Source organism: Accipiter gentilis, chromosome 28, assembly GCF_929443795.1.
Source record: "Accipiter gentilis chromosome 28, bAccGen1.1, whole genome shotgun sequence".
In the NCBI taxonomy this organism is placed as follows: domain Eukaryota; kingdom Metazoa; phylum Chordata; class Aves; order Accipitriformes; family Accipitridae; genus Astur; species Astur gentilis.
In genome coordinates this window covers 8,280,207-8,509,065 of record NC_064907.1, presented here as the reverse complement: position 1 = coordinate 8,509,065, position 228,859 = coordinate 8,280,207, and the positions used below count along the sequence as shown (strand labels likewise).

The window sequence follows — 228,859 nt, the reverse complement described above, 5'->3', positions numbered from 1 at the left end:
GTGATGCAAGCATTGTCTGAATTATAACTCTCCACACTGTTTGCCATTCTTTCTCAGAATCGAAGCTTGTACTAGTAAAACATAATTGTTCTTAATCTCTTTTCTACATGTTTTCTCAGTGGAAACTGTCTATAAAAAGATAGGGAGGCAAACAATTAATTCTTTCCTTTTGTTTCTGACCAGCTGTTTGGATTGTGACACAGAAGAAGACTGGAACCAAACTCAGGGTTCCCATAAAGGTGAAATGAATCTGCTGGATAAAGCTAAAGGAAATTATATAATAATTACACAAATAATAGATGATGAATACAGAATGTCCTTTGGTCAGACATGGTCAGTCATGTCTTGACAATATTTGAAAGGCATGGGCATTAACATTTAATAGTGTGAACTGAGAGCCAGGACATAGGAGAGTAAATAAAAACAATGATAATATCCGAGCTTTAAACCTGTGAGATAATTTCATTGTATTCCTTACCCACAGTAATGGGTGAAAGACAGTGAAGTTTAGTCTTGCGTGCTTCTGTTCATTACTGGCTATCTATCAAGAGATGCAAGTAACTCCTTCTACTATAGCCACAGATGTGAATCTAGGTACAGTGAAGAAGATTTTGCATTATAAGGTAAAAAGAGTAATGTGATGATAAACCATTTCAGGACATAACTGTTAACACATACAGGAGAGAATGGGGATGGTGAGCACAAGGAAGAAATGGCACTGCAAGGGCAGGTGCATTAGAAACTGGCAAACTAATGTAGGTCTTTGAAGTGATGAACAATTTCAGACAAAGAAATTAATGAAGATAAACAAGTACAGGAGAAGAGATGCCATTTTGTAGGTAGAAAGGTCACCCACCATATTAGAATGTTCTTGGTCTGTGGATGACCTCGGAGAAATCATGAAACAAGATGAGACATGACATGAAAAGATCTTGGATACAGTGATGGAGATGAAGTCAAAGGAGAGTTGCTCAGAACAAGAAATTCAGTAGGACAGTTGATATTAGATACTTGGTCAGATGAAGATGTTGAGGTTGAGGAAGAAAGGCATAATAAATACACTGGGAATGGGTGTAGTGAGCAGAAACAGTGATCTGGCAAAATTTTAACTTGCTGTTGCTCATGGGAGGGACTTTTCATTCCCTAACTGGATCACACTAGTTGCCCTATGTATTTAGCCCTAAAAAAGCTGTAGTTCAATGGTGGCCTCTATGCATGGCATAATCCTTTTGATATGAAAACAACATCATCCTGATTGAATTTCCTGACCTTTATCTGAGCATCTGGGTTATTCAGCTGCACCATGATTCTTTTGTCTTATTGTAGTCAAATAGACTGCCAGCTGTTCATCTGCAATGTATTTGCTTTATAAAGACAATCATCAGCACCAGAACTTGGCTTATTATGACAACTATTCAGCTAACAAAAGAAAAGTGATTTTAACTACAAAACCAGTAGGAATTCAGTGTGGTAATTAGGGTTTGGGTCCCTCATGCTAAGGCCTAGCCAAGGACCACTTTACATAGTTGCACCTGTCTTAATGTACATAAGTCCTACCTAAGCTAGTTCAGCCTAGTCAGGCAGCCAAGACTGCTTGGACATTAGCAAGTACTGTATTTAGGTGGATTTGTAGCCCAGCTGACATCCTGTGATACTGTGGCTGATTAACTACTGCTGTCCCCCAAGCCAGCTGCTTTACTACACCGCAGAGTTAACAGAACAGACAAATGACAAAATACCTGAATACAGATCAAATTAATTGTGCCAATAACAGCACCTATTTCTGGGGTACTTTGAGGGGTATTCATAAAGCTGCTCTGCTCATGTCCTTTATATGAGAACTTAGTGGAAAGAACTAGTATTCTGCAGAAATGATTCAGTTCAGGAAATCAAATTTAGGTGTGCTAAATTGTTCTACAGCTAGCCTTTTTTCTACGTAAGAAGCCCAGAAAGAATAGATCTCAAGGCCTTGAATTAGGTTTCATAAATTCCTCTCACTTTCCTGGTCTCTCTTTCCCCTATTATGAAAATATAGAGAGTCCTAAAATAAAAGTATTGGGCCAGCTAAGGCTGCACATGTATAGACAAGGCAAGGATTTTACTGAAGAGGGGTCACAACTCAACCAACAACTCCTTAAAGTCAAGGATACTATTCCCTGTGCATCAACAGCTCTTAGCAGTATATATGCTAGAGACTGCATCTATACAGATTATTCACCGCAGTAGCTTCCCCTGATGTCTACTGAAGGCATGGACTTGAATTGTTATAATTGCTATACCAATTTCAGTTTGAGCTGTTCTGTGTAAATAAATAAAAGCAGAAATCTGAAGACAGCAGTTATGAACCCCCATATGGATGACTCTTGCTGATCATCATGTGACAACAGCAAAGGATCACAGTAAGAAGAAGTAAACCCATGAGACACTAATGTTATATAAGTGATCCATACTACTCCAGCTTTCCTTTCTGGCTTCTCAGGGCTTATCTTTCTCTGCACTGGATGCTGGTTTATAATTTTAGGTTTGTTACACTTTATTTACTCTAGTTGCAAAGGCCTTCATCCTATGAACTCTTTATCAGATGGAGGTATTCATATTTGTTCATTAATACAAGTAGTGTTCACCTTGCTAATGTCCTTTAATGAAATAAACCAAAGGCTGGGAAATAGATGTTATTCCCTATCTTGCCAGGTTGGATTCATTTAATTCCAAATCTGACTATGGAAATACTACAAAAAAATGAATTCCAATTACTAAATCTATTTGAGACAATGCAACAAATTTGTACAAATATTGCCTTATCTTCAAAACCATCCCATTTTGTAAACTTCCCCAGGTGATTTACAAAGTGAACTTGCCCCAGGGTGGTTCTCTCTGGGGGAACATATTTATGGCAATTGATAGGATGATGCTTGCTTTTTTTAAAAAACTGAAAGCTGATCAATAGCTTGCTTTTTTATTTTACCCAAACTCTGTACATCCACATGTGTATGTGTGAATGTCTGCAATAAAACAGAAACTGATCCTAAAAGAGGGTAAAAAGTGATGATTTTTTTTTTCTCCCCACGTATTTTTAAAAACAATCCATGTCACTGGTTGAGATCTTTAAAAACTGAGAGAACAACCTCAGGAAAAACTTGATCTTTGTCAACTTTTCCTTCAGACTAGTAGATACTTGTAGCAGTAGAAAAGATAAAATTAGAGCCCTAAGTGCTTAAATTAATCCCTTGTCTCCTACAGAAAAGGACTAGCTCAAAAATCTGCCATTGTTTCATGGCATTTTGGGCTCTCTGCAGGCAAAAAGGTCCACTGATACGATCAAAGTCCACATTTTTCAACCCTGTCATTAAGTACTCTGGGAGTTGTCCAAGAAAACCAAAAAGACAATATGTAATTTTCTGCTTGATTTAACAGAATATGTTCTTCTCTAAGGAATGAAAATGAGGAGGCCCAGTTTCCTACAGATTTCTATTCTTTGTTCCTTTCTCTATCCTCTAGTACAATAAATCTCTTCTCGCCTGCTCTCATTTTTCCCTATGAAGTGCTTGCTTGTGGTGGGTAGTCCTAAGCTGTGTGAATCCTGTTTTATTGATTTCCCTGCCTCTACCCAAATATTGATTCTGTATGTGTGTGAATTTTGCAGGGGTTTAATGATCTTCATCTTAAAAGCTTGGTTGATGTTGCCTACTGTGTTCAAAAGCTATTATGAGGTCTAAAGAAACACCATTATTGCATAAATTTCACTCCCTTAGAAAATAAAATTTATAACTTGGACCCTTACCCTGATTTTTTACTGTACTTTACAGTAATTTAAATGGTACAAACTGTCTTATCTGTGCTTCTTTGATAGCCTGGTCAGCAGATATTTTACTAATTATTTTTTTCATGATGCAGCCCACACTGTTGCATTGAATTTGCTTAGCATATATTAGCAAACAACTGCTGGCTATCTGCATTTGGAATAAAATTTGTCTGAAATTAACTTTGTGCAAGGAAATGTAGGAATTGTGCCACAAGATACCTCAATTTTCAGTCTGCAATCAGGAATAAAACAGACCTTCACGCTTCCCTATTGCTCGGGTTTGGTTACAGTACTAGTGTAGCATCTTGTGCTCCAAATACAGGAGTCCCTGGCTGCAGTATTTGCAGAGGCTTGGATTTTCAGAGACTGTTTCTGTGACCTGACTGTGACCTGCAATGCATACATCTCTGGAATGCTGGCAGGGCTCTGTGTGCAGCTGTTCAGCCAACCCTTCCTATATAAGTAACTATGAAAGGTTCTATACAGCTTTTATGCTTAAAAGTACATTTTACAATAAAGCAGCAGGAAGAATATGGAAATGTTAGGGGGAAAAAATAAAATGGCTTGATGGAATGTGTATGGCCTTTGCTATGTCGAGCTGATCATATTTTTAAACAAAAAACCCCTCTGTTTCACAATGCATAGATGTATTATTGCATATAGGTGAGAAATCCAGGAGGTTAAATGCTTCACAAAGATTTTGGCTCCTAACCAGTGGGCATTCTGCAGCATAGTAGTTAGCAAACATTGCATTGCTGGAGACCCTGCTTCTTCAGATACATTAATTTTAAGTGTTAGTTCTCCCTGGCTAGAAATTGTGCAGGAGAAAATTCAGCACTATGTAGCAAGCATTTGAAAATCCTAGTCATTATTTTCTCATGCACCTAATAAAAGCTCCTAGGCAAGCCAAACACTCACCTAGGATCATATCTTGCTATGTTCGAGCTCCTCATAAAAGAAACTTTTCAATAGGTAAAACAGGTTTCTCATTAGCTGGATCACCTCAACTTAATATAAATACAATGCATGAGGCATGATTTCATACTCCTCAGACAAGTATTAAAAGAAAAAGCAGAATCTCATATCCACTAGAAACTAAATGAGGCAAGGGCACAACCAACTTCACCCCTAGCCACTATGGTCTCTTAATCCACATTATATTTTCTGATCTCCTGACTTGGCCCTTGCCAGTCAGAGAGGGGAAGGGAGTCTGCTAGAGCTTGTCAAGAGTCATAAAAGACAATTGTTCCTATAGCTGAAAGAGATGGGGGGGTCGGGGCAGGAAACTATTTTCAACTGCTCAGAGCATGGCTTTGGTGGTACAAGGAGTATTTAATGGTAGCTGGTGCCTTCTGGGGAGATGAGTTTTCCAGCATGCTCAGAGCTGCAGCTGAGGGAGGCTTTCTACTGCCAGAGGACAGCAGGAACAGGGACCTGGCTCCAGCACTGGACTGAATGAGAATGAGCCTTCTGCTTGCTTATGAAAATTCAAGCTTTAGTGACATATAGGTGGCTGATCTGCTTACATAAACCTTTCTTCATACTGTCTGCATTGTCGTATCCCAATCAGTAATGTGACACCGGAGTACTTTAAAACAGTCCTGTTAATCTATGTGCCTTTACCTCCAACTCAAACCTGTGCACATTGAGTCGCTAATTAAAAAAACAAATCTCTGCAGGCTGTGTACGGCAGAGGTGAGGATCCCCTGGGCTGTCCCTACTCTCCCTCTCCAAGCAGTAGCCCTGTCCCCTCAGGGAGTGGGCTGAAGGGAGTCTGGAGGAGCCACCATGTTGGGGCGAGCAGAGCCCAGCTCCCAGAGCACTGCCATGGCACTGTGGCTCTCGCACTGCTGCCGCCTCACCCTCAGCCCTCCTCTGTGCTGAGGCGAGGCACAAAGCGCCAGTGGCAGCCCAGACCTTGCCTGCAGCCTTGGAGAATGAGGTTCAGCCTCCTCCAGCAGGCCTCCACCCTGGGCCGCCATGTTGTGGCTTTCCCCCGGGACAGCACCTGCCCTGGGCCACAGCAGCCTGCCCCCCCCCCCCCCCCTACTGAGTCTCCCCAGCAGGGAAGGGGAGCACAAAGCCCATATATATGCATGTATGTAGCCTGGCTAACTGCTTTAGGTTCCTGGAAGAGCTGGCTGTGAGTGCACGTACAGAGCCTGCCCCTCAGTCACCGTGCAGGGCAGCATGGGGATGCACGCAGGGCACGTGGTGTGGCTCATTCTGGGGGTACATTTTCTTCTCTCCACCCACATCTTTACTGTGCAGTGATGATGGTGCTTCCGTGCTGGTAGCCACAGCCTTACTGCCAGGGTGCTGTTTGGGGCACTTTGTGTGTTCCCAGCACTCCTGTGGTTTAAACCCTTCCCTGGGCTGGTACTGGTGAAGCCTAACCCTGCCCAAGGCCTTGGCCCCTGGCAGACACAGCCTGCGGCATTGCTGTGCCTCTCAGCAGCAGTAATGGGGTGTTATTAACTTCACTCTTTAGGGACTTGCTCAACGACTACTATTGAGAGAAGAATGAACTATCACAGTAAATAAATCATGGTGAAAACTCGTCTACCCCAAGAAAGCTGTGTCTCCTGAGGGCAGGCTCCCCCGGGCAGCCCGTGCTTGTGACAGGCCCAAAATACCAGCAGGACAACTGCTGGCCCAGCCTTTTTGTGAGGAATTTGGGGGGAAATGCTCCCGCTAGAGTCCCAGCCCTGCCCGGGAGCACTACTCTGCCTTGGCTGTGCTCCAGGAGGCTGAGGCCTGCCCCCAGGTGTGGTCAATCGGTGCTGGGGGCAGCCCTTCCCCTCCCAGCAGGGCAGATAGGCAGGCAGGCAGTGCTGGGGGGATCTGGCCACCTTTCCAGAGAGGCTGCAGTAAATGGTAACCGTCTTCTTGAAAATAAAACACGATATCATAACAGGGGCTTGCTTTTCTAACAGGAACGTGTTAACGTGGAAGTCTCTGGGAGTGCAAGGACAGTGCATGTTGAGCGGTTAAGTTTGGCTCTTCTCTGTGTGTTGCTATTTGCGTACCCTGAGCTTCGGAGGTGAATGCGAGGTGAGGGGAATCTCGGGCCTATGTCTGCGATCTCACCCCTTGGTATTTTTCACTGACCACTGGCAAATATTATATGAGGTAGGTAGGCAAGTTCACAAACTAGCCTTAGTTGTTTGTTGACAATTTATAGCAAACTGAGAATGAGTTATAGCGACTCTTAAAAATGAAATATCCTTCTTGAACACTTAAACCCCCTCTTTTCCCCATTTACTTTCTGTTGAAAGTCTCTTTTTTTGGTGTAGACTACTGAATACATTCTTAGCTTTTAAAACATAGCTGATACTGGTGCAAAATTGTTCTGGTTTCTTGCTGACTTTTAATAATATGTTTTTCTTCAGAAGCTAAAAGAATCCTGAAAATAAACAAACCCCAAAGTATTAACATTTGTTTTTATGTTTGGCTAATGTTAACCTTTTGTACTTTCCTGTAAATGCTGATTGAGAGTTGCATCTATCACTGCCACTTTGGGCTAATTTGTATTCTGTCCCCCATGCTCCTTTTTTTTTTTTTTTTTTTTTTTTTTCCTTTTTAAAATATGTTTTCTGGGCCTTATGTGGAATAACCAGAGCAAATTTTTTGACATTCACATGCACACCTCTCTTCATGTAAGTATGCCCATTTTGGTGATGCTCCTTCCCTCTACAGATCAGAAATCTTGGTCAGAATCCATGATAGTTAGGATACCATATTCAGATGGTATCCTAGAAACTACCTAGAAACAGGTTTGGGTTTTTTTCTTATATTTCTTTTGCTGTTAGGATTACAGCTGCAAATATAAAAAGTCTGAATAACTTTTAGTGTAATATATTTAAACTCAGGTAATATCTATGGCTATACATCTACATGTTTTTTTGAAGAACTTACTCATCAGGATGTGCTGTATGAAAACTTCTAGGAAATAGTGCAGATACTAATGATTTAAAACATTATAAGTCTCTAGTTTCTAATTAAAAAATGAGGATCAGTCTTTCACTTGACTGTTTTATAGCCCCAGCTTTGACGATGGCTTGGTTTTGCAGCATGATTTGCAGTGTAATTACTGCTGATGAATTATCATTAGTTGTAATGGGAACCTGTTGAGTTTGTAATGCAAGTTTACAGAGAAGGAAGGAGAGGGAATGTTTTGGAACATCACACTAATTCTACATTTCCCTTATACATTCAGTCCACAGTATATTTATATTACTTCTTCACTATGTTAATTTCTGGCTGTTTTTAAATGGGGTGGGAAGCTACAAGTATTCCAGTTGTAATCAAGGGTTAGATCCTTGCCAGTTCTAGTCAGTGAAAATACCCATCAAAATAGTATTCTACTACTATAGTTCCCTCAAACTGTGCCTTAAGTAATTCTTACTGTGTATCTTCAGATGGAGTGAAATTACCCGAGTTTTCAAAAGCCTTTTGCAAGTATGTAATAATGCCGTGAAAGATAAAATACTGCAACAAATTAGAAACTAAGTAGGATAACAAAAAGCAAAAGCAGAAATGTAGTCAAAAAGCAAAATCACTTAACATGTTCTTGCAGGTTTTGCTATACTAGCTCTTGCTAGTATTTTTATGAATGCTGAGTGCTGAAAATTAAAAAAAAAAAAAAAAAGTAGATGAATCACTTCATTAGATAAGTGAAAACTAAAAAAAAATAAACCAAACCATTGAGTGTACAGTCATCTGATCCACTTAAAACACTTGAGTTCTTGTAGACAGAAGGCTTCTGGTGCCTGAGCCACAGGCCCCTTGGGACAACACTTACATCAGAGCAGTAAGTGACCAAGAAGCACGTGGAAAAAATTATAATAGGTTCAAAATTATTTACTTGCAAGTATTATTGATGGTGCTTGCTATTCTTTCCAAACTGAATTAACAGCACTTTAACAATGACCACAGCCCAGATTTGTAAAGGTATTTAGCATCCTTTGAAAAAAAGTGTGTGTGTGAGGGTGTGCCTGCATAGTTTTTAAAGTGTGAATGATACTCTTTTTCTTCTTCTTCTTTAATGTGTATTAAGGCAGAGGAAAGCAAGTGAAACGTCTGGTAGGGAGAAAATGATACCAAATGGCAAGAGTTAGGTAAACCAATAAGATGCATTTCCCTGGAATGATGTATTGTTTTAAGAAACCTCTGATGAAAGGGAAATTGCTAGTAAAGAAGCTCAGAGGTGTGAGAAATGCATAAAGTCTTTCACAGAAAATGAACCTAATAGACCATGCAGTTTAGAGATGATAAATCATAAACAGAAATCTATCTAATTACTTCTTGGCTGGTGTTGAACCAAGATATTGAACTGCTAAACTGATCCAACTTGGCAATTTGGCATTATTATGCCCTTGTGTTTTTATTCCAGTTATTTTAAATCTAAATTTTAAAAGTGAGAGTACCTGTCTGGAAGTTCAGGAAAAATGTTTATGAAGTATTGATACTTATACATCTAAACCGAAAATGGAGGAGAAGCAGCAACTGGTAAAAACTGTTGCACAAGCTTCCAAAATAGTAAGTGACAGTGCCTACATCAATTATTAAATATTTAGGGTGGAACAGAGGAATGCTTTATTGTATCCTTTTCCTTAGTAGCATTTGAATACTGCTGTTTTCTTGTTTGTTTTATCTTGTTTCATGCCAGATGTTCTTATCAGGGAAGACAATGGTGGTGTGTTTTAATATTGATGAGTTGATTCTCCTGGGAATAATAGTATATCTACCTTCTCAGAATACAAATTCTGGGAGTTTTTTTATAGTGTGATTACCATAATGCATTGAATTTTAAGTGCAACTCTTTAAAACTGTGGAAAGAACTTTTTGTTTATTATCTTTCTTCTATCTACTTTCAGAGTGACTTTCCTTTTAAAATTATGTATTGTGTTTTGGTGACCTTTAAAAAGTAAACATGTAAATCACCAGAGGTACTGTGTGATCTGTCAAAATAGCATATGCTTAAGTACCTTATAAACTATTAAGTAATCATAATATTTCTCTTTCCAAGGTTATTAGTTTATTCATTTAAACAGTTGGAGAACAATTGCAGAGTAATTAAAGTACCTTGCTTTAACTCCCCTCCTGCAGGAACTTGACCATTGAAGTCCTGAAATTATAAATGATTTGGTGACAAGCCAAGCTTGCAATGCAGGCAATAAAAACCGTGGAAAAAGAAGTGACTTTTATAAAGGAAATACTTTTCACAGAATCCTTCTTAAAGAAACAAGAGTGCAGCAGAAGCCCGGAGAGCAGGCGACTCAGCGAGCAGCAGCCATTGGAAGGAGCTGTCTGCAGCTCTCAGTGCTGTACTGAGCATGTCCCAGCGGAGCCCAGCGCAAGCAGCACATTATGCAAAAAGGCAGCTCTAGCAGATGGGAGAGAGGCACAGCAAGCATTTGCTTCACTTGCATCACCACCGCTTGAAAACAAACCTGGATCGCTAGAGGGGATCTCGCCGGCAGGCCAAAGGAATGAAATACGGGAGCATGGCTTGATTGCTGAAGGTGTTGGGCTGCGAAAAATCATGGGGAATCAAGATGGGAAGCTAAAGAAAAATACAGGTGATGTGCACGAAGGAGGAGAGGATGCCTCTGGGCCCAAGGATACAGATGGCACAAAGAAGGTATCGGGAAGCAGAAGGGGACTGGGGAAGCATGCAAAAGGAAGTGAATCCGGTAAGAAGAAGGGTAAGTCAGACTCGAGGGCCTCAGTGTTTTCAAATCTGAGGATCAGAAAAAATCTGTCCAAGGCTAAAGATGGGAATAGTAGTTCACGGGAGGATGTTTTGGAAAGCCAGGCCTTGCAGGCTGGAGAGCTGGACAGTACTCATTCAATTGTTACCAAAACTCCAGATATAAGCATCTCTGCGGATGAAGGGGGTCTCTCAGACACAGATGTTGAACATTTTGAAATCAGAAATGAAGCTGTCCCAGCTGCTGTGGAGACACAGGATGGACAAAGGACCAGCTCTGGCTCTGATACGGATATATACAGTTTCCATTCAGCCACAGAACAAGAGGATTTGCTTTCTGATATCCAGCAAGCTATTAGACTGCAGCAGCAGCAGCAGGGGGCAATTAACATTGGAACTGAGGACCTTGTCACCAAAACAATGGGCCGACACATGGCTAATTCACAAGCAGCCCCCTTAGATTTTGAACGGTTTCTTTCAGTAACTACCACTGACAAAGAGAGGAGCCCAGACACTGATGGGGCTTTTCCAGCAATATCTGAAATTGCAGAAAACATTCCCGTCTCCTGTGCAACTGAACCTGAACTGAAAGAAGCGGTAAATGGCACGGGCTCTCCTGGTAACGGCTTATTTGAAACACAAGAACGTAAGCTATTGATTGAGGAGCAGGAACAGCTCATTGCTGGAGTGGATGCTGTTGCTAGTGAACTAGAAGATGATTTAAATAGAACTGCAGTAGAAAACCAGTCTCAGACACATAGCTCCACACAACCTTTTCCAACCTCGGTAGCAGATGCTGAGACTAAAATTGCTGAAGTGCAGGCTGTTGATTTGCAGGGCTCAGTAACAGAGGATGGTATTTCAGATGCAGGCCGTGATCATGCTGCTGAGACTCAGGAAGGGAAACACACTCTGTCAGCCAGTCAAGAGGACCTGCATAATGGTTTACCCACTGAAATGAAGAATGGCATTTTGTCCTCTGAGGGGACAGCAGACAGTCCGATGCTTGGTTCCCGATGCTTTAAGCCCTATCTAATTAATCCTTGTTACATCAAAACCACAACTAGGCAACTGAGTTCTCCCAACCATTCACCTTCTCCTTCCCCATCCCAGAGCCCGCTTTTTACAAGGAGGCAGGAGTCCTTCCACAAAAAAGAAAAAGTCTCAATCAAGAAGCAGAGGTCTGCTAGTTTGGCAGGTTTATTTAGTCGTTCTGCAGACTGGACAGAAGAGGTATCTAATCACAAATGTGAGATAACGCAGAAGGTGGGCTCTGCAGGCTACTTGGAGCACAAGGGGTTCAGAGAGAAACTGCAAGTGGAAAGAGTGCCTTTGACTCATTCAAGAAAGTCCTCAGGGGTGCAGGCTTCTACAGAGACATTTCCCAATGTCTTTTCAGGTGAGTGACATGTATTAAGGGTTTTTTTTCCCAGAGAGTCTTTGAGAATATATAAAAAAATACTTGAATTCAGTCCTTTGCATGTACTATTGTCTTTACTCGTGCTGACAGTTTTAAAATCGAAGGCCTGGTCTTGCAAACACAGTCACATTTCATTAATGAGCATAGCCTCTCTATTTGGTGTCAGCCTGGCAGTACTGCCAGTAAAGGAAGTGCATAACTCTTTGAAGTTTTTTTCTGCTTTTCTCCTTTGTCTAAATCTTGCAGGAAAAAGCTGGATGCCTTAAATTATTCTTGTTGAAAAATGCTAAGAGCTGCACTGTTGTAGGCAGACCAGCTCTAGGCATAAATAGAACTTTCAGATGCGAAGCTTTCTGTAACTGTGATCCTGTTGGGGTTTTCTTGTGCTAGGCACTGTTCTGATGTACTGTAAATATTTGAGAGCTGCACCTGGTGTTAGACTGAGGCAGTGATGAGGATTTGCTTAGTACAAAAAGGAAAAAGCCATGCAAGCACAGATGGACAGCACTACAGAAAGGAACCAATTTTCCCTTCAGAAGGGGGAAAGAGAAGAAAAAAATGTTAATGACTTGAAAAGGCAGCATAAAATGGAGAAGAGAAGGGAAACTGGGGGCAGTACAATTTGATAGCTGTGGCAGGCTGCTGCTCAGGCTAAATAACGAGACTCATTCAGGAAAGCATTCTTTTACCTTGCTTGTTAGGCAGTTTGCATAGGAATACAGATATTACAAATGAAATAGTGTGAATAGATGGTTCTATTTTCCTGCACTTTGAGGGTTTTTTTACCCTTTCTCTTCCCCCCCATCTGACGTTTCTATATAAAGCTAATGTTTTCACAAACAGAGAAGGCCTCTGCCACGTAGGAGGTATGTATACAGAGGAAACTCAGCAACATATTCCATTTATTGTTCACTTAAGAAAACTGTAGAACTAAGAGAATACAGCGAGCATGCCCTATGAGCATCTATTACAAGATTAGAACAGTTGAATCTATAATCGGGTCTGTTTGGAATAGAAGTCTGTTCTAGATGCATGAGCACAGTAACCATAGATGTAGCCAAGTTATTTGCAAAAAGTGCAGTGAGAATTTTTTTGTGCTTTTATGAAAACTAAACAAAATAGTATGGTTTATGAAGGGAACAACGACATGATTTAAAAATCCCATGTAAGAAAATAGTTACGCTATCAACAACTGTTTTGCATAAAAAGTCTATCTTGTTTTATACTGTAGATTTTAAAAATTATGTAACTTGCAATCATTTGCATTCATAGTTGCTTTCTTTGTGCACATTCTACTTTGCTTGGTGTCACAGTAATACTGGTGAATGAACCTGTCTGGAAACAGAAATTAATTTTTTGCACAACAGCCAACTCCAAGAGTTTGAAATACTTGGGTAAAGCATTAATATTATTTTCCAGATTCAAATCACAAGAATACTTTCATTCCTCGGTAGTCTTGAACAGAAGTCCCCAATTTCAGTCTTGAAAATTAGAATTCAAGTTTTTAACACAAAAAAGCCCACTGAAGGAGACCAGCCCCCTGTGAAGTCAGCTGAATCTTTTTTTTGTGTTTTAAATCCCTTCCACCTGTTTTCTTAGATTTCATTTCAGGCATCCCTATCTGAAGTTTTGCAATTTGAGGTGATCACCACTTTCAGATTTATAGCATATAAAAAGCACACTTTTTTTCTATCAACATTTGACAGCTTATAAACAGCTTGGAGAGCAAAGCTTTAAATTGCATCATCAGTAATTAGAGTTTCTTCTTTATGGTGGTGCTATGATGGAAATAAATTTTATATGCCAAACTTCAAGAACATGGAATTACTTTTTAGAGACCTGTTTTCCAGGAAACAGACTTTTTCACATTTCCTCACAAGGTTTTGATTTACTTATTAATAATTTTTGGTTTACTGTGTTTTCCCACCAACACTTTACACTGTTATTGTGAAGGGACCAATGTCCAATGGAACAGTAGTTCTGTCTCTTATGGAAATTATGGTGACCCTCGTTTGCATGTACATACCAGCTGTCTTTACAGGCAGAGGACAATTATACCCTTCAGTTCATGCAGAAAAGCTTGAAATGAGAGAATGGGAAATGGCATGATAACGCTTAATCTCTTTTTGATAATTCGTATTTTAAAAAATATGTTTGCAAGCTGAAAATTATGAAGAATATAAAAATAACAGGTAGTGTACATAAAAAATGGAAATTAAACTTCACATTAGTATTCCCACAGACTGGCTGTCATTGCTGTAAGAGCAGAAAAGCCTCTTTATTTAAAACAGTCTGCACAGTAACAATTACAGAAATAATTGTAATTTGAATACTGCTTTTGAAAAATGTTGTATTTTAACTGCATGCATGAGATGCATCAATTCAGGGATTACGATCAGGCTTTTAGAAATAACATTCGTTATAGTGGCTCATTTCTGTCTTTAAAAGAAAAAAAAAAAAATTAGGTTCTTGCCTAGAGCATCTTGCTGTGCAATGACTGCAGTGTTGTTCTGCATTTCTAACTAGAATCAAGTAAAATATTCCACAACACTTTAGTCATTGATTTTAATGACAGCAGGTTCTATGCAGATGACTGGCCTACTTTTGCACTGTGTTGTGGTTTGGCTGTGTGCCATTTGGTTTTTACAATGATCCATGCAAATTCTTCTAAGGCTGTTTTAATGTAAAATGTAGATGGAAGCCAACAGCTGGAATAGTGGAGGCTTTGCATATTTTAATTTTGCTTTATATAGAAATAAGTAAAGTATGGTATTTCAGATTTGATGCATTGGCTAGGAATATGGTGTAGACAAACTTATGGGCATTTTGTAATTCAGGCATCGGATCTATTTCTTTTATCATGAGGACAGCTGTATTTGAAATTGCAGTGACAGTAATTACAAGTTCTAGATTACCTGATGCACAGTGGAGCCATGGCTTTTATGTTGTGGTCCCAGGAGGACAAGAGCTGAACTGAATTAATAGGGTTGGCTCTCTCACTTAGGTATGTGGCAATGAAGGATTTGCACTAACATTAAGAGAGTATCTTGGTGGGAAAAGGAAACTGATGGTTACAAACATTAACATAACTGAGATGGAAGAGCCTAATAGATTGATTTAATAAAAAAGAGTTTATCCTTATGTTAATTTGACATGCAGTGATTGCAGAGGACCTAGTAAGGGTGTCAGTTACATAAACTGAATGCAAGAGTCCCATCAGCTGCCCTAGATGGTAATTAAACTTGACCCAGACAAACCCATGGCTGACTGTAACACACTTGCTGCATGAATCTCTTTCAGACAGATCATTTATCTTTAAATTTCTATTCAGAGATTTATATTTGTCCTGCTCTAGCTGTAAACAGGAGACAAACAGAAAGTCCTGGTTACCATAAAACAAAACCTGAAGTCAGTCCCATGCTTGTGTGCTCACAGCCAGTTTCTGATTTCCACGAAGGGCTGGCCTCCTCACAAAGGCTATTTAATCTCCTTTTGCGCTGTGCTAATGTCATCTGCACCCACTTGAAGTTCCAGTGCAGTGTCTGCAGGCATATACAAAGGTCTTAGTATAGATAAATATGTGAAAACTTGAAAAAACAGGATCAAAGTTTGTTTCTGAGATATAAAGTACATCATCTTAGATACTTTTTCAAGTTTTTTTTTCCCCAAGGGTTTTTTTTCATTCTGATTCATGTGATGATGCACACAATATGTATTTGTTGGCATCCTGAGGAGACTGTTTACCATGCAACCGTTACTTAAGACTACTTACGGTTTACTGTTTCACTGATGATATTTGTTAACAGTAATACAAATGTTTCTTTTATCAGATGGCGGGGCAGTGCAGCCTCCTGTAACTAAGGGAGCTGCCCAACAGCAACCCTTCATGTGATACGGGATCATGTACTACACAGAGTGTCCTCTTTTTGCCTTTTAAACCCAAACCTGGAGGCGGGCGGGAAAGGGCTGCAATACTGCACTCCAACTACAGTAAACTCTGAAAATGGGCTGCAATATGTTATTGAAAGATTGCTGAGTGCTGATAAGTTGCTTTAATGTTAGGGTGCCAACACTGCAATATGGGAATGGGAGAACATGAGTAAAGTCGCTGGAATGCAGTGCTGCCACAGGCTTGTTTTGATGAGGTCTCATGATTAATGCTTTGATCTTTATCTAGATCTTCACTGGGAGTAGCAGGTTTTGGTCATGGCATTGAGTGGCTGCATCTCTCAGGCAACCTCTTTCTGAGCAGCAACCCCATTCTGAGATCTGACTGGCAGTCTGACTTGTGTCTGGAGTAGAAGTGTGTTGTCTTGATTGCCTGCTGGTCTCTTGGGGTGCAAAGGGGGAAAGGAAAAGGGACAGTTTGTGGCTGGAGGTCCGTGCAGCTCTGCTTGGAACTGAGACACAGTACCAGTGTAATATCCATCTCACATGGGATCTGGCTAGAACTGGTCATTGAAGGACATCATATTCTTCAGTGATTTCATTTCTGTGAAAAGAGCAGTGGATTATTCCAGTGGGAATAGTTATGTAGAATTTAAGTTTGAATATACTTCTTGGATCTAACTGTGCTTTACTATTTTAAAACATATTTATAAATTATTTAATAGCTTAGGTTGGTGGTTTGTCCATTTTCTTAAAAAAAACCTGTGCATAAGCCTCTGCAGAAAAAAGAAATTATTTCTTGATGCAGGTCTCAGTTGTTTCCTCCATGCTGTGGTGTCTGAAGAAAAATAAACTTGGAATTGAAAAGCATCTGTAGAAATATTTTAGGCTGCCTGTATATGAAGGATCAAGTTCTAATGTGAATCTTGGTGACAAAAAATGCAAAAATACTAATTACCCAAGATATTTTGTTTGTGTGGTAGTCTAACACAGCTCAGGATATGACCAAGTATATTTCTTATAAACTGCTCCTGCCAAAATTTGAACTTACATAAGGAGTAGTGGTGGTGAAGTGTGTATGTGTAGGTGTTTCTGTGACTGTGGCTGTGATTATTATTAGGTACATTTAAAAGCATCATTCTGTAGTGGCTAGGTGGAATACAACAGTTCCTGGAAACTTACTTTTATGCGTACAGTTTATTTTTGGGGGGAGATGAGATGAGTTGGTACAAGGGGAACAGGGCAGAAGCAGTGAGCAGCTGTGAAAGGAAGGCAATGGAAGGATATGAGGACTTTACATTGTGTCACCTCATTCCTGCCTCTTCATATGATAATACAAGGCCGGTTGCATTTCATTGAATGCTCTAGAAAAGGCAGCGAAGTGCATTCAGGAGCTGTGTCACACTATTATTTCCTTTAAGCATCAGCAACTTCCTGCATTCCTACATAGCAGCTCATGTAAAGCAAGTTAGGGACGACAGACAAGGTGGTCTGTGTTACCTTGAGTACAAAATGACTATTCCTCATTTTATTTCCATGTTGCTACTGTCCAGAATAAGTTTCCTTCGCATTGATGGAAATAGCTAGGCATTCTGACCATGAATAGGAAGTGGGTTATGTTTTCTGATGCAAAACCTTGCTCTATTCTCAGATAAATACAAAACATGCCTTCTTTAATCTGTAGATGCATAGATGATAGATAGAACCCATTAAGTCAGTTAGCAGTTTTGCAACAATAAGATGCAGTGGTTATGAGATTGTGTATATGTGTGTGTAAACAACATCACAGATGTAAAAGTAAATCCTAATATGCATAAAATTAAATGAATATATATAAATACAAAAGTACAAAAATGCTTGAGAATTTAATCTCTTTGGTGTCTTGACATATGAAGCTAAATAGTGGCAGGTAAGCCTAGTCACAAATGAGATTTATCATTGAGACATTCTTATTTGTCAACAACAGTATGAATTGTTTTGTCTTAGGATCTGTATGAAATTTATCAGGAGCTCCAGAGCTCTGAACCTGGTGTGAATTTGAATCAGGAGGAAGCGTAGATAACTTTACTGTAGAACTAATTACAGGAGGCAGCTTTCATTCTAGTGCTTATTCGATGCTGAGATCTGGCTCAGATGTCCCTCAAAGACACATAGTAAGTAGCATTTACTGGGGAAAAATAACTTTTATCCCTTCCTCTTCCTTGCGCTGTTAAGGAGAAAATCACTGTACAAAAGAAGTCAATGTTGCAATAATGCTATAATTAACTACATTAACATCTACTAACAGTCAAGGAAGAAAAGGTGGTTTTCATTAAAACAATTAAAATATAAAAAAAAACCCAAAAAACAAACAAAACCCAAAACATTGCCTTCATAATAGAGGGTGTGTATCTAAACACTATTTTGTCATACAAAGAGTCAAGACAATATAGTATGCTGAGAAATAGTTGAGGGAAATATTTGATTACATCAATGAAAGAACATGAAGTTCCAGTTACAGTAAGGGAGATGTGCTTAGGTTTTATTCAGATGAAGTCTAGAAGAATATATCTGCACAAATATATAGGCATGCATGCATATATTTTTCTTTTTCATGGAATGTATTTCTAATTTTCTGCTTTTCCACTTTCTTCACCTTACCAGTTTCTATTTATGGATGCAAAGAAGAAAAGCTTTTGTAAATTGTGATAAATATTAAAAAGTCAGCAGTTAATTAAAGTTGGAGGAGATTGTCAGAGCTTGGGTGCACAGGTCCTGGAGAGGAAAGAAAACTAAGGCAGGCTGGGACTCTAATGTAGGTTGAAAGAAATTTGTTATTTGTGTCCCACTTCAGAGGCTTGCTAGTTCAGTTCAGTTGTGTTTTGTGACCTGTGGCTGCTTGAGCTAATACTTGGATTTACTTCTAAGGCAGAGATGGGCCAGACTGCATTAAATGTTAAATGAAATGTAGAACCATTGGGAATGAAGAAGGTTTACAAAGTTGGGTTGTAAAGAACAGTGTGTATCAGTTTGGACTGACAAAAGATGCTGTTAATAATAGGTGCCCAAAAAGACATCAGAGGAGCTTCTTACTTTAAAGAGCTAGACAGAAAGAATTGTGGATTTCCAGCAGTCTGTGAGAACCTGGCACAGAATACTGTCTTCACATCGCAAATCACCACAGAAACTAAAAGGGAAAAATGGGCAGAATTAAATACTTGCTGAGAGGAACCCAAGCACCTGAAAAACACAGTATGACAGTTGCCAAAGATGCATATGGTGCCTAAAAGATTCAGTAGATAAACACATACAGATTCTCTTTTATCATAATCTGCTATAATTAGGAAAGCTTTAGTAGTATACTTCTGTAATCTGCAATAATACTGCGTTAGAATCTGAAGAGACATCAAAGTGAAAGGAGACATGCCATACAATGTTGTGGGAGGGTGCATCTTGTTTATCTTTTTAGAAAGGTATTTTTTACTGTGTACCACTGCTGTATTATAGTTGGGGATTTAAAAACTTCAGCTTCTGAAAGATATTTAATGACATATAAGATATGGTCTTACCTTTCACTATATATATTATATATACAAAAAATATATCTAGTGAAAGGTAGGGATAAAAACATAGTTTAATACTTTGTCTCAGCTTACTGTGTTATATGTATGTCGTGTATCAGAAAATTCAGTGTGGGAGAAAGGTGTAAAATCTTAGCCACTGTGGAAGCAAAATTTCAAGGAGATTAATGCTCAAGTTAGTAAGACAGAATACTTAAAAGATTTGCCAATCTACAAGAATTCTGAAGGCACTCTCACAGGCCATCACAAACATTTTAATATGTTTTGAAGCTCTGGTGATAGGAAAGTTAGAATATTTGCTTTTTGGAAAAAGTGTTAAATTGTTGTTATTGAAAATGATCCAGGCAATTTTAGTCATCTTATTTTGACTGCAGCAACAAGCAAGGTCTTGGAATGAATCTTGAAGGAGGAAATTATAAGATATAATTAGTTACTGGGCATATGATAAAAGGGTAAAGAAAAATGGAACAAAATGCAGCATGGTTTTAGCAAAGATCAATAAGACTACCTTGATAGCTTTTTATGTACAGCTGCTTTCTAGACAAAGCAAGACTGGTAGGAAGGAATGCATCCAGGTTTCTGAACAAAATGGCAACGCTGAAAATCACTTACCTGAAGAAGAAAATGACTAGTGGTTTTGATGAGGGACACTGTCATGTTACTTCTCTTCCACCAGAGAGGAACAGCTTTATTTTGGTCTGCTTCTACCTAGTGTTGTGATAGGCTTGGTCAGGCTGTGGAAGTTTATTGCATGATTAATGCAAGAGTAGAGCTGCGTCCTGACCTTTGTCCTGGCATTCATGTTTTCAGGACTCAACCTTTTTGTCACCAAGTGAAATTTTCAGTAAACTTTTGTCTTTCTGTATTACAATACAGATTTCAAACTTAGGACCTGGGCTGGCATCGTGAGTTCATTCATCAGGACCAAGGTCTGCATTAATCAGTTTTTGACCTGACTGCTTCAGCTTTTTTCAGCATGATTTGTGCAAGTATGGCATATGGTTAAGTAATCTTTTAAAAGACCACTTTGGATATGCTGCAATTGGTGGTGTTGCCATGTCTCCTAGCCAGCACAAGTGGAACAAGCTTTTTTAAAATACAGCTACTTGGTTTGACCATGGGATGTTATGGATAAAGAGTGAGATGGGGTGTTTTGAAAACTGTTTGTTTGTAACATCCTTTTTACTTCATTAAATCTGGGGTCTTTCCTTGTGTTGTGTGTGTGTGTCAGAGGGGAATCCATTGTCAAAGTTTTGCCAGACCTCTGCTTCTTCCATCAGGGCATTTCTGAAAGAATTTCAATGGCGTTTGTATGAGGTGCCACTTTTGCCCTGTGTGCCATGGTGGCCGTGGGGGCAGCAGCAGGATTCTCTTGCCAGTGGCAGCTTGTGCCCTTGCTTCCAAAAGGGAGCACACGCACATGTGTTCCCTGGCTTTTTTGGGGGGTGTCTTGAGCACTTGAAGCTGTTAGCATTATGTGATTCTCTTTCTGTAACTGTGTAATGGGCTGCTTGTTCTAGCTGAGTGAGTTGAAATCTCAGTGATACAGCTATTCAAGCTCTCTTGTATAATCTGGAATCTGTTTAAATAATTAGTGATAATTGTGGGGCTAAAATAAGGGAAAAAATTACTTGCTTGAGTTGCACAAGGATTAATATATTGTGGTTCTAACTTAAAGCTAGTCGAGTTTTCATGGAAAATTTTTAACAGTCAGGAGTGTACTAAAAGATGGGATAATACAAAGGGAGGGACGCTGAGATGCCAAAAGATTCAGACAGTTTGGCAAAAGTAAAGCATGGTGTTTACTGTGATAATCAGATACAGGACTGACAGACGTGAAATTAATAATTGGTCATTTTATTCTAGTTGTTTGAAGAGTCTATGGATGTAATCAATTCATCAATTGATACATTCTTCAGTGGAATTTAATAAATATATATTTCTGACATAGAAGTTACATTGAACTGTGTGTAGACAGGCATAGAAAACTGGGGGCAAAGGGCCAGATAGTGTTGATGTATGTCTTTTTCCTAATTCTCTTGTTTAGGCAGATTTTCTGGTTTTGACTTCTGAATTTAAGATGGCATGTGGGTTCAGTTCACACCATCCATGTGAACAGAGCCAGGAAATCTAGAGACAGAACGTCAGAGAAGAAAGGACAATCCTCTCGGGCATTTCCACACATCCCTAACTTTAGTAGTGTTCTAAATACATGCTATAACTACATAAATAAAGAATAAATTAATATAATACATATTATATATAATATGACAATATACAATATAAATATATAAAGAAATCGATATATAACTTCTGTGAGTTTTTCCCTTAGAAACATAGGTACAAGCAGTGAATGCAGATATTAGCTATTACGCTAATAAAAACAAAAGGAAATATCTTTATGACTGAATTATAGAAATTTGTACCATAACCCTAGACCTTGACAAGTTTTGTCATTTTTAAGGTTTATGTTGCTTGGAAATTAGACGTACCACTTACTTTGTGTTTATTCATAATGGAAGGATTCAAATTTTTTTTCTTTTTGTTATGAAACCATGTTGTGTGTGCAGGCCTGTTGTTTGGGTTTTCCATGTTTTATATAACCAGGCTGTGAGAAAACTGTCACGTGGTTTTAGGAAAGTATCTGTCAATGAACATTCAATCCCCTTTAAAAAAGAAAAAAAACAACCCAAAAAGTGAAACAGCTAAAACAACCTCACAGGATGAGAGATCTGGAACAGTTTCCCAATATAAATCAGCAGAGGATTAGAAACTCTGCAGTGAAAAAGAACAATAAATGAAGTCTCTAATCCTGGAATATTGGGTGTAATCTCCCAGGTCAGGCTTCAGGCAAGGAAGAGACTAAATCAATCTGTTATTTTTTTAGTGTGATTCTATATTTATGCATTTATAAATGCAGGACTTGGCTATGCATTTATGCAGGACTTGGACTTGTTCTTTGAAGAGGAGTTGGCTAGAGTACCAACTTGCAGTTCTGTTTCATTCCCCAGGTCCCACATGCACCTTTGAAAACCTCTTCTTTCTCAGCAATCACGTGTTGTACGTTATGTCTAGGCTGACTGGTACAGGTTAGCTGAAAAACTATCCTGAAATTTGACAAGATTATGCAATGAAAGGAAAATATTAAGGAAATTTAATACTTTTGATCTTTGAAATATTAATTTTATATGTGAAACAGTAGTCATTCAGTGCCTTGTATATTTGAAACTAAGGAAAGTACGTTAAACAGCAGAAAGGTGAAAGTGAAGTGTGATTGATTTGCCCCTAGGAAATAGTTTAGCAAGCTTTTGCTGTGTAGTTTGGGGCAATATGATAAATGAGTAAAACTTGTAAAGTATTTAAGAAGTTACATGTAGTTGCAATTACTAGCTCATCTACAAATATGGAAATCTTTGCAGTATTTCTGTCTCTCGGACGTATTTGTCCTCTTTTGGCATTCTGGGGAACGTTTGGTGCTGTGCAGTTCAGGTGCCTTGCCAGATGAATTAGGCCTGACTTAGCCATGACCTTGATGGTAGTACATGCAGAAAAGGAGACAGAAAAAATTTAGAAGGAAGGAATGATTTAGAGATATGAGGCAGCAGATAGCTGAATTGCATATTTCCTAACTTTTCAATGCTATAGAAATCAGGCTTTCTTTTTCCCTGTTTTCTGTTCTGTTTGTTTGTTTGTTTTAATTTATAGAACTATGTTCACAGTTGGAATCCTTTGTAAATGAAAAACCATAAGAAGACTACAATTGTCTTTTTATATTTTGTAAAACTAATAGAAAACATATGCTAAATGGAAATTCACCATTTTGTCCATCTCTTCTTCCTTTTCCTTTTTTTCCTGTACTGTCTCCCAAAAATAGAGCAAAGCTTATGGTACTTCTGGCTTCAAAGCTCATGAAATATATTTGCTGTGTGAGCATTTCTGATCTCACTAAAGTGGAAAAGAAAAAAAAAGTAAACTGGGGAAAAGAAGGCAAGCCGATTTCAGCTTTTGAAGACATAAGCAGTACGTGCATGAGTCACTGTTAACCCTTGACTTGACTCTCGCTAGGGTGTTCAGAACTGATATTACACTGAAGCTCACTGCATTAGGAAAAATTAAAATGGAAAGTCTGCCTCTAGTCTGTATAGGTTAAGATTTGCTGATGCAGCTGCTGTGCTAATGGTGAAAGTGTGGTGTAGCGCTCTGGTTGTTAGAAAAGAGAATCGCAGGAGACTGGCAGAAGGGGGAGCTTTTGGAGTATAACTCATTTTGATCATTAGTCTCAACTTGTGCTCACTGACAGCTGTGCTCCCAGGCTTTTGCAAATGTAGCGTAAGGAGGATAGGAGAAACGATAGGAGACACATCTTTAAAGATAAATGTGAGGTTATAACAGCATGATCCTCAGGGAAACATTATTGCAAGCTCTGCTGTAGTGCAGTGCCTCAGTGCACACATGTGGGGTTTTTCAGTATGTCTGTGACTACTGTAGTTTTCTTCTGTTTCTCTCTTCCATTTGTCCCTCTCCCTCCCCTCAATAATTAAGCAAACACAAATATATGCTCATGGTATTGGTAGTTCTTAAGGATTTTATTGCTTACTCTGTTGCTCCTCAAAAGGTTTGTCTTCTAAGCAGGCTGAACAGGAAAAGAGCTATAATGTGAATTCATTGAGTCAGGATTTGCCTGTATTTGTCTGTGGACAGTAGTGAACATGCTTTCAACATTCAATAATTCCATAGGCAATCAAGTGTAAGGCAAACCTGCACTTCAGAAAAGTATACATCCTTATTTTTAGTGTCTGCTTGAGGAGAAAAAAGGTTGCCCTGGAATATAAAGTAATTGTAACGGAAAGACCAGACGTGCTTCCTTCTAAAATAGGCAACCTCTCCCATCAAAAGTGACTCATAGTCCAGGTCGTGACAGACAAGGTGGTTCAGATTATCAGTATTGACAGCCAAGCTCTGTAGCAGTTGCTGCCGTATGGAAGGAGGTGTAATACATACACACAGACACCTCTCCAGGCCAAGGGAGAATCTGTGGCAGTGTTAGGCCAGTACTGAGTGGGATTATTATATGAAATGATTATATGCATAGCATATAATAGATATAATAGTTAATATTTTACAATGTTTCATTATTATATTAAATAATATTTGTAGAATGACTTTTGGTGGGGGTAGGCTTCCTTTCTCCCTTCACCTTGGCCTTGAATAAATACAGTTGCAGTAAATCTAAAGTTAAAAATAATCATTCAAGAATACAGTTACCTGCATTTTTCAAAAACAGAGACGGTATGAATGGAAACCATACTGAGACTTGTGAATTTTCATTCTGCAGTGAATAGCTTACAGATTCTACAGAGGTGGTTTTGATGAAGAGTGTTACTCAAGTCTTGGTCATAGGGATGAGATGAAGACCTGTAATGTTGTAGACGAGGTGACAAGATCATAGTGCTTCATCTTCATGGGAATGGGAGGAAGCAGCAAATGGCATGGAGGTGGAGAACATGGAATTTGGAAGCTGAGCCACAAGACCCAGGCTGAGCCTGAGCAAAAGTATCACTAAATATCCACAGAAGGCCAGCGTACCTGTTACTTCCAAACTTAATTTCATGTTCCCATTCTTTTAGTTAATTAATTGTATAATCCTTTGTAAGAAAAGAAAAAAGTCTTTTAAACCCTTACTGGGATTTAATAAGTCATTCTAAGCTCCTAAAAAATAACTTAGGAGTTTATAGTCATCTTATTTGGTGAAGGGTTTTGGCAAGATCCTCAGAATACTGATTTGATCTAAGGTCGAAACTTAGCTGCAGTTCTTCACTAATTCAAAACTTAGTATGCCTCCCGTCTCTCACCAAACTAATACTTAGTAGAAAGGTAAGAATGGACTTCAGGAACTTCATGACCTGGGATTTCTGGGAAGAAAAGTTGTTTAAAATATAAAAAAAAATGGGAACTTAACATTTTAGGGAAAAAGATCTGAAAGCTCTTTGTTCTTTGCTATTTTCACAGCATGTAAAGGCAACCAAGAGAAATTGTTTTACCATTGCATTTAAATCCCTGTAACGGAAATCAGCTGATCATTTAATAATTATGAAATCATTAATCATTTAATTATTCCAGGTTATTTGCAACCATCTTCACCTGTTGAAGGTATTACCCATGTAAGTTACAAATATGAGGTGATTAATGGTGTCTGAGGAAAAAGGTGGTTGTTGCTGCACTTTGTTTATAAATGAAAGATAAAAAACTGTGGCTCAAAATCTTGCAGTTGAAGTTCACTGGAATTTAGCCTATGCATTAAATATGGCTGTGGTTTTGGTTTTGCCGTTTAACGAGTAGATTCAGGGATTAACATTTTACAGTCAATTTCAAGCATATAGACACAAAGTCATTTTAATTTAATGTGTAGTACAAATAGACAGGGTGCTGGAAAACCATTTCTGTTTCCAAACAAAAATAGTTAAAAGCCTGTGGAGTCCAGTGTTAAAGAGGTTTTTTGCTATACCTAAACAAAAATATAAACTTCATCTTGCCTTGAATCAAAATCATAAATGTGACCCCTGCTGTTTCACGAACATCTCTTGCTTTGACACCAGTTCAGGCGCAGGTAAGGTCAGAGAGCAGTGGGGCGAGGGCAGACTCAGCACCAGCCTCCCCAGGCCACAGAGGACTTTGGAGCTGGAACGTTTCTACTGTAGTGACAACTGGCTTTTACTTGAAAGTACATGAAAGAGAAATATCAGATGCCCCTAACAAGGATCGAACTACTTTTTGGTAAGCAGTGGCTTTCAAATGTTGTTCTCCCATGTAGAATAACTTCAGCCCTGTCTGGAACTACAGTGCCATGGCTACTCCATCTGTCAGGTGGTACAGCATGGTGTGGTGTTGTCTCGGAAATGAGCAACGCTCTCAAGTATTGACACACTTTCTTTTGGTAGAGTTTACCTCCTCGGTCCCCTTTAAGGAAAATATGTGTTGTCTTTTTTATAACTTTGGCTGGGTTTTATGTTTGATGTGGGATGGGTGGTTCTGGCACATGTAATGACTGTTCAATTTGATGATAAGCCCTAGCTGGTTAGGTACAAAACTTTAGTGGCTTAACAGTCTGTTCTAAATACACTGCCCAGTAAGTGCTTTGAACATATAAACCACTTATTGTTCTTACAGAGATTTTTTTTTCACAGCTGTTCGGAGTGAAGCTATTTCTCTATGCATTGAAAATGGAACTTTTTTCAGCTTGCATTTGGTAAAATGTGTTAACTGAACTGGCAAAATGTATTTCTGTAATTCAAATTCGTGTGTCTGTCCTCAGGTTTCCATAGCAATTGTAAGGAACACACAAGCTGTGTTAGAGCACATCTTTATCCGAACATTATTACTTTTGTGTTGAGAACCTTTATTTTTTTGACTCAACGTATATTTGATGCAAAGGACAGCTTAATAGTACTAGAGTTAAATGATTGATTCTTTTAGGTTAAAAAAGTGCTAGCTAATACAATTAAACAATTTTTACTACCCTATTTATTCTGAGACTACTAATACACTGGAAAGAATGCTTCAGGTTCAGAGGGACAAAATGACATAAGTAATACAGAGTACAGTAAAATATATTAAGTTCATTAATGACTTTTTTACATATATACTTATTCTATATTGTCTGGATGCTAATGTATGTTTAGACAGTAGTTAATAATCAAAAAGCAACAATAGTTAATAACCACTGTACGAATTAAACTGCAACTGAATGGCAAGATTCTGAATAAAGTATTTGATCTTGAGCAAGACTGTTAAGAAGAGCTACAAAAAATTAGCAAATGAGTGAGTGGATTAAGGGGGGGGAGAAAGGCCTCATTTCCTGTTTTGTCATTTACAGATATTATCCCTGTTAATTAGGTTAAAGCAAAGGCCGGGGTGGCTGGAGTGGGGGACAGAAGGAAAGGAGGGGGCTATTCTGCTTCTGGATGTGCAGGAGAAGACTCTAAACATGATAGGATTATTTAAACGTTGAAACATCCAGACAAAAAAATAAAAAGATATATCAAGTCTGACATTCAAAAGTTATGGATAACATTTGAATGTTTAATATAGCATGAAGAAATGTATAGTTTTCTTGCATAGTTCTATTTTGTGTGTGTGTGCAAAGTGCTTTTCCTCTGTTATTTTTTTATTAGTATTTTTTCTTCTATGCATTTTAGATAAGTGTAAAGCATTGACTTCCCCATTCATCCTCATCACTTGCAGTCTCTCATTTAACTAAACAACTTTCCGTGTTGTTGAACTTATTCAGTGATATAAGGTGATACTATGGTAATATGATGTGCTTTGCCCCAGAAATGCTACCTATTGGTGCTCTGGTGGCAGCGTGATGCCAGTCTTGTACTCTTAATTTTTTTCTAAAACTTACATAGCTTAACCTCAATATTTATAGCTAGGAGAATCCATTTATCACAGTAAGAGGGCAGTAGATAGGGTTTTCTTTTAGTGGTCTTTTACATCACCACTAAGCATTGGCAACTACAACCCTAAAGAAAAATTACTACAACAAATCACAAAAACATCTATTGGCAGATAGCTCTCTATTTGCACTTCGCTTCCATGGTTTCATACTGTTGCCTTTCTTCATGTAGGGGATTGCTGTACATTGCTGCAACTGTGGGTAAATTGTTGTTAAAAATCACAGTGCATATCAGTCAGGAAGAAAGCCTGTCTTCAATAATTAACGATTTTGAAGATTTAACAACTGAACTGTATCTTTAGCTAAATAGAAGGATATGCTGAATAAGCAATTTTGTTAGCATCACCTTATAGGTGGTGAAACCAAGGAACAGAGGCAAACTAAATAGCAAACATAACAAAACTCGTGTATCTTACAAGCTTATCCCCTTGAATGTGCTGTATTGCATCTAATAAAAGGCTAGGAAACTTGGGTTTATAATTCAGAATTATCAGATTTTTAGATGTAGAGAGGAAAATCTTAGCAATAACCTCTAACGTTTTAATGCATTGTTTATTTTAGGCTGTAGTGCCACATGAAATGAAAATAATACAGAAACTTTGGGCTAAATGTCACTTATATCCTTTTTAAATTGCATCCAGATGTTTAAAAGAAAATTCTTTTTAGTATGTTCAGAAAGCCTGGGAAATTTTACATTTTGAATAGAATCAACATTCAACCAGAAATCTTGCATTTGTATGTAAAAACCAGAAGTATTAACGTTATCATCATCATTACTATTATTATTATTATTTCTTTAAATGACACTAAAGTGCTTTCTTAAGGCAATATATTTTTTCTGGAAAATACCTTTCATTTCCAGTGAGTGGGTGGAAAACTCAGACTATAGAAACTGATTTAGGTACAAATTGTATTCACAGCTAGTTCATGCTAAAACATGAAATTAAATTTATTACCCTGTCTGCCTTTTCTTTTCCAGTAGATCTATTTAATCTCTTTACTTATATCCTGTAAATCTTAACTTTGGCATCTTTTAACATTTTAGAGCCTAATCAAGCAATTCAATATTCTTACAATGTAGATTTATTACAGCCTGTGTATGTAACTAATTTTTGTAGTCTCTTTTTGGTTAACTGCACACAGCATAACAATCTTTCAAACCTTTAGCATTGTCTCCTGTAACATACTTTATAACATATGTCCTCCTTTCATGCTCTGGTGAGATAACAAAGAAAATACTTTGATCATGAAATCTCACCCTATAATAGGAATAAGTCTCTCCCTGCTCTTCAGAAGTTTTATTTCTCTGAATTGCTGCTTGTGGCACTGCATTTTGTTTTGGAGCACTCTGCTGCTCTGGAGCTGTATTAAATACAATTTTAAACAGAATAGTTATCAGGGTTTGGGGAGTTTTTTTGTTATTATTCCTTTATTGAGAATTTCTCCAAAGAAACAGAGCACAATTTCTTGAAGACTATCATAATTTTATGATTCAAAAAACAAAGACTCATTCCAAGAGCTGGGAGACTTGATTCTATAATAACTTTGTGTGACACCCTTGGAAAAGTTACTTCATTTCTTGGTAATATCTTGGTTTTCCCATCCGAACAATTGTATAATATAAATAGGAAATTGATGCTACAATGGCATCTCATGGTTTTTGTTCCTACTCCACAGTGCAGCCAACACCATGTACATTTTCTTCAATTTACTGATAAATCGGGCTACAGATGAGTTTGAATTATTATATAGAAATATTTTATATTACAGACTTATCAGAAACTTTTCTCAAGAATTCTTTTTTTATTTCATATTTTTACTTCTAATAGTTGAGATTTTCAATACACATTGTAATGCCTTAATCTTTGTGTCCTGTAGATAGCTACAAATTCTTATTGATCTGTGTCATCACCTTGGCAGGACGAACTCTGCTAGAAAAGCTCTTCAGCCAGCAGGAAAATGCACCACAAGAAGAAGCAGAAAAACTATGTTCTCGCATTATTGCAATGGGTCTTTTGCTTCCATTCACTGACTGCTTCAGAGAACCCTGTAATCAGAGTGCCCAGCAAAGCACACCGACGTTTGATGTAAGTACTGAAAAAGTTATCTTTTGTCTGTTTTACCAAGCAGGACATGATTTATCAATGGCTTATCAGTCCTGAGAGAATTCTGTTAGCCCTTTTAATGAAAATTGCCCTTATGAGAGTGGCCAGCTATTTTTCTGAGCTCAGGCGTGTACACTTTTGTATCCAGGTAAGCGTAAGTTTAAAAGGTTCTCCCATAACTTGATCTCTTAACTTTTTAACTCATATCTTAGTCTGCTATACTTTTCTTTATCTGTTGTTTTAATTAAATTTTTTCTTTGAATCAAAGCACTCTGTAGACTACCGACACTTCAATCCCATAGCTGCTTCACCAAAAATACAAATTAAAGGAACAATAGAAAACAGCATGCACAAAACTTTACAGAACCCAAATGGGATGTCTATGCTAGATAATTTTTTCCTCCTTAAAAGACTTTTGGTAAAAAATAGTGCATGGATCAGTGCAAATTTGCTGGCATTCTAGCTACAGTGTTATCTGTGCCTTTAGGCTATCTGGCCAGAGTGCTACTGTTGGTGTTTGCATACTGTTACAAAACTGCAGTGTAGACATTGCCTAACATACTTTTCCTTCCTCTTGGATAATGAATTCAACAATAGGATGTCTTTCTATTGTGTGATACTGTACAACCGATGAAGTTTTACAGTGAACTTATTTTTATGATACTTAAATTAAATTTTATCTTTGACACTTCTTTGTGCTGGCTTATGTGACTGAAGATAATCAGGGTTTTTCTCTTCACTAATTAGCTTCAAAATAATGTACAAATATTAACTAATCCATTAAATACCTTACTGGTATAGTTATGATCATCCCTATCCTACACGTTAAGCTGAAGCTTGGTTAGAAATACTCAAAAAATGATTGACATAGATATGAGAGAACATGAGTCTTTTTCATTCTTTTTAAGTCTTTATCTTTCTCATCTTTCCTGAAGAATAGTTTAGCACAAGTGGTGAAGGGAAAATGGGTAAAATAAATTTGTCCAATTAATTCTGAACAACCCCCCCCCGGCTCTCCTAGATAACCTAGCTTATCTACATTCCATGATGCCTCTAACAATATTCAACCTTCATGTTTTTTTTAAAAAAACAATGTTTAAAACATTTTCAGATTGCTTTTTGAAATTAATTGAAAAATGGATTGTGACTATAAAACTGAGGTTATTCAGGCAACTTAAAATCAAATGCCATCTGAAAGTGTTTATGGCTAAATATGCTCAATAAAGTTACTGGAAAACACACTTATTCTTCAGGTTGTTTAAAACAGTCTGGCAATGTTTTCAGTTCTCCTGGTTTTACCATTTATTCAGCTAATCTATTCTTCTTTATAGTATTGAATACAATATTCTTTATAAAAAAGTTTCTCCTCACTTATAAACAGGTTTGTCATGGTTTAACCCCAGCTGGTAACTAAGCACCACACAGCTGCTCACTCACTCCTCCCCCCAGCCCTGCAGTGGGAGTGGGGGAGAGAATCGGGGGGGGGGGGGGGGGGAGGGAGAGTAAAACTCATGAGTTGAGATAACAACAGTTTAATAGAACAGAAAGGAAGAAACTAATAATGATGATAATAATAAAATGACAATAAAAATAAAAGGATTGGAATATAGAAAACAAGTGATGCACTATGCAGTTGCTCACCACTTGCTGACGGATGCCCAGTTAGTTCCTGAGCAGTGATCCCCCCAGGCAAACTCCCCCAGTTTTTATACCACACATCTTATCACATGATATGGAATATCCCTTTGGCCAGTTTGAGTCAGCTGTCTTGGCTGTGTCCCCTCCAACTTCTTGTGCCCCTCCAGCCTTTGTGCTGGCTGGGCATGAGAAGCTTAAAAATCCTTGACTTGTTGCCAAGTAGTGTTTACACTAACTGAAAACATCAGTGTGTTATCAACATTCTTCTCATACTGAACCCAAAGCATAATGCTATACCAGCAACTAGAAAGAAAACTAACTCTATCCCAGCCAAAACCAGGACAAGGTTTTATCATATTAAAAGTTTGGCAAGAAGCAGAAGAGGCTCTGTTGTTAACTGGTACACCATGCTTTGTCTGAGTAAGAGAATTATTCTAGTTATCTTTCATTGACCATATCCAACAGGATGGACTTTCTGAAAAGAAACAGTAGCCTAGCCTAGTGCCATGTGAACAGTCAGCAATTTAAGATGTTTCTGGCGTAGCGGTGATCTTAATTTGAATTGGACTACCAGCAAGACACAAATGCTCCCTTACTGTTTTTCTGTATAAGTCCCCTAAATAAATTATGCTTCTGTAAAACAATGTCAGAAGTAGTGTAAAGCCCTGTGTATGTGTATGCAACCAGTAGTTCATCCTACTTCAAAGGAGCGTACATCTGTCTCGAACACTAGGATTTCAACAATTGAATTTCACATGGCACGAATGTGAGAGCTGCTATTTAGTTTGGGACTATGTTTCTGTTTCAGCCTTGGTGACCAGAGTACAGGAACACCTACCTGCTTATTCATTAGATGTCCTACTAGGGTGAAAATGTTTAGAACTTGCAGTATAAACTCTAGTGGCTGAGAACTTCAAAACTGGGCTGATTTTGTTTCTTAGAGTGAGTAAATACAATATTTTACAGAAAATAAATGCTAATAGTTATGTAAAGAAATAAAATAATTAAAAATCAGTGTGTAAAACTTTTGGTAATGCTGTATATTACTTAAAAAAGGACATGTAAGATCTATGACTTGTGTCCCCTCTTGCATCTCTTTCCATGTCTGTACTTTGCTTTTTTTTTTATTTAAGTTTTCTTTTTTTCTTTTTTTTTTCTTCATTACAACAGGATTTTAATGTTGAACTGACCATTGATTTCAAAGACAGAGGAATTAGACTAGCCTTAAGTAATACTTAAATTTCACTCATCTAGAATTAGGAGATACATCATCTTTGACCTTACTCCAAAACTGGGAGCACAGCCAGTCCCATATTCTTCCTTCATCTCTGAGTTCATCAGATGTGCCTCTAGTTCAATCTTGGATTGCCTCCAGTTTGGCTGGCGTCCATTTCACTCAACTGAAAATGCCATCAACAAAGCTCCTGTAACCCTGTCCTGGTCAGACCCAGGTTCATCTGCCACCTCATTGTCCACCCTCCCTGCTACATCCAGCTCTGGTGCTTGCTTGTCCCTTAATGTTACTCATTTGGCTGTTTTGACTTTTGTCTTAGTCTGGTTCTTATAAAGTCTCTTAGGTCACTCCTTTAGCATGTTTTTTGGCAGAATTGCCAACCTTTTTTCCACTGAAATCCTTCCTTAAATCCCTTCTTTTCTCCTTTTGTGACTGATCCCATGTATTTCTGAGCTTTAACTTACTATTTTTTTTATGTTGACTAAAATCCATGATTCCCCTTTTGCTTAAGTGTGGTCCCACAGACTTTGTTTTTTTTGAAGATGTTAGGTTACAGTTTATGAAAAGAATTCAGTAAGTTTTGTTCACTCTATGATCTATTGCTCATGGGTTGAGAGGAATATAAACAGATTATTTAAAAGTCTTACTCTCTCACTCTGATCTCCTTTTCTGGATGTCCTCCAGTGAATTTAATTTAACATGGCTAATGCTGAGCTCTCTGCTGCCTTGAAACGTTTGCATTTGTACACTCTGATTATATTCTCATCTTCTTTATTACTCGTGCCCAGTGGTCACCTCTAGTTCTCCCTGTCTTACAACTGTGTATCCAACTCCTGTGTCTGTTTTCTCACTGACACGCAGAGATCTGGGTTTTTTTCTTTCTCCCAAGATATTCCAGGCTTCAGTGTGGGCCTCTGCCTCACCCCACTAAGTAATTGTGCACAACTTCTTTTACTTTTCTCATTAGATCCTATTTCTTCCTCTTCCACACTGTCTGACTGCAATTAGGCAATGCATTAAGAGTAAAGACAAGTTTCACAGCTCTTAGTTTCTTGGGCTAGTATTATAATGGCTCCTGGAACCTGTTTAAATTAGATTCTTAGTGCTTTTATTTCTGGTGTAGGTTATGCTTTATGGGTGTGATGCTTACTCCTTTGTTAGTATATGGCAAACATGAAGGACTAACAAATACCCAATGAAAGCATAAATCTTCAGAGAACTACCAGTTGTCATCACATTTATGCTGAGGATGATGTTTTCGGAGGCTTATAATTTGGTCAGATTTTGGGTAGATTTTAATGATGATTGGAAATGGCATGTTTATGAAGTATCTTTGACTTTTTTCGTCAAATTTCAAGTCATAGTCCAAAGGATAGAAACTCTAAAACAGTTTTAAAGAACTTATTAGAAAACTTTCATGCTCTATCTTGGCCCATTTTATCAATTATTTCTTTCAAAACAGATTGTGGCAGATGCCCAGAATAAAAGATTAGCCTGAAAAATAAAAGTTGAACAAAGCTTTAAAAGTAACAGAAGTGGACAAGGTGGGATTTTTAAGATGTTTGTTGAGAAGCAGTGGAAACTTCCTCTATAGCTCTTCCTACCTACTCCTCTTATAATGTAAGGAGTATCTTAAAGAATAAGTAAATGTACAATGACAGATTTGCTGTCTAGAAATATGATGCCCTTTTTCCTAGTTTCATGTCTCTTGGAGAGGCTGCTAATTGTTGCCTCGTGGATGTCATGACTTCTTACTTGCCAGGCTATCTTTACAGCCTTTCATTATTCTGCTGCTATTTTATAAAAGGAAAAATGTTTTAATTTTTTTTTAAATGGCCAAGCAAGTAAATGCGCAACTTATGGAAAGATAGATTAGTAAAAGACTGTTCAAAGAATGCTCTCTGAAAAATTGCTTACCTTTTGAATAACTATTGCCTGCTTGTCTTTTCAATTTTTCCCTTTTTAGCATTTGTGAGTTGTTCAAGAGGGCTTCTAAAATTTCAAATTAAAATAAAATATGCTCTGACTGAATGATATGTAAGAAATTAATGCTTTGTGAAAAACTCTGTCAGTCCCAAATGACTGTGTCATGTTATTACATAATCGTATTTCTATAGTGTAGGTGTAGTCCTAAGCTTTTTAGCATGTTACCTCATTATATTATCCTATTTCAGTAAAACACAAGGCTGATCTGGCTAAAGAGTGCACCTTTGGCAAGAATGTAACTGCAGGCAAATTTTGCAGCCACCTGTTGGAGGATCAGAATTTTCAACAAGTAGAGATCTCCTCTCCTGGTTAGCTCCCATGTTAATGATGTATTACAGAAGCTAGAAGATTGCTATCTTTGGAGAGCCATCAGTAATGTGTATAAATTGTATGCATTGGGATTAGAATTTAAACTGTTCATGCACCAATAAAAGAAGCTGGCATTTTCCTATCAATGCAAAGCAACTTTATTTACACTGTGCTACTAAGAAATATTGACTGTATTTTGGTGTTTGCATTTTATCCAGTAGTGTAGTAATTACTACACGTTGTGGATGTCTAGTCCCTAATTATGACTTTCCATGCCAGATTTTCCAGTTCACAGTGTGCAGTCTTAAGCTATGGGCGTTTTTTCCCTTTCATAACAGCTTTCTGCTTTTTTTTTCTGACAAGCTTTCCAAGTAGTTTTGTGTGTTGTTTCTGAACATTAGGTTTAAAACACTTAAATTCTCAGTGAAAACTTAAATGATTTTGTGATAGAGGCTTTCTATTATAATTTTGGAAGTGCTTTTGAGAAGAAAACTAAGCATACCTTTGTAGCCATATTATACTCCTTGTTTGGGGAACTTATTCTCTATTGCATACTGAAGGGTCCAACAACTACTTTTTTCATGTGGCACTAAACAGCAATAGCTTCTGTATGCGTCTGAAATGTGTGCTAAGCTTTCATCTTTCTTTATTTCTGGTGTCATTTTGATTGGGCTAGCTCTCTTTAGATCTTTTTCAATTCTTTTATTGAATAGTGTTACTGTGTTGAGTACTGCTGTTAATGCCTTCTTGTTTTATAAGTTATTTCAGCATCTTCTATAATGAAAGAGCTAAATGGACATCTGGAAGGTGTCTTTCTTTACTGTGTTATGATATTATTTTATACATAGGCATTTTTGACAGTTTGGGATAGGGACTGCCCCTTGTGCGATTCATAGTTATGATGCCTGACTAGATTGTCATCCATTTCTGAAATAATGCTTCCACAGGGAAGCAGAGAGACAGCATAAATGGGAAATGGTATAAAAATGGCTGTTTTCCTATTATCTCCTGGCCACCTGTGGTGATGCAAATGCTTTTTAAGGAAATAAAGACACTGCTTGCTTTCTGCTGAGTAGTAGCAGATGGTGAGACTTTGCAGGCCAGATGAAAGAGGAGTTATGACATGAAGATTTTACTTAATTTTAACTTATTTGCACTGCTTATGCCAGTCTGAAAATTAGTAGTTAAACAGATTGCAGACAGAGTCCTTTCTCAGAAGTCAGAGAGCCAAAATATCAGTGATCAGTTTCCAAAGAGCAACTTTTCCAAGAATTAACTTTGGCTAGGGAGAACTCTTCCAAACTGCAGCACAAAGCTGGCAACAATGCAGCAGTTCTTCAAGCATACTTTCAATGCTCAGGAATGAAATGTGTAAGACCGAATGTAGTCCCATCTTACGAAATTTGTCACAGCAGTATATTGGGGGTCAGTAGTGAAGATGACTTTAAAAGTTAACAAGTGAAAATTGTGGAATGGAGCAGAGAAAACAGATTGTTAATCTGCTGTCTTAATCTTTGTTTGTCATGTAGGTTACCATGGCAGTTGAATTTGGCTAAATCAAAGCCCCCATGTCTTCTCTTCTTTTCCATTGCCCAATCACATTTTGTGACACTTTCTTTTGTGGAGAACAACTCTGAATGTTCCTGGGAGTAGTAAAATGGAAACAGTTGGATTATCATTGGGCTGAAGCATTCCTGTCATACTGTTTCCCTGCTTCCTTAATTTTAATTTCATATTTATTTTATAGTTGGTACATCTAGCCCTGCAGTCTTCTAGCCTTATCTTTTTCTTTCTCCCTTCCACTTACTTGTGGTGATGCTACTGTAAACACTTTCAACTGAGGTATTTTATATGTAGGATGTTGCTGGGTTTTAATGCTTCTTTTTGCAGAGAATATTGCTTACCTGCTTGTTATTCTGAAGAACTGCTTCAAGAGGCACATACTGGATGTTAAGTTTACACTACCTGTTTACAATTCTTAAAATCATTGTGCATAGGGCGAAGGTGGTGGTCACCCTGTCACCTCATGAGGTCTTTATATTTTATGACTTTCTGTACGTTAGTTCACTTTCTTAAGAATGACAGTCATGCAACAATGTCTTTTTTTCTAGCTTGGAATTGAGAATACAGTGAGAGTTGAATTTGTGTATATTGCATGTCTCTGTTCTCAAGAGGAAGTTTTTACAGTAGTAATCACCTTTTCAAATGGAATAGAGGTGAAAGGAATTTGTAATGGAACAGATTTCTTTGGAAAATTCAAATTTGTCAGAATCCAAACTTATTGCAGAACTGTGTCAGTGTAAGTGAAAACAACTCCTAATGAGCTTCTGGCCTCAGCTTAGAATTTCTGGAGTGAATGAGAAAGGACACACTGTCAGGTGGTTTAAGTAACAGCTGATAACCCAGTGGTTTTGGGATGTGGCCTTCCAAGTGGGAGTTCAAGTTGGATGTGTAAAGAGGCTAGATCTTGAGGTTCCTCTGTTTCATAGAAAGCTAGCCACTGTTCCCTCTTCCAAGGAAAGTTTCTTGTAAGCTCACCAGTTCAACCTATTCAGCTATATTAAATGCAGAAGTTATTGGGGAATAGGAAGACCAAGGCAATAACTCTGGAACAGAATGAGAATAGATGCAGAAATCTGAAATTTGAGTTCCTGATTTCCTTTGCCCACGGGGGCCCTAACTATAGGGCTGTTGGTTCTGTTGGCCCCTCATATCCCCAGGATATGAAGTTGAATCCTGAGCAAGGTTTGATGGGATCAAGCAAGTTCATTCTGTTTTGTTGAGGAGGTTGAAGTAATTTCATAGGAAACAAATGTCTTGTGGTTTTTTGACACTTGAAGTGTTTATAAAGGAATTGTTGAAGCACTACAGTTTTCTGAAAAGAAAAAAATCACTCAAGTAGAATGCTCATGCATCAAATTTAGTTCATGAGGATAAAGTGCTACTTCAGCCATATATTACTGTATTATGACTGACTTGCTGTTTTTCAGCCTTGGAAGGCATCTGCACTCACTAGTACAGCCAAAGGTAGTACAAGCCGAAAGCCGTGTTTAATCAATGCTCTGGTTCTGTCAGTGGTCAGGCAGAGCTTTGTTACTGAACCTCTGCTCGAAAAGTAAACCACTTTCCCTGTTGATGATGGTATTGATTTCTTTAGTTTAAAAGCTGCTTAAAATAAAGCAGTCTCCTGCTGATAAGAACATTTTGAGGTAGTCCAGCTCTAATTTCTGGAACTAAAACCTTGCTTGTCCAATTAACTATTTATATGCAGTAGGAACATGCAATTGGCTTTTTTTTTTCATTTTAGAGGTTGTATACTTAGTATATTAGAATGATTAAACTTCCTGAATGGAAAAAAAAATTCCTTCCATGCACTTGAAACAGTCTAAATGACAAGCAGTTATATACAAATGTGGAACAAGCTCTTTGGAGCTCTTAGGCTGGAAAACACACTCTGAGTCATGGAGTCTGGTCCCTGCTTATCCCATGTACCATAAAATGTAATTTCTCCATGAGTTTATCTAGTTCCATCTTAAATGCAGTTATACTTTTTCCTCTCCCCACTCTTCTAGTGCTTCCCATTGGAAGGCTGTCCACATCTAGGCTGATTTGATGAGTAGGAACCTTCTTGTAACTATCACTCTGTGTTTACTCCTAGCACATTTATACCTGTCTGTGGACATGCCAAACTTTCTGTCCTCCCCTCTTCAGGATAACTTTGAATGTTTGGGGTTCTAGTGAAGAATTGTTCAAGCTTACTATTTGAAAATAAATGCCCTGCAAGATAGGGCCTGATTCTGTCATGGTGTAACACTGGAGCCATTGAGGAAGTTAGTACCAATTCACTGTAGTATAAGAAAGTTTAGAGGTACTGCTAATGGGCTTCCCCCATCTACTTCTCTGCTGAGCTGAAGAGCAGAGGCTGCACCTGATAGCAGTGTGCTTCTGTACTGCCCCACTTTCTCCACCTTACCATGCATGATCTGACTGTGCTTCCTGCCGCCCCTGCTTTGAGAATTGTCAAAATACTTCTGGTCAGATTTTTTCCCCCTTGATTCTCACATTGCTAATTCATGCCTTTGCAAACAGTTTGGATGGATGTGTATACATTCATTACTGTTTCAATTCCATCTCTTCTACCTCTTTTAAGCATTTTTCGCAATGGCTGTCTTTGTCCTTTCATCTGGGAGCAAGTAAACAGTTGATTAAAAACTGAAGTGGTGTTGAACAGAAGGTCATATAACCTGCATATCTCCAGGAGCAATACAGCTGCCAGAAGCATAGGTTCAAGGTTGCATGTTATATTCCAACAGTGGGGGATATACTAATCTTAAATTCAGTCTGTGGCCCAGGGAACAAACCTGGTCTCTCTGTGTAAAAAATGTACGACCCCTTTTCTGAAAGCTGAGGGTCTACCAGTATGCCTTCTCATGTTTGCTGCAGGTCTAGCTCATGGCCCTACTTCTGGGCCCACCAGCCTCTTTCTGTATGTCATTTGCTAGAGGCCTTTACTTTGAGTAGCTTACAGCATTGGCTTCCATCTTTAAAGATTAGCAGGAAAGTATATCTTTAGCTCAAGCAGTGAAGGAACATAATTAATATTTAATATATTAGGTACCTGAAATGTAACACTGTGGTACCTGAGAATGAAAATCTGTTACAAAAATACATTCTTTGTGCCTACTGAGAGCTGGCTGGGAAGAGAGTGAGTTAAACTACAGACGTGACTCTATTCTAAATGCTAGCATCTATAAGTGGTAAAATGTCTATTGATTAGGTACCATCAGATCCTGCAGGCAGTTTGCCTTGCCCATGTGCGAATGCTCTGCAGTTTTAAGAGCCAGTGGAAAGTGCTGTGTAAGGATGTGTGGAAACGAGCGCTCTTCTTGACATTGTGTTTAGTGCACTGGGCTCGGGCAGCTTTAAGCTTTCAATGTCCGCCCAGAAATGAGTCCGAATAAATAAGACTGGGATTATTCATTACAAGGATTCCGCCCCCCCCACACACACACACAAAAGAAGTGCTTCAAACACTAAATAGTGGAGTCTGAGCAAGATGAAGTGGAAATTCCAGATGTATTCAAAGCTCGATCACGGTAAGAGTATTCACTGACTGTACTTATAATGATATCTAGTAAAAAATTGTCTCTGAAATGAAAAGATTAAAGGAGAAAGAGTTGGATGTGGAAATCCACATTTGTGGATGCTTGTATTGCAACTATCAATGATAAAAGCAAATCTGTTTGTTTGTGGGTTTTTTTTAATTTGGATTATTTTGTTTCTTTTGCTTGAGTAGTACTTAGACATCATAGAATTGGCAGCATACATATTTTTTCAAAATGTTCTAATAATCATCCACACCTATGGCATTATCAGATTTGGAATAGGAAAAATGAAATGGGCTAGTGTATTAACTAACAAGGAGCTAAAGACAAAAGGTAAAGAGGATTAGATTTTGGGCAGTATCTTGAGTGAGTAGGAATTAGGACATTCAAATGATTCACCCCTTTTGATGGGTACGAAAGTGGAGACAGGGTTAATCTTTTGCCATTTTAAGTGTAGTTTATGGACTATCAACTTGAAGTCCAGACCTTCAGACTACCTTTCTGTCATGAGAGTTTTTCATATTTTAAATTATGTTTATAAACTTGCAAGTAATCTGAATGTAGCTGTTGTTTAATACCTTGTTTATATGTTGAATGCAGATATGTTTTAGTTGTAGTCCAAGTCCCCTCAAGGCATTTTTGAAAGATGACATTTACCTCTAATTTCTGTTACATGATGAGTCTATTTCATCATCCTTCTCCACGTTGAATAGCAAGTGAAAAGAATCCCAAAACAAAAACTAACATAAACCAAAAAATACTGTCTTTTATACTCAAACAAAGCTCCCATGATGGGTTAGGAGCCAGTTATGGAGTTGTGTGCTGTCTTAATTTATAACTCTTCATAGTTTATATGCTGTAAATTCTATCAGCAAGAACATAGGTACTTCATATTTTATTACCCGCATAATGTATCCCATCTGTACAATAATTCTGAGACATACCATGATTTTTTTAGTATATCTTAATTCATGAGGACTAATCATACTTCAAAAATTTGTAGTTAAATGATTGTACTACATCTTTTGAGAACTGGCATGGTAAAATATCATGTCCAGGAACAGTTTAATTGTTTGTCTTCCTCATTCATGCTATGCCAATATTATCTACAGTCTGTTGTCTTCTGTTTTATTGCCCTGTAACCCTACATGTAAGCCCATTGAAAATCGACTGTGCTTACCCAGCTAAACCTCTGTAGAGCTTGTTCTTCCCTGTGTTCCCGGGACAGTGTGAGGTAGTAGTAGAGTGGGCAAAAAAAACTTGTTCTGTTTTGCCTCTGACTTTTTTGAACCTTATTTTCCTCTGTGTTTTTGAGATTTGGATGGTGCAGAAAGAAGACAAATAGCAAAATCCAGTCCCTTTTCTTTTTCTTTACACAGTATGTACAGGTATGACTCTCCCTCTCCTTTTTACTCCCACAGTACTGGAAATTAGTCAGAAACCCAAAAATACATATCCTCTAAAAAGCTGGAATTAGACAAAGGGAAAGTACTAAGTTATTTCAATAAGTGCATTAATCAAGCCTGTTTGGATGTTCAAATGCAGTAGCATAGTAATGGGAAAAGGATAGGCTTTTCAAGGAACATATAGTGCAGGGCTATATAAAGAACCTGATGTGATTTTTGTATTAAGCTTTTTATCCATTTATCTTTACCTTTATCTAAGGTCTGTGTATGTGGCTGGGTTTGTGCCATGTTTTTCATGCTAGAAAGATCTAATGAGCTTCCTTTGACTCTGACTTTTTGAGGCACCCTCTGTAAACCAAAACTTTTTACTTTATAACCAGCATTTGTGTGTTTTAAGTTCCTCTCAATAGAATAGTATCACTCTTGTCACAAGTTATTTTTAGGCACATAGAAGCTTAGTCACATGGGATAGCAATTATGCCCCCCAAAAGTGTTAAATTATTTTGTTCTTCCCCCTACATCTCTCTTTAATGTTTAGTATCTGTGTAAAATAAAAATAAAAAAAATAAAGGTTTCAATCTAAAAATGAAATATGCAACAGGACAAATACATGTTACCAAAGTTTTACTTGGGCAATAGCGTGAATGAACAGTAACAAACATGATCTTTGTAAGAAGATATGACTGTATTTTCATCCTGTGACTTGATTTTTTTTCTCTTCCAGTTTGTACTACAATATTTGCATTTTTCCAGATCACTTACTAGGATACTCATGCAGTTGCTGTGATTGATCTCTATAGAGTTTACAGTATTATAAAGATTTAATCACACAGTGTGCATGTTGATGCATACTGGGAGTCACAAAAATAACTACTTGAATTGTGGTCATCTAAAATCTTTCTGTTGGCTTAACGCATAAGTTTGCCCTAGTTTTCATCAGACAATCTGGACATCTCCTGCTTTTAATAAGTGAATCAAACTCTGAGTAATAAGGATATAATCTGATTTGAGCCCACAGGATTGAGATACTTTTAACTGTTTTTTTAGGATTTTGTGTTTGGTTGTTTGGGGTTTTGTGTTTTGGGGTTTTTTTGGTTTTTTGTTGGTTTTTTTTTTTTTTTTTAATTCTAAAAGCAAAGCACATTTTTAGCTGTCTGAATATGGAAATGTAAATGACAAAAAAATGGTTGTAAAGAATAAATATCTCAGTTTAATTTATGCTGAAATAATCCTGCTTCTTTTCCTTGCTTGTGCATTTGGTATAAAAAGATTACATAGAGTGTGGACTGAAATATTTTTCTCTAACCTATAAACTAGCCATATGTAAAGTAGTACAGCCATGACGGACAGAACCTGTTATCTCTCTAAGGAAAAAGTGGCAAAGAGTTCCTCATGCTGAAAAAAAGTGCTGAACTGTGTTCTAGCATCATATTGTACTGTAGATAATTAAACCATTAGATATTCTGTTGCTAATAGAGGTAATTCCAAAATTGAAACATTAGATTTTTTTAATATAGGTTTGTGTTAAGTCTTTACCAGGAGATGAAGAGCACAAAACCAAGTCTGCCTTGATGTAGAGGTGGATATTGAGCTATTTGTGTTGGAAACAAAAGCTTTGATATTTTGAGCTTGTCTTTCTATATGAACTTCTCAACTTTTTTTTTTTTTTTTTTTTTTAATAACCACAGCAAGACCAGCTTTATACTTGGGCTGCAGTTAGCCAACCCACACATTCATCAGATTACATTGAAGGAAGCTTTCCAAGGAGAATTCCATCTGTGTGGCCACCACCCAAACCTCCAGATGAAGAACAAAGACTCAAAATTACGGAAGAAGGTATCATTCTTGGACACAGACAAGATATATATATGGCATGGGGGGGGGGGAGCTGCTGTCTTCTAGAATCCAAGATATAAACTTAATATCTTAACTTCTAACAAATACCTGATTTTGAAGATCTTGGATTAGCATCAGAAATAAAGTTAGCTAGTATGAATCTAATAAAAAATATTCAGCAAAAATGCATGCTTTTTGTTAACAACCAAGATGTGCACCTGGCATCTGCTGACTAATGGATTTTACCAGGTGTTGTGACCTCTGTTCTTTTCCAGTTTGCATACCTTCAGAGCCATGAAATATGGGTACTTTTTTCTTAAAAATATGGAAAACTTCAGAAGCCCACTGGTGGTATACTGAAAGTTATTAGAGTGGTGTAAGGTATTCCTTTGTGGATTCAGCAGTTCCCTGCTGACAGAGAGGTAGGAAAAGTGTATCTGAAAAATAAATTGAGATCTTGTTTACAAAGTCTGTTTATCTTAAAATTTGTGAGGTCACTCTACCAGCCAAGTTTCTGAAATCTTCTGCATACTCATTAAAGGCTTTATTTAAGATGAGAATTAAAACAAAACAAAACAAAAAACCCCTCATAGCTGACAAAGAAATTTAGAAGATAATTTCAAACCTGTTTTCTGTTAGTAGTGTTCATGGGCAAATACCACAGGTTCTTGGAGTCTTAGCTTTGCATTAGTGGCATTCAGTGGCTCTCAAAACTTTTAGGCTGCATTCATCCCCATGATCTTCATGGAGAGCCACTGGGTATTCTCAAATTTTCCATCTCCTACCACTGTTTGTTTGGGGTTTTTTTTTTGCATTGCTCAGATTTTAAGAATTAAGTCATTATTTCAACAGATCTCTTTGTATTACTTGTAGGCTTTGGTTGGAGTTAATTTCAGATTTGGTTCTCTTTGGGAGTTCTCTACCACTTCCTCTGGAACATAAAGTATTCCTTGTATGGACACCATTTATCATGGCAACACTTCAGTTTTACTGGTATCACTTATTCCGGTGTTCACAAAATAAGTGATGCCAACAAACATGCAATACTGCTATTCTGTGTATGCTCTATGTATGAAAGCAGCTCTATTAGAGGTCGAGGAGACATTTCAGCATCCATCTCATTGATGCAATTCAGAGTGTTGAACACTGCAGTATGAGAGTGTTGAGCTAGTTCAGTTTTTGACTAATGATCTATTATTCTATGCTGTATTCAATGAAACTACTGTCATTTGTGATAGTAGAACTCATTGCCGTGTAGTCTGAGAGGACAGGTTGCATTTCTCAACTTGGAGACTTAGCTAATGGGCATGTGATCAGACTATTTATGAACATACTCTGCACTGGAAAAACAGAAGAGTGAATATTTTATTATTTCACTTTGAGGCTTTAGGCTGACAGAGGCTGGTGCAAGTTAACAACAGTTCTGTTGCCCTAAAATCTAGGAGAACATTGATTTCATAAAATATTTTGAAATGTAAAGATTTTTACCTTTTTTATCAATTTGGAAGAGTGTTTCTACCAAGAGGATAATACGAATAATTTTTAAATATATTCATTTTATACATGGTTTGTTTACATTCTATGTTGTTCTATTTAATATTATACCTGCTATATGGATGTAATGTGTACAGTACTTGCCTGTTCCTTATCTCAGCCACTGCCCTCTCAAAAACTGCAAAAATATTAAGAAAACAGAAGTAAAATGGAAAACTGTGTATTGTGACTATTTCTAAATGAAACAAATAGTTCTCAAAGTTTACTTGAGGTGCTGACAGAAATACTATTGAAATTTTGGGGTTTTGTGTGAATTTGCAGTGTAGGGCATGGAGGGAAATGGAAAAATTATACTTGTTCTGAATACAATTCAGGTAGATAAATAATTTAACTTTCTGTTTGATTGTTCACATGCTTGCCATGTGGAAGAACCTGGAGGTGAGTGATGTTTCATGTGAAGCCTGAATGATAAACACCTTCCCCAAGATTTGTAATTAAATTATTTTATGTATATATGCCTTTGAAAGGTGAAGGGGACAAGCATTTTTTTAAAAGCTTTAAATTACTGTGTACAGACTAGGGTTTTTTTGCATTACATATAATTATTATTTTATGGATTAAACACACACAATATTAACATTGGAGATAATGGTTTATAAACAAAAACATCCATTTTGTACAAAGGTATTGATCAGGAGAGGAATGTAGCAGGATATTTTTATATGTAAATTCTTTATTTTTATTATATACATTAGCATGAGGACAATACTTGGCCTTCAAGTTTTAAGTAAGGCAAGAGGAAATTCCATAAGGTTTTAGGTAATCTATTCCAAAATTAGCACAGTAGTAAATAATCTGTTTAATATAGTACATATTAAATAGTTTTGCTGTGTGCTCTGTGTCATGTGGAGCATGTTGGGTGTGAGGAAAGGGCTATTAGAGTGGTCAGGATTACTTGGGGCTTTTTTGGTCTGGTTGGTTGGCGGGGGGGAAGGTTAGTTTGTTTTGGTTTGTATTTCGGTTTTGGTTTTTTGGTTTTTTTTTTTAGGTTGGCTGTTTATTAAAAAAATTATGTTTGGAAATACCTAATATGAATTTGAGTTCAAGTCAGCAAATGCTTATGCCAAAAATATTTTTCAGTTCTGGATTAATAAAAGGTTTTGGATTAAATGAGTCAATATCACCAGTAAGATCAATTGTATGTTACCAATTTTCCATCTGAATACACAAAAGCTGTTTCTGTCGCTTCTTATGGTATTTGACTCTACCACTGTCAGACCCCAGTACATTGTTTGAATCTAAACACAACACAGTATTCAAAAAGCAATTAGTTTAATGCTTTGCTGATTACACTATTCCACTTAACATATAGGGAAAGACTAATATGCAGGCACTGGAGCCCAATTATCCTGTCTCTTTTGGGACTGTCCTAACCACCTGGGCAGAGACTCAAAGATTATACAACTTCTCCTGCAAAATGAAACAGTCCCAACACACTAACCTCTGTGTGGGTTTACACCCTGAAAATTAAGTTAGTCTGTAACAAAACTAGGCTTGCCCAGACATTCCTTTCCTTTGTTTTATGAAAAATGAGGGAAAAAAAAAAAAGTTTGGTTTGGGTTAAAGGGAAGGTTTCATTCATCATATAGCACTCTTTTCTTTTTCTTATCTCTCTTTTTTTTTTTTTTTTTTTTTTTTGATGGGAGGGGGTGTGTTTGTTTGTTTCTTAGTTTTGCTTAACAAAGATAAAACCCTGTTAGTTTGCTGCTAATAGATTGTATTTGATGAATTTTGGCAAACTAACCTTAAAATTATCTGCTCATATCACCCTGAACTCAGCTTATATTTAGAACCCTTTTTAGAACAAAAATCCGTGTGAGGTAAAAATAAGCTAGACAATTCTGTCAAATTGTTAAATATTGACAAATATATAGGAACAGCCTTACCCTGCTTTTTTTTTTTTTTTTTAAGAACTTTTGAGTAAGGGAGGTAGTTTGTGCCAATTTGCATAACAGGAAACATTACTTTCTAAGTTGTGTGTGTACATGTCTTGTACTAAAACGTTAGGCAAGAATAAAGCCTGGTGTAAGCAAAGATCAAATTAATCTTTAAGTTTCGCTCAACCATACAGAAATTTAAAATCACGTACACAGGCTTCAGGGAGATCACCAGTGCCCAAATACCAGTGAAGTTTTCCTTGTTGTGCAAATCAATTGAGGTAGGGTTAGCCAAAAATGTTCTCTTCCAGATCATTTGTTAAACAAGTATCTCACAATTGCTTAGTTTAAAAACGTTAATACTCTTCCCTTCCTTCGGAAGAGACATTAATTGCTTTTAACAGAAAATAATAATTCACTATTTTTGGCAAGGTTCTTTTGATTGCAATGAGGAGTGAGTGTCAAATTCGTTAGTAGCATCCTGAATTTTCTTCAGTAAAAAAGGTTGAGGTCTGTTAATTTTCAAGGGGTGGCTTTGCAGCCACTGGCAATGAAACTTCCCCCTTGTATGTCTCGCCTCCCAACAGCTGGGATTGTCAAAAAGCTGTGAGGAGGCCAAAGGCCTAGGAATTATCAGTCCAGAGGTACTGGACCACGACTGATTCACTCTTCCTGCAAACAGTCAACAGATTTGCCTGCTGTATAGTGGTACCCTTAAAAGATAAGAAGGGTGTGAGATGCGCATGTTCTCTGGGCAGGTATAAGAAAAAATATTTCTATTCTTGTCCTGTGTACAAAACTAGGCTATGACCAGTTAAGGAGGCATCATTAGCAGTAGCTACTAAGCTGGTGAGAGATCTTTACAGTGTGTAGCTGCTGGTTTGTTTGGGGGTTATTTTGTGTTTGGGTTTTCTTCCTGTTTTTCTTTTTTCTAGTTATCTCCTATCAGACAAGGAGACTGAGGCACACAGATGTTCTTTAAGGTCAGAGAAAAAAAATCTGTAGAAAGGTCAACATGGAGAGCAGAGCTTTTAATTCAGGCCCTGTGCTTTAACTACAAGACCCTCTCTCTTCCATAAATAAATTAAGTCTTTGTTATTCTCTGCAATGGCTTACCAAAAGACTTGAGGGTCCATGTATTGGGTTGTTACATGCTTGTGTCATTTCCAGCACAAAATCTGTTATTTCTTATCCAGCAGCCAATCAAAATACTGTACTGTAAAAACAATGCAGGACTGTGCAGTATGTGTCTCTCACTGAAGTAAATATTAGTGCAATCGAGGTTTTAATGTAATTTCTCTTGTGCCTAGGTTTGATTTAAATAGAAATGTTTTTATGAAAACAGAGCTCTCAAAGACTGGTATTTGTAGAGAGAATAATTGTTATCCAGGTTTTAAAATAGGAAAGGGAATCTAGTTGGGGGTGTGTGCCTTATGTTTTGATGCCCATTTTCCAGCTAAAACGCACAGACAAAAGTTCTTAGTCCCACCACTGTTTTATTTTTCATCGTCACAGCGATAGTTGGAGACCTATAGTTCCATTTAAAACCACCATGCTGGGACAAAGATTTTTTTTCTCCATTTAAAGACAGTAATTAAGTGAAGGAATGCATAGATATTAATTAGGATTCTTATTAGTTATTCCAAAGTAGAAAATAATTGAACAAGATACAAATAGAATGAAGTACTGCTGTTTTATTTTTCAATGGAAATGAGTAACGTGGTCAAAATTCCAAAAGTCAGATTAATGTTGTTTCTTTGCCCAAAAGAGAGAGTGTGGTATTTAGTACAAAGGTGAAGAATTAGTTTTGAAGAATCAGTTTGAATGTCCCCAGTACTGGGAAGCTCTGACTGTACACTTACACAGTAAGTGTACTGTCCCAAACCATCCCTTTGTAAGGCTAAGATGTTGTAGACAGTGAATTATAAAGCTAGGATGAAATTGAGATTTCTCAAAAATGTATTTGCAATAGTAAGGCTGATTGCATTCAAGCACACTTTTAAAGTGCGTTTAGATCTGTATCACTGTGTGTATAACAGAACGTGTATAATAGAGTCATAAGTAACTATTTTTCTTTGAATCAGAAATTTTGACAATCAAAATGGACTTCTTTCAAGTTTAAGATGATGGCATTTAATGTTGAGTCATAATACATACATTGCAAATTGAGATAAGCCTGGCTTTATTTACACATGTAATCTGTTCAGTTAATTTTAGGTGGATAATTTGGAAAGTGGGACAGTTAACATTGTTTTCTTTTTAACTCTACGCTCTTTTAATGAAATTCTTAATGTGTATTTCAAAAGATCAATGATTTTTTTTAATGAATTTTTTTATGTAGAACTTTAAAATCTGTGTCTTCTTTTCAAATTCAGAGTTGAAATCTACTGTCCTAGAAACAGAGAAACAGTGCATAGAAGATGTTCAGCAGGTACAGGTAAGATTCTAACAGAACTGTTTTATCTATAATTTTGTAAAAAGACCAGAAAAGCATTACTTCAGACATTTTTGCAGTAGTTTAGTGTACCGAATGTTCTGACTGCAAACATTCGGAAGTGTGGATTTGATTCTAAATTTTGATTTCAAAGTGCTTACATGCTCCATAGTGTATCTAGGTACAGAGACTGAAGGTTCCTGCCTAAGGTGATTCTTGTAAAATATTATTGTTCGCTTCACTCAGAAGTAAGTTAACAGTTGGTTCTGGAGGTCGGATGACATTACTAAGGAATAGTAATAGAAGATCTGGTTATATTAGCTAATCTACAAAAGTTCATGTGCATAATAGTGGCAGAGATATTTTTTTTGTTTCTCCACTGAAGTTTATAGTGGTGGTATTAGGTGAACAGACTTAGGGTGCCATGCTGGACTTCAAAAGGAGATAATGTAATACTGGGATAGTGGAGACTTAGTCTGGGTTTGACTTGTTCAATGTAAACACAACCTATTTTATTTTTTTTAACATGTCACCATTCATGTTATATTATCCATTAAACTTGGTGCAGTTTGATGGAATTGAGGAAATTAAAATTGTGTTTCCTCAGAAGACTAGCTTTTTTTTCTTCTTTTTTTTGTGAAAGCTCTCTGATCACAGGTACCAGACTTATCTTACTAGTGAATAAGACTATTCAATTGTTCTGGAGGTCAGGAAGAGGAAGGTAAAGTTCTAGTGTCTTTAAATCTTGGTTTGCAACAAAGAGTGGCCAAAAGCTCTTGATATCTATTTCTTTTGTCTTTTTTCTTTTTTTTTTTTTTTTTTCTTTTATTATTTCCTTGGTGGGGTTTGTTTTTTGTGGGTTTTTTTGTTGTTGTTTTGGGGTCGGGTTTTTTTTGTTGTCAATGTCTGGATGGCTCAAGCATCACTGCATTGAGCAGCATTTGGGAAAATGATCAGTAGTTTTCTTATAAGGGAGAAAATAAGGAATGCTTAGTGAAATGTGTGCTACTGATCATTAGACTTCCAAATTTAATCCAGGTTCAATCAAGTATTTTACGAACATGGGTGGGGACAATAGGTATATTACCTTTATGGCTTTTGTCTTGCCAAACAACATTAAAGGAGGTCTAGTCAGTTACATAAATTCTTCTACTTCCATAATTATGGACATTAAAGACTAGAGCCCATTGATAACATCACAAAATTATTCTACATTGCAATATTTTAAGTTTCAACTAAAATATATTTGTCCCATGCTATTTTTATGTTTCAGTCACCCAGGTTTCAGTAGCAATGCTTTCTACTATTTCTTGTGGAAAAAGAACTTTTTCCTATACTACCATAACAGTATTGCACATAAAGAGCCTATTTAATCTGTCTCTAGGACTTTAATACATTACAAGAAACAACCTATATAAAAGACTTTTTAAAATTGGAGATGTAATTAATGGAAATAAGTTCATGAATGCTTAGGTACTTTAACTGAAAAAACCAAACCTGATTCTTTTGCTATTGAGAATGAAGTTTAACCAGCAGCACTAAAGTACTGTTTGATTGCTTGAAGAAATAATGTTTATTTCAGGTTGGGTTTTTTGTTATTTTTAAAACTAGCCTATTATGTTGTCCAATTACTGAATTGCATTTGCTGGTGATGTTAAAGATTCCCCATCCCTCTTGTTCAGTGTTGACCTCTTATGACAGTAATGTGAACTTCTTCCATTCTGTACTATTATTCATCAATGAAGAGCAGAAATAACTGTTATGAATGCATGATCACCTCATTTGCACAAAATCATCTCAAATTTTTGCTATAGTATGTCCTCATCTTTCTGGTTTATTTTTAAAATTAGAATGGAAATTATTTAATTTGAGGAACTGTATGTGGATAAAAAGTTTTCATGTGTTCAAATTATTTCTGTGCAGTCCTAAACAGTTGAGTGTATTCTACCTATCTATCAATATCTATCTATATCAATTTATAAAAACATCTGGAAAGTAGAATAGTCACACTAACTTTGTCGTCATGTTTGTAGATAAATCCTTTACTGCAATCAAATCAGTCTTGGTGTTATTTGTACTTTTTTTTTAAGTGGTAAAATACTATGAAATATTTCTATCGGAGATCTAGCCTCTTTTATTCTTTGTCTAGCTTGTCCATAGTTTTTCTTTCTGAAGAAAGCAAGCATGGGCTGAAGTTAGCCAAGTAGGTGATTTTTCTCTTTTCTTTTGATACATGACAGAGAGCCCTAGTGTAATATTTGAAATTGATCAACTAAGTCTACTTACAGGCTTTTCCCCTCTCCCCTCCCTGGGAAAAGACATTTTCTACATGCTATTAAAATAATTGGAGATAGCTGATACTGACATAGAAACAACTGCAAATGTAACATGATGCTGATAATTTATCTCACTTATGATAAACAGTTAACTAAAAGATTCAGAATAATTGTAAATTAAAAGCACAAATAACACACACACTGAGCCTGGATTCTATGCTGTCTTGCCACTGGAAGGGGCTTTTTTATATATCTTCTCCATTTCCTTACCTTTACAATGTTAGACATAACTTTCATATTTTGCAGCGTAATTTCCTAAAGTTTTTAAGACTTATCTTTGGAGTCCAAGACAGCTAATTTTCAAAAATTACAAATAAAAAAAATGAGGGCCTGAGGATGTGCTTGCTTCTAGTGCAGGAATTGGTAAGCAGAGGAAAAATACTTAAAATTGGCAGCCATTTCAAGTCCTGGTTTTGAAATGCCAGAGGAACAACAATGTCTTCTTAGTCTTCCCAGTACAAACAGAGAAAGCTTTGTTAGGCCTAACTCCTTTAGTGAAGGAAGAAGAGAAAAATTGAATGTTCTGATTTAGAATCTCCAGCTTCAAACCTGATGTTTAGATCTGACAACTGTACTTTTGTGCAAGAGCCAATTTCCTTTCTGTTTTGTGCACCAATCTTTTGCAGTATCCTTGCAATTTTCCCTACATTCTAACTCAGTTTTCAGGTTTGTTTGATTTTGTTTACATGGTAGGTAAAAAAAGATTCTTAGCAGAATGAAAAAAAAAAAAAAAAGAGGCATCTTATAGTTGTAAGTGAAAAGTAGGCTTTGGTTAGTAGTGGGAAATCACAGAACCAAAAATCTTAAGATGTTTGGAAGTCGCCTAAATTCCTTGTTTTCTTATATGCCTTATTATCAAAATATTTAAAATTTCTTCTTTTTTGATCGTTTGTGATGAGTGTCTCTTCTGAGTATCACACAAATTTAAAAATAAAGCCCTTATTACATTTATTTAAAGGTCAGCATCCGGATGTAATGAATTATTCTTCATGCCATTGACAATGCCTGGTCTCTGTAATCCTGTCTCAGGAGATGAGGTTTTGCCAGACTGTTCCAATTTCTAGCAGTTTGCTCATGAGATAGGTCGCATTGTGTATTTAAACTATATTTACAGAAAAAAAGCTTGCCATCAAACAATTCTTATGCCTGTAACATTTCCAGCTGAGTTGTTCACTTTGATTTGGTTTAACCCATTTAAACCAACAAATAAACCCTGAACCAAAATTATGTGTCTTCTTGGAATGCCATATACTTCAACTGATAGTAACAACCAGTCAAAATTTTGGCAGTTCTCAAGCACTGAAGACAGATTTCTGCTACATGATCTATTGGTGTGCTTCCCAACAATGTCATAGGGAAATAGCGCTAGCCTTAAAACTCTTAAATTCCAGGACATGGTTTGCCATGTTGAGTATAGTTTCTACTTTGAAAACATAATATTATAAGTTTGACTCTTGGAGTGTCTCTTTAGGGTATTCTTAACTACCATGATTTACAGGTAACCCCTCTCTCAGCCTTTCAGCAGGGACCTTTTTTCTTGCTCTAGTCTTTAAATACAGATTATTATAGCTCCTCAGGGTAATAACTTAGTGACATTTGAAATGTTCCAATTCTGACATTTAATAATACAAGAAGAAAGGTTGTGAAATCCTTTAAGATAAATACATGATCAGTCTATTTAGAAAATATAAAACATTGGCAGGATTGGGATTTACTTTTCATTATTATAAAATGTCACAGCTAGACTTAGTCTCTGAAACGTGCATGCTGCTCAAAACTCTCAAACGAAATTTCAGAAAGATTATTCTTTACAGGTGAAGGTAAGATAAAGAAGGTAAATATAACAGTTGTCTGAAATGGTGAAATAATTCTACTACACATACAAAAAGAATAAAAAAGGGGGGGGTGTGTGTTAAAACCTGTTTTATTTTGGTATTATATGGCTTCCATCAGGGTAGAGGCAAACTGTATATGAGACTGGTTAATAACTGTGTTCAACAGAAACTGGAGGAAAATTGGGAACTCTTCCTTTATGAGCTCCCAAACCGTTCTATGGCTGTGGCTCTTTTTACACTGCTTCATTTTACATGTTTTTTCTTGAGATATTCATTCAGAAGGACCCAGGGATCCTGGGAACATGTCACTCCTCTTCTGTCCCTTCACTACTTGCTAGGTTACTTTTTGTAAGGGGGAAGAGAAGGCTTGGGGAGGCAATGAACAGTTCTTCTAAAACAATTCTTTTCCTACAAAAGTATGATTGCTGAAGTTGGATTTCAGCTGGGGAAAAAAGGTACACACTTGGGTAAAAAACCCAACAAAAATGTATGTTGTACTCACAAGGATCTGCTATATTCAGTTGTCTCAGTAAGGAAAGAAAGGAACATGAAAAAAGCAAACTTTTCTGGAAGTTTTCCATATGAATTGAATGATAGTGAAGTCTGTACCTATTGCATTTTTCAAAGTAAATGCTATAGCTAACTGATGATCTCTGTCGTGACAAATAGAATTGGATATATTGTCTTAAGGAGAACTGTATCAATGTAAACATCCTGCATCATCATGCTGGTATACCCCAATCTCAGAAAACAAAAAGCTAAAAAAATTCAGAGGTATAAATCTCTCTTGTTCTTATCTTGCAAAAAAATAAAGCTGGGCTTGCAATATGTGGTGTGCAGGAACTTATGTTCTAATTGTACGTCCAATGTTTAACATTAGAATTGAGATCTTGGGTTAACGTGTATGAATATCAGGAAGCATATGTAGGTAGATAGTGTTTTCTTGTTAGCCTTGAGAATAAATTATGTTTTATCAAAAATGAACAGAAAGGAAACAAAGTTGTGTGAAAGAAGATGATAGAAACCTGGCAGAAGACACTACTGCTGAGGTCATAGGAACTGCTTAAGTGCAGAGTGTTTTGCTCAGGCAGTAAAGAGTCATCTAACCTTTGTCAGACTTCACCCTGGGACATAAGTGCAAATCAGGTATACTGTCTTTCATGTTCATGAAATATAGTTTTTATGCAGAAGTTTCCAATTTTATTGATGGAGATCTGTCTTTGATTCTTAAGATTAGAACTTACTTTTCACTTTAAACCTGCTGAAATTTTCAGGTTTCTTTTTGTTTTTAGAAAGCCTAATAAGCACTAATAGATTTTTCATGCTCTACAACTGTAGCAGATTAATTAATTACACTTTTTAAAATATGAAGCAAGGTTCTCTGAGTTGAGACTTCAATATAATTTAAACAGAGATTGTCTGTTCCAGTCTGTTGTTCTTCCTATATAAATAGTAGCTGAACTTTGTGATTAAAACACTGTCTTCTGATAATGTCAGGATTTCTTAGGCCCTGAAGGCAGCATGAGGATGTGAGTAGAAATATTAAAAATGAGGTCATTAGAGAGCCTGAAAGACATCATAAAGAAGTCAGCCTACTCAGCCACTAGATGGCAGTTAAGTATTTTTTAATGAACTGTGCAAGGCACTTGTGTGTCATTCCCGGGGGGTCCTGCAGATACCCTATAGTGAGAATATTAATATTTTGATTTTTTGAAGTCAGAAAGTGGTAGCTTTCTGGTGGTTAATAAGTTAGCCTGTAAAAAGTATGCACACTTGCTGTGCTTAATCTGACCAAGGTTTAGTAATTGGAGCATCTCTCGAAGGTAGCAACAATGTGTCTTAAAAATAATAACAAAAATCCTGAAGCATTAGATGTTTAGAAAGTTCTGTTCTGTCACTGTTAAGTTGGGGTTTTGGGGTTTTGTTTTGTTTTTAAACCAGTGGAGGGACGACATTTTATTTGGTCTACAAAAATTCTGGATGACTGTCTTTGTAGTGATAATTTAAAAGTTTTACTGCTGAATTACCATCATTTAAATAGAGGTCAGTTTTCTGTTGGATATGAAATTAATTTCTTCAACGATAAACCTGAATCTTTTCCATTGAGTTCTGATGAGGGAGAGATTTAAAAAGAAACAAACAAAAAAGGATAAAAGTGCATCAAACATAATTTTATCAATGAATTGACATACATAGAATATAAATCATAGACTCCATATTTAAATAAAAATAAATGAGTGTAGTATGTCAAGCCTGTGTGGTAGAAAAATAAAAGGACTTAATTCTCAGAACAAATGTTAGTATTTTGTATTATATCCAGACTTCACAATACTTGGATTGACTTCCGTTGTTTTGCTTGAAGGCAGTGTTTGCTTCTTTAAAAGGAACAATACGTTGGTATAATTTTCAGTGGAGTGACAATAGCACATTTTTGCACTCTTCCTCTTGGCCATGGTGAGACTCAAATTTGTTTTGTTCTAATCTGTGTTCTTGATGTTAATGTCAAGATGAAGTTTTACTTACATGCTCTTTTCAATTTGAAAGGCTCTTTATTCTGTTTTTCCACTTTGACATGTGGCATGCTCCCTCAATTACAGCTCTGAAATAACATAAAAATCATAGCATAATTTAGGGCTGAATAGACATTAGGAGGCCATGCTGTCCAATCACTTTCCCTCCAACACCTTCCTCCAAGCAAGGCTAGCTTAGATGTTTGGTTGTTTTTCTCAGGACTTTGCCCATCTCTGAGGATGGGTATGTGGTAGTGCTAATATGTACTTCCTGCTTTGCCTAGTCGGTGGTAAAATGGCAAGTCTTGCTACATTTCTGATGTGTTGTTTTGACAACAGCTTAAGGAGATGAAAATGTGTGTTCTAAAAGCACGTATATTTCCTGTGGGTTACTCCTAATTCAAATACTGTGTATTTACAGGCTTTGATTAAAATTCTCAAGAAACTGCTGGTCAAGTTCAAGTGATTCATCTAGTTTCACAACTTCTACATCACAGACTTTTATGAGCATATGGCAGATCATAATACAAATTTTGCATCTTGTAATCATAATGGGCATTCTGCATTTTCTATTTTGACTATGCTTTATACTCAGACAAAACAAGACGGACTTTTTTGTCATTTTAGGCACAACTTCTTTGAAAATAGCACCAACCTTAAGGTTCAGGCAAGAATAATGTCTGAACAGTGTGCTTGCAAATTCTATCCAATGGAAGTTAACTTAGGATTTACAGACTTCCCTTTCTTCTGTTACTGATGGGAAAACAAGGAAAAATGAGAGTAAAACTGAGAAACTTATTTTAACCAGAATTACTTAGTGGTACTTAAAATCCTTTGCTATAATGTGAAAGACTTTCTCCTTCTTTCTCAAGAGATGAATTAATGTATGGGATGGGGCTTGGATAGGAAGAATTACTTCTTTTCTGTCTGTGTGTCTATGATTCTGACCACTAGCATGTTTCTTCTCTTGCCTTCTACAGTGAGCTTCTTATAAAATGTTAGCAGAGCACTGTCACTTTTCTGAGGGAGCAGTGAATAGAAATGCATGATAGGCATACACTTATTGAAAATGCAGTTTTGAACTGTTTTCTATTGTCTCCTCTGAATTCTCACTCTTTTTACTCACAAAGATAGGTAAATTGAGATAGTGGTCGTTCCATCTATGCATTCCTGGTAAGAGCAAAATATATAGCAGAGCTGTATTTATTAATTGTTAAAATAAAATTTATTTTCTTAAACTCCTCTCTCTAAAATGGAAATCCTATTTCAGATTAAAATCTATAAAATCCCCCTTTCCCAAAATATGGTTTAAATTGGAAGTTTGAGTATTTACATAGGAAATTCCTCTCACCTTTTAGAGAGAAGTGAAACAAAGAGGTTTTGTATATTCGATGATACCATACTATATTTGGATTACATAGACTATTTTAGGTACTATAGTATTTACTTACCTTCCAAACTTTTTTTAAAAGAACTCCACAGAAATTGAAGAGAACAGATTAAGAAATTGTATTAAATACAAGAAAGCAGCATGAAAAAGTGTGTGTATAGAAGTTGGTGTGCATATGTGTATAAACACACATACAGATGCGCATTCTGTAAAATGTGTCTTCAAAGAATATCTGGTCACGGAAATAAAATTTCTTCTTGTGACTTTTCTAGCAGGACAGACTGATCTCATTTGTCAAGTTGGCTTTAACCTGTTTGAGAGACCTCATCCAGTCAAAAGTGAGCCATGTTCTAAAGGTTAAATTCTTCTTTTATTTCTCTCAGCATTTAAGATCAGGTGCTACTTTACAGTGGTGTAGATCCTGAGAATTTCCACAGGACTTTATGTATAGGAGAGATCAGTAATGCTTTTCTTAGTAAAAATGAATATTTCTCTAACTTAGAAATATCCAAAGTTTAAAAACAAACGCACGCCACACACCGCCCCCCCCACCCCCACCCCAACCGTAACCATGGTATATTGCCATACCTGAATGAGAACTTATAAGTAAAGCTGAGAAGGATTTCTACTCTTTGGATACAAAACAGACTAACCAGTTTAAATTCTACTTACAGTCAGATCAAAAGATAGTTATCATTGTGTTGTCCATTTTAAGTTGGTATAAGTAAAACCAGTAGGATCACTTTTTTCTTCTCTGTGTTTTTAAATACATATTTTTTGGTTTTATTTGTTCTTCAGAGAATAAGCCCAAAACTATTGATAAAAATGAACTCGCATATTCCTGAATGTTTAATTACTTTTTTGTTTTCAATATTCAACTTTTCCTGAAGAGATAAATGATTTTTTTCTAATGTCCATGATACCAAAAACTTTTTTCTTAACATCTCAAAACCTAAAGCTCAGCTTTGATGATTTGATTGTGATTGATTTTATTTAACGTTCTTTCACCCAAAATGATACAGCTTTGCTTTTAATATAGACATCACACTTTGAAAGAGTTAGAGAAGCTGACTGACCTCCAGTCCTCTGCCTTCAGCATATTCGTGAATACATTTGTGAAGGCTCTGATTCCATTTCTCCAAACTTTTTCTGTCGTGAGTTGTAGGCTCATATTTCAGGGTAGTGAAGACTATTCATCCCTTTCTACAAAGATTTATTCTTACTGTGGATATTTTTTCTGCTTATTCCCTGCTGGAAGCCTGAAACAAAAGCAACATGTGAACCTCCCATTTTGTGGTCTGGCTGAACTCTTGAATAAAAAGGGCAAGTACTGTGTAGAAGTATCATACTCTGGACAGTTGCTTATCAGGATGTGGCAAAGTTCACCTGGAAAATCATTAGCTTTTTTGATCTCCAGTACTGGTGATTAAAGGCATTCTGAGTCCTTCACATTTAGATTATTAATATTCACATTTTGGGCAATGGAATCCTTACTGCCATTTCTAGCATAAAAACTAGTTTCTGCACATAAAGAACAGAGAAATAATAATAGAATGAGGTAGTTTGCACGGTGACTACTTCCCAGGCTGCCAATCTCAAGTTGAATCGAAAATCAAGAAAAGGCCTGGTGTGAAGAAGTTCAACTCCTTTCTCTAGTATGCCAATGTAGTAATGTTTGAGGTATGCCAGATTTTATTTTGTGTTTTAACAGAATAAGAAGGGTAGTTTCTTTGGCCTGGATACACAGGAAAAACACCTAAATCTTTTAGACTCACAGTTAAAATACTGTAGAATAAACACAGGTGATAGAAGAAAGGAAGTTGATTCATCATGTGATAGTCATTTCACTAAACAGTCTAAATATTGAGCAGAAAATAAATCCAGAACACTTTTTCTCCCAACTTTAAAGGAAATCTGGGACTCTTGAGGTACCTGTTCCCTATTGGAGTGCTGGCATAGGTGACCAGGTTTTAGTTGTCTCTTCATCTACCGAAAGACCCAAGCGCTGCTAATTCTACTCTAGCAGTCTCTGCGATCAACAGCAGAACATCTAAGACTACAGCAGAAATAGGAAAAATAAGGTTATTTTAAAATTAATAAAGTTGAACCTCTTTTTTTTTTTTTCCTATGTCTTTTCTCATTTACATACTTGTTTTACACTGGGTGAGTGACAGAAGAGTTAAACCAGTTTCTGGGCTAAATGAAGCTATGTGTAGGGGTAAGCCTTTTTTGAAGTCTTGTTTACTGCTGTACTGTTTCATGCTTCTCTAATAATGATATTTCATATATGCTAGGAGAGAAACCCTCAAACTTGAGGCGGGTTTTTTGTTTGGTTTTGTTTAGTTGTTTTTTTGTTGGTGGTTTTTGTTTGATTTTTTTTAAATAAAGCAGGTCTAAAACTTTCTGGGCAATCAGGCTAAAAAAATGCTAATTGTGCAGGCTAAAAGTAATATTATGTAAGATGACAGTAATTATACTCAACTGCTCTGTAGCTCCTAGGGTGGTCAGTGGTTCTGTAAGATTTTATTTTATCTTTTCTTGTCTGTAGCCTACAAAAATTCTTTTGAGGCTCCTATTGTAGCAGAACTTGAGGATAACCTAAGGTTGTATTTCAGCTCAGATAAGAGTCTTACAACTTACAGAGAGAAAACTCTTTGAATCTTTGATGTATCTTAAGTTGGTTTTTGTTTTTTTGGGTTTTTTTTATGATTTACTAAAATGGGAACTGTAAAGAACTGGGATCTTATCCTCTGAAATGCACTTAGCCCAGAGATAAGGAATTCAAACTGTTCAGGAACAGAAGCTTCAAGAGACTGAATCTGAACAAAACTGTTTTCTTCTGACTTCCAGCTTTACAAATTGGCATTTATAATGTGTGCATCTTTCTCCAAAGGTCCATGCTCCCTGCTGATCCTATGTTTGGGTTTTTGAACTATTTGAATCACAATAATTACTGATTTCTGCATGTAATCTTTTTTTTTTTTTTTTTTTTTTTTTTTGTCACCCATGATAGTTTATGGCAAAATCTCTTGGTTGGTTAGCCATGTCCTAGCTCTTTAGTTTAGGAAAAGCTAAATAGTCCCAATGCCAGCACAGTGCAGGCTGGGGTAATCCATCTGTTGCAGTGTGTCACTGAGTGGGAGAGTAGCTCACATCCACCGAATAAGTTTATCACTTCAGGCAGGACAGTGCACTACACTGTTTCTATTTCAGGGCTTGCTTGTTCAATGCTATCTTGGGGAGCTGTGCATCATGTTTCCTTGTGGTTGTAGGAAAAAAACACAGACTATTGTGAAAACATAGATCCTTCGTCCCCAGACGTGCACCTTCAGTATAATAAAAGCTTCTCAAAAAAAGATTTGATCTCGTAGTCTGAGGAAGAAACAAGTATCCAGTACTAATTCTACTCCTTCAGCAGTTCTCCCTGATGCTGTTGGCAAGTCTGCCAGCTTTTGACTCAACTTCTACTACTGTAAAACTAAAATGCCACAATGGGCTTTGAGGATTAAGTGAAATGTGAGAATTAATTAGATGGATGCTCTTTTGTTTGAATGTAAATCAAGTGTCCATCAGCACTTCTCATTTGACAGTCGCTGTAGCGCTAAAAATGTCTGTTAAAATGTTGTGTCTCCTTTTCTTAGGGTTGATCTACAGCTGCAAGAAGTAGCTTTGAAAATGAGACAGCTTTAAAGAGAGAAACCTGAATAGAGATCATATTTCTCTGAATTAAATTCTTACTGTGGCACTACTTTGTGCCCTTTGGTGAGCGTGTGCATTCAAAAATTTTTCACTTTGCATAGAAAAGAGGTATTTATTAATAGCAGTTGGAAAGAGCATCCTTCCAAGTAACTGGACGCTGCTACTACCACGAGGTGTTGACTTGTTGGAAGACCTGAGGGGTCTTATTTTGCCATATTAATCCTGTTTAATTGTATGCTTCTATTCCCTGTGCATGCTTGCAGTCAGATAGCAGCATAGACTCTGATTCATGAATTCTGATGCAGAGAAACTGAAAGGTTAAGGTTTTTGAAAAAAGCTGAGAAGTATAATCCTATCATTTAAATATGAATTCCACCCAGAGAGGAAATTTCATGACACTAAGTGACAAATTGCTTAAAATGATCAAACTGCTGATGCAACTTGTTGGTTTGTAATAGTATAAGGCATTATCTTCTAAAACTAAACTGTAATATGTCTATTTTTCAAATATTCCAAAATTACTGTTAAGAACTGCCATTCTATTTATTTTCATAAGAAAAAAGACACATCATGGCTGCTCATAAAGTGTATGAGTGAATGCAAGTAGAGATAGATATAAATACAGAATATAGACACACATATAGGGGGGTTGTGTGTATATGTATACATATAGACTAGGGCTAACTTCCACAGATGTGCAGGGGCTTTTCTGCCTGGAAATTTAGTTATAGAAGGGTCTGTAGGTTTCAGTCACTCATCTGAGAAACTAGGATGCCAGACTCCATAGAGGAGGTAGCTGCAATCTGAGCTTTTACATGTTTGAAGATCCAGGGAGTGTTCTATCTGTATAGATCAGCTCTATGTGGGACAACTGATGTGCACATGTGGAAAACATGACAAAATTGGAATGAATTGGATGTAATGTATGGGCTTTTGGTACATGTGCGTATCCAAGTGTACAACATTTACGTAGTAAAGCCAGTATTCCTAGATCAGTTGGATACTGTACACACAGAAACCTGTCGGTGCAACATGAACACAGTCAGGCCAGCAGTCCCCGATTCAACATCCAACACGTGGAATATGTACAACCTGTTTGAGAATTGCTGGGCACCGTTCTATAGCCATCACCTCTGGAAATTTTTTTCCTGCTCACATCTTTCACGCTCAAGTCACCTGGGTAAAGCAAGGCTTAAGCTTCCACCTTTCTTTCTTTCTTTACAGAAAGAAGACTGTTCCACAGTACCTGGGTCCTGGGTAAGAACTCTAGGCAAGACAGAGTTCCCTCATATCTCTTTTAAACCCTGTAGGTTTCTGCTGTGGAATTGTCTTTTGGATTAAAAATGAACCTTCTTTCCATTATGTGTGGGTTTTTTATCTGGGTCTTCTGGTGCTTGTCAACAGCTTTTGACCATCTTTTACATGTATGAAAAATTAAGTCTTGCCTTTCTTATTCTTCTAAGAAAACTGTATAATTTTAATTTCTGATTGGACTTGCATATATTTTAGATTTCCTTCCTTGTTGAGGATAGTGGAAAGATGCTGTGACTTATGTTTGTTTGATACAGACCTTTCTGATCTAGGGGAAGATTTTAAACTTCTTGCTAGGGGAAAGGCAGAAATCTAATGAAACTAGTGTGAAGGCATCTTAAAAGTTAAAATGAAAAATATCTAAAATAATTACTGAAACATGTGAATACCAGGGCTTTGTTTTATTTGGTTTTTAAACTAAATAAATTTTAAGTATGTAATTTCCCCTGCATAAATACCTCTGCATTCACAGCAAAGTCTTGTTTGTTCATCACATGCTGTTTTTGTGAAAACCTGGATATATTGGTGATTGTCAGGTAACAACACAATAGCAAATCAGCAGGTTGTTTGAAATGCCATGTCTCAAGGACAGCAGAATTGTTGTCATAGGGCATGGGGTAAAATGTCCCTTTAATTCATCAATACATTTTTGTTTCTTGTCTGAATTACTTAATCATCTCACTTGATTGCCCATTTTTTAAACTTTAAAAAATACTTCTTCTCTTGAAAGAAATTTCATGGTCTGCAGGGTAAATTCTCTTGTAAAACAGTGAATTCTAGGTTTTTCCTGTAGTTCAGGTAGAATTTCAGGATTCAAGGTTTACTTCTTTTTCTTGTGAAAAGTTGAATCCAATCTCCTGAGTAAATGAGTTTTAAAAACGGAACTCTTCTGAGATCAGCCATCATTAAGGCAAATCTATTCAGAACCAGTTAATATTGTGTCTAATCCTGTTCAGTTCAGTTTATGAATGAATTTTCCAATTCAGATAGAATTGGGAAGTTGTATCTGTCATAAAACCCTTGGTGGAGTGTACTTACAGTGTAAAATGGGAGCTTAGGAGAGTTACAGTCTGGGGAAACTGGAATTGTTCTCAAATAACTGAAAACTGGTGTGTGGCCTTAATAATTCTAGGAATGCATTTCCTTTGATAATATTGCCTTTTGAAGAATTGATAAGCCTTACTGTATTTGCAGGGGACTGGTAGGGGGGTAAGAGCAGATGAAACAAAGGGATAATAAATATTCTCTTTCTCCTTTGTAATGAAGTTCTTCAACAAAACTGTTGCTGCTACAAAGTATTGAGTTATTCTGGAAACTGAGTGGATTGAAGCACCATGAGTAGTCTGTAATAGAAATGTCTTTTCCAGCCTTTTTCCTTGTTATAATACTGTTAATATGTCAGCTGTGTTCATTCCTTCACCATTCATTGAAAAACTTTTTTAATGTTCCTTTCTCTGTTTTACATTTTTCTTCAGTTTGGTAGGGAGACCTAGTTGTAATCCATAACTTTCAGTTCAAACTGCTGGTCCAGAAAGTTCAAAAAATGTAGGGGATTGTAAGTTTTGACGAAGGTGCTTCAAAATCAAACAATATTTGGTTTAACTGTAGTAGTTGCTGTTTTACTTCTAGGATTGCTTTAGGACAGCTGGGAAAATCCAAGATAAACATAAAATTGAAATTTTATGTTTGAAAACCAATTTTGTGCAGAAACTATTTTTTAAGTATTAATAAACATATATTTTATTAGTAGTCCCCAGCTGGAAGTTACAACTTCATTTTCCAGAAAGAAAAATTACTTTAAAATATTTCATGTGTCAAAGGATGAGATGAAAAACATCATCTTCCTGAAACAAATCAAGGCAATTAGTATATCAGGTATTGTATGTTTATTTGTAGGCTTCTTTACAAGATCTGTAAAATCTGAATATTTGAAAGATTTCCTATGAAGTAAGCCTACAGTCTCATCCATTTAAGCTTATGGTTTTATAAAAGGGAACAAAAAGGCACTAAATAACTGCTTTGCTGTAACCACTTGGGAAAACCTGTTGCATGACAAACTTAATTCAACTGAATGCTTGAAGTGCTGACCAATATTCCAAATTTGGGGGGGGGGGGAGGGAGGGGGGGAGTACTAAGAAGTAAATGTACGCAGCTAGAAAATAGTAAGTTCTTTATTAAATATTTTGTGTTGTAAAGTCATGTCTGTTGTATCTCCTGTTCAACTTTCCTGAATAAGCACAAATGGCTATTTTTGGACTAGGTTGCTTCTTTTGGTACCTTTTGATAAAAGCACATACCTATTAAACTTAGTAGAGTTTGTTACTGGCATTCATTTAAAAATGTAGGAATTACTGTGCTATTTAAGGTTAATGGTTCCTCTACTCAGTCTACAGCAGGCAGGATCAGATGCTTCAGAGAAAGATATAAAAAAATGTGGAAACTGTCAAATACAGAATAACCATTCCAGACAGGAAGCTTTTCTAACATTACACACAGTCTGTCACTTGGCAGAGGAGTTTCAAATTTGGGGTTGGAGGAAAGTTTTCCCTTAGTTTTGTCTTACTTCTTTTCCTTCCCAAGCATGCTGACTGGAGAGAAGCATAATTGCTCTGTTCTGAGATTAGTTGTTTTCATAAAGTGAACTTTTGTTATGTTCTGCATTCCTAATCTGTATTGTATCATGCAGGTGTATATTGAAACCCAGTGGTCAGTAGTATGTTGAGTCTGTTATGCACAGTGCATCCCTTTTGAACATATTTTCAGTTAACATAATTAAAGTAATGCAGTGCCCTTCCCACCACCATGTCTGTATCCATGTGTACACAAACGCTTTCAGTACTTGTGCTCAGTGGTTGGTTGTTTTCTTGGTCAGGGTATGTGGGGGGAGGGAGGGAGGTGTTGCTGCAGATTTTTGCTTTTGCCAAATATAATCACTGTCTAAAACATGCTCATATTGATGAAGGTAGTTTCATACTGAAGCAAATCATTTTCCTAAACTATCTTCTTCCACTGTAAGATGCAGCTAGCCAAAATGATACCTCTGTTTTTAAAGGCTTGTTGTAGCTGGCTTATTTCTGAACCTCTGTAATGCCAATATTCTTGATCTAAATTTAATTTTTTTATGTAATGATGAATGTTATTTGGTTTATGCTTATTATTTATTTTCTTTCAAAGGATGATCTTGAGGTGAAATCTGAGGAGCGTGCCAGTGTCATCCAACAACTTGAGCAAACTATTGAGGATCTGAGGACCAAAATTGCAGAACTAGAGAAACAGTTCCCTGCTGCAGAGCTACAGACTTCTGGGAGGGAGCAGAAAAATGAGCACACGCATGCAATCTGCGGGGAACTCAGCTGTGTGACTCTTCAAACGAACGAAGAGGAGACCATACCCAGGACTGTGTCACAAGCAAGATCTGTACAAACGTCACCAACGGAGGATTATTTAACACACACAATGCCTTCAGCCAATGCACTGCCACAGCCACCCCCACCACCGCACTTAGAAGGGGGCAAAAGTGAAGAGCCAACTCAGAAATTGCCAGCTCTAGAACTACAGCCCACGTTTTGTTCTGAAATCTCCTTAATTCTGTCGCCGAAGCTAATCTCAGTGCCACTGGATGCAAGCCAATCAGAACAGAGTACGCTGCAGTCACCTCTTCCAGGACCCAAAGTTAATTTGTCCCTTGCATTTGAAGGAGAGACTGAAATTCCAGCTTCCCATCAGCCTTTAAGTACTGTAGATGTGACTTGTAGTGAACATCCCCCTTCTTTGCCCCCGCAGCCCACATGTAGCATTCCCCCATTACTGCCAGCCACCGAACAAGCTGCTCCCCTGTCTGGAGAACACGGCCCTTCCCTTGTGACTCCCACGTCCATAGCAGGAGTACCACCCCCACCAGCCCTGCCCAGCTCAGGACCCCCTCCTTCTGCTGGCTCAGCAGTGCCACACCTGGACCACTCTTTGCCGGGCATCATGATGTCACCACTACCCCCTCCTCCTCCTCTTCCACCTTTGCCAAGTGGAGAGAAACCAATACTGGCTCCAGCTGCTCCTCTCCCTTGTGCTGGAGTCCCACCACCACCTCTAGCACCGCCTTTGCCCGGAGCAGGAGTCCCACCCCATCTGCCCAGTTGGGGCATCCTGCCTCCACCACCACCACCTTTACCTGCGGCTGGTGTCCCTCCCCCACCTCCTCCTCTGCCTGGACTGGGAATGCCACCCCCACCTCTGCCTGGAGCAGGGCTGCCACCACCTCCTCCTCCTCCTCTGCCTGGTACAGGTGTCCCCCCTCCACCTCCTCCACCACCTCTGCCTGGTATAGGTGTCCCCCCTCCACCACCTCTGCCTGGTACAGCTGTCCCCCCTCCACCTCTTCCACCTCCTCTGCCTGGTGCGGGTGTCCCCCCTCCACCTCCTCCACCACCTCTGCCTGGTATAGGTGTCCCTCCTCCACCACCTCTGCCTGGTACAGCTGTCCCCGCTCCACCTCTTCCACCTCCTCTGCCTGGTGCGGGTGTCCCCCCTCCACCTCCTCCACCACCTCTGCCTGGTACAGGTGTCCCCCCTCCACCACCTCTGCCTGGTACAGCTGTCCCCCCTCCACCTCCTCCACCACCTCTGCCTGGTACAGGTATCCCCCCTCCACCTCCTCTGCCTGGTACAGGTATCCCCCCTCCACCTCCTCCACCTCCTCTGCCTGGTGCAGGTGTCCCCCCTCCACCTCTTCCACCTCCTCTGCCTGGTGCAGGTGTCCCCCCTCCACCTCTTCCACCTCCTCTGCCTGGTGCAGGTGTCCCCCCTCCACCGCCTTTGCCTGGTACAGGTGTCCCTCCACCACCCCCTCCTTTGCCTGGCTTGGGGATGCCACCTCCAGCCCCACCACCTTTGCCTGGAGAAGCACCACCCCTTCCAGCGCCAGCCCAGGGCAGCACCTACCCAGCAGTCCCACAGGGCTATGGGTTTCTTCCTCCTCCATTACCATCTGGTTTATTTGCAATGGGGATAAATCAGGAGAAAGGGAGCAGGAAACATGTGATAGAGCCTTCTCGGCCAATGAAGCCTCTTTACTGGACAAGAATTCAGCTCCACAGTAAAAGGTAAGTTGTAGAGTTGTGAAGAGAGTGGTGTTTTCACTTTATGGCTGTCCTGATAGTCTTGTGTGTTATGAGCAAAAGTCTTTATTTAGTGCTAGGCATGTCTTTGAGAAAACCTCAGTGCAAACAGGATTTTATTTGTAGTTGGATATGTAAATGAGGTGCCCATTTTCTTTAAAGCACAAAATCTGTGTAGCATTATTTGTACACGGAAGCTCTTTGAAGGTAGTGTTTTCAGCTGTCCTTTGGGATACATACCGCGTGTTGATCAGAGATCTGGGGGTGACTGTGTGCCACTAAGCGTTCCGTGAGATGTTTTTTAAAATGTCATATTTGTGCTTCCCCTCAGCTTTCAAATAACGTTGGTCTTTCTCTGGAGCAGCTTGCAATTTTTGGTAGTGTCTTCCCTCTAGATGAATGTATGCTGAATGCATTTTATCCTCCTCTTTCCTTTCTTCAGTGACCTAGAAATCCTGGTTTTCTTCCACCTTGTACACTCAGCGGGCAGATTCAAACTGCAATTTATTTGCATGGCAGCATAAAGCTATTCTGGTAGCCCTTACTTTGATATGACTTTGATATACTTGTTTTTGGTTGTTGATGCTTTTTCTTTGTTTGTAAAATATTGTTCTTGGTCATGAAAAGAAGTTTCCTTATTAATCTTTTCTTTACGTCTCTGAGTACTGATTGTAAAACCTTTCTGCTGTTATTTAACGATGAGTTTCTTCTTTCTCTTCAAGTTCTTGCCACTGTCACACAGGTGGTCTGCAGATAACTGTCTATTTCTACTTCTCTTTGTGTCCATGTCTGTATGTTTTATAGCCTATGTACAGCCTATTTATATTCCTGTGTATGTAAAGTGGGTGAATGTAAATGAGCCTGACCATTATCCTGTGTAAACAAAGAAGCAAAGATGTATGGGGGAGAATCAACAGTATATCTTATCAAAATGCTGCTGGTAGAAGTTAGGCAACAACTTTTAAATTGCTGCTATTTTATTTTCTTCATTCCTCCATTTATGACCTTATTTAGTTTGACATTGCCCTACATAGGTCTTTTGCTTAACTTTAGAGATTCTAGTGCTTCACTTGTGTGGGAAAAAATTGAAGAGCCTTCCATAGATTATCATGAGTTTGAAGAACTATTTTCTAAAACAGCTGTTAAAGAGAGGAAGAAACCCATTTCGGACACCATTACAAAAACAAAGACTAAACAAGTGAGTACGCATTTAATTTCAGATCTTTTCTAGGCTGGTTTTTACACAAAGACAGATTTTTGCATGCAGCTGAGATGAATTTTGCCTGATGTGAAATTGTTACCATATATATTTACACTATGTAGAAATATAAGAAAAGGAGAGAATGTAGGATGGGTTTCAAAGCTATATGTGTTAAGGACTGAAGAATTCTTTTTTATAAAATACTTTTCAGATATATGTTTTCTTAAAAATATCTTTGCTTTATCTGCTTTAAAATTAACAAAACCTAAAATAATTAGGTGCATATATGATGCTTTGAAATTGACTGCACATGTGCAATAAATAGTATATAAATTATTCTGATTAATTTTATAAATTAAATACAGTTGCATATGAATTACCATGACTTCAGAGAAAAATTATGTTTAAGAACCTAAGTCCTAATGTTATACCAATCATAACAGTTCTAAGTTTGTGCTGTGTTCATATATATATATAGTGAATATGAAGTTTATGCATACAATAAATGACAAGCACAGTTGGGAAAATCCAGCATTAATCAAACTGGTTTCTTGAAATGGAATGGTGTACAATAAAATAAAAATAGGAAGCAGATTTTAAATGTAGAAGTTCAAACCCTGGGATAAGAGAATTGGATCTGAATGTTTAGGTGACTAGAGAGCTGTAATCTTCTTGTTACCTGTGTGAAAATCATATTGTGGTGGTATGATAAGTAATTTGCAATTAAACTTTCAGGCTACGGAGGAGAATGTTCTTACGTAGAATCCTAAACAGCAGTTAAAGTTCTTGTTTTATCTCACCTGCACATTCCTGTACTCAATTCCAGACTAGGGTGTTCTTTCCATCATCTTTTAACATACAAGTTAATGCTATACAAGAGTTTTTTCCATGCTGGGTATACAGTGGGAGTCTTCAAAATCTCCATGCAGTAGATCTTATGTTTGAATATGACCTTTCCATCTAGTAGCTCTAGAGATCTTGCCCTCACAGACACATTTTGGTCAGCAATATAAACATGCAGGTGCTCTTTACGGTGCTGGCAACCTGCTGCAGGCAACAGAACTGGTAGTGAAGTTAGGATGATTATCCCAAGGTGTTAGATAAAACTTTTATCTGGACAGATTGGAAGGATAGTATAGCCACACTCGTGGCTGTTCATCATGTACATGTGTGCTGCACTAGGCTGTACGAACTGGGATGGGAGGAAAGGTAAAAGTGCTGCTGCTACCTTGCTGTCCTGCAATAAATCTCAAAAGTGCAAGACCTTAGCTCTTCTTGCCTCCTTCTAGAAAAAGTCCCTTTTAATGGTTATTTTAACTAAATTAGTATGATAGCTCTTTAAGTAAAAAAAGGAGTGCAAAGGTATACCTGATGCTTTGCCTACGAACTGTTGGTCCATTCACGTTTCATGAGGTTTGGTGATTGAAATCTCTAAACAGAGTAGAAATGACAACTGTTTAATTCTGTAACATAGACAGTGGTTCAAGACAGCGATTATGAAGAAACATTAGGTGTGGATTTTAATACTGCGTATTTATTTTTCTTGCAATGCCAAAAATGTAGATACATTGTCAATAAATAAATAAAATGTAGATAAAACTAAATGAAAATGACCAATTGTTCTTTTCAAAGAAGTTAAGAACAAGTAGTTTATGACAAATTTCCACACAGAAGTTTAAATCATTCTAAGTAGGTGCTGTCATCTAGAACAACCGTTCCTGTGGGCCACCTAAATTGACAGAAGAGAATCCCCTGTGTGTTTCTCTTCCTCTAGTGATCAAACAAATGTACTGCTCTCCCAAAGAGAGAGAAATTGCCTGATGGAGAAGTCTGATTTGTTGAATTGTAGTATCTGGGGAGAAAGATGAACCAAACAGGTAATCACAGGACTTCATTAGAACTACAGTTAGAGCTATCATTTATTGCAGATCTCAAAGTTAAATGTTCATGTGTGCAAGTCCAGTTTGGGCTTTTCACAGTATTGCCATGAGACAACTGAAGTAGAACAGCTTCACAAATTCATTCTACATATGCCTTCTTAGCAGTTTGGAATGCAGGCCTTCATTTTTTAAATTCTCTTCATTTATACCGCAGTAAACACTTGGATAATGAAGTCCATCCATGTTTAGCAGAAGAAACAGTTATTTGGGGAAAGCATGGCTGTAATTCCACAAGTATGTTTTTATAGGAATCGCCAAATGCTGTTTAAGTGATTACTAACTTACATGGCTTCTATGATAGTTACGGGTGTTGTAAAGATCTTACAAATGGTGTTTCTGTAGTGATTTTTACAGGGACGTGTTATGCAAAGCAGATGTATTCTGTCACCTGTTGAGCTACAGAGGAGTGTTGTACAGAACAGAACCAGGACCCACAAAGCTCACTCTGCTGCTTTCCAGAAACACTCTAGTCTGGCAATTGGTTTTCCTCCTTGCATTGATGTGCGGGTGTGCTGAGCGGATGTATTGCTTAGATGGATTGGATGTAAAATACTAGCTACACTGGAAATGGTAGTCAGGAAAAAATGCCCAGATAACTTTCAAATGCATAAAAAATTTGGTACTCTGTAAACATCTGATTTTAATAAAACAGTGTTTTTATTGTAAGCTGAAATTAAAATGTATTTACAGAGGATGCCACATGGCAGGGGAAATTCTAGCTAATCTGAAGAAAGATTTGATAGTCTGGGGATGTTTTAGTCTCAGTGAAAGATTAATTATTTTGGAGTATGCTGCTGTTCTGCAGACAGAGCTATTTATGCTATATGCCATAGAGTATATGCATATGTTTGCTTGTGTATATATATAGCTATGCATGATATAATTATTTCTAAATGGTGACCCCTTTTTAAATGGTAAAATTATCTGTATTGTTGTAGGCTGGTTTGGGGTTTTTTTTGAGTTAACAATTGAATTAATTTCCCCTTACCTAGGTATTCGTTCTAATAATTTTTTCCTTGGCATGATCATCTGCAAATAACTTAATACAATATAAATTTATAATGTTTTAAACAAACCAATATTACACCTAGCACTGAATGAAGGCCACATTAAACTCCATTCCAGAACTTGAAAGAAAGAAAAAAATAATGAAGTGTTAATATTTATTTGTGAATGCAACTGATTTTATTCTTACTGTCTCTCATTTGGTGCTACAGCAAAAGCTGTGATTTATTTTGCTCTGTTAATATGTATATGTCAAATTCTCAGCTGCTGTAAATGTGTGCAGGCTCACTCAATGAGAATGCCTACTAAATCTTCAAAGAAAGTCCTTTATGGGCTATATTATAGGTGGGGCTGCCATTGCTACCTATTAAAGTGGTCTGGCTTTCATTATAAGTCCCTGTTATAACTGCCAAAATTTAGCTTTTTAGGCTGCAAGTTTTGTTGGGTTGTCCCGTCCCGCCCCCCCCGCCTTGGGTGTCTCCTTCATTTTGCCAATGTTAAGAAAGAAAACAAAGTCTGGTTTTGCTCACATCCACATAGTTTCATAGACTTGAAATATGGAAAAATGTTATCAGATACATGTATTGCTAGTTGTGTAAGAAGTTTCTTAAATTTTGCCACTCTACGGGCTATATCTCAGTTCCTATTGCTCAGGAGAGACTTTGGGTATAATTCTGAAGACTTTTTCCTAACCTTGTACTGGCAGGCTGGAAAACAGGGATCAAGAGGAGAGAGGCAAAGAAGATTAAGATGAGTAACTGGGGAGGGAGTGAAGAACTGAGGAGATCTGACAGGTGGACATATAGAGCATAATAGGTCTAATTCTGTGTCACCTCTTAGTCTGTCTAAAGTAATTTCTCTCAAAAACTTGTTGTGAGCCTGGGGTATTCTTGACTGGGATGTTCCTTTCGGCAAATAGTGGATCTCATCAAACCTATGGTGTTTGACCCAAGCAGAGGCTGAAACTCACTCTTGGAGTGTCTTGTTCAGCCATGCCATGTAGATACAATACTAGTTTTTGTAATGTGGCTGGGTAGTATTTTTCATAGGACCCTTTCCATAGCTAGCATTTACTGTGTGGGATGAGCATAGTTCATAATGATTAGTTAGAAAATGAAGTTGTTACCCAAGTAAAAAGCATTTTTACCAGTTGTTGCAGCACTTAAAAAAATGTAATTAGTGAAGCAGAAAGAAAAAAGATAGTCTCATGACTAAGTCCACATACTGAAGAATGACGGTAAATGCAATATCAAAAATGTACTTACATGGCTAACACTGGCCAGTGTGCACTGAATGGGTTCAGTGGAAAAATTATACATAATCAGAAAATCTTGATATCACTGTCAGCATAAGTGTACAGAAGGGGCTGAGCTGACTTGCATAGATTGCTTTCCTAACTTTTGAACAGCCATCTTGCAAGCCTTACTGATAATCCTCTGACTGTGTTTTTGGAAAATAATATACATGTAACTACAATGAACTTTTCAAGAGCAGACCATGTGTTTATAATCTATCATGTAAACAAAATGAAAATGTTAAAGATATTCTCATATGGAAAGTCCACTATTAATCTATTGACATTAAGATTTTAATCTCCCCCTTCCACCCCAGAAAATAAATAATAGGTTACTGAAGTTTAATTCTGTTTCAAAAGTCTTAGATGCAAACAAGATGTATCAATAAAACTGCTTAGTTAATGATTTCAGCATTTTTGAATTTTTAAGTTGAAGCTCTGGTAATAGAATACCCTTAGAAATAAAATGCCACATAAAATAAGTATAAATTGGTAAATAAGGTAAATGCCATATTGAGTTAACAGATAAAAGCTTATTCACTAACAAGGAATGACAAAGGGAAGAATAATTGTCTGAAAAGGAGGGTTTATACCCTCTGCAAACACTGGAGGCGCTGTCTTAAGGAACTTTCTGTATCCACGCTTACTGATCTACTATTACCCGTGTCAATGGCACAACTATTTGCTACGAGTTTATGTACTCTCCAGAGATACAGTTGGGGTTCTGCTGCCCCCACAGACAGGAATTTTAGAGGACTTGACTGATGCATTGTTTTTATTTATACAAGCAAATAATTAATAATGTCGTGAAGTTATTTATGAAATTAAATTATATCTCATTTATTTGGCTTCTAAGAATAATTTCTTTTATGAGATACTATATGAATGTGATCTCTGTTTTTACCTGTCATTCTCTTCTTTATATGGCTTATTGCATGTGTTGTTATTATATAATTTGTTTTGTAACTGTATCTACAAAGTTCTCTGTTTCAAATACAGTGTTACCTCATTGCATCAATGTATCAAATATCTCTACCTGTTCAGGCTTTCCAGGTTGATGTTCTCTATTAACCACATGCATTTCTCATTCTTGTTTTCCTCCTGCTTCCTTTTCTTCAGATCATGTATTTGCAAGTTTAAAAACAAACACATGAGCTTGGCATCTGACAATCTTGCAAACTCATCTTGTGACCTCAGAGCTCTCTGGGTTTCTCTGTTTTGTTCATGTATCCTCACTAACACTGAGAGGTTCTGCTGATGTAACAGCCTGTTTTAAATGGTGTTGCTACTGCTTACAGATTCTGTATGGGCAAGAAAGGTTATGTTCGTTTCTTAACCAGAGGAGCCTGTAGAGTGTCTGATAATGGCCTCATTGTGGTTCTCTATGCTCTGGAAGATCTCTGCAGGGAAAGGTCTTACTGAAAGTTTGTTCAAATAAAAAGAAAAATAGGCTTTGGGTTGGAGCGAGTGAGCTGAGCTGTAGCTGTTCTGAGACTTAAAGCTGCATATCTAAAAAGCATAACCCAGATCTTGAATCCAAGCAGAGATATAACTGCCACCCTGGACTGTGTACAACTCTTGGAGTACCTGACTCTGTCGAGTAGAGGCATCTTAGTTACAGCCATCTTTCCAGGGAGGTTGGCGATCTTACATTTCCATAGCCAGTAGTTTTACACCTTTCAAATACTTTCTTCTCCATTTCTCCATGGTGCTTCTGACTCTCTCAGTGAGAGGGCTTAGTGCAGTGGATACTGTAGCATTGAATGACATCAAGGGAAGAAGAAAGGAAGAAAATATGGAGATAGCAATATGCATTTCTTCTCCCATCTCTCTGTCCACACTGAATTTGCTAAAGAGGCAAGCAATGCTTTTTAGTACAGTAGTTTTTAAATCTGATTAAGAAAACTCAAATTGCTTCAGAATTAGATGTGCATATGCATTGAATTTGTTTCACCTAGAAATTAGATTTTGAGACAGTGGTCATGATGATTTAGTAAAAAATCACTGTCTAACTTAAGTGTGAATGTACTTGTCTGTACTACTATATCAGATCCCAAGTGACTTACAAGTTAAACAGATTTTTACTGTCAACAAGAAAATCAAGATTTTAAGATTAAGTTATTTTTTTATTTGTAGAGAAGTATTGATTTAGCAGATTTTTCCTTATGGCTGTATTTTGTTACTTAGTGCTGATTTCAGTACAAACAGCAAGAACAAAAAAGTTGTTATATTCATTTGGAGTAGGTACAGTGAATAATGTCATACTTTTGACTGTAACCGTATGTTCCTCTTTAAAATTGGGAACACTAAAGCGTTTAAAGCATGGTTGGTTGTTTTGGGGTTTTTTTGTTGTTGTTGTTCGGGGGTTTTTTTGTTTGTTTGGTTGGGGTTTTTGTTAGTTTTTGATATCTCCTACTAGATATTATAGTGGGTTCTCACCTTTCTTTGGGAGTTTTTTGGTTTGGGGATTTTTATTTTTTTTTGACATTCTTTAACCTTTCCAAAGCCCCCTGCTGCTTCCATGTCTGTCTCCCTGGTTTGATGTGCTAACTCTTTATAAAGTAATTGAGACTGTTAATCTCAAATGTATTTGGGCGTGCAATAGGTTTTGCAAGAGTTTACAAAAAATGTGTGTAATTACATGCCTAATTTGAGTACCCAGTGACAAGGTTGCTCATAGTAGTTGGGCTGATCACCTGCTGAGTGCGTTGCAGACCATGCATGAAAATTCTGGCTTTTATACGGAATTTCTAAGGAAATTTTAGTTGGGGGGGGGCGGGGTGTGTGTGTGTGTGTGTGTGAGGAGGGTTGTATTTTTGTTAAAGAGTTTATATTGTAGCATCTGAACATGCATTTCCATTACTAACACACAAAGGCATTTTGACAATTACAAACATAAGATCTAAAAACATAGAAACTAAACTTCAGGTACCCTGGTCCTTTAGCTGATGAAAGAAGGAGTAACTATAATTGTGGTACATAACAATGAGCTCAACTCTCAAAGAGGAGCTTTAGGTACCTATTTTTAAGCTAAAGAATTTAAACTTTGCATTTATCTCCATCCCCTACTCCAGTCCTTAAAGTTAGAATATTGTTGTTATTTTTTTTATTAAGTGACATTTTACTATTTTTCAGCCTCCTGTTGAGGAACACAATGCTTATCTAACTTACTACTGTATATCTGAATGTAAGCAATCTAATGCTTACATCTACTGTCAGAAGTGAGGAATATTAACTGGGGTAGCAATCTTTTAATAAAAGATTACTTCTACATTAATAATTTTATGTTGTTCATTTCAAACAATACTATTTGAGTGATAAAGGGGCATAAAAGGTCATGAACTGTTTCTCATACATGTCATTAAAAGCCTTATTTATGAAAGCACAGTAGGGTAATAGATAAAATGAATGAAAAGTAAATATTAACTTTAATCTTTAGCCTCAAGCATAAAGTTACAGCATCCACAACCTGGCAGACAGCTTCTTGGCTGCACTACTTTGCATAACTTGTCAACAACTTGCATCTAGAAGTATATGACAAAGAGAATTTTGAAACCCTAGGTATCTCCTTATAGATTATGAGAACCTTCAGTAGGGAAAGTAACCAGTTAGTTTGCGGAGGGGATTTCAGATTTGATTAGGGTAGGAGACGAAGAGGTGCTCAAAAATACACTTTATGATTGATGTTCTGTGGTAAAAGTTGTGTTCAGTTAAATCATTATGTGCCATCAGCACAGATACACTGTTAGACAGTCAGGACTGGATGTTGGGTTTGGGGGTTTGGTTTTCTTTTTGTAAGTATTAAGTAGAATGTACCAAAATGACCTCACCAGTTGAAGTAGTCCCTGTTTCCGTTCTCACAATTGCCATTACTAGCCAGAAGTCACTTCTGGATTTACCTTTTTAAAACAAACAAACAAACAAACAAAAACCACCAACAAACAAAAAAACCCCCAACCCAAACCACACACACACAAAACCCCGCACTCATAAGAGCATATTTTTATGTTATATCTGTAAGAAGACAAGGTTATACACGTGAAAGATATGATGGGTCCAGTTCTGTGATTGCCAGTTTTACATTTGGAATGTAAAATCTTCAATCTGCAGAGAAGATTTGATTTCACAATGCCTAGTGAGAAGGTGACTGCATTACTCCTGTTTCTTAACATCTTGTTTGGAACTTTAGAGTTTCTGCATCCTCTCTGCAAGAGTTACAAGCTATAGGCCTTTGTACAGTGGAGTTTCCTGCATGTGACTTTTTGTAATGTACAGTAGTTTTTCTTAATCAGTGAGGGCCTTGGGAAAATTTTCCTTAATGCTGGCAGTCAAAATCAGAACCAGAGAGCAAGAATCATTGCAAAATTCCATGCATTAACTAAATATTATTCTGAGGAAAGGGAATCTTCATATTTTTGCTTAGGGGTTCTCATCAAACATGTGTCTTGCATTACCTTTCACTAAATACCTCTTAGACTGCGTTTGCTTGTGTTAAACAATCAGGATCAAATTTGGCATGTAGTTTGTTTACTGCTTAACAATGAGGACCACTCAACAATTAGAAAGTTTGTCCTAGACTTCAGACTGCAGATAATATCTCTAGCTTCCTTTTTATTTATTTTTTTAAAAATGTGTTTAAAGCAGAGTTCCAGAATCCAAACTAAAAAGGAGCTGTGTATTGTGTCTGAGGCTTTAGATCTTGTAGAGATTGGATTTATCAAACTTTTGTTGTTCCGCCTTTAAATGGCGTCATTTGTCTGTAGCCTGTAGGCCCAGACTATGCAGCTGATTTATTTTATTGTTTCATTTTTAAATGTGGGAATTGCTTTAGGCATTTATGCTAATATTCATATTTTCTGAATTAGCGTTGTATTGTTACAGCCATTCTATTGGAGGAAACTATAGTATTCATACAATTGACTGAAATGGGAATGAAATGTGTAGTAGAGATTAGTATAAAAGTTGACATAAAACCTACATTTTAAAGCCAGACAAAACTGGTAGCTGCTACATAAAAATGCTTTATCTGTTGCTGTTCTGCACCTATTCACCTGGCAGTCATGCTCTTCGGTACTCTTTCAATGTTGTTGTGGTTCAGAATTTTGGCAGCAAAGACAACCTATTCTTCACAGGGACAATGCTTTTTTTTTTTTTTTTTTTTTTTTGCCTTTTTTTCCCCCCCCTCTCTTCTGATCACTGGCCGAATGTGGCACTCAGTAAATAATTATTCTCCTGCCCATCAGCTCACTTTCAGAAAAAGCAGCTTCTTTTTCCTGCTAACTTTTAGGCCAGATTCCTTTTAGAGCACAAGACTTTGAAGGGGTTTACTAGGCCCCTAAATCTGGTCATATAGCATTGATGGGAATCATACCCCCCAAGAAATCATGTTCTAGCCTGCATCATAACAGCATAGTTAATTTATTTGGTTCTTTTTTCCTCTAGTGTTGGTCCCCTTGCTGTATTTGTAGACCTGATCTTGGTAGCTCTCTGAGTTTAGATTGCTGGTGGGTGGTAGAAGCAGTGATTTCGCCATTTGAAGCGAATCTAGTAGCATATGGGTGCTGACATCATTAGAAATGGGAGAGTCCCAGGAACAGACTCCAGCTCATCCTTGCTCTTTGGGCCTCTAAGAGAGAGCAGTGTATTTCCACTTCCTTTGGAAAGGTCAAGTTGTCGACCCTTCCTTGGACCTGGGCACGTTCACACCTGAACGCAGCTGTAACATTGTTTTGAGGAAGACCACTTAACAAAGCTATTTTACTCTGTTTTCTTTTGTTTTGTTTTACTTCTGGCCAACATAGTAGCCTGTATCAGTTCCAATTCTTACTTCATTTTTGCAGATTATGAGTGACAAGAAATGTACACACTTACTCCAGATGAGCTCTTGCCACTTTGTGTGACTATTGTTATTTTCTTATAGGACTTTTGGAATGGGTTTGCATTCCTTTTTTACTTCACGTTTTTTGCCAGCTTTGGGATAGTGTTCCTGTTCAAAACAAAGGCAACAAAGGACTCCCTCTATATGTTGATGACAGCAACAAGCTTAAGTTATTCTATTATTGTAAGATGTTTCAGACTTGAGCAAATGCAATACTGTTGGGGGCTGGAATCAACAGTTTCTCCAACATCTTCCATATCAAATTCAGTCTTGTCAGTGTTGTTGGAGTGGATAGATTTAAGGAGAAGGTTTTGAACTTTTATTGTGTAACATATCACATTGTTTCTTTGTGTTGCTTTGCCTTTTCTGAAAATATGGTTTGGTAGCAACACCAGTTAAAGAGTTTCTGGGTTTTTTTGAAATTTTGTACCCACTTTTTTTCTGATAGAACGCAAAATACTTGTTTGGTTGTTATAAGAGATGTCCATTGTAATGTAGTTGTTAGACTCAATCCATACCTTGCTACCCAACATCTATTTTATTTTGTAAAACTTTTGTGGCTGCAAAGTAGTAAATAGATAATAGCTTCTTTTTACAACAAGAAAATCTCATATTATTTGTCCCAGCTTTATCTCAGTTTGAGGCTTAAATGAGATTTATGTTCCATTTAAAAAACATTTAGAGTGATTATAGACTATTAGAAGGATAGTGTGGGATATCCTAATTATATTTTTCTCAATTATGTTTTCCCTTTGAATTCAGAAAATCTGACTATCATATCCTATTTCAGTCCATTTGACTTCAGTTTTAAATTCCTAATAATATATTACATGGATTAGACAATTGCATAGGAATTTCCTTCTAATTTCTGACGGATGACATCAATAGCTATGCCTTGAATTTAGGTCTTTAACCTTGTGAATGGTAGTTATGACACACTTGGTTTCTAATGTTAAAATTTTCAGTTCATGAGCAGAATGCTGTATTTTCACATCACTGTAACTAGTTAGGAATCCATAAGGAAAGAAGGATTAAATACCTTCATAATTGATAGTTATGAAGGTTTAAGGCTGGGGGGGAGGGACACAAAAAAAAACAATTGGCCAGCCAGTCTCATCCTCAGAAAGCTTATACTGCAAGCACTGTTTGTTTGTAATGCTCCCTTTCCTAAGCAGTCCCAGTAACAGAGATCTGGGTCAGGCTTTTACTTATCTTCGACTGTTGTTCAAACATCAATGTACAAACCTGTGTCTGAAAACTTAAATGATTCAAAGTTGGCCACAGGGCAAACTTCTTGTGGGTACTTTTATGCTTTTTTAAGATGTGAATTGAATCATGACTTTCTTTAGCTAAATTATTTCTACTTTTTATAATCTTGTTTCTACTAATTAATTTCTAAATAATTTTGCCAGTGGGGCCGTAGATGGTGCTAAGGTGTAGACCTTGGTGCTAAGATAGGAGCTGTGTAACTTGAAAAAATATGTATATGCTTCCTGACTGCAATGTAAAAAGAACTTGAACTTACAGTTCTAATTATCTGGTTTTTCTTCTTTCCTCCAAGTGATTCACAAAGCTTTTCTTCAGCGTGTTTAGTACAGTGTAAAACTCAGCAACCTGAGTAGATTAAATATTAACTTCTTCCATCTACATAATGATTGTAGCCCCGCATTGAAAAGTACTTCATCTAGATTCACGTCATTTTACAGATAAGGGTCTTTTCCTGGCATTACTTGCTTCTCATACCAACGGTATAAAATTTACAGTAAGTTGAATTCAAACAGCTTAGAGCCCTGTGGAACACAGTCTGTGAATTACTTGTTGCTTTTATGCTTGCAAAGCAAATATGTACAAAAGTGTATTTTAGTGGCTAATTTTACCCCCCTTCAGCAAGATGTTTTGATGGCTTGATTTTTATTTTTTTTGTTTACTTTAAAAACAAAAAAGCTTTGGGACCTTTTATATTCCCTAAAAGTGATCAAAGAAAATCCCAATATGTACGTGGTTATTTTGCTTTTTAAATAAAATTCATATTGGCGCCTACTACGTCAAACATTCAAATAAAATACAAATTCTCACAGTTTTAGCTTACATCAAAGATGGAAATCATTGTGTGGTTTTGGAAACCAAAGCAATTCCAAGATAGACACAGTTGGAATTTTTTTTATATGACAGCCTGTTTCATACACTTAGTAACATCAGTGTGAAGTTGAAAGTGTGCATCCTAATGAAGGAGGAAGTCTAAGGAAACTTTTATAGTGACTCTTTTAGGATTAAGATTCAACTAGGTGACACAGTTACTTACACTTGTGATGGATTTATGTAGCAGAAGTAAACTTGAATTATTCATTTTTAGATGTGTATATAGACTACAAGGTACTATTTCTTGAATTTGTCATTAGTAATGTGAAATATCTTGTAGATTTTCCTGCAGATTAATTCTAATAGTTGGGTTTCTTTTGGCAGGTTGTCAAGTTGTTAAGTAACAAAAGATCTCAAGCTGTTGGAATATTAATGTCTAGCCTTCATTTAGACATGAGGGACATTCAGCATGGTAAGTGAAATAAGTATTGTTGATTCTAGCTCAGATCACATCATTAATAATTTGGAAATGCTAATTATTTCTATCTTTTGATAAGTGAAATAAACTAATAAGAGGCTTTTTTTTTACACTTTATTTTTCTGATAAAATAGCTTGTTCTGGCACTTATTTTCCCCTGTCTAGTAATATATTCCCTTGTCCTGTATAGAAAATAAAACTGTTTATTTGCAGAATTGCCATCTATATTTTTTGGCATCAGTTATCTAAGTGGTATAAAATATAGACACTTTGATTTTGGTCTTTCTGAGGAAGTGTGTGATGTGTTGTTTATTTTAATTCACATAGACTTAGGACAAATCCAGAGAAGTGAATTATAACACTTAATTGATTTGCTGTATAAAATAGTTCCTATATTTGGGTTAGTACAAACTGCAGAGTTCTTTCATCTTCAACAGCATTTTTTATAAAGGGAGATATTTTGGGGGAGTGTAATACTTTTCACATTTATGCTAAGAGACAGTAGTGCAGAAAGGTGAAAAGTAGAGTTGCATTTATATTCAGAGCATCCCTTACGTTTCCCAAGGGCTTTGGATAGATTTGAAGCAGATTGAATTATCCTGTGAAGTGCCAGCCTATCTATTAAACAAATGTGGTTTCAAGTATAACACAGACTTCATAAATCACAAAAACATCTTGTGAACTTTCTAGGCTACATATTTACAGCTATGCATTCTGTTTACTATGATTTGCTTATTTTGTGAAATTATTCATAAATAGAACAAATTTCAGAGCATTCTGTCAGCTGGCAAGTAACTCTTAATCACAGTTTTAAGTTTTTATTGAATTGTTTTGATGGTTACTAGACTTCCTCAAGCTGAAGCACTTAAGATGGTAGTCATAGAGCAAGGCGCCAGTACTGGCGCCAAGCAGTACTTGGTATTTCCAAAGCTGGCAGATGTAGTTCAGTTAAGTCATAGAGCAAAATCTGAAAACAATGATATGGTCCTTTCCTTCAGTCAAATATTCAACTTGGTTTCAGTTAATAATGAGAACCTTATGAACAAAGGAGTCCGCCTAACATCTGTGTCTGTGGTAAAGCCAACACAAGTTCATTGAAAATTTGCTTGCTTAACATGCAACACTAACAATAACATGGATGAATGTCAGTAGTTGAAGGGGTCAAACAATATTATGCTTAACCTTTATCCTATTATAATATTAAGCACACATGATCATCTAAGAGCTGTGTGCAGATTTTGTATATTCCTCTTTCAATAGCTGTTTTCTAAAACCAAAAGTCTTTGTGAAGCGGAATTTAGTAGTGCTCTTATTCCTTTGCTGTGCAGAAGTGATTGAACAAACATGAGAGAACTTTTGTCTGATGGGGGAATTTGTGGAAATGGTTGGAAGATCCTGGTGTTAAAAATGTGTTGTTTTTTTTTTAAGAACATAAAATAGGCATGGAGGAAAAGTGGTGAGGAGCAGGAAAGAAATTTGCATGGTGAAGGCAAGGAAAATAGAGGGGAGATCTCACCAAGAAGTATTTCTGGTATCAGTCACTCCATGCAGAGCTCTCTGAGTGATCTAACCATAGAGCCCATGGAGGAATTATAAAACACAAGCCCAAGTATTTAGCTTCACCTTTGTGTATGCACTATTTTTACTTGCTTGTTAAAAATAAGGGTTTAACATATTTTTGAGTTTTATAGCTTACTGGTTTATCTGCTGCAGTTTGAATATAATAATGAGAAGGCACTATCAAAAATTAAAATAATGTTTAAAAGTGCCCGCATTAGCAGTTGATATATTCACACCTTTATAGATGGCCTGGTTTCAGCTGGGACAATACATTAAGATTTAAGATGTATGACAATAACTACAGCAAAAAGTGTAATCGGTGTTCTTTGTCCCCCGGCCCAGGGTTTTAGTGGTGATCTTGAGTTTTTGCCATGCTTAACATACAGTGACATCTACGTTTACCCATATCTCAGTACAACCCAAGCAATCTTTTTTTTTTATAAATTTGAGAGGCAGTCAGATGACACCCCCTCACCCCCGACAATTTATGGTACTGGGCAAGTTTCTTTATGGCTTTCTTGTAAATATTGCCTATATTACATATAAAGCATATCTTTGGGATGCAGTGTTCATGCAAATTGCAGAAGAGTTGTAATTTCCTGCCCCTTCCTCACCCCCAGCCATAGAAAAGCACCCAGAAAGAGAGAGAAACTTTCAGTGAAGTGTGATATTCAGTCCATTCCTTGGTTTGTGTTTTATTTTTCTAATGGTTTAGACAAATTTCAAAGTGTTACAAGAACAGAAGGGAAAACAATTTTGCTGGGTTTTAATTTGCCTAATAAATGTAGGATTTCAAGTTTTAATTCCTATTGTGTTTAACTGAAGAGCTTAAAATAACTTGAAACGTGGGCAAATGTATTGAATGTCTTGTAACTTTTTTGGTTGGTTGGTTGGGGTTTTTTTGGTGTATTTTTGTTTTAGATACTTAAATTTGAATAATTTATTATATTAACTCATCTTTTTCATGCATGTGTGATCAGACAGCATTTAATGGAAGAATATTGTAATATATGCTAAATAGCTTTTGTTGATGATTATGATAGCCTTATTAAATGTCTGCCTGTAGAATTGCATTTGTCTGCTCCAAGCTTTGAAATAGGTTTAGTAAGACAAACTCCCAACCCCTGGCTGCTTTTAAAATATTTTTACAGTGTGGAAGAGTAGTTTCAATACTCAGAGCATATTTGTACTGAACTCTAGTACGTCTTTCTAGTAGTGTTTTAAAGTAGGGTAGGTTGATTTTTGTTGTTGTTATGGTTTGGGTTTTTTTTTTTAGTAGATTCTAATTGCTAACAGAACTCCCAGCTATTTTACACAGTCTAGGCTAGAACTGTAAGAAATGTTGGTCTCTTTAGTTGCAGTGCCATTTCTCTATGTTATTAGTACAAAAATGAGTCGTCTTCTCATGGTTTCTCTGGTTTCACACAAGGTTTTACTGACGCCTGTTTTTTACAATCATCTATCAACTATGCAAAACACTTTATCCAGGCATTTTGCTTGCTTTTTTATTTTTGCTATACCGCAAATATCCTTTATCCAGTATTATGTTCCCACTGGAAATATAGCTGTATTTGGCTGCATGATAGAGCCAAAGCTTGAAAAATGCCAAACAAGCACTTCTTACATATTTTTCCTTTATAGCTTAGATTTTCTTCCTAGAGAAAAGACTTTGGTTTTAACATTAGTCTTTGGGATTTTTTCTTAACATTTCAGAGATGTAACATGTGCTTAAATTAGAGAACCAACAGGATTCTGGTTAACTGCATATAGTAATCTATGATGAATACTCCATACATTGATATATAATTGCATGTTAAGCCTGTGTCTGTGTTTAGGGACCATGTCTCTTATGTAAGAGAGCTCTTTTTAATATAGTTGTCTGTCATCACATGAAATGTAACAACTGTTTGAAATTGTAACTATGTTGCAGAGAATAGGCTTGTCAGTGCCATCCTGATTCACTTGCCTGTAAAGATACAATGTATCCTCTTCTGTGTTTAGGCTTTTATGGCTGCTAACAAGTGGGGTAAGAAAAGCAAAAACTTCTCTGTGTGTGGAAAAATACAAGGGAAAAATTAATCTGAAGATGTCAGCCAGAAGATAGGCAAATTTTATATTTCATGCAGATAAATATTACATTTACAATGCAGTCAAATTTATATATAGTATTTATTTCCAAAATGGAAATTAATCTTTTGTTCACCAAAATCGTCTTAGTCTGAGCATGCCTTATAAATGTTGAAGGTACAAGTCTGGCAAAACCAGCATGTGCAATGCTCTGTGTTTTGAAGTTGTCTGTAATCTTTCCCAATTCAGTAAGTTTCTCTTAACAGGGTTTATCATTTCAGGCGCTGTGCTACCTCTGGCATGGCTGCAATACTCTAACTGTACTTCTGTAAGGTTTTGCATAGCACCTTGTGGTTGCCCTGGCTCTGTTAGAAGTAGTTTGGAGGTTTCTGCCCCTGAATTTTGGACCACCTTTCTCATATCCTCATTTAAAAAGTGTCCCCTCCTCCCCCCCCAGCCACTGGTAATCTACAGAATTTGATGGAGCTACCTGTCCCACTCTGATAATAACAACAAAAATATGTATGGAAAAACAAGGCTCTTTTTATTACAGCCCTTGGCTCATTGTTGGTCAGTGATACTAGGGAAGGAAGTTATATAAAGTAATGTAATAGGAAAAATAGTTATGCGAAGGGCAGGCAGATTCACCTAACAGCTGGTAAAGCCCAACCTTTTCATCTGGATTTAAGATTATTTTACTGAAAGTTTTATTTGCAGCAGAGCTTGCTCTGCTAACAGAAGTATAACTTCGAACAACAGACATATCTTCTGCCCTGAATTCAAGACAGATGTGCGGGAATTGAATGTACTTTAAATGTTAGTGGGCAAAATAAATGTTTATCCTTTAGTATTTGGCTATTAGTGGCAAAGGAACATGAGAAAATCTTGGTTTTGTTTTCTTACTTGACTGCTCACACTGACACTTAGAAATGATGAGCTAGGAGAGACTGTCAAAGGTTAACTGAATGATTTCACTGGAGGAGGAGGATAAAAAGTCTCTTGCATTACTTAAATGTTCTGTGCAGGAATTCTTCACGGATTGAAGTATCATGTAGTCTTAGCAGTAATAGGTCCAAGAGATGCTCTAAATGGAAAGCAATCAGGAAAGAATGGCTTAACATCTGGAATATAAGACTCATGATTAGTTTATCTTATGGAAGGTCCAGAGGTGATCTGAGCATTATTTATCCTAATAATAATGTATATGTATAAGCATAATAATTTGAAACTCATAACACTGAAATATTTGTCAAGAATGGGTATCTTCCCAAAAGATATTTTTTTGTTTAAACAAGTTATGAGGACAAAACTGTACATGATTTGATCAAGTTCTTTGGACATTGTTATACTGGAAGGTAAACCAGCTGCCCAGAATTGTTACTTCTGTCCTTTTTAATTTATGAAAAAAAAATCCTGCAAGTAAGAAGATATATAGAACACTTTTTCTGTCAGGTGGCAAGTCTGTATTTCTTTAATAAAGGAATAATCCATAAAGTGATTGCAGTCAGTGCAGGTTGATTATGAAGTTCGAAGCTTTACCTATTAGTTCTGGCTTATTAATTGAGAACTGCAATTCTTTAACATTTTTTTCTCAATCAGATATTGTGCATTCAGACACCTAAAAACTTAAAAGATTATGGCTTAAGCTTCCCCTCTGATAGCCTTTCCAACATGTGTTTAGATTCTTCTGAGACACCACTAAGGAAAGATTGGTTGGTTCAGCATTTTTCTGTCCTGTGAACTAGCACTTCCTCAGAACTTCACACCGTAATCCTCAGTCTTATTCCTCTATTTCTTCTTAGCTTTATGCTACCATATTCATTACATTATGCCTGCTGTTAGATTGCAAGCTTACACATTTTATTTGCTTACAATTACTTTACAAGCTCCTATTGTGAAATTATTGGTAAGGAAAACAATGGAATACACAAAATGACTTTTATAAAAGACAGACTGGAGTTAAATTAGAGTGCCACACATATGTATTGCTGCAAATGTTTCTATTGCTTTGATGCTGTTAGTATGCCCAGAGTGTTCTGTCCTGAGCAGCTGAAAGCAATTCTGGAGCCTTTGTCTGGCCACTCCTGCCAGAGGCAGCTAGTGAGGAAGGACAACAAAGGTCCTTGGAGGCAGGTGGGGTTTCTAATGGATGTGGCATAAACCCCTGAGCTGTGGGTGAAGGCCCTGAAAGCCAGTCCTGAGTACTGAAAGCATGCCTCAAGTCCTCTTTCCAACCTCTGAGATTTTCTGAAGCTTAGTTCACAGTGACCAGAGGCCAATAAAGCAATAGCAGCAGTTGTTAAGGAAAAAATACAACCCCAGTTATCATTTTCTTGAAGCATGCATGCAACACGTCAAGATAATGAAGGACAGAAATTTCCATATCACCAAGAAAGGAACTGAATGTTTTATGCAATACATCCTTTTGGAATTTACAATTAAAAATAAATTTATAGAATTAAACTAGTTTTCTATAATGCAAAATACATTTTAAAGAATTTAGTGGTTTTAAATGAGGAAAATCATATTGAGTTTTGTCACAATATTTGAATCAGCAGAGACTAATTACTGCCACATTGGATAGTTTGGATAATTAAAGATTTTTGTTGTTGTTAAGAACATATGAATGTAATTTAATAGAGAAGTTTTGTAAGAAACTGTAACTGCATTGTTTGTCTGTTGTTTCAGTTGAAACAGTTTATTTTTTTTCTTGGAAGTATGATTAACTTTGAAACTTTGAGAGAAAAGTTTCAGGAAAGTTCTGTTCTCCCAAAAGAAAAAAAGCAGTACTGTTATTTCTCATTTGTGTACTGTGTAGTCACACATAAGGGGGATGATTAGAGAACGCTAAGCATAAAGCAACAAAATGTATTCTATTAGCATTAGTACTGTGCAAAAACTGGGGGGAGGGAAGGAGAAAGAAGAGCAGCACCTGGTCTTTCTATAGCAGAAATATTTTCCAGTGGTCATACTTTTATACATTGCTGAACTACATAGAGATTTTAGCATTATGAAAATTAGGAAAGGCTTATTAATTGACTAAGACCATCCAATAAGTCACGCATTTTTTCATGAAGTTGAAAAGTTTAGAAGAAAAGGATGTTTGCCACAACAATCCATTTGTGATTTGTTCATGAGTTTGTTAGATTTTAATACATTTTTACACACAAAATGTTTGTATAAAAAAAATAGTGCTGCTTAATGTATACAGCCATTAAAATCTAATTTAAATACAAGGTAGTTAAAATGAGGTTTTAGTAAAACTTGCAAGGTGAATTCCCCCCCCCCCCCCCCCCTTTCTTTTACAGTCAATGTACCTATTTTTACTGTATTTTTCTTACCATTCCTCTTTTAAGGAAGCAAGACTATATGCTATATTTGATCAAATGGAGATCTATCTACCTTGGTACCTGATCTCTTGTGTGGATAACTAGAGGGGGAAAAAAAAAGATGAGTGTACTGACTGCTCATTATGTAATTTTTATAGATATCTATTTTATCTTTTTGCAGTAGTTGTCTTTCTCTGAATTGTAAAGTTTGATTGGAACGCTTTTCATACACGTTGTCTATTCTTTTGATTTTTCCTCGTGACCAGTCTACAATCCATAGTTCTCTTTCTTCTCCTTGCAAATGAGGTGACTAGCTCTGTATGCCATTTTCAAGATTTATGGGCACCATATGCCTATGCCATGGTATCGCATCATCTTCTATTTCAGGCTCCATTTTGTTCTGTATTGTTACTGACATTCTGTTTGCCCTTTAACTGTTGCTAATTATTGAGCTTATGTTTTCAGAGAACTACGAAAAAAACCCTGAATGTCTTTTGGGGCACAGTAGCTGCTAATTTTGTATCCACCACAGTGTTTTTACAGTTCGGACTCTTTTTTTTTTTTTCCATCTACTTTGCATGTATTAACACTGAATATTTGAGACACCCTTTTGTACGTGTTTGTGGTTGGCTTTAAAGTGGCTAGCTTTTATTATCTGCCAACATTACCACCTCACGTTCATTAAACAGCACAGGAACTTGCAAAGATCCTAGTAAGGCTCCACTGCTACAACTCTGTACTTTGAAAACCGATCATTCATTTATGTAATTGATTTCCTATTTTTTGTGCAGTTTTTATTTTTAATCAGAGAAGACCTTTCTTCTTATCCCACGACAGGCTAATTTTTTTCTGAAGCCTTAGGCAAAGATTGCGAGGAGCCTTTTGCAAATCCAGTATCAGTCTGTTCACTCTTACCTGTGTCTTTGTTGACTCCATTGAAGCACTACCATTTAATTTGTTGCTCATGAGTGTCTCCTACAAAATGACATGCTGACTCTCTTTCTCATTACATTGGTTTATCTGTATGTTCTTAAAAAAAAAAAAAAAAGCTGTTCTTCCATATAATACATAGACGTTTTCCAGGCACAGAAGTCAGACCAACTGGTTTGTAGTTTCCAGCATCCTCTTAAAATTTGCATTCATATGTTCTGAAACTTGTTCAGTTTGAGACAGTGCCCAAAATGTATCACTCGAAGTACAGAACTTGTCTGAGAACCTCTTTGGCCTCTTCTGCGGTTGTGAATCCTAACACAAATACTTTGTTTAACCTTTTCTGATTCTTTCTTTTGTGTTCTTTTTACAGCCAGATTATCTGCATGGCCAACTGTTTCCTGTCAGGCTTCATACATCTGATGTGTTTGAAAGCAGTTTTATTACTAGCTTTATCTGTTTGGCAATTTGAGCTTAGAGCTTTTTGTTCTTGTCCAATTTACATTGAACTTACGAGACTTTTTGCTTTTCTGTTGGCTGATTTGTACCTTTTGAAGAGTATCTCTTATTTACAGGTGTCCACTGTGCTCTTATATTTAATCATATATGTGGTTTTGGGGAGTAGGAATACTGGGGATGTGAAACAAGTAGGGAAAAAAGGGGTGCTTTCGAATTTTTCGGTTAATGATATTTTTTTTTTCTCTGAACCTCTAATGTAGTGTCTGTAAGCTTCCTTCTGACCGCCAAGTTTTTTTACCCTTTTAAGTGGCTTCTCATTTTAATGTAATTCCTCCTTGTAAAGTCTATTTTTATGGTGTTTTTAAAAAATCTTTTTTCCCCTGTCCTATAAAGAAATTCCATTTAAGACCGTTAGGGTGTCTCCAACTGTTCTGTACACTATTCAGAAGTAAATCAAGTGTTGCGTCTCTTCTTTTGGTATTTGTGCCTAGTTGCTTTGAGTAATAATTGTAATATCCTAGAATTTAGACTCTGCGTGATGTCTCAAAAATATACTTAACAGATTAAACCTTCTGCTATTATGTTTTCTATGTTGCATATTAATCTTACAGCTTTTACCATTTAGAAGTCATTATTAACATGCTTGTTGAGTGATTTGTAATAGGGTACTAACTGTGTTTTTTCTATTTAGGCATGAACTCCCTCAGTAGGGAATGCGGTAGCTCTCTCAGAGTTGATGGCTTTTTCTTAGCTGACTCACTCTGCCTTCAGTGTTGGTTGCCGCTCTTCTGCCGTAACCAGTTATGGCACCACATACGACCTAATACCCTCGTGTCACACTGATTATCTTCCTTCTGTTACATTTGGAACAGCCATTGAATCCACCGGTAAATGAACAGAAATCTGCCCACGGCAAATCTCGGGCGCCTGGAGACTACACGGAAGCACATCGCGTACGCGGCCGGGACTTCCTCCGTCGAGCTCTGCTGATGGGGCTCCTTTTCCCGACCCGTGGCCCTCGCTTTACAGCCGGGCTTCCCTCTCCTCCCGCCGCAGCACTTCTTCTTCCCTCTCCTCCCGCCGCAGCACTTCTTCTTCCCTCTCCTCCCGCCGCAGCACTACTTCTTCCCTCTCCCTCCCGCACACCTCTCCCCTCAGACGTGCCTCCGCGGCCGCCTCCCGCCGGCGGGCCCGGCTCCCCCCCCCGCCGCGGCCCCGGCCGAGCGGCCCCGGGTCCCCGCTTCCAGCAGCAGGTGGCAACAGCGGCCCGCGCTGCCGGCGGCGGCGGCGGCGGGAGCTCCGCGCCCCCTGCCCGGGAGACGCCGGCCCGGCCTGCGGCCGAGCCGGGGCCCGGCCGGGGCGCCCCGCCGCGCTGGCTGGGTCGGGCAGGGCGCTCGGCCTTTGGGGCTTCGCCCCGCGTTGCCAGCTTTGACTGAGGCGGAGCTTCTCGGCACGCTTCTCACCCGGTGAAGATCCATCCTCTTCTAGAACGTAGTGCTGAGGGCTCAGGAAGGGAAGGGGTGACGCAAAGATGGGAGCGCGGTTTGTTCGCCGCCTCCCTCCATCATCCACGGTAGGGAGGGCAAGAAACAGCGCAGGCGAAGTGATGGTTTTCTGCTGCAAAAAATGTGAAACATTTAGTCCGAGAGCCCGCTGTTTCTCATGCTGGAGCCATTGTGTTGGTGTTCCTGTACCTGTCGCCTTGCCTTGTGAGGTGCCTGGGTTTCTCCTACTTTTTTCTCTCCTTTCTCTTGTTCTGTGGTGATCCCTAGACAATGAAAGATCGAGGTTACTTCTGGAGTTCTGCTGTTCCACAGGAAACCTCCCAAGCAATATGTGTTAGATTCTATTCCAGCGTAATCTGTTTTCTGGTTTTAGTGAAGCCGCAGTTGCTTTAGCTACCTGGACACAACATACAGCTGAATGGCATTGAACTGAAGCAATATAGAGTGCCTCTTGTAATCTTAAGAGTTCTCAGTAGGCCAAATCCAGCTGTGAAATAAATACACGTAGGTGATTCCAAATAACGTGATTTTTTTTTTTTCTTTCTCCTTAGAATGTATATAGTTTGGTTTTACATATATCCAGGCATTTGGTTCTGTTGCAGTCCCAGCCCTTATTTCCTTGAGTTATTAATACCAGCTTTTGAGAAACACTTTGGAGCATGAAAAAAGATGGAAATTAAGCCATAAACACACATCCTTCTGCCCCCAGTTATCACAGTATTGTGATTTGAATTAGTAAAGCCGTGTCATCTGTCATCTACCTAGCCAAAAACCTTTTTGCGTTATTTTCATAATCCCACCCCACTTAGAACATGGACTAAATATCACAAGATCATTACATCATTTTCTTAGCATCTGTAGCTCTTTAATACTTCAACTTCAGAATATTTCGTGAAGGGCTTAAAGTGCGTTAGTACGATGAAATCCCTGGTGTTTATCCAGACATCAGACTGGGCAGACATGTAGAATACCAAGCTATGTCTAAACTGTTCTCTGCTGTGCTAAAAACAAAATTTTAATTTTATTTTGAGAATAAATTGAGAATATAAAATTTTATTTCAGTGAGATACTACCATTAGACCATTAGAGGGGAAAGGAAACCTTTCAAGTGTTTTGTGTTTGTAATTCTTGAGCAAGAAAATTTGTATTTTGACTTGACTGCAACAGTTGGCTGTACAGCAATTATAGATAAATGGGGACTTGCTTTGCCTGATTTCTGAATCCTGTAAGTTAACATGTAGTGTTTTCTAACTTGCTCTACTACTATGGATACTGATATCATCATACACAACTGGCTAGCTTGAACCATAAGTAAGGAAAGCTTGTTTCTGAATGAGCATGCATGTCTTCATGGCTAAAAGAACTTGCAGTGCTTTCTGTTGTAAATCCTAAAAAGGTAACAACATTCTGCGTAGTCTTTTTAAAATTATTTAGGGTGTTGATGTTAGAGAAGACTAGTACAGAACTTCAGAGGGACCTAGTAAATGACAAACATGCAACTCAACTCTAGATTTTTAGAGCATTCTAAGCATTCAGTCTGGCTGCTAAATAAGTCATGTAATATTGCCTGATAATTTCTGCCTCAAGCTATTAGTCTGTATAAATACGAACATTTTAGCAGTATAAATGATCTTGAGTTCCAGCTGAAATTCTGACCCTTCAACCTTTTGCTTTCTTTGAAGTCATTGATAGTTTTGCCATAGACTTTGGTGAGTCTAGGATTTCATACAAATACTTTAAGTGATAGAGAAGTCAATGTATCCCATTAAACATTGTTCAGAAGGTTAATTTCCCTCACTTCTGGCACTTAAAATATTCTTTCCATAGTGAATTTGTCAGATTAATTTACAGACATCCTTCGTTCTTTCCCACTTTTGGTCTGCAAAATTACGGAGCCATCTACTTTTAGATATCTTCTCATGCAGGTATGTGTAAGAACTGTAATCAGGTTGCATCTTAACTTTCTTCTGTATAAGCTAAATACATCAAGCGATTCAACAGAAACACAAGTTCTTGAGGGTTATTCCGCTATTTCCTTTGTTGGTCTCTTTGATATTGCACCAGCTATAGCTCTAGTCCAAAGATTGTTTTGACTTCTAGTCACTTCTTGAGAGACAAGGAGTCTTATGAGAGACAAGGAGTCTTATGTTAGTCATTGATCATGATTACTAAGACTGTAATCAAGGCAGTTCTTTGGGCGAGTTTGAGTCTGCTCAGCAAAGAGCAGCTCTTCCATTAGCATTGCCACATGGATTTCACTGAGGATTAATAACCATTTTTAATATCCTTTTTTTGGTCTTGGTAAAGATATATTTAGTTGCAGTAAGCTGAGAACAGATTCCTGTGGAAGCCTAAGATACTCTCCTTTCTGGTAGAGTTTCATGAGCCGTTAAATTTTCGGATCTATGAGTTAGGCAGTTGTTAACTCATTTAGTGTTGACACTTAATTTAATGTAAGTATTCTAAATTGCCAACTGGACACACCTGGAGCTCCATTAACTGTAAATTAACTGTGGGTAAATTGAGAGCACAAAAGCTAAGATCCTAAGTTAGCTGCTTGATATAGACAATATATTTTTTGGAAAAAAAGATATGTTTGGTATCTGCTCTGCTAACTTTATCAAATAAATATGCAGAGTGCTATGCAACTCTATAAAACTGGTATATCCTTGCTATTATTATGAGGGATGAATTGTGGTCATTTCATCTCAAACAAATATAATAGCAAAAAAATCCAGAGGTTCAGTGGTAGATTAGAATGATTGAAGAGTGGAATGTGTATAAGGACCATGGAAAGATTGGGGACTGTTCAAAACTGTTTGCGGTCACAGAGTAATGAAAATAGTTCAGATATCCCATATGAAAAAACTACTGTCCTTTTAGTAATTATGATGTGATTATAAGTGATTATAAGCCATCAATGAGTCTTCCAATAGTTGGAATAATTTTAACCTAAATTTACTCTTGTTTTGCACTACTTTAAACCTAGGTTTTGTCTTTGCTAATGAACTACTAGATGATTCCAAATAAACCTCTTCCTCCTCCTCCTGCACTTTGTTTATCATTTAGAATGAGCTCCCTAAAGCATGGAAGAAAAAGCTTGTCTCTACTTATGGGCTGGACTTCTTAGAGTTAGCCATGGCTTTGTTTACTTTGAGATACTCTAATGAAAATAGGTCAGGTGGAATTAAACCAAAAGCTAGCAAATTTGAATTCTGAAAAAATCCACACGTAATTAAAAGTCTCAATTAGTTTGAAGCCTGAAGGCTTGTTTGTATTCCAAACAAGTCTTGCTAATTTCTTCAAGCTGCGCTCAGTAAGAGATGCTACCTTGCTCTGCAAAGTTTGACTTGCATACGTCTTTTGACTGTCATGGTTATGCCATCACTGGTACCACAATTAGTCTGTGGAACTCCCAGACATAACATCATTGAAATAGAGATTGAAAAGCGTTAGAGCCTATGTGGATCTAAAAGAAAAGTCAAACACTAACACTCAGGAAACCCAAATTTTGTTTCCCTTGACTTATGGATACAAAGCTATAAATCGTATCTGTCTGCAGACAGATTGATGCACAATGTCACATCTACTGCATATGTGCCTTGCAGCTAATGTGTTTGTGTAGTTTGTTTTTATAACATGCATTACAAGTACATACTGTCACATAAACATCCCAAAAATATATTCCTCAGATATCCTATTCTAGTAGTCTCCCCACCAAAAGTGATATAGTTGATAGGTATGACAAGTTTCCTTTTCAGAACCTCTAAATGGAATGCCTGTGGCATGCTATACTAACTTAACCATAAAGTGAAAAATCTTAGTACCAGCTGATACTGAAGTAAAGACCAATAGCATTGTTTTTTTTAATAGCAGTAATTTTATTTTCTGTAACAGAATTTCTTACATGTAAAATATATCCATATGCCAATGATTAATTTTATATTAAAATCTTGTTCTTGAAACACTTTTAAAAATACATTTAAGGGTCAGGAAGTCTGCCTAGAGAGCAACAAATCTCTGCTATAAGCATAAAGCACTTTTTTTTTAAAAACTTATTTAAATGTGTCTTATAACACTTGCATTTGTGTACTATGCTAAGCCTTAAGTAGCATTTTGGGAGTTATCGTGGTAATCCTTTCCAGTTTGCTGAAAATCTTGAATCCTGCCAGTCAATCTTGTGCTTCAAATTCACTCCCCAAAGACCAGCCCCTGGCAGGTTCATTGAGACTGTTTGCTCCTCTACACACTATAGTTTAAAATAAGCATAATCTGGTAAAATGCCAGTCTTTTCTCAACCTTTCTATATCCCACACCCATGGTTTTTTCACCTGCCAAATTCAAACAAATCTTATCTAAACAATTAAGATAAGCATTGAAGTACTCTCTATAGTCAAATCAGCAAACCTCTCAAAACCAGAACTGAAATACAATCTCTCTAAATTAAACAGTCTACAATGGCAATCATGTTTGTATTTAAACATTTTATTCTGAAAGGATTACAGCATTGGTCTCCATTTTTTTTCCTGCCTAGACAAGAAGGCGACATACTGAGTCAAACAAAATTTATTTGTTCTCTAAGAACTGAACTTGCACACTTTTTTATAAACAAACTGTATAGGTGTATGAAGTTAGACTTCACATAATCAGTAACTGCTGTCCTTGACATAGTAGGCAATTGTTTGAAATGTATGTAATGTAACTGTTTATATTAACTGTGTATAGCTATATATAAAATCTAGGTATATATTTTGTTGTATGTGTGTATATACTTATATATGTAAAAAAGTTCTAGGAATACAATTTTATTGCTATATATCAGGGGTACAACATTAGGGAATAGGAATGCTAAGGACAAATGTCTGAAAAATTGAATTGTGTTTATAAGAGAAGAATCAGTACAAAAGATGATACTAAAGATTCACTCATTTTGATGAAGTCTCCTACTTCAGTTACTTCCAATTTTGCAAATGCATATTCTTGTTTAATTGATTCTTATTTTATTGCTTCCCAGAAATATGAGTGCATGTTCTTGAAGGTATTTAAAAATGTTAAGTCCTTTAAGAACAATCTGAAGCAACAGCTAAGATTAATCCATGGCGTCTGCTTGGAAATTTTGTATACTGTTCTGGTTTCTTACACAAGCTTTAGATCAAGGTGAATTACTGCTAAAATAAAACTGTGTGCAAGCAGTTCTAAGTGCAGTTTCTTGCCTCTGATCCATGCTGTATATACTTGTGTTGAAGATCTAATCTCCATTGTGCTTTGTGCACTTAAAAGTTTGCATCCTGAGAATGCTAGAGTATTTGCTAATAGACGAACATATCACAAAGGTACTGAGGGCAAGCAGGTAGATAATAATACGAAATTGTTTTTATTTATGCTAACTCTACCCAGTGCAGCCATCCCCTACCTACCCATTATCAACAGGGTTTTTTTTCCTGCTAGTTGTGCAAGTCCAGATACTCCTGCTTAAAAATTCTCTTATTTCACTGATTTTCTGAGAATCTTTAAAAATTATACAGTTGTGATCCTTGTGTATTTTGCTGCAGCTCCCATTAGAACAGAGACATTTGGGTTTACCACTGTAAACTGTATTTGTGTAAACATAACATTTATTTCTGAGAGGCCCATTTGGGATTTAACTTGCTGCATTAGGAGATTCACATTTCTATTATATGACATACAGCTCATACTATATAGTAGCTGTCAAGTTGTTGGAAGTATCACAGACAAAAACATGACCTTGTGCAGTAGGCCTGTGTCAGATGAATGATGCCAATAAGCTGACATGGAGGGGGGAGTGGGTGGGAGAATAGCAAAGGATAGCAATTTTTGAAGTTGTGGGTTTACTATGGAACCAAGAAAAGACTGCAATAAAAGACTCCAAATTTTGCAGTTTAGTTGATTTTTAAATATAAATATTAAGTTGGATTAAAAACTGGGTTTACTTTGCAAGTAGCTTGATACTGCATCATACCATAATCTTTATAGCACCAAAGGAAGCCATTGCACTTTGATGACCTTCTGAGGTTCTCTTGGCTCTTGTTGATGAGAATCTTGAGGCAGATGTTTTTTCTTCTACTTCTGAATTGAGCAGCTCAGCTGTCAGTCATTCTTGTATTCACATGTGTGGTGTTCTTACATTTTCTTCCAGGGACATCTGTCAGTGAAGGCTTCCATTCTGTATTCAGTGAACAAACAAACAAGTTTATTTGTTCTGTTTCTCTAATTTGTTGTGAGAAACATTTCGTAAGTTGATCAGGCTATATACTGATTTGTGTTTCTTGTATCAGAATTTTCCATTGCTTAAGGCTTTGCCAGTATGTTAGTTTTCTAATGATGTTGGGTTTTGACCATTTGAAGCTTACTACCCATACGTTATTCTTGGAGCAGCTAATTTTTTAATTAACTTGGAAATAATCATTCAAGGAAGATCATACAATGTGACACATTTGACCTACTCATCCTCTCATGCCTGTTTTTTCTTCCAAATATCCTTTTTAGATGTTTGAAAATAATATAAGTCTTATCAAATTTTTCAGTACGATTACTTGAAACATTTTAGAAGGTTGAGTGACGTTTAATGCTACAGTGCCACCTCAAAATTATATAGTAATTTTGAGACTCTATGTATAACTTATGATTTCTATATAATATATATACAGTTTCTTAATAACAAAAAAGTCCATTTTTGTTGTCAGACTGGTTGATGCCTATTCTGTTTCTTTCACTCTTCTTCTTGGAGTAATATTTCTGGGGTATAGATGGTTTAATTGTTAACATGGAGCTGAATTATCTGGGGATGGAAGTTAGGAAAAAGTACCATGGAAGTTGTAACCTCTCAGTATCCTGTAATAATGCATATTAGACTCACATGATGGGCAGAAGAGCTGTGAAACTCCCAAATCTGTGCCCCACACAGAACTGCATGATAAGAGTACTGTGATTATCTGCTGTAGAAGTAGGCAGTCCTTCATTCATTGAAGAAGGATCAGTCTGCCTTTGTAAATTGCTGAAGTGACTTTCTATTGCTGCCATTTGACAGAAGAGATGTGAAGTCTTGCAAAGATTCTTGGTGCTCTTCTGGAGAAAGAGAGCAGACATGAAAGCAAGGAGGCCAAGATGTGCAGGAGGAAAAAAGGAGCAGACTGTTGGAGTGATACTGCTTGGTTTTGGGAGAGTCACGGAGAAGTCAATTGTGGTGGAAATCAGAATGAAGAACTTGGATGGTTTGCTTGTTCATCTCCCTGAAGCATGGATCTGAGTATAGCAGGATTGGTTCAGAGTTCATTTTGAAAATTTGAGGTGGTTTTGCTTCAGCTACTGCTTCTTTCTAAGGAGTCTGTTACCAGTCAAGTAGGATTTGGAAATTGCTCAGTCAGGTTTTGGGGAGGCAGCAGTGCTTCTAGGAGGCATCAAGAAGATGATACTCACTTTTAGATGGAGTCCAGAGACAGAAAAGCTTAGGAAGTGTACTGGGAAAGGCCAGAGAAATGGAGAATAATTTGAAACCTGCCCTGAGAAAAGGGAAGACTTGAGACTATTTAGACAGAATACCAGTCTTCTGAAAGTCATCCATAAGTGAGGTTGTGCTAATGGGAGTTTTATGACATAAAAGTTGGATCCAAAGAACTGGGTTGATAATTCTTTGTCTTCTTCCTGAAATTCCACTCAGTGGAAAATTTTGAATTTTGGCCTTTTCATTTTAAAAGGAAGTTCCAGAATTTTGGACTTGCAAACAGAATAGGTTTCCAAGCACTGGGTAGCTGTAAAAAGTTGTCTTTTCTCTAACAGTTTATGTAAGTGGTACTATCGGTGGACTTAGATTCACAGCCTCAGGCAAGTGTAGGTTTTCTGTGTCTGTGTGGCCTATCAATTTTGTTTTAGTGGTAGCTGGTAGCTCACATACTCCTAGATATATGAATAATCAACGGTAATGATCTGCCTTAAAAAAAATAAAAAAATACAGCTACTTCCTCTTATAGTCTTCCGGAGAATACGCTGTGCATCCTCCAACTTCCTGCTGGTGTCTTCTCATGCATTTCTCCTTCAGGACTACATTTTCTAGCAAAAACTTTGATCTTGTTGGTGGCTTGGTTACATACTGTGTTCCCCTGAAGACATGTGTGTGGTGATTATTCATTGTGTTAGGGGTTGGTTTTTTTTGTGTTGGTTTTTTTTTTTTTAATTGTGGCTGTGTTCTAAATTGACTTCTGTGTCTATGGGAGAAGGTCTATCTGTTCTTAGAGTTCAAGTATGCCACTGAATATAGTTGTGTGCTTTACACTAATCTCACTTTTTTTTTTAGCAGGATTATTATCTTCCTGTCAGGTGAAGTATCATCTAAAGTGCCTAGCCAGGCTTGCAAATTAATTGATATTACTAAGAATAGTAAGTCTTTGTCTCTCTGCATATATTTTATTGTTCTTCCAGTTTGAAACTAGTACCTAAGTTGGCTTTGTTATTGTGAGTTTTAATAATTTTTTTTTTGATTCAATTTATGTTGCAGAAATACAGAATGGAATGGAATGGAAACTCTTCCATTCTGCTAAAACTTCTATATTCTGCAGTTGCATAAGAAAGATATCATTTCTGTCCAAATGATACCACTTTAAATTTCCATGTAGGTTATGACAAAAACGAGTATATCAGGAAAGTTTAAGACAGACGAAAGATTCCTGAGGCCTCTATTTTGGCTACAAATCCTTTGAAATCTTTCTCCTCCTCTGTCCCTCTGTCCTTTATAGTGTTGAGCAACCCTTTGCGATTGCTCTTCAACCCCTCTTTTTACTGCATAGATTTCCTATAATCATCTGTTGACCAGTGCTTGCTTTAAAAAAACCCAAAAAACAACAGACCAAAACATTGGTTTGTAGTTCCTTTTATTTTTATCTGTGCATATTTGTGTATGTATCTGGACATACTTGGATCAAATTTGATTTAATCATATTTATATAAGTGTGTATATCACACAATTATATGTATGTACATTGAGTAAGTTTACAGTATTAGGGCTTGAAACTGCTGCTGGCTTGCTAGTTTTATTGACAGCAGTGGCAAAAGGAATGCAAGAAAATAGCAGAAATATGATATCTTAAAGGTAAGAACTAAATGCCTGAGTCTGTGATTAAAAGAAAGTTGTTTCTATTAGAGTAAAAGCCAACAGATATTCTTCACTGCTGTCTTATGAGTGAATCGGAAAGGCTGGATGATGTGCTGGCTATTGAAGATTGTTTCATAGTCGTCAAGACCAGGAAATGGCAATGTCAACTTTGAAACCAAAAAATCACTTTCTGAAATAGTGACATGGGTGAAAATGTCCAGCGACTGCAAGACCCTTCTCCAGATGTTTGCATCAAAGTATACTGGATTTGTAGCATAGGTCAGAATATTTTCATACAAGGAAATTAACGTTTGTCTATATTTTTATCATTATTTCGCCACCACATACGGAATCCTTCAACTAGATATTTGTGTAGTCATGCTGATTGTAGGGAGGGGGCATGTTTAGCTAGTAAGCTTGTCTGCGTAATGAAACATCATTGTTTTCATCAGTTCACATTGTGTTAGATAATGGAATTATATATGCAACAGTCATTATTTATTTTGCCAACTGTCATGTTCTGCATGACAGTGCTGCAGTACCACCAAGGAGCAGAAGCTCATCTCCTGATTCCTCACAGTGGGGGGAGCAAACCTATGGTGAACATTGAAAAACCCTAGTGCTATGCTAGAGTACTATTAATGAACATATACATCTTTAGATGAAATATATAGAACTATACTTGTCTTGGGGGAGGGGATCTGAAACATATGCTAGGATCTAATTTCTCCAAGTCCTTGTCTCGGACTGATTTGTTTTAAGCAGCTCCCTGAAGTATGTACACTCTTCTGCGTACCTGTTTTGTTGAAAGTACACAGACCTGGCACCATTGTGTTTGCCAGGCGTTCTCTTATCTCCTGCAAGCATTCAAACAAAAGTGTTCTATTGCTCCCTGAGTAATCCATGGGTGATCTTAACACTGAGCAAAAGTCAGAGCAGGAACTTATGTCATATTTCTTAGTGCAGGAGCAGACAGGCTCTGGAAGGAAGGGAAGGGGGGTGGAGCAGTGAGAAGACAGACACAACTCAAAGTAAATAGTTGAAGGGCTGTGAGTGTGTTCATATATGAAAACATTGTGTAAGCGTAAGAATGCTGAAATGTAGGGATAATAGAAACTGAGTTTCATAATATATCCTGGTTTTAATAAAGCTGTTTGTATACAAGCTTTGACATAAAGTAGAGCTCTCAAACCAAGCTAAAAGCCGTTTCTATTTGCATGTTAATTTTAGTCTCCAGTTCTACAAGGCAAATTTGGCATGTTTTTAAGCATGCAGATAGTCCTACTGAGCAACAGGGATTATTAAATACAACATATACTATAGTACCTTGTTATGAGGGCATCTTTAAGTCTGTGTTGCAACAATTACTACACTTGGGGGGGAAGGAGTTTTAAAATATACCAAATAATTAGTAGCAGATTTTTGCATGTGCCCCCTCCCCCAAAACAAAACAAAAAACATATTGCTTCCTGAACTGTTAACTGTTACATTGCCATTATCTTTCAGATTCTGTTGCTTTCTGGTAAGGGAAAAATGGAAAAAAAAAAATTTAAAATATTATTTCTGAAAATTAAATAATTTCTTAATTATTTTTTGTTTTAGTAATAAAAGTTAGCTTTGTGCCATGCTTAGAGATACAGTGTAGCCTGCTTAGTTTAATCAAGATCAACAATTCTTTGTTTGTAATTTTCTTATACTGTAACTAAAACTATGTCTCAGACCTGGAAATGGGAAACATGCTGAGTCCCAGACTCAGAGTGGTATCTGTAAATGCTTTAGAGCAATCGGAAACACATGAGCTTGAATTATATTGCCTGTACTCTTTAGGTGTATACACAGAATTTCACTGTGATAGTTAAGGACATGGATTTATAAAGTAACCTAGTGCTGCGTTTCTATCATTGATCAATGTTGCAGTTTCTAGATTAATCTTGCCTAGGGGATTATTCTACTTATTGTACAAGCGCACGCACACACAGAGCGCATTACAAAAAAGGGTACAAATTAATGAAGTGCAAAACAGGAGAAAGACTGGTACAGTATGATAAAAATTATTCATTACCATCACATATGTTCTAATGCAACATTCTAAATTTCTTTCAAGATTTAAAATCTGGATGAGGAAAGTTGGATTTATCTGGCTTTGAAATGAATGGTCAGTGTGCTTGCAAAAAATATGTAAAAGGATGACTGAAAAGTACTATTTTTAAAATAATTCTTTGTATTAGCTGAGAATAAGTCTTCACTAGTTTGCACAGACATTTTCTATGCCTCATGAAATGTTCCTACTGCAAGTGGGGAGTCAGGGTTGTGTTTTTAAAAGTGTGCCCCTCTTAATGATTATTTTTTTTTGTCCACGTTAGGTAGATGGAAATCACTCTGTGCTGTTGAACTGGCTTTCTGACGCTGAAAAAAATACAGTATGTGTGTGGCGCCAGAACTGGTTGGGAACAGGAAAGGCCTATTTTGTATCTGTACTAAACGTGTCAGCTTAGTGCATAGAAGACTTGACCCTTGTCAGGTGTTTTGAAGATAACTGCCTGACTTATGGATTAATCAGTTTAAGACTGAAGCCAACCAGTGACAGGAATGAGCTTTGTTGTGTGAGTGTGTGTGTGTGGCTGTGGTGCAGATTTACAAATTTTTATAATGCTTTCAGTCGGACCGTGAAAGTCTGTTGTAAAGCTTATCTCTGATCTCTGGCTATGGCCATACTCGTGGGATAGTGTTTGTGTGTCTGGGGGGAGGGAGATGAATTCTTTAACACTTGACACCTGGCTCTACCAGGTTTCTAGCCCATAGTCTTAGGAACGGCACTATTCAAAGCATTAATAAAGTTAAACCCCTTAAGCTGTATGACCAGTAGGTCATAAAAACTATTGCTGGGTATTGTGCTCGGTATTTCTTTCACAGCTGGATTATCATCCTGACAACTAATTCTTTTTAATTTTGTTTTTTTTATAGCTGTTGTGAACTTGGACAACTCTGTGGTTGACCTAGAGACCCTTCAAGCCCTGTATGAGAATGTGAGTAATCAGAGGAAGTCCCTATAATGTAGGAATACTGTAGGTCCATGTGAAGGTATTTTTGGGTTGCATCAGTAATACTCAGAACACTTATAGAACATGTCCTATTTTGAAGTGACTTTATTTTCCCCAAAACAATGGAACTAATAAGTGTTTAAATTGTACTAAGTGCCACTGTGTGTTTTATATAGTGCATACTTTTTTTTTTATAAGTAACATAATCAACTTCTAAATGACTAAACAGAAATTGGTTTTGCTCCTTTTTTTTTCTTCTTGGGTGGGGCACTCTTTGGTCAATAGGTATCAGACCTTGCGCTCCAGGTCTTTGGCTTCACTTCATAACTTCACTAATATAACAATGCTCTTCAATAATAAAAAAAAAAGTTGTAATAATAGCAATCATTCCATTTGTGGAACTGTAACTTTTAATATTTATTATTTCTACAAGTCCTCCAGAATAATTTTAACTCTTTGAAAGGAAAAGGATTGCTTTAAATTAATGTAATAAAAAGCAGTATAAACTGCCAGGAGCTTCATAAAAGTCTGGTACTAATTGTCAGAGAGTGTTTGACCACTAGATATGCAGAATCAGGGATTCAGAATATACTCGGGCATGTTCTAAAGCTTTACAAAGCCAGTCATGCAAAATTCAAAGAAGTGGATGTCATGGTTTAACCCCAGCCAGCAACTAAGCACCACGCAGCCACTCACTCCCCCCCATCCAGTGGGATGGGGGAGAAAATCAGGAAAAAAAGGAAGTAAAACTCCTGGGTTGAGATAAGAACGGTTTAATAGAACAGAAAAGAAGAAAGTAATAATGATAATAACAGTAATAAAATGACAACAGTAGTAATAAAAAGGATTGGAATGTACAAATGATGCGCAGGGCAATTGTTCACCACCTGCTGACAAACACCCCACCAGTACCCGAGCGGCGATTCCCTGCCCCCACTCCCCTAAACTAGATGGGACGTCCCATGGTATGGAATACACCATTGGCCAGTTTGGGTCAGCTGCCCTGGTTGTGTCCTGTGCCAACTTCTTGTGCCCCTCCAGCTTTCTCGCTGGCTGGGCATGAGAAGCTGAAAAATCCTTGACTATAGTCTAAATAATACCGAGCAACAGCTGAAAACATCAGTGTTATCAACATTCTTCACATACTGAACTCAAAACACAGCACTGTACCAGCTACTAGGCAGACAGTTAACTCTATCCCAGCTGAAACCAGGACAGTGGATCTCAGAAGCATGTTTCTGACTTCAGCTGAGGCCAGTGAGCATTATCACCTCTCAGCACATTGCCTGAATACATGGAGGTCTCGCTAGTCATCTCTGGAAAGAGCAAAGAGGCTTCCTATTTACCCTCCAAAGAACCTGAAAATATGAAACGTAAAGCTGTGAGCCACAGAATGGCATTGAAGGCCAATGTATGCTATTGTATTGGATTTATTATTTCCTCATGTTATAGTTTTGATAATATGTTAATTACTTTTACACCGTTCAGATTTTTGGTTTTTAGACTGTAGCTTTTTATGGCCTACTTTGGAATGATGTGTTGATTAATGAAATTTCTCATAAATAATTCACTTTGGGGCCTGAAGAGAGAGATAGTAAGCTCTAGTCCACTTTATAGAAAAAAACCAAAAAGCTAAACAAAATGAAAACCAAAAATCTGACAAGAACTAGGAAGCAATTCTACTCTTATTTCATTCCTGAAGAATTAACTCACTCAACACTGCTCAGGAAGATAATGGTCAAATGGGAAACCTATTCTATCTACCCCCAAATCTTTGTACTTTAAACACTTCTCATCCTTATGACACAACATTTCTGGTTTGGTCTGTGTTATTTTTATTTTATATTATTTTTAATCTGCTCTCTTACACAGCAAAGCTTTATCCCATTCCATGCATTCTTTAGCATGTAAAAACTTGAAGCAATTTTATTATTATATATGTGTGATTGTGAGAGATTGTGTTGTGGGAAGTATGGAATAGATACTGCCCTCACCAGCTTTTGCATACTTGCTTCTTTCATATTGCATAAGACTTTTTTTTATTTTGGTTTTAAAAAGTAGTCATCTTATGTGGCTAATGTACTAATAAGATAGTTTTCAAATGCTTTCTTAATGTCATCTCTAACATACCTCAGAGTTCCAGTATAATGGATTACCTGAAAATTTGCGGGTTGTTGAAATAACCAAATGCCATTGTGTTCCTTTTGTCATTACTTTCACTAATTACAGAAAATGTCTATGAAATATTGTCCTGATTCAGAAAAATTATAATATTTTAATCTCAGGCAAGACTCAAAAAGTTGGAATGACTGTAATATATTTCTTTGCTTTGAATAGAAGACAGAGCATCCTAACTTTATCACTATATTTGCTTGGGTACAAGACAGAAACCAAAACAAAAACCAAATCCAACCAAAAAACAAAGAAAGAACAAAAACCCCCAATTAGTTGGAGAAAGCTTCATAAGGGGATCTGAATTTTAATCCTGGATCCTCTGTTTGATAAAGCTGTGTTTTGAAAAAAGCGGTTTTTTTAAATTGAATTTTATTGTCTGTTTTTACTTTCAATCTTTAGTCAAAACACATCAGACCTTGCATTTTCTTCCCTTGGTACCTGCACTAATCATAAAAATATTGTTCAATTAAAAGTGTAAGCAAGGGGTGGTACCAGAGAGCCTGGCATGTTTGACTCCTCCCTTATTTCTCAGCCTCATCCTGTGTTGTAAGTGGGGATGGCTTTGCCTCATTCAGCTACTTTGCAGCCTTTAACTTAATATTCAGTTCTTAGGGTTTATTTATTGGATTGGGATTTTTTGCTGGATATTTAAATACCTCTGTACTAGTTCTCAGCCCTTCTATTTTATCTCTATGGAACATATGGGAGCATTTGTTTTACAGTCTTCCCTCAGAATGTAATCATTTTTTCTGATTGCATATGTCTGGCATGGTAATTTCCCTTCTTAAACGTGAATGAAATTTGGGCAGTCTCCAAACCTAAACACACCCTCATTTCAAAAGCCAAAGTCCCGAGGGCTCAATTCCTGTTTACTGAGGAATTAAAGTCTTGTTAAACCACAAAGTGACTGTATACATCTTACTGACTTTTTATAAACGAAGAAACCCACACCCTGCCAAAGACCCAAGCCCTCAATAATTTATTTAATAGAATTAAGTGGTATTGCATCAAGTGGGAAGGACTTTGTTACTGCAGCACTGTATGGTACCGTCACATAGTTCTTACACATGGTTGTGTAGTTTGCTTTATAAAAAGTTTAAATATGTGTTGATAATCAGCTATGTATTAAGATCTAGACAGTTGTAATAGGAGAGTCTTAATAGATAAAACTACATGTGGAACAGTTACTTTAATGTGTTTTTACAAACTCTCTAACAGCAATGCTTTCAGGTCACAGCTATAATTAGAGAGGGAGAATCTAGATAAAATTTAGTGGAGTTGTCAGTTTGCTGTATGTGGTTAGGCCGTATTAGTTGTGATGAGAAACGTACTTATTTGTAAATAAGGGAATGTTTACTTTGAAAACAGGTAGCCTCTTAGCACCTGAGATTGTAGCTAAAATACCACTGTTTGAAGCAAGATAAGCCTGTTCCTCCTTATGTAATCATTTTATTGTGAAAATAAGTGTATTAAAAATGGATTAAAAATTTTATCAAAGGTTTATCTTTGATCTATGGATTTGCCCTTTTCAAGTCTCTTTACATCACAAAATGAAACGCATATACTTTCTTAATTTGACTCCTGGTAAATTGTCCATCCTGTTTCTATCTTTAAAAGGCATAGGTCAATGCTTTCGAAAACCTTAAAATGCCATTTGCAGGAGCAAAAGGCACCTAGAAATCTGAGGTGCGTGCCTCAGCTCTGCCACTAAGATTCAAACGTTCTCCTCAATTATTTCTTGTGATTATTATTTTTTTTAAACCTGGCATTTACAGTCCAATGTCTTAATGTTTTTCTGCAAAGACTATAAATTGTACCTGACTTCTGATACATGACCCAGCTTCAAAGGAATGATAGTTGTTATTAACCTGGGTATCTCTGTACATCCTTGTTGTTTCAGTTACTTTTGGCAATATTTTTTAGGCAAGTCACTTGATGCTTTTGAAATATATAGCACTAACTTTGAAAATCAATTTGAGCAAAAAATTCACCCCAGAATTAAAAAAACTACACACATTTAAACTGGTCTAAACTCAGAGCTAAGGTTCTGTTGCAAGTTAAAAAAAAAACAACAGGAAATCTAAGATTTATGTTGTGAAATGGAAAAATGGCCCTTATGAACTTTGGTAAGACCGAATATAGGGTAAGTTTATACTCTGAAAAAAGTGGGGAAAAAGTTAAACTAAAGCAGTGTATTTTTTTGCAGTAATTTGTATCAGATTTATGCTGTCTTATTTTAGATATGTCAAATCTGGTATATTATACTATTTTGTTCCATTTATGATGCTATATAATAGCTAAAATTCAAGGAAATAAATAGCAGTGACGTTCAAAGAGATGCTAATGCAATCAGATTAATGACTTTTATGAGAAGTATCTATTGAACATGTTCTCTCTTGACACAAATGTTGGAGGGTAATATGAAAGCTTTTTTTAAATTATCCATCTGTAAATTAGAGAATAGATAAACATTAACTGTAAAGCTAACTGATAAAAATTCTGAGAAATAATCTTCAATAATGCCTGTGTAGAAGGCCTGTTGGCCTTATTCCTTTTTCTATCATAATTTAAAATACACATAAATTGGACTTCTGGATACCAGAACCAAAATTAGTGACTTGAAACTCAGGTTTGATTCTGACCTTGCACAATATACTTGGACCTCTTGATTTTGGTGAAGACTGTAAACTGTATCTCTTGAGTTTTGTTCAGGCCTACCCATGAGTGGATCATGCTTAGCCTTTGTATCTTTGCCAGTTTTTATTTCTTTGCATACACAATCTGAGAATAATGGCTTAAATAAGGAATAGTGAGTCTGCCTAACCTTTGCCCATGGGATTTGGTGGAGAAACATTAACAACTTGAACATGCATGTATATAATAGATAGCTGTGATAAGCACTCTAATATTTCACTATGTGTAGAAGGTCAGAAGAGAGAGTACTCTTGCTATTTATTCTGAAGAATTTGCAAATAACCATTTAGCTTTATGCTTCTTGCTAAGATATTTTCTGCTCTTTAACTATTATGAAAAAATTTCAAGTTATTTCCTTTCAGTTTAACAGAAGAGAATATACTTTACAGATTGGCCAGAAATAGTAGAACTTAATTTTAAAACCGTTAGTATGAGAATTTGTTTACTTTTACAAAAAACTCATTTACAGTTTACAAGTGTAAACTGATTACATGAGGTTTTTGGAAGTGTAAGTTGAATAAACTTACTACCAGTATACTAAAATTAAAAACCGGTAAATTAGTCTCAGCCTAGCTGTTGTTAACTGAGAAAGGCATGATACAGCATGCACAGCTAGATCAAGGAAGGATCAAGAGAATTGATTATTCTCCTCTTCTCAGCACTGGTTACACCACATCTAGGGTTCTCTGTCCAGTTCTGGCCTCCCCAGTGCAAGAGACATGGACATATTGGAGCAAGTTTAGTGAAGGGACACAATGATGACTAAAGGCTTGGAGAATGTTATCGTACAAGGAGAGGTTGAGAGAGCTGAGGTGGTTCAGCCTGGAGAAGAGAAAGCTCAGGGGGATTTTATCAGTATGTACAAATACGTAATTGGGGAGAGGGAGTAAAGAACACAGAGCTAGACTCAGTGATGCCCAGCGTAAAGACAAAAGGTAGTGGACATCTTGAAATTGATATACCGGAAATTCCATTTAAAAATGGAAACACGTTTTTTTAATGTAAGGGTGTCCAAACACTGGAACAGGCCTCCTAGAGAGGTCATGAGGTCTCCCTCCTTGGAGACAGCCAAAACCTGGCTGGACACCATACTGAGCAACCTGCTTTAGCTGCCTCTGCTTTGTGCCAGAGGGTTTGACTAGACAATCTCCAGAGGTTCCTTCAAACCTCAACTATACTATTAATCTGTGATACAGGTACTACCACCATTATAATTTCTTAGGGTCAAGAACAAAGTTTATTTCTGGGGAGAAATAAAAAAGTTGTTTGCACTATTTCCTATCTGTTGGTGTACTTGTAGATATGATCAGACTACTTTAGAGAAGATGACCATTGAAGAACATCCACAGAAATGCTGGCTAAATGTTAGGATGTGTAGTATTCAAGACAGATAGTCTTGCAGTCATTTCTAGACTTCCTGAAGTAATCAGAGAAACTCTGAAGTCCTTTTGCTCTGAGATACTCTTCAATCTCTTCATCTTTCTGTTTCACATCAGTATTTTCTCCCTTTTCACATGGAAATATGTTCATCAACCTCAGAAGAACTGTCCAAACCTGACTGTCTGGTTTCAGATTGCTGATGGAGCTGTGGCAGTATGATTTGAGATGGTTCCATACCTCTTCTGCTAATCATGAAAAAGCACACAAGAAAGAATGCAGACGCAGCCTACCTTTTGCTTTGCCATTATTTAAGTAGTTAGAATATAGTTTTCCTCTGTTGTCTTCAAGTTCTGTGGTGGAGTAAATTAAAAAATGTGTGTAATGTTTTCTTAGAGGAATAAAGGTAGATATATTTACTTCTTTTTTCACTCTTGCACAGATTCATGTTTTGAATTTATTTTGAAAACCACCATGGATGTCAAAAGAAGGGTCAGAAGGAGAAATATCCATTCCACTTCTATTCTTTTCCATGCCATTCCATTTTCCAGTACTGTCCTTGGAAAAAATAATTTCACTGTAGAATGGAGCACAGAAAGAAGTGAGGGTCTGTTTCTTTTGATTGAAATATTGAGGAAAAGACTGCACAGTGTGCCACAGGGTTCTCCAAGAAACTAGGCAGTTTACATGTAATTGTTTTGGCTTATTAAGACAAAAATGAAAACCATTCTACTCAAAAGTGTGCAGTAGTTCTCATGTATTATGGTATGTATGATAGTTCCATTAAGAATCAACTACTTTTTGTTATTCCATAGTGTTTTCCAAATACTAAATAAAATTTAAATTGCAGTAAACAGTACAAGCCTATTTTCATTTAGTTTAAAAAATATATTATTTAAATACATATTTAAAGATCAGATTGCATTCAAATGCAGCCCAACAGATTTGGAAAGAGAAATATAACTCAAGAAGAGAGTTTTTTGATCCAGAAACTTTATAAACAGCCAAAGAAAAGGGATTGGTAATGAAGATTATTGTCTCAGTGCATGGTTGAATGAATAAATCTTCTGTAGATTACTAGTAGTCAATAATATTATTTGGAAGATGTTCTGTTTTCCATCAGATGTATTTATACTTAAAATCACTCTATGGACTAAGTAGTTTTACCATCAGCAGATGCTAGAAGGAAAAAAAAAAATAAAATCGATGAACATGATTTGTTACAAGGGCATCTTTATCCGTGTTGTTTGACTAGGCTTTTAATTAATACTTTTTAATTACTTTTGTTTCCTTTATTCCAGAGAGCACAATCAGATGAATTAGAAAAAATAGAAAAGCACAGCAAGGCATCCAAGGAAAAAGAAAACGCCAAGTCTTTGGATAAACCGGAACAGTAAGAACATACTTATGAAAGAGCAGTTTTGCTCCCTTCAGAAAACTTTCCCTGCTATAGTAAACTATCTAGAGCTGTTATAAAAAAAAAAATAAACACTGTACCTATGGACAGTGACTCATATAATTTTCTTTAATCACTCCTACAGGTTCCTCTATGAACTCTCACTAATTCCCAACTTTTCAGAACGTGTATTTTGCATCCTGTTCCAATCAACATTTTCAGAAAGCATTTGTTCAATCCGTCGCAAACTTGAATTGTTACAGAAACTGTGTGAGGTAGGTTGTGATCTGTGAAAAGGTAGAGCTAAATTTCTGATATTTAATCTTGTTAATTTGTACTCATATTTCAAAAGTTTACGCTTTATTTACTTTAAGTACTCATTAATTCCAAAGGATAGCAGAATAGAACGTTTTATGATTGTGTAAGAATAGCTTTTGGTACTGAACTATATCATGTTTTTTGCCATCAATGTATATCAGTCTCTGGAAAATAGCATACCTTCTCCTTTTGTTAAAGCAAAGTCTTCCCTCTTCATAGTGACCATATCACTCCTTTCCAAATGAATGGCAGTTCAGGCCACCTTGTGTTTGCTTGGATTTTAGAAGTGTGCAACTCAATAACATCTCTGATATCTAAAATCAGTTAAAGACAGCAATGTTGTCTCTAGCTGGAAGAGATTACTGGAATTCCATGCAAATTTAGAATTTGGGTTTCATCAGTATTTTCATAACTGAAACCTATTTGAAATATTTTATTTAATTGTTTTACCACTTAATAGTTGGGGTTTTTTTTAATTTCATTGATTAAATGTTTTCATTGTTCCATGTGGGTTTTTTATGAACTTCTTGCAGAATTCTCTCCTAAATGAAACATACCATTCACAATATCAGCATCAGTTAGGGAATTACTATTTTATTTTTCTCAACAGCTCACATCTGATAATATCATACAGATTTCCTTCTATTTTTTTCTAAGTATCCATTTTGGAGATAACATTCTCCATTCACAACAAATTGTGTATTGATATTATTCTACCTCTACATGTTGTCATATAAAGTTATTAATATATATAAATACATATTATATATAATATATATAATATATTTAAGCCTTTATATAAGTATTACTTCTAAACAAAGTATCAACAAATCTGCTTGTCAGTAATACTGTTAACCGTAAATATTATTGTGAGTTTGAACAGAGAATTGTTTCTCTTTCTGTTTTGTAGACATTGAAAAATGGGTCAGGAGTTATGCAGGTCTTGGGTTTGGTTCTTGCCTTTGGAAATTACATGAATGGTGGAAACAGGACACGAGGACAGGCTGATGGGTTTGGACTTGATATCCTGCCAAAACTGAAAGATGTCAAGAGCAGTGTAAGTTGATTCTAGACTTCCTGCAGGCCTGAGAATGTTAAATTCTCAGAAAAATACTTTGTCTCCCTTTCCAAGTAAATGGTGTGAAATTTATGAAGGCATGTCAAAGGGAATACTTTTGTTACTATAATTAGCTGATAACACTTCTAGAGTTGGATATATTTCTGTAGAAATATGAAAATAAATGGTTTCTTATTATTACTGTACAAACAAAAACACATTAAATTATGTTTTAGTTCCTAATCTGATACGTATTTGACTTTTGGTATACTGCATAGTTCTAACTTTTCCTGTATTCAGGAGAAATACTATGATCCTTACACTTAAAAGGTTTATTACAGAAGTGGAAACAATTGTAAAAGGAAAGTTAACTGTGATTCAATGCTAATTCAAAATATTTGTGAGGGAAAAAAAAAAAAAAGTCACTCCTGAAAATGATTGAATAGGCATCCTGAGCATTTGGGATAACCCAAAATTCATCCTTTATATACATCATGGTTACAAAGTGTGCATTTCACATAGGAACCACCCAAGTAAAGAGTAATCACAGCAAGTACTTGTTGTTTTAATATTTGTCTTATATAGTCGTCAGAGTAAGAAGAACGATAAGTAACCTTGTTTCTTGCTCAGTGCTAAACTGGAGCTTGTATGTTACCAGCACTTTTTGGCATTGGTTATTCAGGTTGGAGTTGTATTCAAATATCTGCTTTTGTTTACAAGGAAATAAAAATCTTTGAGTCTCTATGGCTATGATGAAAAGACTCATCTGAATGTGGACAGTGGTATGAGGGTATATCAATAATTCTTGAGACTTTAAATTGGTCCCTACAACTATCTAGTGAGTCATCGTCAAGATCTGCTATTCTGACAGTGGCAGAAAAAGAAGAGTTTGTTTCCTTGCTTGGTCACTCTCTAAATATACGTGCTTCAGCTGCTGGGTTAGCTAATGTGAGCAGACTGTTGTTTACCCTGAGCTGAGAGACCATGTCAGCCATTTGCCTTTAAAGGGATGGAGGAACTTCATTCTGGCATGCTGGTTTCTTTGGTAAGCAAGGGAGTGACGATGTGAATAAAGCCTTGGTACAATGTGTTTAGGGCAGCTTATTTTAGCTGAACCTTCTGGTTGACTCTAGATACATCACCAGTACTCAGCTCAGTAGAACATTTAGGTATACTACATTTGGTTTGGTGACTCAGGTCTTTAGTATGATGTAATTTGCTGGAAATATTATGACCATTAACCTTGCAATTGCAAGATACATCTTCAGTTTATTTGCTACTGATCACTCAGAAAAGTTCATACAAAACAGTTTTCTGAAACTATCTGAAAATGTAATTCTGTCAAAAAACTCTTAAGATCAAAGATTTTCTGCTGAAGTTTCGTTTCAGAGATTACAGCGGGGAAACAATGAGAAAGTCCGTCCCGTGTCCCCGTCCCGTGTCCCCCCCCCGTCCCCCCCAAAGTGCCAAAATTTCATTTAGAAAAATAACGTTCTTTGTTTAATTTAACTTTGCTTTGGTTAGAGTTATTGATTAATAAGAAGATCTGAATGTTGCGAAACAAGTTGCATACATCAACCCCGAAACAATTTCTCTTTTTCTTCTTGGGAATTTTCAAAATGTAAAAGTTCAGTTTACAAACAGGTAAATTTCAATAATCAGGAGTGGCTTACAGGAGTGTTATAACATATTTTTCTATTATTTTCTTTAATGATTAAATGGTATTTCAGGGTGTTGATTTGTTTTTTTGGTTGTTTTTTGTTTTTTTGTTTTCTTTTAGTGAAGGCACCAAATCAGCAAAAAAATTTTCTGTACTTGACACTAAATATTTCATTTACTTGAATTATCGTTTCTGAATTTGTTTTTTTCAGTGAGTTTCAGTAACACAGCAAACCTTACTCTCTTCTATACAGGACAACAGCAGAAGTCTTCTATCTTACATTGTCTCATACTATTTGCGTAATTTTGATGAGGTGAGTGAGAATTAATTTTGCTCTTTTAAATTCCAGTTAAAAAAATCAGCTTACTAAATTCACTCTTCTGCTGGCTGAGATGAGGAAATGTGCACAAATATTCTTCATGCTTTCAGTTATATATTTTAATATATTAAAAAGTAATGAACACTATGTAACTGTTCATTTGCATTTTTGCCAGGATGCTGGGAAAGAACAATGCATCTTTCCTCTTCCAGACCCACAAGATCTCTTCCAGGCTTCACAAATGAAGTTTGAAGACTTTCAAAAAGATCTCCGCAAAATGAAGAAAGATTTGCGAGGTACTGAACCTAGATTAAGTGCTAACTATACATTACCAACATATCCCTGCTGTTATTGTTTGTATCATTTTGAGAAATTAGATGATAGTATAAAAATAGTCAGGTATTTTTTACTTCTCAATTTCTATTTTCTTTCCTTAATTTGCTTTTTCATGACCATTTAAGCAATAATTCATAATTTTCTGTAAATAACCTGGAAGAGGTTATTTAAATAAACATCATCAAACCAGTTGGGTAAAATCTTTTGGTTTCAAACTACTTTCAAGAAGTCTTTCACTATAAAAAGAATTGCAAAGTGTTGGACCATGTTCACGACAAAAAAAATGTTGATAATCAGGTCCAAATATTCTCTGGTAGATAATATATATGGCTTGTTGTTAAAAACAGTTGAAATAACCTGAGTTAGTTAGTAAAAAATAATATGCAAAAGAAGTATTTTTTCTCCTGCTTCTGGAATGGTTTCTTTAAATGAGCCCAAGAAGCTTAAAATAAGATGTATTTTCTAGTCTTTAATAAAGAACATGTATCACATGCAATACGTTTTTTAATAACATTGGGAACTAAGCACTAAGTTTAAGTTAAGCAAGAGTAGCTTGCACAAATGATGGCTAATATCAGTGATCTTCAATATTTTTGGCAAAAGTCTCTGCTAGACTGGCCAGTTATGTACTATTATGCAATATCTTGGAGAGAAGGATTCAAATCAAGGAGTTAAATTATATTTCTGTTGCCTTGCTGATTTTGAATGGCATGCATCTGGAGAACAAGGAATGGTTTGGTAAACCATTATTCCCCGAACAACCTAGAATGGAAGGTTCTCTATTAAAACAAAATCATAACATGGTTACCAAAGGATACCTGACCTTTCCTTCTTGCCCCTATCAAGCTTTCTGTGTGGACGTTTTAAAATTTGTTTTAAATGTTTAGAGGTAATATTTAAAGTTGTATCAAGGTCACTTAGTGTGATGCTGAGGGGCGAACTGCAGCACCATCTGTTTGCTGCCCTGAACAATCTAGGAGGCAAAAATCCCACATTTCATCCATGAAAACTTATTTCTTGCAACTTTCAGATATTCTGAGGGCTGATCTCCAAGCTCACCCATAGAGAAGAAAGATGCTTAGGTCTGATTGAAAAAAGGTACTTGAATTCAGGTGCATGTTTACAAACATCCATGGGGGCAGATGTTATTCCTTGCAAGTTCACCAGAAATATTTTTATGTAGACTGAGGGTTAGATATTTTTAGATCAAGGTTGAAATTTGCACACAGACATAAATCTCTTATGGAATAAATCCACACTATGCAGTGATCAAAGCAAGGGTTCTGTAAAAATGGAAATTACATGCTTCACTCTGCCATCAGGCTGCAGTTGAATTCTTTCTGTGCTTCCAATCCAGCCCTTAGGCTGGAGTCTTTGTTGTCAGTCTGTTCTGTAGTTAATAAAACTGAAGAATAACTGCAGACACCATTACTCTTTCGCTATTCCCTTTGGTACAAACTTTTTGGGGGACAGCATCAGCCCCCTTCTGCATCTTCTACTGGATATGAAATGACAATTTCAATACCAGTCTGCAATCTCATTCATGACTTCTTATCATCCGTAAGTGATGCAAAATGCTTTGTGTTGGCGCTCTTTTCCAAAGAAAAGTGTCACCGTAAATTAAAAAATATTTGTGTTAAAAGAATTTGATGACTGCAAGAGCATTCACTAAAAATTCCGGGTATTCCAATAGCTTAATTGTTGTAATGCTTTCAGTGAGACAGGATAGCCAAGTTTAATGACAGTCTTTTAAAATAGAGTACAAGTTTTAGCTGAATGGATAAAATTACTTCAAAGTGGTTTTCTTCTGCACTTAGTTTAAGTGTACTACCAGATTCGCTAATGCGCATCTGGAACCTTATGAGTTACTAGAGCTAGCAGGTGCCTCATTAAATGACTAAGCAGGAGAAAGGCTGTAAGATGCTGAGCAAATTCTGACAAAATCCTAAATATGATCCTCTCCTTTTGACGTCGGTGAGAGTAGATGAGTATTGAGTATTCCTGGGAAATACTGACTTTAAAGCTATAGAAATAGATGCCCACAAATGCATTCCAGTTTTATACTGAGATGCAGACTGTAAACTTGGACCTATTTTCATCAGTAATTAGATGGAAGATTCATGATAGGATTTCACCATTTATGGGGGGGTGGATGTTTGCTTTGTTCTTTATCACTGAAAAACTGAAAATTGGACATAAGAGGCAGTATCACCACTTCAAGGGTATTCTGTCCATGTTAGTTTCAAATACCCTGCAAACCATGCATAGCGAGATCACACTTAGTACAATGGGGGAAGGGGGTATTGCTTCACCTAGGAACAAAAGCTTCTGAAGATATTTTATTTCTGCCTTTAAAAACTTTCTATGATCATTATTCAAAGGTAAACTTCAGCCCAGAAGGATCCTTTCATAAAATTATGGGGCTGCTTAGAAAACAACAACAAAAAAAAAATCACAAAGTAGAGGAAGTTTATTATTTCAAAAAAAAAAAAAAAAAAAAAAAATTTGTAACCATAATAATAGCAGTTCATTCTAGCAATGCTGTATTTTTCCATCTAAATATGTCAGTAGCATACAGAGAGACGTGCAGATATAAATAGTCTTTACAGTTCTGTAAAATAATTTCATTTTCATGCTCTTTCACAGTTCTGAGCTTGGGCTTATGTTTGTGTTAAATGAGTTGTTACGCTGATTGCTTAAAAAGAAAAAGCACTCATGATGTTCAAACTTGTATGCTTTCTTCCTTTTTGACTGTGGAGGCTCTTGTCCGTTTTAAAGTTTTTGTGACCTGTGTATGCCTTGCAGTTTGTAAATGCTAGAAAAGAAAGTCTCTTCTAAGATTTCAGATTAAAAGTATAAATCCAAAAGACTTTCAGAAATTAAAAAAAAATAAAAATCTCTGCTAAAATTATAGTGGAAGCTACACTAATTACGTAATATCAAACTTGCAAATAGTTCAGTTTTGGTTTTGTTTTTTTAAAATAATATAGACCCCAGGGATAAAGTTTATATACTAGGGGATTTTTTTAAGATATAAGACCAAAGAACAGGTAGATCCTTTTACTAACAAACCAAGGGAGTTTGGCTCCATCTGTTGCTCCTAGATTTCACAGCTCTCCAGGATTCTCGCTTTAGCCTTTTTGACTTCAGTGACATATAGTTTAAGCAACTTGATCTGCTTTTGATCTCTCCTGGCTGTCAGCAAGGTTCCTTGATGCAGTCATGCCAAGCAATGACTTCTGTTCCTATGTCATTCCACGGAAGAAACTTTAGCACTTGCCACATGACTTAAATCAACTCACCATGTAAAGAAAATTGAGCATCCAGGGTCACAAGAGCAGTGCGTGACTCTCACTGATTAGGACCTGTGTTGTGTATCTATTATTATCAGTATATTTTTCTAGACACTTCAGAATGATAGAGGTGGGGCAGAAAGATGTGGGGAAATGGTGTTTTGAATCAATTAATGTTTTAATCCTGTCTGCTCTGACACTTGCTGGAGGTTTAGGAAAATGTTGGATTTGTAGCCCATGAAATTCTTCAAGACATGTATTTAGCTTAGAAAAGAACTAGGACACTAAAATGGCAGTGAGAGTTACGGTATTCGTGAAGCACTTAAGGCAAGTAAAAACTGTTTAGAAGCTGTTCTTTGGCTACACATTAACATTTTAGCTTTACAATAGTAAGTTTATTCTTGCAAATCAAAAAATAATTCATCAGTTGTCACTTATTGCAACACTTTCACTGAAGCTCAGCTAAAAGGGAATTAGAAACAGTGTCAGGCGGAAAGTAAATCTGACTAGTAGAATTTTGAAGACATGAATAACACCATATAATGCAGACTGCTATAAAATCGGGTTAAAGTCAGGACTTGTTTATATGTCATAATGTTTTCATATTTAATATCTTTGATTGAAAACTGATTACAAATAGTAATTATGATAATTAAATATTATTTTTGTAGAGATGGTTTCTTTTACTACTGTGAGTGTTTAAAACTCCTTGAAAAGTCTCCATTGATATGAATTAGGCTGTGTGGCCCAGTACATCTCTCTGATTTGGAATAAATGTGACTGAGAATGTTTATGAAGTGTTAAGCATTTGCAGAACACCTGGTGTTTTAAAAAGTATGTTCTAAGAAAAGCCCCACAGTACCTTGGAAAAATACACATTCCCTATTTTTATGTGCTTCTTACAGTCATCTAAAATTATCTATTCAGCTTGGATCTGCTGGTTGTAGAGCTGGTATGTGCTCTTGGTTTTAATACCTGCTGTGTAAATCAGAGCATTGGAAGTACCATATTGTGCAACAGAAACACGTTTAAAAGTTGTATTTGGGGTGGTGTCAATGTGGGACTGAGAGAGGTGGGGCAGTAGTAGGCATGCTATGCTTTGACCCCTTACCATATCTTTCTCACATAGTTTAACTATTTAGCTTTTGACAAATTGTTCCTCTTGCCTCAGTAATGGTTACCCCTAACAACTACAAAGAGGCCCCAACCCTAAGAGTGCAGTCGAGCTGTAGTTTGAGATGGAATTTTCCTCTTTGTGGCCAACTCTGTGTCTGGGGTGCACTTTGCAAAATAAGATTGCATCCACTGCTAGTTCTTTCATAGGCAATATTAATGTTTGCAGGCTAAAATAAAAAAGATGCACCATTCTATTTGCATGGCATCTCCTCTCTCTCACACGCATGTATGCTCCTATCTTTTCATATTCACAAGACGCTCTGTTTCACAGTTCTGATTATGAAGCTAAGACTGTGGCAACATTTTGGTGCCACTTCTTGATCAGCAACAGGAGCGGTATTAATTTCAACTTCAATTAACAAAGTTAAGCAGCCTAAGCCATTTAGGGTCCTGCTACAGATGACAGAAGAGGAACGGATTTCTGTCCTAAAATTGATTGTCCTCTCCTAAAATTGAGTGCTGAGGAAAGGTCTTGAGTTTAGTCTGGGGACCTATCTTTTAAATAGCTAAAGTTTGATGCAATGAAGTCCATCCTAAGAGGTTTCTCAAAAACCTATTATGTTTTTAGATGTGCTTCTACACTGGTATTCCAAGTTGTTTCAAGAGAAGGTAGGGAGCTGGAGGACCAAGAACTGAAATGGAGAAAAAGTTGTGTTCTTGGAGAGTTTGAATTCATTGCCACATCAAAAACTTTCTGTTTTAAGATACTTTGAAGTGTCTGTGTTTCTGTTATTCTCTGTCAGTAGTTTTGATATAAATGGGAGTAAAGATTTTTTCATAATTAAGAAATAGATTTTTGGCTTTTCTTATATGATCCATAGATCCATACTGTGATGAAAAGATGCCTTCCATCTTTTATAATAAAATGCCAAATCTGTCAAGGTAACTATTAACAAAATAATACAGCAACATTAGCGGTTTTGGTCAATCCTACAGTTATCTCTACAGTCTACCTTTACAGAAATAGCTATTGTTTTAACCAAATTAAGTCTTTACTTTTGCCTACTCATTAACAGCTCTGCATCCACAAATTCTAGATGTTTTTTTCCACCATCACTGAAAGGGTTAATTGCTGCAGCTATGCAGCATGCAGGCTCCTAAACCTAAACCAGATGTAAACTAAAGCCAGGCTTTCAGTCAATCTGTGAGTCATATTTTACTGTCCTCAAAACTCCAAACAAGGAGCTGTCTATGGAAGCCCTTGAAGACTCAGCAGTTCTTAGTGTAAGTCTTTAGAATTCCCAAAAAAATAAATAAAAGAAAATTAAGAGCTCTTTCTGTACTTGTGGCCGAGTTCATCAGTTTGTCTTTTGATGAGGCCAGTATTGTTTCCTTTAGGTAAAGTCTAAGCTTTCTTTTAAAGTCACAGGTTGCAGTTATAAGGAATCCAGAAAGCACTGAGGGAGTTGTGAAAGCAGTGGTTATGCTGGGATATACTTTTCAGGCAAGTAGGACACAGGCAGATCTCCTGTGGGAGTTTGAGTACTCAGAACCTCTGAAAATTAAGGACATAATTTCAAAACTTCCTTAAAGAATTAAAAACAAGTAGTCTATCAAATCTCAGTGCAATGTGTGCTCTCAAGTACCTTAAATGGTCTTGAAAAACCACCTAAATTCTGTAGAACTTCTATAGATAAGTATGTGGTTTCAGAAGTGGTTAACCAAAACGACCTAATGGACCTGTTAATTACTCACCCAAGATAATTCACAGTTCTCCTTGCTTTCTTATTGAGTTTTCTGGTAGGTTCGTCTTTTTGTTGTCCTCGTTGGTTTGGGGGAGGGGTTGCTTTTGGGGTTTGTTTTTAGGTTTGAGTGTGTTGTAAGAAAAATTATGCTGCCCACTATTATCCTGACCAAAGACAGTACAGGAAGCCTGACAAGCAGCGGATCATCTGCTCACACATTTTGTTCAAAAAGACATCATTTAGGATTAGAAGAGATTTGTGCTTCCAAGTGCTAAAATTTAGTATCCAACAGAACTAGATGGAAAACATGCATTAAAAAAATATTCTGCATCTTGAAAACATTTTTTTCCTCCCTTTTAAAAAAGTAAAGCAACTATTTTTGATAATGAGACTGGGTGCATTTTAGATCACTTACCAGAATTGCTTACTGAAAGTGTTAGTACAATACACAGAATGTTTTCTGACTCTTTTCTTTTTCTGTATAGATGTCTCTTAATCAATATTGGCTGTTGTGAAACTTTGTATAGTTTTAGTATATTGACCTAAAATTAAAATAAAGTAGGATGAGCAAGCTAACACAGTAGCTTGAAAAATGGCAATTAATTGTATTTTAGTATAGAAATAGAGAATGAGATGAGATTCTTGAGATACTGGATACAGCTGGAATTGCAATTTCTTTAAATCTCCAAACTGGTTTTGAACACAGATTTTCACATCAATTTCCAGATCAGGAGCATTTGAGAGATGGGCATGTATGGGGAATTGCCCCAAATTTAGAAGGTCCTCCCAACAAGAATCCATTTTTGTATTGCTTCTCTGGAAAATCTCATACAGTCCTCTGCAGCATATGATATTAGAGAAGAGATGAAATTAGATGGACTGTTAGTCTTTCTCATTTTGGGGATATTGCTTATATGTTAAAATTGATTTAGAGACTTGGAGAAGAGGTGTCTGCCTATGCCAACTTCTGCTTAGGATTTGAGATCTTTGGAAGTTATAAGATCAGTGCATGAGGACTGGGTATTCGGGACTACAGGGAACTGAAACCACCTCCTTGCTGCAGAGCAATACGAAGAAGTTTTTACCTTTCATTATTCCTGTTTGGGCAAATCCATGTCATCAGATAAGCTTCTACCTAGTGCTTGGCTTTTGTGACTGCCTACAGGACTCTCATGTGTGGTGCCTTGAATACCTTTCAATTCTTTCATTATAAGAAAACTTAAAATCTGCTTAAAGTGAACTGAACATAGGAATATGCTAGCTTTGTCTAAGTTTTTCAGTTGTGTACGCATCTCCCAAGGTGAGAGAATAACTAAGCCTATGAGAACAGGGATGATAACAGAGCAAGTTTTGAGTCTGTTATCAAAAAAGAGACAAAACTTTTACAAACTCATCACAGCAGATCCCCTTTGCCAACCTATTCCTTTGATATCTGGGAAGTTTAGCTGGGCTGCTTCATGGAGAGAAATGTGTTTCAGTATGAGGCTGAGAAAAAAATATTAAATATAGAAGACTGTTGGTATTCTCACATACTTTTTGGTTTTTAGGGTTTTTTGTTCTTTTTGGTATGTTTCATCTCCACATTGCTTAGAAGTTATTAAATACTATTCTGACACAAACCTTGATTCAGTATCTTATTCCTTCCCTTGGGCAGAAATACTGGTAACTGTCTAGTGTTTTGTGTTCTTTTCATAAGATCAGCACCTTAATTTCTTAAGTTACAGTGAGGAATAACAATATCTAATCCAAATAGTGGGGTTTTATAGTCTTGCGACAAATTACAGAACATGATACATGAGTGTTATATCTGACAGGTTGTGTAGGGACACCAGAGCACCAGGTCTGGTGCACCAGGTCTTGGTGCTCTGGAGAACTGGGAAACTTAGGAAGAGCTTACAGGCCTGTTAATTCTTTAATGAAGAAAGCATCCAATGAACTAGTTTGTTTTAAGAATAATAATACTGATATTAGTATGGTAATAATGACAGAATTTGGCCTATATTTAAAGGTTGGATGCTACATATGATATCTTACTTTCTATAAAGCAAGAAAATGGGATTTTTTCCTGTGTTTTTCTTTTGGATTTTAAATGATTTAGACATCATTTGCAATTCAGGAATAGGGTAAAAAATGGACCAGAACTGTTATTCTTCTGAATAGCACTGATTTTAGTCTTTTAACAGGAGGGGGGGGGGGGGGGACCAAACAAAAAAACCTCCACCAAAAACTGGAGAAACAAAGCTATCATTAACTGCACTCCCTTTCCCCCACCCCATATACATGCACAAACAAATCAACCATGGAAGAGCTTCCAGTATTTAAATGGTTAAAGAACAGACATTTCATTCTGACAATATTACATGTTTTTCTTTTCCATAGCAAGTTGAATATAAAGGCTAGTATATCCCTGCATTTCCTTATAGACTTTGAAAAGGGACTGCTTCAGGCTATTGGCATGGGTATAGGCTAAGATTGCTGGTGGGCATATATCTTAAGATCTATATTTCTCTCAAATCAGCTGAGAGATCAGGAGTTCATCGTGAGCTGCAGATACTAATTCAAGGGAGTATAATGTTATACTTCTGTGAAGAATATGTAATCCATATTCTGGAAAAAGGTATGGAATTTTGGTGATATTAAATGTTACAGTAGGTTCTATAGTATCTTTCAGCTCTGCTACTTATTTCTGAAGAGGAGAAAAGAATAATAGAAATTCTATATGTCACCACCAGAATGTCTCTGCAGAATAGTATGTAGCTTCTCTATTTTTGTCTATCATACACTGTAAGAAAATTCATGGCCATTTGGATCCCCTCCCCTATTTCAGCTGTGTTGACTAACATTTATTTAAAAATTACAGGCTTCTCCATGTGACAATATTCATGGTGGTTTTTATTTTTGGGGGTCTTGGGGGGGAGAGTGTTTTTTTTAAATACTGCTTCATAAGCAGGGTTACCTGTTTAATTAAATATATTCATGTTAATTTTTTCCCCCTAAAAATCTGCTGGTATTTATTTCTATTTTGCTATAAGCTTAAAAAAAACCCAAAACCAAAACAAAAAAACACCCTCCCCCCCCCCCCCCCCCCCCCCCCAAAACCCCAAACCAAAAACAACCAACCAAACACACAAAAACCCAAACAGTGAAATTTTTATTGTCACCCTGGCTTTACTCCACTTGTGTGGAGTTACCAATTATTTGAGTCAGTCTGTTCTTCTGTATATGTGCATTTTAAAAACTGGTATCTCTAATTGTCTTTGGTATATTCACAACTATGAGAAAAAATGATTAACCTGTGTCTATGAGATCTAAAGCTGCATTCTCCAAAGATTTGCCCCAGATATAGCAGACCAGATGAGTAGCACCAGATGAGAATCAAATTATACAGCTAACAATACAAAGAGTGATATAACTACTGTCATATATATTTACCTACTTGGCAGTCTAGCTTGAATGACAAGGTACAGATCTGTAGTGGGTTGGCTGACCAGCCTTTGCCAAAATTAATGAAAATTTGAATCTTTGTCTCTAATTATATTAATTGCTCTACTGTGCTCTTTTGGTATGTCATTAGTTTCTTGCTGTAAACTAGAGACTGGTATTATTTACCAGAATATAAATTCATGCTTGCTGAAATAAGAACAAGATCACAACTGAGGGGTTTTTTATTTTTTTATTTCCCCCTGAAACCTCTTCAAATATTACAGAATGACATTTTTAGAGCATATAATAGTGATACATATAAGGCTACTACCTTTTGTTTCCAGTATTCAAAAGCAGACTACAATTCTCATCTGTAGATATTTGGATTGATGCAATTCTAGACATCATTTATATTTACAGGAGATAATTGTGATAGTACATTCTGCTGCTTCAAAATCTTTTTTTAAATGTCTAACCAGTCTTCTGTATTTAAAGACATATTAATAATCCTGTTTTGCCAAAAGAAACCCTAGAATGTAAACAAGGAAAACACATTTTTTGAATGTGTGCACTTTTACTGGGAATTTGAGGCAGAATTAAGCACGATTCATTTCTGTTGAATGATGGGAACTTATCACAGCCTAAAGAGATTCCCCCTATAATAGAAATCAGAGCTTAACATTCTCCTGACGTAGTAGTGTCAAGTCTTCTGTTGCCCCAAACTAAATTAACTGGGATAGTTGGTGGAAGCACGATGGTACCACCTTACCAATGAATAATCTGTGTCAGGGCTGCTTCAGGCTCCAGCTTCTCTGTCCTGGTCTCTAGTGCAATAAGAACCAAGCTGTCCTTCTCCAGGGTCTCACACAGAGTTCAAGCCATGATAGCTATACTCGTATAATCTTTCACTTTAATCATTTTGCACTATTACTTTTGAGCAATGCAAGGCACTTCATTATGTCTGTGGTTTTATCAGGTGTCAAGCCCTCATCTGGCTTTACTTACTAAATTAAGGTCCTTCCAACTATTTGGTGCAGGTTTTGCATCTGAACTTTGTTTTGATTCAGGCACTGTCACCTGGGGCCACGTATGTCAACGCGGCCTGGGATCTGAGTTTGTAATTTTGTTCCCATATTTTTTAGCCCCTTAAATTTGTCTTTCTCCTTCAAAACAATTGAATACTTTTGTTAATTTTTGCTACCGCTCATTTTAAATTAACACACTGTCCACAAGTTATCTGTATATTTTGGTGAAAAACATTTGACCGGAAACTTAATTGCTTGTGCTTGAAGTAGTGTTTGAGGCACATATTCCAGTGGTTTCATTGGCTATGCATTAACTTAAGTGTGTCTTTTATTACAGTATGCAGATCCATACTATGATGTGTCATCCTGAACTAATCTGTTACTTCAATTTCAGCATGTGAGACAGAAGCAGCAAAAGTTTATCAGCTATCACTAGAAGAGCACCTCCAGCCTTTCAAAGACAGCATGGAGCAATTCATTAGTCAAGGTAAATAATGAAACGTCACTTAACCTTTTCATGACATTTCAAAGGAAAGTTATGGGAACAATGTTTATACATTGTGGGAAAAGGACTGTTTATTTTGGCATCATAGAAAGATGTGGATTAGTTTAATCAGATGCCACGCAGTTCTGAAAGATTTGCAAAATGATTCTGTTATACTGTAGGTGACTCACTCTCTTTTGCATGACAGCAAAGACAAATGCTATTGGCTTGAGTGTGTGATCTTCTGATAAGTTCAACATTCCAGTAGAAAACAATTTTACAACCTTTGTTCCTTGAAAAATTATTGAAGCTGGATCTGTTTCATTAACTTCTTTCCAAAGAGATAATTCTTTTTTATGCGCCAAAAACATGGAGTAAGCATAGCAAAAGTAGTTAAAAGTTTTCCAGATATAAGGCAAATCCATATGAAATACTTGGATGTGATTAGTGGAAAACATTGCAAGAGAAAATATGTTAGAAATATCCTGATGAACTGGCATCCAGAGTGCTAGAAGGAAAACACTCTAAAAACGAAAAGACTATGCTTTCAATGCTTTACTAGACCCTTATTTTGCAAGTCTATAGGAGGCATGGATAACTTAATTTTTCACTAGTGGTATATCAGAGCATGTCTTGAAATACTACTCTGAAAGAGTATACTCTGTATTGACCAATTCACTTTTTGATACAAGCTAGAATTCAATGCGTCAGGGTGACAATGGCCTGATGAGTACACCAATGTAATTTTAACTTTCTTGACCACTTTGCTGTTCCTTCTGCTTTGATATTGCATTTTGTAATAGAAGACAGACCTGTTGTCTCCTGAACAGGTTAGTTATGTGAAAAGTCAGTTTCTAGTGCCAATTCAATGGAGCTGTCAGTAATTTGTTAGCCTAGAGCTGTGTCAATGAGCTACCGTATATAGAAATCATTATTAACTGAATGTGCATTATGGTTGAGAGGCCAGTCAGATATGCATTTATCTCTTCTTGGTCAGAATATCCAAGATGACCACCTAACCAAACAATATAAGAAGTGGAGTACATTTGTTTTAGTATACACTGATCCATGCTATGGGGCTCTCAATTACAGTGAATAAATTGAGCAAAACCACCATTTTGAACAATCAAATGTGAACTGATGTTTTCTAAGACAAATGTCTATTAGCCAAACCTGGCAAATATGATGTTGTCTTCAGCAACAGTAGGTATGAACTTCTTTAAAACTGGATTCTGATTATGTACATGACACATAAATCCTACATTAATGGCATGATTAAACATGTAGCAAGTGTTTTACATTAGGTTTATATTATTACTTATATATGTAGATAGGGGACAATCAAATCACAAGTTGGTCTGAAAGAGATCACTAATGGTATACAGTAAATCATGCCATATGTTTGCATATTAACCTTAATAACAGAGTAGGAAATCAAACATGAGGATTATATTTCATCAGACATATATCTCTTAAATTTCTTTCACTTCTTTTAGAAACCATACTTTTAGAAGTATCTAACCCTATACTTCAGCTTACTTTATGATTTCTGACTATGACTTCCAGAGCATAAATATATATAAGCTATATAGTAATCTGTTTTTGCAAGGATACGCGATTTCCTTTCTTGACTATGTGTCTGTGTTTTAGGAAGTGAGGAAAAAGAGGGGGGAAAAAAAAGGAAAAAAAAAAAAGAAAAGGAAATGCATCTCATCCATTAAGAACTTTGCTGTGTGTCGGGTGGTTGACAAAAGGAGAAAAAAAACCATGTCAGTAAAAATATCATTGTTGCATTTTAATGAAAACAATTGGAAATGTGTATTGCGAACACAGTGGACTGTGACTAAACAATTTCTGCATTTATTTAAAACTGTAAGGCACATTTTGCAGAATTCTGTCCCAATGTAAGAAAGACAAAGGTTAACATATAGGAAAAAAGAATCCCTGGTTAAGTTCCAAAAATAAAGTAATTTTAAATACCTTTCATTATGAAATCCTTTGTTTTTACTTCATGGGATTGAATTCAGACTTGAAAGAGGCCATGTTTAAAGCAGGATTTCTCTTTCCTGTTCAGTGTTTGACAGGCTTTTGATCTAGATATTTTTTCTAAGGGCTTTTGTTGTTTATGTAGACATAATCGATGAGTCTTTTCAGCTAGACTGCACACATGATCATTTAGAAAAACAGAGGGACAATTCTTGGCACCTTTTGGGGATTTGTGTTTATATAACATATGCTCTGGGCAAAGAAAAATCAAGCTTTAAGTTTTTATCTTTTCAAGTTCCAGTTTCTCTAAAGTCAGAAAAAGTTTTAACTTATAATTCAGATGAAAAACATTTTTCATAGGGTTGAATAATTTGGCATGTTTATATGATGCCTTTTCAGAGTAGATAACTTGTGTGCATAATGGGACCCAAAAGTTCAAAGTAGAGTTATTTACAGCATATTCACTTATACTTGTTGCTAGCAGCTAAAATGGAAAATGGTTTTCCCATAGGCAAGAAAACTTGGACATCAAATTAAATATCCTTGGCAAGGGGTTAGAAAGGCACTGCTTTATAAGAATAGTTACGTTCTGGCACAGTTATATAACTTTGAATTAAGTTATTGTAACTAGTCTAGCTGATTGTTACTATTGATGTATTAATAAAAAATCTTTTTTTTAGTGTTAATACTTCTATTAGACTCCTCAGAGACAAAAAAAGGTTATATAATATTAGCTTACTTGTAAAGGTTATTTCATTCGAAAGATAGAGGGAAGAGGCAAGAATGTGTTCAGAGTTGTAATATTTTAGATGAAAATGCTAGTGGGATATGATTGAAGTAGTTCAGCGTTTGCCTTGCCAGCCTAGTCAGTAGGCTAAATAATCAGCATATTCATTAAAATATGCAAATTAGTGAAAGGATGTCAGCCCTTTGTCTGATGGACTTCAGGGTCATTCTTAAAATGACCGTTCCACTTAACAGAAGATCAAATTACCTGTCTTATTTTCTCTACACTGGCTTAGTGGATATTTGCAAGAATACTTTAGTCTATGCGTTTTATTTCTGAGGGTCTATGTGCCTCGAAAATTCCAAGGCAATCCTATCTGTTCTCCAGTGTTTTCTGTCCTCTGTTGGGGTCCACATGCTGCAAATCATCAGTCACAAAGTATATAATGTGGTTCTTTTGTTTTCACAAATGTAAATAATTTTTTCCTGAAATTCTCCATAGGCACAGGGTTTAAAAAGGGAAAAGGAAAAAAAAAAAAAAAGAAAAAAAGCAAGAGGAGCTACTTCAAAAAAACAGATTAGAGAAAAATTGTCAGAAAATGCAAAACTTTTAAAATATATATTGGTTTGTTTGTTACATATTTCTAACCATTTCTTTATGGGTTTCCAATATTTGAATATACAAAATAAGCATGAAATTTAGTAGAACAGCAGTCCTTTTCCATTGAAAAGTTATTCAGACAAAAGTGTAGGAATTTAAAAAGTACTGTTTGCATGTCCCCATATTCACTGAAGTTTTCTGTCCTTGAGTTACTCTCCACATGTTATCACAATTTGAATAAGAGAGATTGCAAAGGAAAACACTGTTTGGGAGCCTTGTCTCCTTTGTTCTGTATGTAGTTGTGGATAGATAGGGACACAAAAACATCAGAGATCACCTCCACTGGTTTAGAGAGTTTCAGAAATCACTTCTTTTCCTGGGGGAGATGTGTCTGAAACACAGGACAGTGGGGAAATACTGAGGGCACTAATCATCGTGCAATTTGTAGAGGAATTTTATTAGCAGTTAGTAATCCTTTAACCTTGTCCCCACTTGATAGGATAGCCAGCTCATGTTGAAAGAATGTGTGTGCATGAACCACAAATGAGTCTCAGTCCCCAGGTTTTAACTGTGGTTAACTTTGCAGTGAAAAGCAGTCTTTGGGTGTTTGCTGTTGGGACTCCAGCTAGGCTGCGCATTCTTGTCAGCCTGATAAGGCAGGAAAGCTATGATAGGAGGCAGCAACCATCACTCCCTCAGAAAAGTAAGCCTGGTTTGGGAACTGGGAGAGGCAATATGTTGGAATCGCAGCTTTTCCACTGAGATTCTATAAATTGTGCAAATGTTGCAGACTTCAAATCTGAGCAAGGCATGCGATATCATATTCAGAAGTCAAACCAATTTAATTAGTTTTAGACTTTAGAAAAAGCATTATGGTGTAGGAAATTTAAGCACTGGAATGCATTGTTTGTAGGAAAAGTAAAAACATAATTTTCTGGTGTTTAGCTAGTTCTTCTAAAAACATTGGGAATAATTCCAGTGTGATTGTAAGTTTTGGAGTACAAGGTAACCATTCAACCTTTGCTTCTTTCTAGTCTTATTTTGCAAAATTCTGCTGTTCTGCTCTTGTTAGTGAATGCCAGCCCCAAGGTTTCATTCTGTTGGACCCAAGAATACAGACTCTTCTCCGGACCCAAATTCTAGCCACATCCTCATGATCTTGCAGAATAAAGATGCTAAAATTGTCCTTTTGGGTGAGTTGTCTGTAACCATCTCGCTATTTGCCAGGAAGAGCATTCAGGAATCCAGTTTCCAAGCCATTAGTAAATGAATGTATAAATCACAAAGTGTGTTGTATTTATCGCTGTAGCTGCAACCAGATAGTTGGCCATGACTTGTTCTTTTAGGTCAAGCAGCAAAAGGCTGTGCATCATCAAATGATGGATTGTGAATAAGACTAAAGCATCAGACTGAATCTTGGATGGCTGGGTTCGGTTCCTGGCTCCATAAGTACTGTAGATTATTGTGAAATGAATGCTTCTAGGGTAATCTTAATTCTGGCATTTTCTAACCCAGAATGATTGATTTTGCAGATTCCATTTTCTTTAAATGTTGCTTTTATAATTTGATTAATATAAGGGAGAATATAGCAATACTTCATAATTTTTATAAAAATAATTTGAGGCAAATATGACTAAAACACCATTAGGAATATATACAAATAAATGTTTTTGTTCGTCTTTAAAAAAAAAAATAATGCACACAACATTAAGGAGTTAGATATTGGTAGATTTATGTGGAGATATTAACTTTAAATATTATCATTATCAAAATATTCTAATTACTAAGATTAAAAAATCCAAATATTTTTCATCTTAGAAGAAACTATTGGAGGGATATGAAGAACAAACAACATAAAGTCACTAGAACAAAAGATGCAGGAATTCACAATTAAACAATTTAATTCCATGTATGTTTACATTTTTATGTTAGTATTCTTTTTGTTGGATTACTGAAAGAGCTTTTAAAACTTGTTCTTTGAGTGCTGAAAGTATTTTTTTAATCTCACACTGACATCCTAATGCTAATAAATAGTTTAACGTCAGTATTGTATAAACTTGGCCTTACCTCAGATGTCAGTACCACCATTGGTGTGCATTATTACATAATAATCCTAATTCAGATTGTGTTGTATTTGCAGGCTTCAATGAATTAGCCTTGCCTTGCCTCAAAGTCCATGAAAGGCCAGACCTGGGGCTGGCAGCTGTTTGTGCCCTTGGCATGGGATCTCATTTAATCATTTTTGTAGGCATCAATACAATGATTTCAGACAGTACAGGTGTGGCAGAGTAAAAAAGGTAGTTTGGCAGCGAACAGATCAATACATGAGCATCACAATAGCGTGATGGAAATCATCCACCCCAAAATATTCTGGATAAATGCAGCAGATTGTTGAAATTACCAGAAACCTTGTGGATAGTTGGGGGGGAGTGAAATTAATTCGCATTTTAAATCTCTTCTCCAGTAAAATCTGAAATGTGCTCAAATGACATTGATTTTATCACATAGTTCCTGGTATGGAAAAGGAAAAATAAGAGGAAGACATTAAAGCTTAAGCAAGAGTACTTAGCTCCTTCATTAGCCCTCATCACTATGGCATGACATGTTTAGCACTGCAGAGTCCAGGCTCACAACTGGACAGCCTTTCTTTTAAATCAGGCCTGAAAGCTCTCGCAGTATTTTTACTGTAGTTAATAACATATATTTAGTCCTAGGTATGCTAGCTAACTGCACATCTCTTTAGTGCCTAGTTATGACCTGGTTGAGACCTTTGAGCAGTGTAGGATTTTTGAATCAGTAGCAAGGAACATGGGTAAGGAGCTCAAAGCCACACATGAAATACAATGTTCCTTTCTCCCTTCCCTTCTCCTTTCCCTTTTTGCATCTGGGTCCCACTTCTTCCTCCATTGAGCTGACAGCAGATGTCATCTTTCAAAGGGTGGCAAATAACCTGTCTTCTTATCAGACTGCTGCCTGAGATGGGTTAAAAGAGGACACAAACAGCAAAACGTGGAGAGAGTTCACATCTTGAAACAGCATGTATTAGGGGTAGATAGGACTTGTGCTAAGGTTTCTTTGTCGTTACTATTAATTAATATAGTTATTAATTTGAAAAGTCAGTCGTCTTTTATAGAGTCTGTTATTAAGTTTAAATTTTTTTAACCTTCAACAAAGATCAACTTCCAGTGCTTACATATTCACTGAGAATTTAAGCTGTGGTTCCATAGATCTTGGTAATGATCTATGGGGCTAGCACATAATTTGAGTTGTTCCCATTGTGTGAGCGTAGAGTCATTGTGAAGTGCAATTTTTTGAATCAGTATCAATGTTTAACTTATTGTAGGTGTTGAAAAAACTGGAACAACATAGTTAGGAAAATGTCCGGCGTATTGGATGCTCTATCCCCAGTTATCTTCAAGAAAGTGGGGTTTGAATGAAATATTTAAAAGTTCTTTTTCATGTAGGTATGAAAATCTTAGAAAATAAGGGAGGAGTGGGTATTCTTCATGCTTGCAACCCTCTATGAATTTGTCATAGGAAATACAGAAGGATGTAAGATTCTTGCTAGGATCCCCGGAAGAAATCCTGCTTTCTTCTCTTGCAAAAGTTTTCTTAGCATAAACATACCTGATAACAAACCATCCAAATGTACTTGGATCTTTGTTCAGTGTACATAGAAATTCTCAAAACTATAGCAACGTAGCTCTAAGGACTCCTCGAAAAGGCATTGTGTCAGTCAGGGGAAAAAAACCCCAAAACAAAACACCCAAACCAAAAAATCCAAAAATTGGCTCCACTTGAAAGTTACAGGAAAGCATACTCATAGCTAATTATAAACAAATACTAGTTGACACTTTAAATAAAAAGAGAGGAAAAAAGCAAAAAGATTTAGGATGTAGACAAGCAGATAAAAGGATTCTTGTTGATTACTCAGATGCATTCCTGTATTCAATTACCTGAGAAGATGTGATATTCCCTTAAGAGAGATCAGGAGATCAGAAGGGATGGCAGTTTCGTGCATCTTCTTACTCATAGCCCTTTGAAACTGGTTCAGCAGAAATAGCTTAAATTGCAACAGGGTTTGGGGCCAGACATTGACTACAGACAGTAATCGCTGGGTCAAGATCATACCACAAACCAACAGCAAAATGTTCTGGTGGAACAAAAACTCTGAGAGGGTGCTTGAATGCTGTACTTGGAATAATTTCTGAATCAGAACCAAAGGGTCAACTTGTTTTGTGACTATGCTTATCTAGTACATTTGCGCGTAAAGGACACTGATAATTCTTATTAACTGTTAGCTTTGAGTCTATTTTTTTTTCTCATGAAATTCCTGGTATTATTGCATATTCAATTTTAAGCTTAAGTTTTAATGCTTTTTTTTTTTTTTTACAAAGCCACTAAGCATGAGCCCCTTTAATTTAAAAATTAATGATCATCTAACTTTTCTTTACAATATTTCCCAAAACCTACTTCCTTTTTGATAGTTTCCATCTAAAATGGCTACTTAGTTCTTCCCAGTGCCACTCATGTCCCCAAACACATTAGTCTTATTAAACAAGCAACAACAAAATCCAAAAACTGAGGCAAAACACATTCAGAAGTCTAAAGAGTGGAAGAAAGAGGTTTTTCTCAAGAGCTTTCTACTGATCCTGGTGTCTTTGCTATTCTCATTTAGTATTTCAAGGTATTTCAAAACACGGTGTTGAATAGTATGAGGATTGCCAAATAAAATAGCTGTAAGTATTATTTTGGTGTTTTCTGGGGGCATTTAAAAGTACATGTAATACCAAGGAGAATGGAGAAATTCTCTTAGGAGCTCTGGCAGAGGTCTTGTAAGCTTGAACCTTAGACTCTAATAATACCAGTGTAGATACAGGCCCTTGTTTGGGGCGGTTGTTCATCCAGTATCTTCAGTCTCTATCTTCACTTTCTTTCTGTCCTAGTCACATGCATGAGATACCTACAGAAGGTATCCTCATAGTCTCTGTCAGGCACCTCAGGTCCTCAGATCTTAGTGGAGCTGGGTCAGCAGTGACAAACCACCTGACGTTCCATACACTTTCTTTAAAAGTCTGTCCCTCAAATTTGGGGGTTTTTGTTTGTTTGTTTTGTTGGGAGTTTTGGGGGAGTTTGTGCTCTGCCAGAGAAGATATTTGGTATATTTTCAAAGTCCCAGTTACTATTTACCCAGCACCAATGTGGAAAAAAAATGTCCTCTTTAAAGATCCTAGTAAATCTGCTGCAAGGGTTTGTAAAAGTGTTAGAAATAGTTTTCTTTTTTTCAGTAAAAAGAATTTCTAAAAATTCCACTGCTTTTTAATAATATGTATATAGCACAGGGGTAGTCCCGGTTTAAAATAGTTGTTGCAAGTCTTTGACCTCCCAGGTAGTCTTAGGTCAAATGTTTCTTAAGATTTTTAAATCCTCTGGAAGAGATGATAAAAAGTGAAATGTCTCACTTTCAAACAAGAAATTGCAACAACTGATAACAGACAACAGACATTATATGCAATATCTGTCCATACAGAAAACAGGCTGTATATCCAGAAAATAGACATATTCTTGTAAACAACTTTTTAAAAAAATAGATTTAATGCAGAAGGTATAATGGTTAAATTTGAAGGAGACTAATGTAGAAAGTTTATTGGACTGAAAATGAAAAGATACTTGGCAACGTTCTTAGTTCATGGAGTGGCTTGATTCCTGCAGAGATTTTAGCATAATATGTCCGAAATGTCACTTGTCATTGAGGTCAGAGGGGAGAATTTGTGGTCAAAAAATGGCTTTCATGTCCTTATCTTTAAGCCCCTCTTCATTTAATTTAATATTCTAGGCTTCTTAAAGAAAAAAAAAAAAAGACTCTTGCAGAAAAGTGAATTAGTGAATTATACTGTTCTGCTAAAACCCATTTTTTTCTAGAATGCCTGTATATACTTCTCACATTCAATTTTGTGAGATGCTTCAGGTTTTCATAAATGCATAGGTCACTTTAGTAGGGCTGTTCATATATGTGCCTTTGCAGAAGTTTATATGTAATCTTTGCAGGACGCTAATCTAAATGAATTGGAAGAGCAAACACACGGAACAATGGCATGTATCATTCTGGAATGCGGGTATATGCTGATAATGACAGAGCTTTTGTGAATTGAGTTAATTAGACTTTGTGAGGCCTTGTTGGAAAGCTTGTTTTGAATTGCATGAAACCAAGTTTTATGCCCCAATTATAAAACATGAAGCAGTAAATTTAAACAAATACAAAAAGTGATAAGATAGAACATCTGATGTGAGTAAATTTTGAAGAAATACATATTCCCCGTAGTTAAAAGAATTGATTGAAGAATCTTGGATATAGTACAGTCCTCATGCTTGGTAAGGAATGACGTAGGGAGGAAGGAATGTACTTGAATTTTGACCAAATATATAACGTATTTAAGAAGTATAGACCTTGCTCTAAAGAGAGACCATCTTTAAATAATCTGAAAGTATCTTAATGGAAAAAGCAGGCAAACAGTGGAACATCATCCATCAAGAAGGCATTAAAGGTGCTTTCAAAAGAAAAACTGAAAAGAAAACTAATTCAGTATATGTTGTAAACAGTACATAAGGCAGCTTTGGTCCATGAGAGGTCACTTTCACTCTAAAATGTTCTTTTTTTGATATGGCAATGTTTTTCAATATGACCTGAAGTTATTTTTCAACTATATCCTTTTAAGTAGATTTTACAAAATATGTATGCCTTCAGGATTATGAGAGCTGCATGTAAAGCTCTACAATATATTGACTGTATGCAGGCAGAGATATAAAACTAAGTTTTACCTCTGCTGACTGATGCATTATATGAAATTTAGGGGGTAGTTTTTCCTGGTATGATATAGTCTTTAATAGATTTGGAACAGTGTATTTGGAGGTGGTTTAGTAAGTTAGTGTCAATGATCAAGAAATCTACTCTTAGCAGGGGGTTGGAGAAAAGATTGTGAGTCAGTAAAACATAGAATATTTTCATTTGGGAAAGATAACTGACCTAAGAGAGGGAACTCTTACATCTGTCAGAAAAGCCTGCAAGCAGTTGCTGCCATGGAGAACTTGACAGATTCTGAATATATATGAAAGCAGATATGGCTACTGGATGACTACAAGATTTCTTTTAATGTTTTAATGTTTTTCAAAGTCAGTAAGACTTTCTGAAGTAATCTTGTTTCTTGAGGATAGAGATATAGAGAAATTTTAGTGGCAGAACAGAGCACTCAGAAGTTCTGAGCTGCCATGGTATCCCTGGAAATGACCGATTTTCCTGTATCGGCCATTGCTATGGTAGGATCACTGTGGAGTGGGTAGGATTTTCTCCTTTTTTACTCCACCTGTTGGAGGAGTTCTCTTTTGTAAAAGGAAATACACTTTTCTCCCAAGACTGTTCTCCCAAGGTGGATACCTTGCAGCTGGTACTTGGCACTTAATCGATATAGGCTGCCAAGAAGAAAGAATGCCAAATTTGTGCCTTTCAGGCACTCTCTTTACAGTTATGATGAACTGCTTTGGAGGAAGAAGTGACAGTGAAGATGCATTATATTGAATGAAATGGTAGAGTCTAATGCACTCTGGGACACTTTGACTGAATCTGTTGTAACTGAATTTTTTTTCTTCCCCTACTCAAACAGGAAAAAAGAGTTGATAGCAGTTTGTCAATGGGGTGATTAGTACAGAGCAAAATAACAATAACCACTAATATCAGGTGATCATATCAGTGGCCAGTTCCAGAAGTTATAGGAATCTCCAGCTGCTTCAACATCTGATAGTTATTCCATTATATCCAGGTGATAGTGGTTTTGATAACAGGAGGCTTTCTTCCCTTGCTGGTTAAATCTCAGTACATGTCTTTGACTAGCCATTGTCCACAGCTTTCAGATGTTTACTGTATGCTAGTGCAAAAGCAGTCATCTGAATATTTTCTTTGGACAGGGACAGATCTCTGAGTGTACATACTGTATTTTCTTCTCTTTCACTGGTGCCACCTGTCGTCTTGTGGAAGCAGAATTGTTTTCATACTGTTTAACTTTTTATGTCTAGAAAAATGAGAAAGCAAATGGATTGCAAGTCAGATTTACACTTGAATAATATCACTTTGATAACATGCAAAAGGTTTAGAAGTGTCATCACGTATTTGGAACAGACTACAAGGGAATTCTCTTCTAGAGAAAATTATTTCCTTGCAAGATTCTGTTTAATGCCAAAAGGCGATCTGATGCAGGATGAAATCTCTCTTTGTGGGTATAGTAGCTGCTCTATACATATGTACTTACCACTTCTTAAAAAAAATGTTATTACATGCATCCGCATCGTTCAGGGATTCTCAAGATTCTTTTCATTGTGTTATATCCATTTGCCATGAAATGATTAAAAGTACAGATGCCTGAAGGTTTTTTTTCCCCTCTTTCCCTCTGGATCATAGTAACTTTCCTTTTTAATTGAAACAAAACTTGCTCCAGAATGGGAACATTCTGACATGCTTTGATAAGCCTAGTATAATATGTTGTGCTTGCACTCTTTCAAAAAGTAAATTATAGAATATTTGCTCTGTTGTTGGTGGGTAAATTATTGTTTGTAAGCATGTGCAGAACAGTTTAAATAAGGAAGTAAAACCCCAAAACTAGACAGCTCAGATGATGTTATACCCCATCAATCCTGGAAATTATAAAAAGAGTTATATCCTATGAATATGATGTGTGTACTAAAAGACTGTCCTAGGCTGGAACATGCTAGCCTCTGTTTCCAAGTATTGCTTAAATGAGGGGAGTCCAAATTACATTTTTCAGTAATAGAATTATTTATTTTAAAAGTTATATCTGCAGATACTTAGTGAAAGTGTTAATGCAGAATTAGATATTGGATCTCCCTTCATCCAGGGAGTTTGTGTGCAGTTTCTTCTCTCTTGCACTGTATGGTTTTAGAAGTCATACCTTGACTTTCAGGACTGAAGTATGAAGAGAAAAAAAATATTAATGAAATTCTGTCAAAGCTGCCAGGTTTCACCTGGTTTCATATCCAAAGCAAGGCAAGGCTTTCAAGAAAAACTCTTAAGTCAGCCCAGATTCACTCAACACTGGGCCCAAGTTCACTCGAAAGGGTTGTGAGCCCTCACAAACCTTTTGAAGAATCTGGGCTGAGTTTCAAGTCAGTATTGAAACCTGTAATCAGGCAGGCTTCATGTGCTCTTGAATTTCCTTGAGAACATTTACCCAGCTCTCCCTCAAGTTTTCTGTGGTTTGCTGGGATTTTTTTCACTTTCAGCAAAACAATGATGGAGCTTAAGTCTTCAAGTAATGATTACTAAATCCAATGTTTGCTGCTGCAAACAGCCAGGCAATGCTCACCCTACTCAGCAGACTACATTACTACTAATAAAAAGCATTTGCAGCATCAGATATAGCTCTGATCCTTGTTCTGACTGGGGAAAGAATAGGGAAACTCCATTTGTGTATCTTTGCTACAGATTTCACACGTCTGTTTTAGTGTTATTGTATGTTTGTAAAGTGCTGTTGATCAAAACATTGTAACAGAAAAATAGTGGTTATCTTTGTACCCTAATAATTCCATTGCCTTTCTCATTTTTGCCAAAATTAAAATTATGATTTCCTTTTTCAAAGGCGGTGTGTCTACAATGTAGAAGAATAATTTTAATGAATTATTATTGTAGATCTATGTAGGGAAAGTGGACTAAAAAGCTTAAAGGTTTATTCTTCTTTTTTAGGTTTCTATATGAATTCTGTACTGTTGCCCTTTGTTTCCAGGACAGTTCAGAGCCTCTTCATGTCACAAAACCCACTGACTCTTGGGAATCCTAAAGTTCTCCTTGCAAATTAGCAGACCAGTAGTCCAGCAGACTGAAAAGGGGAATCAAGTTCCAAACTAAAAAGCTTTTGGCTAAAGTGTGCAGATGTTAAATGGGATTTAAGTTGTGCTACCTGAATGACTCTATAAGTGTCACCGAAGCATGGGTGCGCAGAGCAGTTTGTACTATTGCTTTGCATGTTAGTGATGCCTAAGTTAATACACATGTTCTTGTAGGTTTTGTGTATCAGAATAGCTATCTAAGTGAAAAGGATACAAAACAAAACATGGAAAATAGATAATTTTTTCACCAATGTGTGTCAATGACTGTTTTGTATTTTTAATTTCCTTCACATGATCACCAAATGATAATTTCTTTCATATAAAGCCAGTCCTGTTTTCAATATGGGCCTGCTGTGGCTCTAGTCCTTCACTAACTGATATATGTACAGGGATATAGTGTGTGCAGGGAGAGGGAAGAGAGCTTTTATTTGTAACTGTTGAGCAACTTCTAGAAAAGCTGTAAGGCTGAATTCTTCCTGCTCTTCACTCAGCTTTTCCTCCTCTTGGTAGACCACTTCCCATGTTTGTTACATTTTCAGAATCATTCTTTAAGATCTGTTTTTAAGCCACTTTCCTGACTTGGTTGCTGTTTATATTACTGCAAGCTTTATTTTTTTAATTTTCAGAACTTGCTTTAAGTTTTTTTGTGGTTGTGGTGTTCTGGGTTTTTAGTTTTTGTTTGTTTGTTGTTCGGGTTTTTTTAATAGGGATATCAAAATTCATGTAGTTTTGTGTGTTTGGGGTGTGTGTTATTTGGTTTGTTTGGTTTTCTCTCGGAATTGATGTATATGAGTATATCCTCAGGTGGTTTCTATACATTTTATAGATGACATTTACAACAAAAATTATCCTGAAATAACATCTTTATCTTTCACCTTGTACCTAATTCTTTGATTGCATTTTTACAGCTAAAATAGACCAAGAAAATGAAGAGAAGTCACTGGCAGAAGCACATAAAAGGTAAGAAAGAACAATGCAGTAAAATCTTGCTTTGCTAGAAGTTGCTGTATTGGTAGCCAGCATTATTGTATTTTTGAATAGTGAAAGAAACGCACTCAGAAAACTAAGTGATATTTATTTATTGTCAATTTTAATTTGACAATTAGGAAAAAAATTGAAGGACTATAGACACACAGACTACCTTTAGAGAAATATTGCACATGACTCCTGTCTTTCAGAACATGCATGTACCTTATGTAAAAATAAATTCAGTCTATATCCTTTGGACTGAGCGAAAACTATTCACACTACACCAGAATCGTGGTGATTTGACAGACACATAGCATTCCCCAGGCAACTATTATTTGTTAGGTACCACTTCCTGTGCTTATAAAATGTCTGCTTTAAAATAAAGAATGGAAATCTGCTTTTTAATATACTAATGATATGTATAATTAAATGTGACTTCCTTTGTAGAATTGCTAATAGATCTTCAAATAGGTTTTTGTGGCAAAAAGCAAAATGCCTCATTAAATTTCATTACAAATGTGTGCAGTTGAGAGTTTTAAAAATTGGGAATTTCACTGCATTGCACAACTTGTGGTTTCTTCTGATTTTTTGGCAGTGTTCTTCAAAAGTTCTCCAGAAGCAGTGTTTAAATGGGACAGATTTTTATCTGTCCCAGAAAAAGACCAAAATATGACACACACCATTTATAGTCCAGATTTAGTGGAGCTAACAGCCTGCATTTGTTTTTCTTTCACTAAAAATAGCATCTTCCTTTTGTACTAGCTACAACTGCCACTGAACATATGCTAATGAATACACTCATTATATATTCCCAGAGCTGGGAAGTCTTTCAATTGGATTCTGGTAGAATATGCCACTATAAAAGGTTCTAGTTTTTACTATGGTTTGTTAGCCATTCTATGGGCCCCGATGCCCACATTTGCTACCTGCTGTAATGCCACAGTGCAGTTGACTGCTTTCCTGGTACAGCACCACATTTTCTCTCTATTCCCTCGGGCCATGCACTAAAGATACGACCTGAAAAGGAAGCCAAGGGGAGAGTGGATCTTCCTCTGCCACAAGAAGCTCCCTGCTTACTTGTAAGGAGACGGTAAGTCCTTGAGTGGAACATCGGTGATGCAGGATCATGATGGAAAAAATGGAACAAGGGGAGCAATGCTTTGGCTTAGTATCGTAGCTCTTGCTCAAGTATATGAAAGGCATTCCCAACATTTCTTAGGTTCGTTTAACTGCTGAGTTACATAATTCTTATCCTTAAAAATCTCCTTCACGATAAAACTTTGAGAGAAGAAACTGCTGTTAGGAGAAGACATTTTTGTGATCTCTGATTGCTCTTTTAAACAAACAGTTTCTCCTGTGGAAAATGGATTAGACTACATTTCCAAAGCTGACACATGTCTAAGTACAAGGGGAATCTGCAGTCTGTTCAGGAATCTTGTGACTTGTCACTGTCTTCACTCTTCATCCTTACTCTTTTCCCTGACTGCACTGGAACCATGATATCCAAAACTTTCTATTGGTATATCTAACATCCACAATAAGGGGGAAGAAAGCAAACTGATCCCTGGATTCTCCTTCAGCTTGGTCTGCTCCTTCCGACTTGTCCTAATTCTTTCTTTTCCACCTATTTTGAGTGCAGCAGCTCCTTTTACATAGTAGTTTGTCAAAGAAGAAAATTCATCTTTGTTGTTCCTCTTTACTGTGAATATCTAGCAAGGATAACATCACATCGGAATCTTTTGTGGAACACTTGAGGAATTATGCTAGGATAACATTAGGGCAAAGTTATTTTTAGTATTATCTAGGCTACATTTCTCTTTCTTTCTTCCTTCCCACTGAAATTCTTTATCAGACTAGTGGCATTTGTTAAAATACTGAAGACAGCTTCATGTTACAGTTTTAGTTTTATGTGTATTTATTTCACTAAGATCTTTAATTGGGCTTAGAAATAAAATGCTTGGGATCTTTTTTGGCTGGGGGGGGTGGGTGAAAAAGAAGACGAGAGCTTAAAAAGCTGAATAAAAGATTAGTTACATTTGGCTAATCATAGGTAGAAGAGCAGTGCATAGGATGGCTAGACAAGCAAGTAGTGCAAGGAAAAGTGATGGATTAGATGGAGCAAAATTAATGTGATTAATGTGCTTGGATTTTCCTTTCTTGAAGTGGATAACTTCAGCCCATGCATAAGTTCAGGTCTACCCCATGGTAACATTTCTTTAGCTTTCAGTAAAATCTATAGATTTTCTTTTTTTATTGTTTTGTTAGTTTGGGCACAAAATATTAAAGGCGGTATCTCCATAAAAATATGAAAGTCTAAAAGAAAAGCTCTTGGAGCAATAACAACAAAAATGTTTCTAAAATGAATAATGATTTGGGGAAAATGCAGCAATGTGTATTTTAGAAAAGTTCAATTGTGCAATAGATGAGCTGAAATGGAAAGTTAATCTTCCACACAAAATAAAGACAAAGAAAATGGAATGTCGGCTCTAGGGACTCCATGCAGCGTATAGCTGTTCATTTGTCACAAGTGAGAAAATGTTTAATCGGTTTTGAAATGATGTATTCTCTCTTTATTTATCGTGTTTAGTGACTTTAAGAGTGTCAGTATGTAAAGTGTTTATCCAAGGAATGGATTTCTGGCACATGGATAAAATGAAAAGTGAAATGTTTAGCTCGCAATAAGCATATGTTCCAAGATCTCTCTGAGTAAGTATCCTGAGATGAGAAGAAAGCACACAGGTCTGTGTTTATCTAGCTTACGAAGGCAGACAAGGAAGGCTCCAGCCTGGTATTAACACTGAAGTGACATGGAATGTCTTCACCAAACCCCAAACAATTACATCATTCCCTTAGCAATATTGATAAAGTGTAATAAAGAAGAACCTGGCACTTTCCAATTAGATCCTCATTGCTAAATACTTGAGAAACTGTGAAATACTTGACAAGTACAGTAAAAAACACTGGTTTGGGGGGAGGGGAAAGGAGTAAAACAGGAGAGGGAGAGGAGGAGGAGAGAAAGAGATGGTTCTTATATTTTAGGAGTCTACAAGTTGGCACCTTTCTTTTTTTTTAAATTTTTTTTTCCAGATTATGTCCTCTGTTCCAAGATGCATAGCTATATAGTCAGTTGTCACAGCTGTATATAACATTTAAACAACTTTAAAATTTAGCATCTTTGAAAATTGGGAGATACAGCACACTTTCCACCAAGCACAAATATGTTCTCTGTTTTCTGAAATTTCATTTACTTAGCTTTAAATATCTCTAATCTTTCAAGATGTGATTTTCTTTAAGCAGGGAGAAAAAATCAGAAGCACTATTGTTTCCAGGTATGCTTAATACAATTTTAGAATGAGATAGAGTTTGATCACAGTATCCAGAGCAAGTAGGAACCACGATTGCATCAAAGTAACTGTGAAAAGTAATATGATAGCTGGTGTTTTGTTTACCATGCTAGGATAAAAAGCAATAGCAACAGCAGCAATATAATCTTGCTGGCTTATAATCAGAAATGAGTTAGTTGCTCCTCTTCTTGCACTTCATTCCTAAAGAAGCAACGGCTAGACAACCTGACTAGAATTACCAGAAACAGCATTCAGTGAAGCTGAAGGTCCTAATTCTCTGCCTCGCTACCTCTCTATTCAGCTGAATAGCTATGAAGGAATAGCATGTAGTTTTATTACTTTCCTATAATACCTTACCCAGTATTGAGTTCTGATCTCCTTGGAAGGCTGCCAGATTAGGGTCTTTTTTTAGAAGAAAATAAATCCAAACTGTAACACTGATCTCTCTTCCACTGAAATAGTGAAGATGATCTTTTTCTTCCCCTCTACCTGCAATGATTCGTCTCTTCTTGGAATAACACCTCAGGAATCATTCACAAATTGAACTGGAGATGTTTGGTTTAGACCTGAAACGCAGTCAGATGATCTTCAAGTCTTCCTGCCATCTATGTCAAACAATGCAGCATGGGTTTCTAAATTCAGTGCAGTAGCACTGAAAATTGCTCAGTTTGTTTATTCATACTGCTGTCATCTAAGAGGCAATGTATGCTGAGAATCTCTTAAGAGCACTACAGGTCCTTTTGTTTCTAATATTTCAGATAGTATAACCCTGCCTGAACTGCTGACGTAGGTCACTAAGACGACAGTCCCATATAATGGTCGCTTGATTTGGGGCGAAACTGTTTTTCCTGCTGTGATGCCTGATGAGGGCTGGATAGATAGAAATGCTGCTCACTATCATGCCTTTGTGTACATCACTGATTTTAACAAATCTGAGAATTTAATCTGTTCTTTAGTAAATCTCAATGCATTATGAGAATATATATTTGTTTTATAAAAAGTCAAACAGAGGACTTTCTGCCTTCTGACATAAGTATCAACTGGGGAATTTAGGATGCGTGTGGCTGGATATGGAACACTCATCTTGCCATGTCAGGATATTTTTATTTGGCTTATTTTATAATTTGCTCCCATTACTTCCACATTCCAGTGATTTTTCTGTTATTATTATTTGTTATTTTTTTTTGGCTTTTAAGTGCTTCCTGAGTACAGCCTCCCAGGCACCTCTTCTGTTTTCAGGACTTTTAATAATCCATTTAACAATGTGTTGTTGCTTTCTTTGCTGTAGCAACAAATGACATTAATTTTGAAGAGAAATGTTTACCTTTTAATTCCCTGCAAAAAAAAGTACTCCTGACACAACAGTCTTCACAGACTTCCATTGGCTTCACTGAACATGAGACTTGGGGAGGAACAAAGCTTTACACCTGCTTATATGAGCTGACAAGTTGATGACACTTAGAGAAATAGCAGACAGTATGGTACAATGGCACTGCTGAAAAGCAACACCTAAAAATGTAGCACCTAAGTCTGGTAATCCTTTAAAACAGTAAACGTTCCTCCTGCCTCCCTACCCTTCACACAATGGTTTGGGTTGTTTCCAAATGTGAACTGTAAAGTTAAAGTGAAAATTGAGTTAATGATTGATATAAAGTGGTGAAAAGCTCAGAATGGAGAGAGGTATGTAGTTTAAAAAAAACTCAGCACAACGCTTTTAACTGAAAGGCAAGAATATGCTGTTGGACTCCATCTTTCACTACTCTTTGGCCATTCGTCCTTTGTTGGTTCCTTTACTGTTAGGTCTCTTGTCTTGCTGTGTGGCTCCCAGCGTGCAGGCTTGAATTGCTCATGGTAATACATTTCAGACTGTAGGTATACATTTGTTGCATCAGCAAAAAGTAAATAATTGGTGAGCAAAGGAAATGTGTATAGAAGGAGCTTACAGACTGTTAAACAGATTGGATCGTTCTAGTTTAGTATCCTGTCTCTGACAAAATATCAGGGCCTGTAAATATGCAGTAATGGAAACTTAGCCAGCAGCTTAGTTGTGATGTCAGAAAGTCTCTTCTGAAACACGGATAATTGATCTTTCCCTGAAAGATGAAGTTTTTGTCCTTTTCTGAAAATATTTGCCAAATGACTGCAAGTCCTTAAGCATTTGCATGACTGATTTTTGTCTATAAGAGGCTTAACTTTTCTTTTAAAGATGTTGGGCTGCTTGCTTAAAAAAAATAATATTTCATTGGTTTTAAATTAGTTTGCATTTAATGGCATTCAGTGCTAGTATGAACAAATGGTAATACAACTTTAAACAGACTGGGGTACAATTCAGAGATCTAATAATCTGCAATGTAAACTCATCTTTATGCAATTTATTCTACGGTTTATGTAGACGGCCTATTCTTATATCTTACAGTAAAAGAATAAAGGCTATTAGTTTAAGGTGCAAATACAGTTACACAGCTAAGTAGCCTTGACAACAGTACAGTTAAGTAACACCCTGATAACAATATAGTTAAAATAACTGAAGTCTGATCATACCCCAAACCAATGCTATAGCATTAAATTCAAGATTTAAAAAACCTAAACCAAGAATCATGTAGCTAATAAAACTAATGAAAAAAATAGACAAAATATTTAAATGTGGCACATTGTTTTGACCTCCAGTTTATGTCCAGCAGGTGGTTTCACTGACGTCAAAAATTCAAGATATTCCTCTTGAGAAGTTGTAGCTGAAGTAAATTGCTTGTGTGTGTGTGTATGTGTGATTAGCGTCAGTGCCTCTCCATTGTGCATCGGCTTCTGATTATGTTCAGTAGGTTTTTTCTTCCATCATATTGTCTACCTGGGCTGTTTAGATTGTTTCCTAAGACCCTCACAGTATAGTGTTCGCATTTGCAATGACTGTGACTTAAATGTGGAAAACACTTCTACTTTTTTTTTTAATGTTGACTTGGCACTACAGTTGTTGCTGTCTTCCTTGCTGTACCTTAAGTTTTGCTTTAAGGATTATTATATTATATTGCTGTTGTCATGTATATGTAAATAGAAAAGCAGAACGTCAGGGATGTGGTTTAATTAGGTCACAATTGCGTTAACTCATCTGGGAACTATCCAGTAATAACTCCTACAATATAGGTCATTCCTTCTGTAATAATTTCCAGCTGATGGAAGGCTGCCATCAGCCCCTCCACAGTATAGGGCTTGCCTCAGCCTATTGCTGAAACCCCACTGTGCTTCTCATATACGGAGATTAAGTGACTAGGAAAAAAAGTGTTGCCTCTTTACTCTTCTTTGGTTTGTTCCTTGGCCTTGTTGCCTTGTTTCTTGTCTTCCTTAACTAGCTAGATTCAGAAACAGCTTTAGTGAGCCAGATGCCTTCTGCACTGTGTCTTAAATGAATGCTTCTCATGGAATAACTTGCACTTGCTTCTTTTTTCAACTGCTGTCTGAAAGATGGTTCTACCTTAATCAGTCTGTTGAGGAGGTAAGAGTTCCTTCTCAACCCCAAAGGAAACAACTAGGGCAATGGTCACCCCAGACCAGAAACACCATGAAGCCTTCACATAATCCTTGGAAGGGATGGGAACAGCTCCTCCAGACATGAAAGAATGTTCTTGGGCCAAAGGAGTATGGTTTGTTTAGCTTTGCTTGGATGTATGAATATTGGTGATTCACATATCCAGAGTGATATGGTTACATATTACAATCTTTCCATCAATTCCAATGGCTGCCACCTTGTCATTTAAACTTGATCCTTGTAGAAAATGCTACCCATTTTTCTCTACTCACCTAAACAAAGATACTGCCACTACTATGAAGAGAATGTATTGGGATAAGTCAGGAGTTCAATCATATATGCCTAACATTTGAAAAATGCACATAAAGACGTTTTCAATCTGACACTTCAACCCAAATTTTGAAGTCTTTCGATTTGTTTCCATGTGATTTTGTTGTAATTGACTCTAAGAATATGAAAGCCCCCGTGAATATTTCTGTCTTCTCCAAAGGCTGGATTTCTTCCATTCATAGTTGTGCTGGCTTTTGATGATATTGGGGAATCCTGTGTTCATGCTTGTTAAGGAGAGAGCTCTTGTACATTGAATTAAGAACACTCTTCAGAGCAACCTTGAAGGGTTAAGATTAAACTGCATCACAGAACATTTAAAATGCTAGGAGGTTCTATAATACCCAAGTGTTTCAGAGCATTTTTATTGTACAATTTTCAAAGAATAGAAACTGAAACCTAAGTTTGATGTGAGCCCCAAAATAGAAGAGCATATGACAATACTCCCAATGAGATCTGTAGATTCATTTCACGTGTTATTTTTAGAGTATGTTTTTGTAGATGCACATGTATAAAATTAATCTATGCTGGATTATATTCTTAGAGCGTGGGTTAATATTTATATGTACATGAAATCTGGTAAAGCATCTGTGTGGTTTCTGTGTAGATATCAAAATAATCCGCTTTAGGTTTAAGGCAAATTACTTCTTAATTTGTTAGATAACTCTGACCTTGAATCTGCACGAATTTCAGTTATAAAAGTGAGCCATACCATGGGAGCAGGCAGATTACAAGGCTGAGGTTGACATCAATAAATCAAAAAACCATAATAAAAATATTAACACAATAGTGTTAAATAGTACAATTAATAGTAGTATTAATAGTAATATAGTACTGTTAATAGTACACAATGGTTACACTACCTTCATATGTAATTATAACCTCTTTAAGTAATGGTGATTGCTCAGAAGGCCTTCACTGCACTAGACAGTGAAGATGAGGTGTATTAATAGAAACATCTGGAGACAAGCTGGGATTTAACATGAGACATTTAGCTGTTTCTTACAGCACTGAGGCTAGCAGCTTCTGTCAGATCACCGTTGAAATTCATTCTACCATGGTATTCTGTGTCTACTGGCACCTTATTATTTCTTTAAGTTCAACTGGCCAAGGCTTATTTAATATGTTTGAAGCTCATATGTTAGTCTTTTTAAGAGAAAAAAACAGTTTTCTTTTGGATATGTTACTGGGCCTGACTTTCCCATGCACACAATTACATTACGTTGTTTTACACATGCTCATATTTATATGCCCAGTTTAGCACAGAGCTATCCATGTGTTTATATAACAGCTTAGCTGGCCTGCATGGGCACGATATCCACTCTAACATAAAATTAAAAGCATTAAACTCTGAGAAAGAGAACCTACACGTTCATGCAAAGTCTGCAGATTACGGCGGATTGCAGCTAACACCAATGCATCCAGTGAACTGCAAATACCTCAAACCGAGGTTTTGAGAGAAAGTTTGAACCTGTTTAAAATTGTCATTTTACAATGACAGGAGAAAGCACATGCAAATTAAAAATGCATTAGAAGAGTCATGCTAAAATATGTCTGCTTTTTTCTCTGAGTGGCCTGTTAGAATACAATTGTCAGAGACAAAAAAGGGCCCAAGGTTAGCTCTGTTTCCAATGTATTATCTCAATTCATATTTTAATCTGAATAATATTCTCGAACAGAGACATAACCTTTAAATATGCATAACAGAATTTGGGTTCACGTAAACCCCAATTACTGGGTGAGCTGTGGCTGACAAATACTTTGTACCTGATTTAGTGAAGGTAGCAAAAATACCTCTGACCTATATTTCCTGACCTTTGAGGCTGGAGGCTGACTCAGTCTGTGCAGAATGGCTTTTTAAACACTGTATTTTTTTGTCATCAGAAAAGTTCTGTCTGCCAAGATAGGTCCATCCTGCTTGTGACATAATTTAGCACCTAATCCTATGCCACATCAGATTAAAAATGGCATTGTTACATCAGCAGAACATTTGCTTCCATCAGGGAAATGCAAAAAAAACCCCAAACCAAACCAAAACCAAGCATATAGAGGGACCAGGTTGTAGCCTAGTGTTTTAGAGAAGAATGAGCATAAAAATAGGAAGAGAAAAAAAAAAAACAACAAAAAAACCAGAGAAGCAAAATCTTGAAGAATACTTTTAAGATGTAGTGATAACTGTGATCTCTGATAACCTAATGTTTCCAGAAGATACAAGCAACAAGAAGTGTTTTGACAAATTTATTCATCATGCCCAACTGATACATCTTAATCTGGACCTGATAATTTCTAAAATAAACAGATTGTGAAAATCTCAGTGCTCAAATTCACCTTCCAACAAAACTATAACTCAAATTATTTATGGCCATATTATTTTGCTACTTTGCTACCCCTTTTATGAGGGACTTTGTTCCTGAAAGACAGGACTAAAGAAATACCCACCCATTGAATGATGTAAATAAGAGAGCCTGGAATAACAGTTTGAACTGAGGTTGAAATGGCAATCTGGTATGTGAATGTTGTTTTCATTGCGAACTCCATGAGTTCGTCAGTCCTCTAAAAATTGTAGTTTTCCTAAAATATTTGTTTCAAGTGCAAGGTTATATTCCTAACACCCATTGAATTTAACATTCTGTCACAGCTCTGCTTCAGTTACTGGGTCTGCTGCCTTCAGTGTATGGCATGAAGTATAAAATATGTAAGTTGTGCATTTGTGTTAATCAATGTGTACAACTGATAATATTGATCATTGTTGATAAATATTAAAGTTGTAAATAATTTCCTGGGGCAGGGGTCAAAATTCTCATGAACAAGGCAGACTGGCGTGTTGAAACATAATTTCCTGTTCTTAACACTGGATGCTTTTTGCTGGGCTTTTGCTGTGGGAAAAAATGGTACCTCAAAGGTAGAGGGATGGTTTTTGTTGTTGTTGAAGCTGTTAATTTTCATCTAGTTGGAGCAATAAAACACTCTTCTCTTTAATATGAATTTTTAGGAGGCAAGGGAATAAAGATGAGGGAGATGACTTAGGATTCAAAACATTGCAAATGTTTGGCAGGTTTTTTTTAGAGGAAAGGAAAAATCTCTTGAGACCTTTGTTTTCTAAGGAACAATATTACAAAATCCATAGTTACACAATATAAATTGGCAAATGAAAGAAGAGATTAATGATTCTGGCAGCTGATTTAAGCTGGCATATTATCTCAACTTTCTTTTAATATAAGAAAGATACTTTTCTTCCTTAAAAAGAAAAAAAAAGGACCCCAAGAAATTTCTTGCCAACATTTAAGTACTAGATATTTTGAATGAACCTATGTTTATTTTTATATTTTCTCACTTCTACTTATGCAGGACAACGGACAGCACTGAGGAGAGGTAATGATAATTTAAAAAAAAAAAAAAAAAGGTGAAGAAAGTGATGCAAAGTTATAGTGCAGAGAGGACCCTCAACAAAATATGTCAATAGAAAATGAGAGGCTTCTTAGGATGCTGTGCATATTAAGCTTCCTCACACCCTTGTGCTATCTTGATAACCAGGATGCTGGTTCTGTTTCATTTTATATAATTTTATGTGATTTTGCTGAACTGCTTGGTATTCTGTCTTAAGACTAACTCTTGCTAATGCTTTCAGATGTTGAAAACACAAAGAAAATATGTACAAAGCCTTTTCCTCTTTATAAAACAAAACAAGAATAAATATGAGAATTCATGTGATTAGCCTTTCCAGGAAGCAAGTACTGTTACCTATATACTGCACTCATCTTCCCTATGTAGTCATAAATTCAGGGTCAACACTCTGAACAGGCTTATATGCCTGCCAACTCAGTTTAGCTTTAAATATAACTTATGTCAGATTTAAAGTAGTAATAGGCACATGTAGTCTTTTTTCCCCTTTTTATCTTCTTTCTTTTGGTAGACTATGCTTAGTTCTAAATTTTACTTGTGACTTTAATCAAACTATAATGTACCTTAGCAGCTCCTGCCTGACTCAGAACTCCTTCTGAAACACAGCTGCTTCACAAAACTAACACAGTACCACCACTAAGACTACCTGCTCTTAATCTCAAATATACGTAAATGATACTTAACCATTTATAAAGCCAAACCCAAGTAGTCAAGAACGTCCAGGTTCGAACTTCAACCAAAATACATAATCTGTCAAACAGTACAGAATCTCTCTTGCAGAATTGTAGAAATGTTTTTTTCTACATTTAAATCCACATTTAAACAAATCTTTACTCTTGTAGGCGATTTAGTCTGCTGTGTGGGGAAACCAGATGTGTGTGTGTGTTCGTGCGTGTGTTCACCATTTCTTAGAAAGGTCAGCCACGGCATTTCTGTACCTGTGGTTACTTTGCTATTTATTTGGCCATGGAATCCTGATCAAATGATACTGAGATGAAACTACTGCTGTCCATTGCTTAGTATTGTTGTTTTGTCTCCTTATTGCTTTTTTTCTTCTTCTTCTTTTTTTTTTTTTAGCAAAATAAGTGGGTTTGCAGTTGCCAGCTTCTCTCTCCTCCCCCTCTCCTTCTGTTTGACCTACTGCATACATTCACATACGTACATGCATGCATACAAACATATGTTGTACATATAAACTGGCCAATGCATTGCACACAGCAGACTTGAATCTGAATCATTGTCTGCAACTGCTTGCTAACTGGCTTCAGAATGGAATGGAAAAAACCTGAAAAATCCATAGCTGCTTTTAAAATATTCCTAATGGATTAGATCTATTAGCTAGAAATGCTGTCAATGAGCCATTTGCAATGTCAATGGTTTCATTTCTTTCTCATATGATTAAATTTGGTTTGGCTGTTAGTGCACCCATTCCTTCCTTCCCTCCAAATAGAAAAATCATTTACATAGTCTTATAGTTGTACACAAGGGAGCACACAGAAAGGTCCAGTGATTCATTCATCAAATTTCCACATTTGAGTAAGCAGTGAATTCGGTCATCTCAGACTGCAGTGATTTTTTCTGAATTACACAAACACTTGAACCAAGGAAATTAGAAGATGAGAAAAGGAGAAAAGGAACTAACCATCTTTCTTGATCTTATTTCCTTCCTTAATTGTCAGGGATGAGCAACTCTTCCATTGTTTTGAGAGAGTTACTGTTATTTAATTCTCCTTCAGGGCCAGCAAGAGGGATATGAAATGCAGTCTGAAATCTGTTTAAAGAATTCTGGCTTTTGCTATGTCAGGATAAGACAGCAGTGTGAACATCACTGCCTGATTCTTAATCATGCTTGAAAAGTCAGGCTGTTTGAAGCAAAGCCAGTGACCTCCTTTACCTCTTTTAATCCCTGAAAATAACTCGTATGCCCTTCCTTCCATCTTCCATGACTGCTATCTCTTCTCTAATGCACATTCTTTTCTTTTAAGACGTTCACTAAGAGTATGGAAAAGAAAGAACCTTTTCACTTGAGAAATGGACCCTAAACAAGCTTTGCAATACCTGTTTGGTAATAAATGTTTCATTTTGCAGATAGGTGAAATGAAATCCAGAGAGGTCAGATGAGTTTCCCAAGGTTTTATGATGCAGAAATTAATTTGGGTATAGGAACAAAAGCTTTCTGAACTCTAGTCCCTTATTTGATTCAAAATGTCTGTGTGCCTGCACATATAGTCAGGAACAGTATCAATGGTATTTGCAGATGTTTTGTTTCAAAATCTGCTGAAGGATCAACAGGAAAATTTGAATGGGCTGCCCCACCAAAAAGCACTACAGAAAAGGTATTTGCTGCCTGGCTGAAGTCTGAAAGGATGATATCTAGTCTTGAGGTTATGGCGATGTCATCCAAATTTCTCTTTGTATTTAAAATGCGTGTCGCCTCCTGGAATCAGCTTTGAGATATGTCTAGTTTGACATATGTAAACATTTCCAAATCAGATATTTAAAGAGCGTGGTAATATAGAGGATTTATTGCTGTGCATGTTTTATTATTTGATGGATTTGGATTCACTTTATTTGCTTTGTCTTTCATGTGTGAATTCTGCCACTTTGTCTTGTACTACAAAAATGACAGCATCAAATGTATAGCAGGCAGGTTTCCATATGTCTTCTGTATGTCCTCTAAGAGACTAAACTGCTAAATAAGGGTAGACCTCTCTGGCTGGAAAATATATAGTAACTGTCTTGACTGTTTGATCTGCATATGTAGAAAAAATATTTGATTCATGGAGACTTGTGCCCCGAAATCTTACTGTGGTGCAGCTGATACACATTGTTACGGGGCATTAGAAAGGTGTGACACATTAACAATGACAACCTGCTACACTGCTGCTGTTTCACATTTCACAAACAGCTTATTTCCTTTACCTCCCAAAGTAACTGCTAGGGAGGCAAGCAACCTGGCTGAGCATTTCTCTTCTCTCTATAAACCAAGAAATTAAGTTATAGCTGTTAGACACATCTGCATGCGTGTGTAAGGTTGTAATGGTTATACAAATGGTCCTCAGGGAGATTTTTGGTCACCAGAGAAAAAAACATTGGGTATTTCCTTCTTCTCCCAGAGGACAGTTGGAATAATTGAGGAGTGATGGAAGCCTTTGTGTTTCCAATAAATGTTAGTGTTGTTTATCAATTTTTTTTGAGCATTCTCCTGTACAATCTGAATTTAATTTTTTCTTGGCTTCCTGTTTCCTGAGATGTTTTCCTTTGAGGGAATTCTAGCTCGTTACCTCAAATTTAAGAGCATTGCTTAGGGTGGCCATGCACTGTCAAATTCTTTTCACATTATTGTCATTTGCAGAATGGTTTGAAGACACGTTTCTCAGAACAAGGCTTCTTATTTGAACTTCTGATCTTTCAATGTTCTGTAAATCATTAATGGCCTTCGTTCAAAGAGCTTCCTTAAAAATAAGCCATGGACTCAGCTGATGCCTCCAGATTTCTCTCTTGTCCTGTACTCCTCATGTTCTTTCAAAAATGTAGCCAGTTCATTCTGAAAAATCAAATAAGCCTTTTATATGACTTCCTCACTAGCCAGCTCTAGAACTGTAAGTCTAGGGGAAGGGGCTGGGAGGAAAACCAAAAGACCTCCCTGATATGTTTGCAGTTTTGCAAAAAGTTGAAAATATGTGAAAGTAGGCAAAAAAAATTAAAATATAGTATACCTGACTGACGAATGTCAGGGATATTGTTTTTGAGGGATTCTATGGGACCACATGATAGGTGATAAGTATTTTCCCCAGTATGAAACTGTGGGAAAAAATGTAAATAGGTGAGTAAAATGGAATATTTTAGTTCAATCAGTAGTATCACTTATCTATAAATCATTTGAAAAAACACAACAAAACCCAGCCACAGAAAGACATTCTATTTATTAACCAAGTGCTGACTTACAGAACAGAGTGCCATGGTAGGCTGAGAGAGCTGAAGAAATGGTACACTCCAGTGAGGTGGCATTTGAGTACCAATGCAATGGCTTAAGAAGTGAGGGTATCTTTGTCTTTTATATTTTTCTGTGCTGCATCTTTGTCGCTCAACAGCTTCATTTTGCTTCAGCAGATGGAAAAATTAATTACAAATTAAGAGGAAAAGTGTGTAGAATTTGATTGGTAAACTGATGTTAAACTTTTAAGCTCTAGGCTTTTTTTATTCAGAAATAGGATAATTTATGTAGGCATACATTTTTGAGGTTGGGCAGAACAACTAGAGTATTGAGTTTTGAGAACGAGGACAAACGGTTTCACAGAGACTTAGAGATTGACCTTTCAGAATGGTTGAATCTTTGTATACTATTGTCACCATTGAAAACTTTAAATTATAACAACTATCAGAGCGCTTTATTTCCAATTACAGTAGTCCATGAATGAAGATGCAACTTCTGTGACTAAAATGAAATTTCCATCCATTTAACTGGAATTGCATTTTTCCTCATAATTAAAGTGATTAAAACTGTGATGTGTGTTTCATAGAAAATTATCATAGGACTTGATGAGTAGTAACAGATCAGTGAGCAAAGTATCTACAGTTATATTTCAAGAGACAGCTTTCTATAGAATTCTTCAGAAAATAACCAGTTCTCCAGAAGCTTCCCTGTTGAGCTTCAGATGAGACAGATGTTCTTAAAAGCCCCAGTATTTACAAAACATTAAGTCAAAACATAAAATGGAATAATAATCAAGAAATTAATTTTTGAAATAATTCTTCAGTAGCTTCCTATAACATTCCTACATATTTTAAAATTTGAAATAAAATAGAAGCAGTTCAAACTCAGAAATCTGTTAGATTTAATTGCAGCCACAGTCCTCACTCAGTATTGGCATATGCCCTTTGCATTTCAGCAGCAGTTCTTACTTGAGGTATAGCTTTTGTGTTTAATATGCAACTTTACTTTTGCTGAGCTCGGAAGGTGTTGTTGGATCATTCTGGTAGAGCCATGATGGGCACCTCTTTTCTAGCACAGTTGCTCCTGACCCAGTTTTCTGTTGCATCATTTCTTTTTTAGTACATAGCAGGTTTGAGTTTTAACGTTTCTGTGTATGCTTCAACCTATCTACCCTATTGTGTCATAGTATAGATCTAACAGAACTTGAAGAACTTTGTTTACAGTCTTTTATAGGCTTTGACTCTGTGTTGTGAAAACAGCTTTAAACACAACAGAAAAGCAGTATATGGGCAGGTGTGGATGTCTGGATTTGCAGGGCTGTGGACACTGCGTTCATCGTTCATTTTGGCTTTTGAAGTAGAAAATTCTTTGGTCAAAACCAGAACCTATGATAAGTGCCAGATCCCAACTTTGCTGAAGAATCATATTGTCTATCTATCTGTATACAAAGGCCTCAGAACTGTTATGTTTTATAGTCTTTTATTTTAGATCTGCTACCAAGAATAATTAAATACTGTGTCAGTACTAAGTAAAAAAAAAAAAAATTGCATCAGTGGGTACTGAAACATTTGTCGGTTTTGCTTTCTTTGACAGCTTTTTGGAAACTGCAGCCTATTTCTGTATGAAACCAAAAATGGGAGAGAAAGAGGTGTCCCCACATTCTTTCTTCAGTATTTGGCATGAATTCAGTTCTGACTTCAAAGACTTCTGGAAGAAGGAAAACAAACTTATTCTTCAAGAAAGGTACATTTGTTTGTTCAAAGGCTTTTCTCAGAGAATGTTATTGGGAGCAATCGCACAGAAATCAGTCAGCCTCACTTCATTAGCACACAACCTATTGAACGCCTTTTGGAGTTTTCTCAGTTTTTTTTTTTTTTTTTTTTTATTTAACAGATTCCCCACCCCCACGTCATCATCATAATTTTTGAATGGGACATTAATATCAATGTGTGCTAAATTTTTCTTGTCCATTACCTGAACAACATTTTTGGCAGAGCATGTATGAATCCAAGGAATGGGAGACTTGTTTCAGCTCTGAAAGTTGATTAAAGATTTTCCATTAGCATATTTAGTGAAAAGAAGTCAAGGCATCAAGACATGACATATTGTAAATATTTGTCCAGTGAAGCTGGGGAAAAGGAAGTAGGAAGACAGAAGGAAAAAGTCAATTGACCCTGAGTTAAGAAAAGACTCAGAGTGAACCATATTGCAAATCACAGCCCATGGACATAAGCATGTGTGTTATATATGGCATAAAGAAATGAGACAGTAGTTTTGAAAAATTAGCCATACTCTGGTCCATGTATTAGAAGAGCTATGAAGTTTGCTTTCATCTGCATGCAGATATTGCATTGTGGTCACCCTTTGTTCATAAAAATTATGCCAAGAATTAATCAGTTGTTTAAAAAGTAATAAATGCCATATAAGGACAAATTAAACAAATACAAAGATGAAAACTGTAAATACTGTTATATAATTCTACATCTGTTATCAACTTGAGCGACCTTGGTATACAGATAATGAAGCTACTTCTGAGCCTTAACATTAACAGGATTGAAGCTTTATGTTCATTAAGTGATTGATATCAGTCCATTTTTAGGTCAATTGACAAGAACAGGCCTCTTTTTCAAGAGTACTCACCCTATGTAACTGTCACAGACATCACATTACTAGTTTAGCAAGTTATTGAAAAGTTTCCTTAGGCACCTATATGACCAATGTCATGTGTACCATGTATGTTTAGTGGAAGTGGATACATTTTGGAAGGAGCAGTCTCACAGTTAAGAAAACTGGATTCTGCTCCTATTGCAAGAGCACGGTGCAAATGTTAGCACAGTACAGCAGCTCTCCAGGGATCTATTTCATTTTACTGACTGTCTGACTTAATTTTTTGTAATTAAGTATATCTCTTTGGAATTGAGTTGACAGTTAAATACTATCTTTGGTTTCCTATGCAGGGATTTGGCTGCCAACTTAATACAGGTTAATTTAATCTTGTATTTTTTATAGAACTGGATTTAAGAAAAATGTCCTTTCTTTTCCAAAATACTAAGCTATTTTCCTAAAAACAAACAAGCAAAAATCCTCCAGAGGGTTCTTGCTGCAAAATATTTTTCTTCAAAAGACATTAACTAAGTAAGCATAAAACCTCTTCCTCCTATTTTTCTTATACATCTAAAGCTTAAGAGAAGAATGGGATTGCGATACAATCATTTCTCTTTCAGTTCAATGTATGTGTATGCTGAGAGGATGTGTTGAGGCGGCAGAGAAAAAAAAGTGGCTGCCAGCTAGTCCCTTCTAGGGCAAAGGGGTTTTTAACCTGAAAGGGACTGAACATGTATAACCTACAAAATGGCTCTAGGTGCAGGGAAGGGAAAGGACAGCGAGAAAGGGCCTGCAGTGGGAAAGGAACCTGGGAGATCCCTAGGAAGAACAGTAGAGACCCAAACCCAGACTTGGAGCTGATGGGATGAAGGAGACTTTCCCAGGGGCACAGAGAGGACTGTGTAACTGCAGTCCAGGGAGTCACTGAGGTTAAGACTGAAAATGATCCATCCTGAAAATCACAGGTAGATTTTTGGTTTGAATTTTAATTTTTACTTGTCTCATCAAGTTTAAATCTTCTTCTCTATAGATACTGTTTGTTCAGCTGAGGCAGGGTTTAGACTTTGGAAACCTTTGATATCTTGGTTTGTGCTCACCTCTCAGAAAAGTTTGGCACAGTGCTGTTTCAGGTCTGGCAAAGTCAAGCTGCCTTCATTGCCTTTTAGGAATTAAAATATTTTGGCCAAACTGGCAGTAACAGTAACAGTGTTCCAAGAAAGACAAATTATTTTCCTGAAAGTGAAGAATCTTCTTTGGTAAAACAACTGTCTTATCAAAGCCTTTACATGGAAAATATTTTGCCTCTGATCATAGTTCAGCCTGATATCTGAAGTTATCCTTTAGGCTTTTTTTCTTGATTTTATATTTCCACTTTTCTCAGTGAAAGACAAGATGCTGTGATGTGAAGGTGTCTTGGTTTTGAGAAGTCAAAGGAGAAAAATCTTGATGGAAAAATAAGTGTTGCCCAAAGGTGTAAGAATGTACAGCATGATGGCTTTCAAAATCTCAGCCTAGATTGACAGAAATCTGAAATCTGCCTATTGCCACCAAAATAAGAATTATTATTTCAAGAAAATAGATTTTCCTCTTTAGTTGATGTTCTTGAAAGTTTTTCTGCTGCTAAAGTTGAAGAGCAGGCTAGAACATTAATGGTCGAAGTAACTTTCTGTAGTTTTTCATTGGCAGCAAAATCAAGTGACAGATACGGTGAGACTTTTCTTTTTAAAGTATTGCAGTATGCCACCTTTGGTGAGTTATTTTCCAGGTTGCTGCCTCATGAAGCATACTTTAATTATTATAATTACTCATAAAATGTATAACTTTATTCCCTTTTCTTTTTTACTTTGATCATCCTTCTTTCTCACCCCCTGGTTGGTTTTGGTGCTTTTTTTGCCTCTTCTCCCTCCACTTTACTGTTCAGTTTTTTATTAAACGTTTATGCTGTTGCCAATGTTTTCTAGAACATTTTATATCTCAGTTTCCATATGGACTGTTAATAGAGGCTGTCCCTTATTTAGTCTCTGCAAATATGAGTCACACTGTTTTACAATAATTTACCCAAAGGCTTTTTGTAGACTGTATTTCCAAAGGTGGTACTACTTTTTGTTACTGATAGATTAAAAGTGTATGTGTTAAAGAAAGCAGTCAGCCAGTTCTTATTTTAAACACTTTTCACTTGGCATTTCAACTTGTATATTGGTTTGCCAGGCATTTATATGCAAAAGATAAACATTGAAGTGTCAGGCTTTGTATTTCCTTATGAGAAGATGAGGAAAAAAAAAATTAAGAAAAAAGGTGCAAGGTTAAAAACAAATTAATTTTTCTGAAGTTTTCTGCTGCTTTCACTCAGTTCTCTCACTTGAAATAAAGCAGAACTGGAAAATACTAGCTGTAGAGAAAATTATGCATGATAGACTGTTAAATACAGTAGCAATAAAAAGAAAAATGCACCTGAAAATTACAGTGAAAGCATAGGTCTGCCAAAAGGTTTTCTAAACGGTACTATTTTTTTTTTTTTGTGGTCACACTACAGTCAAGGCTAACTGGAACATTCCAATAGAAGTTGTTATCTGGGTTATTCATAAAGTTCTCAAAAATATTTTGTGGAGGTTGAAAATTCTGATGCTATATCTATCCTAAAGATAGATATTTAGATATTTCACCTTTTAAGTGAAAATTTTCAAAGTAATATAACTTCTTTCTGATTAAGCAAGTTTAGGAAAAAAACCCCAAAATAAACCAAAACGAAAACAACAACCAAACTTTACGGGGCATGTTTTGAGTTTTTACATGTTGTTGTTGTTGTTATTGTCCTTTCGTTATATATTTAATGTGTCACTGGTAGTCTATGCTTTGCATTCATACTTTGAAAACTCTTGAAAGGTATCTATCAATTTAGCTTGCACTTTACATGTGATCAGGAAGAAAGCCAAGAAGAGCTGACATACTTTTCCTAATACTTTTTCAATGTTGTTTGAAAAAAGAATATGATTTTGAACCTTGCAAGTCAGCGTGCACATTATCTACATATGTATTTCAGTTGCTGCATATCCTGAGTTGCCTGTTGTTCTCTGAATACATATTGTTAGATATGCAGTGACAGCTATGCAAATGTTTCACCTTCTTAGGAAAACTCTTAGGGGATCACACCACCAATCTTCAAATGCCTTTTTTTCTCCTGTAGTGAGAGCAAGTGCCTCCTACAAACTGACTTATAAATATGTTAGTTTTTTCCTCATTAACATCTGTGTTTATTTCACCCCCACCCCGGTTTCTTTATATTTCTGATAGCAATATTCAATGTTAAACATACTATTCCAGTTTAGCACTTCTGTGAGAGCAAGAAGTATTTTAATTTTTCTTGACATCCAGCAAAGGCCTACAGAACTGTTGCCCAGACCCTACCACTTTCCTAGGAACCAGGAAAAGATAGCCTGCCCTGGGAATGAAAAGACAGAAGAGTTCATGAGGGAACACCTAATATAACCCTACAGAGGGAAGTCTTGAAAAGTTATGATCAATTTTAAAAAAAAGAAAAGAAAAGAAAAAAAATTTAAGCAGCTGCTGGGTATGGCAATCAAATATGGAATTTGGGTATTGTTGGTAGATAAAAATACAATTATTTATCAGACAATCTCATATTGGTGTGGACAGCAATGATTCATCTTTAGGGCTACAACTTAATCTTTTCTTTACAGCCATGAAATACATTCTGGCTCATTACAGTAACAAAAAGCAGTCAGTCTTTTAAGAACTTCTGTGTTTTAAAGAAAAGTTCCATTGCTGTCAAAGGTTAATATCAATATAATTAGGCTTTGGATGCCAGTTCAGATCTTAGTAGAAACAGGTCAATAATAAGGCAGAAACATGCTTGCAGGACCACAGTTCCACCTTCCCTTTCTGTGGGTACAAGTGAGGTACTGACACTTGTTTGTCCACTCCATCCCTGGACATGTTTCTGTTTCTTCAGATTGTTTGCTGTTCCAGAGAGCCTGTGCAACCTTGCAAAGATTTATCTAAACAGGGCAAAGTGAGTTCTATTTCTGGACGGGGTTGGTGGGGGAGAGAGAGAGAGAAAGGGACAGATATAGGTGCTCTGTAAGTGTGTACATAAGGTACATATTACTCATAAGCTCAGTCTGGCCCTTGCCCTTATGAAGGGGCATGTCACTGAACAGAGACTGACTGTGTCAGGGACGCCAGCAGAGGAGAGTTCATAAGCAGGATCAACATGATGGTAAAGTTCTGTAAGTCCCCGATATCTTGCATCACACTAAGCTTGAGAATTTCTTTTGGCTGACTTTATTCAACCCTTTAACTCCCATGATAAATCTTTGACACATTAAAAATAATCTATAAACTCAAAAAAATGCTCTCGTCTCTCAAATGTAAAAGTTGCCCATTCCCGTAAGAATAGCAGTTAAGCTGGCACCTGGTGTGTCACACTGTGTATATCTAGATGAAAGGGAGATTCCTGGCCAGCATGTCTCCACAGCTCATTGATCTCCCTCTGCAGTAAGACTGGTATGTCTCCCTACAGACTCCTCGGCAGGATGATTTAAAACTTGCTGTTGAGCAATTTAAAGTCTGGCATTGGATATCTGTACGTTGCACAGTGAGGAGCATGTTGGTAAGCTGCCACTTCTGCTTGCAGAGGAGGGCATTAAATCCCATAGCAGGAGCAACGTCCTCTCAGAGTAATTTAAGGGATATTTTGTTAATGCTTATAATAGGAACCAGTGAGTCAGACTTGAGAGTGAGAAATCGGGGGACATGGGAATATGCACTTGCAAAGAAATCTGGAGATGGAAGGAAAGAGAAGAAAAATGTCTCTGGAGTGGCAACATGAGAGGGCAATGATGCAAATGTGGAGGGTGTTTAGTGGGGTCGCATTTTGCTTGGCATGCTGTTGTAATGCCAACTAAAAGCTCCAAGTATTATGTTAGTAGTTATGGGCAGACACATTTTCTGACTTTGGAACTTTAATCTCAGTGTCTTTATTGCTCTGTAATCAATTGAATTGCATGCTGGTAGGCTTGGTTTTACAACTCATAATGACATTTCAAAACAGAATGCAGCTTACATGACTTTGAGTAATTAAAAGGATCTTCAGTTTTTGAGAATATTTCAAAATTTTAACTTAAATAAAATAGCTTTCTGATCAGAAAATACTGTTACAGGCATTGGAAAGTCTACTTAAAAGAAGCCCAAGCACACCAAAGATTCAGAAGCAAGGAACGGTCCTTTGAGGCAGTGGCTCACAAAGAGACAATTTGCTGTCCAGCTGAGTTGCTCAACATTTCAGTACATTTTTTTAATTCCTTGTGCATTTTCAGCAATTAATCCTTTTTTTTTTTTCAGTGAAAACACCACCATTTTTTAGTTAGGGGAGGAGGGCAGTAACTTTCAGTTTTAGTATTGCTTTTGAGGGAAAAGTTTGTGAAAAATAAAAGCATTTGGAGATAAGTTTCTCAGTTTCGATCTTTGGTGGAAATTACTTTTAAACATTTTAGTTTAACATTTTTTAAGTCATACTGTGTTTTGTCAGGCGGGAATAAATATTTCCATTTGCAACTGTAAGCCAACTGGTGCATACAAACAGTAAACTTGAACAAAGTGAAGGATCTAGTCAAAAACTAATTCCAAATCTGTAATCTCCTAATTTTTGTGACTTGCATGAGGCCAGATTTCAGAATGCCCCCACATAAACAGTAGAAGGGCTTTTCAGCAGTCTCTATTTGCCTGGTGTTGTATCATTCTGGCATATTATGTTGCATCTTAGTATGTGTGTTGTGCATAAAAGGAGATAGATACCAATCATCATCTTGTAATGAAGTTTGCAGCCTATTTTCATGGCTGTAATGCCAGATCGAGTGTGACACTTTAGGGTATAGTGAGATGGGATACCGTGATTCCTACCATATAGTGATTTTTTTAAACCTTTCCTGTTCACCACTTTTTGAAAAAAGAATGGTGTTTGCCTATGATATAAATCAGCACAACATACTCAATAAATAGTTGCATATTGGTGAAAAAATGACACCACTAAAAATTTTAAACAGAATTTTTTGACAAGCAGTACTACACTTTCTACCCTTATGAAATGTTTTCATTCCCAGGTAAAGTGATTACTTTGGCATTTGAAGTGCAATAAAATATTGTAATGTTTTACAAATGAGCAGCATCTGTCATTAAAAGATTAGTCCCCAAAAGTGCGAGATGCTCACAGAGACTTAACATCTAATATAACCCAGACCAATCCTGAACTACTGAAGATGTTAGATTCCTCAGTTACTGAGAGTTTGCCAAACCAGTGCATGGAGTTGGCATAATAACAACAACATCCATTAAGTGCATGGCTGTGTGCATGTTTTATAGTATTAGTACAGGGGACAATCTAACATCAGGGTGGGGTTTTTTTTACATTTTTGGGAAGAGCTTCACTGTGTCTGCAGTCATTTTGAGTCATTACATAATTATGAGTGGGCATCTTTTGATATGATTATTTTCACCTGATGCAGCAAGGTTGGAGGCCTCTTATTTTCCCATCTCCTGCACTGGAGATCTCTCATTTTGTGGCTCTCTAGCTGACTTATACTTATTTTTCTTTTCTTTCCAGTGATCTCTCCTGTTGACTCAATTCTCATCTTTGCTTGTACTGCCAATCTTGTAGCCATCAATTATCCAAAATAGTAGCCCCAGTATACCCAATGTAGGCAACTCATATGTCCAGGGTATGTCTTCATATTCTCTTTAAGATAGTCTCCTTCTCCACATGGTCTGTTCACTGAGATTTTTCTCATTCTTTTTTACACAATGCATTTTTTCCTTCTTACCCCATCTACTGCTTAAAAATCTTTTACAGCAACCACATAGTTTCACATTTCCGTTCACTCACGAGTTTCCTTTCTTTTGCTTGCTGATTATATTACCAGTTTTACCTCACCTCCAGTCTCGTTCCCTTCCCTTATCATTTCCTGTTGAATTTCCTAACAAAATAGCCCAGAATGCAGCCAGTTTCTTTGAGAGCAACCTGGCTTCAGTTCCAAGAAAAACAAGGGAAGGTGATGACTATCTTTTCTTAGAGCAACCTCTATTTTCATATGCAAAGTCTGTAGGAAAGTGATTTCCATCTTGCCTCAAGGTAGCCAGGTATAGCCTGAAATACTGGCCACTTTAACAAGGAAAAAAAAAAAAAAAAAAGAAGGAATATGGTGGCAGAAGTCAGGAAATGTGTTTAAGTGGGTATATGCACATTTGCATTTTCTTAGAATCATAGCCATCCTTAACAGCTTAATTTTTTACATCATTACATTTTCAAAGTGAGATTTTCTTTAATGCTGAAGTTATCATCTTTAAAATGTGTTTCAACACAATATCCTGTTTTGTATTTATGCACATCTGTGTATTTCTGCACAGATAAGAGCAGAATCCCTAAATCACCAAGAATGATGCCAGATAGAACTGAGTGAAATTGACTACTTCTGAATTGAAATTCTTTCAGAATATTTTGAAGTGTGTTGTGGATTACAGTTAGACTCTGCAAATGGGAAGGTCTCATTTTCATTTCAGTTGGCCTCAAAGCCTTATTTTAGGCCTGTTTGACATGATGCACACTGAAGAAAATCTGAAATGTATTCCCCAGAGTACTCTACAATGCTGACAGAGGAAGGATCTTATTCAGGGTCCTGGTACAGGTTAGTCTCTGTGTTAAGTGGCCAAATTAAAACATTTTAATCCATTTGTCCATGGTCCTCTGAGCCAACGTATGATTAATTGCTGCGTCTTTCAGCCAGCCTTGTGGTCCTTGAAGTAACCATGCAAAGAGCTGGCAGGGATGTCAAGATGGTCTAATACATTATCTTTGTTGGTAGGCAGAGGTTAGGTTTCATCAGTCAGTTTGATGGGACTAGGTACATTGCAATGTGCTTCTTATCTGTATAAAGTCTTTGCAGTCAGTTACTGAATCATGTCTATGTCATCACTTCAACCCTATTGGCATGAAAGTAAAAGCTCTACACTTTTTTCACTCTACTTTTATGTTGGGAATTGTAATTTTCCTTTCTGTTTATTCGCTAAAGAGAAACTCCCTAGCAAAATATCATTTCAATATTTTAGTAGGTGGGTCAAAGAATAACATACAGGCACATTGCTCTGGAAGAGTTTTCAAAGGAGTTTTAAAATTTTCTGCTCTTGAAGTCTGTCTTAAAGATGTCTGGCACTTGATATTTTTGCTGAGGATTTTTTATTAGTTTTTATTTATAAAAGTATTATTATTATAAGCAAGTTATCTCCAACCCAGACAAGCGTACATAAAATATTTTGGGTACACCCCTTTTATTTATCTGATAATAAGCACTTAGTAGTATAAAGAGTATTGGTCTCAGCTTTGCTTTATGTTAAAAAATACAGAATATCTGCAGAAAAATGTCTTTTGGGTTTCACGGACTATACTGTCAAACTGTAAAAGTAATGTCTGTCTGAGTTTATCGTGGAAGACTTTGTGAGCAGCTCCACTCTCTAAGGCACATAACCTTCCAGCCTTCTCGCTGTGCTTACATTTGTCATGTCATAGTGCTCGCTAGTGAAGTGTAAGGCTACCAAGCCTAGATGGAGCCAGTAGGAAATGAATCTGTCTGCCACAGATAGTTCAGACAAAGTTATTAATGCTTAGTGGCAGGAAAGTGGCTGCTCCCCTCAATGGATTGAATGATGACAGAAAGTCTCTAAGCCTTGATAAGGTTGTGGCCAGGATGGCTTTTTTGTCTAGAAGGTAGATAAAGATACTCTGTCTTTTAGGCTTGTAAGGATGTCTGGTTTCTTTTTCCTGTGTGCATGCCAACATGTAACTTGCTTATTCATCTTATAAACTGTCTTTAAACTTAATCATAGTTTGTATATGTTTGTCTCACAATAAATATAAGGTAGTAGGAGGTGAAAGTGCTGGGGAAGAGTTTTTATTATGATGGAAATAAGAAACTACTTCCTTTGTTATGGGTGATGTCTCTGATTCTTATTAAGTAGCAGATTTCGAGACCTTAATTCTTGGGCTCTGTAAATGACTGGCTGTTCATTCACTTGTAGATTTATTTATTTATTTATTTATTTATAACTGATCCATGGATTGCCAACTGTTGTACATTTCCTACATGTTTTCTTATTGTGGGGGCTGTTTGGAAGTATATCCTTTCTGAAATAATGCAATGCTTTAGCTAAATTTAATATTTAAGGAGATCCATTTGTCCAGATTCAAGTTATGAACAGTCTTACTAAGTATTTATAGAATCTGCCCTGGGCCTGATGTTGGGTCCACTGCTGTTTAATACCTCTGCTCTTCAGATTACTACAGTGAGAATTAAGCAACTCTCTGGTTGTCTATGCTGAGAAGACTAGTTTTTGTAGGACTATGTTCTCATTAAGACAAAATCAAGAAATTATTTGGGAAGAGTAACAGGCAAAAATTGTTAAAGGTAATGCAGCTGATGTTATCTTTCCTAGCAAACTGATACGCTCACTTTTAAGCCAGAATTGACATGAGACGGGACAGGAGTTGATAGCAAATGAACCAAAGTCAGTTTACTGAAAGAAAGTTGAGTTTGAGAAGAAGCTGAAATGTGTGAAGTGAGATGGTCTGAGCATCAGTCTAGCAAAGAAGCTTAGCACACTGTCAGCTTGCAAATTATTCCCATCACACTTACCAAGTTAACTGTATCACATGGCTTCTTGAAGAGCACCCCATGTCCCTTGTCACCTCCATCTTACTCACCTACTCTCAAATCATGCCTTGAGCATCTGTCCTGCTTCTGAGTATTTGGTTGCGCTTGAGAGCAATGGCTCTATAAAGGGACCAAACAGCCTCTATAACAGAAAGTATTAGCGTAGAACTAAATAGTTTAAGTAAAAACAGATTTTCAGAACAATAAATCAATCTATACAGATGCCTGCCTTTGCCTAAGGGTCATAATCCTCAGGAACTGGGGAACACCCACCTTCCTGAGACTCTTTTTCCACAGCCTCTCCTGCTGGTAGCCTATCTTTCCACACAGGGCCTGACAATCAAATCCCCACTCCTTTCCTAGGAATGTCTTTTTAACTGTTTCATGCTCTTTGAGCTCTTTGTGCTCTGCATTGGCAGAGCAGCAGTGTTGCTTTGGCCTGGAGCCTGGAAGTATGTCATTGTCTGCATTTGCTTCCCCTTTTGTGACTGTTGGGAGGCTCACAGTTTCATACCTCTTGTGTTGTTTTCTCCAAATATCCTCTTCCCTCCTTCCAGTGTTGAATTAGATGCATTAATTTCTTCAGGAAGCTCTAATGAATCACCATAGTTGAATAGTTAACCCAGTCTTCCTGATATAACCACTAGTGTTCATACAATTTTTGCACCTTTTGATCTTAGGTTATTATCTTGCAACCCCACGCTGAGCAGGGTCTCACTGAAGTCAGTGAGTAGTAGTGCAGGAAAAGCCTGCGCAAGAGGAAGGTAGGCAGGAATTAGCCACTGTGAGAAATACAACTTGAACCAGGCATGAATTGACAGAAGCCAGATGGTTTTGCCTAAATCTGGTTAGCTTCCCACCAATGAAGATGAAGAATCATTCAGGGCCAGTGGAGAAAACTCAAGAAGTTGGCAAAAAATCACCAGTGGCAGTTAAAAGTTATTTTCCAACTGAATTGAGACTATTGCCCTTACTTCAAAGGTAACCTTTTATCTGCTCTTCTAGATCTTGCAGTTTAAATGGTACTGATGTTCATATCAAAACACATCCTTTTCTCTTCCCGAAGCATCAGGTTATTTTAATTTTACATTTAATAAAATCCTAATTTAGCTGAATGATCAGTCTTCAGAAAATACACTTGCACAGTCTAGAAATTGATGCCAGTTCCGTTGGTTTATGATTTAGCACTGTGGAAGGCTAACAATTGCCTTTATATTTCACCACTCTGCCGACTTTTCTTTTATAGATACTGCTGTAGATTTATACAGTTCTCCCTGCTTCCAGTTTTAACACGGTCATAAACTAAGCCTCCTAACAATAAGCCTTTGGTGTGCTATCTTTACATTTCTAAGGACATTCCTTGCTGAAGAAACATACGTGTAGGTTGTATTGGCTTCAGTATGGCTCTATCCAACCACTTTAATCTTCCTGCACAGAGAGCAGGATGGGGGCCAAGAGAGAGCGAGCTGTCCCAAACCCACACAGTGAGTCAGTGATATGGTTGGAACTGGAACTGAGCGGCTGCTAGCTCTCAGCTTTGTCTTAAGTGCATTAGGGAGTAATGCTTCTCATCTTCTGCATTCCCGTCGGTATGAATAAATAGGCTCAAACTCCAAGGAATTTCACAAAAGCTCCCAAAAACTTGAGGACTGCAACCATACTAGTGAGACCAGAACCTCTTACATAATCCTAGAAAAATGGGTGGCACAAGCTTAAGGCTGTCATTTATCAGTCTGGAAGTTGTGGATCATTTTTTCAAGCGTGATCTAAGGGACCCAGAAGTTCTGATGTCCTCCCTCACAGAGTGGCATTGTTAGTAGCATTTTGTTGTTTCAAGTGGAGACAGCCTTTCTCCAAATCGCTGTTTCTCTAATAGAAGCAGAACATTTTAGGGATGTTATGCTGACAGTGACACTTAACATGACCTGCTTTTTAGAAAATAACGCCTATCACTGCATTGTCAACGGTTCCATTCCATATGAGGATTTTTGATTTGAATTAACGTGACGCCCACAGAGAGCTGTGCTGTCTTATGACCTGGTATGTTGGGCAAGCAGTGGGTAATCTGTCCTGGACAGGGGATATTTAGATGGGAAAAGACTGGAACTAAAGATTCCCTGACATTTCCTGAGAATAACATCTGGATCTGTGTGAACTGGTTTGGTAAATATTTTTGTATGTTACATATGCTGTCATTTGCATGATGAGTAAGTAGTCTGAATACCTGCATATATTACATTGCTTCTATAAAACAGTCATTTTGATAACCTCAAGAGTACTTGTACAGCCCCTGAGATTTGACACTAATTTACTCCCAAGTAACATTTCATTTTCTTATTTAAATGTTGTCTACCAGTGAAGAGAGCCAGCTATAGTTGTATCTGAAAAAAAGGAAATTTGTAAGAGTGGCTTTTGATGGGTTGGAATGTGTCTGACTGTTCGGAAAAGATCATGGGAAGATCAATGTCACAGCTACTTTTCCTCCTTTGGATGTTAGTGGACACAAAGCAGAAGAAAAGGTGGCATTTTAGGAAAAAGAAAATGTCTTTGAATTTTACTGCATTCTGTATCATTCCCATAAGCTTCTTTTTAAAGCTATCACCACATTTTGGCTGCCACTTTTACTGAATCTATTTAAATATGTTTTAAAGGTGAATTACTTGGCTGTTTGACATTTTTGTTCTATATTATGCTGCAGCAATCTATCTGATTTGCAGTCAGATAGAAAGTGTTACAACTTGAAAATAATAGGTTTCAAAGCCTTTTTTTCCCCCACCTGTGCACGTAAAGGTCTTTCTACGTTAATAAAATATAAGGCTATCAAATGAAGGGAGCAGCTTGTTGGAAGTGCTAGAAAAGAACTGACGTTTAAATTAATTTTTGAAAGTATAAATTTGAAACTTATGAAAAGAACGAGGTGTGTCTGAAGCTGGATAAAGGAGAGATGGATGCGAAGGCGTTTTTTTTTTAATGTGCTTAGCAGACCCAGCTGGAGACTTATTTTCAAAATCTGGCCCTTACCACACACACAAAAATATTTAAAAATAATAGTAACACAAAGTCTGATTCTCACATTGCCCTGTGCAGTCTCAGTGAAATAGCAGACGTGTAAGTAGTCTGGAGAAGAACCACAAGGAGCCAGCCAAGGATATATCATTTCTTCAATATCATTTTACTGTTGTTTCTTTTTTCACTGTTGGATACTGATGAAAAGGCAGAGTATGTGCCATCTAAAGTCTATATTGTTGGCAAGAGCAAGCCAATATAGGATTTACATTTTTATTTTCTACCTTCTTATTTATAAATAATATTCTCATCTCATAAAAAAAAATTACACATCTCACACCACTTAATGCCATCATATAGGAAGGATTTAGATAAGTCTTTGAAGCTCAGAGAATTCATAACTTAAATGTGTATTATCAGTGTTTCGGTAACCATGTGTGTTTTGTAATGTTGATCTACAAAAAGAGTAAAAATGGTAAAGAAACATTTTACGGTGTGCCATTGAACCCACCAGACTGATTCTGGCAGGCTCCCAGTCTCAGTATAGCCCTTTGCCTTTCACAGTTTGTTCCCTATCTGCATGACGAAAGGGGCGTTTATCTCTCAAAAAATGTGGCATTTGGTGGCATTTTACAAGGCCCTAATTTGATACCATTTGCCCAGTCAGGAAGCACTAAGTGGACCCTCATTTCTGGAACCTGCTCTTCTCTTCACAACCGAGCAGCCCAAGTGCATTCATCCTCACCAAGGTCATGTAAGCCTTGGTGCTCACCCTCTGCTTTGGAAAGAAAGATGTGTGCAGTGACATGCACCACCTTGGTTGTAAATGTCATATTCCATGTTCCATGGCAATTTCCCATTTTGGTTTTCAGTTAGGGAGTGGAGACTGGAAATATAGGTTAAGCTATTTTGCCATTTTAAATACAAACAAAATTAGGTGAAAGGGAAGATAGTCTGGTGAGAAATTTGTTTAAACTGTAGTTGAAGTTCTGAAGTTGGGAATGGATGAAGAATGATTTTTAAACAGTCATAAAAAGAAAAGGAGCTTTCTTAGAAGTGTTTGGTATGAATTCTCTGAAAGGTAAACTTCATGTCAACCAGTGTATTTTAAATCCTGACACATTTGAATCTTCAACTACAGTAAGTACTGATTGCTTTTGTAACTAGAATTGATTATGCCATTGATTATGCCTGTCCTTGTAAGTGCCAGAGTCTGATGGTATGGCAACAACAGCCACAGAGTGCAAGTGCTATTTTGTGGTGTTTGCTAATGAAAATATGGGGAATAAAGTTATCCACCTGTGTCCTCAGGCCTAAGTTTGTAAGTTATATACTGCACTGTCTTTGGAAATAGTTTTGCTCTACAGGAATATTAATAACTTTTGTCTCTCTTCAGAGTTAAAGAAGCAGAGGAGGTCTGCAGGCAGAAAAAGGGGAAGTCGCTTTACAATATAAGACCAAAACATGACTCTGGAATTGTAAGTAAAACTTGTAGCAATAATTCTGTTCCCATCAGTCGTTTTACCTTTTCCTCTTTGCATTTTTAGATAAGTTATTCCCGATGTACTTTTTTTGTTCTGGGTTGTTGGTTTTTTTTAATGTTTAACATTTTCATAAAAGGTGTTAGATTAACAACCTTGAACACTGCCTATGAATATTACTCCGTAAAATAGATGTAGCACAAGCAAAACCAGCATATTATTGCCCCACCCTGCCAATCTGTCTGCATCCCAGTCGTGGTGTTGGTGGTCCTAGAGGGCAGAAAGGCAGTTCCAGTTCAAGCTTATTCATTTTGTATTCGCTCTCTTTTCTACAGTTACAAAATGTAAGGAAGAATTGTGATAGATACACATTTTTCAAGTTGGATCCCTGTCTCAAATACTAGTGGCTTCTGTTCCACTGATCTGGATTTGTTTGGAATAGAAACCCTAGAAAAAGATAATACTGTGCTTTCACCATTCTTCTGAAAACAGATAAATAACTTCAGTGATAGTAGAAGAGTAATTCTAGTCATTCAATGAAACTTTTCCACTATGATTGCCTAAGCATTGCTAGGATCATGACTGATTTTACAGAAAATGAATATTCCTCTAGTGAAAAATCAGTCTGGCACTCCGTATTAAAATTAGACCTGTAGCAACTGGCCATCAGTTACATTTGTAAAATATTGTAACAGAAGATTTTTTCATGTGTCCATGTCCCTGTCTGCCCCACTCAGGCCAAAGGCATGATTTCTTTCTTTTGTGCTTTCTAGTCATGGCTCTGTTACTGTGACACATCTTTGAAATGAAGCAGGTGGTAATTCACTATATTTGAACTAACATAATCTGACACAGGAAGAAATAACACTGCATTTTTTGTTTCTTATTCTGAATATTTAGGGACAGTTTGCTGTGATTAATGCCACAAGAAATGTAAATGGAATAACAGCTTGGTTAGGAATGATAAGCTAGATTTTATTTTATCAATTTTATTTGAAACCGCTTCGAGATGTTATTTTTTTAAAAAAAAACAAACTGAATTAACATTTATTTGGATTTCTCTATCTCACCTATACTTTGCTTTATGTAAAGACACTGAGATTATTATTTTTTTTTTTTTTAAGAAATAGCTGTAGGCTTAATTATTCCTGTATCATTATCATTATTTGGACTGAAACTGGGACTTTCAGTGTTACTGAAAATTTGATAGAGTGAAAAAGAAAGTAAACAAAATATTTCACAAGCAGTGTGTTGCTGCAGTCTTCTTCAGTTCTAGCTTCAAAGAAAATTTATTTGTGAAGTGAATTCTACAGTAAGTATAATTGAACATTAGCCTATGTATTTCTGTGCTTTTCATAGTTGTGTGAGGTGGTTTTATGTATACTCAATTTTCTGCCTTTTTTTTTTTTTTTTTTTTTTTCCCAGAAAGCAAAGATAAGTATGAAAATCTGAGAGAAGAAAAGCAAAAGCCATTGTTACCTGGTTACCAAAACTCAACATGCCTGTGGGTGGGGAGTGAGGGGGAAGGAAACTTACATCATCCTGATCATTTGCTTTCTTGACCTTTTTGAATTTGCTTTTTGTTCTCTAGAGTTTTCCACCAATTGATGTGTTATTGTACATTCATTCACGAATGTAATCACTTTAATGGAGTGCCCAGCAATAGACTAGGTATGGACTTGAAACACCTTCCCTGTACTCTGTATCTCCTTTGCCACTCAAAAATGGTATTTTGTAAAGTGTATGGTATATTCCAAATAGGCCAAGTCAGCATGCATAAAAAGTGGCATCTGCATCAGTTCTGAACATGCTGAAAACTGCATTAAGTTGAACTTCATAAGAATGCTACTCGATACAGTAAAACATTTCCATTCCTACTGGCAACATCTGTCTAACACAAATACTTCATGGCACTGCACTTAGATTAGGGAAAGAAATGTTACTCCTAGTGAATTGTTTGTATCCGTTTCATGTTGGCATTTGTAGTTTGTATTTTGAATCGTTAAGTGCTGTTTATACAGTATAATCAATGCTTTCCCAACTTGTTTGGTTGCCCTCCATGATTAAATATTTGTGGAACAAGATGTTTACTGTAACTATCTTTAAAATCGATAAGGCAGCATATTTTTACTTCATCTTTTGCCAGATAGTGAATGCCAGGTGGTAAGGGGGTCAGAAATCCAACATTAAAAAAAGAAAAAGAAAAAAAAGAGTAAGTGAAAAGCAGGAAAATACAGAAAAGCACAGAAGTATGACAGAGAGTATGAGAGAGATTTGGCTATTATAGTTTGTTAATATATAAAGCAGCTAATACTTTTACATGAACTTTAGAACGTATAGTATAGTCTTAACTACTGATCACTTAAGTCAGAGAGGCTTTTGGCAACATGTACATGACTTCCCTTTTGGAATTATCTTTACAGTTAATTTAAAACTCCTTTAGAGAGCGATTAAAAGATGCACATGGGGATTGACGCTTATGGAAAACAGTAGCCAATTCTAGTGACAGAACATAGACTAGCAACTAATTGACATCGATTTCACACTTAACAGAATTGCAGACTTTTCCTCCAGGCTTTTGGTGTCCCTGACTAGGAGGTTAATGATTGAAATCTGTGACTTAGGGCTTCCATTTTAGACCACATGCTTAATACCTATTTGCAATCCAGAATTTACTATATCAGTTTTGATCTGCTCAGCCGATAACAAGCCCTTCCTCCAGTCCTAATTTAAGAGCCCCGAACCAATCAGCCCGATTGATAACATTTTTCTTTCAAAGCGCACTTTTCCTGAAAGCAGGCTGTGTGTGCAACTGAATTGGATGCACATGCTCCACAGCCTTGGAGCCTGAAAGACACTGGGGTAAGGCAAATGAGCTCTAACCTGCTGGGTTGGGTTATTCCCTGTCTAATCTAGCACATCAAGAGACATTCCTAGCTGTCCAGAGGCTAATGTACCCTACAGGGTGTCATAAAAGGAAGTGCAAAATACGACCTCAGGAATCTGTTATTCTTCACATATACCAAGCACTAGAAAAGATGGTTTTTTCACTATGTGAAAAGCAAGTCTCCTGTTGCTGACAAACCTATGTGAAAATCTGTACTTGTAATAATTTCTGGCAAGGGATATAAATTACCAAGAATGGAGTTCTAAAATTTTCTGTTGATGGGAGTAACATTACTATTTGGGGAAGTGAAAAGAAGAGATTATTTGCTGTTACAACTAACTTATGGAAAAAACTTTAAAAAATAAAGCTATTTTAATGGCACTGATTCAAATCCATGTTTGTATTTATGTAAACAACAGTCTTTTCCTCTTAACTTTGCTCCTAAGTGCAAGGATACAGTAGCATGTTTTCATTTGTAGCCTTCCTGTTCTCTTCAGTACCTACAGTATGTATATTACTATACTAAATGAAATAATAGATCATCTAACAAAGATCACTATGTGCAATACTGTATTTAGTGTTTCTATTTCAATTTTTTTAGAATGTTAATTTATATGAAAATAAAAGGAATAATAATGAAATAACTGCCTTCTCTCTTCACTGTCAGGCTATGCTGTAGCTTGCTAGCAACCATTTGCTCCCTGAGCACCACATCCTGTTCAGGCTCCTGTGATCAAGCTAAAACCTTTGTGAAGAGATCAGTGGAAACAGGGCCCCTCTTCCCTTGCCTTTTGGAAGCACAGTGACAGTAATTCCCAGTTATGTGGATATATTACCTTTTCCCCAGGTGGTGGTAGCGAGGAGCTTCAGAGTCCTTTACCCTATCAGACCATGTATCACTCACTCCTCTGGCTTGTCCGTGCCTTCCAGTAGTGCATTTGGCTCAGGTTTGTAACCTGTTCCTACTAACACTGCCTACATAACAGTCTCAAGAAATTGCTGTTAGGGTAACAACATGCATTAAAAAGTATTATCTCCATATTATAATGTCTTCATATATATATATATGTTTTATATCATTAAAGTGTTGTCCAGCAATCTGGTAGGACTGTCACATACGTACATTCTACCCTTTTCACTGGATCTGCAGCATGGATGCTAAAAGTTATTTGCAAACCTCTCTCTCTCAAGAACAGCATTAAGGGCTGACTGCAGCTGGTGGTACCATGTTATGATCCTAAGATACAAGCTGCTACAAAGATTTTTCCCCTTTCATTCTACTGAGGCCCAACCTATTTGGTTGAACATGTCTCTCTTTTACATAGCTTCTCCCCAGCCTGTTTTCAAACATCCATACGATGTGAAGTAGCCCCACCATGTGCACCACCAAAGCTGACCCACAGCACTCCCAGAGCAGATTCCCAGCATAAGTTTCACCACTGCTCCTTTTTTCAGTGGCACACTCAGCTTTTTACAGAATTCTGGACTAACTATGTTTGTTTGTTTGTTTGTTTGTCTGGGTGTATTTTAAAGAGGTCAAACACCCCATTGGTCCCCTCTTCCCCCCATTTACTGAAACAACATCAATTTGACTTAGCTGTAATTTGTATTACAACTTGACTTAGCTGTAATCCTGCAATGTAATCCTCATGGACAAAATTCTGAGCCTTTGTTGATCACCAACACCACATATCACTCACCATTTCTTAAACATGCAGCGGCTAAATAAGGGCTTTCATACCTGAGCAGCAGATGTGACTTACTGAGAATAAGAGTCTGGTTTTTTATGAGGAGCTAAAAAGATTCATGTTGTTTTGCTTGCAAATTAAAGCCTTTCACAAGCATGATACTTTGTCACGTGTCATGACATGGTGGTGGTTAGCTTTTTTTGTAGCACCTTTCATCATCCCAAAGCACTTCCAAAACTTAAGTTAAGTATTAACCAACAGTGGCAGTGGGAATACAATTAGTGACATCTTCCATAGACTGATGTTTTTTCTTGCCCAGTTTTTCAGTGATCCGCTTAAAAAATTGGAAGCAGTTATTAATTTCATTGAGAGAAGACATAGCAAGCCTTTGCATTGCCATTATTTTGTTGCATCCTCTAGGTTAATAAGCAAAGACGAGTTTGTGGCAAGTCCATTATATCAGTTACTTAAGTTACGCCAGTTTTAAACTGCTATGGACAGAATAAGTGAAAACTGATGGAGCTAAGTTTTTCTGGAGACTGTAAACAGGTCAGCAAGGGGAAGAAGCAGAACACCATGCCTCAAACCATTCAGGTCTGCCACCCATCAATCAAATGGGATTCATGTTACAGAACAGGTTTTCCAAGAAATTCTCTTGCTTATGACAGACCTATCTGTACCTGTGCTGTACCTGACATTCACCCAACCTACTTGTAAAAGCATCCAATGGCAAGTCCATTGCCTCAAAGAGATGGTGTCTTTCTGAAGATAAAGGGTCCCTCTCGAGTCAGTACTGTTTTTTCATTTATTTCCAGCTCAAATTTAAGCTCTTAGAAACTCAATTTGTTACTCACACCAAATTGGGCCCCTGCCGAGGCGGCAGTCCCATGGTGGTAGAGCTTAACATTTACTGTCCCCCTCCTTCCCCTGTCCCACACCTCCACTCTAAGAAATATTGGATCTATCTGTGCTAAAGCTCTTTTCATCTAGCTCAAGAGACTTGCCTTGCTCTTGGATGGCCTGCACAAGGGGGAATATTTTGGATTACAGCACGTGCCTCTGGTACGGTGGTTCTGCAGTCGGGCAGTAAGAGGCTGGGAGACCTGGAGCTGGATTCGAGGCTGTACCACAATCAGTAGAGGTTCAGGTGGGTGCTGCACAATGAAGCTACCTCCAAAGCAGGAGAGCGGCTGAGGGACGGGTGGAAACGAGAGAGGGGCGGTGGAGAGCTGGCTGCCTGAGCTCCTGAGCTCCGTTTGGGCTGACTGAGAGAGGCACTTTTGAGTTCTGAGCAGAGGGCCCTGACCACACTTAGGTAGCTAAAGCCCAGCAAAACAGTAATTCGCTAAACCAATGCCTACTCAAAAAAAGAAAAAGTCCCCAAACCTATTAAATTGCTGAACTGTGAGAGGATTTGGGCAAGAGATGGGGAAGGGAGAGAGCAAAGTGTTCCCACAGATGTCAGTTATAGTGCCATAAAGGACACAGCCGTCCCTTACTAGTTGTGGTCTAGGTGCTCCTGCTTTTTTCCAGACCCATGACAGGCAACTCTTCTGGTCACAGGGAGGCTCATTCCTCACTGTGAGAACTCCCTTTCCTCACTGAGGTTTTCCTTCAAGATTATTTTGCAACCATCTTTTCTCTGGGTTGGAAAGAAAAAAAAAAAAAAAAAAGAAAAAACCAAAACACTATCCTACCTTTGGAGAGACATACAGCGTACTCACTCAAGAGCTGATAGCAACCATTAAAGCTCACCTATATCTTCAGAGGTGGTACTTTTTTTTTTTTTCTTTCCCCTATGAGTAGTTTGGTGCCTGTTACATAAGGATCTAGCTATATGTTAAGCAAAACTACTTAGGTCAGGGTAATAGTTACTTCTCTTACCACAAATGATGCCAGCAGTTCAGTGGTGGAGCTTTGGTTGTCTGCTTGCCAGGCAACCAAAAATCCAGAATTTGTGCATGCAGAATCAACTCCAGAATCTAGGATTAGTGCCGTTTCTTTTTCCCTCTTGCCTCGTAGGTAATTTTGAGAGGGGGGAGGGGGGGAACGACGACAAGTGAATAAGTAGCTAGGTTTTCCCAAGCTGTCAGGGTGAGCCATCCTTTACCTGTATCTGGTAGGATCAAAAGGAAGCCAGAGACTATACTGATTAGAAAGCAGTTGGACACAAGGTGTTGAAGCAAAGCCCGTACACCTGGATGCCATATAACCCTAGAGGAGCTTTATTATTTAATCTATAATTTAATAGTAGACCTATAAAATAATTACATTATACTTAAAGCATTTCTTCATTTTTTGTTTTCTTTTATAAAACAAGAATTAAATACAGTTTTAACCATTACAAGCTCAACTCAGTTTTTACATAAACACAGCTCCTAGAAGGAGCTTTAAGCTGCAGCATATTCATATTGCAAACTGGTGAAAAACCCAGGCAGGGCATAGCTTAAAGATAAAGATTCTTGCACATTTTTCCTAACTGAAGTTACTAGGGTGCTTTTCTCTCTCTAGTCCAAAATGCCTGACTTTCAGTTCATTTCTTTCAAGCGGAGACTGAGATCCCTGGAGTCTTAGTAGACTACAGCTATTGCCACCTTCTCCCCCCACACCCCACCCCAGCCTAGACCGAACGGTGCCCATTCGGTGGCTGGCACGACGCTGGCAGCACAGCAGCGACAGCCTCTAAAGCAATCCCTGTGCGAGGAGCCTCCCTGTGCACTTCTGACACGCTGAAAGATCACGGCCGAAAAGCCACGGCCGTTCACGTAATGGGGCTAACAGACCTGACCAACCTCATCCTGCCCGTGCCAATCCCCGTAAACCGCTTGGTGAGCTCTCGTGGAGCTCAGTCCTGAAAGCCTCTTAGAGCAGCCTGTCTCGCATAATAGAGACCTGTGGCACTGCAGCCCTGGCTGGCGAAAGTGCTAACCGCGTTAACCCCTTGAAGTGGCTGCATGGGAAGAGGCTGGCGGGAAAAGGGCTCCCACGGCAAGCTGGTTTCGCTAGATGCAGATGCTGAACTGCGAGACATGCATCAGGGAGTCGGCGTGTCATTTTTAATTTGTAAGCTTCGGGCAATTGAGCACGCATGGCCCTTGGTTTGGGGGAAGGGGCTGGTTTGTTTTGAGACGTAGGATTTGGATGCAGCTGGGACTAATAGAGATCAGAACTGTAACAAACGGGATATACAGGACATGCTAAACTCCATCAGCTGAATGACAATGTAGTATGGAACTGCAAGTGTTCACCAACACTGATTACACAGGACTCAAAAACTGAGTGGACCACCAGTACTGTAGCAATTACAACTCACTCTCCCTGCTCCTACAGCTGTGACCCATTCCAGCGGCACTGACTGATGGGTTTGTCCTTTAACACTAATACATTAACATGGTTTCCAATCATGGGAGAGACACCACTCCCAAAACCTGATGACACTGATGTAGCTTTTGTATTCAGTCCAGCAATGACCACATTTTGCCCTTTGTGCGACAGTGCTTTTATACCTTATGGGAAACATCGTTCCCTTAAGTGTTCTCAGCTCCTCTCCCACTACCCTCCCACCCTCCCTGGTCTGAGCAGGCATAAATATAAGGTCATAAATGGATGTTGTTCTTTTGGGAGTAAGAAACACACACGTCTGACACAAAAAAACCTACCGAAAGCCTAGTTAAACCACGTCCATTTAAGCCAGGCAGCTGACCTAGCAACTGAGTCTCTTACTCAACATCTTTTAATCTCTGGCATATTCTGCCACAAGCAAAATATACATGGCTAGGTCTATAATACTTTAAACAGCTGTTTACTATAGCTAGGTTACAAAATAAACACTGCTGCAGAGACCACATGTTCGATATACTCTAACCACAACAGCATCAGAACCCACCCTCAGTCTGCTCTGCGGTCGTGGTGGCTGACCCAGCGCCTCACCCTCTCCCCCTCGCTTCTTATCTGCTGTTCAGACAACCAGCCCAGAGCCATTTGTCATTGCACTATTAAAGTTGTCTTAAGGAGATGAGCCTCATCAGAGTCTCACTTGCTTTTCACATGTTACTCCTCATTAGTCTCCCTCATCTGCGTCCCCCAGTTCTGGGCAGTGCCCCAGCACTTCCAAGTGGGATCGGCAAGCTCTGGACCAAAGCACGGGGAAGGTGTTCTCGTCTTGTGGAGGGGACTGGAGTGTAGGGCAGAGGGCTTTACTCCACACAGTGGAAACATTTAATGCTGGATTCAGCCAACTGGTCACTTTGATGATCATTCCCAACTTCTGGGAGCCTGCTCCACTCCAGAAGATTCAACCACCCGGTGATATTGGAAATACACTGAAACTTTGTGGTGAAGTGCCTAACACAGCTCATTAAAAAGCGTTATTCCAGTAGGCAAGTCACAAGGAGCCCTTCCTTGCTGAAGAGATGCCTCCTGAAAGAAAACAAAACACAAAAAAAAAAGGAAAAGAAGAAACAAACCAACAAAATGCGCAGTCTGCTCAGTGGGAGAGGAGACGCAGCAGTAAATCCGATGGGGGCAACGCCAAGCAGTAGCTACAAGCCTGCTCTCACAGTTTGCCTGAGTTGTTAAGATTCACAGACATGCACCGGCACTGCTTGACCTTCTGGATTTTCTTGAGTCGGAACGGTGGGTCCAGCTCCGGGCACTCCAGCTGCACGGTCGAAGAGGTGACCTTGTGTGGCTTGCAGAAAGCGCAGGACTGGAAGGACTCCTCCTCTTTTTTCACGTGCCGTGGTATGTAGAAGGAGTTGCACTGCCCATAGCAGAAGCGGTTGATGATGGTGCGGCTTATGCAGCCCTCCTCGCTGACAGTCTGCCGCAGGGGCTGCGTCTTGCACCAGTCGCTCTTGAGGTACTTCCTTTCGGTGACCACCAGGGCCTCCTGGCTGGAGGCCAGCACCTCCTTATTCAGCTGCTGCCTCCGCTCCGAGTGGTTGCTGCTGCTGTCTTTGTAAGGGGAGGGAATGGCGCCTGCGGGACGGTTTTTCCTGGTGTCCGTTACTCGAACCAGCGCTGCCATCAGACAAACGGACAAGGCAAATTTCCAAATCATCCTGCAACGGCAACACAAGTAGCTGTTAGGAGAGACACATTTTCAAACCACAGAATTGCAATGGAGTTGAACTTTACGCCTGCTTTTAGAAGAAGTGGAGATCTTACCGCCTTTGTAATCCCACCACTTTTCCTAGGAGATTAGCTCTACTCTAGGGCGACTATTTATCGTGAAGAGGCCAGGCCCCGTGTTAAGTCACATCGCTCCCCCCCCCACCGCCGCCGAGCTCTCCAGCTACTCTTTTTCCCCCATAGGGACAACACTGCTTTGATCGCTGAAGCAGTGATTTTACAGAAGCTACAGCCAGAAAGGTCTCCTCCTTCTCTGTGAAATCCTGGGCCAAACAGCTGGGCAAAATCCTGGCTAGCGAAGGCTCAGGAGACTCTTGCCAATACTGTGACAGCTGATTTGGGGATGGCGAGGCGAGGGGAAGGGCATACCAGGTTACACAAGGTGAAGTCCCGTCTGCCTCTCCAGCCCCCGAGTCCCTGCCCAGCCTCGTTCCACACAGAAGTAGCGAGAGGTGTTCAAAAGCATATTTTTATTACTTTAAATTGCTTCTGAAGTTTCTTGGGGCTTTTATGGCACTTACAGGCTTGCATTTGTTGTCTTCGTGGGAGGCCGAAAACTTGATGGATTTATTCTTGCAGTAAGAGGAAATGCTTAAACACAATTTTGAGGACTTCATTACTGCAACGCCTCTTAGGCAAATGGTTTAAGAAGGTTTGTAAACAGGAGAGAATTCAATATTTATTTTAGATGTTAAGGAATAGGGTAGAGCATAAGCCAGTTGCTAAGTTAAAATAGTCAGCCAGTTGGCAGAAATATTTTTTCCTATGGTTGTCTATTACGGTTTCTTGTTCTGTGGAGCATCTCTTACCAACTCTTGGATCTTTATCAACCACTTGTCCAATTCATTTCAGTAATGTGTCTCGATGTGCTTCCAGGATATCAGAATAGACGTACTAAATTTCCTCATAAAGCCAATGCTCACCAGTGAACTGCCACAACTCATTTGACAGTTCATTACATGTCGCTCTCCCTGGGAAGGAAGAACGGAGGGTCTCTAGGGTGCCAGAAGTGAGTGCAGCCCAGAAGCTTCCCGTTAGGAGGTAAAGACACTTCAAGTCTTTCTAAAAGTGCTCTGCTTACCTTTGTTCCTAAAGGTCTGTATTTTTGTAATAGCATACAGAGGAAAGATTCATTCCTCTCTTCCCAGTAAAGCTTCAAATCCTTCCAAGTAATGATTTTTTTTTTTTTTTTTTCCTTTGGAGTGGTGCCAAGATAAAAAAATACCATCTCACCAGTAAATATACATGTCTAACACTATAGACACTTGAGATGTCGCATAGGTATTCCTAATGTGAAAACATGCCATTTTCAAAAGACAGACACCAACAGATCAAAAAAGTGTTTGCAGCAAACCTGCAAGAGAAGATGACAACAGCAGTAACAAATAATTCTCATCTAACAAAGCAGACCTAGCGTATTGAACCCGTGGAGATAAAGAGAAGGAACTACTGCAGCAGACTAGGTGAGATAACATCCGTTTAGGTGATTTTCTAAGTTTATGAGACCACAGTGTCAGACTTTGACTAAATTTGTAAGAGGAGAAGTTTGAAGTGCTGAAGGAAAGGAAAGTGCTAATCCTACAGCTGTGAACAAAAGATGTTCTGATGCAGAGTTAAATTTCACCAGATTGTGTGCTTGAAACAGAACCACCTTTAAATGGAAACCAGTATTTCTAAAACCCAGCTAAGCTCATTCTTCTGCAACAACGCTAGCTGCCCACTGACACCCATTGTAGCCATGGGTACTTTAAATCAGTGGCCTATTTTCACACTGCTTAGCATTCAGCACACAAGTCCAGAACTTTTGTCCAGAGTTTTTAAATGAAGCAAGACTAGACTTGGCTTTGCTCACAGGTATTGTCGCCAAGACCATTGGATGTCAACCCACACAGCCAGGCCAAAACCTAATCAGGTAATTAGTTTCAGTTGAATATAGTGTTCCACGCTTCCTTTCAAACTGTTCTCATGTTATTCTGCACTGAAGCCTGCATTTCAGTAGTAGATAAAACAACTGATCCCTGCTGCTTTGTGTTTTATATAGAAAGGAAAGGAAAAACCCCGGGAGTTACAAGCCTATATCTTCTAGAAAAAGACAGAGGTGAGCTCTCCACAAGATGCCTTATGCCAACATGCCTCAGGTGTACTCTTCTACTCTTCTGTTGAAACGCAAGCCCACAGAGCAGTAACTCTACCGTACTTCAGGGAGGGAGTCTGGTCTTTTTCAGCTGGGATATCGCCTCTCCAGTCTCATTTCTCTGATCCTGGCGGGGAAGAGGACAGTACAGGTCCAGAGGCACATCAGAAGGAGAGATGCACTCTTTCTGCCACCCCTTCCTCTTTTCTTTGGAAACCCTGTCTTACCACACCCACACACTTCTCATCACAAAATGCAAGTTGAAACGGTTTCCCTTTCATGTCAAGGATGGGGTCAAGTAGAAATCCTATGTAGGAATTCAGGAAAGCTGACAGAGCTAACAACAAAAAGTCTACAATATAGAGAAATATTATAGTAGCTTTCTAATTACTGAAATAGTTTTATGTAGGCATGGAGAACAACAGAGTAAGTAGGATTTATTCAGTAAGTCTATGTTTGTAACTAATAAAGCATTATTAATCAAAGCCACTATTGTAAGGTTATAAACCAAAAGCTACAGTACATGCTAGCAAGTACTTCTATAGACAGGTAGGAATGCACCACCTATTTCTGTCATTGATCCTTATCAAACCTGTACCTTAAAATGTTTACATAATAGAATAATAATCTATTTTATACTAGCAGGTCAAATGTGCATCCTGTCAGATCGTGGAATTTCTAATCACAGGGTTGCCCCTTACTAGCCTGCAAATCACCCCTTTCTAAGCCCTGGCACACAAACCCCCTATTCAAGCAAGTAAGGGTGCAAACGAGGTCACCTGGTGCCAGCAACACGCCAAGGACTACATATATTTTCAGCGCTTACATGCAAAGAGAAGAGAAACCTCAGTATTCTCAGAGAAACAGAACGCTTTGGTAAGCTCGGTTTGAATGCAAAGCAACGTGGTGAATGCTGTCTGTCTGCAGACAGAGCAGGATGAGAAGAAACACAAAACGTACTGGAGAAGAATCTGGCTTCTGGCAAGCACAGGGCAGTTCCGTCCTACTTAGATGGCACAGAATTGAACAGCGTGTGGCTGAGACCAGGCAAGAGAGAACTGCCTCGAAAGACCAGCGCCTCTCAAACTTGCACAAATGCCAGCTTGGGCCCACCATTCCCGCTGCGCTGGGGGACTCCCCACGGTCAAGCCAGTGGCAGCTCCCCTGTGCCAGTCTGCTGCTTCTTCCAGCATCCTTGCCAGCTGCTGCCAGTTCCCCCCATCCCTTTTTTCCAGTGCGTGAGCTGGTGCAGAAAACCACTTAACCTTAGACTGTACACCAAATGAGGCCTAGCTGCATTTACATTTTGCCTGCTAAGTTTGTAATTCTTTGAGATACGGAAATCAGCATCAAGTATGAGTTCATAAACTCATCAAACCTGTCATGCTGGAGCTGGGCTATCAGGTACTCAGGAGTGTAAAAAATCCTTGGCCAAGGAGGCAAGAACACCAAGATCCAGCTCTCCAATCCAGAGAGGTCAGGGCACTCAGTTAGGAAGGAAAGACCCAGGATCACCGTGTCTGCCCTTAGCTTTATTTCTTGTTTGTATCCAATTACTGAGTAACATAAAATATCTCCCGAGACAGGATCCCTCTTGTGTACCAACCTTCTGGCCCTATAACTCACATGTTCTTGAAAGCAATCCAGCTCCAGAGCAGGACAGGCAGCAGTATAACCCCCAAAATAGCCTATAGTTCTGTGGTTAGGGCACTTCTCTGGGAATTGGAGTATCGGATTTGACCTCAGAATGCAAGTGCATCACTTCTGGAGAAGTCCCCCAGCGCAGAAGTGGGTGCTATGGTCTGGGAGACAGGGCAGGAGGTAAGGGTAGCACCCATCTGTGCTGAGTGACTGCTCCACCATTTCCTCTGGTTTTCAAAGGTGTGACTTCAGTTTGGAAGCTCAGGATGCAGCTTCTGACTTGCAATGCCAGTTTTGCGGGTCAGCCTACTTCAGGGTTGCAGGTGGACAGAAAGAGAGAGGGTTGTAATTGGAAGGTCACTGTGATACTTTATGTTAGCTGCTCAGAAAATCAGCGGGTGTGAGACCCATTTGTTTGTTTTAGCACGCAATACTTACAAAACACTCGACATTATCAGCATTCCTGGAAGCATTCAACTCTCTGATACGGATATGTCACACAAGCATCTCCTCTTCACTAGGCCTTCATGGGAGGGGTTCAGAAAAAAGCCACAGCCAATAGTTTAAAAAAAAATAAATCTGCAAAACCTGTCTTACCATGGAACTTGAGAGCCTACCCATTTAGCTGAATTTAACGAACAGCTGAAAGGTTTGCCTTGGAAAATGGTTTCTCTTCAACTACCAGCAAAAGACAGGAATTCTAGGCTAGGTTAAATCAAGTATGGTTCTGTGGTACGCTACATACACGGTCACATTTGACCACCTGCACCACTCTTTTACAGTTGCCATCCTGCAAACTTCAGAGACACGAGAGCTCTCCTTTGGGATCAGCTATTCAGCCGATTGTGGGATTCCCTGTTACCAAAAAGTTTTCTAGTCCCTGCTTGCTTTCATATTAGACCTAGTCAAAAAAGCATCTGTATAAACTAGCCATATGTATATTAATGTAAGAACACAGTGTACATGGTCAGTTCTCAGCATTTAAGATGGGACACAAAAAGTGTTCCTTGAAGACAAGCCAGGCAATAACTTTTCAAAGAACTAAAACTTGGCTTTAGCAACAGATGTGGGAAGCCAGGAAATATCAGATTCTCTACCAGGCAGCCAAAATGCTATTTATTTAATTTATTAATGGTTAGGCATGATTCTAATGGTACAACGTTCAAATAAAGACTGCACAAATCAGGCACCTTTGTGCGAGGGAGGCATTTGGTGGTAACTTCTTCCTTTTAAGTATCCTTTGGAAACTATTGCTCCTGTTTCTCAACAACGTCAGCAATAACTGAACACTGTACTATATCTTTCTTTTCGCAGAGCCATGGGCTTCTTAGTAAATCATTCCATCATTAATAGATTCTCATGATTAAATTGCCAAGACTGAGGCCAGCCACAACAACAAAACACGTAGGAGATGGGGGTGGGGGGGGATGACCAAACTTGAAAAAAGCCTCCGAAAACCCAGTACTGCCGCTAGAATGTGTTATTCAGATATTCAGATACAAAAGCACTGCATTTTAGCAGTAAAGAAGAGTTACCATGTACTAGGAATACTAAGCATCGCTTTTTAAAACCACTGCATGCAACACCAAAGGGAATAATTGTTTAAAAAACAATAATTAATGCCATTACAAGCAGAAGTTTTTCCATTCTTGCCCTCTAAGAACCTTCTACAGTGATTTGAGAGAAAGCTATTTTGTTGCATCACAGCCCTAGCAGTAGGTGGTAGAGGGAGAAAACATTTAGTCCAGACTTAATAAACTCCTTGTACCCCCGCTGGCTGGCTTGGATGGAGATCCTTCCTCCTCTCCATCCTTATCTCTCCCTCCCACCGAGGAGATCCATCCTTCTCTCTCCCTCACACCAACACCTCTCCCCCAGAGAGGCCCAAGCATGCCCACGGGGAACACCACAAAGCTGTGAAGGGGACAAGAAAGGTCTGCCTGCAGGCTGGACGCCTCAGGAACCGTACTGTCCTGTCCAGGCTCTTGTTTGGTTTTTGAAAGGGGAAGGTGGAGCTGGGGTTCATTGATGCCAGCCTGCGCTCCTCAGGAGAGGACAGCATTTCCCCCATAATGCCAGAACTTTGAAGTTCTCCTTGTCAAGACAGTTCCTGAAGACACTGAATTTAAAATATTGAAAAATAGAGTACATCATCAATAAAACCAAACTACACAGAACAAAGCAGACAGTAGTGGGGACAAGCTATGCTAAGATAAAGCTAGTTGAAAGCACCTCCAAGGATGTTGTTTCATACTAATTTCAGCTCTCACTATAAATTTTCTACAACCAAGGGCTTTATCTTCATTTTTTTTTCTGAAGGAGTTGCGAGTTTGGAATTCCTGGTCCGTGCACAAACATATAAGAGGAATCAAGGACTCAACCAATTACTCCCATCATATCCCGCAATGTGTAATGTGTCAGATATGTTATTTTTAGGACAGGAGCAATTATGAAGAAAACTTGAGGGTAAACTCACCCTTAGCACTAAACCCAACCAGCTCAACTGATGGAGTTTTCCTTACTATTTTGTTCTCTATCTTTCTCATCTACCTTTACTGCCTCCAGAAATTCATGTTTATGACTGTTGAATGATTCCTACTTTCAGAACGATTCCTTCTTTCAGAAACTTCAGACAAGCTCATATGAAACAGGTTAGAATGAATGGAGCTGCTCACTTCATCAGAGTTAAGAGATCACATTACTTTGATGCTCCTCTTTGCACTTACCTCCTGCCAGGAAGTATACGGATTTAAATATTGTATTACTGATGTATGGTATTAGGCTCTCTGCAGGCTGAATCCTTCTTATCTTGCATAGCTTCTAAAAATGTACTTCACTTTATTTTTTTAAGTAGTATTACTATTGGAGGAATTGGGAGGATTTTCTCATTTTTTTAAAGCCAGGACAAGGAGTTTGTGAGGACAGTTGTTGAAGATTTCATTAGCTGAGATATCAGTTTTTATCTATTATATCCAAGATATGAACTAGAGTTCCAGAAGACTAGAGGGGCAGGGAAGGGGGAGTACTAGTGAAGCCAGCCCTGGTATTCTTCTTTGAGATACATTCACTAAGACTTTTATCCATGATAAATATCAATGCTTCCCCAAAAATACATACACATAAATGCAATTATTAAGACAATCACCCAACTAGAAGAAAACAGTGAAGGAAACTGTGCTGCAAGTTTGGGTTTTTTTAAAGGCTAAATGTTAGCCAGGTAATACAGTGAAGCAAGGCACTACCAACCTCATACTGCCCTGTATTTATCAATAGCAAAGGTTTGATTCCACAACTGTGTCAGCATTTATCATTTTAACACAGGAAAAGTAAGAAAAGGGGAGGAAGAAAAGCTGCAAAAAACATAAAAGCCAAGACATCCTACGGTAGCTCTGGTAATGCAGCAATGCCATTTTTAGGGGAACGCAACTACACAGAACTCCGATTGAATACTAACAGGTAACCAGACAAAGGCTTTTGGGAATACTGTTATGATTAAAACTCCTAAATTTTGTTGCAATTTCAGCTTCAGGAACTTGTGGTTTTGGAGCCAACCACAGACAAATGTCTGCCTGGTGAGCACATGTGAATTGTCCCAAGCAGAGTGAGATGTCCTACTCAGAAGTGTCTGGGTAGTCATCAGTACTGGCAGCACATGCAATACTGGGGAAAAAAGGGGGAGTGGGAGGAGGGAAAAACCCACAAAATAAAACCAGATTTCTGCTTGCCATCCATGAGGTTGATTTTCTTTCTCCCAACCTGGTTTTGGAGAATGCTGCAGTCGGTGGGGGGAGGAATAAATAAAAGAAAACTCCTTGGATACAAGAAGAATAGCTGTTTGGAAAGGACTGAAAGTTAGTTCTCCTATGAATCTGAAAAAGGTCTCTTTGCCAGAGTGAACCAGGTTGAAAAGATACTTTTTCTCCTTCTCTGTGTTCCTCAGCTTTTCAGCACGAGATAAAGAGCCCCAAATAGGCAAGTCAGTTCTGTTTGCACATGAACATTTTGTCCAGCAAGCAATAATAGCCTACATTTAACTTTATTCTTCTGTGCAGAAGGCAGCTGGTACACTCCCTTTTGGCAGTGTTTCATTCAGGAGAGAACAGCAGACTTCTGCCCTTGGGAAACTAAATCAGAAGGGAAGTGATGGGTTGAGCAAATGTCTTCATTTGTGACCATCCCTCAGCCTGTTGGAAAGGAGGACAGTCAACACAAGAATGGGGAAAGTTCAGCATTTAAATACAATAGCTCATTTCATTGCTTCCTCACTGGAGAATCAATGCTACAAAAGACTATTTTGCAATGAGTAGTCTCCATTATATTTTTGTTGTTTGCATTACAACAGAACATAGAAATCTCATCCAAGACCGGGGCCTGACTAAGCAACACAACTTCAAATGTTTGTAGACTAACTTGGTGAGCAACATATGGTGGGACCAGAACTGAGCACAGAGGGGAAGTGAGTTATTGGAGGTCAGAAATTAACTGAGAATGGACCATTTCCAACAGCTTTCAATTGCACCGCATGGCACCAATGCTCTTCTTTTTGATGATCAGTCCAGATTTTTTTACCCTTAGGCAAGTTTTTCTTTAAAAACTTTATATTTTTATATATGAAAATGGTTCTGTATGAAAATTTCCAGTATAGATTCCCTGAGTTTATATAGAACAGGAATGGAGTTAAGAGCTTTATTGCTTTGTAGCTTCAAACAGTGCACTATTCCTGGAGTACACAGCTCATTTTCTAGCTCACAGTAAGCGAGAAGACCATTAGTCTTCAATATATATGCACTACTATACTTGCACCATTCCCAAAAGGGGGCATTTGGATGAGATTTGTTCTAGAAGAAAACTGAGGCCTGTATGTTAAAGCATCACAAAAGTGCTAAAAAGAATTTCTGCTTGCTTCTCTTAATGGTCAGAAAAATCAATAATATAATCAATAATATCATTAAAAATCAGTAGGTGGCATGTAATCTTATTTATGAGAAACACCAGATTAATCAACAGAGAAGTAACATTTAAATTTTCCAGATTTGCTGGTAGATTCAGAGACTTGTATTCTTTCAGGCTCTCTATTGATGACACTATCCTCAGTTACTACATTATGACCCTTAAGTAGTCATGTTCCTCTCTGAAAAATCTAAATGTTATTGATGGTCTAGTGTTTATATTCAGAATTTTTGTAAGCCAATATCCTATTTAGAGAGCTGAAACACAGACGGTTCAAGTAAGAATTGCTCTTATCTCAATATCCTACAGGATAGTCTTTCTATTAGGTAGTATGGAAATTCACACACACACAAGATTTCAGCTATGTATCCCACCATTTTCCAATCTGTGATGCAAGAACCATCGCAGCTGTATTTTCATAAAGTTGTCCTAAAAATGGCACAGATTTATTGCTTCAAGACTTTTTCACTTACATCTATCTCTGCTTAAATTTGCCTGACAAAGCATCAGTCCTCCTGACTAAGGCTTATGGCAGTTCTGGGGACATAGTGCAGAAGACCTATGCCAATGAGCAAATAAAACAAGTATGAAGCCCATTCAGCCTGGTAGCCACAACCAGGTCTATGCCACGCCAACATGTAACTAAGCCTTACCAGAATGGTTAGTTTCGCAGAAAAGCACTTTTGTCCTCAGTGAGGCTAAATCTAGGGAATCCTCTCATCCTTTTTTGCCTTTTCTTTGGTTAATAAGCAATATGCAATTACACATCTGACATCCTCACAATTCTATTTTTTAATCCACTGACCAAATTTCAAACAAGTTGGACAGCGAGGCAGTTTTGAAACTCCTATTGCATTACTCTAAGTGTGTTTTCTCTTAGGGTATACAGGAAGGCATGAAAAGTATCTCAGGGAAGGGGAAGGAGGGAGGACAAGTCAAGGACATCACAGTTTGGTACCACAGGAGGCGTGAGTCGTAAAGAGGATGTTTAGGGTTACTGTGGTGGACTGGCACATCGAACACAGCCATAGAAAATCAGAGTTCATGAGCTCTAACATTCACGTGGAATACAAGATGCCTAGAAACAACAGTTGGTCACCTCAAAGTTTTTAATACATTCTCTTGCTCAGGGTGTAAGCTGGCACAAGAATCAAAAAACTTATTTGCATTACGTGTAGATGGAAGCCAGGCAGTAACGAGTCACTGCTGCACACCATTGTATTACACCCTTGGGTTGATCCTGTAATATTTTGTATCCCCTTTTGTTCACAAACATACTTGGAGAGTTACAAGATGTTTTCTTCTTTCCCTAAGAACACCAGGCTTCTCCTTGGCTTACTTTTGCAGTTACTTTTCATGGATTAACTAATGGTCCATCAGAATCCCCCTTTAATTACTTTTGCTTCAAATGTTTCACTCAGCTGTGGGCTTTGCTCTGAAAGGAAGCCCGTTCATTCAAGGTCTCATATGAGAAAATTCAGGTATGCAACTGAAATGCAATTCAAACCTGTGAGGGCTGAGAAGCACAGCAACCGCATGCTTTGATGGTTGTTTGTATATGTGCATTTGCAAGCCTATAAACAAAGATGACATTTGGAGTTCAAAACCTTCAGAGTTATATGACTTCTTGGCTACCCTAGTATGTATGTATGTATGTATGTATGTACATGCATCAGTTGATTTCTTGATGCAAGTTCTTGAGTTTGGAACTATTCTGACCTTTACTTTCAAGTTTTTTGTAAGATAACAAAAGGAATTTTCATTTATTTCACTACATGTCTATTGATAGTTCCTAATTGACAGTAATGTTTATGACTGTCATAGCTGTCAGCTGGACCAAAATAAATCACAGCAGCTGATGCTCAACAACTGTCAAAAGTACAGAACTTACGAGGTGCTATAAAGTCAGGAATACAAATAAAATTGTAATTAGATATGCAATATCACCATAAACATTGCTAAATACCTAAACATTTCAATATCACTTTCTAGATATACTGGAAAATGTATAGCACACGGAATGAATGGACAAACTAGTTTACTCACTGTTATTGGCAGTATGTGTCACTTAAGTAAAAGATGAATTTTCAGTGAAATGCTGCAGGATGACCTGTACTACAGGAAATTTCACATCCAAATACTGGAAACTTACTCCATCCCTCCCACTTCACACTGACGGCAACATGTGTCTGTCCCACATCTATGTTCTTGTGGCTTTGATTCATGCTCTGCTCAGTGATTCTCCCTCCGTCATTGCCCAAAGAATGTAAATATTTGTTCTGTCTGTATTCTGGTTTACAGACTTGGCCCATTATTGAATATGAAGGCTGTAATTCAATGATAGAAGGATCTGTTGCCATGCATAAACTGGGATTTTATGTTTTATGACTTAGGCTTTGCAGAGCAGCCGTCTTCCTACTCACCTCCCCCTCTCCTTGCCCATGACTGGATTACAGTTCTGTCTCTAATCGAAGCCTGGTATTATTCTATTTCTCTTTTGCTCAGAGGAAGACCAGAGCTATCATTCTGAATACACACCAAGCCACAGGAGCCTGGATGAGGTACTCTAATGACAGGTCCTCCTACACAGCACATTTGCAGTCTTTCTGCTAATTAATTTGATCTTCTTTGTCTAGACTAAGATAATACAGCAAGTTATGCTCATTTAAAGGAGGATTGTTAGCCTTTCAGTTCACTCCAAATGAGGAAGAAAGAAGAGTCAATAGACTGGAATCCGGGGGAGACTGACTTTGTCCTTGACTACACCATTGCTTATGTTTTCACTTGACCAAGACTTTGTCTCCAGGAGAACCCGAGACAGCACTATCATCAGAGGAGAGACTATAATCAAAATCAGATATCGTCGGTATGTGCATGGCAAGGCAGTGGCAGTTACACAGAAGGGTTCTGTCTACGATGCACTGCAGTCAGCAGCTTTCTTCCTGGCAATCACTTGGCATATACTGTTCACAGCCCCTGACATCCTCAGAGGGCTGAACAAACGTGTAATTAAAAACACACACAAGCTGGTTTCTTCAGCCTCCCTTCACAGAACGAAAGGAGATTCGGTAGTGCGCCACTGGACTAGTAAATCAGAGGCAAAGCTAGTAATGGGACCTAAAGAAGGAACTCCTCACCATCTGGAAGGCGAGACCTTCATTCGGCAGTTTTGACAATGATTGAAACTGTGGAGCTAAACAGTCTCAGAGCTGAGCTGTCAGTCAAATAAAGGACTTGGAAAGTGGCGTGAGGCACGATAAACAGGTGAACCGACTTGGATTTGAAAGTTCAGCCTTCCGAGTCAGGTAGGCAGATCCAGTTTTAATACCCAGAAAGAAAAGTGACAAGGAATCACGTTTCTTAATAATGGCAGGGAAGGTCTTGACCTACGACAGAAGAAGAAGAAGAAGAAGGGAGGAAGCTTACAGTGGAAATCACCAACCTCTTCTGCTCACAAACCCACAGAAAAGTGCCAGAGCTCCCCTTCTGTAGGCGATTGCAGGATCATTTCTAGCCTTGTAACCTCCGTTGCATTTATCATTTTGCAGCATCAAAGAGGGGAAGGATTCCAACTTTGGAACTTACTGGCTCAGGGATTTTGTTCTGGCTGATAGTAGCTGGGGACCCTCTTTACATAAACACAGCAGAAGATAAACAGCACCTAGAGGCTCTTTATTAACTTAATGTGACCTTGTTTTTTTTACAGTGTTTGGCCATAAGCCATTCATACTGTGTCACCACAGTTAAGGTTGGAATATTTTTCCCATTACTCACGCTTCCAAGCTCAGTAAAAGTAGAAAGTAAGTAAAAGGAAATCTAAAGATTCTTCTCTTTGGCTCTTTCAGAAAGCTATTCTCAGAAAGGTCAGGGAGGTATCTCGGAAAGAGTTAGCCAACATCTAGCTATAAATTTCAGTGTGAGTTGGCAAGCTCCACTTCTCTTCCAGGTCTATTCAAGGCCTCTTCCCCAGCTCTAACTTAGGCAGCACTTCCTTGAATGTAGCGGAGACAGATGACACTTCTGGTAATCTTTGATGACCTCACGTTACTACACAGGAGGACAAAAATACTGAGACTCCGTTTCATGTCAGTGCTTGATTTGATTGAGAGTGATGAACTGTCCAAGTGAAGTGACGAAGACAGCATCCCGTTTGACTTGACTACAATGTTAGATGTTAGCTAACATTTCCATATGTGACCAGTAAGTACAAGACTGATTGCGAAGAGGAGGAATGAGTGATCGGAAAGCTTGCTCATTCAGGGTTTGGGTGGTTTTTTTTCTCTTATTACAAAGTAGTCAGAGAACGCATTGTGATTACAATTTACACCATTTTACTAATCCTACCACTTAGAGCTGTATCAAGCATTTTTATATATCTTGCTGAAGCACCAAGGGAGATCGATCAACTAAAGGCTTTGGCAAACTACTTGTAATGGTTCTCCTAGCATCAACGGAGCTTTGTGTTGGTGCTAGGAGAACCATTGCAAGCAGTTTAAACTTGTATATACCACCTTATAAACCATTCAGTTGGCTCAGCAATGGAATGCCATCTGCACCACTTGCTAAGGTCCATTGTAGTTGATTAGACCAAATAAGATCATCCCAAGGAGAATGCTCTGATCCGTAGGTTTGCTCTGGTTCCTAGTGAGTGATCACACAACTCACATACTCATTTATGAGTGATTAGACCACAGGTAAAAACAACATTAGGCAGCCATGAACATGGCTCTTCTAGACTTTTTCTTATGTCTTGGCTAAACAATAGATTTTTTTAAAGAAGTTATGTGTAATAAGGGATTAAGAGGACTGGAATCTCAAATAAGGCTAGATGGAAAATATCTTCTGACACTATAAGAACTAGGCATATTAAAAGCCTTATCTCCAAATTGGAGGAAAAATTATGTCCTGACCATTGGCCTATGTTTTCACTTCAGATCAGCTGAATTATTAGATTCTGAATTCTTATTTTCATTTGGAGAAGGAGGTGAAGTGAGCAAAAATTGGCTTTAAGATACTTTCAATGTAAAATTATTACACCCTCAAAAGCCAAGAAGCCATTTCACAGGGTTAACATGAAACACCTTTTTGTCTCAGTAGTGGGAAAGCCCTAAAAAATACACAGAAATTGAACTAGGACCTTCAGGTGTTTTCAGTCTAAAGATGCTGATACCTCTTCCTGCGAAAAAGCAACTTTGAAAAAAGAGTTTTGATCAACACTTCTGAAAACTTTCATTCCCACTGTGAGAAGAGACCAAAAAAAATTCAGCTCTGAACCCTTGGGGCCAGCTACCACAATCCGTGTAGCATGATGGTCGTCAATGGGTCAAGGATAACCACAGCCCCATGGGATTTTTTATGCTTGTATTTTGAAAGGAGGCTCAGTAAAGAATTTGGCTTAGCAAAACAAGACTACGCTTCCTCTCTTCCCTTACTTAGTTTCAGAACAACAGCTTTTGCTTTGAGTGATTATTTCAGCTTCTGTAATTTTTCTCCAGCACAAAATTGTAGAGAAGCTCCATACAGATCAGACCAGTGATTTGGGCAGCATAAGAACATGGATAATGTCAGAGCATCAAAGAGAAATGGAATAGCAATCAGGTAAAACATTACCAAAAAAAGCACCTAGCAAAGATGAAGCTAAAAGTAGAGCACCTGTCTGAAAATCTGCTAACTTGGCAAAGAGCATTTTTCTTAGAGAACCATAAGAAGCTCCTAATTAGCACAGAGACTGAGGAGTACTAATTGCCACTTGGGAAAACTCTGCTTATTAAAAACACAGGGCACATTTGTGGGGTTTTTTTCTTCCTTCATGCCCCCAAATCAAACTCTTGTTTTACAATATGGATGACATAAAAGGCTACATCAGAGCAAGTGCACAATTTCATATCTACATATTTGTTATAACGCTGAAGGGGAGTACTTGAGCTTATCTAAAAAGAAAAAAAGGAGTTAGAATTAAATAATTAAACTGTATGGTTTAAGCAGAATATGCAACGGCACTGCAGACTTGAACAGGAAAGGAAGCAAGAGAAGCGCCTTTGAATTAATAGAAACAGCTAAGAAGGCAAGCCACTGAGTGGATTTATAGTATAACTGTGTAGAAGACAGGTCATCCAGACACCATGCTTTTCATGAAGTCCTCTCTATGACTATCCTCCACCCGCCTCCAAAAAAAATTATTTAAAGCTGCTTGCCAAGTCCATGGCAAAGCATCTAAGAGAAACCAGAGATGAGATTTAGGGACACTTCAGAAATAGGGGACAGGGACATACGTGTCACTTGAATCAACGTGAGCAATCCAGAAAACTCCTGTCCCCACACCTACAAAGCCTCTGGTTTCATCTTGGACTGTGACATTGCTTATGTGTCTGTGCACCGGTGCCTCTGTGGGGCGGCCAGCTATAGGACTGGGCAGGCGGTAACGCCGCCTGCTGCCATCCACGCAGAGGGAAGGCAAAGCCTGGGAGCCACTCAGCAGCCCCCCGACTGTCCTGCTTTGTCACGTGTGGTTCACATACACCCAGTCACCACCACTGAGTGGGAGATGAACAGCATCACCTACTACCAGTCAGCCAAAAACTTAGCCAATGGGGCATGCTACTTACCTTTCTTGTAACCAGCTCTGCAAGAAGATCTTCCCCGTTTATGAACATAAGCTCAGAGTTTCAACACCCACACGAACTGGAGATAATTCCACTCACATTCCCCCCAAATGGCAAAACAACCCCTCTAAAAACTGCAGAACAGACTAGTGGGAAAGTGGAAAGCACAAAGAGGTATTACCTGTACTTTCTCTTAAAGCTGGGGTTTTAGGTAGGGAATAAACATAAAATTCCTGGACCTAAAGGGAGTCATAGTACCACATCCAACATTAGTTTTGGGTGATTAGACTTTGTGATGTGGACAGTGAGGCCCTGATTTAAACTCCCTGAACTTTATCATCCTCCCCAACACATTAAGAAGGCCATTTGTTCTAGGCTTTTGAATCCAAATGAAGACAATCGCAGACCAAAAGAATTAAAACCTATGCCTTTTTTCTCTCAATTTTACATTCTGATGAGAATAATGCAGGATGTATTCCAGTTATATATACTCACTGTAGAATAGTGCACCTCCGCTTTCAGGTAAAGTAATGGCACAGAGAAAGCCCTGTACCCGGCCTTGAGAAATAACTAAAACAGCAATTCATGTCAGACTGGATATATTTCTAATTGTAACCCATGCCCCTCTGAGCCAAAGCTTAAATCATCTCATGCCGTCACGCAGTCCAGGGTGCAGTTTGATTCATTTAAACTGTGAGCCACAGTCTCCCTGCCCCCGGCCCCCACCGGCACCCCCTCGCCCCCGACCCTGCACACGAGCATGCGCGCGCGCACCGACACACACGCTCGCTCCTCGGTCACGCTGTGCCAGTACTAACAACGACGCAGCCACACAGTCAGCAAGACGAGTTTGCTGATCCAGCCGAAAAGGTATTTTTTTTGTTTCGCCGGCCGGCTTCCCAGCTGCCGCCGGGATCAGTAGTGCCGCCGGGGCCCCCGTGCCAGCGCTGGGCTGCTCTGCCCCGCCGGCACCGGCCGCCGGGCAGGCTGCCTTCATCCGGCTGCGAAGCCGCACCCTGATACTCCTTCCAAACTGGGGCCTGGGAACGCTGTCACCCAACTTACCTGTTTCAGGGTGGAGGAGGCTAATGTAACTGGGAGGGTGCGGCTGATAAAGGTGGCGTTGACTGACAGACCCGCATGCGCCTGCTTCCGCTGTGAGATGCACGGTCCTTATAGCTAAACGGCGTGGTGTTAGGACTACGGTCTGTACCACAGCGGTGGGGGGAAAAATTAATGTTATTAATAATAGTAATGAGAGCAAAAAGAACAACGGTAATAATAATAATAGTAATAATAGAATGTGATGAGCAGTACCATTTCAGACGCCCAAGGGCATCCAAGACGTTTGCATAGGCTGGCACATCAGAGAGAGACCCTATGGGAGATGCACACTCCTCCGCACTGGAGGAGTACTGGAAACCAGGTGAGAGATGTGGGGTGTTCAAAGAGGCACCGGGCACACCTGCTGAGGCAACCAGCTCTCAGCCAGAACCTCATTCTGCTCTAACGACACAAGGACTCGATTTCTGCAAGCGTCTTAAACATTACAGCTCTTACTTACGACTAGATTTCCAAAAGAGGTATGCACCGTTTATCTCGGTCCTCAATGGATATGGGGTACTTAAAAAGAGGATCTTTTATCTTATCTTGAAAATGTGCTCTGCAACTGTAGTGCAAAACTAAATATTAAACATGGAAAAAGAAGCATGAAAATGTACTCTAACTGCTGCATCCTACTGTCTGACTTCTGAACTTCTTGCCTTGTAAGTGCAAAGGTTTCTTCCGCCAAGGCTTTGGGGTTTTAAGCGATTAAACACAACTACTGGTTAGACTGCATAGGAATAATCTACATGATATATGAAGCATTGATGCCTTCTGCTTTACTCCTTCTCAGTTAGTCATCTGCCCCTCTCACCCTCCCTGCCCTAACACCTACCCTGGCTGGATTGTCCACACTGATCCAGAATCTAGCACCAAAGACTGTGGCAAGGTGGCCCTTCTTCCTTTGTGCGAAGATGCTACGTACCCATGCAATTAGCGCATCACAAAATGAAGCAAACCTGAATTTAAGGAAAAACAAATAAACAAGTAACGTGGTTTGGTGAAAGAAGTTGGAGGAAATAGTGTTCCGTTCTGTTCCCAGATAAAAGATGAGCCAAAAATGCTCAGGAGACAGAAACAATCTGCTGGTTAATAACCTGGAAAAAAAAAAAAATCTATCAGAAGTTCTAACACAATTTGAATGCAAATATTTGTCCAACCTCCCTTTCAGAACAGAGCACTGGAACTGTAATGAAGGTTGGTCACTTGTTCTGGCTATTGAAGTCACATGAATTTTTGCCCTCATTAGGCAAAAGCAGAAGTTATGCATGCACATGACACCATAAGAAATGGAGTGATGCTGCTAATACATGAATGAGAAAAACAAGAGGCAACTTTTCAGGAGCATTCATTCAGCAGAAGGCTGAAACCGCATCTGACCGGTTAGGGTCTAACGTGAAGCCTTCAATGCCAAATAGCACCAGCTTGTACCTCCGCCTCCCAGTCAAAGGGTACAAGCACCACAGTGACCGGCCATCCAAAGGCACAGGATTATGCACAGAACCTGTGCATTAAGCTTCTCCCTTGTTACTGAACAAAGGCATCTTCATCCCCTGAAAGCCCGGATGATTTTGGGTACCATGTGGCCTAATGTTTTCCAGTTAACTACAGCTGGAAGCATGCATAAATATAATATACTTAATGGTCAACAGACAGGACTAAGCTCTCGTACAGGTATGAGCTCAAACCATTTTATTAATTAGGACTCTAAGAGAGGACAGCTTTAAACTACCACTGTAAAAGTTAAGCAAACGCTTAATTGGTTTCCTGTATTCAGGTCCAAAAGCCTGCTGAAGTTACCAGACCTTAGAAGAAAAGTGTGGTAATGTACCCTACCCACCAGCAAGTCAAAAGCATCAGGGAACACACCCTACCCACTTATAATTAAAATTAAGAGATGGAAGTTGTATCAAGTTTGGGTAAGTTTGCAGTTTGGATCAGATGGCATTTAAGCAGGGAAAGCTGTCTGCCATCTAAAATGTATAGCTCTTATTTTTAATCGACTGCCTCAAGTAATATTTATTCCTCTTAGAAGAAGCCTTAGGCTCTGTACTTCACTGAGAGCTTTCCATTGTCAGCTTCCATATGCCCCTCCCCCCCCCCCCCCCCCAGATTTCATATTCTTTCTATGTGCATCGAAGTCTCTCACAGTGGTCATCACAGTAACCCGTCTGTCCCAACATGTCCCGCAATAGGATAAGAGGCTCCTCAGCACCTGGGAGTTTAAAAAAATCCAAAAGCAGAAGCTAACCCAGCTTATACGCACTCAACCCCCGCTCCCCCCATCAGACCTATGCCCACCATGCTTTGTTGATGGTACGCTGAGGACATGAAGGACAAATCAAGGTTCTATTTTTAGACTTGAAAACAATGGCTACACAAATACACAATGGCAAGTAGTAGCTTACGAGCCAGTTCTGAGCACCACGCCTCAGGAAAACCATACAGATTTCTAAAAGGGAGGCAAGGAAGAAAACCAAAAACGTTTATATACACAGAAGCTATAACTCAATGCGGCAAGGTTGCAGAAATCAGGGATCTTTAATGGAAAGAAGCAAAGACTAGAGGAGTGATGTTAATAGCTTTCAAACACATAAAAGGCTATTGCAAAGAGTGAAACAATATGTCTTTACTCTTCATGGATGCCAACGCAATAATGTCAGCAAATATGATTTCAGACAATATTCCTATTAGCAAGTGGCATGATACAGGTAGTCAGGCATTGGAATTGATTTGCCTAGGCTTGTAGACTCATCATCAGAATTATTAAGGAGAAAGTGACATAAAACGGAAAAAAAAAAATCACATCTGCCACAGATTACGTTAGATAAAATGGATCCTAACAAGCAGATGAGCCAGATGACTTCTCAAAGTCCCTTTAATTCCCTTTTAAGTAAATAGACACATATATATATTATATAGAACAATTATTGTCCTCCAAAGAACCATCTTTTTAATAGTTTTTTGCCTAGTTTTCTGTCACCTCTCTTCTCTTCTTATCTTCCTAGGCTTTTAGGTTTTGTGCTAGCTCTCACAGAAATAAATCATCATCCTTTTTGCAGTACAGTTTAAGATACATTTGCTATGAGGTCACTAAACTGCTACTCAAAGCCAGCCTTATGTTTAAAAAACCTGCAATCTGCTACTTGTGAACCTACCAGGTTTATAACACAGATACTATCAGATGCTTTCAGAATTAAAGACTCAGTTTGATTTCTTTTGCTGTAGGCAGACTACGTAACATTTGTCTGATGCTCCTCTGTTGGCAAAAGAGGCCAAGACTGAAGATTCTGCAGAATGTCTTGGGTTTTCTGAAATTTAAGTTATTTACAGAAAACATTTCCTAGTTTATTTGTTGAAGAAGATGAATGTAATTTATAAATCACTGGAAAATAAGTTGAGTTCCTAAAGTGTATTTAAATACCCATAAACCACACCCACCCCATTTTCCACATAAGGCTAATTTGGGCATGGTTTTAAGCTGTCTTTGAGGACTGATTTCAAGGCAGAGAAGTCAAAACTGCTTAATTAGCCGGCATGGGTAGACGATATCATGCCAATACCATGCCATATCATGCTTTTTCCTCCCGGTCCCTTCGGAGCCAGAGTGACAGACACATTGAACGAGAAGGTGGGCGATGGTGCTGCTGCACCAGCTGATGGAGCCTCCAGCCAAGGTCCGCGACCAGCAGCTGCATGGGGCAGCTGAGTGGCTTCTCATCCAGAGGCCCCAGGACGGCAGAACAGGCCCAGAAACAACCACGTCCTCGAAGATCTGAGGCAAACCGCAGGGGTTTGCACAGCCCAAAACATCTGTATTGTCCTCGTGACAGTAAACACCCAAATTCCTCTCTATTCGTAATACCCGTAATTAACAGGTGTGGAATAGTTTGTCAACAGCTGTCATCGTAAAGCTATGGGATTTGTCCTACAAGCACAGCAATACCCTGTGAAGATGTATGCACTGTCCAACCCGCCCTTTCCCACAAAGCACAACAAATAAATAAATGCCATTGCCCTCAAACAGAAACTGAACACACACTGGAATAAAATCCCATCTGCCTTCTTTATCCTTCCAAAATGGAGATGTTTTGAAATCTGATTTACTTACTGTTGCTAATTCCCTAAAATTAGGCTACAGGGTAAAGGCATCTCCTCAGCGTTCCTCCTGTGAGGCACTGCTCCCTTACCTAGATATAGTCTAATATTTCTGATTACATGAAAGAGGTGGGGTGATATTGCAGTGTGTGGTTTCCTAAAACCCAGGAAGGCGTCATTCACCTAAGAGCAACTTAGAACACAATATTGGTTATTTGTTTACTGTTATTTACTCTTATTATTATTTATTTACTGTTATTTAGTAACCATTATACCATTACTCTTAGTACTGCTATTGCTGAGAGAAGCCAGTGGCTCCGGTATGTTTTTTAAACCAATGCTACATTTACACTCTCACGTAACCCAATGCAAAATGATCAAGTGGATATATGTAAGTTCAGACTCTACTAAAATGTACATCACTCATTCCCAAGGAATTACCATAGGATTGAAACAAAAGGCAAGTTTAATACAAGACGGAATCCTGAAACAGATTAGTACAGCAGATGATGAGAAGCTGCAAGGCTTCATGCACTAGGCATTACTGCAATGTTGTCTACCAACAAGAAGCCCCCCACACCTTTTCACTGTGTCCAGTAAGCTCAGGGGAAAAAAAAAAAAAAAATAGGGAGGGAGGGAGGATTCTCTGCAAATATGTATTTAAAAATTATTTCAGAGGATTTATCTGATAAATACTGACTTCATTAAAGTGAATAGAAAAGAATATTTTAATTCAATGGAGCAAATAATTTTATTCTGTAGGAATATCAATGCAGAATCCTTGAGGTTTAAAATATACAGTCATTTAGTCCAGGCAAGTATCTGCCTTCAGGTAGCCTCACTGATATTTCACACAGTTCAGGTGGACAAAAAAAGTACTGCCATTAAAAACACTTGATCAGTTTGAAGTAATCAGCAAATGCTTACAGATAAATTATTGTGACAGCTGACAGATGAAAAAAACCAACCACACCAAAAATGTTTACCAGGAAGCAATTTAAAACAATAGATTAACAACATTTATGTTTTTGGAATATCTTGTAATTCCAATACAAATTATTTTTCATTTCCACTTCGTATCACGCTGCTTCTTTAGTTATTTTTCATATTTTAAACTGTATTTTACTTTTAATTAATTACATTTCATCTGGCTATAAAGGGGGGAAAAAAGGATGATGGAAGAGAAAACTCCAGAAACATCTGTCTTCTGCCTAGTGTAACACTCCAAATAAATCCAGCCTAGTTAGTCCTAATCTGGGCTACAGGAGCCCTGAGCTTTACGAGAGTGCCCGTATCTGAACAGGTTCTATAAACTATAGCTAAAAAGGTATCCCCCAAAAGCGTCTGTAAGACTGAACAATTTCCCTCTTTTTAAAGATGTCCAGTCCAGCAAAACTGTGTAAGCCAATGGTAACCTTCTGCTTTTTCTTGGTTTTGCGATTTAGCAGAGGGGCCCAGCAGGCTCACACGGGACATCCAAGAATGGTTCAATCTCCCATTACATGCCTTTCTAAGAAGTTTGAGCCTACAATAATTAAATATCAGCACGCTACAGTTAATTAGTTCCTAATGTTCTCTTTTTTCACAACCTTAGGCATTGGGATCTAGGAAGGAACTTAATGGAAGACAATTGTGGGTAAAATATTGAGGTAAGTGAGGAGGGAGAAAGAGCTATAATACAACTTTTTGTGGGGGGGAAATGTAAAGAAATGAGGACTTTTTCATGGCATGACTGCCATATATTCTAAAGCAAGAAATATGGAAGTGTAGTTGGAATCACCTTGTACCGCATTGATTTACACTCCTGGCTTGAACCAAATTAAGACCTAACTAAGGTTTACTTCAGAGATACCAGACCATCTGAAGTCATTAGGTTCGGTTTTAGCAGTGGTGACAAGTAACTGTTTTTCTGAAGCTAATGGTAACTTTCCCACAACGTGCACTTTAATTGTAGGCTTCACAACACAAGTGTCTTGTTTGGTACAGTTTCCTGGCTGGAAGGACCTAGTTACTGCCAGTTGGCCGTACCAGGCAAATCATTTAAGCAAAGAAGGGCTGATCCTAATCTCTCCTCATGCAATGCTAATACAGTATCAATGAAGAATTCAGTATCTGTGTTGCTTTGGGCGCACAGCTCCCAACTGAACTTTGGACTTGTAAAATTGGTTGTTACACAGGACTTTCTCATCCTGAAGTAAAATCATGTTCAGTGATCCTCAAAAGCATCTGGGAAATCCCAATGGCCTCCGAGAGGCTCACCGGCTCTGAACTGTGACATTCTGGCTACTGGCACCAGGGGCCATTCCCTATGTAAGGGTTTGACAGTGGAGGGGAGGTGGTAAAATGTGTCTGGCTGTACTTTGGATCTAATTACATCTTCTTATAGCTCCCAGGATTTTATCACCTTTAGTTCCAGAGTGTAATTTAACCTATGCATTCAACCCTCAGAGTGATCCTCCCCAGCCTTCAGTTGCACCTTTTTCCTTACAGAGGGAAAACCTCGGCAGACGCATCCAAAGATGGGAGCATTAAGAAGCATTTTGCGGTGTTTCTTAATCTTTCTTCCACCTTTTTCCCCAGCACTTCTGTGGGAGCCTCCACTGACAAGAGGCAGGGTTTTGGAAGCACTCATTTCTTCAGTATTGTCCGAAGTTTAATAGTTGCCCACCTCAGCACACTGACTTATGTGCGCCGTGAACCTAACCCCCAAACTCTCCCTATTGACAGCACAAAGAATGCAAGTGTCTGCTTCACCTGTGGGAATTCCTGATGGCAGTCATCTAATTTTTATGCTGTCCTTATGGTGATGCCTCTGCTGAAATATTTATGTTGCTCAGTTCCACATTCAAAAGCAGCTGCTTTGGAAAATCAGGACTTGCACTCCCACACTTCGCAGCTCAGCTCACAGAGCACTTCAGTCCGTTTGGAACCCACCTAGGCAGGTTACCACAAACCGGTTTACCTTAGCAATTACTCTCCTGCTTCTCTGCAAGGCTTATCAAGTCCAGAGTCTGTCAGCTTAATCTATCTTCACAGCTTCACATACTGACCAAGGACCCTGCAAAATTCTTAGTCTTTGTAACACTAAGCAGAGGAAAGTCTAAGCACTCTGAAGGTTTAAGGTGAGTTGCCCAACCTGAAACAAAAAGTTTGCGGCTCCATGTTCCCAAACCAGCGCTCTAGACATTGTTATTTGTAGAATTCATTTGACCTTCATAATAGCCCAGTCTTCTGCATAGTGAAAATAGGTGGAAGGAAAGAAGGCAAAGGCTACTTTTACCCTCTGCATATCTAAGCAGTGCCAGAGGGGCCAGATACATTTAGATTCTTCTTAAGTTACTCAAAGACTGTGCTGAAATGCCTAGAATAAAAGCAAAATGCTCCTTTCATTAACTTATGCATGTGCCAAGGTTTTATTGCAAGTCATATATATATGCAAGGTTGGGCTAACAGGCATATTTTAAGTAAAGGGTAAGCTGATATGGGGTGTCCCAGACAGAGTAGCAATGTCACAGTGGTTCTCGATTCATGATTTTTTTAGCGGGGCAAAAGAACACAATCCTGTGAGCAAAAACAGTGAAAGAAAAAATGGCTAAATACTAAGCCTTTCTCTCCCCACACCCCCAGTATGTCCTGGAGAGCAGCCCAATAAACAGGAGCAAGGAAAAGCTACAAATGTACAAATCTCCTCCTCGCAGACACCAATGATTGCTGTCTTAAGCGCAGATTCAAAAACATGCCAGCGTTCGTCTTTCTTCCCTTTCCCCTGCACATTCCTTCTGCAGACCTGTAAGTACAACTCTGTATCAGGGAAACAGTTGCATGCCACAAGATGATTTGGAGAGAGACTGCTGTCTCAACATAGCATAAAGATGACTAAATAGTGACAAAGTAAATCATCCCTCAAAGATAAGTCAATAGTGAATAAGTAATTTTATCTGTCAAGAGTTAACATGCAATGAATACTTGCAGAGGTTACACAACATAAAATCTACCAGCAGTTAGATGTGAGTTCCCTGACATGTGCTAACCAAGGAAGCCTACGGAGGAATAGATGATTTGACTTCTTGATGAAAAGCCTTAACAACAGCAAGTTGTGTGTATAAACTCCTAGAAATGGATGATATCCTAAGAGATTGTTAGCTTACAGCCAGATATCTTACAGTAAAGATGCACTTTGGAAGTATTTCTTAGGAAATGTGTTAAATTGCCATTTAAAAATATTTTTTAAAAAACAGTGGGTGAGTGAGGGGTATAGTTTATAATGGATAAAAAAAATCCTGAAGGTGGTTAAAAAAACCAAAACACTTGTTGAACCCCTCCCACACACTCTGAAGCCATAAACAGTTTGGACTTTAACTTGTAGTTAAAGCTGACACACCACTGAAAAGCGTAACTTGCTTTTCACTTCTGTCACTATTTGCATTTTTCATTTTTTCAGTTACATAAAAGCATTAATCTGTTTGGATTTTCTTCTTGAATATACTTTTCAAGGTCTCATATATATTTCTAGCATGGCATGATATCTGTCCTGTAAGCTCTGTGCAAACATAGCTTATGATGTTTAAAACATTCTATTTAATTAAAAGAAATTAAGAGGCCTCCTAAAATGTGCAGCAGTTGTATATTCTGAAATCCAGGTTGTAAGTATACATCCCTTAAATTTTCCTAACTTCTTGAATAAATAGATCTTCTGAGGTTTCCCAGATAGGTTGTATTTTAGATTACATAGTCTATCCAAAGACTGGTTTTTGCCTCTCTGTGCAATTAGAGCTGAAAGTGCATTTATCTTGCTATAAATAAGGTGACTCTTAAAGAATGAAGTTCAGAAGTGTTAATGTCAACCCTTTAGTGGACATATCTTTGATAGGGTAACTCCATATCTCAAAGTACGTAGGTGAGTTTAACTCAAATATGAAATTAATTCTGACCTTTATAATATATGCAAGTCAGAAAACCTGATGGAATAATTCCAGAATTAAATTATATGTGTTTTCTCATAAAACCTAAGTATTTATATAGCTGTTTTGAAAGTTACCATTTAAAGATGATGTTAACTCAGAACTACCCCCAAAATCATATAGAGTAAAAAAATATAACTGAAATGTTCCAGAACAACCTATGTATGGAATAATTCAGTTCATCAGAAGCAAATCCCCTCTTCCCTACTTTACAGTACTTGGGTTTAGGTATGCTGCTTCAAAAAAGGAAAGTGCAAGGGCAATTAGCTGTTGTTGTCTCTTTTACTACAGTAAAAATGTATTTTACAGCAATGGATGACCTTGTATAAACCATAAACAAAAGCTTTGGATGTCCCAGGCTAGAAATCTTAAATTATGAAAACAGAGCAATACACTATGGGCAGAAATTCCCACTATATCGAAGGCATGGTTAACGGTGCCATTTTTTAAATTATAAAAGTATTCTTGCATTGTCTTGAAGTAATACACTGTTCTACTCCTCTGTGCAGGAACTAATTTAATCCAGAGTGTGCAAATCTGCATTAGAATTCACATCCTTATAGGCTTTGCAGCAAAGCAAAACATCAAATTTTTTTTGCATCTACACATAAGGCCATGGCTATCTCTTTTACACACTATTCATATTTGCTTACATACACATATATCCCACCGTAATAAGTAGTTTATAATAGAAGCATTTAGCCTTTATTACATTTTTTTTTGTAAAGTGTTCAATGACAGTTACACTTCTGACACCCTGTTAAACGACCTATAAGGTTCTGTTCAATGACAGCATTATACAATCACAGAATCGCACAATGGTTTGGGTTGGAAGGGACCTTTAGAGGTCATCTAGACCACCCCCCCTGCCATGGGCAGAGACATCTTTCAATAGATCAGGTTGCTCAAAGCCTTGCCCAACCTCACCTTGAACACTTTCAGTGATGGAACATACACAGCTTCTCTGGGCAACCTGTTCCAACGTCTCACCAACCTTATTAGCCCATGTCATTGTTCAGAAAAATCGGGAATGCTGGTCTTCGGACTGTCTCTTAAATAGCAACCAAAGATATTCCACACTTAGCAGCTGAGCCTGTCTGCCTAGACTAGTAAGGCCACCCAGTGCTAACAGGGTTTTCAAGCCACCATGCAAGGAGTCTGCACCTATGAACATTGTCAGCTGGAGGACATACAGCGTTTTGGACACTTACATCAACATTTACGGCACAATTTCTGAGCCAGTTTCCCATGGATGGTGAGCGTACCACTTTAGACATGCCAGATGGCACAACGAAAGTCTGTAACAGTTTTAAGACACAAACAACAGCAGCCAGGCGCAGAGGCAAGGGCAGGATGACCCCTTCAGCACAAGTTTAGACCTATGCCTAGCTAAAGTGACACCATAGGCATAGTCATAGGCAGCATAACAAAGCAGGAATACTCACAGAACCATTAACACTTTTAAGAGACTATTAGATTCTGCCATCTCTGCCTTGGTCGTGCGATGAAAGCAAAAGGCTGTCACAGAAACTTGAGGAAAGGTTTACAATTAGCAAGCAGACAGTACTTGTTTAAAACCAAAACTGAAGCATGACTGTCCTCCAAAAATTCCACTGGCATTTCTATCTGACTAACTGCTATATACCTTAGCAGTTCATATCATGCATCTAGAAGTTCAACAGTTACAGTGTATTTGATGCCCAGATTAAAGCACCAGCCTTATTCATGGTAAAATAAGCCAGTTTTAAATGTTTTTAAAGGAAAAATAAATAACTCGGGGGGAAAAAAAATCTTATTTGGAGCACTTCATAACCAAAGTATCTTAAATTACAGTTCACTTCTATAGAGAAACTAAGCCTCCCTTTAATTAATACAAACCTAACCATGCATATTGTAATATGACAATAAAAACCAATTAATTCTGCGTTGTCCTGTAAACAGTAAAGATAAATCTAAACCCATGATAAACACAATGACAAATACATTTCAATATTCTCAACAAATACACCTAAATTTCAGTGTGGGGAAAAAAACCCAACAAGCATGGCATTAGCATCTCAAGTTCCCTATATTTTAGACATTCAGAAAAAGTAACAGCTTAAGTCAATCACATTTGTCTGCTATCCAGTTATTTATATGAGTAAATGAAGCTGGCCTCCAACTGGGGAGTTGAACTGGCAACTTGCCGCAGCCTTGAGTTACACTTTGTATATAATGGTGCAGACTGCAAGCACTCTGGTTGTAGCCTATCTATGTGGATGAAGCTAAGCAGAAGAGTTCAGACAGGCAATATTCTGTTTTAATCAATGATAAAGCAAGATAGAGATTTCTTCAATCTGCAGGTGAAGTTGCTCATGACAGATCTGCAGAAGAACTCGGTCCCCCTGTGACCCGAAGCTTGGACCTCCAGTAGAGTTAGATACACAACAGTCTCCCTTGAGACAAGAAACCCTTGGTATGGACTTCTCACCCATGCATTTACAGTTCCGCTGTCTGAACAGACCACCCAAATCCAAAGCGAGAATTCCCTCGGTTGCTGGCAGTCTCAGAGACTCCACAACACGCTGGACTGTGCTATGGCCATGGTTACAACAGAGAGGCATGGACCATAATGAAATGGTAACTCAGCTAGCTGGGAAAGGCAATTTCCAGTGATTGCGCAGACCTTTAAAGATCATTTTGGGTGGGAGAGGAATGCAGGAGAAATGAGATTATTCCTCCTCAGCACAAGCGTGTTGAACAGGATGAGAAAGATTTCTTCAGACTTGAATATCTCAGAGCAGGTTAGCAGCTCACATTCACGTCTTCTATGGACAGGGGCGGAAATGAGTGTTTTAGGGTGACTTCATGGCGAGCATACAAATCCATACATTTCATACAAAGAGTGACCCTTCTTTTTAGGCTCTTTTCTAAGAAATTTCAAAGCTGAGAGCAGCTTAGAAATTACCTAATTTCCCAAACCACCTATTTATCAAATAGTTGTATTACCATACACAGCATTAACAGCTCACAGCAGTAGCTTCCATAACTAATAGTGACTCCAACCTGCAGTTCCAACTAACTACCAACACATGGAGGGAATCGTTCACTCGCCTTTTCTGGTGCTCAGAAGTATACAGTGAGTAGCTGCTCCTTTCTGCAAGATACCTGCCATTTTGAAGGTGATGAAAACATTTACAATAGTAGCTTATGTATCGCATTGTGATTACGCATTCCCCTCTACTCTTTATATTTCAAAAAAAATTTCCTGTGTGCATTTAATAGCAAAATTAATTCATTCTACTTTACTGATTTGTAAGCAGCATTTGTGTCCATGAAAAAATGACCTCTTAACATGTATTTAGGAATGGAAAGTCATCCCTGTGGCCTTTTCTTTCTCCAGAATTCACTCTCTAGTTGAAACGTTGGCCAAGGCACAAATAAACAAACATTAGTAAATATGAGACTGGACTGCCATTGCTTCTCAACAGTAGAGCCTGCCAATACCAGATATGGATCCAGAGACATTGCTGGGTTTGCCTCTTCCAGAATAACTTTTCCAAGGAGCTACACCCTCTTCTAGCTTGCTCAGATTCTGAAAAATCACTGTTTATGACTGTGGCTATAATAGTTGACCTAACCAGAAGTGCCAGGAATCAAACCACAGACTTTGGAAAGCAACGGGATCCGTAAGCTACAGACTCCTTCTTTTGAGAGTCTATGTTGTGAGAGTCCCAATCCAAAGCCACGTGAGATGGCTATGCCAGGATAATAGTTCACATTCCTCAGATCACATCCATATTGTTAAGTCTTTCAATGTCTAGCGTGGTTTTAAATGGACAACAAATCTGCTTGTCGGATAAAGTCTGAACTGCTAAATAAATAGTGATAAATTTCCTAATACTACTGGGCAGAGTGTTCCTGCAAGTACAACGTGTGTTTATCAGTTTCCCACTGAGCTAGCGTTGACTTTCAAATTTCCTTTAATCTTATTATAGTAAACATAGTACAGCTCTCTGGCAAATAAGAGTAACATTCTTCCTGTAATATCATATCCTTCTTTTAAAGAAACCTTAGAGATGTCCAGAAAAGAACTAGGCTCAACTTGGAATAACACAATAAACTTTTTTCCAGAGAAACTTAAGTTTTATAAAATATTAGATTTTATACTGAAAAAAACAAGGCTTTTTATAAAGAGAAGATTTGCAATTTCTGATAGGTACTCAAAGTACTGTTTGCATGTATCATACTTTTAAAGTCAGCTATTGAAACACTGACATAAAAATGTTTTTCTAGTTGGAAGCAGTCAACCTGAGTTGAAGGATAAAGCAACTGGCATTTTGGATGTAGAATTCAGAAAACAGTAGACTGTAGCTTGTGAAGGAGCTTTTTCAGCACTCCTTCAAGAAGAAAGAACATCAAGTGCAGACGAGTTTTAAAAAAAAAAAAAAAAAAAGGCGGATAAAGAAAACCAAATGGGATTTATTATGGTACAATTTGTATTTAAAGCTTCTCTTCATTTGGGAGGAATTTATGGTAGACAAAGGTGGGATTTGTCTTACAGTTAAAAAAAAACAAAAACCAAACAACCTAGATTGAGCTGTTGAATAACTTTGTCTAAGTGACTGAAGGGACTTTGGGAACCTGAAAGCATGACAGTTTCAGATGACAGAAACTAGCTCAATTTGTGTGCATTTGTCTTGCTTGCTTCAGGGTTCCTATAGAAAAAGGGTCACTACATATGATAAAAAAAGCATACAGTGGTGCTATTTTCACGTCTGCTGTGATTTCTGAATAAAATGAAAAATCTTCCTAATAATCAGTTTATGTGACATTTGAATCTTCAGCTTCAGATACCTTTGAGAAGTCACAAGTTCTGGGCTATGACTTTACTTAAGGCTCAGCTTCAGTAAGAAGCGGAAATATTAAAGAGGCAGATCAACAGTCTTTCCCTGCCTACACAGAAGCCAAGGTGCTCATAATTTGTTTCAGCTTGTATGCATTCACTCTTAAGAATATCTCGGCAAAAGCTGTTCTCACTGATGGATCAGGCAAAGTTTCCATAGGCTTCATTAATGAAAAATATGGACCAAAGTCAACAAACATGCTTAGTATAAAGCCATTGTGCGTAGTAATCTGAAAGGTGTCAGCCAGAGAACAAATTAAATCAAAATAGGAGCGATAGCCATCTCTCTACTAGGAGACTTCACTGGATGTATGCATTAAGTCATGCAACATGTTCACATACTTGCCATCTTCTTTGCCTGTCAACCTCCTCTTGTTCCTCGCAAAGGACACTGAGCTCCAAATTATCTTGACGGAACAGGAACTGACAAACGATAGATGGATCATAACAAAAAACATGCCTAGAGCAAGGATGTCTGACATCTGAGAGCTGGGATGTTTTCATTTTGGATAGAAGCTCTGACCCACTATTTACACCCCTATCCCAAGCTCTCCCACATATTTTTAAATGACAACTTTCCAGATGTTATCTGTATGGAGACTGGCCAGCTTTATGGGCAGGATCCCTCTTAACTCAAAGCCAAACTAGTGTTTTGGCCTCACTGGAAATGAGGTTAGGTCTGAGATCTGCACCAGGAAAAAACCTGCAGTTTCATTCCAGAAATGGTCACACAGAATTTTTTTTTTTTTTTTTTTTTTTTTTTGTTAGCACTACTGTAGAATATCAGGCTGTTGAGCATTATCGTAATAGCACTTAACCAGAGTAATAGAATAGACTAGACATGGCTGAAATCCACAACAAAACTGCACACAAATTAAGAAGGGCAGCTAGTTCACTTGTAGCATCAGCTCAATCCAGTTTTCTAACTCTAGCAAGTGTTTGTACAAGACAAGGTCAACAATGCATTCTGCATGAGCTGTACAAATGCTGTTTCCAAGTTTTAAGAGAAGTTAAAAATTCAGGAAATTTTTAAGATTTATTGCTGTCAAATCCACAGCCTGATGTTGTATTTGTGCATTGCCCATCACACTCAATAAAAACTGGTTCCAAAATGAAATTTGGAGGGTAAATAATCTATTTTCTTTTCCCAGGGTACTTTACTTCTCCCACTTCCTTAACACAAAATAGGCAAAAATAAAATCTTTATGAGATGTTTTGTATTTGAATGCATCACAGTTTTAATTTCCTCTTAGTTTCATCACAAATTATGATTTCTTAAATACTCACTTCGTAAACAATAATGACTTTGAAACTTTCTGGAATGAGAGACATATTTACCTTTTCTTTCTATAAAGAAGCTTGTAGTAAAGAGAGTAGCATGCACATTTCTATATACAACATGTATTTACAGTATAACTAATTCTATACTGCAGTGTGGCCTCTACAAAAACCTGACCTTAGTAAATCCCCCTTAGTTTTAAGACTAATCTAAAATATGCAGCTATAACTCTTATAGATACTATGTAGACAGCAACTGCAGAAAAAAAATCACACAGAATCTCATAGATAAACATGGTTATGCCCAGAAGAAAAAAAAGAATGGGAAAAGTAGATGCTGTAAGATGACTTTTTGACAAAGACAGGTTACAAATGAAGTTGCCATGATTGTATCACACCGGATACTGAAAGATAGATTGCCCTCTGTTTTAACATCCCGGAGCAAGACAGATTCTTATGGTTTGTTTCCCTTTCTGAAACAGGCTTCAAATATCTTCAAAAACTGGTAACAAAAGAATTAATGCACTGAGAACAAGAAATAGCATGGTTTCAAGTGACATATCTATAATCTACACAACTCTTGTTAAAATCTACACCTCATCCCACAGAGAACCTATGCATTGGAAGAAGGTTTGGGGTAGGTGACCTCTAACAATAGAAATACAGCCATCTGAGAAGGAAAAGCTCTTCTGTTTTTCAACTCTGATTGTTCCAAATAGCACATTTTCTGCGATCTAAAAGCAGTCTTGGAGCAGTCACAGTGACCCTGAACAAGAAGGAGCTTTGTATCATTCATGCTATACACACGCAACCCTATGATTTCTACCATGATCCCTGTGAAAACGTGCGTAAAACTGAAGTGTCGGTAAGAAGCCCAATTTCTGCAGCAGTGACGACCATCTTCTGTCACTGACTAAGAAGGATTTGATTCCGAACTGCTCCAGTAATGTATTTTCTAGTTAGAAATGCTTTTATACAAAAGATAATGGGTTGTGATTAACAAAATCATCCTTCTATTTAAAGTAATTTTCACAAAAGAAGCAAACTAAAGAAAAACAGGAAAGTGCAAAAGGTAAGCCAAATCACCAAACATCAGAGAACTGAAAAGTTTGCAGCTTTAGAGTGGAAACTAGGGGGGGGTGGTAAGTTTTGACGTATTTTAAACAGAAGCTTTCAGTCTTAAGTGGCTGTTTCTAAACATCTCCCTGGGCATCACACATTCCCACCTGTTGGGGCAACTGGACTCCAGGCCCGGAGGATGTTTCCCATCATGTGCCGGGACCCAGAACTGCCAGCAAGGGCGGTACCGAAGCAATACTTCTTTCTCCAAAGCAATACTTCTGGTGCGTTATGGGAAATGTAGTCAACTGAGGTGCTGCACCCACGAAACACAGCACAGCATTTCTAAATGACAGTTTTGAAGTTTCAAGCCAACATCTCTCACCACTCCCAAACGCAATGAGGAACACAAACACAGCCTTGTGAACCTTTATAAGCAAAAGGGCTACAGCCAGTGACAGGCAAACAACCACAAAGAAGCACCAGCTGTCCTTTCCTAAACGCAACTGCTGTGTTCACATTCACCAGCCAAGCGCAAGTCTGCATTATCCAAAGTTCTCGCTCAAAAAGTAGTCCGCTATCCCTATGCCAGACTATTACAAAGAAGGTATTGGCCATCTTCACGTAGAACTGAAGAGATCTCGGTGTATGTATGTACAAGTAGGGCAGCCACAGTTTGTTGCAGGGTCGCCCGCTCTCCTGCTGAGCTGGGAGTATCTCGGTGACGGGTGGGTAGGCAATGATGCAAGAAGCAGGGACTAGCCCACACCCGTGGGTAAGACGGTTAGTACCGGCTGCAAACTGTGCCGTGCATAGGTACTAGTCTGCTGCAAATGGGCCGGGTCTATGTTAGCAGCTAGCAGAGCCCAACAGGAACAGACACACAGGGCGAAACGTTTTAAGCATGGAAGACACTATATGCATTTTATAAGGTTTCACTTCAGGCTAGCTCTGGTCTGGTCCCACAGACTGAATTTCCAGCAATGACTCAAGTACATCTTCTAGTTTAGATTCATCCTAAATGAATCCAGCTGGCTCACCATGAGGTATATGGAGATGGACAGTAAGTGGGAACAACTGGAAGACTGGCGTCAAAAGTAGACTCCTGGCACGAACCACAACACTAACGTAGATGCGCAACCACACCCATGAGCATCTGTGAGAGTGAAGGGAAAGACCTCTTTGTGCCGCTCTTGAAGGGACTCCTTGGATGTCAGTAAATCTGCACAGTGAATTGAACTGCTCAATTCTTGCCCAGTGACTTGAACTGCTCATTGAAATAATTCTAACAACTCAAGCATCAGAACCTGGTAAATTCCAATTTACCAATTCCAGATTGGAATTTACCAGTTTCTGATGCTGGAGTTAGAATTATTTCAATGTGAATTTAGTAGTAAGGTATAGAACCATGAAACTGAGCAGTTGGAATTTACCAGTTACCAAATTTATCAAGGAAAACCACAGCAGGAGTAAACTATTATGAAAGAGGATGTCTGGATCTGTGTGATTTACACTTTCATAAGCATTGACAAATGGTGACTGAAACCAAGCGTTTTCCGCTTTATCGATATAGTTTAGTTGGGAATTCAGATATTAATTTTTACCCTCACCTGATATTAGGGAAAGAAACAAAAATCTCCAGAGTTTAATTCTTCAACTTTCCTACCTTTGTTCTATTCCACATTGAAAGTCATGTTTCATGACAGCACAGTCCATTTGAAAGATAAACAAAAAGCAAATAGGTCAGCTAAACCGATCAGCTCAAAATCTAGGGTTAATGGCATTTATTTTTGTGGCACCCTTTTAGAGGTCTTACTGATGCTTTTCACTGACACAGCTTTCATTTACTTATCATGCTGCAATGGAAGGCTGAGCAAACCTTGCCGCTACCAGACGCGCCTCCTCCCCACGCACAAGAGCTCTGCATGAACAGCAGGCTGCAAGAGAGGCGAGAAGGCAAAATCCTACCTGCTAGGTTTCTCTCTCACCCTACAACTGAGATTTAGCAAACCGGTCCTCTCTCTTCAGCCGCCCGGTAATCACGCCCAAATGTTCAGAGTTTCGGACCTCACTGCACGCCTTGGATGATGGCAGTTCATGAGCACCGTGCAACAAAAGTGAGAGAGAGGTCCCTTGCTCGGAGCCTGAATACTGAGACAGAACCCTCCTGCCCTGGCTCTCAGTAATACGCAGTTTGCTGTTCCTTGCTTCCATTCAATTATTTTCTCGGGGCGTTTCTTTAAAATCTTAGGGTATTCTTCTTCTTCTTTAACACTTGGAAAGAAATGAGGAAAGGCCAGCCTGAGAACTAAGCACCAAGTTTCACAAGCGAAGCATCTGCATTAAAACACATCGGGCATTGTAAGCAAATATTTCAGGCGGTGTGTACCTGGCGTTCAAGCAACGAACTAATCCCTTAAGGGAACACAGTATCTGTGTTGTATTGGCACCAGTGGGAAGACAAGACTCTGACGTGATGTTCATTTCTCCCTGGTTTAGCAAGAAATAACCTTGAAGTGGCCTGATAACCAGCTTGCTAACTGGGGCTCTGCACTGACGCTGCTCGGTCTTGCACCTGCTGCTTCGTGATTCTCAGGAGGACTGTGGGATTCTTAACCTGGGGCTTTTCCTTGGGGAATCTCTGTCGTGGTCATTTGCCAGGCTGAAGTTCACCTGACTCCACTCATCGGGCTTTCATTCAATTTCTCTTTCGGAGAAAAAAGAGGTTTAACTTGTTATGAGCTGTTAATTTTGTCCTCAACAATCCACCGAAAGTTATATAACCACTTTCACAATAGCCTGCTAAAAATAAGAGTTGTTCAGCCAAATGCCACTGCAATTTTTTTTTATAAGACCTGTGACTCCAATTCTGCAAGACCTGTGCACGTCCAAATGTTTCCTTGGCTTTAGCAGAAAGTCAAGCAGGAGCTCCTTCTGAGACAGCCATGGGTTTGTATTATTATAATCCTCATTTGCAAGGGGAAAAAAAAAACTAAAAAACCAACCCGGTGTACGTATACACATACATATATTTCCAACTCATGACTTAAAGTAATGCTATTCGCTCTTGGAGCTGATCCCTTGTGGCGTTTCATAATCACAAACCATCATTAACCCAAAGCAAAGAAAGAAAAGTACAAAGGGGCACAGGTTTCAAGCACGGGATGATTATTTTTTTCTGGTTTGGGGGGGGGTGGGGGTGGGGGGTGCTGGTGGTTTTTTCTTTTTTCCTACTTGGGAGGGAGCGCGGGGACGCGATGCACGGCGCTGCCAACCCGAAGGGATTTGCCCATTCAGGTAACTTCCGAGGGCGCTCCCAGCAAAGCACGGAGACCCAGGCTCTGCCGCCACCCGCGTTAGTTTTCGTTACGTCCCCCCCGGGAAAGGCCCCACGGGCGGAGAAACGCGGGCGCGGGACGCGCTGCTCCCCGCCGACACCTCCAGCTGCCGCCGCGGCCGGCGGGGGTCCCGGCGCGGGGCCGGGGCCGGCGGGCGGGGCGCGGCGCGGTGCGGTGCGGTTCGGTGCGGTTCGGCGCGGTTCGGCGCGGTTCGGCGCGGCGGGAGGAGGCGCTGCGGGGCGGCCCCGCGCTGCCCCCGCGCCCGCGGGCTCTTGCGCGCTGCCCCGCTGCGTCGCGAAGGGGCGATGAGTGCGGGAGGGGAGGGGAGGAGGAGGAGGAGGAGGAGGAGGAGGGGGAGGAAGGAGGAGGAAGGGAGCCAGCCGGCCGCAAGAGAAGCCAGCGGCTCCCCGGCCGCCCCATACCTGCACGGAGGCGGGGAAGGGTCCGCAGCGCCCTGCGTCCTGCCAGCTATAGATCCCCAGGGGTGATGAAGCGGGGCGGCGGTCGTCGCCCGCTGCCGCTGCCGCTGGTGGCGGTGGTGCGAAGCCCTGGCCGGCTGCAGATGCCCATAGGCGCTCGGTTTTGGGGACGGGGGGGGGGGGGGGGGGGGCGTAGCGCGGTGCAGTGGAGGGAGATCGGCGGCTCCGGCGGGTCCCGGCGGCGGAGGGGAGCTCGGCACTGGCTCGGCGCAGGCACTGCCCGCGGAGAGGATCAAGCCCCAGCTTTCGATTGGCTCCGGTGGCCAAACAGCTCACCCCAGCCTGCCCGCCCGCCGCCTCCCTCCCGCCCGCCTCCCCTCCGCCGCCCCGCACGCCCGCGGCTCCGCTCCTCCCTGCCAGCCGCGCAACCTGGCGGGGGGCACAGCGACCCCCCTCGCTTCTTCTTCCCACCCCCTTTCCCTCGTACGGCGCCCAGTCCCCAGCCTTTTCTTTGTGCGGGGCCGTTCTCAGCCCGGACCTGCCCAAACACCCTCCTTCTCTTCGCATCTTCCCCCCCGCGGCCGAAGGACCTGCAGCTTCGAGCCTGCGGGACGCTTTGTGTCACGCTGGGTGTTCAGAGCCGCTCCGTTCGGCGGACGTTTTAAGAAATAGCCCTAGCCGGTAAAATTAAAAGCATGCAACGCCCGATCACCTGAGGGCTGAATCCGAGGTGGGACAAAGCACTCTTCGCCCGAGTTTAGTTTGCTTTTCTTCCACCGCTCGGGCTCCTAGCCCCGTCTGGGTGAGCTACCCGTCAAACCATGGCACGCGCAGAAAATAAACCCGGGATGCCGAGCCTCCTCCTCCTCCTCCTGGGTCTAGGGTGATTCAGTCACAGCGGCTCTGGTTGGCCTTCCTTGGGGCATCTTCGGTGCCGGTATTCTTTTCGCTCGGGATGACCGAAGCGGCCCGTGGGAAAGGGTTCTCCCTCCTGCGGACGTGCTGGAGTCTTAAGTCAAATCTTAGACCTGTCTTCTGGGCAAGAAGGCAATCCTTTGGTTTCGGTATGACCCTCCGCTTAAACAAGAATACAGTTGAACCAGATAAATAGGCCCTTTGGGTTTTCTCAGCACAGGAAGATGTTGTAATATTTCCAGTAAACATGTTGGCAAGATTGCTGATTAAAAGTAGGGAAAACAAAATGATCAGTTATAACAGATGCACTCTTCATTAATGCAATGACCTGCATTTAACCGATGCTGTCGAGTTAAGTGGCGTCTATGCCTCTTGGTACACCAGGTGCCATTAAAAGTCAACATTTATCCAAATCCGGCAGACCGTAGCATTTGAAATAGAGAATGGAGCTGCAGAGATACCTTTGCGTGATAGCAGCAGCGTGTACATAACATTTTTAATTGAACCTGTATTTAATTATTTTTTTCCCCCACAAAATTATATGCTGCTTTTCATTCTCTAGCAAGCCTGCACACTTTTGTCTCTTTGGGGCATAAAGAACTAGTTAAAAAAATGTTTTTGCTTATTTTTTTTTGTTCAGGCAAAAGTCAGAAAAATAAAAATAGAAATGTTGAGAAATATATAAAACCAGACATATTTAGAAATATCCGTACTCGGAGTATAATCCACCCCTCGTTTTAAAAGCTTTATAGGCAAAACCATCCCTCAGTGAATTCAGCAGAGCTACACCTCCGGAACACAAGAGTAACTAAAAAAAAACCCTGTTTATTTTTCATTATACGTTTTTCCTTCGCATGTTGCCTATTTATTTTTCCCGGGGAGAAATGAAATTACTCGTTTAGGGATCAAGCTACATTTCTGGCCATGGCCCAACAGGCACGGCAGCCACTGCATCTCCATTGCCCCCCCGACACCTCTGCAGCAGGCGTATCGCTTCCCGCTCGCTCCCGCTCCAAATGACTGGCTGATTGCCTTTCAGTATTTCCTAAGTTCAGAAGGTGGTGCCTTCCTTCACCCTGACTTTTTCCTAGGAAGAATGCTTGTTCTTGAATCATACTCCATTTTCAAGCCCCTTTTTCAGCCTCCCATGTTTCTCCCGTGACAGACAGATAGCTGAGCCAGAGGAAGGGGTACGGCCGGCCCTCCAGCTGAGCGGGTCTTGGAGCAAACACCATGGCAGGCTGTTCTCTTAGGCCTCCTTCTAGCTACCAGTTTTCAACCCTGCTATGTTATTATCTCTACACAGATTTTATCTCCTGCTTAGTATTATTTGGGGGAAAAGCTCTGAACATGCTACAGAAGTTGTCCTGTAATAAATTCTTTGTGCTCCTCCTTATAACCCAAGAACTTTCTGTGGCGCAGGTGACTTGGGACTTTGTAAGATTTTGTACTTCCAGAGTTGCTACTTCCCGTTAGCCATTCTCAACATTGTGTTCGTTTCCCTCTGCGTTAGTCTGGATTCCTTTACAGCACTGATAAGTTTCCCTCTAGTCTTGTTCAACTTAATAGCTTTTAACCTGTCTGTTTTATTTATGTCTGCTTAAGTGCTTATTTAATCTTTTCGCTTATAACTATAATGACCTTCCACAGGTTACTATAATCCTAGAAGGTATGTGGAGAATTTAAAGATTTAAAAGTCGTTTGACTTCATAAATAATTTTTATATTCCCATTACATGCCTTTTTTTAAAAACAGGAACATTACATTTTCTATTTGATCAATGTTTGGGTTTCACACATACTCCTTCCCTGTGTCTAGTAGTAAGGCTAACTGAAACATTTTGGATTCAAAACAACTTTTTTTTTTTTTTTTTTTTTTTTTTACAATTTGGTTAATGAGGACTGCAAAGGGTGTTGATCTGACATAGAAAATCCATAGCATGTTTATTCTTTGCTCTGGTCTACAACCAGAATTTGATTTAGTTAGGTGTGTGGATTTTGTTTTGATTATTAAAACTAAAATAGTTATATGCTGCAGATAGCAGTTACCTAGCAATATCAGTATAAAGCACATTCATATTGATATTACCGCATCTTTCCTCCAGTGTGAGTGCCTGACTTCTATTGTATGCTGTACTTAAACTAACAGACCAACCTTTTTACGTACATCCACTGGCAATTACAGTGCCTGTAATTCAGCAAGCTGTTGAAGCATATACCTACTTTTAATCTACAGATTTCATGACTACAGTCTACTTCTGATATGGCCACACTTCAGGAATGACTGTAATCCATGTCTTTCGTCTCACACTGAGACGACACACAAACAACTGATGCCCATCTCCTTCACAGCGAGGACCGTATCTTTGTCACCACCATGACAGAGACTCTGTTCTGCTTCGCAGCCCTGAACGCAGAGCTTGTCCTCGTCCGTGAACACAACTGGCAGGAGTGCCTGGAGGGCACGAAGGGCCAAAGGAGGCCTGAGAGATGGTACAGCCCACCAGGTACCCCAGCCTCATTCCTCTCCTGACACATGGTCCACAGAGTTTCATAAGGTGGAAAAGCAGAAACCTGGGAGAGCTGGTGATACCGTTACACAAATTTTCCCTGCTTGCAAACTGACATATCCACACCGGAGGAGCAAACTGATCCTTTGTGCCAGGCTAGGCACGTATCCTCCTCTCTCAGGCCCTGACTAGGCAGCCAAGCTCTGTAGCCAGGAGCTGGGCTCTGTGTCCCGAGAAGCCTGAACGTCTGAGGGGCAGCATACGTTTCTGAGTCAGGCACAGCGGGCAGCCCCACAAACTGCTTTCGCTGCCTTGCATCCCCTGTGGTTCTGTGCAGTTCCTGCCTCTTGACTGACCTGCCCTACCTCGTTCCAGTCCTAACTTGTCTTTATCCAAGACTTTTAGTACAAGCTCTTTGATTTCCTGACCTTGCTCTTTGGTTTGAGGTAGCCCTGATTTCTCTCTCTTCCTGAGTGTCCTTTCCATCTGGAGCCTTGGGCTGGTCTGTCCTTGGTGACTGACTCCTGGTCTTGAGTTTCCTCAGTCTCAGTGGCTGGACCCACCCCAGCTACAGTCACTTCGGGCAAGTATTCCACTTTTGGCTCCTCAATAACGCCCATTTAAAGCCATGCTGAATGGGAATTATAAAACGTGATATCCCACTGCTGACGCAGAACCTTTGGCACGTAGCTTATCTGCATGATAATACAGCCGCCTGTGGAATAGGTCGTAGCAGCAATACTGGGTCGCGGCTTAGGAGAAGCTGTGAGAATGCAGGAGATTGTCGCGTCCCCTTAAAATTAATCACACTTGTCAAGATCTTCAACAGCTCATACTGTTTTCATAGACAATTAGGCACCTAAATGCCTTTGGACATAGTGCACCTGTTTTTTTAAATTTGGAGTTCTTTCTAACGTTGTGGATTCAAGCCAGAAAAGCACTCTAAGCAGTGGTAATTTGGATCCTGTTTTTTCAGTGCTTTATCTCTGCTATGAAAGAACAACTCTAAAATATGTCTCTACCTGAGACAGGGCAACATCCCATCCCGGGACATGAGTAAATACTTCATCCAAGCCACAGTAATGAACTTTATTAACATGGATAAAACAATTCCTGTTAAAATTACCGACTTTGTATTTCACAGCAGACATGAATGAAACTTTCTCAGTCTTGCCTGATTCTGACTTCAAATATAAACTACTCTGTGTGCTCCTTAGAAGGAAAAGAAAGTGCTAGCACCTTTCTCTACCTTTCTCTTCTTTCACTTCATTCCCAGCAAAACGTCATTTGAGCCAAGTTCTATCCAGATGTCCTGAGCCCATCTGTATGTTCCGGGAACTTGGGCTTTAAGTATTTGAAAGTTGCCTCTCCTTTGTGGGTTTTCTTGGAGGAAATGATTGCTCCTCACACATCTACCTTTGGAAACTCTCCAGAAGGCTCACAAATTCAGTTTACCAGGTTAAAAAAGATGAGCACACACCGGGCCTGAAATAAAATCCTTGACTGGAATTTTGTTCCGGCCTGGGGATGATTCTTACTTAGCCTGGTGAAGGCTTAATGATACATGCTGCCATAGTGGTTTTGAGGAGATCGTGGTAAGGCAAGCAGTAACTAGTGAAGAACAGAAAAAAGCAGAGGGAAGGAGGGTATGAAATGTTAATGCTATCATTACCTTTTAACACAGAAGGCGTCTGTAGATATTCCCTGGTCCTTTCTCAGAACATGGTAGCCCAAAGCGTGCTTCTCAACACCATTTTTAAAGCTGTGGTTCCTTAAGTGATGAACCCTTTACAAAATCCTTGAATTCTCCAAAATAGTTCAAGGAACCTGAGCCACCTAGAATCTTTTGAAAATTGCTCATCTAGAGTGAAAGCAATGATCTCATACGCCAAAGCATTACAAATGTCCAGGCCTGTATTTTCTGTTTCATACGCTCTACAGCATAGATCTTGATTTTTGCTTGGAACTACTTTCAATGACATTTAAAAGAATAAACTAATGTTAAGCTATCTGGGGTCTGTCATTCCCCTTCTCTAAATTAAACATAGACACTCCTTTTTTACCCTGTTTTGATGATGCTCTAGTGTTTTTAAGAGCAGATGATACTGCCTAAATCCAAGACGAATTGAACTGAACGAATGAGAGCAGTTAACTTCCACTCCATCTCTGTTTTCTCTGGTTGGATTGAGAGACTACCTAGCCAAAGAAGAGACATGAGCAGCAGAGAGCAGAAGCCCATTTGGGGTGAGTTCTCTGCCTTCTTCATTGTCATGAGGGGCTGTGGGGACATCTGGATCTCTAGGGAATGTCACTAAATAGGACCAGATAACCTCAAAATATTAGAGCCAGACCAGCTCTGTCATGTATGATTCACTTGCTGTATAACGACTAATAAAGGCAATATGTGTGGAACCAGGAAGGCAGCCAATATATCTTCTTCCAAGAACTGTGAGTAATTAACTGGGTCCCTGGTTAATTTCTTTCATGAAAATGTGTTGAGTGAGATTCTTACAAGTGGTGCTCTTTGTGTGACGTCTCCCTCTGCTCCCAAACAGCACAAGTTCATGCAGTTGGAAAGGAAGAAAAAGTAAAATACGAAGTTTCAAAATCTTGGGGGTATTTTTTCTCCAGCTGCGTCAGCTAACATTTCCTTGCTCCTCCTTAGTTCCTAATCTCCTGGAGGTTTTCCTCGCAAAACCTGGTCTATAACGCAGCCATAGATATTGTATCTTTGTATAACATGCTCTAGCTTCTTGCTTGAGTTCGAGGTGTTTCACATCTCTAGTGTTCAAAACTTCCCTAAGATGAAGGAAGACTAGTCGGTTGCAGCATGTCCCAAACAACAAAAAACTCACCCAAAGCACCATGGTGTCCTTGTTTGTGGACCTCACATCACAGCAGCTACAAAGAAGAGGAAAAGACAATTCTCAGCCTGCTAAGTCACTGTTGCACCTTGTTAGGAAAGCTCCAGCTCTTTCACTCTGTGTACTTCAGGCTTTCCCCTATTACTGCTGGACAGGCAGCCCATTGCTGTCCATGACTGAGACCATGTCTCCTTCCAATTTAACAAGGATTTTCTTCCTCACTACGACAGAGTGAGCTGGCTGTGGGAGACGTTTGAGTTGCCCAAAGCAAACAGAGCCCACCCCCACCCCAAGCAGTGAAGGATGCTCCAAGCAAACAAATAAAATGATGGATGGTTTCTTCTGACAGCAGGGCAGAATTTAAGTGACAAGAATCCTGCCAGGGATATGTTGAGGACGGAATACATATGATAACAATTTAATATGTACAGCACGCAAGGGAAAAGTATATTAATATCACATGGTGCAATTGAATTAGATATTTTAATTAAACCTAACTTTATCTCACTGATAGTGACTGGCAGTGGATATTTTAGGAAACACACCAGCATTTCACTGAAATCATCAATTTAAACAAAAGGATAGAATCCTCTTTCAATATTTCAAACATATTGTGAACATGTCAGCTAATTGTTATGGAGAAATAATATTAAGCTGCTACTGAATGAGGTAATGAGGTGACAGAGCACAGAAGATCCTATAACATAACATTTGCCACATATGACAGTCCCTGCGAGTCCTGTTCTTTAGGAAGCCTCATAAACATAATGTCTCGTCTACAACCCCTTACGTTATTTTCTGAAGAGGCTTTCTTTTTTCATAACCCTAGGAAATAAATAGGTGTGATCAGGGACCAGGAAAACTGAACGACAACAAGATTTGTAGCACTAAAAAAACATTCACATAGCATGAAGTAGAAAGGGAACAAGATTTGGCCAAAACAAGTGGAATCTATGATTTGTTGGGAATCTAGGAATATTTCCGCCTTTTTTTTAAGTGAAATGTACCAGTTTGAATAGCACCAGCTTGTTTTTATTGCGTAATTTGACTCTGTGGATTGAATTATTTTTGCCAAGTTTTGTCAATCTGCCTGGCCTGTTTTATACAATTTACGCACAGTTAATACATCATTCATCAACTCCATGTAAGTGATGGGATTTTTTTTCCTTCTCTCTGCTCCTAATGTCACACAATAATGTCTGCCCAATTCTGACTAAATTATCCAGCTAAACTTTGAGATATATGCGTGTATTAAGTAATATAGCATTTTGTTTCTTCATTCCTCCAGTTACTTCTTTTTTTGTTACTAGTTAATAATGGATCTTTGTCAGCTGTGGGTGGATTCACTACGAAGAGTCTTCTTTTAAATAACAAAATGATCCCAAATACTGTGTTATGCGATGAAAAGGATGTATATATAGAGAGAGAATATTTACACACAGTGAATTTAAGAAAAAAAGAAATAAAGATTTGTCTTTTCCTCTTCTTCCAGAAGCTAGGAATTTCTGGAATTTGAGCTGGCCTTGTCCTTTTCCCCAAAGGTACAAATATAAGGTTCAAACTGATAAGAGAGCAGGACTACCAAATAAGATACGTCTTGAGCAAATCTGGCATCTGAACGACTGTCACAAATGCTAGGAGCATGGCGTGCCACCTTCCCGCTCCGGGCTGGGGCTCTGGGGCAGCCTGGTCAGTGGCCGCGGTTCTGCCGCCCCGAGTTCCCGGAGGACGGCTCGGTGCTCACCTAACTCGCCCGCTGCCTCGTGGCAGGCTGAGCTGGAACCCGAATTGATGCCTAAGTCTGTCCAGTCTCAGAAAGCAGCTAGCCTTTATGAATATTCAGGCAAACTATTTAGGGAGTTTCTTGGTGATGGACTGGGATTATTGCCAGAGTATTAAACATCAAAGGGTGGGGTGTTTCAGGTAGCTATACTGAACAACTAGTAAATATTCAGTTTACAGAAAATGAGATGTCTTACTATTCACATAAGTGCGTAGTGATTGCACAAGCATCAGCAAATCCATTCTGATATCAGTAATGCATAAAATACGCTATACATTTTAATTCCTGTTAAAGTATGCAGGGACAAGAAGGGAATCATCCATACAGAACACAAAGCAGCCAAGGCAGCACAGGAACATTTACTATTTTACAGGGTCTGCAGGTGTCATGAGTGCTTGACACTGCTTTTGGAAAAGCATCATCCTTTCTCCAAGGGACGTATTTGATTACAGCCAGGAATTTATAAAACCTCCAGGTCTGAAGTCCTTGGGGATATTCAGCAAGTTAAAAATGACAGTACTGCTGTGTGTACTTTTGTCTCTTTTCATGCCATGCTATGTAGGTTCTGAATAATCCACTTTTCTATATATGACAGTAAGTCTGGGTAGGAATAAGGAGAAATTTGCATGCTAAAGAAACAAGATTAGACCACTGAGATCATACTAGAAACAAGAAGGCAAGACCCCTCATAATTATCTTTCTTCTGGTTCTAGATCTCTATTTCCATTGATCAACCTTATGAGTCTTCTTGTTGAGAAGCGGGGTATGTGTGTGTGTGCGTGTGTGTGTGTGTGATAGATGGGTACAGTTCATACTATTGACTCCTGTTAAGCTAACTCACATAATTAGAAAAAACCAGACAAACTTCTGAATATATAAGCACATCTTCAGGTCTGCTTTCCACTCCATCACGGTCTGCTTAAATGTTATATAAGAAGACAGGCTTAGTGCCATTCCCTCTAACCATTAGGAAATTCAGAAATAAGCTTCTGAGGCTTAGCATTTAGAGATAAGGGTTAGGACTTCTGCAGCTCCTGAGGGCTGTGGGTAACACAGAGCGGCGATATGAGTTCATGTAATGAAGTACTATATACTTCATTCAGGTGCCCTGGCCATCTGCAGTGGAAAAATGCACTGCAGATGAGAACTTCACAGTGTACCTACAGCAAGGTGACGTGCACATGCCTCCTCATTTTCACAAGGAGTATACTTTTCTAAATCTAGGGTCTGTTGGAGTAGAATAACCTGGAATTGGAGTGGTCAGGATGGGAGGAAAACAGGCATGAGGAAAAGACTGGGAAAGCTCTGGTGACAGAAGGATTTGACAATTATAAAGTTACATTGAAAGAAGAGATGGAGCAGCAATAGGTAAACAGGGCAGCATACCACCTAGAAAAACAATGTGTGAAATAGAAGGGGAGATGGGCAGTCTCTGATGTATCATGCCACTGTCCCCTGAATGTTAATTATTTTGGTGCAAAGTACTTGGAGAATATTTTTAGGACTTTAAATAATTTCAGTTTTGCTTATGCACTTTTTCATATTCTGGTTAAGTAATGAAGTTTTATTCAAGCAAACATCTGTGGATGTGACACTTCAATCTGAATGTGCAAATATTTGCACTGGATGTGTTAGACCACTCACCCACTCAGGTAGCATAACAATACCAGGTAACCATTGCAATAAGAATATCAAATATAACAAAAAATATGAAAGATCTCAAGTATATTTACAGCAAATACTTTTAATGAAAATATAGCTGAATGGCTCTAAATACTGACCAAATCTGATGAGCTTATGATTTGGAAGTGGATATTGAATAAGCATGGTAAGGGAGAGTCCTAGAGCAAATTGTTTTCTATAGCTGCTTTTTGCAGCATAACCTCTTCTCCAGCTACTTTGAACATCTATGTACATTTGGATCAAAATTAACCACTCTTCTATAAAAAAAAAATAAAAAGGGACACGATATACTTTTTTATCTATTAGAATCTAAGAACATAGTTTAAAATAACCAATTATCAGAATTTATCAAAAGCTTGGCTCAGATTTTCCTTTGGGTATGAGACTACTGTACCAACTTTTACATGCATACTCAAAAAGAGAAGACATGAGGCATAAGGCTTAGAAATTAAGTACCTTGCTTTCTATTGACTTATTTCTTACCGAGGCCCAAAGGGAATCTGACGAATCTTGCCAATTGTGGCCTCAAATCCATAGTTCTAGTTAAGCAGAGGATGATCTTTTTTACAAGATAAACCAGTCTAGATTCAGGAGTTTGCAGTGATGGAGAACCTAGCAAGTCCCTCCCTGTCTATGCAATTCTCATACCCCTTATTTCTAATCTGAATATTTCAAAACATAGCTTTCTGATACTGGATCTTGTTATGCCTTTGTCTGCTGGATTAAAGAGTTCTCAAAGCATTCCTGAAGCAGTTTTCTGAACGCTTTCCAATTTTTCAAAATCCTTTTGAAGGTGTGGATACTGGGGCTGGACGCTGTATTCCAGCTGACAGTTGAGTTTCATTACCTTGAAATAAGGATTAACTGGGAAGTCAAAACTACATAACTCGGTGTAGTGACATTTCACCTTTGGTGACCTGAGTTTAAATTTGTGTTTGGTCAGCAATGGAAATTGTTTTGCTAATCTTATCCTAGCCCCTTCTGACGTTTTTCCATATCAAAAAAGAATCACTTTCCTTGGCATAATTTTCTTTCCCAACTAAGGACAGGCCTAGCACTGGGGTGGCTGAATAACAGGTTTGAATGGCAAGGACAGACTGACAGAGCTGTGTCTGTCCCAGGCACACGCTGTTGGCACAAACACATTCTGAACAAATGCTGTGCGTACATGAACTGCAGCCGCTCGCTTTCCCCTGCTCTGACCTCAGGCAGAGCCAGCACAGCCCCTAGCAGGATCCTTTCTCCCCTTTGCTTGGTGGTCCTGCCTGAACAACAGAGAAGGAAGCAATTTTCTTTACAGCCTTAGAATGGAATGATATTTCACAGCTGCAAAATTATATAAAGACTTGAAGCTTACAAGCCGAGCAACAGGAAGCAACCCAATTTTAAAACCACTTTTGCACTATAGAATATTGCCAAGCAATATGCAATGAAGAGAGTGAGATGTTTCCAAATGCTTTTTCTTCAATAAGTTAAAAAACCTATGACCACATATCAAATATTTAGGCAGTGATGTCTTCCAGACTATGAAGAGATAGAAAGGTAGGTCAGGAAGGAAGGAGACACGAAGAAAACCTATCTTGAAATAAATGTAGTTGGTACAAATTAG

At 38.1% G+C, this 228,859-nt stretch overlaps 2 protein-coding genes and 1 long non-coding RNA gene across 7 annotated transcripts; 1 reads left to right on the top strand and 2 right to left on the bottom strand.

The window, feature by feature from the left end:
- Positions 1–10,167: 10,167 nt before the first annotated feature.
- Positions 10,168–172,874, top strand: FMN2 (formin 2). The gene is made up of 19 exons (XM_049831137.1): positions 10,168–11,916; positions 29,761–29,927; positions 43,312–43,459; positions 49,266–49,327; positions 65,580–66,687; positions 66,997–67,504; positions 68,573–68,717; positions 81,301–81,388; positions 103,315–103,376; positions 110,939–111,030; positions 111,179–111,308; positions 112,262–112,408; positions 114,322–114,381; positions 114,563–114,683; positions 125,720–125,812; positions 139,922–139,973; positions 156,106–156,255; positions 171,235–171,316; positions 172,745–172,874. The coding sequence occupies exons 1-19, from the start codon at positions 10,350–10,352 to the stop codon at positions 172,769–172,771; spliced, it is 4,809 nt and encodes a 1,602-aa protein (XP_049687094.1). The 5' UTR covers positions 10,168–10,349; the 3' UTR covers positions 172,772–172,874.
- Positions 66,570–67,290, bottom strand: LOC126051642 (uncharacterized). 4 transcript variants are annotated; one of them, XR_007509849.1, is made up of 5 exons: positions 67,180–67,290; positions 67,087–67,128; positions 66,895–67,053; positions 66,748–66,819; positions 66,570–66,639 (listed from the first exon to the last, which is right to left on the bottom strand). It is a non-coding gene; the product is annotated as an uncharacterized LOC126051642 (long non-coding RNA). The 4 variants fall into 4 exon arrangements; XR_007509847.1 differs by having other exon boundaries at positions 66,895–67,011; positions 67,096–67,128; XR_007509848.1 differs by lacking the exon at positions 66,570–66,639 and adding an exon at positions 66,663–66,714 and having other exon boundaries at positions 66,895–67,011; positions 67,096–67,128.
- A 6,571-nt stretch (positions 172,875–179,445) lies between the features above and the next one.
- GREM2 (gremlin 2, DAN family BMP antagonist) lies at positions 179,446–218,303 on the bottom strand. 2 transcript variants are annotated; one of them, XM_049831143.1, is made up of 2 exons: positions 218,209–218,303; positions 179,446–180,957 (listed from the first exon to the last, which is right to left on the bottom strand). In XM_049831143.1, the coding sequence occupies exon 2, from the start codon at positions 180,954–180,956 to the stop codon at positions 180,450–180,452; it is 507 nt and encodes a 168-aa protein (XP_049687100.1). In that variant the 5' UTR covers position 180,957; positions 218,209–218,303; the 3' UTR covers positions 179,446–180,449. The 2 variants fall into 2 exon arrangements, with proteins under 2 accessions (XP_049687100.1, XP_049687099.1); XM_049831142.1 differs by lacking the exon at positions 218,209–218,303 and adding an exon at positions 217,500–217,679.
- Positions 218,304–228,859: the final 10,556 nt, after the last annotated feature.

What these genes read in the sequence shown, in the direction of transcription:
- FMN2 (XM_049831137.1), top strand. Translation starts at nt 10,350, where the DNA reads ATGGGGAATCAAGATGGGAAGCTAAAGAAAAATACAGGTGATGTGCAC. An exon ending in ATTTCCCAATGTCTTTTCAG is followed by an intron (nt 11,917 to 29,760) that starts GTGAGTGACATG and finishes TCACCTTGGCAG; the next exon opens with GACGAACTCTGCTAGAAAAG. An exon ending in TCTTTGGATAAACCGGAACA is followed by an intron (nt 111,031 to 111,178) that starts GTAAGAACATAC and finishes TCACTCCTACAG; the next exon opens with GTTCCTCTATGAACTCTCAC.
- GREM2 (XM_049831143.1), bottom strand. Translation starts at nt 180,956, where the DNA reads ATGATTTGGAAATTTGCCTTGTCCGTTTGTCTGATGGCAGCGCTGGTT.